At 40.2% G+C, this 239,907-nt stretch overlaps 1 protein-coding gene and 1 non-coding gene across 2 annotated transcripts; both read left to right on the top strand.

Moving 5' to 3' along the window:
* The first annotated feature begins 11,257 nt into the window (after positions 1-11,257).
* Positions 11,258-217,130, top strand: LOC134220171 (neuropeptide CCHamide-1 receptor-like). Its single transcript, XM_062699158.1, has 9 exons — positions 11,258-12,395; positions 137,026-137,521; positions 150,924-151,150; positions 151,215-151,318; positions 167,421-167,636; positions 182,570-182,673; positions 214,577-214,714; positions 214,944-215,078; positions 216,396-217,130. The coding sequence occupies exons 2-9, from the start codon at positions 137,154-137,156 to the stop codon at positions 216,499-216,501; spliced, it is 1,398 nt and encodes a 465-aa protein (XP_062555142.1). The 5' UTR covers positions 11,258-12,395; positions 137,026-137,153; the 3' UTR covers positions 216,502-217,130.
* LOC134228188 (5S ribosomal RNA) lies at positions 180,309-180,427 on the top strand. The gene has a single exon (XR_009983858.1). It is a non-coding gene; the product is annotated as a 5S ribosomal RNA (ribosomal RNA).
* Positions 217,131-239,907: the final 22,777 nt, after the last annotated feature.

Raw genomic sequence — 239,907 nt, 5'->3', positions numbered from 1 at the left:
GTATTACCAAAACGAAGCTCAGCGCATCGAAGCTATCCAGAGAAAATTCGTGCGCTTCGCTCTGCGACATCTAAGGTGGAGAGATCCGCTCAACCTACCAAGCTACAGTAGTCGTTGTCAGCTTATTAACCTCGACTCTCTTGATGCAAGGCGTAACGTGGCTAAGGCCTGCTTCATCGGTGATCTTCTACAAGGAAACATTGACTGCCCTACGTTGCTCAGCTTGCTGGACATCAACACTCGCCGCCGTAATCTCCGATCGCACTCGTTCATCAATCTCCCTGCAGCCAGAACTAACTATGGACTACATGAGCCGGTCCGAAGCATGTCCCGCTTATTCAATACGTGTTATTCTGTGTTTGATTTTAATGTGTCGCGAGAAACAAATAAGTGTAATTTTCAGTATATTTTTCGCTCTTGACTATAAGCTAACGTATGTACGTAGTTAATGTATTTATTTTAAGATAGCGGTCATTGGGGTGTCTATTTCACCTGTTGACAATAAATAAATAATAATAATAATAATAGTAAGGGCCACGTGCCACAGCCCGATATGTGTAAGGACATAAACGGGAACCTTCTTACGAACGAGCGTGAGGTGATCCAAAGGTGGCGGCAGCACTACGAAGAGCACCTGAATGGCGATATGGCAGACAACGGTGGCGGTATGGTAATGAACCTAGGAGCACGCGCGCAGGACATGCGACTTCCGGCTCCGAATCTCCAGGAAGTTCAGGAGGAGATCGGCCGGCTGAAAACAATAAAGCCCCTGGAGTTGACCAACTATCAGGAGAGCTGTTTAAACACGGTGGTGAAGCACTGGCTAGAGCGCTGCACTGGGTGATCACCAAGGTTCGGGAGGATGAGGTTCTGCCGCAGGAGTGGATGGAAGGTGTCGTGTGTCCCATCTAAAAAAAGGGCGATAAGCTGGATTGTAGCAACTACCGCGCAATCACATTGCTGAACGCCGCCTACAAGGTACTCTCCCAAATTTTATGCCGTCGACTAACACCAATTGCAAGAGAGTTCGTGGGGCAGTACCAGGCGGGTTTTATGGGTGAACGCTCTACCACAGACCAGGTGTTCGCCATACGTCAAGTATTGCAGAAATGCCGCGAATACAACGTGCCCACACATCATCTATTTATCGACTTCAAAGCCGCATATGATACAATCGATCGGGACCAGCTATGGCAGCTAATGCACGAAAACGGTTTTCCGGATAAACTGACACGGTTGATCAAGGCGACGATGGATCGGGTGATGTGCGTAGTTCGAGTTTCAGGGGCATTCTCGAGTCCCTTCGAAACGCGCAGAGGGTTACGGCAAGGTGATGGTCTTTCGTGTCTGCTATTCAAAATCGCTCTGGAAGGACTAGTACGAAGGGCAGGGATTGACACGAGTGGTACGATTTTCACGAAGTCCGTCCAGTTATTTGGTTTCGCTGACGACATTGATATTATGACACGTAACTTTGAGAGGATGGAGGAAGCCTACATCAGACTGAAAAGCGAAGCTAAACGGATTGGACTAGTCATCAACACGTCAAAGACGAAGCACATGATAGGAAGAGGCTCAAGAGATGTCACTGTGAGCCACCCACCACGAGTTTCTATCGGTGGTGACGAAATCGAGGTGGTTGAAGAATTCGTGTACTTGGGCTCACTGGTGACCGCCGATAACGATACCAGCAGAGAAATTCGGAGACGCATAGTGGCTGGAAATCGTACGTACTTTGGACTCCGCAAGACGCTTCTATCGAATAGAGTTCGCCGCCGTACCAAACTGACTATCTACAAAACGCTTATAAGACCGGTAGTTCTCTACGGACACGAGACCTGGATGCTCGTGGAGGACCAACGCGCACTGGGAGTTTTCGAAAGGAAAGTGTTGCGTACCATCTATGGTGGGTTGCAGATGGCGGACGGTACGTGGAGGAGGCGAATGAACCACGAGTTGCATCAGCTGTTGGGAGAACCATCCATCGTTCACACCGCAAAAATCGGAAGACTGCGGTGGGCCGGGCACGTAGCCAGAATGTCGGACAGTAATCCGGTGAAAATGGTTCTCGACAACGATCCGACGGGAACAAGAAGGCGAGGTGCACAGCGGGCAAGGTGGATCGATCAGGTGGAGGACGACTTGCGGACCCTCCGCAGACTGCGTGGTTGGCGAAGTGCAGCCATGAACCGAGCTGAATGGAGAAGTCTTTTATGTGCAGCACAGGCCACTCCGGCCTTAGTCTGATGATAAATAAATAAATGACCAATATTAGAAAATTTAGCTAATTTTGCTAATTTCGGATAGGATTACCAAAATAAGTAGACAGGAAAATACTTCGAAATATTCGCAAAAAAATATAAGTCCCATCCTGCTACTTGATAGGAGAAGCTCCCGTACAAGATTTTGCACTCATTTCCGGTTTATTTGATGACTAAAAAATAAAAGGTGATATTTTTACCAAAAAAAAGCTTTGAGTTTATATTTAACACAAATTTATTTTCAGGTCTTCCTCAGGTGATATTACGGCGACATTACGCATGGCGTGTGTAGCATGATTAACATCAGAAGAAGATTTTCTATGACCGAGTATAATATTATGACGTATTGAACATATTAAAAAATATTTCTTTATTATTTTTTCATTTTGAAAAAAAAAGAAAATCATAGGCTTGTCCAGAATACAAATATATACATGGGACAGTAATGCGTATAGCGGCAGTATATGTATTAACTTAAATTGTCTTAAATATCTAAAAAAAAAAACTAGGAATGCTTTCGAGGAACATATTATTTAATACAACCAAACGACGAGCTGCGTATAAGATGGAGCGTTGATAGATTGATGTTTCATAGCTGACCCCAGCTTTCCACGCAACCTAATGGCTGCCATGGTAGGTAATACCCATTACGTACTGATTTGAATGTGTGGAAATTTGCGATAAACAGAAATCAGCAAAACTCAGACATTATGTGGAAGATAATGATTTGAAAAATGTATTGGAGGTAACTACTTTCCTTCGATGGGAGTCGAACCCACGACCCTCAGTAGCTAGACTGGTGCTTAAACGCTTAAACCAACTAAGCTACGAAAAACCTCCGTCGGCCTTCGTAACTTAGCGGCTACTGAATGAGCCCAAGATTCCCAAATTTCACGCATGGTTGAATCACTCGCAATCCATTTGTCATTCTAAATACTCACGCTCCTCCAATGTGAACGTGTGCTATACACATGAGGAAGTGTTATTAAAATTATTGTACGATTTTGTAGAGAATCGCGTACTAGTTTTCTCTTCATTTCTTACTAAAGACCAAATAAAAATAAAACTTTGCGTAGTATAATCCGATTCTGATTAAACCGTGACCATCGGATGCAGACACTTTTCTAGCCAAAACCTGATATCGGTCCTTCGCCATCGGAGATGCTCCGGGTTTTCCGAGGGTATGTTTAAATTGCAATTTTTCTTCTACTTGTCATTTTATGTGATGTTTACTTTCATCATGCTTTATGCTTTCTCCAGAAACTGGAACTAATATGCCGACGATTGCTGGCTCGATAATCCATTTAAAAATACGCAGAGATATGGCCATTTCCGTAAAAACGGTTCCGGGAACATGAGGACATTTCCAGAATTAAAGTGTCCATTGCTACCCTTAAAGCAGGTTTCCGGGGTCTTCGAGGAGAGGCCGGTTTTGGAACAATCTGGAACCATGTATATATGAGTGCCAAATTTCATGTTTTTCAAAAAAAAACTTTTAATGGTGGAACGTCTATAATAGACTGTTTTGAAATACTCACTGAAAAACCAGGTTGCAAAGATGCAGTTGTGAAGATGTTTTCGAACTATAAACACCATTACACAAAATTACTTAACTATGCTATTCCATTTGGTTCAGTTTCTTTCATTTCAAAATCTTCTTCTGGTCGGACATCGGATAAGCAAATTACTGAGGCTTGTGGATATACCAGATATACCATGCGAACAAGGCAACTAGACAAACAGGAACACCCAGACATAATTATCAACGAATCAGCTAAGGGCAAAAAAACTGTGGTAATGTATGAAGCTGACTACAATAACAAAATCTTTGAATAACTGTCGGACACCACCACGTATAAGATGAACAAACGGGATCCCAACTGACGGTTTTCAGAAGAAAAACAACACCATTGTGGATAGATTGTTATCATTGGGTCTTATAGACATTGCAACTTCCTATCGCTTGAGAGCACACTCTTCACAATGTCCCAGAATATACGGTCTACCTAAAGCACACAAACCAAATCTTCCTCTCCGTCCAGTTGTACCAAATATCAACGCACCATCATATATGCTATCGAAATACGTTGGTCGCATTCTACAGGCGTCGATAAACAGTAGATACAAAATCACAGATCAAATCACTTTCTTTGATTTCAATAACAATTGGATCATTTAGAAGGAAATACGAAATCTTGAATGGACATATTCCGATCATTATACTTAATCATGAATATAACAACATTAATGTGGTAGAATGGTAGTCACTGTTTGTTGTGCTGTTTGACGAGGTTTTCTCTGAGATGTTGGTCCATCAGCCAAATCTCGTAAATACATTTAGCTCTTTGTCTACAGCAGTTGAATAGCCAGATTTGTATAGGAACTATTTTCAATTGACTTGTGCCATGTAGCACCAGCAATATAGAGTCTGTGTCTGGGCGTCTCTCTATTTACTGTTTAATTGCCTATCTTCAGGCACAAACACAAAACATTCAATAATGGAACATACACAAATCCACTTAAACATTTGTCACTTACAAGTAAGATAAAATGAACCGTAACTTGATGGCTTGATGGCCTCGTATGCCCTATCTAGATTGTAGATTTCAAGGCAGCGTACGACTCAGGCCGATGACATAGTCACGCGGCGCGTAATGCAATGCGGAATGCGACGCGTTAGCGTTCAAACTGTTTGCTCAAGCGCTAATGCAAAACGCATGATGACACGCGTGTACCTGCCAGAGTGAACGCGATGCGTGACGCCGACAGCAGCGTCAAACCATTCCGTCAAGTGCTTTCACGCGCGTGCATGCAGGCAAGAGTTTCTGGTGTGTGTTTTGATAAAATGGCGATTGACGCGGAAACATTGATTTCGCTGGTTTTTGCGAAAAAGCCGCTGTGGGACCAAACAATAATGAAGCTGTACCGGAACAGAACCATCGTGGACGAGCTCTGGAGACAGGTTTCGACGGATTTAGGAAACGCTACAAGTTCAATTCAAAATGAAAACTTTCCATTCGACTTTTTTTTTTCTAGCGGAAGAAACAAAAAAAAGTGGAAATCGCTGCGGGATGCATTTGGCAAGGAGCTAAAAAAGTTCCTGAAAAGCGATCTGGAGATGAAGCACCATTAAAATACGAAACTTACACCACCTGGCCGTATTTCGATTGGATGCTTTTTCTGAAAGATCAAATGAGACCCCGAAAATCCGGAGGAAACTTGCGAGTGGGAGACGCTGAAACGGTCGAGAACGAGGATCTGCACGAAGGCGAGCCGAGAGGAATGGGAGTTTTCAGAATGACGTGATCGATACTCCTGAAACACACGACATCGAAGGCACCGACGAGACTCTCCCGCCGCCCCCCACATAAATATGGAAAGAGAGGAAGAGCACAACAGCAACTACAGTACTGACCCGATTTTGTCACTCCCCGATTTTGTCTACCCCCGATTTTGTCACGTTTTCGACCCGATTTTGTCACCCCAAAAAAAATTGTCATTCTTTTTATTTTCGTAAATAATACCAAAAACAACATTGATTTTCATGAAATAACTTTCGCCGCCTGTAGTTTATTACGAACGACTTCTGAGTACCTGGGAAATATTCTGTAAGCAATTTCGACAAGAAATAACGGGTACCGTTCACGCATTTTACCTTTCCAAGGCATAAAATGATTCATATTTGTGGAATGAATTAAAAAAAATGAAAATATTTTTTTTACAATTTTGTCACATACCCTGTTTTATCACCTCAAAATTCACCAGGGGGGTGACAAAATCGGAATATTACTGTACTGGCTATCGAAGCAAAAAAGCTGAAATTATTGGAGTAAAAGGCCCAGAAGGCAGTCGGTGGTGATGACGAAGATGAAGCGTTCTTCAAGAGCCTTCTGCCGCATGTGCGAAAGCTGCCACCTGAGCAAAAGTTGCTATTTCGCATGGACGTTTAGAAAGCGGTGCACAAATATGTGTATTCAAAAAACGAATTGCTCAATAACCCGAACCGGACGGTAGATTTGTTTATAGCTTCAAATTCAGCTGATGCGGTTGCGTACCAGCATTCTACGCCGGTGCGAAATACAACTGCATTCTTTGACACAGAGTTGCCGCCTGAACATAGTCAAGCTGAAGTGGTGGCCATTCAATTGGAAGGGCAACCACTGCAACGCTCTACAATTATTTCGTCCGCAAGAAAATACTATACGGTGATTACTTCACCAATTTCCAGCGCTGGAACTCAAAATTTAATTGAACGTCAAACGTGTTGTTTTGTTTTTGAAAAATTTATTTGCTTGAACTTACGACATTAGTTTTAAGTTGAATTTCAATAAAATGGATTAGCATATAAACCAGCTTACAGCTTATTTGCGTTGAAAAAATTCATGTAATGATTTCTCACAAAGGTTCCAGTTTTCGTTGAAATTCTATTGATTTGTAGTTCTCAGATTGACCTGGTTTAGCTCAGCAGCTTCCTCTACTTGTAGACCCAATCCTTCATGGTCAATAATAACATTCTGTAGGATACAAACTGCTTTCACTATTTCATCGGCAAATTCCGGCGTTGTTTCAATGGATTTCATCAAGAGTCTCCATTTGGTGGTCATAATACCGAAAGCGCATGCAACACAGTTCCTTGCTCTGGAGAACCGAAAATTGAAATATTCGCTCTCAGGAGACAGGTTCGATCTAGGGAAGGGCCGCAGCAGGTTTCTTAGTAAAGGATACGATTTATCTCCGATAAACACGTGAGGCATAGGTGTAGAACGTTCGGGGTCCGGTAAACAGGTATCTGGAGGAACATTTAGTTTCCCTTCGTTCATCAATTTGAGCATGTCGGAGCCGTTGAATGTTCCTCCGTCACACTGCTTACCGTATCCTCCAGTTTCTATCATAAGAAACCTACTATTTACGTCAGCAACGGCTTGTAGCATAACGGAATGAAATCCTTTGAAATTATAAAACATCGATCCAGATGCTGCCGGGCACATGATCCGAACATGTTTGCCATCTATTGCCCCAACGCAATTCGGAAAATTGAATTTTGTCCAGAACTCCTCACTCCTCAGCCACCGTCCGAAACATTTGTTCGGTGGGTTGTGGCATATAGATTGGTTGCAGAACTTCCCAATGCACTTGGCATGTTTCACGCACGATGGCAGAAACTGTAGACCGACCCATTCGGAATGAAAGTCCAAGCGTCGTAAACGAAGACCCGGTAGCCAGATGTCTGTATAAAAGGTATTAAATAATTAGAAATCATTGCTCATAAATTGGTTCACGTATGGGTTACCTCAAGGTTACAATTAATCGTTCGCATGGTAAAATTGGCTCCTTGTTAAAATTTGTCCAGTCCTTCATCAGCTTAGTTCTGATCATATCCAGTATGTAGTCAAAAGCAGTAATATTCATTCGTGTGTATGAACGAAACTTGTCCGGATATTCACGATGGCCTTGATAGAGTCTGTAAAACTCACCATAACTCCGTCTATTGGTGTTTAGTGGATGAACCGAAAAATCTCTTGGGGGATTCATGATGAAATCAACTGTACTGGGAGAAGCTAGAAATTCCTCATCGGAAGAATCCATGTTTGATAATGGCCCGTAAATTGTAGACACAACCTTCGACACAACACTAGAGTTTGATTATTTTGACAGTTACATTGCATGAATTGTTGTACTGAACTATGGGTGACTTCGTACCAGTTTACGGCCATAAAAATCAGTACCAATTCCGTACATGAACAAACTCCGTTTATGCGCCATGTTCAATAATATCAAACATGGCAAGAAAATTTTAGCTACAGATTCCATACTTATAATCTAAAAGTAATAATTCACGAACAAGGTATTTTCATCCCGATTTATAATAAATAATTTATATTAATCATTTATCCGGAAATCCGTGTTCGTGCATTATCTGCCACAGCTGGTCCCGATCGATTGTATCATATGCGGCTTTAAAGTCGATGAATAGATGATGTGTGGGCACATTGTATTCGGGACATTTCTGCAATACCTGACGTACGGCGAACACCTGGTCCGTGGTGGATCGTTCGCCCATAAAACCCGCCTGGTACTGCCCCACGAACTCACTTGCAATTGATGTTAGTCGACGGCATAAAATTTGGGAGAGTACCTTGTAGGCGGCGTTCAGCAATGTGATTGCGCGGTAGTTGCTACAATCCAGCTTATCGCCCTTTTTATAGACGACACTTTACATCCACTCCTGCGGCAAAACCTCCTCCTCCCAAATCTTGGTAATGACCCAGTGCAGCGCTCTAGCCAGTGCCTCACCACCGTGTTTTAATAACTCTCCTGGTAGTTGGTCAACCCCAGGGGCTTTGTTGTTCTTTAGCCGGCCAATTTCCTCCTGGATTTCCTGGAGATCCGGAGCCGGTAAAATTATGTCCTGCGCGCGTTCTCCCAGGTCCATCACCATACCGCCATCTTCGTCTGCCACATCGCCATCCAGGTGCTCTTCGTAGTGCTGCCGCCACCTTTGGATCACCTCACGCTCGTTCGTAAGAAGGTTCCCGTTTATGTCCTTACACATATCAGGCTGTGGCACGTGGCCCTTACGTGAACGGTTCAACTTCTCATAGAACTTTCGTGTGTTATTAGCGCTGTACAGTTGCTCCGTCTCTTCACGCTCTCGATCTTCCTGCTGGCGCTTTTTCCTCCGAAAAATTTGCCTCATGCCTCCGTGCCTCATTCGCCCTCGTGCGGTGTTGCAGCAATCTCGCCCATGCTGCATTCTTCTCTTCTACTAACTGCTCACATTCGCCATCATACCAGTCGTTTTTCTTATCCGTGGGCACCATGCCAAGTGCAGCGGTAGCGGTGCTACCAATGGCGGGTCGAATATCTCTCCAGCCATCTTCAAGAGATGCTGCGCCTAGCTGCTCTTTCGTTGGGAGTGCCACTTCCAGCTGCTGCGCGTAGTCTTGGGCTAGTCTACCGTCTTGTGGTCGCCCAATGTTTAGCCGCGTCGAACGATTTCGACGCGTGTTGTACACCGTCGAGAGTTTTGAGCGCAGGCATACTGCAACGAGGTAGTGGTCGAATTCAATATTCGCACTGCGGTAAGTGCGGACGTTCGTGATGTCGGATAAGAATTTATCGTCGATTAGAACGTGGTCGATTTGGTTTTCCGTTTCTTGGTTAGGTGATCTCCATGTGGCCTTGTGGATATTTTTGCGGGGAAAGAAGGTGCTTCGGACTACCATTCCACGGGAGGCTGCGAAGTTTATGCATCGTTGGCCGTTATCATTCGATACGGTGTGCAGACTATCCGGTCTATACATTTCCTCCCTTCCTACCTGTGCGTTCATGTCACCGATGACGATTTTGACGTCCCGCAGTGGGCATCCATCGTATGTCTGCTCCAGCTGTGCGTAGAACGCTTCTTTCTCGTCGTCGGGTCTCCCTTCATGTGGGCAGTGCACGTTGATGATGCTATAGTTGAAGAAACGGCCTTTAATCCTCAGCTTGCACATCCTTGCGTTGATTGGCTGCCACCCAATCACGCGTTGGCGCATCTTACCCAGCACTATGAAGCCGGTTCCCAGCTTGTTGGTGGTGCCACAGCTTGGGCTTGGGCTTGTACGCTTTGAGCGGCACACGGTCGCTTTGGTGGGGCCTACTTGCGGATACATGCAGCTTTTATAGGAATTTAACAGGGCCCACTGTCAAACCCCACCACATCCTAGGCAAGCCCCACAACTCGCAGATGGCCTGGGGAGAGATCGTCAAGCCCTTGGACATAGTCCCTGCTGCCCTCAACCAACATACGCGTTGCGCATCGCATCACGCGTCACGTTACTATGTCATCAGCCTCAGTGATGAAAAACGAAACAAGCTGTGGAATATGATGCTAGAACATGGCTTTCCGGTAAAGCTTATTAGGCTGATTCGTGCGACGCTGGATGGATCCAAATCAAGCGTCAGAACATCTGGTGAGACATCCGATTCGTTCGTGACGTTAGATGGATTGAAGCTGGGCGATGCGCTCTCTATTCTGCTATTCAACATAGCTCTGTACATTGCAATTCGAATATCTGGTGTGTTAAGAGACGGAACCATCATCTAAGTCTTACATGCTCCTTAGTTTTGCGGACGACATCGACATCACACCAATAATGATCGTAGATCGCAGTGCAGTGGAAGAGGCTTGCATTTGCTCGAGACCTATGACGGTTTAAATAAGAGATTATCGTTTTTTCGCGAAATTAGTATGTTGAAAATGTCTACTCTTTATAGCAGGAAGCAGGAAAAATCCGCTAGTATTGGGCATTTTACCTAAGATTTTTAACGATAATATGCTCAACAGCAGCATATTAGGCCAGGGTTTGAGTCATATATATCCTATTCAGGATCAGTTAAAATTTTCTATTCAAATTCAAAATTAAATGCGTAATTTATGCAACAACCGTTTGAGATGTGAAGAACTAATTCAAATATCGAAATCCACATTTAATAAAGAAAAAAAAGCCATTTCAGATGAAATTTTTAGAGAATGCCAAGGAGAATGTATTTCTCGCCAACATGCAAAATCTTGGGAAGTGCGCCATAAAATGCAATACCTTTCGTAAATTCCTAATCGAAATTTCTAATTTCGTAAGGTGAGACTGTAGGCGAATTTCCCATTCCCTGCCCACGTGCTCGCTCGGATTCGTTCGTTCTGTTTACAAACAGGGCCTCCCCTCAAAGGTAAACGTTCATTTTCATTGATGATTGATCTTGATCATGCGCACAATTTTCCCGCCAATTTTCATACCGAATGCTGAGGGCACTTATTCATTCATGACGTCAGGTGGCAGTTGGGCTGTGGAAGGGCAGCATGGGGTGGCCTTGGCAATCGGCGAAAGATAATTTAAAGCAGAAGCGCAGCATTCAAATGGCCTGGCCACAGTCGGTATTCGGTAGCGGTGGCTGTTCGACGGTGTTACCGGCACGGATGTGGGATCGCTCCAGAGTTGGAAGTGCTTTGTAAAATAATTCTGCACAAGCAGCGGACCCGGCAGCGATGCCTTTGCGCTTTGTTCAGTAGCGTTTTCGATTTCATCCAAGACGAACGTACTCCTGGCGTGCTCCTCCGGATTTACAGGCACTTCTATAGGGATATTGACTATGAAGTTAGAAAGCTACAGATGATAACCTGCTGCTGTGTTTGGATTTAAATCACTCCACAGTTAGTAAACGTGGATACTTGAATGAGCCATTCCATCAACGTTAGATCTTCCAAGTGAGTTAAGTGATTTCATGAAAAGTGTAATCAGCGAATATGCATATAAAGGGGTACCAATTGAAAGAATCAACAAATTGAATCGGCCACACGTCTGATGAGTGGTTGAGTGATGAATGACGATTGCTGTCAGAAGGCGAGAAAAGTGGAACCGTACGTTAAACACGTCGATACCGAATTTCAATCGGTACGAGATTCTCTTCAGATCTTTTCTATCGGTTATTTACCCAATGAAATGAAATAAGTTTTTGCCGGCGAGTGTTTATCCAAAGATTCCAATATCAATTAGTGCAGAAGAAGCGGTTAATTTCGTGGGAATCACCGCTAAATCAGATTTAATCCATTACCGACGTAGTTTTTGATACGAGTGTTTACAATTATGGTTTTGTGATCTCCAGCATCGCGGGGCGAACTAGTGATAGAAAAAAAGAGTAACAGAAAACGTGCCAAGCAATCTGTTTCCGCAGTGGGCAGTCCGTTTAGTATTTCCGTTAAGGTCAACAATTAAGGTAATAAAATTGGTGCGGCCGGGCAAACAAATCGGTGCGATAAACACTGTGATTGAAATAAAAAATATTACACGTTGGTAAATTTGTTTGGAACTACGTGTGCGGTGAATCCGTATGTAAATGCGGATCTCACTCTCAAGGGAGGGAAAAAAATATACGATGTGCGATAAATCAAATCAAAATAGCCAACCTTTTTCGCGATGAGGAGTGAAAAACAAATTTGCTGGAATAAAACAAAAGCCCGGGAAAGTGAATCATTGCAGAGGGCTTTCACAGACCAAGCTGCTGTATTTAGCCGATGAGAGAATTATTGACACGAGATCTGCGTTGTGTTGCGGCTTCGAAATAAACTCCGGTAGCTTCATGAACAACTGCACTGAGGTAAGTTTCGATTTATTTGATGAAAAAAATACACAATGAGATATATGAGTTGTGCGATTGAACACTAAAATGTCTGTAGCAGGAAGTTTGTGACTATTTTATTCGGTGCTAGTGGAAATACATCAATGGAGAAAATATTCTTAGCCCATAAGGCACGAAAAAAAAATAATACAATATTTTTTAACTATGAATTGGCAATCACGTTGAAGCTTATCTAATATCGTGCAATGAATATTATTATTTCCCTAAACTTGCTTAGGTTGAGATGCAATGTATTTTTCTTTATTTGATTGTTGATTTTGAATGCAAAAAATCTTCGATTTTATTGACTTAAAATATGGTTCTTTTATTGCAGCATTTCTCCAGTTTTGTATCTGTTAAATGATTTGATATTTGAGTTTATATTCAACAAAGCAGTAAAAAAAACTCAAGAAGTCAATTTGCTCATTCTTCCACCACTTGATGGATGTTTACCATAATAAATGAATATCAAATTTGCTCTGGGATCATGATTAAAGCTTAACGGCGGTAGCACAACTCGGAGATTCTTTTCGAGGGATTTATATTTTAAAAAAGTTTTTAGATTAGCGTGATTTCAATACATGAAAAGATCCGTCTCATTTAAATTAGATGGAAATTAAAATCCCGAAGCAATCATCTTAAAGTTTGAGACTGCTTTAGGTTATTGTAATCAAATTCATTCACTTTTGTCTTTCACGGACTTTTAGTTAACTTGTTCCGGAAACATTATTTTTGCTGCTTTTCAGGGTTGTTGCGAATGGATTGGATTTCGCGAAAATAGCTAGCTGCTGTGTTCATCATTTCGGATTTCGCGGAACCATTATTTGCAGTTGTAATTATCGCGCGCCGTTTGCGAATTCCAAACATGCTAAACTTTCTCAATAAATATAGAACATCCACAATTATAAAACACTTTTGGCGAAACGCTTTAGATTCAATTTTTGAATTTATTTTAAAATAACAAACTAATTACTATCGCGATACACAATGGTGTATCTACCTAAGAAGCCCCATACACGTTCCGGCATGTTGTACAACTTTGACTCCGCCCCAGGAAATTTGGTAGGGTCGGAGTAAAGTCGGACCGTCCCTGGGTAAGTTGTAAGATTGTTGACAAAATGAAGAAAGTTAAAAAAATAGGAAAGTTAAAAAAACATGAAAATATATAAAATTGGAAAAATGAAAATATGAAAGTATTAAAGTATGAGGATATGACAAAATGGATATATGAAAATATAAATCATAAACATATGGAAATATGAAATATAATTGATACGAAAAAGTAAACATAAGTTACAATAACGAATGAAAATTTGTATGAAAATATAAAACATGAAAGCATGGGAATATGAAAATAGAAAATATAAAAATTAAAAAATTACTTTCAAAATTTCACACTTTTATATTTGAATTATATAAAAATAAAAATATGAAAATACGAAAGTATGAAACATGAAATAGAAATATAAATATATGAAAAATACTCAAAATAAACACAAAATGATTTCAAAAATCATTTTTTGTTTGTGTTAACCTGATTTGATTACTGTTTCAGAATTATGACCAACGCAATATTTTTCCACAATGTTGGGCAGCTTATCTTCCAACATTTGAAAAGAAAACACAAAAAAAGTTTTCCCTTAAGGCAATGCGAACTGTACGCTTTTATTACTGTGTTGACCCGGTTTTGTCACTCCCCGATTTTGTCTACCCCCGATTTTATCACGTCCCGATTTTGTCACCCTAAACAAATTTGAAAATTTTAATCATGCTTTTTATTTTCGTAAATCATACCGCAAACAACAGTGATTTTCATAAAATTACTTTCACCGCCTGAACCACATTATGAATCACTTCTGTAGACCTGTCTGTGGCCCGAAGTATTTGCGATCGGGGCCGTGGCGTTAGCAGCGTCACACCGTAAGCAGCATTCGGCGGGGGTGGCATGTATCTGCGTGAAGAATTTTGAGCTGAAAAAAATTCTCCACGCTACAATGAACATCATGCTTTTTATGGACTTTATTTTTACGAATAAAAATTAGAGCGTGGCGCAATTTTTGGACCAACATGATTAAACACAGGCGAAATTGTTATTTTTTTGTAGATGGGATGTCTATGTTGTTGTTATCTGAAAAAGCGCCGTATTTGCCTAATTAAATTTACAAATTACAATTTTCATTTTTCTGTTCAAAAGCTCGATGAGTACTGCTCGTTAATATAACAGTATGCAACTGTTTTAAGCTTATCCTACAATTGGATTTTCGCCTTTTCTATGATTTGAATAGTAATATTTTACTGAAGTAGGACATATTACACCTAGTTTTTTTTTTACACGGTTTGGATTTAGTCGTTTAAGACCTTCAGCGTCAATTGTTTCATTGAGTTAACCCCACGAAAAAATTCACAAAAATCAATGAAAATTCAGGGGGTATTTAAAAAGCTGTGAGAGTTTAGGTTAACTGAGAAATTAATGAATTCCAACCGCGTAAAAAAAACCTGGGTGTATATCTAAAAATTGAGATTTTATGGCGCCTTGTTCGGTTTTTTTTTCGTCTACGTGCTGTGGAGTGTGGGTTCGATTCCCGCCCAGTAAGGAGAAAACTTTTCGTAAAGCGGAATTTTTTTTAACTAATTTACTTACTTATGGATCCTGTACACCTCCGGTGGTTTGAAAGATCTCCATCCTGAGCGTTGCCCAGCTATCGCTTTAACCTGTTGCCAGGTTAGATTTCGGTCGACTTCTTTTATTTCTTTATTGAGGCTTCGCCGCCATGAGCCTCTGGGTCTGCCTCTGCTGCGATGTCCCGCTGGGTTCCAGTCTAATGCTTGTTTACAGATTTCGTTTCCGCCCCCACGTAGAGTGTGGCCGACCCGGCCCCTTTTCCGATCCCGAATTTCTGTTGCTATCGGCCTCTGGTGACAACGATTATGGAGCTCGTTGTTTGAGATCCAGTTGTGAGGCCACCATGCCCAATTTATATACCGCAGGCATCTGAACACCTGCAGCCGTTGAGTGTTCTCCACTGATACACACCATGTTTCGCTAGCGTATAACAGCACCGATTTCACGTTAGAGTTGAAAATTCATATTTTGGTGCGTTCACTTATCTGCCTGTTTTTACAGATATTTCTTAAACTCGCAAAGGCAGCCCTTGCTTTCTTGATCCGTGTGCCTATGTCGATCTTGGTACCGCCGCCTGACACCATTTGGCTACCAAGATACCACTGGTTGCCCAGCTACTGTGAAACTGGATGAGGATGATTAGGATGAGGAACAGTAACGGTGATATAATACATCCTCACCTCACACCAGCTACGACCTGGATAGGGTCGGACAAGACCACATTGTGCAGCACTCTACATGAGAAGGCCTCGTACTGTGCCTCGATGAGGCCGATGATTTTCTCAGAAGCCACCTTGCGTCTCAAGGCGCCCAACATATTCTCGTGATTGAGACGGTCGAAAGCTTTTTCGTAGAATGAATACCGTAGAAATTTTCGTAGAAATGAATACCAAGTAAAAGGGACTCTTGGAATTCGTTGACCTGCTCCAGAATAACACGGAGCGTGTCAATATGGTCCACACAGGATCTTCCGACACGGAATCCGGCCTGCTGCCACCGGCGAGTCACATCGATCTTCTCCTGAATCCGGGCTAGGATAACTTTGCATAGAACTTTCGGAACGGTACACAGCAACATAATGCCTCGCCAGTTATCGCATACAGTCAGGTCACCCATTTTTGGGCACCTTCGCTAAGATACCTTGCATCCAGTCGACCGGGTTCTTGGATGACCTACAAACCTTTAACAAAATAATCAATCACCCAGCAGAATGTTGTAATTCTGCTTGAAGTTACACTTGAGAAGTTCATCGTTACGTTGGCTGATCTGTAAATCTATATTTTAAAGAGTTGCGTTCAAACCAGTGAAACGATGACCACTTAAAGCGTTACTTTAGACGTGACCAGACGTCCCGTCCCTACTTGTCCCGTATAACCAGGCGTCCCGGAAAACGTTCCGCATTCTGTGATGAATTTGTAAATCGTTAAAAAAAATTAGAATCTATAGGGGAAGGTTGCCGGAACTGGTCGGATGGCGGCACCCCGTCGTAACTTTTGACAGAAAACATATGTGGTCATTCTGACATTTTCCATACGTTTGCTATGTTCGCACGATCTTGTTGTGTCCATTTCCAAAGCACATAGGGGAACGGTTCGCCACTTCATCCCATAGCTCCTATTTCCATCCCATCAAAAACAAAGCAATAAAAAGAAATTTGGTTTGTTACTTATTTTAGTGATTTTTTTCACCAGTGAGCACGCGTGTCAACAAAAAGAAGCGACTTGATTGGTGCTGTATTTATTTGTTTTGCGATGAGATGAATATATGTGCAATGAGATGGAAAACGGAACAGTTCCTCTAGTTTCGTTTTACAGAGAAAACACTTTTTTGTCAAGTGAAAACCCACTCCAAAGTTTTTTGTGGTAATTTGCTTAGTGTTATAAACCAAATTAAAACGATCAAAATGGTGAGCGCATTACGTATTTACAAAGCAAATTTACTCTATTTTGATATTCATAATTGAATGCCACCGTATCTGTCGCAGTACTACATATTATTTTCACTTTTCAAAAGGGTTACTTATTTCGCTTGTTTTCATCAGTTTATTGCCTAATTTCAGGCTATAAGCCAAGTTAACAAAACTAACAATTTTTAAAATCTTGATGAAATGTGTATAATGTACTTAAATATAATAAATTTCATTGCTATTGATACAATGAATCTTGATCTTTCCAGCCATAACGCTCCCACTTCATAGTTTTTCATTTCGAGTGTTTTGCCTTTCTCGTACACTAAGTGTACCGAAAGGCCATATTTCTTTATTATTTCTTCATTTTTGTTTCTTTTTTAGGAGCAGGAAAAGCCCGGTTGAGTGGAACGTACTGCTCTTCCTCAAACGGGCGTAAAAACCTCCTCTTCTTTTGCATCAACAGATTAACAATTCATCCTAATGATACATTCAATATTTGCTTAAATTTACTTAACTAACCCTAACAAATTAACTGACTTCTTATGCCGAAAGGATAATAGAGAATCTCTTGCGAAGAGTAGATCGTATATGTTCGCTCCAAAAACAAACTTTTTATAGGAGGCCCGTAGACCCATAGTGTTGTATACCAATCGACTCAGCTCGACGAACCGAGGTGATGTCTGTCTGTGTGTGTACGTTTGTATGTATGTTAGGGTGGTTCAAAAAATCGATTTTGCTTCACAGTGCTCATCTGATTCTTTATCATGTTCTGAGTGTCCTCTGAAAAATTGAGCTCATTTGGATTAAAACTGATTTAGCACAAACCGTTTCAAGTTTGCATGCAAATAAGTATGGGGAAATTTATGTTTCCATTATACTGTTAACCCTCTAAGACCCGGGACGAACGGATTTTTTTTCAAATGGCTCGCATTCAGCACCTGATCGTCAGAATTCCTCGCGGTTTCGTTTGTGCTCAAGAGGAATAGCTATATTTTTGCTCTGATACATTTTTAAATAGAAATTTTTGTTCAGGTCCGATTTATTGCTAAAAATAAGTGTGCGCGGGGGTGTTTTTCCTACAATTCAAACATCTCTTCAATATTCTGGACGTGTTCATGCCCAAAATTTATCAAATCACCCATCAAACCAACCCAAAAAGATATTTGTAAAGATTTTTAGTCGATTCCGATGTTTTCACCATTTGAGTAGGGCAGGATTGACTGAATTCAGGGCCGCATTCAGGGGATACAATGGTAGAGTATGGGCTAAAAATTCAATTACAATGAAATTTGCATGAGGTAATAAGCATGCGGCTGCACAAATTTTACAAATCAGGAGTTTTAAATATTTAATTTTCAATTGAAATTGACCTTCTGAAATTCTTATCAGGGCCGCATTTAAGGGTCAAAATGGGGGTGACCAGGGGCCATATCACCAATTGCAATGAAACTGGGCATGCGACTGCTCAAAATTCATGACATCAGGAGCTCAAAGAACTCTGTTTGAATTTGAAATTGACCTTCTGAAATTTTGACCAGGGCCGGATTCAGGGGTCCAAATGGGGAGAGCAAGGGCCATATCACCAATAGCAATGAAACTGGGCAGTGGGCATGCGACTGCTCAAACTTCATGAAAACACATCAGGATCTCAAAGAACTCTGTTTGAATTTGAAATTGACCTTCTGAAATTTCAACCAGGGCTGGATTCAGGGGTGAAAATTTGGAGAGCGGGCAATATCACCAATAGCAATGAAACTGGACATGCGATTGCTCAAACATCATGAGAACACATCAGGAGTTCGAAGTATTCTGCTTGAACTTGAAACTGCTCTTATACAAATTTCAGGAATTTCTCTGGAAAATCCTCCAGAAGTTCCTCCGGAAATTCCTTCAAAAGCTCCTCCAGGAATTTCTCCGGAAGTTCCTCCAGTAATTCATCCGGAAGTTCCTCCAGTAATTCCTCCGGAAGTTCCTCCAGTAATTCCTCCGGAAGTTCCTCAAGTAATTCCTCCGGAAGATCCTCCAGGAATTCCTCCGGAAGTTCCTCCAGGAATTCCTCCGGAAGTTCCTCCAGGAATTCCTCCGGAAGTTTTTTCAGGTAATCTTCCGGAAAATCCTCAAAGAATTTCTGCCGAAGTTCCTTCAGGAATTCCTTCGGAAATTCCTCAAGGAATTCATTCGGAAATTCCTTCAGGAATACATTCGGAAGTTCCTCCAGGAAATCCTATAGAAGTTCCTCCAGGAATTCCTACGGAAGTTATTTCAGAAAGTCCTCCGGAAAATCTTCCAAGAATTTCTGCCGAAGTTGCTCCGGGAATTCCTCCAGGAATTCATTCGGAAGTTCCTCCAGGAATTCATTCGGAAATTACTCCAGGAATTCATTCGGAAGTTCCTCCAGGAATTCATCCGGAAGTTCCTCCAGGAAATCCTACGGAAGTTCCTCCAGGAAATCCTACGGAAGTTCCTTCATGAATTCCTCGGGAAGTTCCTCCAGGAATTCATCCGGATGTTCCTGCAAGAATTTCTCTCGAAGTTCCTCCAGGAATTTCTCCGGAAGTTCCTCCAGGAATTTCTCCGGAAGTTCCATCAGGAATTTCTCCGGAAGTTCCTTCAGGAATTCCTCCGGAAGTTCCTCCAGGAATTCCTCCGGAAGTTCCTCCAGGAATTCCTCCGGAAGTTCCTCCAGGAATTCCTCCGGAAGTTCCTCCAGGAATTCCTCCGGAAGTTCCTCCAGGAATTCCTCCGGAAGTTCCTCCAGGAATTCCTCCGAAGTTCCTCCAGGAATTCCTCCGAAGTTCCTCCAGGAATTCCTCCGGAAGTTCCTCCAGGAATTCCTCCGGAAGTTCCTCCAGGAATTCTTCCGAAGTTCCTCCAGGAATTCCTCCGAAGTTCCTCCAGGAATTCCTCCGGAAGTTCCTCCAGGAATTCCTCCGGAAGTTCCTCCAGGAATTCCTCCGGAAGTTCCTCCAGGAATTCCTCCGGAAGTTCCTCCAGGAATTCCTCCGGAAGTTCCTCCAGGAATTCCTCCGGAAGTTCCTCCAGGAATTCCTCCGGAAGTTCCTCCAGGAATTCCTCCGGAAGTTCCTCCAGGAATTCCTCCGGAAGTTCCTCCAGGAATTCCTCCGAAGTTCCTCCAGGAATTCCTCCGGAAGTTCCTCCAGGAATTCCTCCGGAAGTTCCTCCAGGAATTCCTCCGGAAGTTTTTTCAGGTAATCTTCCGGAAAATCCTCCAAGAATTTCTGTCGAAGTTCCTTCAGGAATTCCTCCGGAAATTCCTCAAGGAATTCATTCGGAAATTCCTTCAGGAATTCATTCGGAAGTTCCTCCAGGAAATCCTATAGAAGTTCCTCCAGGAATTCATCCGGCAGTTCCGCCAGGAATTCCTCCGGAAGTTATTTCAGAAAGTCCTCCGGGAAATCTTCCAAGAATTTCTGCCGAAGTTGCTCCGGGAATTCCTCCAGGAATTCATTCGGAAATTCCTCCAGGAATTCCTCCGGAAGTTCCTCCAGGAATTCCTCCGGAAGTTCCTCCTGGAATTCCTCCGGAAGTTCCTTCTGGAATTCCTCCGGAAGTTCCTTCTGGAATTCCTCCGGAAGTTCCTCCAGGAATTCCTCCGGAAGTTCCTCCAGGAATTCCTCCAAAAGTTCCTCCAGGAATTCCTCCGGAAGTTCCTCCAGGAATTCCTCCGGAAGTTCCTCCAGGAATTCCTCCGGAAGGAATTCCTCCGTTCCTCCAGGAATTCCCCCGGAAGTTCCTCCAGGAATTCCTCCGGAAGTTCCTCCAGGAATTCCTCCGGAAGTTCCTCCAGGAATTCCTCCGGAAGTTCCTCCAGGAATTCCTCCGGAAGTTCCTCCAGGAATTCCTCCGGAAGTTCCTCCAGGAATTCCTCCGGAAGTTCCTCCAGGAATTCCTCCGGAAGTTCCTCCAGGAATTCCTCCGGAAGTTTTTTCAGGTAATCTTCCGGAAAATCCTCCAAGAATTTCTGTCGAAGTTCCTTCAGGAATTCCTCCGGAAATTCCTCAAGGAATTCATTCGGAAATTCCTTCAGGAATTCATTCGGAAGTTCCTCCAGGAAATCCTATAGAAGTTCCTCCAGGAATTCATCCGGCAGTTCCGCCAGGAATTCATCCGGAAGTTCCTCCAGGAATTCCTCCGGAAGTTCCTCCAGGAATTCCTCAGGAGTTCCTCCAGGAATTCCTCCGGAAGTTCCTCCAGGAATTCCTCCGGAAGTTCCTCCAGGAATTCCTCCGGAAGTTCCTCCAGTAATTCCTCCGGAAGTTCCTCCAGGAATTCCTCCGGAAGTTCCTCCAGGAATTCCTCCGGAAGTTCCTCCAGGAATTCCTCCGGAAGTTCCTCCAGGAATTCCTCCGGAAGTTCCTCCAGGAATTCCTCCGGAAGTTCCTCCAGGAATTCCTCCGGAAGTTCCTCCAGGAATTCCTCCGGAAGTTCCTCCAGGAATTCCTCCGGAAGTTCCTCCAGGAATTCCTCCGGAAGTTCCTCCAGGAATTCCTCCGGAAGTTCCTCCAGGAATTCCTCCGGAAGTTCCTCCAGGAATTCCTCCGGAAGTTCCTCCAGGAATTCCTCCGGAAGTTCCTCCAGGAATTCCTCCGGAAGTTCCTCCAGGAATTCCTCCGGAAGTTCCTCCAGGAATTCCTCCGGAAGTTCCTCCAGGAATTCCTCCGGAAGTTCCTCCAGGAATTCCTCCGGAAGTTCCTCCAGGAATTCCTCCGGAAGTTCCTCCAGGAATTCCTCCGGAAGTTCCTCCAGGAATTCCTCCGGAAGTTCCTCCAGGAATTCTTCCGGAAGTTCCTCCAGGAATTCCTCCGGAAGTTCCTCCAGGAATTCCTCCGAAAGTTCCTCCAGGAATTCCTCCGGAAGTTCCTCCAGGAATTCCTCCGGAAGTTCCTCCAGGAATTCCTCCGGAAGTTCCTCCAGGAATTCCTCCGGAAGTTCCTCCAGGAATTCCTCCGGAAGTTCCTCCAGGAATTCCTCCGGAAGTTCCTCCAGGAATTCCTCCGGAAGTTCCTCCAGGAATTCCTCCGGAAGTTCCTCCAGGAATTCCTCCGGAAGTTCCTCCAGGAATTCCTCCGGAAGTTCCTCCAGGAATTCCTCCGAAGTTCCTCCAGGAATTCCTCCGAAGTTCCTCCAGGAATTCCTCCGGAAGTTCCTCCAGGAATTCCTCCGGAAGTTCCTCCAGGAATTCCTCCGGAAGTTCCTCCAGGAATTCCTCCGAAGTTCCTCCAGGAATTCCTCCGGAAGTTCCTCCAGGAATTCCTCCGGAAGTTCCTCCAGGAATTCCTCCGGAAGTTCCTCCAGGAATTCCTCCGGAAGTTCCTCCAGGAATTCCTCCGAAGTTCCTCCAGGAATTCCTCCGGAAGTTCCTCCAGGAATTCCTCCGGAAGTTCCTCCAGGAATTCCTCCGGAAGTTCCTCCAGGAATTCCTCCGGAAGTTCCTCCAGGAATTCCTCCGAAGTTCCTCCAGGAATTCCTCCGGAAGTTCCTCCAGGAATTCCTCCGAAGTTCCTCCAGGAATTCCTCCGGAAGTTCCTCCAGGAATTCCTCCGGAAGTTCCTCCAGGAATTCCTCCGGAAGTTCCTCCAGGAATTCCTCCGGAAGTTCCTCCAGGAATTCCTCCGGAAGTTCCTCCAGGAATTCCTCCGGAAGTTCCTCCAGGAATTCCTCCGGAAGTTCCTCCAGGAATTCCTCCGGAAGTTCCTCCAGGAATTCCTCCGGAAGTTCCTCCAGGAATTCCTCCGGAAGTTCCTCCAGGAATTCCTCCGGAAGTTCCTCCAGGAATTCCTCCGGAAGTTCCTCCAGGAATTCCTCCGGAAGTTCCTCCAGGAATTCCTCCGGAAGTTCCTCCAGGAATTCCTCCGGAAGTTCCTCCAGGAATTCCTCCGGAAGTTCCTCCAGGAATTCCTCCGGAAGTTCCTCCAGGAATTCCTCCGGAAGTTCCTCCAGGAATTCCTCCGGAAGTTCCTCCAGGAATTCCTCCGGAAGTTCCTCCAGGAATTCCTCCGGAAGTTCCTCCAGGAATTCCTCCGGAAGTTCCTCCAGGAATTCCTCCGGAAGTTCCTCCAGGAATTCCTCCGAAGTTCCTCCAGGAATTCCTCCGGAAGTTCCTCCAAGAATTCCTCCCATAGTTCCTCCAAGAATTCCTCCAGGAATTCCTCCGGAAGTTCCTCCAGGAATTCCTCCGAAAGTCTCTCCAGGGATTCCACTGGAAGTCCATTCAGGAATTCATCCAGAAGTCCCTCCGGGAATTCCTCCTGAAGTCCTTTCAGGAATTCCTCCAGAAGTCCCTCCAGGAATTCCTCCGGAAGTCCCTCCAGGAATTCCCTCTGGAAGTTCCTCCAGGAATCTCTCCGGAAGTCTCTCCAGGAATTCCTAAGGAAGTTCCTCCAAAAATTCCTCCGGAAGTTCCTCTAGGAATTCCTCCGAAGTTCCTCCAGGAATTCCTCCGGAAGTTCCTCCAGGAATTCCTCCGGAAGTTCCTCCAGGAATTCCTCCGGAAGTTCCTCCAGGAATTCCTCCGAAGTTCCTCCAGGAATTCCTCCGAAGTTCCTCCAGGAATTCCTCCGGAAGTTCCTCCAGGAATTCCTCCGGAAGTTCCTCCAGGAATTCCTCCGGAAGTTCCTCCAGGAATTCCTCCGGAAGTTCCTCCAGGAATTCCTCCGGAAGTTCTTCCAGGAATTCCTCCGGAAGTTCCTCCAGGAATTCCTCCGGAAGTTCCTCCAGGAATTCCTCCGGAAGTTCCTCCAGGAATTCCTCCGGAAGTTCCTCCAGGAATTCCTCCGGAAGTTCTTCCAGGAATTCCTCCGGAAGTTTTTTCAGGTAATCTTCCGGAAAATCCTCCAAGAATTTCTGCCGAAGTTCCTCCAGGAATTCCTTCGGAAGTTCCACCAGGAATTCCTTCGGAAGTTCCACCAGGAATTCCTTCGGAAGTTCCATCAGGAATTCCTTCGGAAGTTCCACCAGGAATTCCTTCGGAAGTTCCATCAGGAATTCCTTCGGAAGTTCCATCAGGAATTCCTTCGGAAGTTCCACCAGGAATTCCTTCGGAAGTTCCTCCAGGAATTCCTTCGGAAGTTCCACCAGGAATTCCTTCGGAAGTTCCACCGGAATTCCTGGAGGAACTTCCGGAGGAATTCCTGGAGGAACTTCCGGAGGAATTCCTGGAGGAACTTCCGGAGGAATTCCTGGAGAAACTTCTGGAGGAATTCCTGGAGGAACTTCCGGAGGAATTCCTGGAGGAACTTCCGGAGGAATTCCTGGAGGAACTTCCTGAGGAATTCCTGGAGGAACTTCCTGAGGAATTCCTGGAGGAACTTCCTGAGGAATTCCTGGAGGAACTTCCGGAACTTTCGGAGGAATTCCTGGAGGAACTTCCGGAGGAATTCCTGGAGGAACTTCTGGAGGAATTCCTGGAGGAACTTCCGGAGGAATTCCTGAGGAACTCCGGAGGAATTCCTGAGGAACTTCCGGAGGAATTCCTGGAGGAACTTCCGGAGGAATTCCTGGAGGAACTTCCGGAGGAATTCCTGGAGGAACTTCCGGAGGAATTCCTGGAGGAACTTCCGGAGGAATTCCTGAGGAACTTCCGAGGAATTCCTGGAGGAACTTCCGGAGGAATTCCTGGAGGAACTTCCGGAGGAATTCCTGGAGGAACTTCCGGAGGAATTCTGGAGGAACTTCCGGAGGAATTCCTGGAGGAACTTCCGGAGGAATTCCTGGAGGAACTTCCGGAGGAATTCCTGGAGGAACTTCCGGAGGAATTCCTGGAGGAACTTCCGAGGAATTCCTGAGGAACTTCCGGAGGAATTCCTGGAGGAACTTCCGAGGAATTCCTGGAGGAACTTCCGGAGGAATTCCTGGAGGAACTTCCGGAGGAATTCCTGGAGGAACTTCCGAGGAATTCCTGAGGAACTTCCGGAGGAATTCCTGGAGGAACTTCCGGAGGAATTCCTGGAGGAACTTCCGGAGGAATTCCTGGAGGAACTTCCGGAGGAATTCCTGGAGGAACTTCCGGAGGAATTCCTGAGGAACTTCCGGAGGAATTCCTGGAGGAACTTCCGGAGGAATTCCTGGAGGAACTTCCGAGGAATTCCTGGAGGAACTTCCGGAGGAATTCCTGAGGAACTTCCGGAGGAATTCCTGGAGGAACTTCCGGAGGAATTCCTGAGGAACTTCCGAGGAATTCCTGGAGGAACTTCCGGAGGAATTCCTGGAGGAACTTCCGGAGGAATTCCTGAGGAACTTCCGAGGAATTCCTGGAGGAACTTCCGGAGGAATTCCTGGAGGAACTTCCGGAGGAATTCCTGGAGGAACTTCCGGAGGAATTCCTGGAGGAACTTCCGGAGGAATTCCTGGAGGAACTTCCGGAGGAATTCCTGGAGGAACTTCCGGAGGAATTCCTGGAGGAACTTCCGGAGGAATTCCTGGAGGAACTTCCGGAGGAATTCCTGGAGGAACTTCCGGAGGAATTCCTGGAGGAACTTCCGGAGGAATTCCTGGAGGAACTTCCGGGGGAATTCCTGGAGGATATTCCGGAGGAATCCCTGGAGGAACTTCCGGAGGAATTCCTGGAGGAACTTCCGGAGGAATTCCTGGAGGAACTTCCGGAGGAATTCCTGGAGGAACTTCCGGAGGAATTCCTGGAGGAACTTCCGGAGGAATTCCTGGAGGAACTTCTGGAGGAATTCCTGGAGGAACTTCTGGAGGAATTCCTGGAGGAACTTCCGGAGGAATTCCTGGAGGAACTTCCGGAGGAATTCCTGGAGGAACTTCCGGAGGAATTCCTGAGGAAACTTCCGGAGGAATTCCTGAGGAACTTCCGGAGGAATTCCTGGAGGAACTTCCGGAGGAATTCCTGGAGGAACTTCCGGAGGAATTCCTGGAGGAACTTCCGGAGGAATTCCTGGAGGAACTTCCGGAGGAATTCCTGGAGGAACTTCCGGAGGAATTCCTGGAGGAACTTCCGGAGGAATTCCTGGAGGAACTTCCGGAGGAATTCCTGGAGGAACTTCCGGAGGAATTCCTGGAGGAACATCCGGAGGAATTCCTGGAGGAACTTCCGAAGGAATTCCTGGAGGAACTTCCGGAGTAATGCCTGGAGGAACCTCGCGAGGAATTCCTGGAGGAACTTCCGGAGGAATTCCTGGAGGAACTTCCGGAGGAATTCCTGGAGGAACTTCCGGAGGAATTCCTGGAGGAACTTCCGGAGGAATTCCTGGAGGAACTTCCGGAGGAATTCCTGGAGGAACTTCCTGAGGAATTCCTGGAGGAACTTCCGGAGGAATTCCTGGAGGAACTTCCGGAGGAATTCCTGGAGGAACTTCCGAAGAATTCCTGGATTAACTTCGCGAGGAATTCCTGGAGGAACTTCCGGAGGAATTCCTGGAGGAACTTCCGGAGGAATTCCTGGAGGAACTTCCGGAGGAATTCCAGGAGGAACTTCCGGAGGAATTCCTGGAGGAACTTCCGGAGGAATTCCTGGAGGTACTTCCGGAAGAATTTCTGGAGGAATTTCGCCAGGAATTCCAGGAGGAACTTCCGGAGGAACTACTGGAGGAACTTCGCGAGAAATTCCTTGATTAACTTCGCGAGGAATTCCTGGAGGAACTTTCGGAGGAATTCCTGAAGGAATTTCAGGAGGAATTCCTGGAGAAACTTCTAGAGGAATTCCCGGTGGAACTGCCGGAGGAATTCCTGAAGGAATTGAAGAAGGAACTTCCGGAGGAATTTCTGGAGGAACTTCCGGAGGAATTTCTGGAGGAACTTCCGGAGGAATTCCTGGAGGAACTTCCGGAGGAATTCCTGCAGGAACTTCCGGAGGAATTCCTGGAGGAATTTAAGGAGGAACTTCCGGAAGAATTCCTGGAGGAATTTCGAGAGAAACTCTTGCAGGAACATCCGGAGGAATTCCTGGAGGAACTTCCGGAAGAATTCATGGCGGAACTTCCCGAGGAATTCATGAAGGAAATTCCAGAGGAATTCATGGAGGAACTTCCGGAGGAATTTATGAAGGAATTCCTGAAGGAACTTCCGTAGGATTTCCTGGAGGAACTTCTATAGGATTTCCTGGAGGAGCTTCCCGAGGAATTCATGAAGGGACTTCCGTAGGATTTCCTGGAGGAACTTCCGAATGAATTCCTGGAGGAATTTCCGAATGAATTCCTGGACGAATTTTCGAAGGAATTCCTGAAGAAACTTTCGGAGGAATTCCCGGAGCAACTTCGGCAGAAATTCTTGGAGAATTTTCCGGAGGACTTTCTGAAATAACTTCCGGAGGAATTCCTGGAGGAACTTCCGGATGAATTCCTGGAGGAACTTCTATAGGATTTCCTGGAGGAACTTCAGAATGAATTCCTGGAGGAATTTCCGAATGAATTCCTGGAGGAATTTCCGAAGGAATTCCCGGAGGAACTTTGGCAGAAATTCTTGGAGGATTTTCCGGAGGATTTTCTGAAAGAACTTCCGTAGGAATTCCTGGAGGAACTTCCGGAGGAATTCCTGGAGGAACTCCCGGAGGAATTCCTGGAGGAACTTCCGGAGGAATTCCTGGAGGAACTTTTGAAGGAATTTCCGGAGGAACTTCTGGAGGATTTTCCAGAGAAATTCCTGAAATTTGTATAAGAGCAGTTTCAAGTTCAAACAGAATAATTTGAGCTCCTGATGTGTTTTCATGATGTTTGAACAGTCGCATGTCCAGTTTCATTGCTATTGGTGATATGGCCCGCTCTCCATATTTTCACCCCTGAATCCGGCCCTGGTTGAAATTTCAGAAGGTCAATTTCAAATTCAAACGGAGTTCTTTGAGATCCTGATGTGTTTTCATGAAGTTTGAGCAGTCGCATGCCCACTGCCCAGTTTTATTGCTATTGGTGATATGGCCCTTGCTCTCCCCATTTGGACCCCTGAATCTGGCCCTGGTCAAAATTTCGGAAAGACAATTTGAAGTTCGAGCAGAATTCTTTGAGCTCCTGATGTGTTTTCATGAAGTTTGAGCAGTCGCATGCCCTGTTTCATTGCAATTCTTGATATGGCCACTGCATTCCCCATTTTCACTGCTAAATCCGGCCCTGGTTGAAATTTCAGAAGATCAATTTCCATTTGTAACAGATTTCTTTGAGCTCCTGATGTGTTTCCATGATGTTTGAGCAGTCGCATGCCCAGTTTCATTGCTTTTGGTGATATGGCCCTTGCTCTCCCCATTTGGACCCCTGAATCCGGCCCTGGTCAAAATTTCAGAAGGTCAATTTCAAATTCAAACAGAGTTCTTTGAGCTCCTGATGTCATGAAGTTTGAGCAGTCGCATGCCCAGTTTCATTGCAATTGGTAATATGGCCCCTGGTCACCCCCATTTTGACCCTTAAATCCGGCCCTGATAAGAATTTCAGAAGGTCAATTTCAATTGTAAATTAAATATTTAAAACTCCTCATTTGTAAAATTTGTGCAGCCGCATGCTTATTACCTCATGTAAATTTCATTGTAATTGAATTTTAGCCCATACTCTACCATTGTAACCCCTGAATGCGGCCCTGAACTCAGTCAATCCTACTCAAATGGTGAAAACATCGGAATCGACTAAAAATCTTTACAAATATCTTTTTGGGTTGGTTTGATGGGTGATTTGATAAATTTTGGGCATGAACACGTCCAGAATATTGAAGAGATGTTTGAATTGTAGGAAAAACACCCCCGCGCACACTTATTTTTAGCAATAACTCGGACCTGAACAAAAATTTCTATTTAAAAATATATCAGGGCAAAAATATAGCTGTTTCCATTCAGCACAAACAAAGCCCAAAGAACTCCGATGATCAGATGCTGAATGCGTGCCATTTGAGAAAAAGTCCGTTAGTCCTGGGTCCTTGAGGGTTAATAACGCTTCCCCATTAAGCACAGGTTGAAAGAAAACCTACATAGCTAAAAGGAATACTTAAAAGCTTTCACTCAGTGAAAACTCAAACTCAAACCAATGGCTCATTGGTCGATTTCAACTAAATTCAAACTACTTCTTCTTCTTCTTATTGGCATTACATCTCCACACTGGGACAGAGCCGCCTGGCAACTTAGTGTTAATTAAGCACTTCCACAGTTATTAACTGCGAGGTTTCTAAGCCAGAAATTCAAACTACACATTCTCTATATCACGAAGCTAATCATTTCTGTTTTAGAAAATAGATAGGATATATGGGTAGTGGTTTTTTTTAGAAAACCAATGATTCAGTATTGCTTTTAAAAGCATTTGTAGATTTCAATCAAATTTGGAATACATCATCAATATCAAGCGGTCGATTATTCAGGGGTTGAGTGGGTTTTTTTAGTAGATGGAGTGGGTAAGAATGAGGAGTTCATTTGGTGGAGTAGGAGCGGTTTTTCGAAAATGAATATGTTATTCGGTATAAATTCTAAGCACATGAATCGATTTCAACTAGCTAGATTTGTATTACATTCAGGAATTGGAATAGACATTTATAGAAAAAGGCGAAGATGAATAAGATATTTCAATTTCTGCATTCATAATATCCCGATCAATAATGCATAACAAAATTATAACAAGGTAAGTTATTTATTTCAGAAAAATATTGTAACAAAATGTGTTATAAATTTTGCTGGTAGTTGTTAAAATACCAAAAAATATATCAAAAATACCTCTAGTCATAACACAATTAAAACAGAAGTTGATACCTCCATATCAACATTATAACAAACGTTGATATAATTTTTCTGTACAAAAATCTACTTTCAAGGTAATTGCCTATACACGGATAGAAATCTGGTACGCTGCTACCACGACGGATTTCCATCCATAATGTAGGCAATTAACTGAAAATATTCATAACTAATTTTTTTTTTTTTTTTTATTCGTATATTTATTTGGTAGGCACTCTGTGTTCTTAACCGCTACTGTGCCGTGATCTACTGTGGTACTCTGCTGTACAGAGTCCACACAGAATCTATTTTTAGATATCCATAATTCGTTATTGTTGTCGTTGCCAGTCCATATCATCGTGAGTCCATTGTGTTCATTTGTCCATGTGGTGAATCCAGTGATCGTTGCTTTGTTCGGTTGCCATTAATCGAAGCACGTTGGAGGAATGCCTCCGAGAAGAACAGGTTTGTCAGTCGTCATCAGGCAGCCGTGTCGGTGAGGCGCGTTCCCCAAAACGCCACCGTACGGACTGCGCTTCTGGCGACTGACAAGGTTTGGTGGAGGGCTGGGAATCGAACCCATGACCATTCGCTTATGAGGCGAACGTGTAGCCAACTACGCTACGGGTCCCCTTTTCATAACTAATGTTGTTATAATTTTGATATGAAATAAAACTGGTCGAAAACACATTTTTATCGAATTATCTAATTATAACACACGATGTTTTAAATAACAACCATTGATAGAATTGAGATATAATTTTGTTATGCATTCCTGATAGGGATTGCAGCCTACCTGTGTTTTTACTGGAACGTCTTCATTTGTCATGAGACGAGTTAAGTACGAGACACTGAAGACGGCCTTGCTGTTCAGGTCGAAATACGTATCTGTAATGTTACAATCAAGTGGTGGAAGAATTAAATGGGATAGTACTAACTCATCTTATAACAAATGGGGAAAAACTTTTCATTTTAGGAAAACGGTTCAGAAGGTTGTGGAATTTCATTGGGAAAAGAGGTGGGTATGGGAGGTTATTTTTTTAGATTCGGAACATAACAGGAGGAGAAGAGAGAAATTTTCGTGGTTTTGTTTAGAAAACTTCTGAACACAACGGTCGATTCCAACGAAATTTAGAACACATTTTCAATCTATCTATCGATTGATCTATTTCGGAAAGAAACAGTGATTTCAAGCTATCTAAATAAAACACATTTCTTGAAGTTTGTAGTTTTGAACAATTTATTCCATATTGTTTAAATGTTGTTTGAGAATTCAAAAAAAGTGTTATTTTTCATTCCATTTTCAGATCCTTAAAACTATAGGTCCAAATTAGAAATCGTAAAAAAACGCTTGATCACAGCTCATGTTTTCCAGAGCCACTGGAATTGCAAACGGAAGTAAATCTTTGTTCAATTTAACCTGAAGTATGTTGTTCGTGTTCTGTCCACTCAACCTGTTTCGTAGTGCCGTATAAACGTTATTGAATTAAGACAAATCTCGGTCGACATCGGCCTGCGATGCAGCGGCCGCTAAAACGACCCTAGCAATTTTCCACAGTCGATTGTCTTCCGTCCTTTTCGTGAAATAGTAATGCACAATGTTAAAGGCTGTGTCACTGGCCGGAACTCTTGCTTGATACTGAATATTAGTAAGAATGTGTTCTAGGGAGTTGTGACTTGAACCTTTTTGAGTGTCCAGACCTGATCCTTCTCCAAACATCTCGGTGATAAACTCGTCGACGTTGAATAATTCGTTTTCATTTAAACTTGTTGATTTCTGTGGCATTCTCGATGTGCTTGGGCCTTCGTCTGCGTCATAATCGGCCTGTATTCGGCGCCACAGCTTCAGAAGAAACTCCTGGAAATATTGAAAATTTATTTATAGTAGTCTGAAATTGTCTGTGCTATCTTTCACGCCAGGAGCAGCATTGTTACCTGATGAGTAGTTACGCAATTAGTTCCAAAAATACCATTAAATTAAATTCGATTACCGTTTTGACTCATATTCAGAACACTTTCAATTAAAATATTTTTATTGACAAATTGTTTCTCTCGGGTGGCGCAAGAATAGAGAATATACGCGCTTGATAATTATATTTTATTGATTGTAACTATCAATGCTGAATAATTTTATTCCGTCAAAAACTGTCTCAAATGCCGAACACTTTGATTCGAATTCCAAACATCACCATCACCAATGCAAAATTTCATTGTTATCACATTATATGACGATTCTAAAGTCCCTAAGCCCTCTGTACACCTCCCGTGAACATGAACATGAACAAGAGGTGAGAAAGAGCGATAATTTCACAGTGAACATCGTCGTGGACAATCGAGTCTAGTTGGAAGTGTTGAATTATTGCCCACGAATGCAGGCAGCAAGTAAGTGTGCAGTAGTAAACGAAGAAAATAAAAATGAAACATATTGTCGCATATATGCATATGAATTATTTGAGTGGGTAATCTAAGGAACGATGTTGATCAAGTTATTTAATTTTAATCGTAATTTTCGTTTTAATATTCGGGAATTTTGTTATAAACAGTCAATAGTTACATATACTTAATGATTTCTGAATGGCAAATTTTCAACTGTGCTACCAAATGTATACATTTTGCACCGTTCAAAGTTGAATTAACAAGTTCCGGTGGTCAATTGACCTGAATCCAAATATTATCTTTCGACTGGTATGCATCAAAGGAGAGAACAACACATTTTGTTAAATTATCTATATAATTCTGTACAGGATCATTACATACACAAATTGGGCCATACAGAATTGCTAGATTTTTCTATGTACAAGAATGTTGGTCTACATTTTTAATGATTTTCTTCGAAATGTATAAACATTAATTTATCAAATATTCGTTGAATGAAATAATATTAGTTAAATAAATTGATAATGCAATTGAAATATGAAGCAATTTGTAATGTTGCAAGAAGCAAATCTACTGAACAGAGAGATACGAAAATAAAAATAAATGAGATGGAAAGTAATCACTCACGAACTCGTGAGGATGCGAATGCGTTTTGTCGATGATGGTTTTATTTAACTCTAGCGAGTTTGAGTAGTTCTGGCAAACCTACCCACGAAGCATGTAATTCACATGATTCATTCTGCTTCATACATTAATACAATGATGTTCAATTATGCAATTATAGTTGAGAAAATACGAATGTACAAAAAGAGAAGTAATTTCTTCAAATTTTATATCTAGTGACTTCGATCCCATTTGAACGATTGATTTTGACATGTAGTAACAAAGTTTAATTTGATGAGGAATTTTTTTTTTTTACTTTTGCTAGATATAATTTTTGGCTTTCTCTTTTGGCTTACATTTGTTTAATACTCTTCTTTATCCTTTTTTTTAATTTACACAGCATTTTGTTTTTACACGATTTTTTTTCGCTCTTTTTTTTTTATCGTTTGACTTCAATTTACCACCAAACTCTTCGAAACATAATTCAAAAATCCAGAATAAATCAAAGAAAAATCACATGATAATTAATGTGCGTTAAACATTTAGAATGAGTGGAAAATTGAGAAAATGTAAATCGTGTAAAAACAGAATCCAGTGTATTATTCATTTGTTCGAATAGTTTTAATTAATGTTTGAATATTTGACCAGAGTTCGCCAATAAAAAATCCCAATTTTTGCTCAAGTTTCGTTGTATAAAATTCAATTGATCACATATCGTATCGTATATAATTGTTGTGCTTACTATTGAAGTCTTAATATGCATTTAATAATTTTTGCTGTGCTGAGATTTTGTTAATAGTCATTATCCAAATTATGTAAATAAGTCACATAGACTGTTTGACAAAACTTTCTTGGGTTTTCATGGAATTTTTTTCAGCAGCAGGATTACAACAAAACACGACACAAATTGAGCCTAAATTGCCTGTTTCACGAATGTTATTGATATAAGAGCATGTTATTATTAATGGAACAGATACCCTATACCTAATCACAAACATTCTGAATAATTATTATTATTAATATTTGTACCTTGTGGACGGTCATAACGCAAGGAGCATACGAACATGTGCATACCAAAAAACAAGGGCGGACAGGCAGGTAGGATGAAAACGTCAGAGCGGCAATCTACACATCTTGTTAGATTCTTTATTCTCCCTGTATCGCTGTGGTGTATATGGCGTATATGGTGTAAATATCAGAGAGGAGAGAAGCTTTCTATGGTGAATACAGGTAAAAAAAATTCCACGGAGCTCGTTCACGTTCGAATGCCAAAAGCATTCTGAAAATCTGTTCACCGTGAACGACATAGACGATGCGCAAGCATTTTAGAAGCATATCAAACGATTCAGCAGTAGCCTAATAGGCAAAGCAGAAAAAGTATTCCCAAGCATTTATAACTAATATAGCTAAGACTTTGAATAAACAAATGAATCAATAAATAAATAAATAACTTGAAATTAATGGGTTGATAAATTAAAAAATGAACAATCGATTAAATTACAAAATTATTGATTTGAAAAACTAATAAATGGATAAATTTTTAGATTAATAAATTCAGAAATGAATAAATTAATAATAAATAATAAATATAATAGAATAATAAAAAATTAAATAGTAAAATTATAAATAAATATTTCATAATAAATAAGTTTATAAACTTATATTAATAAATTATTAAATTAGCAAATTGATAAACAAACAAATTAATAAATTCATAAATCAATGAAATAATAAATTAATAAATTGATGAATAAAAAAATGATGAATTAATCAATTAATAATTAATAAATTACTAAACTGCCGCTGCAAGCATAACTGTTCAATTTTTACAAGATTTGCTATCTATATGGGAAAGTTATGCTTTTATGGGCAGTAAATTAATAAATTAAAAAAAAATAAACTAATAAATCAAAAATCTAATAGGAGGAAAGACGGCTTTGGCAGGTTTTGATCTATTATTGGCAGGGGGGTTTTTGTCGACCAAATTTTATGAAATTTGACCACAATGTTCTTTGATATGCAAAGAATGTTTGGGCCAAATTTGAGCATAGTCAGACATAATAAACCCCCTGTCAATAATAGAACAAAACCCGCCAAAGCCGTCATTTCCCCCATATCATCAACAAAAACTAATAAATCAATAAATTAATTTTGAAACCTAGTAAATCAGCGACTCAATAAATAAGCAAATGTACAAATTATAATTAATGAACAATAATGATGTAAAAAATACACGAAAAAAAATAAAATGATATTTTTCCTTTATTGCACACAAGGTTTCAAAAGAGGAAAAAATTATTATAAATTATTCAAAAGGGAATTTTCCAATAAATTTAAGAATCAAGGACGTGGAATACTTCTGTATGTAGTTATGAGGCTCGTTTTGCCCCAATGTCCCATACATCACGAGTTTACATATTTTTGTCATTTTGTCTTTAGGACATTGCTCTTAATTGTGTTTATCTCTTCACTGTGGATCGACAGAAGGCCACTACATATATTTTGCTGGTAAAAGTTGAAAATTTAAGGGATTTTGTTGTTTAATAAACGTCAATATGCATTTTATTTGAATTTTTCGGCCGCGTCGATTTAAAATCGTCGCAAAGCAAATTGTCGCCGAAATCGTCGCCAGCAAACATGTCCATAAGATCTGTTAGATCAACTGTGAACAAAATTGTTTGATTTCAATAATCAGATTATTTCCAGTAATTGAGGACTTTTCTTGCATGTCTTAATGATTTGGCTTTGCATTAACACAGATTTAAATTAAAGATATTGGCGACGATTTTAAAGGTGCAAAAAAGTGATCGATGCGTTTTGTTACCAGCGAAACTGACAATACTGTTAATTCAAATGATATTTGCCAATGATATAATAAAAATAACGAATAATCATATATTTCATTGAATGTATTGAATTATAGGAGACTTCGGGGTCATCCAATTCTAAAAGATCATTAAATATATGTTTTACAAAATAGAATAACTTTTTTCACGGACGACTCACAGAGGAGAATGAGGGCTTATTCAAAAGGAAATTTTCAAAGAAATTCGGTGAGTGATTTTTTATAGACGCGGGATACTACTGTATGTAGTTATTGAGCAAGTTTTACTTCAATGTCCCATAAATCCAAATTTTTCATTTTTTCGTCCTTTTATCTGTAAAATATTGTACTAAAATTGTATTTTCCTCTTCATCGTGGATTATCAAAAAGTATTAAGCATATTTTATTGGCAAAAGTTGGAAATTAAAGTGCTTTTGGGGTAAAATAATCATCAAAGCGCATTTTTGAGAATGTATTTTTAATATAAAATAAGCTTCTGAGCTTGTTTGACCTCAAAAACCCCCTGGAATCAATTTCAATGCAATATATGAACATTTGTTATTTCCATAGTATAATTGACAAATTATCATTGATTTATTATTACTCCATCATTTTTTAACTCTTAATTACTGAGCTATATAATTTCATAGAGGAATTTGGGCGTAAAGGCATAAGAAAAGAATATTTCCGATCTCATCCTATCTATTGTCACATCGACTCTCAAATAATATGATAACTCTTGTCTAGTTGTGCAATCGGGTATGGTTTGGAAATGTTCGGCATCGGCTCTATTCAAAAGTATTTAAAAATCGTGTTTTATCCAATAAATCTCAAAACAAAACATTTGCGAAATGATTTACTTCATTAGTTATTGTTTCACAAACATTTATCAATATCTGTATAACATTTTTGGACTATTATATTAACAATTATTTGTAAATATTATTCATTTTTACAGAATACATGAAAGTTTGCATAAAATGCACTTTGATGCTTATTTGACCCCTAAATCCCTTAAATTTCTAACTTTTACCATATTTAGTGCCCCTCTATGGATCCACAGTGAAGAGATGAACACAATTTTTGAGCAATTTCCTAAAGATAAATGAAAAAAAAAATGAAAATTCGTGATATATGGAACATTGGGGCAAAACATGCTCAATATCTACATACAGTAGTGTTCCACATCCAATGAAACAGCACTCACTGAATTTTCTTGGAAAATTCCCTTTCGAATAAGCCCTTGATTTCTTCCGTAAATTGCTCGTAAAAAAAATTAAAAAAATATTCCTCCTTCGAAATCGGGTTTTACCAGTGTGCATTGGCTCTACATTTCACTGAAACTTGGCTTACCTTTAACTTAGTGTTCTATTGGCATTTCTGTCAATTGCATAAGTATGTGTGGCAAGTAAAATGGATACACTATACACTGGAAGGGAGCCTATAATGTTTCCAACCCGCTAACATTCTAGGTCGGACCGAGAATCGAACTCGCCATTTGGGTTGGGAATCCTACGCCTTTGCTCGCAAGGCTAACTGGAGACCCGTATAAATTAATATAATTTAATGAAATATAAATTAACTATTACATTTAATATAAATCATGAAATAAAAAAATAATAAATAAAATAATAAATACAATGGTTTCTAGTTAGCCTTGTCAGCAAAGGCGGAGTATTCTCGATTTTCGTTGCGGCCTTAAAGTTTTTTTTTGAATTTTCGGGAATTCTCAACTCACTGGGCATAGCGTATCTTTGTACTTGCCACATGAGACACATATCCATGCAATAGACGGGCACAGAAATAGAAACATCAAATAATAACTGTGGAAATGTTTCTGGAACATTGAGTAAAGAAGCAGGCCAAGATTCAGTGGTAATATAGAGCCATTGAAGAGGAACTATTATATTTTTTATATTTTTTATGAATGAAGTAATCTGTCTATGAAAATATACATTTTTTGTTTGAATATACGAATGATTGAAGTATTAAAATAACAAATATTTAAAAAGAAAAAAATAATATTACCAAATAATAAAAAAGAAACACAATTAATTTATGAGAAACTACTGAGTTGGTTTCCTTCCGACCAAACCGATACGAGTATTAAAATGGGCGACAGCGACACACAAAGCAGGAACCCACCCGAAACCGATTCAACGAGAACAGTAAACACTATCGGTCGATGTGAACTCCCAATCCAAATCAATCTCTTCTCCTTGTATTTTTGAATTCACCACAGCTCCACGTCCATGTTCACTGTCGCGTTTACATTTGCGGTGAGTTCACCGCAGATACGATTTCACGATGATTTCACAGGCATGACCGTGGAATGCTCATAAATCTGATATTATTCATGTTTTTCATGTTTTTATGCATCTCACTACTAAATGCAGCATCTGTCTTTCATTTGAACATGGTTCCCTCACGATTTGAGTGTGTATAAAGAAGTTATTATCGAAAAACAGTTTGTTCACGTTCACGTTCACGGGAGGTGTAAAATGCGCTTTAGTCTGATGATAAATAAATAAATTGCAAACATTCATGCCCTGTCACGGAACAAATATTTTTTGAGATTTTTGTAGCATGCCATTCGTCCTTCGCGTATCAATAGATATTGAAAGAGGCAGATATGTAAACATCGTATGACATCTCTCATTGAAAATGAGAAATTCCAGTACTGCTCCTGATAATAAGGTTCCCAAACAATAGATCCATATTCCAATATCGACCTAACCAACGAGCAGTAAAGGGCCTTAAGACATTGAATGTTTTTAAAGTTTTTAGCAATGCGGAATATAAACCCGAGTGTTTTCGAGGCTTTGGAACATGTGTAAGATACGGATTAAAGAGATTGGGCTGTGTGATGTTGACCGATAAAAAAAGAAGAAGTAATATTGTTGTAAAAGTATAGTCGAAAACGTTCAAAATAAAAACACGCTGTTAATCGTTCGTAAGCGAGTCGAGTTTATTTTATCGTGCGAATTCCTTGTATATCCGGTGATATTGCCGCCTACAGGTTATGGGCCCCAATAATGTTCGTCGCGGAAAGTAAAATCAGGTCGGAATATCGAAAGTTTGTCGGGTTGCGTAGTGGTTTCCGCGAGTGGAAGAAAGGTGAGGTTATAATGGCAGATCCGCCACGGTTCCCACTCACGAAGTTGAACAACCACAACTATCAGTCGTGGAAGTTCAAAATGGAAATGCTGCTCATACGTGAAGAGCTTCGGCATGTCATTTCTGATGCGACACCAAACCCTGTAACAGCCGCCTGGACGAAAGCGGACACGAAGGCTGTTACATGCCTTTTATGACATTTCCGGGAATAAGGAAGAGAAGGTGGAGAGAAGAGAAGGAGGAGAGAGTGAAGAAGAAAGAAAAGGAATGTGTCTGATCCTCGACGGGTACGTTGTCCGATACTCGATTCGGACGGAAAAAAGGAAGCAACCGGAGTTTGAAGCCGTCAAGTAAATCGTTATCTACAAAAATCTATAAGTGAAGAAATTTCGTTGCTATAATTCCCGGAAACTGCGTGGAAGTGCTCCAGTGGTGAAAACCCGGGTGGTTGCAGCTAGCGGTACTCGAGAAAGCAGGAAAAAACGCATGTCCGTATCCCTTTGATGAAAATTGCCGGTTGGCGATGATTTTGACGGAATTTGACATCGCAGGAAAGATTGCTGCTGGAGCGGATATCATCCGGAACGTTTCTCGAAGGACCGACACCAGGGAGATCGGCGAGGTTAGCATCGGTAACGCCATCCCTGGATCACGATCACACGCCACAATGGGGTCGGTGACGTACGTTTTGGCGGTGAGGTCCGAGGACATGCCCCGCTTGCCGCCGCTCAACATCCAATGGGTCACCACCCCGTCTGCGGGTGCTAAGACGTCGACGAATGTTTTACAACCACTCCGAAAGACAATATCCATCCCCGAGCGAAGACCCTGTGGGCGAACTGCCATTGTACCCGGAAGAGCTGATTGTCGAAATACGTATCTGTCAAGGTGCAATCAAGTGGTGGAATTAAATGGGATGGTACAAATTCGTCTAATGATAAGTGAAGACATTCCTCTAAAAAGCTCAAAATAGTTTTCTTAACTGAATTTCTCGTTTTCGGGAAGTTCAGTATACATAACGCGCAAATGCTTGTTAACTGGATTGGGTAGAAACCGACGATAAGTGCATTGCATAAGCCTTGGTTAATCTGATAGATACCATGGCTCAACCCTTATACGTATAGGTATAGGTAAGTAGGTTACGGAGTAAGATTTATTATGGTCATCATATTAGTTCTGTTGACAAGAAGGTTTGGACAACCTGCTCATTAAACAGCACTATTGTTTCATTTGGATAAAGACATTGAAACAGAAGTACAAAACAATATTTCAAATTTAAGAAAAAAAATTATTACAAGGCGCGTTTGACTCTTCTGTGAAAAAAATCCGCTGCCAATTTAAAACTAGTTGAAAATCAAATTGAACCGACGCGTAGGCTCATGATAACAGTTGTGTCGCGTAAAATCTTGTTTGGTTCTTTCGAAGCTCACCCACATGCAATTTTTGCAATCCCTATCGGCATACATATGCAACCGATTCGTCGAATTCAGTAAATTTTGGTTTTCCATTCCACCCAAATTCAATATTATTACGAAGCCCTTGTTCTTGCCGGAGAGCCTGTTGCTGTTACACAAACCACATCACAAGCCGAAAATTGCATCGTTTGTATCCATCGATGGAGTGTGCAACATTAGGGCCATGTGAGATCAATATTACCCGCATGAAGAGAATGTTGATACGCATAGGATGTTTGTTCGTGCAGTACTAAGAAGACGCTCAATTAGGCTCATTCGTTGCAGCCTGTGGATAAACATGTTTATCCGGCATTGAACTTGAGAATATTTGTTCACAAGAATTTTGGGGGATGGTTGTCATGCAACGAGCTGATGTAGGAAAACAGCAAGATTGATGGCTTACTAGAAGTTAAACTAAAAACAAATAGACTAATCCATATGCCAAATAATGTAATAAAAGTCTTCGTATGTGCGACCACCTGGATGCTCATTCTAGCGATAAACCTACATTGTTGCAATCGGTATACTATTTTCTTTACATTCTTATGTTTTTTCGTAACGTTTTATCGATTTAAAATAAATATTTTTGAATAGTTGTCCGGAAAGCCAATTAATCATATATAACATAACAAATATATTCAATATTTCGTTGGCTATTTTCCCTACATTTATTAGCCCTTTGTTACGCACGTTTGAATTTTTTTCGCAACTGATGGAGTTTGACGGAGTTTTCTGAACAGCATGCTTTAAATTTATCTATTTTTTCTACGACAACTTGGATCAGTTTCGGAATCATTTATGCATGCCAGATCTAAACAAAAGAAAAAGATGAAAAGCAGAATATTAATTTCCACAATCATTGTCACGTATTCGAAACACTCATGCAAACGCTATTCATTAATAAATCAAACACATTTTCCATCAAGCATATGATCCAATATCAATAATATTCCCTAATTATCATTTCCAATCAATGAGAAAGGTTGATATCGTCTTTCGTGAGATTAAACTTGATCCACCTAACATGAACTTCACACAAGTTTCGGATGTCATAACTCATAACTTCACCACGCGCAGACGATATCAACGTAATCAAACGTAACGATACGAATGGTATTGCCCTTGCTCATTACTAATCCAAACATGCCAATCGTTCGCGGTTTTCGTCTACGGGGCCATAAATTAACATTAATAGCGCCTTGGTGTTACCGACAATTCGGCGTGCTTAGATATGAGTATGTGCCTCGTGAGTACTTTAATAGCCCCATAAACAAATTCCCAACCATGCCAGCGAGCGATTTCGGAACGAGAGGAGATATTTTTGTTATTTATTGCCCATTTATTTATCTTGGCCCGATACAGTAGTGGCAAGGTAGAGCATGTATTGTTTCGAACCCTTTCGTAGTACGAACAACACCATGTGGCCGATGGTCTGTGGTGGGATTACGCTACAATGGATACGTTGCTGCAAGTGCAACATCCCAAAGGCCAGTGCCACCGAGAAAAGCAACAGTTGCGGATAAATGAGTTGCACCTTGCATGTGCGAGCAGAAGCAACTTAATCGAGTTTGCAAATATTAGCAAAGTTGTTTCCAACACAATCCCAGGTTCTAATGCTTCTGTTCATCGCCAGGCAACATGTGATCCAGAGTACCACGAGACTGGTCCTTCTGGAGAACAAATGAGAAAATATCTGCACCCGCCCACAATGTTAACGACAATTGGCCACCTTGCGGACCCAGTTGTTGGTCAAGTGTTGAGCTACTGACTGGAAGTTACCGGCCAGCTTGAAAGTAAACAATGTTTTGTAGCGGGAACTGAAGAATTCTGAAATTCGACTTTTCCGTACACTTTCTACTGAGGCAGTATAACCATTATTCATAATTATTTTTATTGCGATTTTCTTGTGACTTGTAACAATATGAGATCTATTTGTGCTACCAAACCATTGAAGCTTTCCGATACGCCATCTAAGCGATCATAGACCATATACGAAGAAGTGTTATGTTTAACTTTTGATTCATTGCATTGTCTTAAATTAGTTTAGATTAGCGATACGTATCTTTTTCACCCAACCAGAAGTTGCGCGATAAATACATACTGTTAAGTAACAGAAACTTCAACGTACTGTTAAGCTGTTACAGAGTCGCATTCATCTTTGTCAGCGTCAGGGTCGTGCAGCGTCTGTCACTCATTAGTCCGCCAAGGAATATTTTCTTGTTCCGTTTACATGAGCTCTTAACGTTTTTAATTGATCTTTGCGGCTTTAACTTATTTTCAGTTCTCTATTCTCTTCCATTGTCCATTGTTTTCGATAGATCCTAAGCTACCATGTTGTTCGAACTGGTGGTGATGAAAGCGTTCTTGGTGGTAGTTCATTGGTCAACTAATCGAGTTATTTAAACTCATGGCTGCATGCGTACCTTTTTATCAAAATTCATTTTATTTGCCATTGAAGTTATAAATGTGTAACAAAATCGACCATCACAATGAATAATTTTTATCGACTTATTATTGGCGTTTATTTCAGTTCATTTAGCTTGCTTCCATCCATTCCAACGAATAGCTCTTCAAATATCAATCATATAATCAAATACTAGCCAATCACATTAGTCTGCTCGAATAAATTAAAATTGTCCAAGATCAACAAGCGTGGCATCGCATCGTGACCCGCACACCAACCATGTAATGAATTCCCGATAATGACGAACTTCGTCTATATCTAAATGTCAACCAACTGATTACGGCTTAACAATCAATAGGAACTGGATAATCAATCATTTGCATTATGTACGCATTCGACGAGATAACAAACCATCAACTTCTGTCGGGTGGAAAATTATATCCGCACAGCGGAACCAACAAGAGTTTCCTGATTATGAATTTTCTGTTTTGTATGTGGAACACATTACGGATCAAACATTACAACTCTTCTATTGCTATCCTATTAGTTTGCTGGAAAAAGGAAACCAATATTGTACGGTTTGATGACAGAGGCACAAGTGAACGAAGGCGGCATCGCCGTTAGGAAGAACAGCACAGTGCACAGCGCATTTGACACGTGATTAATAGCCGGAGCAAACTCGTTAGACCATAGTTGGGTAGTTTACGTTTCACAGCCTCTTGGTTGTGAGCGCAGTGTGTCGTGAACACATAAGCTTTTAGAACGTTGGTGTTATGGCGTACTTTTCCTGTAATCGCTTGAAGTTCACAGTAACAAATATTTTCTTATTTCAAGTTCATATTCTTTCTACCTTTTTTTTTTTTTTTTAATCTTTATTAAAGTGATTTTTAAGATGGTACAAAGTTCATCACTTATTCTTTCTATCGAATTTGAAGCAGATGGACAAACACAATAATTCAATCAAACTTACAATGACTTGAATTTGAATCAACTAAAACGACACTGTACGGCAAAACTGAATCTTATTGTGTTCTTTATCTTATATTTGTTCATCAGTTATTCCGTCACTTTTTGCTGTGCTGCTGGCCTCTGAGAATTTGATCTTTTATGCACCAATGCAAATGCAACATAAGAGTCGTTCCATTGAATTTCCGATTCCCAATCGCATCGCTGTTACATAAATAATTTATAATCGAAACTGAATTTTCCGCCAACTTACTTATGGTAAACTGTGTGGGTGCGAGGCAAATTTACAAACTTGGGATTGTTAATTATAAAGTATGCTTTCCTTAAGGTCACTCCTGACGGAATCCAGATTTAAAAGTGCTCGCGTTTTCGGGGGCACACCACTGGATACGGAAGCAACGCACAACTGTCATTTTTATTATTTCACGCATGCTGCGACGCAGCAAAGCTAAATCAACAAAAATGACAGTTGTGCGCCGCCTCTGAATCGAGTGGTGTGCCCCCGAAAACGCGAGCACTTTGGAACTTGGATTCCGTCAGGAGTGACCTTAAAGCACTTTTCCATTGATGTAATTGTCTCGTTTGTATACCAAGATGTTCAGAAAAACTAAAAGTTCATTAAGTGACTCTGCACAGCGAATAAAATGATATCTTTTTATTTTATTCTCAGTCTATGGCCTGAGTGGCCTTTGTAGTACATAAAAGTCGTCTCCACTCAGCTCGGTTTATGGCTATATGTCGCCAACCATGCAGTCTGCGGACGGTCCGCAAAGCGTCTTCCCCCTGATTTTTTAACTTATTTTATTTGCTAATTATGTAATACATGCATTCATCATTATACTATGTGTTCCGTGTTTTCTTAAAACTATCATCCTTATTTGCTGTGATACATTTTTAATTTTTTTTATACATTTCAATTGCCTCTGGTTAATTTTTCCTCTGGTTAAATGAACCTTGTAGGAATTACAATGTTTTGAACATAAACTAAACTTAACCTAATTTATACTAAAACGTCTAAAATTGGAATTTTTTTTGGACATTGGTAGCAATGTCTCAATATCAGAAATTCTATGAAGCTCATTGGTACTATACCACGGAGGCAATTTTGGAATCATTTTCAAAATTTTATTTTGAATCCTCTGAAGTGCCGTTTTTCTGGTATTGCAGCAACTAACTAATTCATATTGGTACAGGTCGGACTCGATTATCCGGAATTTTAGACTCGATTATTCGGAGTATTTTTTTCCTTCTAATTTTTTGTTATCTTAATTTTTAAATTTCAATAGAGTGTGTGTTAATTGTCGCCATACCTAAGAACAACTATTTTTTTAAAAAATAAGTAAAAGGCATGTGAGTGGACTTTATATATCAAGCGAAAGGTTTTACTTCCTGCTCCTTGGAACAACTGTGAAAACCACAATAAAATTTGTTATAATCATTAATCCATAATAGGAACGCATGCACCAGTTGTGGCACTATTCTTAATTTTGGTTCCTTATTTAGCAAATCCCATTGTTTTCTTATGGGATTGGCCAAATAGGGACCGACAACTCCTTAGCCGTGCGGTAAGACGCGCAGCTACAAAGCAAGACCATGCTGAGGGAGGCTGGGTTCGATTCCCGGTGTCGGTCTAGGCAATTTTCGAATTGGAAATTGTCTCGACTTCCCTGGGGGCCATCCAGAAACCACGTGGTCATATATTTGAAGATTTTCAACCCCCCCTCCCGCCATGTGGCTTATCGTGGTCATTTGGCAGACCCCCCCCCTCCCCCTATGACCACGTTATAAATTTTCATGAATTCGAAAATTTGGATGTATCCGTGTATTGCTAAGCATCCAAGCAGGTCCATTGAGCCGATGCGATTTCATTTATTACTTTCACAAGCTACAACAGACCTTCCATGAGTCGATATTCTAAGATACGATAAATTCGACTGAAATAAAAACTCAGCCTATAAATTTTAAAAAAAAATTCCATAACAATTAGGTAATTTCCAATAAAGAAATTATGGTATGAGCAATAAAAAAATATTAAATTTTCTACAAATAATGCAAAATTTCCGTAAACAATTAAGAATTTTCCACAAAACAAAAATAAATTAGCATTTTCAAAAGCAAAAATTACAATTATAAAATAAGAACATTTCCAAGAAATTAAAATGTTCCACGGAAAAAATACAAAGTTTTCATAAATAAATCAATATTAGAAATAAATAATTATTGCTAATATTGATTTATTCATGAAAATTTTGTTTTTTTTCTTGGAACATTTTGATTTCTTTATGGAAAAAATTGCAATTTTTGTTTTTACAAGTGCTAATTTATTATTGTTTTGTGGAAAATTTTCAACTTCTTATGGAAATTTGCATTATTTGTAGTAATTCTATATTTATTTAATACTCATACCCTGATTTCTTTATTGGCAATTTCCTATTTCATTCTGGAAAATTTCTATTTCTTTCTCTATTAAAAAGATTTTCAATCCAGAGCTGGTTCATCTCTCAAAATTTTTAATTCTTTATTGAAATTTTATTTTGATATCGACTCGTGGAAGCCAATGATGCCATACTAAAATATTTTTTCGGTCCCTCAGATGGTTCTTTCGAATAATTTTCCAAGGAACTTCTATTTCACATCTCGAATATGCTTCAGTCAATGGTCTTTTAATAAGCGACTCATAGAGGAATGAATGTATTATAGACCAATTATTATTTTGGAGTTTGGATCATTTGATTTTCCAATTAACCAACTTATGAATAATGTATGATATAATATCCCAGTAGGTCCATTGGGTTGATATGACTTCAATTATTATTTAAACAAGCTACTTGCTTGAGCTTGAGCTTGATTGACTGCTCGTAGTTGCTACTCCATTATGACCAGATCAGCTGTTTTTGCACAGGGAACCAACAGATGTTTGCTTGGGACTAGCACACATCTTCAATGTACAAGTACTGGTGATCTTATTTGTTAGGTCATACTGGCGACTGCCACGTCAGAATGCAAGTCAATGTAGGGAAGGGGGTGGAAATGATGATGCAATCACTCGCCCACTGCAAGCCGAATATACCTCTGCACTTGCCACGAATTCATGCGGAATTTGTTGGAATTTTTGGATTACGTTCGAGAGGCAGAGGTCCGTCTTGGTTAACGAGCTGCCAATGTGATAGATAGGAGAAAACGACTGATGGAATTTCTAATTGGATGTAGGAAACGAGCTCTGTAGTTCATTTCCAATTCTAGCAGATTACTGTTAGAATACTCAAGTTGAAGGTATAGGAATAGTAATGGAAACGGTATGGAAGTCCATTTCCAGTTCTAGCGATTGCTAGAACATGAGAAATATAGAGAAAGAGATACAAAGTAGGAGAATGGAACGGACCTGGGATTGAACCCACGACCTCCTGCGTATGAGGCAGAAGCAGTAGCCATATGACTACCAAGCCCGGTCACAATTATTGTTTATACAAGCTACTACAGACTTTTTAGGTTATACAAAACGTCCTGGAAGTTGTAATGTTTGCAACTTGATGTTGACTCAAGATAATGTTGGGCACCTTGTCTCTTGGATCTCATGTTAATGGAAATTAGGATCATATGATTATTTCATCGGATTGGGTATATACCGACGATGAGAACATTGCAAAATATCTACCAGTATCGTGGGCTGAACTTGAGAGCATTTTGGAGTACCTTGAGCATCTCGTATTCCTGAATATTAATCACTGGCTTAACGTTCAGGATGACCCATCTTATCTGAGTGTTCAGAATGATTCAAACATTTCAACTTCATTTGTATGCTCTTAGAATCGAAATCTTCCCAAGGTTTCGGATATCTGAGTTTTCAGGGTCAGTCAAATTTTAGCTCCCATATTTTTTCTGTGAAGCCAATATCTAGATGAACAATTTTACTTAAGAAAATGGTGGCCTAGCTCTCTTTTGTGATTTTATAAACAATCTAAAACGCTGGGCATATATGACCCATCCGTCCTGAAAGGGTTGAGATTTGTTTTGGAATTCAATTTCAATCGTTATTATAACACAATTTTTTAACCTAGATTGTTTTAGGAATTGGAGTGTTTTTTTCTGGAACACTGCCACTTTTTTCATATCGCAGGAATCTCCTTAATTAAAAGACCCTTTTATGAATTTAAAAAGCATTTTATATAGAATTTCATGTTGATTTTTTAAATGCAAGCTTCTCTATGTCATAACCTTTTTCATACGCACTACTAGAATTTTGTGCATTTAGAACATTTAGGTGCATTATTAAAATTTTCGATCAATTATCCTAATTATTCAATATCATAAAAACTAGGCTTCTTAAGCCTAAATCATTGCCTATATTTATTGCTTAGATTAATTTTAAATTCCAAGGTCTTCTTAATTTTCAAGAATAATTATTATGGAGTTATTCTGGATTCACGGAGTCTCCACGGAAAAATCTTTAGAATTTCAACGACATTCTTTTCCGAAATTCTGTGGAAGAGTTCCGAAAACGTTCGGTAGAAATTTTGAAGAACTTTAAGAATCCGTAGAAGGATCTGAAATGCATATTCACGATGAAAATTCCAATAAACATCAAATTCCGAAGAATTTCCAATATAAATTAGAAAAAAATCCAGCTTACTTTTTTACAAAATCGCTAACGATTTTTTTTTCAAAATCCTGGGCAACTTTAATGAATCTTCAAAGGAAATTCTTCAAAATTTCCAATGGAAGTTTTTCCGTTTTCCAAAAGAAATTCTTAGACATTTACAGCAGTTTTTTTTTAATTTCCAATAGAAATTATTCGGAATATGCCAAAATATTTCCGATGGAAATTCCTAAGATTTTCCAGTAGAAAATCGAAAAAAGTTCATCTGAAACACCAATAATGAATTTCCCGAGGAAATTCCGATGTTTTAACAAGTGGATATAACGAAAAAAAATGTACTTTTGTAGTACTTGTAAAGGTTGTACTTTTGAAGCATTTCCAGTAGGAATTCCTTAAAAAATTAAATCAAAATTTGAAAGATTTTCTGATGTGAAAATTCCTTAAAATTGTTAAACCATTTCCTGTGCATCTTTGCATGGTAAAGATTTAAAGCAATGTGTAGCTGAACCAACCTATTAAGAAATCAAAATGGCTTCCCGAAGAAGAATGAATTCCCGATAAAATTTTGAAATGATTTCTGGTTCAAATTAAAAATAACATGAACCTTGAGAATTCTAAAGATTTATTCTTTGAAAATCCAAAGATTGTTTTGAAGATAATCCATAGACTCTTCCGTGGAAATTCTAAATAATGCCTCGAATAAAAAAATACCAGGAAAATTAAAAAAAAATGTGATAGAATTCACAAAGAGCGTAAAAAAGTATTCCGAAAAATTTTCATTTCAAAATTCCAAATCTGAAAAAAATCCAAAAACCAAAAAATCAACGAAAATATCAAAGTGTTTCATGTGGCATTGGCTGTTTAATATCTTTCGGAAATTCAGAAGATTTTTTCTTGAAAAATTTAGAAGTCTTCTTCTTCTTCTTCTATGGCTCCATGTTCCAACTGGAAGTTGGTCTGCTTTTCAACTTAGTATATTCTATTAGCATTTCCTCAGTTATAAATTGAAAGCTTTTATATGCCAGCCATAGCACGATTATACATCTTGTGTAGCAAGTACGATGGATACACTGTCGAGAATGTTTCCCACCCGAAAACATCCTAGACAGGAACGAGAATCGAACTCGCCATCTCCAGATGGGTAATCCTACGCCTTTGCTCGCAAGGCTAACTTGAGACTGAACATGTCGAAGTGTACTCCTTAAAATGTTCGAAAAACTTCTTTTGGAAATGAAGAAGAATTTCTGGTGAAGATTCGGAAGAACTTGTCGAAGAAATTCATTAGAATGTAAAAAAAATGAAAATATGAACATTTTTTCCACCGAAAATTATATGTATTTCTCACGGGACTGTTTTGAATTTTCAGACAGAATTCACATGGAATTTTTTTCGGAGTTTTAGGGAAAATTTTTCGAAATTTACACTGGAGATGTTTTGTTTTTTTTTTCATTAACAATTTGTAGCAAAATTTTCAAGCAAAATTTTTCAGAGAGAATTGTTCAAAAATCATTCTGAATGCCAGCACTTTATCAGGATTGTATAAAGTAATGTCAAAGTTTTTACATGAAATTTCTTTACTAGATTTTTCCTGAATATCCACAAGAAATTCTTTTGAAGCTTTTTCTTGAATTATTGTAAAAACATAAACGTGATGCCAAAAACCATCTGCGGAGGAATTTTTTTTTAAACATTTTTTCCATTTTTCCTTTCCAATTTTTTTGTGGGAATTGAGACTGAATCGCAACATGTTTTTTCGTTTATTTTTTTATGGAAAAAGGATCTAAGGCTAAGATGGTAAAATAACGCAGATATGCATCGGCGCTACGACTGACGCTGCGTTACCGGTTTTTCTCGATGCACACCTACGCCTTTTCAACGCTGAGTTGAAAAGACGCTACGTGGGCATCGGCCCAAAGATGCGCTTTGCGTTTATTGATTAAATCATTAATTTTTAATGATTTGTATCTTTTACACCGCTATTGTTATTTACCAAAAAAAAATCGTGTAAAAAAACCACGTGGTTCGAGAGCAACACCCCCCCTCCCCCGTGTGGCTTATCGTGGTCATTTTGCAAACCCCCCCCCTCCCCCCATATATGACCACGTGGTTTCTGGACGGCCCCCTGGGCATAAAAGTATCATCGTGCTTGCCTCATGATATACGAATGCAAAAATGGTAACCTGGCTTAGAAACTATGGAGTTCATCCTGAGTTTTGGCAAGCGGGAGCCACTTGGAACGTCTTATCGCACTGTTTGTTCGCTGAATATGATGGACGACACATTCCCCGATTGCTGTGATTGCTGATGATGTGACTCTCAGTTGTGGTTCACATAAGGCCTACTCGATGGTTTCAAGGCAATTGAATATATGATTTATGTAGTAAACGGCAAATACTGTTTCACTGCCACACAGAAACCTCGCAATTAATAACTGTGGAAGTGCTTAATGAATACTAAGCTGCGAGGCGGCTCTGTCCCAGTGTGGGGATGTAATGCCAATAAGAAGAAGAAGAAGTGCGACAACTGTTGCAAAGGACGTCAAAAATTAAGTAAAATCAATTTTTACAATTATGCTTTGCTTGTTTCGGAGGAAATCAAAGGTGTTATCGTATCATATGAATATGCTTTATCGATATGAAGTTGGTTTGCAGGGATTTGATTGGCCATTTGGCATATAAAGCACTATTGCTCGAAGGGGTTAAAAGGGGCTGTTTTGTATATTGAAATTTGACTATACCCAGGTAACCTGGCTGTTCTAAAAAAGCATTCTCAAAGAAATCATTAGTCTTATAATAGAATTTTGAATGCTCAATGTTGTTTTTCGTGAAGTGCAATGTAACTGCTTTATTTAATGCTTACTGGTTACCTGGGTAGGATTGTATGTCAAATCCATGAATTCAAATGAATATATTACTGTAAAATTCATACAAAATATGATAATATGAAGAAACATGAACGTAGCTGGAATGGTAGGGACTGAAGTAGGGATGTTTTATATACTTATTCTTAATTCCATGAAGAAACTATTTTCTCTAGATCGTCCACAAACTTTTCGCTTCAAGTACTTTCCCATGGAAGTCTGTTTCCACTTTTTTCTTCCATGCAATTTCTTGATTGATTGTCAATTAAGTTGTTGCATTTGAGACAACATCTTCAGATTTGCTATTTATTGGATTGATACAATAATGTGGTTCCAAATTAGGATCGCTCATTCAGTAGCCACTTTTTTTGCTAGTTTTATTTGCTAATTATCTAATACATGCATTCATCTCTTAGACTAGGTGTTCCGTGTTTTCTTAACACTATCATCCTTATTTGCTATGTTACAGTTTTAGTTATTATTAATACATTTCAATTGCCTCTGGCAGTTAGAATTTTTCCTCTGGTTGAATTGAACCATGTAGGAATTTCAATGTTTTAACTTAAAATAAACTTAACCTATTTTATACTAAGGGTTCAAGGAGTTGATCGTTGCAACGTAGAAGATTGCAACGATTTTTGTCTAAAATTGGAAATTATTTTGTTGGACATTTGTTACAATGTCTCAATATTAAAAATTCTATGAAGTTCATTGGTACTATACCACGGAGGCAACTTCAGAATCATTTTCAAAATTTTATGAAGTGCCTTCTTTCTGGTATTGCAGCAACTAGTCCATATTGGCACAGCATACAACATTGGCGGCTGGTCTAAAAATTTGTTTGTAAATCAAAAGTTTGTTCATAAGACAAAGTTTTGATTTTCTGTTTATAAGTGTCCACACTTAATATATTTGTTACATTTGGCTTGAAGGCCTTCAATGTAATTTTTAAAAGTTAATTTTTGGTCTAGCAGAAGTTAAATATTTAGCTTCGATAGACCAATTGATTGGAACCCCAATCATAGTGACAATATGTCTGCTAGAAGGTTTCAAATAAGAAGCTCTCGGCTTATGTGGAAAAATTATTAGCTGAGTTTTGGAAGCATTCGGGGAAATTTTCCATGTTTGCAAGTAAGTGGAGGAAATATCCAAACTTTTTTGCAATCTACTACAAATGACATTAAGGCTTCGCTCTTTGACTGAAAGGCCCGTGTCATCTGCAAACAAAGATTTTTGACACCCTGGTGGTAAATCAGGTAAGTCAGAAGTAAAAATGTTATACAATATGGGCCCCAGTATGCTGCCTTGGGGAACACCAGCCCTTACAGGTAATCTATCAGATTTAGAATTCTGATAGTTCATGTAGTGAGCGATCTGATAAATAATTTTGGATCAGTTTAATGATGTACAGAGGAAAATTAAAATTCATCAATTTTAAACCTTCATGCCAAACACTGTCAAATGCTTTCTCTATATCAAGAAGAGCAACTCCAGTCGGATATCCTTCAGATTTGTCGAGCCGAATTAAATTCGTTACTCTTAATAACTGATGGGTGGTTGAATGCCCATGGCGAAAACCAAATTGCTCATCAGCAAAAATAGAATTGTTATTAATATGAACCATCATTCTATTTAAAATAATCTTTTCAAACAGTTTGCTTATTGAAGAAAGCAAACTGATTAAGGATAACTAGAAGCCTCAGTTGGATTTTTGTCCGGCTTCAAAATAGGAACAACTTTGGCGTTTTCCATTTATCTGGGAAGTATGCCAATTGAAAACATTTGTTAAATAAATTAACCAAAAGGATAAAGAGCTCTCAGGAAGTTTTTGATAAGTATGTAGAAAATACCATCATCACCCAGGGCTTTCATATTTTTATTTTTCTAGTAATAGATCTCACTTCATCCAAATTAGTTCCCAACGAAGGGTAAAAAATACTCTTGATTGAGAATGTCTTCGATGTTCGAAGCTCCGTGTAATCTGATCCTCAATTGGATTAGTGAGACCCAGCACTCTAAAACTGCTGAGTTTTGAGCCTATTCGTCATTTGTTTAAAATTTTATTTCCCTCTTGAAGCGCTGGAATTAGCTTTTGAGATTTTTAAAGAATTTTCGTTAATTTCTAAAAGGGTTTCGAACTGGGATCCAACTTCGTGGCATTATTCTCAAAGTTGGCAATTCTCAGAATAGCGAAACGTTTTTTAATTTTATTTTGCAAATCTCGCCAAATAACTTTCAACGCGAGATCGCGAGTTCTTTGGTATTGCCTTCGCCTCACATTTTTAGGACGGATCAGAGGCTGAAGATCGTCGTCAATAATAATGGAGTTGAATTTAATTTCACATTTAGGAAATGCAATGCCTCTGGCTTCGACAGTTAAATTTGTCGAAGATACGAGAGCATTATCAATATCAATTTTGGTATCGAGAGGAATATCAACATTAAAATTCCTATCGATATACGTTCTATATAAATCCCAATCAGCTCTATGATAATTAAAAGTAGAGCTGATTGGATTATAAATGGCTTCTGGTGAGATTTCAAATGTCACAGGAAGGTGATTAGAGTCGAAGTCAGCATGAGTTACCAATTGGCCACACAGCTGACTTGAATCCGTTAAACTAAATCAATTGTAGAAGGATTTCGACTGAAAAAAAAAAAATTGCTCCATTGGGATATTGAATTAGAGTTTCCATTTCCCGGCCATTTTGGTTGTCCCGGGATTCGGGATGAACTTTTTCGTATATCCCGGGAAATCCCGGGATCCCGGGATTTTTTGATGTTTCCTTGGAAAACTTTTTTTTTTATTTAAAAACGATTTTATTCAATGTTCAGGGGTGAAGTTCATGTTTTAGAAAGCTCTAAAACAATATTTGATGCAGCGACCTGCAATAATGCATTCGAGCACCGAGAAAAAATACTCTCAATGAATTGGTGAACTAACCTCGTCCCCTATTCAGTATGATTTGGTTAGGCTGATGAATATTGTCCTCACTGTTGGTCATAAAATACTCGTTTAACTGGGTGCTTTGCATCTTCAAAATAGAAGTTTTGTTAATCATACTAAATTAAACAGTTAGGACATTAAAAATATTCTCAAATTATTTACTATGTAAAACTAAGGCTATGTAAGAAATTTAATGATTGGTGGTGATTTAATAATTCGGTGACCTTCTCGAATTCCAATTAAATCCACGATTTAAACGCGATTCTGAATATTTGAAGGTGATGCAATACTTGAATTAGGTCAGGAGCTGGTCAGCAGCAAAAAAAAATAGGCATAGCATCGGGGTCGGACCACTTATACTTGCGCATGTGCTGGAAAGTTTGTTGTACGAACGTCGATTGGAAGGACATGAATTGGATCAAGAATTGTTTTGGAGGCAGAAGCCGACTCAATGTTGGGCGGCGCGAGGAGATTAGCAAGGCGAATATCAGCTAGTGTACACAACTTCGCTGTAGACGGGAGATGGGTAGGAAGCAGGCGTCAAAAATATGTAGCTGATCTTGTACTGTAGTTACTTGTCGTTTAATTAATAGAGAGCTGTAGCTGCTGGCAAAAGTATCAGTCAGCAGCCCTCCATTGAGTGGTATAGGGGAATCTAATATTTTTTGTGAAGGTGTTCCGATATTTTCATGTTTGTTCCTCTCTTACTAATTTAATAATAAGATGATATCGATTGTGCATCACAAATAACCTTAATTTCATAATAAGATGATATCGATTGTGCATTGCATATACTTATTCTTAATTCCATGAAGAAACTATTTTCTCTAGATCGTCCACAAACTTTTCGCTTCAAGTACTTTCCCATGGAAGTCTGTTTCCACTTTTTTCTTCCATGCAATTTCTTGATTGATTGTCAATTAAGTTGTTGCATTCGAGACAACATCTTCAGATTTGCTATTTATTGGATTGATACAATAATGTGGTTCCAAATTAGGATCGCTCATTCAGTAGCCACTTTTTTTGCTAGTTTTATTTGCTAATTATCTAATACATGCATTCATCTCTTAGACTAGGTGTTCCGTGTTTTCTTAACACTATCATCCTTATTTGCTATGTTACAGTTTTAGTTATTATTAATACATTTCAATTGCCTCTGGCAGTTAGAATTTTTCCTCTGGTTGAATTGAACCATGTAGGAATTTCAATGTTTTTAACTTAAAATAAACTTAACCTATTTTATACTAAGGGTTCAAGGAGTTGATCGTTGCAACGTAGAAGATTGCAACGATTTTTGTCTAAAATTGGAAATTATTTTGTTGGACATTTGTTACAATGTCTCAATATTAGAAATTCTATGAAGTTCATTGGTACTATACCACGGAGGCAACTTCAGAATCATTTTCAAAATTTTATTTTGAATACTTTGAAGTGCCTTCTTTCTGGTATTGCAGCAACTAGTCCATATTGGCACAGCATACAACATTGCTGGTCTAAAAATTTGTTTGTAAATCAAAAGTTTGTTCTTAAGACAAAGTTTTGATTTTCTGTTTATAAGTGTCCACACTTAATATATTTGTTACATTTGGCTTGAAGGCCTTCAATGTAATTTTTAAAAGTTAATTTTTGGTCTAGCAGAAGTTAAATATTTAGCTTCGATAGACCAATTGATTGGAACCCCAATCATAGTGACAATATGTCTGCTAGAAGGTTTCAAATAAGAAGCTCTCGGCTTATGTGGAAAAATTATTAGCTGAGTTTTGGAAGCATTCGAAATTTTCCATGTTTGCAAGTAAGTGGAGGAAATATCCAAACTTTTTTGCAATCTACTACAAATGACATTAAGGCTTCGCTCTTTGACTGAAAGGCCCGTGTCATCTGCAAACAAAGATTTTTGACACCCTGGTGGTAAATCAGGTAAGTCAGAAGTAAAAATGTTATACAATATGGGCCCCAGTATGCTGCCTTGGGGAACACCAGCCCTTACAGGTAATCTATCAGATTTAGAATTCTGATAGTTCATGTAGTGAGCGATCTGATAAATAATTTTGGATCAGTTTAATGATGTACAGAGGAAAATTAAAATTCATCAATTTTAAACCTTCATGCCAAACACTGTCAAATGCTTTCTCTATATCAAGAAGAGCAACTCCAGTCGGATATCCTTCAGATTTGTCGAGCCGAATTAAATTCGTTACTCTTAATAACTGATGGGTGGTTGAATGCCCATGGCGAAAACCAAATTGCTCATCAGCAAAAATAGAATTGTTATTAATATGAACCATCATTCTATTTAAAATAATCTTTTCAAACAGTTTGCTTATTGAAGAAAGCAAACTGATTGGGCGATAACTAGAAGCCTCAGTTGGATTTTTGTCCGGCTTCAAAATAGGAACAACTTTGGCGTTTTTCCATTTATCTGGGAAGTATGCCAATTGAAAACATTTGTTAAATAAATTAACCAAAAAGGATAAAGAGCTCTCAGGAAGTTTTTTGATAAGTATGTAGAAAATACCATCATCACCCGGGGCTTTCATATTTTTATTTTTTTTAGTGATAGATCTCACTTCATCCAAATTAGTTCCCAACGAAGGGTCGAAAACATTATCTTGGTTGAGAATGTCTTCGAAGCTCCGTGTAACCTGATCCTCAATTGGACTAGTGAAACCTAGACTAAAAATATGGGCACTCTCGAACTGCTTAGCAAGTTTTTGAGCCTTTTCGCCATTTGTTAATAAAATTTTATTTCCCTCTTTAAGCGCTGGAATTGGCTTTTGAGATTTTTTAAAGAATTTTCGTTAATTCCCAAAAGGGTTTCGAACTGGGATCCAACTTCGTGACATTATTCTCAAAGTTGGTAATTCTCAGAATAGCGAAACGTTTTTTAATTTTATTTTGCAAATCTCGCCAAATAACTTTCAACGCGAGATCGCGAGTTCTTTGGTATTGCCTTCGCCTCACATTTTTAGGACGGATCAGAGGCTGAAGATCGTCGTCAATAATAATGGAGTTGAATTTAATTTCACATTTAGGAAATGCAATGCCTCTGGCATCGACAGTTAAATTTGCCAAAGATACGAGAGCATTGTCAATATCAATTTTGGTATCGAGAGGAATATCAACATTAAAATTCCTATCGATATACGTTTTATATAAATCCCAATCAGCTCTATGATAATTAAAAGTAGAGCTGATTGGATTATAAATAACTTCTGGTGAGATTTAAAATGTCACAGGAAGGTGATTGGAGTCGAAGTCAGCATGAGTTACCAATTGGCCACACAGCTGACTTGAATCCGTTAAACTAAATCAATTGTAGAAGGATTTCGACTGAAAAAAAAACAAATTGCTCTTATTGGGATATTGAATTAGAGTTTCCGTTTCCCGGCCATTTTCGTTGTCCAGGGATTCGGGATGAACTTTTTCGTATATCCTGGAAATCCAGGATCCAGGATTTTTGATGTTGCCTTGGAAAACTTTTTTTTTTATTTAAAAACGATTTTATTCAATGTTCAGGGGTGAAGTTCATGTTTTAGAAAGCTCTAAAACAATATTTGATGCAGCGACCTGCAATAATGCATTCGAGCACCGAGAAAAAATACTCTCAATGAATTGGTGAACTAACCTCGTCCCCTATTCAGTATGATTTGGTTAGGCTGATGAATATTGTCCTCACTGTTGGTCATAAAATACTCGTTTAACTGGGTGCTTTGCATCTTCAAAATAGAAGTTTTGTTAATCATACTAAATTAAACAGTTAGGACATTAAAAATATTCTCAAATTATTTACTATGTAAAACTAAGGCTATGTAAGAAATTTAATGATTGGTGGTGATTTAATAATTCGGTGACCTTCTCGAATTCTAATTAAATCCACGATTTAAACGCGATTCTGAATATTTGAAGGTGATGCAATACTTGAATTAGGTCAGGAGCTGGTCAGCAGCAAAAAAAAAATAGGCATAGCATCGGGGTCGGACCACTTATACTTGCGCATGTGCTGGAAAGTTTGTTGTACGAACGTCGATTGGAAGGACATGAATTGGATCAAGAATTGTTTTGGAGGCAGAAGCTGACTCAATGTTGGGCGGCGCGAGGAGATTAGCAAGGCGAATATCAGCTAGTGTACACAACTTCGCTGTAGACGGGAGATGGGTAGGAAGCAGGCGTCAAAAATATGTTGCTGATCTTGTACTGTAGTTACTTGTCGTTTAATTAATAGAGAGCTGTAGCTGCTGGCAAAAGTATCAGTCAGCAGCCCTCCGTTGAGTGGTATAGGAGAATCTAATATTTTTGGGAAGGTGTTCCGATATTTTCATGTCTGTTCCTCTCTTACTAATTTAATAATAAGATGATATCGATTGTGCATCACAAATAACCTTAATTTCATAATAAGATGATATCGATTGTGCATTGGCTCCGTATACATGCCTGAGCCTACCAAATAAACGAACTTGGAATAAAAATCATGTCTGATGGGAGGTATAAAAATATGATATGAGTTTATCACCTAAGTTGGGTTTCGCGTTCAAAACAAATAACTGTTGTAAGAAGAAAAATTTACACTTTTCGCGAACCGGGAATGAAATAGTTTTTTATGTCCTGGGTATCCCGGGATTTTCGGGATTTCAAAAATAATATCCCGGGAATCGGGAAATCCCGAATTTTCCTAAATCCCGGGATTTTTTGTCCCGGGATGTCCCGGAATGGAAACTCTATTGAATAGTATAATATCCCGCAGAACAATCTTCAAATAAAAGTTTACCATTGGATTTGCTTTCAGCATTATTCCATGAAAAATTTGGATTTGTTGCTAGTTAGAATTTGAAGATCAGCTCTCAACAAATTCCTTTGCTACCCATTGCACTGGAAAGGCAAGTAGGCAGCAGTAAAAGAGAATTGTCCAAAATATGTTTCAACAAAAACTTGTGAATTTTAAAAACTTTGGTTTCAAATGAAGAATATAATTTATGTTTGATATGTCTATTAATGACAATGGTGACCCCACCACAGGCGCTGTCAAGACGATCATTTCGGTACCAATAAATTAATTTGGATCTCTTTGGATGAGAGGACCTGGTTTTAAATAGGTTTCAGTTATAATGGCAATGTGCACATTATTAACTGTTAGGAAGTTGAATAATTCATCTTCCTTCCTCTCTAAAAAGCAAGCATCCCAATTTAAAATTTTCAAAAACATTTTTGGATCCATTAAAACGAAGTCCAATATCGATTTTTTGAGTAAATTTGGTAACCTGAACAGCTTCAGTTTTTGGTATTTGCTTTGAACATTGCATCAATCATGTGATACAATTATTCAGTTACAAAATCAAAATCGGAAGCAGACATGCAACCTGAATCGGCAGCACGGTCGTTATTTTCCGTTGAAGAATGGGTATGAAAATCATCCATCGTCGATCGATTTTCAGAAACGAAATTTTGCCTGCCTGCACCGATGCTTTCATTTGAATTCGACGAACTGTTCGCTACCCGGTTAGAGCAAAATTTGTTTGTTGATTTTGGTGAGTATGAATTGTTCGACCGGCTAATGATTGCGGATTTTGAGCGTTTGTAATATGTTTACCTGGTGAATCTGAAATTCTATTAGAATTTTGCACGGGAATTCAAAACATTTTTACGTGAAGGGCATTCTCAGAAATTGGATTTGTGATTGCCCCCACAATTGGCACATTTAAATTTATTGGAATCTTCTCCCACAGTACAGGCGTCCTTTGCGTGAGAGGTTCCACCACAAATCATGCATTTAGCATCCACGTGTCAATGTTTGGTTCCGTGACCCCACTTTTGGCACTTACGTCACTGAGTGGGGTTTTGGAAAATTCCCCCAGGCCTGCGGAAATGTTCCCATGTAACACGGGCATGGGACATAATGCAGGCCTTTTCCAAACTTTTCATATTATTTAGTTTACTTTGTTGAATTTGTGAAATACCCTCTGGGAAGTACCAGAGTGAGATTTCTTTTTCATCTTATTTACTTGGACTGGTGCAAATCAAAGTAATTGAGAAATTTCAGACGACTTTGAACAATCGCTCTGTTTTGTCATCTTACGTGAAAAATTTATGCCGTTTCTCAGTTATATACTGAACAAGACGTTTGCGATCGTCATAGGATACCGGCAGTCACCCTTCCTGACAATCTGAAGTGAAACCTTGATCCCCTGAAGGTTACTTGAAGTCCCATTCTGAAAGTCAGAAACTCGGTAGCAGATACCACAATCGGCGGAATCCTTTGCTTTTTCGCATGAATTGAATCACCAGGGCTAGAGGTAGATTCGATTTGCTCAATTTCGTCATGATTCAATTCGAACTGATTGCTCAGTTCGATGGGAGAAGAATTGAGGGGGTTAGAAGCAAACTAAGTAAGTGACATTTTGGTCAAAATTAAGTTAGCTACACCAAAAATACTTATTGATATAGTTTGTACAGTAAAATGTGAAAATTGACAGAAAATTAATAATTTGTTAAACTTCCATACAATTTGTATGAAGCGAAAAAATATTGAAAAACTTTGCACCCATAAACTTTTTGTCACTTACACCCCTTTGCGTTTGATACCCTCAATTATTTCCAGGTATAAGGAATAGTGTTCGGCTTCCTTCTATTTTTCCGCGCTTTGGTGGGGCGGTCTTGAAACCTTGTTTCTCAGAAAGAAAAGGAGAATTCAGAGACTCCCCCTTCCTCTTGTTTTTGTTATTACCCATTGCTGGGGATGGAGACTTTGCCTCCTAAGAGTTTTTTCCCCAGAACGGTGTCCTTGCAGGATTACCACCGCTTGTCGAATTTATACTTCCGCAAACGGGTTCAGCGTAAAACAAAGGCCCGAGTCCAATCAAAGATCGTAACGGGAAAGAAGCAGAGTTGAAATTAAAATAGCTTCGAGTAGTATTTAAAACTTCCTTCAGCTAAGAGAAAATCCCACTCAGAGTTATATTTTTCGTAGGTGCAAAATCATGTCAAAAACACTTAATCTATTTGAAGAAGACCCAACTTTCAATCAGATGAGCTGATATTCATAAATACAAAAATTGTGAATACCAGTTGACCACTGTTTGAAATTAGAACAGATGTAGGGTCATGTTCTAACAATAGTTTGTATATGAAGTAATCCTAAGTGAACGAGAAAAGCAAAAAGCCTTTGCTCTTTACAACACAATGGAAATTAGTCGGATAGTGTTGGACAGCTTTTTCAAGCCTAGTTTTGTTCAACTTTGTTTCTACGTAAATGCCTTGTGTTGTTACTTGTCCTGCTAATGAACAAAAACAAGGACATAGGGAAAACCAATTAATTATGTTACCGGCTGTTCTGTTTACTTACACCCCCAAGTGCTCGGAAATAAATGGGGGAATTTCGCTGCAAATGGCTCTATAGGATGCGAAAAGACAATTTATTGTGCAAACTAACTGGCCACATCCTTGAAACATTAACATTCTCATTTGCAAATATCGGATACATCAGCGCAATTCTTGAAGATGGCAGAGTCTGTAGAACTGCCTACAACATAAAAAGTGCTGATAAAGTTGCTTTCGGCTATCTGTGCCACAATTTATACTTATGTATACCTAACGTAATCACACTATCATAAATCACAGCATGGGCAAACTTGAGCAAACTAATAACAGTAATTTAGTCGGATGCCATACGATTTTTTCACATTTCGCAAGCATCTTATTTTGTTCAGATCGGCATGGTCCATCGAAATCAAATCAAACCAACCAACAAACCAAATAGATTCACATGCTCTCACTTGTGATGAAGTGACAGGCAATGCGTCACCAATCCACGGACAGATCCATAAACGGCGAATGACATTGAAGTCGAATCGAATATCCTCATTTCATAGGTCAAATTGTAGGCTTTGAATTACATTGTGACAGTACACAAGTGCTCATCTCGTTGGGGAAATTTCGTTGAAGTGCTGTTGACATCCAACGTGCATAGAGCATCTCCATATAATAGAATTCATACATACTGTGACGACATTGATGACTACAGATTATAAATGAATCTTCAATTGGGTGGCCTTGAAAGACTTGTAGCTTCGTATGACCCTCGCCAGTTCGACATCCGTTGGTAAAACTTTTTAAATGGAATATCACGAGTACACAAACTCAATGACCATTTAATTCGACAAAAGTCAAAAAAGCAATCAATAATGATTTGTGCGAGTGGCGTTTATTGGAAGTGACAGCATGGGCTATTTTCGGTGAAGCCATTATTTGCGAATGCCAGCTCAGACGTATTTCGTCGGCGTCTTAATTATGCTGATGCTGGGAAAGTGCGCCAGATTATACTCTTGAGTTATATAATTTGTGCAACGATTGTGTGGAGTGTTGCATGTTACTTTAACGGATAATGGTTCTGAGATTTTCCTTAGTTCGTGCTTGGAGGAAACTCGAACGGTTTCAGATGAAATAGGGCTTCTCTTGTTGGTAGGATGCTACGCTATAACACGAGACGCGTCGAAAAGTGTTATGTTGGAAACAGAATTTCATTAGCTGCATTTTAGCTTGCGTTGATTTCCAATTGGTTTTCTCATTGTTTGAAATTTTATGAAAAATTATCTAGAAAACCAAGTCCGATTTGTATAGGTACGTATACTGTAAACTTTTCTCGGAGAGTTAATCACACAAACAATCGCCACGAGATTATCCAGCTTTGGGAAGATAATAATAATAAATGGTCGAATCACAGACATAATTCTTTGAACATTTCGCGAATAAAACCACTAATGCTATCAGTCGTTTACATTATGTTTAGCCGCAATCAAACCAACCGGCGATAGTGATCAAACATCAAACGTGAACAAAAACTATTGAAGCGCCGCCGGAAGTCTTTTGGATACCCGAAGAATATGCGAATGTACCGTTGAACAAGCAAACGATGAACAATCTCAGATTTTTATCTGTTTGTCTGTGACTGTATGCTGGAATTCTTAAAAAAATCCAACATCTTTTGTCACCGGTTGAGGAGGAACCGGTATTTATGATGGAGAAATTTAAAATGAATCTGACACTCATGGCACTAACATGGGGTTGGTAGTTGGACTTGCGAGCAAAGGTGTAGTATTGTTAATCCGGAGATAACGAATTAGATTCTCGGTCCGACCTAGGATGAGAAGGTGAGAACCTTTCTTGACACCCTGGACATAGTGTATCCATTGAACTTGCCACACAAGATAAATACTCATGCATTGGCGGGCATTGAATTGGAAGCTTAAGCAGGTCAAGTTTCAGTTGAAATGTATAGCGATTGAAGAAATATAAGATGACACTAAAATACCAGATTTAGCAGTTACAATTAATTGCTGCGAATTAACTCCGAAGTGCGTGTTTTATAGAATAATTTGTTAACGGTAAAATGGAAGGAAAAAATCTCACTTAAGTTCAGCGTGAGTTTGTGAATGGGCTGGGCACACGCGTCCAGTCCAATAAAGTGTAAATTATCAACAACACCACTTCAGATACCACCATATCTACTAGCTTCCCTGGAACTTTTTTCTGTCAGCATTCTATCCACAGAACGTCTAAATTTTTATCCAGTGATGGACACAGCTGGGGCGTGGGCTCGTCCCAATGAAGCAGGTGCGAAATTTCTCAAATTTCATTTACGAAAATAGCAGTTCGTAAATGAATAGCCATCAGAATCCAATTAGTAGCATCGCCAGTAGAAACTGTTAGATAAGTGCTCCCCAATTTGAAACAACTAGCCGACAAACTGGAACGCTGATCGCATCGTCACCGGGGAAATTCATTTTCGGCGCCTTTAAACTTCGAGAAAATGAGTCTCGTCTCGCCGGCTGCCAGCCTCGATGATGGATGTCCGTTGAAATTGGAACAATTTCCACTTTGATGCGAGGTTTGAGGATAAACCGAAAGTATTTCCTTCCACGATCCCGAGCACGAACAGGAATGCTTTTGTGCCCAACACATTTTTAAAGCAGCATTTACGTGGGAATGAGTCAGGTGAATGAGGGTTATCGACATCGAAAAACCCAGCATGATAAGCGCAAGCTGAGAATGACAGAGGCAAATTTTATTTTCTCAATAAATGAAGTATCCGGCACAGTAGGTGCATTTCCAATTAGTTTGTCCTATAAAACAAAGATATAGACAATCTGGTATCAGGTATTTCACATGAAACGTTGTGTGGATATGTTGAATTAGATTTCAATAAAATTCGCTTTAATTACTTTCGGCAAATTCAATCGTAATTACATTTGGAAACTAGTTATGTTATTGTAACCATCGATCAAACCATGTTGAAACACCAGCTCTCGTCCAATCACTTAAGTTAAGAAACATATGACACAATTAGTAGGGGTATATCTCCGGCTGTGGGCCACCCTGATTATTTTTTGACACTTGATACATAGATACGATAAATCTGATCAATTTAGTCTGATAGCATACATTCATTCATTTATTTAGTCTACATCATAACAGATAACACTGAATCTACAATTTGACGCCACAATACACGGTTTGAGACCGCATCTCTCCATCCTCGAATACGCCCCACGCTCACCAAGTCGTTTTGCACCTGGTCTGCCCATCTCGCTCACGTGCTCCACGCCGTCTCGTACCTGCCGGATAGAAGGCGAACACCATCTTTGCAGGGTTGCTGTCCGGCATTATTGCAACATGTCCTGCTCATCTTACTCTTCCGGCTTTAGCTACCTTCTGAATACTGGGTTCGCCGTAGAGCTTGGCGAGCTCGTGGTTCATTCTTCGCCGCCACACACCGTCTTCTTGCACGCCACCAAAGATGGTCCTAAGCACCCGTCTCTCGAATACTCCGAGTCCTGCAAGTCCTCCTCGAGCATTGTCCATGTTTCATGTCCGTAGAGGTCAACCGGTCTTATTAGCGTATTGTAGATGACACATTTGGTGCGGTGGCGAATCTTTTTTGACCGCAGTTTCTTCTGGAGCCCGTAGTGAACCCGACTTCCACAGATGATGCGCCTTCGTATTTCACGACTAACATTGTTATCAGCCGTTAGCAAGGATCCGAGGTAGACGAATTCCTCGACCACCTCGAAGGTATCCCCGTCTATGTAACACTGCTTCCCAGGCGGGCCCTGTCACGCTCGGTTCCGCCCACAAGCATGTACTTAGTCTTTGACGCATTCACCACCAGTCCAACTTTTGTTGCTTCGCGTTTCAGGCGGGTGTACAGTTCTGCCACCTTTGCACAATGTCCCAATGTCCACAATGTCCATGTCATCCGCGAAACAAATAAATTGACTGGATCTGTTGAAAATCGTACCCCGGCTGTTACACCCGGCTCTCCGCATAACACTATCTAGCGCAATGCTAAACAACAGGCACGAAAGTCCATCACCTTGTCTTAGTTCCCGGCGCGATTCAATCGAACTGGAGTATTCGCCCGAAATCTTCACACAGTTTTGCACACCATCCACCGTTGCTTTGATCAGTCTGGTAAGCTTCCCAGGGAAGCTATTCTCGTCCATAATTTTCCATAGCTCTACGCGGTCTAAACTGTCGTATGCCGCCTTAAAATCAACGAACAGATGGTGAGTTGGGACTAGAGATGGGCAAACGCTCACGAGCCGTTCATTTGAGCCAGTTCGTGAGAAAGAACGAATGAACCACGACTCTATAATTTTGAGCCGCGGCTCTCAAATGAACGGTCGCTGTTAAAATAAATCCATGGCTCAAAATAACGATAGATGGTTCCCATTCAGTCGTTTAATTTTGATGATCAGGGAAGCCTCACACCTTGAGAATCTTGTTTATGGATGTTTTGTGTAATCGTAAATTCTGCCCATTTTGAATACGTGGGTGGCCAACCTAACTGTCCGTCGCATTTAGGATCCATGATCTGAATAGCTAGTGAATATTAACGTACAAGTAAGATTGGTAATTCTTGCATGCGCTAAAGTAAAGGCAATGCTTAAATGCTTTTTTGTACGTTAAGGAAGCATTACACCTCGGGAAAATTTTCCGGAACAGTTTTGGCTCCCATGTTAAAATACTGGCCGAAATTTCGATTTTATGTGTCGGAAATCCCCAAACAAAACCCTTCATTCTGCCGTTTTGAAAATATGGGAAAAAATCCTAGGACAGGATTCCCGTGGTGCAATGCCACATTTACGCCGGAAATCTTCTAGAAACTTGCAGGCTAGATTAAGCAATATGGAGATTTGTAAATAATTCAAAAATAAAAAGAGTGGCAGTCATAGAATTGACGTGCGTTGATCACAGTTGTCTGATTCTAAATACACAAGGATTTAGACGAACTTTTGACTGAACGAATTTGAATTTTTAAACAAGCACTTGAACATCAATAAAAAAACACAGTTAAATATTCAAAATGTCATAAAGCAGCTTACTTTTATGCTTTATTCGCAAAAAAAAAACTTAGTAGTGAGCAGGGTTTGCAGAAATCGCTCTCAATAGATAACGAACAACGATATAAGAGAGGCAAAAACTGTTCCGAATCATAACAAGCCATGATAACAAATTTATCAAACTTGTATACAAGTGCGAAAAAACAGAATCCGATAGGCAGCCCTCACAGAAAAATTTTGATTCTTGCTTTGTTTTTGCTACTTTCGTGTTGGTTACTAGTAGAAATTCATCATGGGGTATAACATCCCGAATCAGTTCTCTATCACGACAGCTTGCGAAAAAAGTTTCTCGCGGTATGCTACATATCGTATATGTATACAGAGATGATAAGTGAGAGACTTGCTCTTTCTCTTTAGGATTCAATCCCTGGTAGTGAGTCAACGATCCGCTCAAATAAGTCGACTCATTCAAGTGAACGCTTGGATCAGAGCCGCTCACTTGATTGAACCATTATGCCCATCACTAGTTGGGACTTGGTATTCACGGCATTTTTTAAGGACTTGCCGTACAGTAAAGATCTGGTCCGTTGTTGAGCGGCCGTCAACGAAGCCGGCTTGATAACTTCCCACGAACTCATTCACTAATGGTGACAGACGACGGAAGATGATCTGGGATATCACTTTGTAGGCGGCATTAAGGATGGTGATCGCTCGAAAGTTCTCACACTCCAGCTTGTCGCCCTTCTTGTAGATGGGGCATAAAACCCCTTCATTCCAATTCTCCGGTAGCTGTTCAGTTTCCCAGATTCTGACTATAAATTTGTGCAGGCAAGTGGCTAGCTTTTCCGGGCCCATCTTGATGAGCTCAGCTCCGATACCATCCTTACCAGCTGCTTTATTGGTCTTTAGCTGTTGGATGGCATCCTTAACTTCCCTCAAGGTGGGGGCTGGTTGGCTTCCATCGTCCGCTGAACTGACGTAGTAATCTCCTCCGCTGCCTTGACTTTCACTTCCTGTACTTTCAGCGCCATTCAAATGTTCCTCGTAGTGCTGTTTCGCGGCACGAAGCCTTTGCGGGATGCGTTGAGCTTCTGATAGAACTTGCGTGTTTCTTGAGAACAGCACAGCTGTTCTATATCCTTGCACTCCGCTTCTTCCAGGCGGCGTTTCTTCTCCAGAAAACGGGTCTGCTGTCTCCGCTTCCGTCTATAAAGTTCCACGCTCTGCCGGGTACCTTGCTGCAGCGCGACCGCCCGCGCTGCGTCCTTCTCCTCCAGAATCTGTCTGCACTCTTCGTCGAATCAATCGTTCCGTCGGCTTCGTCCCATATACCCGACGTTGTTCTCCACTGCGTCGTTAATGGCTGCTTTGACTGTATTCCAGCAGTCTTCAAGAGGGGTCCCATCGAGCTCACCCTCGTCCGGCAACGCTGCCTCGAGCCCGTCCTTTTCGGTTATTTTGGCAACTGAAACCAGCTGGGATGAAAGCGTGAGGAAAGAAGAACTTTTTGGAAGTAGCTTTAATGTATTCAGGGATGACCGCGATTTCTCAGAATCTAACAACAAGTCTGGCGGTAGAGTTCTAATTGCAATCTCCACAAATTTTGATTCAAAAATAATAACTACCAAAAGGGGCCCTCCTTAGCCGTGTGGTAAGACGCGCGGCTACAATGCAAGACCATGCTGAGGGTGGCTGGGTTCGATGCCCGGTGCCGGTCTAGGCAATTTTCGGATTGGAAATTGTCTCGACTTCTCTGGGCATAAAAGTATCATCGTGTTAGCCTCATGATATACGAATGCAAAAATGGTAACCTGGCTTAGAAACCTCGCAGTTAATAACTGTGGAAGTGCTTAATGAACACTAAGCTGCGAGGCGGCTCTGTCCCAGTGTGGGGATGTAATGCCAATAAGAAGAAGAAGAAGAAGAAGAAGAACTACCAAAAATACAAGAACTTTGAACACGTCTGGGTGAAATCTTATATTGCAGGAGAAACCCATGTTTTCTCTTCTGTGTATTTTCCACCGGACCATGCGCAAACAATTTCTTATGAAAGCTTTTTAAAAACTGCGGAAGAAATTTTATCGCAACTTCCACCTGAAGTCAAAGTACATATTTATGGAGACTTTAATCAATAGAATTTAATGATAGAATTCTCAGCTTAGGACTTAACCAAATCAATTATATTAAGAATCAACAGAACTGCTACCTAGACCTTCTATTAACGAACATACAGGAAGATTTTTGTGTGTCAGAATCATTGAATCCCTTATGGAAAAACGAAACATTCCACACGGCTATTGAATACTCTCTGTTTGTTCATGATTATCAAAAACCCAGCGACTGTGACTTCGAAGAAGTCCTTGATTACCATAAAGCAAACTATGACAACATTGTAGTGATCAAGAATAAATTTACATCGAATTATTGGTAATACCGATCAAGAATATTTACAAAACCAATAAAAGAATAATTTAGACATTTGGTTAATAATTCACAATTAAAAAAAGAAAAAATTGAAGTATGACCACTGTGTAAACGGCAACTGCGATGTTATTCATGCAGTTTGAAATATGATATCGTCCCATCATATTCAGCCAGTACATGAATCAGTATAATAAATTATAGCTATTATAGCGCATTTGAATCTTTTGAATATATGAATTTAAAAAAAATGAAATTCGATCGAAGTAGGCACGTGACATGACAAAAAAAGACTAGTGAAGTAATAGGATTTCATTCAGTATTCTAATCTTGAAACGGAAGCACGTTTTAATCAGATTTGCAAATTTCGACAAATTGAAAAAAAAAGGGAACTTATTTAGCCGAAAATGGATGGACGAAAACACCACATTGGCGCAGCAGAATGGTGAGTATTGCTGACTATTAAAAAAAATTGGATTAGGCAAATATGTTTTAAGCCAAAGAAGTGCAAATGGTTTCTTATAGTAGCCATTGAGTGCAAAAGGCAAAAAAAAAAAAAAAAAATCTCGCTTGCGATAAGGCCAAGTCTGAGACACCTAATAAGCCTGAGATCAAGTTTGACAAAATTAATCGCTTGCGCTAAGGACAAGTTTGAAAATTTCAACCGATGAATGTTGAATGTAAACTTGCGAATCGGACAAGTCAAAAATGGCGGTCCATCCGACTTGCGAAAGGTCAAGCGGAAGAAATAGTAGCTTGCGGTAAGGTCAAGCACGTAGGACCAATAAAAAAAAAAAAAATGGACGCTTAAGCGGGTCGCAGAGCACAGATTGACAAAAATATAAGAAAACTTTAAACGTGACAGGTTTGTGCATATTATATTATCCACATTAGGTGAGGCGTTTCGAATGAAGAGAGAATTGTCGATTCTTCCCATTTGAGTTACACGGTCACGAGAATAGTGGAAATCAACAATTTTCGAGTCATAGAAGAAGCACATGAGAATACCTGATAGACAAGAGTATAAGATTGAGTTGTATAAAGATAGTTTTAGTGAATAAAGATACTATATACAATCTATATAAGAGAAAATATATAGTTATGTACTTTACCTCGATTTACAGCAAAAAATCGTCCAAAAAATTGAAAGCCAAGTACGCTCAAAGTACTCCGTTAAAACGAACGTCGTGTGATGGCGTACAAGAAAGTGCGCTACCGGAGCAGAGTGAACAAATCAAGGCTCTTTCCGAGGAGTTGAAAGCTGGAAAAGCGCTGATCGAACAGCTTCAATTACAACTGAAAGCGCACGAAGATAGAGAAGCTCTCCGGATGTCTTCAAATGGTCAACAGTCTACGTCTGAACCGGCAAGCGAAGATGGCAGCATGGCATTCATTCCTGCATTGGGCCCTTCAAGCACCAAACGATCGGCACCAACATTTTTCGGCAACCTGGAAGAGTCAAGATTTATGTCATCAGTAAATCAGTTATCAGTGTCATCAATTAATGTCCCCGAATGCAAGCCTGGAGACGGAGATGAAGAAATCTATAGGCATTCGTATGAGACATGGAAAGAACTATTGGAGGATACGTTGCGACTTGCCGGCGTGGAAGATGAGAGCACGAAATTTACGATTTTCAAGATTAAGGCCGGACCCCGACTGCTGAGAATTTTTCGGAATACCAAGGCACAACATGATGCACCAGATGCAGCTATCGAACCGTTCGCGAATGCAATGCACCGTCTCAAGTCGTATTTCGGATCAGGATCCGATGTGATGTTGCAGAGGCGTAAACTGGCAATGATGAAGCAGAAGCCAGGCGAATCTAGTCTTACGTTTATTACTCGAGTTGGTGATACGGCGCGTTTGTGCGAGTTTGGAGAAGACAAAGAGTTTGAAGAAATAGTGGGCGCCATAGCCGAACATGCGATGCATAGAGAAGTTCGTATCGCCGCTTTAAAAATGCTCAGTCGGAAGGGTACATTCGCAAACCTAGTCGATAAAGTACGGGAACTCGAAGCGATAAGAATCAACGAGGAGTTCTTCAAGCAGAGCAACAATAAACCGGACTCGGCTTTCATTGCTCAAGTGAACGCCGGATATGTTACCAATAACCGAAATTCGAATTCACGTTACAACAAACGAGGAAGATTCCAGCATATTAGCTCGCGTAGAAGAGATGACCGATACAATCCGGTCCGAGGATTCAGATCCACAGGAGACAATGGAAGAAATCGAAGAACTACTTTCGATGGTTCAGGAAATGGTCCTGATAGATGCTGGAGGTGCAGCAGCGTTTTTCATCAACCATCAGAATGTAACGCAGTGGATAAAACGTGTTTACAGTGTGGTCGTAGAGGCCATATTCGAAGAGCATGCCGTAACGCCACGTATAGCTCTCGTGAGCTCAAGAATTCAACCGACGACGAAATGAGAGTACCAGAGACGAAAATCGAAAGAATCGCAGCAGTAGAGAAAGCGGATTCTGAAGCAGATCCTTCGGAAGTGAGTGAAACCTCAGATAAATAGTTTATTAATCTAATATTGCTCGCAATGGCACGTTGAAAATTAGTTGAATTTTGACTATATAAGATGTACTTGAATTGAATCCTTGAATTTTAAATAAAATTTTAAAAATACAAATTACGACTATTTATTAGTATATCGCGTAAGAAAAATGATAGGAAATACTTCTTACGTGCTGTTTCTAGAAAAATAATGAATAACTATGTTTTAGTCAACGTGGCATTGTTTCTTAAGAGCATTCTATTATTACCTTAAGAGCATTCTATTATTACCTAACTGATATCAAATTTTATTAACAGAAGGCTTCACGAACGCCAGATTGTACTGACATGATGATAGTATACCAAATAAGCGCGGCCAGAGATGACAGCATTGTGTCTGCAAAGGTGGCTGGGATGCCATGTGAGTTCTTAATCGACTCTGGAGCTCAAGTGAATACGTTTACGGAGAAGTCTTTTAAGTTGATACTGAGCGATGAGCGATACAAAGCGAAATTTTCAACCTACATAGTGGATCAGACCGGCCACTAAAGGCATACGCAACGTCGGATGGTATAAGCGTGGTTGCAACATTCGAAGCCTATTTGTATTTGTCAGATGATCGACCGACTCTAATAGAAAAATTCTATGTCGTCAAAGAGACCAGAGCGCTGCTTGGAAGAGCTACAGCAACTCGGTATAGCGTTCTGCTGCTTGGATTGAAAGTACCAGTGGCAAAAAAAACTCTTCACGAGCAAAAAAGTGCAAACGTCGACGTGATGTCAATAATATCGAACAAGCCTTTTCCGAAATTTAACGTTTCACCAGTGAAGATTCATTACAACACGTCAGAGCCACCTTGTAGGAACGTTTTCATGAATATTCCGCAAGCAGTGAAGCCTCGGGTTGAAGAGCGTCTCCAACATCTTGTGTCAGCTGATATAATTGAACGGGTCACCGACGATATGGATACTTCATTCTGTTCATCGCTAGTGGTAGTCCCGAATAGTAAGGACGATATTAGACTAGTAATCGACCTGAGGGGACCAAACCGCTATATCAAAAGAACTCCATTTGCGATGCCAACGCTCGAATCAATTCTAGCTGATTTGGATGGAGCTAAATGGTTTTCCACCATAGACTTGACAAATGCATTTTTTCACGTCGTGCTTGACAAAGAATCTAGGCATTTAACAATTTTTTTCACGGAATATGGCATGTTCCGATGTATTCGTTTGCCCTTTGGGCTATGCAATGCGCCTGACCTGTTCCAGGAAATTCTACAAAGGAAAGTACTTGGTGGCTGCAAGGGGGTTAAAAACTACCTCGATGATGTCCTGGTTCACGGTCGCACAAAAGAAGAACATGACGAAAACCTAGCAGAGGTTTTAGCTCGCCTTGAAAATCATAACGTGGAACTCAACAAATCAAAGTGTGTTTTTGGAAGTCAAGCGGTAAATTTCATTGGCTTTGTTCTAACAGCGGATGGTTGGGAAGTCCAGGATGAAAAGGTCAGTGCCTTGAAAAAATTCAGAAGGCCGACTAACTGCGCCGAAGTAAAAAGTTTTCTCGGCCTGGTTACATATATTGATAGATTCATCTTGAATAGAGCCAACAAAACATATCATCTTCGCGCGGTAGCCAACGCTGACAAGTTTGTCTGGACTGAGGACCACGAAAAAGAGTTCAGATTCCTGACTAATGAGGCTTTGAAGATGATCAAGCGACTTGGTTATTATAATTCAACAGATAAGATCGAACTATTTGTTGACGCTTCGCCAATCGGATTAGGTGCCGTGCTGGTACAATTTAATTCAGAGGGAACTCCTAGGATTATCGCATGTGCGTCCAAAGCTCTTACAAATACGGAACAGCGTTATCCTCACACTCAGAAAGAAGCTCTAGCTGTAGTGTGGGGTGTGGAACGGTTCTCTCCATATCTGCTAAGTAAATCGTTCGTTATTCGTACTGATGCAGAAGCAAATGAGTATATTTTCAAAAGTACTCACCGACTCGGAAAAAGAGCAACGACTCGTGCGGAGTCATGGGCATTGCGGCTACAACAATATGAGTACACAATTGAAAGAGTACCAGGGAATCAGAACGTAGCGGACGCCTTATCTAGATTAATCCGAAAAACACACGATGTAGCACCATTCGATGAGGAAAACGAAAGCCATTTCTTGTACGCTCTGGATATAGGTGGAACAGAAATTTCCTGGACGGAAATAGAAAAATGTTCGGAAAACGATGAAGAACTTCAACTATTATGCAAAGCAATTCAATATGACAAATGGCCCTATCACCTACGTAAGTACGAAGCACAGAAGAGAAGTTTACACAAATTGGGGAGCATCGTTTTTAAAGATGATAGGACCGTTCTACCATTTTCGCTACGATTGAAGGTTATGGAGGCAGCTCATGGTGGTCACTCTGGAATAGTGGCCATGAAGCGAACTATGCGGGATTTTTTTTGGTGGCCAGGCATGTCGAAAGAAGTTGAAAAGTTCGTGAAGAATTGTGAAACATGCTTCGTGTTGTCGAAGAAAATCCTCCAGTTCCATTGTGCAGCAGAATATTACCTGAAGGTCCCTGGGAAGTGTTACAAATTGACTTCCTGACGATGCCAGGCTACGGAACTGGGGAATTCCTAATAGTCGTCGATACATATTCACGCCATCTTGCGGTAATGGAAATGAGATCTATTAATGCAGAGTGTACAAATGCTGCACTTTGCGAAATCTTCCAGATCTGGGGTTGCCCGCTTGTTATACAGAGCGATAATGGGCCACCATTTCAAAGCACGAACTTCATCTCTTTTGGGAAGATAAAGGAGTGAAAGTTAGGAAATCCATTCCGCTATGCCCGCAAACAAATGGTATAGTTGAACGTCAAAACCAGGGCGTTATAAAAGCTTTGGCAGCGTCCAGATTAGACGGCAAGAATTGGCGAGAGGCCCTGCGGAAATATGTCCATAATCATAATAATCTCACACCGCACAGCAGACTAGGAGTCACGCCTTTCGAGCTTCTAGTAGGCTGGAGATATCGTGGGACTTTCCCAAGCTTGTGGGGCCCATCAGAACAAAAGGCGCTTGATCGAGAAGACGTACGTGAGCGAGACGCAGAGGCAAAGTTAGTGAGCAAGAAGTACGCGGATAAGGTTCATCATGCTAAGGATTCCGACATCAAAGTGGGCGACATCGTAGTCCTGGCTCAACACAAAAAAGGAAAAACAGATGCCACTTTCGGATCAGAAAGGTTCAGAGTACTAACTAGAAGCGGTGCAAAGGTGGTCATAGTCAGCAAGAACGGAGTACAGTATGCCCGGAACATTAATGACGTAAAAATAGCGCCAACACCAGAGGCATTAGATGACAGCGAAAGAGTTGGAAACGATGATCACGATTTTGCTCCTGATGGTGACGAAGACTTGGGCCTACTAAACCATGACTTCGTTCAATCCAAACCAGAACAGGAAAAGGAAGCTACGTCTTCGTTAAGAGAGAAACGCATTATCAGAAAGCCGGCGCGGTTTGATAACAAATACGTTTATACAGTTTTCTTTTAAAATCAATATAATACAGATCGACTAGAGTTAGACACAAAAACCATGGATTAGAATAAATATGAAATACAACTTACTAACTGGTTCGTTGATTCTACTAAACGACTTCACATTATCTTTCCAATGCTGAGTTTTCCTTTTAAATTTTGTTTCATCTCTCAGTATAAACATTTGTAGACAAGTCAGTCAGACAAAGTCAGTAAGACGCGCGGCTACAAAGCAAGACCATGCTGAGGGTGGCTGGGTTCGATTCCCGGTGCCGGTCTAGGCAATTTTCGGATTGGAAATTGGCTCGACTTCCCTGGGCATAAAAGTATCATCGTGTTAGCCTCATGATATACAAATGCAAAAATGGTAACCTGGCTTAGAAACCTCGCGGTTAATAACTGTGGAAGTGCTTAATGAACACTAAGCTGCGAGGCGGCTCTGTCCCAGTGTGGGGATGTAATGCCAATAAGAAGAAGAAGAAGAAGAAGACAAGTCATCGGAACGGCTGCCTTTGAAGTGTTTCCTCAGTGAACGTTGGTAGCTCTAATATTGATGCACAATATGTGACTGTCCAGACCGTCCAGGCCTCCAGACCATCGAAGGGACTAGGTGCCACATCGGCAAGACTCAGCAACGATTTAGATCACTCCAAGTTATAGCACAAACATTAGACCTTTTGAATTGACAACTTCGATTTGAATCAGTTGCAATAAACCAAAAAAAAAACAAATATTTTCACAAACATGAACTTACAGTGACGGGTGACAGATGCTCGTGGTAATTGTGAAACAAATTTATATTTGTATTTATTTAGAATAGGCTGACACCGCTGACATTGAACTGACAGGTTCAATGATGAATCCAATGATGATGATGATGATTTGCACTGAACACACGGAAAAATAGTAATAATGGGTGAATAAATGTGTGTTGAAACAAAACAAAACAAAACATAAGAGCAACACTGAGGAAAATGGACGTATGATTTTCAATCAAATGCCTTATGAAAATTTGCCTCAAGGAATCGGTATGAATTTCAGTATGTTGCCTTATGAATGATGATTTTCATTTGAAAAAAAGTGCGGCAGACTGGGTTCGAACCATGAACGTCGGGGTTGGGAGGCCGGTATGTAGACCACACGTCCATCGACGCTTGAATACTCGGGAAGGTAACTGCGTATAAGAAGCATTGTTGGTGGAATAATCAATCGAAGATTCATAAGGCGCCAGTTATGAATTTCGATAGTCCAGTTCGCTGAGTGAAGATAAACGGGCGCGAGTCGTTTGGTAGTGCAGTATCATCACTTGACACTTTACCGGTCGCTACTAAACATGCTACGATAACAGTTACTGACAGGTGACCAAATTTAGTGCGGTGATAGTGCAGCTATTTTTTTTAATTGTCATACGTCAAACCGAAATACAGCAACCAAATTGACAGCAAAAAAAAAAAGAGGACCGATACGAAAAAGAGTGACTAACTAAAATGACAGCGCTTCGAAGGTGCGCCCAATAAAGAGTACAGGAGAAGGGAGATGTAGTGATCGGGAATGAATTTATATCGAATTATTGGTAATACCGATCAAGAATATTTACAAAACCAATAAAAGAATAATTTAGACATTTGGTTAATAATTCACAATTAAAAAAAGAAAAAATTGAAGTATGACCACTGTGTAAACGGCAACTGCGATGTTATTCATGCAGTTTGAAATATGATATCATCCCATAATACTCAGCCAGTACTCGAACCACTATAATAAATTATAGCTATTATAGCGCATTTGAATCTTTCGAATATATAAATTTAAAATTCGATCGAAGTAGGCACGTGACATGACAAAAAAGACTAGTGAAGTAATAGGATTTCATTCAGTATTCTAATCTTGAAACGGAAGCACGTTTTAATCAGATTTGCAAATTTCGACAAATTGAAAAAAAAGGGAACTTATTTAGCCGAAAATGGATGGACGAAAACACCACAAACATAAGCTAATTAGATTAAACTGGAAGCAAATTTTAGAGAATGAAGGGAATATTGAATTATCCGTTGATGTATTTTATAACATCATTTTTAATATTATTACCGAAGAGGTTCCAATAAGGAAAAAAGGCGGAACGGAAATTCGAAATATCCAATTTGGTATAATAGACAGATAAAAAATTTAAGGAATCGCAAACAAAAATTACATAAAAATTACAAACTAGACCATTCGAATGAAAATTTAGAAAAATATTTAGACATCTGCGATCAATTAAAACTAGCAATTGATGTAGCATTTGAAGAGTTTAATACGAAAACAGAAAACGAAATAAAGTCATGCCCAAAGAACTTCTTCAATTACGTAAAATCAAATTTAAAATCAGACAATTTTCCGTCATCCATGTATCTAGATGAACGCGTCGGTAATAACTCGGAAGACATCTGCAATCTTTTTGGAGATTTCTTCCAAGAAATATACACCACCTTTTCGGAACAAGACCGCGACCTTGATTTTTTTGCGCCTGTCCCAGAATTTGCTAGGGATAGTGGTGTTAATCAGATCATGGTAAACGATATTCTAAACGCTTTAAAAAACATAGATGCATCTAAAGGCTCTGGCCCTGACGGTATTCCACCGGTATTTTTGAAGAGTCTGGCTAAAGAGCTAACGGCACCTTTATTTTGGCTCTTCAGATTGTCACTGGAATCCGGAAGTTTTCCCAGGGTATGGAAAAGCTCTTAGCTTGTGCCCATCTTCAAATCGGACATTCGTAATTATCGTGGAATAGCCATTATCTCTTACACTCCAAAACTTTTTGAATCTATTATAATTGAAAAATTATTTTCACAACTTAAGAACAGAATTACAAATAAACAGCACTGATTTTTTAAAGGTCGCTCAACCGCCACAAATTTAATAGAATTCATTGATTATACTCTTCATGCGATGGATAATGGTAACTACGTGGAAGCTCTGTTCACTGACTTTAGCAAGGCGTTTGATCGCATTGACATTCCATTGTTACTCTTCAAATTGCAAAAAAATGGAATTGAGCCAGGACTCCTTAGATGGCTTGAATTTTACCTCACAGATCGGCAACAAATAATTAAATTTAATAGAAAGAAATCCAATCCCATTCAAGTCACTTTAGGAGTTCCACAAGGCTCCCATCTTGGCCCTCTTTTATTTATATTGTATGTAAATTACATTTCCTTCATTCTCAAAAATATAAAGCTTTTAATTTATGCCGATGACATAAAGATATTTATGGAAATAAAAAATGAAGGCGACATTATCGTATTCCAGAATGAAATACAGATGTTTTATACATGGTGCAGAAAAAGCCTATTGCAACTAAATGTAAAGAACAACATAATATCATTCAGCAGAACCAAGAACAACACCAAATACACAAATTGTACTAGGAAACAAAACTGTAGAAAGAAGTGAAGTTAGGGATTTAGGAGTGATTTTAGATTCAAAACTAACTCTTGTTGATCACTATAACACAATCATTCACAAAGCTAATAATATGCTAGGCTTTATCAAGCGCTTTTGTTTCAACTTTCAGGATCCCTACACAATCAAAACACTATATATTTTATATGTACGATCCATACTGGAATATTGTAGCATTGTATGGTCGCCTTACTTAATCACACATGAAGAAAGAATAGAATCAGCACAAAAACAATTTCTACTATATGCTCTTCGTAAATTAGGTTGGACGTAATTTCATCTTCCATCATATGAATCACGTTGCATGCTTATAAACATACAAACATTGAAACAGCGTCGAGAGTTTGCAACGGTTTCATTTGTTAACGACATAGTATCTCAACGTGTTGACTCAACTGAAATTTCGTCGAAATTAAATTTTTACATACCTTCTCGGCTACTTCGACATAGGACATTACTTTTCACTAACCACCGCCGAACAAATTATGCCAAATTTGGACTTCTTAAGGTCACTCCTGACGGAATCCAAGTTTAAAAGTGCTCGCGTTTTCGGGGGCACAACACTCGATACGGAAGCAATGCACAACTGTCATTTTTATTATTTCGCGCATGCTGCGACGCAGCAAAGCTAAATCAACAAAAATGACAGTTGTGCGCCGCCTCTGAATCGAGTGGTGTGCACCCGAAAACGCGAGCACTTTGGAACTTGGATTCCGTCAGGAGTGACCTTAACCGAATGATAGCTCCAGCTCCACGAACCGAGTTTCCAATCGCTAGTCCCTTTTCGTCCCCAGTGGTCTTCGCCGATGGTTCCGGTCCGTACTCTCTTGTTGATTGTTCGTTGCTTTTTTTTGGCTGGCTTGCAGGGCCTGACACCAAACCCTCTAAATTTCCGGAGGACCATTCCTCCTTATTCCCGGTGGACCATGGTGCACAATTTCACTTAGAGTCCCTCGCTGGCACTCAGACGATGATCAGCCGCCCCTAACATGGCGAACAGACGCTGTTGTGAGCCGATCTTGACATGGAGACAGACGCTCAGTAAGATTTGCACCTCCGGAGAGGATCAAACCCACCCCCCTTCCGTGTCAACATACGACCATAGTTCCCACCGGGGTTGATTACCCGATCTTCCCTAAGGTTGCTCGTATCCCGGTTAGCACCACAGGGAAGTAGGGATAGGAGTTGCTGGGTAAGAGGCTAAGGACCGCGAGATGGGGTATATTTTATTCCTTCAGGTACGCGAAGTACCAATGGTACGCTTTACCCAGCATTTGCCGTGCCAAGTAGGGTAGAAGTACTATATTTCGCCACCCCAAACGAATGTTTGCCGATATTGGATTATAACCTAAAGAATTTTGTGAAAACTTCGAAAAAAAAACAATGCATTATACAAAGCAAACCTTTTTTATGCGTATTTCTTTGAGTTTCAATATTAAATTGTAACTATTCGATAAAAATCATGTTTATTCTAAAGTGCGTATTTGTTTTAATTATCGCCACCTGTTTTTAATTTCCGCCACTTCTGGGAGTCAATTTTCGCCACCCCAAATCAATATATTTAAAGAATAACAAACAAGCATTTAACTTGTACAAAAAAGAGAATTAATAATAAAATAATAGTCCAGAATCTATTTCAACGTTTATTTATAACTCAGTTATAACAATTTATGATAACATATGAATGAAAATATATAAAATGCGGGATAATAAACATGAGCTCAATTCGATGCTATCTAAGCCTTCTTCTTGCGAGCTTTATCCTTCATATCTTGCTTCAACTTCTTCTCTTCTTGTTTCTTGTTCTTTTTCGCTTCTGCTTCTACCTTCCGTTGCATTCGGATAACCTTACGATTCTCTTTTTATTCCTCGGCGCACCTTTTGTCTTCTTCCTTCTGCTCAAATTTCTGTATGAATTCATCCGAAGTCACGTGGTAGCGCTTGGATTTGTATTCTCGTTTAGCTGTCCGTTTTGGCGTTGGTGATGTATTCAGGAAATCCTTCAATGGGGTTCTGGAAGGGCTAGGTTTCGCAGTTTCAGGAACCATCTTCGACGGTTCTTCCGGGGTGGATTCGAACCCATCAGCCACTCTATTCCCATCTGGCGTTCCATTGTTAATATCAGCATAAACAAAATCACACACTGGATCATTTTCGGGTACGTTATCCTCCATGATTTTGAATACATCTGGGTAGTTTTGTTCCAACGTTGAAAATATTTTGAACAATGCTGCATCTTCCTCATTATCCAAACAAACGAACTGCGACTTGTACTTTTTCACTCTTGTCTCACCAATAGCTGCCGCGCATTCTTTGAGTGTCCTCTTCGCATTTATGAGTTGCGCAGAGGTTTCGGTGGATTCTCGAGTCGGTTCAACATCACCAGGCTCAAATAACGGTTCTTCAGGATCCTCGCGAACGGTAGACTTTTCCAAGCACTTAGATGGTTCAATGGCATTCCGATCCCATGGGTTAAGTCCAGATGCTTTGAAGCCGCTTTTGATGGTTTTTACGGTTACCGAATTACGTAGGTAATATTGCAATACTGTTGCAAAATTGTGCGCGTTCACGCAGCCTCCAGGGTTCTTTTCGCGAAATCTCTGCACAGCTTTTGGCCATGCGTTTTTCATTGGTTTGAAGACATAAACATCTACCGGTTGCATTATCCTTGTAACGTTAGGGTACAATGCGAATCCCAAGTTGTCGGCATAACTTTGATGTTTCAACGTTGATATGGCTACTGTGGCCGTCAATAATAAAAATGACAGGCTTTTTCACTTTCTTGGCCACTAGATAGGGATCCAGGACGTTTCTGATATAATCACGGAAGACAGGGGTGGTCATCCATCCGGTATCAGATTTAGCCACTCCCCACATTGAAGGAACTGAATCAGCCACAGCTTTTGGGATTGTTTTATACGGGTAGATGATGGGTGGAGGGATGGCTTCTCCGGAAGCGAAAAACGAAAACATGGTTGTTATGTTTAGCTTACTAGAAGTTCTCTCGACGTCGTAGACGATGCGGCTTCCACGCAAAGCGAAGACGGTTTTGTTTCTTGGGTTCAATTGAAACGAAGTCTCATCTCCATTTATTATGCGTCGCGGATCTTGAAGAATTTCCATGAACCCTTTCTTGGTCAGGAATAGTTCTATTCTATCGTACCAGGAGTGTATATCCGAAAGAGAGTCAGTCGCCCTGGCCTTCGTAACGAATTCCGGGGTCCGCAACGACATCTTCGGATGTCGTTTTAAGCACAGTTTCACCCATGTTCGACCTTGATGAAAATCGAAAGATCTTAAAATACTAACAGCACTTAAAAGACAAAAATTGAACGTTTTACCTGGCATATTTTGAGGAAATTTGTGTTCTCTGGGGTTCGCATCCAAAAAAAATTTCACATTATTCAGCAGCATCTCCTTGGTAACGGGAAACCCTCGGCTCTGCATATCCTACACCCATTCTTCCAATTCTGTCTCTTCGTCCTGCGTCAAAACCGTATCGGGCCCTACACGGAATACGGTTTGGGGCTTCTTCGGAAGTACAAGTCTGGATCGGATTGTTGATCGAGGAATTCTATAGTGGTTGGCAGCTTTTTTGGCACTCATCTCCTTGTGCTGTATTTTATCACATGCAGCAGCTAGTTCGGCCTCGGAATATGTACTTCGGTATTCCTTTGGTCTCTATGCATGTTGGGTATAAAATAAACGTTAAATTAACGAGTTTTTTATAATAATTACCATTTATTACCATCTATTACCATTTTCTCCAGCGGTATGGTGCAACACAAAACGCAACTCTAGTAGTTTTTGTTTACAAAATTTGATAGCTTGGTTAGGGGTGGCGAAAATTAACACCATTTGGGATTTGAAAACGCACAAAGGGATTTCGCCACTGGCGATAATTGAATTCGTTGTATTTAGTGTGTTATGTATCACCACCTTTAAATTAGTCAAAAATCATACAAAAGTAGTCATTTATCCATACATAATTGCTGGAATCATCAGGAGTTGACTACTTTAGAGATGCGGTGAATGATCTGAATATGCAAATCGTTGGATTTAGTGATTTTCCGACAATATCCATATGTGCTTGTTTTTCAATGAGATGAAAAATTAGGTGGTAGATACAGGCTCGGTTTGAGGATACATAATTTATCAATTAAAGCAACGAATTTTATTCAAAACCGGTGCAAACAAGAGATGACCGTTCAGATCCGGAACCGTTGAAATGATCCGGATCTCTGAAGTGAGTGAATGATTCGTGGATCACTTTTTAAAAGATCCGGTTCACCAGATCAGCAAATTATTTGACCATTTGTGAGGAAATCATCAAGTGAAAAGTTCATTGTTTGTACCCAACACGCTTGTGAACATGAAAAAGTGAAATAATTGTCAATACGGTTCAAAAGTGTGAGCCTGTATGACTAACGTTTCACTATTTTGCATTCTTCTTGCGTTTTGTTCTAAGGATCCGATCCGATTGAAAGATCCGGATCATTAGAATGAATGACCCAGATCTGATCTAATCATCAAAGTGATCCGTTTTGCCCATCTCTAGTGAAAACACGACTGCCGGGTACTAATATGTGTCGAATTATTCAATAGTTTGATACACAAACCAATTTATATGCTCAGAAATGCTGAATGATTCACTAGGGTGGCGAAATATAACACGGTGGCGATTTATGATACATCTACCCTATACATAATCAGAGCCAGTCTCGAAGCGTACACAAGTATATGGTTACTTACCGCGAGCAAACAAACAAAAATCGTGAAAATTTGTTTGTGTTTCAAAATTTAGCCACTTTTGCAATAAATCTAAGCAAAACATTACTATTATTATACTTATTATTTATTATTATTATTATACTTTATCATTTAGTACATTAAGTGTACTTTGTAATGTGATTAACATTGGGCTTAACATTGGGCGGCTACAAGACGGTAGACTAGCCCAAGAATACGCGCAGCAGCTGGAAGTGGCACTTCCAACGGAAGAGCAGCTAGGCGCAGCATCTCTTGAAGATGGCTGGAGAGATATTCGATCCGCCATTGGTAGCACCGCAACCGCTGCACTTGGCACGGTGCCCCCGGATCAGAGAAACGACTGGTATGACGGCGAATGTGAGCAGTTAGTGGAAGAGAAGAATGCAGCATGGGCGAGATTGCTGCAACACCGCACGAGGGCGAACGAGGCACGATATAAACAGGCGCGGAACAGACAAAACTCGATTTTCCGGAGGAAAAAGCGCCAGCAGGAAGATCGAGACCGTGAAGAAACGGAGCAACTGTACCGCGCTAATAACACACGAAAGTTCTATGAGAAGTTAAACCGTTCACGTAAGGGCCACGTGCCACAGTCCGATATGTGTAAGGACATAAACGGGAACCTTCTTACGAACGAGCGTGAGGTGACCCAAAGGTGGCGGCAGCACTACGAAGAACACCTGAATGGCGATGTGGCAGACGAAGATGGCGGTATGGTGATGGACCTGGGAGAACGCGCGCAGGACATAATTCTACCGGCTCCGGATCTCCAGGAAATCCAGGAGGAGATTGGCCGGCTGAAGAACAACAAAGCCCCTGGGGTTGACCAACTACCAGGAGAGCTATTTAAACACGGTGGTGAGGCACTGGCTAGAGCGCTGCACTGGGTCATTACCAAGATTTGGGAGGAGGAAGTTTTGCCGCAGGAGTGGATGGAAGGTGTCGTGTGTCCCATCTACAAAAGGGCGATAAGCTGGATTGTAGCAACTACCGCGCAATCACATTGCTGAACGCCGCCTACAAGGTACTCTCCCAAATTTTATGCCGTCGACTAGCACCAACTGCAAGGGAGTTCGTGGGGCAGTACCAGGCGGGTTTTATGGGCGAACGCTCCACCACGGACCAGGTGTTTGCCATTCGCCAAGTACTGCAGAAATGCCGCGAATACAACGTGCCCACACATCATTTATTCATCGACTTGAAAGCCGCATATGATACAATCGATCGGGACCAGCTATGGCAGCTAATGCACGAACACGGTTTTCAGGATAAACTGACACGATTGATCAAAGCGACGATGGATCGGGTGATGTGCGTAGTTCGAGTTTCAGGGGCATTCTCGAGTCCCTTCGAAACCCGCAGAGGGTTACGGCAAGGTGATGATCTTTCGTGTTTGCTATTCAACATCGCTTTGGAAGGGGTAATACGAAGAGCAGGGATTAACACGAGTGGTACAATTTTCAATAAGTCCGTCCAGCTATTTGGTTTCGCCGACGACATAGATATTATGGCACGTAACTTTGAGAAGATGGAGGAAGCCTACATCAGACTGAAGAGGGAAGCTAAGCGGATCGGACTAGTCATCAACACGTCGAAGACGAAGTACATGATAGGAAGAGGTTCAAGAGAAGACAATGTGAGCCACCCACCGCGAGTTTGCATCGGTGGTGACGAAATCGAGGTGGTAGAAGAATTTGTGTACTTGGGCTCACTGGTGACAGCCGAAAATGACACCAGCAGAGAAATTCGGAGACGCATAGTGGCTGGAAATCGTACATACTTTGAACTCCGCAAGACGCTCCGATCGAATAGAGTTCGCCGCCGTACCAAACTGACAATCTACAAAACGCTAATTAGACCGGTAGTCCTCTACGGACACGAGACCTGGACGATGCTCGTGGAGGACCAACGTGCACTTGGAGTTTTCGAAAGGAAAGTGCTGCGTACCATCTATGGTGGGGTGCAGATGGCGGACGGTACGTGGAGGAGGCGAATGAACCACGAATTGCATCAGCTGTTGGGAGAACCATCCATCGTTCACATCGCGAAAATCGGACGACTGCGATGGGCCGGGCACGTAGCCAGAATGTCGGACAGTAATCCGGTGAAAATGGTTCTCGACAACGATCCGACGGGCACAAGAAGGCGAGGTGTGCAGCGTGCAAGGTGGATCGATCAGGTGGAAGATGACTTGCGGACCCTCCGTAGACTGCGTGGTTGGCGACGTGTAGCCATGGACCGAGCCGAATGGAGAAGACTCTTATATACCGCACAGGCCACTTCGGCCTTAGTCTGAATAAATAATAATAATAATTGTAATGTGATATTAAAATCCAGTGAAATGTGACATTGAGTTGAAGGCATGGCAACCGGCTACATATCTCACATGCAAGAATGATTTTTTTATGTTGCCATTGAAAGCCACTAAGGGCTTCGAAAATAAATAAACGTTCTTTTTTCACCAGTGTTTTTGTTATTTTCAATTTTTGCATCAGATTATCAGAAAAATAAAGTGCTTAACTCATAAATTGGCTAATTATGTGATAATTTGTGTTCTAAAAAGAGAAATATCTATTCATAAGAAAAGTGAATAAAGATTTGCTTATCCTTGCCACCTAAAACATTTATTACAAAAGTATGCTACATGAAAACAAGACAACATCCAAATAAACAGTAAATTGGCTGTTGTATTGTTTTCATATCTGCTAACATTATAATACCTTTCTTGTAGCAAAAATAAAGTCCGACATTCAACCAATCTCCATTCACGATATAAATATACTTAATACACAGAAATAATATGAACAGTACATCTACATTCCTCAAATTAGTTTTGTTCGACAGTAGAAAACAGAATAGGTCCCACTTGCCCCGGGGTATTTTATCTTATAATATTCATACATAATGGCACTACATTCCTCAGTGCACTAAACTAGTTTACGTCGGGCGGTCGTATCTTGTACACAATCCTTCTGAAGTTTCGTTTGTTTGAGAAACTACATATGTACTGTACACGCACTTTGAAGAGCAATGATGGAGCAATGCTTGCCATTTCCAAACTGTTTAGTTTTGCCTACAAGTATTGATCTGTATCCAAGAAATCGAGAGATTCTGTGCCAATTTGTTCTTAAACAGTGTTTGGTTCAACCGTCTAAGACGAATTAAGTACTCTCCATTTAATTCCACTAGTTAATTTTCGTTATCTTTGCAGATACGTATTTCGACCACACAGTTGTGGTCGAAATACGTATCTGCAAAGATAACGAAAATTAACTAGTGGAATTAAATGGAGAGTACTTAATTCGTCTTAGACGGTTGAATACATTCCACTAAAAGAGCTTTATATATTTTTCTGAGTGTTTGGTTGTTTTCTCGGATACAACGGATACAATATATAATATATATTATGCAGTTTCTCAAACAAATGATTCATATATTCCCTGGAAATATTTTAGTGGCAGCTGCAGTAATTGAATTTCGAGCCTTTTACATCAGAAAATCCCCAGAGTGCAGCGCTTTTATCGCTGCTTTACAACTGTTTAGTCATCCGACGAGGATTTGTGTCAGAAATGCGATAATGTTTCAAACTTTCGCGGGACTCAGCATGAGCTTCACCAACTTTATGAGTTTTATTTTTCAGAGGGAGCATGAAGTAGATTGCCAGATACATCTGAGTTCGGTGGCTTATGGGGAGCCGCCGTCAAAAGCACGAAGTATTAGTTACGGTGCTGTGTGAGATTGAAGCTATACTCAATTCTCGAGCATCCCAAAGCTGCAAAGATACAGCACTTAGTTTCCCACCAACAACGATCTCTCAAATTTGAATTCGATCCCCGAGCAATAACTGTTTGGATCATGTAATTTTATCCCAAGTGCGTATTTCAGTCCTTACTCCCTTATAGAAGATTACTGACCGTGATTGGGATAAACTGTACCACATTGGACTTTCCCGAATCGCTGTAAACTTTGGGTAGCATGTGCAATAAAAAGCCTTATGCCCTTACTCTGGAGAGTACTCGAAATAAAGATGAGTTTAATACAGCTTAGACTGAGCTTAGATAGAACTTGGCACAAGTGGGTAATGACGTCAATTTTTATTGAACGAAGCATACGCTCACATTGCTACTGCTCACCGCCTATAAGCAAAACAACATACTTCACTTTACTCAACTGGTCTGAACAATAATTTTTTCACATACATACTCCAATGATTTGATGAAAAGCAATAATTGTTCTCACCCATTGTATGCACTATTGCTTTCTTCATCAAGCAGCATGTAATTAAATGTAAACAGTATCATATTGAACGCAAAGTGTATGTTGGTATTTCCTAAAGTTGGGGATTTCCTAATCAGCACTCAGCCCCTGTGATGCCTCAGCATAGTTACAATACCCTTGGGGCAGAGCGTCATTAATTACGTGATGTGAAATTATTCATTTTCGCTCTTCAAAATTACCCTATCCCTGTGACGATATGTTACCCATCATCAACCATGAAGATTTTTTTTGATAAACAATGAAATGTTACACGCACTGACTAAATTTGAATTTTTAACTAGCATGACGGTCACAGAGTAAACGTTTCCAACTTGAAAATGTCATCGATTCAAAAATAAATATCTCCTTCAGATTTTCCTTCTTCGATACTTTTGATGATTGAGCTCTCGTCCTACAACAGGAAATGGATACAGCCCACGATCTCGTTTCATCTTATTTTGGATCATTTGCATTTCAAATTATCTGCGCTATTGTGCACAGGTGACGCCGTTGCTCTGCGTTACCAGCCGGGCCGTCGCCACCGTCATCGTCGTCGTCATCTTCGTCAGCAGTATCGCATATTACCGAGCGATATGAAAAACAAAACCAGATCTCCTTCCACCACAAGAAGAAGCTAGCTTCTTGGAAGTGTTTTCGTTATGCCAAGCGTGAGCACATTGTGCACTTTTGTTACAGTGTGAAGGAAGCTCTTGTGTGGGAAGCCGAAAACATAAAGTGGAGCAATTCCCCGATCATGGTTTGGAAGTTTGGGTCATATTTCACCACGTGGGGGAGCAAGGGTAGAGCACGAATAGTGTGGGTAGGGTCAGAGGGCACATTGACTCGCAACCAGATGCAAGACTCCAATATGTTTTGACATCAGGAATAATAATTAGCACCCGAGCAGCACAACTTGTGGCAGTTTGGAAAATTTCACTCTGTTGCCACTCCCCAGAAATAATACTCGTTGCTAATGACGCATAAAGTATAACTTTCTTGCATTGTGAAACGCGCAAGGGATGGGACCTTAGAAAGTATATTTGAAGGGGTTAGAAGCAGAGGGCTGTAAGTGACATTTTGGTCAAATTAGAGTTGACTGCAGCATAAAAATGCTTTGGATTTAGAGCTATGCGGCAACATGTTGATATAGTTGGTATTATGTTGTTTTTAATAAATGTGAAAATTCACGAAAAATTGGTATTGTTTTGTACTTCCATACAAATTGTTTGAAACGAAAAAATATAGAAAAACATTGTACCCATTTTTCTCGAAACTAAGTTTTTGATAACATTGATAAAACTTAGAACTAACACTTTAAAATTCAAATGGCGCAGCAAATGCTGGGTAAGGCATACGGCATACTTCGCGTACATAAAGGAATAAAATAGACCCCATCTCGCGGTCCTTGCCCAGCAACTCCTATCCCTTCATCCACGAAACTGTCCACCATGGTCCACCAAAAATAAGGAGGAATGGTCCTTCTGGAACTTAGGGGGTTTGGATTTGGCTTGGGTTTGGATTGGATTTGGATTGGATTTGGATTGGATTTGGATTGGATTTGGATTGGATTTGGATTGGATTTGGATTGGATTTGGATTGGATTTGGATTGGATTTGGATTGGATTTGGATTGGATTGGATTTGTTTGGATTGGTTGGATTGGTTTGGATTGGTTTGGATTGGTTTGGATTGGTTTGGATTGGTTTGGATTGGTTTGGATTGGTTTGGATTGGTTTGGATTGGTTTGGATTGGTTTGGATTGGTTTGGATTGGTTTGGATTGGTTTGGATTGGTTTGGATTGGTTTGGATTGGTTTGGTTGGTTTGGATTGGTTTGGTTGGTTTGGATTGGTTTGGATTGGTTTGGATTGGTTTGGATTGGGTTTGGATTGGTTTGGATTGGTTTGGATTGGTTTGGATTGGTTTGGATTGGTTTGGTTGGTTTGGATTGGTTTGGATTGGTTTGGATTGGTTTGGATTGGTTTGGATTGGTTTGGATTGGTTTGGATTGGTTTGGATTGGTTGGATTGGTTTGGATTGGTTTGGATTGGTTTGGATTGGTTTGGATTGGTTTGGATTGGTTTGGATTGGTTTGGATTGGTTTGGATTGGTTTGGATTGGTTTGGATTGGTTTGGATTGGTTTGGATTGGTTTGGTTGGTTTGGATTGGTTTGGATTGGTTTGGATTGGTTTGGATTGGTTTGGATTGGTTTGGTTTGGATTGGTTTGGATTGGTTTGGATTGGTTTGGATTGGTTTGGATTGGTTTGGATTGGTTTGGATTGGTTTGGATTGGTTTGGATTGGTTTGGATTGGTTTGGATTGGTTTGGTTGGTTTGGATTGGTTTGGATTGGTTTGGTTGGTTTGGATTGGTTTGGTTGGTTTGGATTGGTTTGGATTGGTTTGGATTGGTTTGGATTGGTTTGGATTGGTTTGGATTGGTTTGGATTGGTTTGGATTGGTTTGGATTGGTTTGGATTGGTTTGGATTGGTTTGGATTGGTTTGGATTGGTTTGGATTGGTTTGGATTGGTTTGGATTGGTTTGGATTGGTTTGGATTGGTTTGGTTGGTTTGGATTGGTTTGGATTGGTTTGGATTGGTTTGGATTGGTTTGGATTGGTTTGGATTGGTTTGGATTGGTTTGGATTGGTTTGGATTGGTTTGGATTGGTTTGGATTGGTTTGGATTGGTTTGGATTGGTTTGGATTGGTTTGGATTGGTTTGGATTGGTTTGGATTGGTTTGGATTGGTTTGGATTGGTTTGGTTGGTTTGGATTGGTTTGGATTGGTTTGGTTGGTTTGGATTGGTTTGGATTGGTTTGGTTGGTTTGGATTGGTTTGGATTGGTTTGGATTGGTTTGGATTGGTTTGGTTGGTTTGGTTGGTTTGGATTGGTTTGGATTGGTTTGGATTGGTTTGGATTGGTTTGGATTGGTTTGGATTGGTTTGGATTGGTTTGGATTGGTTTGGATTGGTTTGGATTGGTTTGGTTGGTTTGGATTGGTTTGGATTGGTTTGGATTGGTTTGGATTGGTTTGGTTGGTTGGATTGGTTTGGATTGGTTTGGATTGGTTTGGATTGGTTTGGATTGGTTTGGATTGGTTTGGATTGGTTTGGATTGGTTGGATTGGTTTGGATTGGTTTGGATTGGTTTGGATTGGTTTGGATTGGTTTGGATTGGTTTGGATTGGTTTGGATTGGTTTGGATTGGTTTGGATTGGTTTGGATTGGTTTGGATTGGTTTGGTTGGTTTGGATTGGTTTGGATTGGTTTGGATTGGTTTGGATTGGTTTGGATTGGTTTGGATTGGTTTGGATTGGTTTGGATTGGTTTGGTTGGTTTGGATTGGTTTGGTTGGTTTGGATTGGTTTGGATTGGTTTGGATTGGTTTGGATTGGTTGGTTTGGATTGGTTTGGTTGGTTTGGATTGGTTTGGATTGGTTTGGATTGGTTTGGATTGGTTTGGATTGGTTTGGATTGGTTTGGATTGGTTTGGATTGGTTTGGATTGGTTTGGATTGGTTTGGATTGGTTTGGATTGGTTTGGATTGGTTTGGATTGGTTGGATTGGTTTGGATTGGTTTGGATTGGTTTGGATTGGTTTGGATTGGTTTGGTTGGTTTGGATTGGTTTGGATTGGTTTGGATTGGTTTGGATTGGTTTGGATTGGTTTGGATTGGTTTGGATTGGTTTGGATTGGTTTGGATTGGTTTGGATTGGTTTGGATTGGTTTGGATTGGTTTGATTGGTTTGGATTGGTTTGGATTGGTTTGGATTGGTTTGGTTGGTTTGGATTGGTTTGGATTGGTTTGGATTGGATTGGATTGGTTTGGATTGGGTTGGATTGGATTGGATTGGATTGGATTGGATTGGATTGGATTGGATTTGGATTGGATTTGGATTGGATTTGGATTGGATTTGGATTGGATTTGGATTGGATTTGGATTGGATTTGGATTGGATTTGGATTGGAATTGGAGTTTATTTGGAAGTCGAAGACCACTGCGACGAAAAAGGACGAGCGATTGGAAACTCGGTTCGTGGAACGATTACGTACGATTTTCAACAGATCCAGCCAATTTATTTGTTTCGCGGATGACATGGACATTGTCGGCCGAATATTTGCAAAGGTGGCAGAACTGTACTGCCGTTATCTGAAAAAGTGACGTATGCGCCATTTTACAACATACATGATTTCCATTTTTCTGTTAAAGAGTAAGATGGATACTACTCGTTAACACCAATTTTGAAAAATGGCGTATACGTCACTTTGCCAGATAAAGGCAGAGTACACCTGCCTGAAACACGAAGCAAAAAAAGGTTGGACGGGTGGTGAATGCATCGAAGACAAAGTTCATGCTTGTGGGTGTAACCGAGCGCGTCAGGGCCTGCCTGGGAAGCAGTTTTACGATAGACGACGATTCCTTCGAGGTGGTCGATAAATTCGTCTACATTGGATCCTTGCTAACGGTTGATAACAATGGTAGTCATGAAATACGGAGGAGCATCATCTGTGGAAGTCGCGCCTACTACGGGCTCCAGAAGAAACTACGGTCAAAAAGATTCGCCACCGCACCAAATGTGACAACGCTCGAGGAGGACTTGCAAGCACTCGGAGTATTCGAGAAACGGGTGCTTAGGACCATCTTTGGCAATGTGCAAGAAGACGGTGTGTGGCGGCGAAGAATGAACAATGAACAATGAACATCTAATTCAGATATTTACGTGGGGGACATCCCCCTTGATATTTGACTTCGTCAAGGTCATCGGCCGTGGTGTTGCTGGGCACTCTGCAGTGCCCTAGATTCCAGGAATAGTTCCTATTCGGTAGAATGGGCTTCCAGGGCGGGTAGGTGGTGACGATGCGATGAAAGCCACAGCTACTTCGGCCGAGAAAATGGTACAGCTGTGCCGGAGACTATAGTGGTAGTTGAGTGGTTCACAGATTCGAACAATTCAAGTAGGGCGCCACATCGGGTAGCTGGAGGGCTGCTATGACCGACAGGAGATTCTTGTGCGATCCAACGTGGTCCTGGATCTGGAGACAGGCCGAAAGAAGGAGCTGAATGAAGATGCTGGAAGATGTTGGACTTACAATACAGGTTGGAGTGCCTGGAAGCGTAGGACGCTGCGTCTGTTGGGACTTACTGCCAGGGTTGGTGCTCCCGTACTTACCTCCCGGAAAGAAGCTTTCGGGGTGCCCAGGAAGGCTAGCAGTACTCACAGTGTCAGACGTTCTTACGGACGGTTGAACTGTATGGTTGACACGTTGCTTCTCGAAGTGTGGACTTCCACTTCGTCCATAATTCACATGCTTTAAAGCTATGGACAAGTAAACTTACAGCTTTTGAAAGTTGACTTCAATTTTACAACGTTGTCATGGTTTTGGTCTAATCCAGCCGGAAAGGGTAAATGTGTGAAAATATTCTTAATAATTGCTATGTTTTATGAGAAACAAATGTAGGAGATACCTTATGGATAGTTTCTTTTAGCAATAAAACTTAAATGTTGCATGTTTTATTTAGTTTTGTGTGATATAAATGCAAAATTCTAGGTAGTGGTCCAAAATATGAGCTCGGTCCAAAACACAGCCGTTACCCTACAATAGCTCCGATTTGAAGATTTACCGAAAAAAATATCTTATTTTTGCAAACTAAACGTCTAAAATTGTACTGCCGCTAACCGCAAGTCGAGCACATCTGTACAGATGTACCCGACTTGCGGTTAGCGGCAGTGTATGTTTCACACAAATCTCCAACTCCATATATGAACGAAAACTTGAAATTTAAATCAAAAACGATCCTACATGAGCGCGTGCGAACAGCCGAATTAAACAAAAAGTTTATTACCTTCAAGAAAAGAAATAGGGTAAAAGACCCAATAGTGGAGGAACTAAGCACGTTCCACCACTATTTGTTGGTTCACACCAAGCCTATACTTCATTTCACTTACCTCAAGGGTGCACATGGAATATTATTAATTATATTTGATCCGAAAGGGGTCCTGATTGCAGCAGCATCCATCATTGTTACCTAAAATGGTACCTCCAATTATTGGTGCAGTGTTCCAATAGTTGCGGTATTTTTTAATTCATGTTCCTATAGTTGCGAATCCCATTGTTTACATATGGGACTCGCAACTATAAGAACACTACCGCAACTATTAGTGCAAAGATCCTAGGTGCAAAGCAAAGAAAAGGAAAAGGTATTTTAGTGATACTTTACCAATTTTGATGCAATTCTCAACCTGTTTTCCTGTATTTCGTGTAATGACAGGTCAACAAATTGATACACTATATGGGTTGCTGCGTTAAATACGTAGATTGTGCAAAAACAACACTACCGCAACTATAGGTACACCCACGACTATCGGAACTTTTACCCTATAACTGAATTGTCAAATTATTTGCATCCCTTGACTGGCACACTTGGCTCGAGCAACATTGGCATCAAAGTTCACTTTTCACGATGATTGTTTCCATTTAACCGTTTGCGTCATAATCATCCAGCTAACCGAGTAACCGTCATCATATTTATTGTGCTTTGTGATCCCTCGTCTAGGATGAAAGTGTGAAATATATTTCCGTTTATAGTCCTACTCGATTATTCCCAACACTGCCGTACGATACGCGATGAAGTTAAATGAGGAATCGGGTCAAGCAGTGTAGTCAAAGCTATGAGGATGGACCAGCAACATAAATCCTGTCAGCTGGCAGCGACGTGGAACGATTGCTTTTTATGCTTTGTTTATGTCTAATAATGTGGCCCTTTTTTATACGCCAGTCAGTAGCAGTGTCTGAGTAAGGCACAATGCACCGAAGTCCGAGTATGCACGATATCTACGGTCATGTTCTCCTTCGGTGGTATAAACCGACATAATATAGTTTCGCGACGGCGAGCGTGTGGAAAGAATGGTTGAGTCTGGTTACATAAAGATTGTAGAATAATTTAGTGGGAGGAACGCAAACATATTTTCTATTGATCAACCATGCCAACGCGTCAAAATGATCAAGTCAAGAGGTAACTACCATCACTTGATAAACGAAATCGTGACTATACAAACTTTAGCTCCAAGCAAAACGATGATACTGAAAATAATGGTGGAGAAATAGATTCGTTTGAAGAATGATTGATATTCTTCGTTTGTTTAATAAAAATTTACACTCTGTTGAATAAAAAGGCACACAATGTGTTTCCCCGAAAACTGTGTCGCTTGATGCAGGAAGGCTGCAGTAAAATGTTTATTAGGATCGGGAAGGTCGCCTTAAATAAGTAAATGGCTACGAGAATAAAAATATGGACTTCAAAAAATTAATCTAAACGTGGAAACAATTTATTATATTACTTTGATATGTCAAATTTTAAGAAAGGAGGAGAGAGATAGACTAATCCCACCTTTGTAGTGCTCATTGCTTTAGATCAGCTTTTTGTTTGAATTCCTTACTTTGCTTCTCATACAATAAGAATGAGCTTTAACGATACGAGTTAGTACTTGGACGAAAGCTTTTAAATATATTTTTAAGCTGAGGATACTAAAACGGATATTGGTGTTGAAATCACTCCGTACGAAATGATCACAGCAAAAAAAGTGCGGTCCGCTAAATTAAGAAAGAAAATGTTCTAAGAAAATATGCACGAAAACGGATTTCCGGATAAACTGATACGATTGGTCTAGATAAACAGACGCCATGCCCCCTATAACGTGTGTAGTTTAAGTCCAGTTGATGGTGTTAGTTCTTCGTTCAATACAACTCCATTTGCTTCCACAATGTCATTATCTCTACCCAAGTACCTACCAATAGAGCCAATATACGACTATTTAAAAACTTATAAGCATTAAAGTAGCACTATATGGTCGATTTGGCGTAATATAGTGCTTATTGGTTACTTGGGTAGTTTTGAAGCCGCAGTGATCAGGTTCACACATAATACGATATATTTCTTGAAGGTTCTAGCTCTCTACGAAGCATCTTTGCAACTTCTGGAGTTAAAATTTTCAAACTGGTGGTAGTGTTACGCTGGGTTGTAAAAAAATTGCATTCTTTTCACTAATTGATCACCGAATAACCAAGTCTACCATATTTTCGAGACGCTATTCGGTTTTTCCAGTTGCAAAATGTCCTCCGGTATAGAAAACACAGACATTGTCCTACGTCAAAATCTGAACGTCGAACGCTTCAAGGGGAACTATCCAGCGGCCGTCGAAGTGATCCATCAGGAACGCCGTAGTGACGACTTGATGGTAAGTGTAACAACAGAAGAGAAGCAACTAGTTTCGCGTAATAAGTGAAGAAAGTGAACGCTCCAAAATCCGTTATTGGAGATTATAAAAACAGAGGTTTGGGTTAGGCATTTGAAATCATGACTATTTGACATTTGTTAGAGAACTTGAATAAATTTTATTTTTCTTTCATGTAAGTCCCAAATAAACATAAATTACCTTTTCGCCCTTCTAGGCCATTGCTTCAAATTTTGCTAAATTTCTTCAAATTTTGCCAGGACTCCTAAAGCAAAAAGAAGCTGATAGACATATGGGAGCTGGAATTTCCGAACATTTTTGAAATTTGGCTACCCTAGTGTTGAGCCATCACATGCCGAGTACCTTCTCCGTGGCTCGTTGCAGTGAAAGATCAAGGTTCTTTTCTTATGTGTGAAACTTATCTCAGGCATCAGTGACGCAAATAGAGACGAAACCTGCGAAAAACTCGTTCATACGAGCAGCACATTGTAACGGTAGTCAATATTTGTTTTTGAATTAAGTTTCTAAATTTGTAAATAATAAATTTTCTTAAACTGTAAATATATATCTCTTTGTTAAATGTTAATAACACAGGGGAACAAAATTTAACCTTTTGCGGGTCCTCAGAACCAATTGATGTGTCTTCAGTAGATTTTGGCTCGCTGAATCCGAATCTGTCCTCAGATATGCTCTAACACGTCCAAATTTTGAGATATAGCTAGATTAATATCGCTAAATTGAAGAAATTGGCATTTTTCGAAGGACTTTCATGAAGTATATAAACATAATTTTAGGTCAATCAATACCCGAAACGGTATAAGCACATCTGATCCAATGAATTTCCATCGGATTTGCACGTTACAATTGTTTTCTATTCGGTTTTCCTTGAATTTAAGTTCAGTGAATTTAATTTAAAATCATTCCATGCAAGTCCGTTTCAAAAACTTGCATGCAAACGCCATCATCACCAGTTCGAAGCCACCAAAAATTCAACAACATGCAGTCTTCCCACGAACATGTGTGATGTTCAACACAAGTACATTTTCATCAACTCGTGTTGAACACTGAACATGGATTATTGACGTGCTCGAGTACAAAGGGATACCCAGTACCTACCTAAACGAACTTGTACTTAAGTACAAAACACATGTACAAACTTGCTTTCAGGTCCGAGAGTCGACCGGCAAGAGACAAAGAGAATGCACAAAATGGAATTCGAAAACTGTACACGCTAAAATGAAGATGCACAGTGGTGGGTGGATCTGGAAGACTTTTTTTTTCGAATAATTTTCTAATGTTGCAAAACTTTTTCACGACGTTGGTAACCAACTGACATGGGCTTCCAACATCACGTAAACGTAATTAAGATTACAGAAGATGTTGATAAATTTGACTTCAATTCACATACCGCTATATAACTTTTGTTGAGCGTGTACATTCAACAGGGAAGGAATAGAAAGCGCATAATTATAAATACTATGTATACTCGTAGATCAGTGGAACAATTTCTCGACTTTCTGTTAATGTATTCCTATATTATAATAATACTAAATTGTGTATTGTCACGCTTTTAGAAATGCTCCATCGGGAGAGACCATTTCGTGTTGCACTATGGGACCGCTCACAAATTACGTAACATAAAATTGGGCGAATCCAGTCCTCTTCTTTGGAGCACATTATGTATTGACAATTTAATTCTTTTGTCTGAATCGTAGCCCTTGAGGCTATCCCCTTCCTCCCTATGTAGCGTCACGTAATTCATCCACAGCCCCCATGGATGCACAGCATTTTTTTTGTCAAAAACCGGTTTCGTGTTGGAAAATACCATACATAACATATTACGCAATAGCCTCCACAGACTACCAGCTCTTTGACTTAATGATATCAAAGATCACACACCTCATTTTATTTTAGAATGATATCAAATGACTATCTGTACTATCTGTACCTAGGAATGTAGAACTGAACCATTCCGAATGACAACGACATTGACCTCTCAGAATTGTCCTCAGAATTAACTAAACACGCAACAAGCGATTGACTTTGACTGTGCAACAAAAAAGGGGCATAACACTTGAAAGATATAAACTTAATTTTTGCGTGAACATTTTTGGTGTCCATTTTACTGCGCCTTCTAAGGTACAAAACCTCATGAAAATGTTGATGTATAATAAATTTTCTTATATCCGCACATCTATGAATTTGTTCACTGTCTACATTTCCTTTGTTTGAGAAGCTTCTGGAACGCTATTCAACAGCAAATTTTACAGCCAGAGTGTACATGTGTACTGTACAGATGTAGGGGAGAATGGTCCAAAATGCACCCCTGGGGCAAAATGGCCTCACTCATAAAATCACTCTTATAATCTGTTGTAGTGCATTTATGAACGAATATTACCATTACAATTCATAATTAGTTATCCATCATTGAGCTCCATTGGAAAAGTTCAGCAAAATCCTTTCATATTCACTTAAATTTAACGATTTGCTATTTTTCCACCACATCCGTAAGATTGTAGTTCAATCCATTAAGAAAAAACAAACAACCATGCGTTCACCATCATTTTACATGCAATTGAGTCATTTTAGACCACCATTCGGGCGTTTTGCCCCAGGCCTATTTTTAAAACATTTTTTAAATGCGTTATAAAGTCAAGAAAACTTCATTGTTTTGAATAGGAGATCATTGTGAAATGTAGCTGGGTTTGTAAATTTTGCACCTATACGTTGAAATGGTTGGGTATTTTTGTTTATATGAGCGAAAACATCGAAAAAGCTTAAGGGGTGCATTTTAGACCGTTCTCCCCTACAGTACATCGGTACAAAATGAAACTCGAACGCAAGTTCGGGTACAAGTATACATTTCGTGCGTATACGTATAAACACGAAGCAAGGGTACAGATGGAGTATACGGACAGCTGTACTCAGCGTGTTTGATGTTCGTTTGGGAAGACTGTTCAACATTTTCATATCCCAGTTCCTCTGGCCGCATGTCGACAACATGCGGCCAGAGGAACTGGGATATGAAAATGTTGAATGAAGTAAAGAGATACTAGTCAGTTTGTAAATATATGTTTCATTAGACTTTTCATTTTATGCTCTACATTTCTCCTCGTCCTAAAATGTTATTCTGCTCGATTTCTGGTTGTTTTTTTTTTTCGATCGATCAACTTCCAATAACCACACGTAATCTGTTATCATGTTGCAATTGTGTTGTGCTAGAATATAGTGCGAACATGATGATCCAGAAAGTCCCTTTCTTTCAATCAACAAGGAAACAGATCGGATTGCAATTTGAACAAATTCACAACCACAACACCACAACATTCAAGCCACATTGACTAATAAAATACATTCCAGCACTCGGAAAATAAGTTGAAACTTAAACATTTTGTAACTTCATCGTAAATTTTCTCATTCATGCCGTTGTTTTGTTAAATTAGAGAAATATCAGAGTGCAGAATTGACGGATCATCCAACCATATGCTCGGGTAACTGTAACATGTTGAACAGCACACGAGTGGAGCGGAGCCCAAGTTTTTTTTCTGGCGCATTACTTTGCGTCTTAGCACACAATAAAGCTTTATACAACTAGTGAACTTTTTCCCGTTTCACTGTTATAAACTGACCATAGTTAAAAGAAATTGCATTGGGATTATTGCAACATCCACGCAGCATTTTCAACGCGAATCAAATAAAAAGTCCCCCACGCACGAGTAGGTTGTTGACGTTTCCGGTTTCTGCTGCATAGCCGTCAACGCCGCTTCAGCTTGTATGCAATCGTACACAAGAACGATCGAATACAACCTATCGATTCGTTGATTGATTTTTCTAATTGATAGTTTTCCGCCCAAATTTCTATCACTGGAATATAGGAATGATCAGAAATAGCAGGAATAATCAAAATATATAGAACTACGTACAGTTCTCGTACTTGCTTTATTCGAATGATCATAATAAAGGAGCTTCCATTGACAGTAAATACATCATATCACTTGAGCAATTATTGAAAATTTATTGCGCCAGAGGAAATACAATATCATATTTACATTCAATAGAACTTACTTCAATGAAAACCTATTATTTTTTTTTTTGCTTGGACAAAATATTATATTATTAATATTATTAATAAATATTATATGAATTCTTGTTACTCTCCTCTCAAAACCGTTTACAGAAAATAACCAGGCTTGTATACAATCCTTCGAAGGTGGCTTGCATAAAACATATTTTTAAATTACTTTCACTTAATAAAATTATAGATAAATCACACTTATTATGTTTAACTTGTTCAAAATGCACCACATTTCGAAAGATTATATGTTTGTGATCCATTTTGGACCTTGATTGACTAGTAATTCTTTTTATAGGGTTGACGATGGCTGTTCCAAAATGCTCAAAATCATTGATTTTACGACATTTATTGAGGTATATCTCAAAATCTCGACTTGTCAGAGCAAATCTGAAATCAAATTCGGATTCAGCGAGCAAAAATCTATTAGGGACACATTATTTGGTGTTAGGGACAAAATTTTGTTGAGCTGTGTAATTATTGGATGCACGACATGGACAAACGGACACAATGGACTCACGATGAGATGGACTGGCAACGACAACAATAATGGTAATGGACATCTAAAAATAGATTCTGTGTGGATTCTGTACAGCAGAATACCACAGTAGATCTAAACAAAAAAAAGGAATAAAAAAAATAAGATCCGAGATTCAAATTTAAATTTGATTAAATACCCGAAACTGAAAAACTTTGTATAATGTATTACAACCCCCCGGTTCACTATTACAAATTATCCCTTATTCCAATATCTCACAATCCTAATCCTTGGTATCCAAAGAATCTCTAAACGCTTGAGAGAGAAGAAAAATAAGAATGGGAAACCAGACCGCATCGTGCTTTCGTGCTGTGCGGTTCTTTCTCTCTTTGCGGAAGGAAGTTTTTAATACTACCCGAAGCTATTTTAACCCACTATCCCGTTACGATCTTTGCAAGGACCCGTGCCTTCGTTTTACGTTGGACCCGTTTGCAGAAGTAAAATTCCGACAAGCGGTGGTAATCCTGCAGGGACACCGTTCTGGGAAAAAAACCTCTTAGAAGGTCACGTCTCCACGCTCAGCAATGAGTATTAACAAAAACAAGAGGAAGGGAGAGTCTCTGAATTCTCCACTTCCTTCAAAGAAACAAGGTTTCAAGACCGTCCTGCCTAAGCGCGGAAAAAAATAGAAGGAAGCTGAACTAAATAATATGAAAAGTTTGGAAAAGGCCTGTATTATGTCCCATGTCCGTGTTACATGGGAACATTACCGCAGGCCTGGGGGAAATTTCCAAAACCCCACCCAGTGCCGTAAGTGCCAAAAGTGGGGTCATGGAACCAAATATTGTCACATGGATGCTAAATGCATGATTTGTGGTGGAACCTCTCACGCCAAGAACGCATGTCCTGTGAGAGAAGATTCCAATAAATTTAAGTGCGCAAATTGTGGGGGCAATCATAAATCCAATTTCTGGGAAAGCCCTTCACGCAAAAAAGTTTTGAATTCCAGTGCAAAATTGATGACGGGAAATTCCAATCGGATCCCAAATTCGACGGGTAGAAATTTTTCAAACGCTCAAATTTCGAAACCGGTTACCGGTCGAGCAATTCATACCCACCACAATTCACAAACAAATTTTGCCGCTCGTCAACGGGTAGCAAGCACTTCAGTAAATTCAAATTTTTCCAATGTACCTACGTATGCAAACATCGCTGCTGGTAGACAAAATTTCTTTTCTCAAAATGAGGTTTATACCCATGTCCCAACGGAAAATAATGGTCATGTTGCCGATTCAGGTAGGCCGATTTTGATTTTTTAACTGAACAATTGCATCACATGATTGATGCAATGTTCAAAGCAAATACCATTCCTGAAGCTGTTCAGGTTGGTATAAAGTACACACAAAAATTGTTATCGGACTCCGTTTCAATGGATCAAAATAATTGTGTGAAAATTCTAAATTGGAATGCCCGCTCTCTAAAGGGTAAGGAAGATGAATTATTCAACTTCCTTACAGTTCATAATGTGCATATTGCCATTATAACAGAAACTTATTTAAAACCAGGACTCTCCATTAAAAGAGATCCAAATTATTTTATCTACCGAAATGATCGTCTTGACAGCGCCTGTGGTGGGGTCGCCATTGTCATCAATATACGTATCAAACATAAATTATTTTCTTCGTTCGAAACCAAAGTTTTTGAAACCTTGGGAGCTTCTGTTGAAACAAATTTTGGACAATTTTCCTTCATTGCAGCCTACTTGCCTTTTCAATGCAATGGGCAGCAAAAGAATTTGTTTCCTTCATTGCAGCCTACTTGCCTTTTCAATGCAATGGGCAGCAAAAGAATTTGTTGAAAGCTGATCTTCAAATTCTGACTCGCAACAAATCAAAATTATTCGTAATTGGTGACTTCAATGCCAAACACCGTTCATGAAATAATGCTCAAAGCAATTCCAATAGTAAAATTTTATTTGAAGATTGTTCTGCGGGATATTATACTATTCAATATCCCAATGGACCAACTTGTTTTTCTTCCAGTCGAAATCCTTCTACAATTGATACAAGTGTGGCCAATTGGTAACTCATGCTGACTTTGACTCTGATCACCTTCCTGTGACGTTTGAAATCTCACAGGAAGCCATTTATAATCCAATCAGCTCTACTTTTAATTATCATAGAGCTGATTGAGATTTATATAAAACGTATATCGATAGGAATTTTGATGTTGATATTCCTCTCGATACCAAAAGTGATATTGATAATGCTCTCGTATCTTTGACAAATTTAATTGTCGAAGCCAGAGGCATTGCAATTCCGAAATGTGAAGTTAAATTTAACTCCATTATTATTGACGACGATCTTCAGCTACTAATCCGTCTTAAAAATGTGAGAAGAAGGCAATACCAAAGAACTTGCGATCCCGCGTTGAAAGTTAATTGGCGAGATTTGCAAAATGAAATTAAAAAACGTTTCGCTATTCTGAGAAATACCAACTTTGAGAATAATGTCTCGAAGTTGGATCCCAGTTCGAAATCCTTTTGGAAATTAACGAAAATTCTTAAAAAACCTCAAAAGCCAATTCCAGCGCTTAACGAGGAAAATAAAATTTTATTAACAAATGGCGAAAAGGCTCAAAAACTTGCTCAGCAGTTCGAGAGTGTCCATAATTTTAGTCTAGGTCTCACTAGTCTAATTGAGGATCAGGTTACACGGAGCTTCGAAGACATTCTCAATCAAGAGAATGTTTTTGACCCTTCGTTGGGAACTAATTTGAATGAAGTGAGATCTATTACTAGAAAATTTAAAAATATGAAAGCCCCGGGTGATGATGGTATTTTCTACATTACTATGTCTGAAATTTGATTACGCATAAGTACAACATGTGATAGATTTAGTTCGGAAAAGGTATTGGAGGGTAACCGCCCCTTCGGTGGGGTTTGATCCCACGACCCCAGTTCGCATGACAGGTGTCGTGGGATCAAACATGAACTGGGGTCGTGGGATCAAACCCCACCGAAGGGGCGGTTACCCTCCAATACCTTTTCCGAACTAAATCTATCACATGTTGTACATATGCATAGGGTAAATGATATATTTTGGACATGTACATATTTTGGACAAGCCTGAGCTTCTTCGATCAATTTTAGATAATGTGTAGGAAATTTTTTTTTCGAAAGTATGATCATTCCATAGTTTTACCTCAACGCTAGCGGCTCCTGATGAGAATTCACAAATCAACTATTATTTATCTTTAGAATTATTTTAAATGTAAAGCTATCTACCAAAGTGCCTGCTGGACGCCAGTATGCAGGAGAACATGCATTATAGGACTCTTCGTAACATGCACCTGAAACACGTTTAAATGTATCGACTACTTTGAGCGTGCTTACAGCGGCACACTAGGAGTTAACTTTCTGAAATCAGTATGGCGAAAGGCATCTAAGGTTCGATTTCTCAAAATTAAGCATTTTAATCGAAAAAATATTTGGTAGGCGTAGTAGCAGACACCATCCCTCATAACCGGTACCAAATAGTTTTTCATACAAAGTTCCTAATTTTGAGAAAACCAGCGTTAGATGTCTTTCGCCATACAAATTTCTGGCGGTTAACTCTTGCTGGCTATTTTGTGCATATACTATAGCGCCTGGATGTGGCTGCGGCGAGTAGAAAATCAGCCACTGCCAATAATTCATTGGTTCAAACGGCAAACTTGAGGTCCTGCGGCCAAAGATTGATTGTAGTTGAGATACTAACATATTCCAATCGCTTAACATGAACTTGAGACGGATGAAAAAGGAGTGACCAAAATGAAGTTATGTTTTTATTCATCAGACATTTATTGGTCACCCCATGTACAGTACATGGATGAACCATTAATTGCCAACTTTCAGGCTGTTTTCAATGATATCGATAAGATTGCGAAACAATGTTGATTTCTGGCTTAATCTATGTCAGTTAAGCAAATAAATGCATTTAGAATGTGGATACGTGTATGTAAGTCATACCATTGAGATCTGTAGGTGGCCATTTTCAAATTAGGAGAAAATGACTCTGTCCAAAATATATGCATTTTCCATGTCGAAATTATATATTTGATGTCCAAAAAGAAAATATTTCAGTTCGCAGTATATCACAGTTTACACCTAGTAAACGTAATTTACTCAAAAATTGGGCAATGGAGATACAAGACTAATCATAGGTTATGTATATGGATGAACCCAGTGGTTTTCAATTGTTTAATACTATTCAATCTCGATATATTTTCTAATGAATGTCCTGCGCTTGTCCAAGATACCGTGTAAACTCAAACTTCGGACGCTTAAGCACTTTCTGATATATAATCATCCTGCTCACGCACATTTTAAATCACACCGCTTAAATCAACATTGCAATCACTAAGTATAGTATTCACCTTTGAAGTACGTATTTAATATGTGCAAGATATTGCGAAGAATGTTTGCAATTTATTAAAATGCCCGGCTTCTGTTTGATTCAAACCTCGGACACCGGCGGGGTTGGATTCATATTTCGGACACAAAGATTCAAACTTCGGACACCTGATTACACGGTACCGGGAAGAATAATTGAAAACAATTCTCACTGCACAGCTCAGACTGTCTTTTAATCATTTCGACGCATTGTTTTAACATGTCTTATTAGAATGTAACTATACTAAAACAAGCTAAAACTATTAGTCCTTCCGATCCAGCTTGATGAAACATTTCGATGAAATATTTCAGAAAATTTCCCATACGAATTGAAGCGTCCGAAGTTTGAGTGTGTCCGAATTTTGATTATCCACGGTACATCATTTACCCTAATCAAGTTTCAGACATAGTAATTAATTTCCACTCCGGGTGGCTTAATACCCGGCATATAGGCAATTAACTTTGAATGTACTGATTTTCTACATACTTATCAAAAAACTTCCTGAGAGCTCTTTATCCTTTTTGGTTAATTTATTTAACAAATGTTTTCAATTGGCATACTTTCCAGAAAAACGGAAAAGTTGTTCCTATTTTGAAGCCGGACAAACATCCAGCTGAGGCTTCTAGTTATCGCCCAATCAGTTTGCTTTCTTCAATAAGCAAACTGTTTGAAAAGATTATTTTAAATAGAATGATGGTTCATATTAATGACAATTCTATTTTTGCTGATGAGCAATTTGGTTTTCGCCATGAACAGTAACTGACGCGTTCAGGATGGGATCGCAGTGTGCTGAGCTAAAAATTGGACGTGTAAATTTTGCCTTGTCAATTTTTCTCGCTCTCAATCATTATTAAGTGAAAAAATAGTTAAATTTTAAGAAGCTTCAATAAAGAAGATTAGGATTAAAATTCACGGAATAGCACTCGTCTGCCCAGAATAAAACTTGGAATTTCCATTTCGGTTGGTGTGTTCAAGATTTCAATGTGCTCCTGATCCTGCCCGCTTTACCAACAAAATTTTCCCATGTCTATAATGGTCGAAAATGGACGTACGCAAATTTCCATTCTTCATCAGTTTCGGACTGGAGCCATGGCTACTTAAAGGATGCATGAATTCAACGAGTGTCACCACATGACGGTCTTAATTCGGTGAGATCTAATCAGTTATTCTACATTCTACATTGCTCAACTTTTCTACTCCATCTGAAACTTTATCTATTTGTTTTTTTTTATTACGAGGTATAATAAGTGATATCTTACAAAAGTATATTGCTATTGGTTCTCATTCTTTAAAGAAAGGCTGGGTTCAATCTTTGCATAGCCTTTTCGTAATGGATATGTTTATAAAGTACGTTTATAAAGTGTATGTTACCAAAGACTAATTATGTTAACATTCTTGCTCAAGATGAGTAACTGATTATCCTCATGTTAAGTAAAAAGTTTCGCGGGCGCTTTTATTAAAATTTTTACCTTTAGCGTTGATTATTGGATTTTTCTTGCGAAAGATGTACAGCCGTGTTAATTAGCGCTGCATTGTTGGTTATTATTTAGACATGTTCCAATATTGTGATATCACTTGTTGGTTTTATGTTTTAAACTATTGACGTTCGAGCGATCTTTCTAACAAAAGTTAATGTGCATTCTCGTTTATGCCATCAAAATGAGATAAGACAATGATTTGAGCACAAACGCTGTTTATCTTTTGTTCTGACTGACCTAACCAAAAACTTATTCGAACGGTGTATCACGGAATTATGAAAACTTACATGACATCGACTTTTTGAAATTATGGTGTGGGTCAGCACTATATCAATTTTGTAATTTTTATAAATCGCTTTCCAAGAAGAATATGTAATGTGATTGCTACCTACACTTTATTTCATTTTATGAATGTTTTTTAGATGACTTATTTAACTTATTTAACTTACGTGCAAAATTGAAAAAATTAAAAAACTCCTCGGATTTGTTAAAAAATGTTTTGAAAATCCTCAAAATTGTCCGAATTTTATTTTGTTGCCCCCTCAAAATATTTGTATCGGCCTAAATAAGCAATGATTTGTAGCAAATTCAAGAATTTTGTAGAACAACGACTTTTAGGGGAAACAGTGTTTTTATGCACTAAAAAGCTCGAAAATCACAATAACATGGTCAAAACGTGAACGGAACGAATCGCATTGTTCCCAAGACATGTAGAGCACACCAAAAGCTTCCGCTTAGAGGTTGTTGGGATGATTTTTAGCGTTTATAGCTCTTGTTAGATTTTTTTTCAAAATTGAAAATAGCCCAAAATCTCTAAATCGCTTGAGCCACCTCTAAATTTTATCCGAATCAGCTGAATATTTGGCAGGAGGCTTATTTTAGCATACGAATTGTGATTCTGGGCTGACCGGTTTAATTTTCGATACTTTTTGAATATATGAATAGGTCTAATGTAGATGGGTACACATTCCCACAGTTGTAATGGATTTGACGCGCCCTTCTTCACAGAAGCCATCCCTCGGAAAGGGGCCCTCCTTAGTCGTGCGGTAAGACGCGTGGCTACAAAGCAAGACCATGCTGAGGGTGGCAGGGTTCGATTCCCGGTGCCGGTCTAGGCAATTTTCGGATTGGAAATTGTCTCGACTTCCCTGGGCATAAAAGTATCATCGTGTTAGCCTCATGATATACGAATGCAAAAATGGCAACCTGGCTTAGAAACCTCGCAGTTAATAACTGTGGAAGTGAATTATTGAATAGTAGATAAACGAGTGCACATCCGATCGTTTCCTCTACCACGCGGAACTGCAGTTGAATAACCCAAATTTAGATTCCACGGAAAAAACACATTGGATAAATCCAACTCTTGTTTTTTTTAAATTTATTCATTGAAGAGAAAGAGAGAGTGAAAGAACTAGTGAATTTAAAAATCAAACTTTGTATTCAGTTTGGAGTAGTTTAAACTATTTTTAGGTATTTTATTTTTTCTGCGTAGTGCCCGTGTGATCGTGTTTTCTATTGTATGCAGAACAATCGCGCGATCGTCGTAATTATTTGTTCTGCGTTGTGCGGACGAGTAAATCAATTAGCAAGTAAAAATTAAATGCGCGTCCGATCATCTTTCCTTTAGCACGCAGAACGATCGCGCGATCATCGAAATATTTTGTTTTTCGTTGCGGGTGAATAAATCAGTTTCAAGTAGAAATTTAGTGCGCGTACGATCGTATTTCCTTTAGTACATATCATATCAGGGGGGGGAGGGGGATTTAATTTCTTTTTGCTCTTTTTTCGTTTCAGAGAGCGAGCAAAGGCGCTTAAACCTAGGCTATTAGCCAGGGCAAGGCTAATACCTTCGCCCCATCCGAGGAAAATCATCGGCAAGTATAATGGAGTGACATAAATTTCTTAGCAAAGTCACTCCCAACGTATTTCCACAAATTTTCTATCATTTGCTTATAATGATACTCCTAAACCACATACCCTACCCACCATCCAATTCCTTGACATCTATGAGGGCGTCGGTGAGTCGCTGGCCTCTCGTTAAGTAGATGTCATATCATCATTTCCTTCCCTTTCCTAGTAACGGAGAAGATAGGCGTGGCCGGCAATGATAGCTTTCATGTTTTATCATTTTGGACCCCCAATTGGATTTCCATTGAATCCCAAATGGAAATCCATAAGCAATTGGGGTAAGAAAGGTAAAGAATACACATGACAACTATTAGTATGCAATCTACGAAATACTCCGTTACAACGCAACGCAACGCAACGCAATTTGGTTTTCGCCATGGGCATTCAACCACCCATCAGTTATTAAGAGTAACGAATTTAATTCGGCTCAACAAATCTGAAGGATATTCGACTGGAGTTGCTCTTCTTGATATAGAGAAAGCATTTGACAGTGTTTGGCATGAAGGTTTGACTGTAAAATTGATGAATTTTAATTTTCCTCTGTACATCATTAAACTGTTGCAAAATTATTTATCAGATCGCTCACTGCAGGTAAACTATCAGAATTCTAAATCTGATAGATTACCTGTAAGGGCTGGTGTCCCCCAAGGCAGCATACTGGGGCCCATATTGTATAACATTTTTACTTCTGACATACCTGATTAACTACCAGTGTGTCAAAAATCTTTGTTTGCAGATGACACAGGTCTCTCAGCCAAAGGGCGAAGCCTTCGTGTCATTTGTAGTAGATTGCAAAAAAGTTTGGATATTTTCTCCATTTACTTGCAAAAATGGAAAATTTCCCCGAATGCTTCCAAAACTCAGCTTATAATTTTCCCACATAAGCCGAGAGCTTCTTATTTGAAACCTTCTAGCAGACATATTGTCACTATGAATGGGGTTCCAATTAATTGGTCGAGCGAAGCTAAATATTTAGGACTTCTGCTAGATCAAAAATTAACTTTTAAAAATCACATTGAAGGCCTTCAAGCCAAATGTAACAAATATATTAAGTGTCTATATCCACTTATAAACAAAAAATCAAAACTTTGTCTTAAGAACAAACTTTTGATTTACAAACAAATTTTTAGACCTGCTATGTTGTATGCTGTGCCAATATGGACTAGTTGCTGCAATACCAGAAAGAAGCACATAGCACATAAGGATGATAGTGTTAAGAAAACACGGAACACCTAGTCTAAGAGATGAATGCATGTATTAGATAATTAGCAAATAAAATTAAAAAAAAAAGATTGGGAAACCGACAGAGAGAAAGCGGGAACAAGAGGAGTCTTTGGTGAAGAACGAAAGTGATCGGACGGATAGACGCGGTGTGGCGAAAAGCCAGGAATCACACGGGAAAAGTTTTAGTTTCGCGGGGTGAAGCTGAAACACGCCTTAAAACCGTCGACGTGAGCTTAGAAAGCCGAAAGTGAAGTTCCCGAGTGGCGAGTCCACTGCTGGTGGTCAGCGAGCCCCTGATCGTTATCGCCGCTCCACACGTCACAGGTGAGGGATAGCCAATGCTATGGAGGTGCGGAACTAGTGAGGACTGTGGGTTGGTCCCCGCTCATTATATTCCAATATCCGATGCGCTATTCCCCTTAGTTCCCCGGATGGGATGACAAGCCTGGCAGTATCCTCGACGGAAATAACGTCCTTATGAAGTACCTCCAAAGCGTATCCCCCATGGATGCCTATCGAGCCAATATCACGTCCCGCTCTGGCCTCGGTGCTGCGATGTTTGACGATCACCGATAATGACAATAGCATGGCAAGTAGAACCCGACCTGTATCCTTCCCTTCCTTAGTAATGCATAATGCGATTAGTTAAATACATAAGCAGTAAAATTAGTTTAAAAATTTTTGTTCTAATCGTTTTATTACTTGTAAAGTTGAGTAAAGTTGAGCAAGACCCTGAGAGAACGGCCCTGAGCAAGCCGTTCGTAACAATCTACACGGCTATGATTTGGTGAACACGAAACGCTATATTAGTACTGCGATGGTCTTTTGTGTGTGCTTAATTATGCTGACCGTATGCTTCTTCGCGGCGGGACCACCTTCAACGCCCGCAGGACCAGGTGGTTGAGTGTCAACGGGACAAGCTCCTCAAAGTTTGCAGTAGCCGAACGATCGGAGGGCTTCAATATCGTGACAGTCTGATATCATCAGATGGCGAAATTGGGATTGACATGGAACCATCAGTCAGGAAGGCTGGGGCTACCTTCGCTAGTTTTCAAAATATTTGGAGACCCAACCGGATTGATCCACGCACCAACATTCGAATATATCACTCTATCGTGAATCGTGATATCGTGTGCCAAGCAGCATAAAAGCCGTCAAATACCGATAACAATAGATGTTCGAAAACGTGGATGGAAATGGATCGGCCATATATTGCAAGGGAGCTTAGACGAAATCTGTAAGGATAGGATATAGAATATTTATGTCGATAGAGATATATGCTCATATTTTTATTTAAAATACTATTGGGGACACATTTATGGTCTATAAATGATATATTTCGTATCAAGATAAAAACAGTGATGCATAAAGTTCAAAATATAAAAAAATTAAAAAAAAACAAAAAATATTTTTTTTTTTCGCTCCCTCAATATTTTTAGAAATTTGAAGGGGGGGGGGGAGGTGACAAATAAATTTAATATTTGTATCGGCCTAAGTACAAATTTAAAAAAATGAGCCCTGTTAATATGAATGAGGTACCGTTCAAATGATCGGGCTTTTACACAGTATAGATATAAGTAGCTAGTTTTGTAAATTTTGCATCTGTCCGTTTAAATGAATCTGTATTCTTGTTTATATTGATGAAAACGTCGAAAAAGCTTAAGGAGTGAATGTCGGACTGCTCTTCCTTAATTTCTTATACTGTCGTTGCTGTTTTACCTTGGTGGTACGGGGTGAGCCCAATGACTAGAGGTTCGCTGCCGTTGCTCTGTTCCCCGTCCCAGGGTCAAATGATCCATCCTCGGGTGTTCACACGGGTGAATTCTTCCTGGGTATGCTTTTGTTTCCGGTTTGAGGGTTCTGTGAAGTTTGTTAATACTTTACAATGCTAAATAGCTAGACACAAGTAGCAGTGCTCCCCTAAGGATGGATGTTCATGGGCGCTTAAGGATTGGACCTTCAGCTCGAAATAGTGGACGCTCCGGATGTTTTGCTTGTGCTTCAACCTACTTATTTCTATTATTATTATGTCTTAATTATCTTGCAATAATAGAGATTTGCCACTCATTTGGGTTTAGTCCAAGCTAATGGTTGCTATCCGGCTGTCTGTCGTGACATTTTTTAAAACTAGAAAAATAAAGTTTGCAGTTCCCAAAAAAGTTTGTACATTCAAAATTGACTAATATTTGTGATGTACTCATGTTCCTAAAGAACAGTTAACGTGGAATCCATCAATAACACCACCTGACTGTCTAATGAGATAAAATATGTCAGTCATAAATGTGGTGGAATATCGTGTCAATAATACGATTAATTTGTACCTCAACATGAATGGATTGAGTGCTAATGAAATGCCTCGAATCGAGCCCCTCCGTTGTGGGTTTCCCAAGACAAAGCAACCACGGCATATTACCCAGGATAAGGCAATAAACCGATGATGGCGGCAGTCGGGCATGGTGGGGTTCATTTTATTTGTCTCTTCACTCAATGTCAGTGACACACATCCGTTATGATGTGCGGTTCTTTTTTTATATGGCGGGATGATGTAAGTAGAGTTGAATGTGCATCCGCAATTACGGCGGTCTATAGCCCGTGGATTAATGGACCGCACGCAGACAATAATTATTCACAAGTTGAAGCCACCCATGATCGTATATCAAATTGGGGCTCAACCAACAATGGCCTTGTCATGGTATATTGGATTTAGCGAACGTAATGTGACGAGCTGGCATGGCAATGAGAAAAATCTTTGCATTAACTGGTAGGTGAAAGCGGGGAAACTTGTATGAATTTATGATTATATTAAAGTTGATATTACTAATTACTAACAATGATAAAATTACATTACATTACTAATCAACAACAAGCAGGAATTGAACTTATCATTCAGTATTCACCCAATAACTCATTCCAGAAGCGAAATTCTGAAAAGTGTTGTATGGTGGACTTCTAACGCTTTTTCCCCTCTACAACTTTGTGTAAGGGTACATTGCTCTATGTCCAATATTTACAGCGTGAAACGTTAGTATCACTTAATATACTAAATGATAATAAGTGTTATTATCATTTAGTACATTAAATGATTTTAGCGTTTCACGCTGTAAATATCAAATATAGAGCCAAGCTGCAGAGGGGAAATAGCGCTAGAAGTCCACCATACAACACTTTTTAGAATTCCGCTTCTGGAATGAGTTATTGGCTAAATACTAAATGATAATGAAATGATAAGTTCAATCCCTGTCAACAAGTGCATCTAATATTAAAATTGCGATGTTCAGGGAAACAAAGCAAAACAAATAAGTTAACGATATACATTGTGCCAGATTCAATTCCTCAGGAACTCACCCAGAATCGCACAAAACTCCTCGGAGAATTTCTTCTGAATTCACTTTGGAAAAGTTTTCCCAAACGAACAACCAACGTGCTTTCTTCCGGCTAATTTCTTTGGAAGACGGTGCCTTTGTTAAGCGAAAAATATCTGATCACGCTTTCCTTCGGATAGGGAGTAAAACCGTAAGTCTAGGTCCATGTTTTGATGGGTACGATATGTAGGGTCTAGGTGTTGAAATCGGCTTCCTAGCGTCGGTGGTTGTTACTAGTAAGAAAGCCAACCGACCGAAAATTAATGCAATTGAAAACCAATCTTCTAAAAGTTCTTCAAGGGACTCCCACCGCAATTCTTCTGAAAATGCCACCGAACATTCGTCCAGAAGTTTCCCAAAAACAATCCTTCAAAAATTCTCTCGAAAATGTCTCGAAAAAACAAAATTTCCCTTGGGGTCTGTCTCAGTCTGTGGCAGTTTGAAAATCAAAAAATCACTCGACAGTGAGAATGGCTGGTGCTACCCAGCAACACCAATAAGACCAATATAATTGTTAATTACACCATATCGCAATAAGACATCCATCAAGAATGATTCAATACCGGTCAAAAGTAAACCTGCTCTGCTAGCAGGGTTATTTGAGAATTATTAAACTGTCACTTTTGAGTTTAATTTGCGTTTAATCCGGGAAATGAGACAGACCCTAAGAGTGATACTTTCAGAAGCTCTCGAACAGTGTTTGTAGTGTAGTCCATAAATTCCGTAACTAACGGACGCAACGTTTCTCATATTCTCACCCTACCTATATTGAGGCACACAGAGCCAACCTCCAAAAGCTACCCATAGACCAAATTTCACTTTGCGGTCTTCAAAACGAAATCAATCACTACCGAGGCACTCAGATGCGAACAAATAGTTGACCCTGAAAACTTTTGCAATCAATACGAATCATAAGCTCGAAGCTCCATGAGTATTCTAATTACAAGCCAAATCAATTTATCATGGTCAATTTGTGGAAGCCAACATGGATTTCACTTCAAATCCACAGATCTGTGCACTATGGATGGTGTCGGTCTCTTCGAGGAGGAACATCACAAATTTTTGCAGCTTGTCGTTGTCTGGTTGTATGGCAGTTCTCAGTTTTCTATCATTCCAACGTGCAACGGGTGTCCGTCCGCAAGAAAACAAGCATCCAACGCAAGTCAAAACAGTTCGCTGCTAATGAATAGCGTCCCCTTGTCGCCTTAATTACTCTATCCGACGACGGCGATGGTGTGAGAGCGCTGTTTTATTAGCTTTCCTCTAGGGGCACGTTTGCTTCCGCCGCTTGTTTCTGGTAGCGTGAAGCGAGAAAAACTCCGTCAAAAGTTTAACATTACGAGCGGAATACTGCCAACAGCTATCAACACTTTTTCCTGGCAGTCAAGTGGCGCAATGGCTGTGATGACTGCGGAGGTGGATGTTGTATTTACTTCGGAATAAAATTGAAGCAAACAATCGTATAACGCCATTTGTACTCTGTTATTTCTTCCAGGGCGAAGAAAAAGCATTCTACCTAATGCTTATTTTATTATTTTGAAGCCAACTGCAGGAGATTTACTTTCCTTTGGATGTCGAGCTGACGAACATTTCACAATTTGCCAAATGCCGAAATTCGTTTTCCCAGCAGAAACATTTTGAGATTAAAATGATCTGGGCAACGTCTGCGACTTTTGTGTGTCGATCCCAACAGGTTTCATTTAACGAGAAATTTCGTCCCATTTCATTAAAATTGTAAAATTACAAAAACATACCCAAGCAACACAGTTTTGTCCGATTTGTCAGGAATATCCAAAAACAACTTGATGTTATTGTTCTCAAGTCACAGAAACTAAATAAAGATAATTATGTGTTTCTTGGGTATTTCATACTGATATACTTTTAATAATTAAATTATCTGTGTTCTTGTGTGATCTAAAGTTTTATAACTGACATACTACCGTTGATCAATAAAATAACAACTACAATTACAATTACTTAACAATAAACATAAAAAGCACTAGATCTGATACTCAAATGTCATTTTAAAAGTTAGCTTAACGCATACAACTCTTTGTAGTACGGAAAAAAGAAAATAGGTGAAACTGCTCCAATATCCATCTCACTGAACATATATTTATCTCATCGCGAAATAAGGAGAAACATGAGCTATGCTTAGTATACATACCCTACTTAGTAGGTATAAGAAAAATCATGTCGAAAGAGGCGCACATCATTTTATTGGATCATTTAGATAAGTTTTGGTGTCCCAAATGCATGGACATCATCTTAATTTGTTGATCTGTGGAATACTAGGTACTTACCTTCGTTTATGTAGCAAAATGAAACCTTTTTTCGACAGCGTTGCGGATGTATTGCTGTTTAATCTAAAATTAATAATTAAGGCGAAACTCGTAGTTAACAGTGGCACCATAATCCTAATTATCGACCAAACATCGCCTGACCAGTGGTCGTTGAACAGCAGGCAATTTCCACATTTACTACCAATTATGGTTTCCCGTCGCCATAGTACCGTGAATGCATCGTTTTCCACCCACCAACCGACATTCCAATGCCTTCTGAAAATTTAGAAGTAGTATTCATCAATTTTAAACCATCCAGCAATTATTCGTCAAATTCGGCGGAAAAAATCGCACACAATTAGGAGAGGTGACAAATTGATGTTGATCACGTTTGTTTCAAGCGCATTGCCTGTCGGGCGGACAATTAAAATCAATTTCCTATTCCTCTCCCCATCCCAGCTCTTTCATGACAGCAAACAATTTCAACAGTTTTCATTGTTCTTCGACCGTGATAAGCGCCATTCAAAACTCGATGGACGAAGAAGTGTAAAATTAGCGGGATTCCATCATATTGACTCAATGTAGCTGGCGTTCCCATTCAGAATGGCAATTATGATGAATAATCATAAGTTACACACAATAGAGTTCGTGGAAAGTGACAGTGATTTGCTATCAGAGTGGAATACATCAACACAGGGAAGGACAACCGTATAGAATTGAAGTCATATTTTAGTTCTACATAAATCAGTTTGGATATTCAACGATTAAAAAAAAAAAGTGTAAACAACAAATTAAAAATCCTTATCATTTCATAGTGGTCACGGTGTCTCTATGGGGAGATATCATTTTTCAAAAATCAGTATCTCTGAAACACCCACCACGCGAAAGAATATGCTCTCCTTTTTCATATAGCGGGTAAACTAAAATGTTCTATCGGGGGATCTAGAACAATTTTGATTTCTTTCACTATTTTTGGTGGAAATTCCATAGAAATCTCAAAGATAGCCGAATCAATCCCCCCAAAAATGTATGAAAAAATGACCCCCATAGAACATTTTAAAAATGCACCTACGTGAAAGAGGAGAACCTATACTTTCGTGTAGTATGTATTTTAGAGATACTGATTTTTTGAAAATAAGCCTCTTCGGACAAAGACACCGTGCGGTAATAGTGCCTTTCTCATTTATTATGAAACATTTTGTAAAAGAGAATAAAAAACCCTGATTAATCCACCTAGCAGTAATAGTGCCTTTCTCGTGCATTATAAAAAAATGGCTTTGGCCATAACTTTTGAGCCCATGTGTAGTCGGCGCTGGCCGATGCTCTTGAAATCGCGCGGCTTAAGCGCCACTCCATTCATAGACCGCACGACGCGTCTAAATTTGCCCGGTTGCGACTGCCTCAGAGTGAGACCATTTAAAATACTCCGAAGAGGATATCGATAAAGGCCGCCTACTGACTACGCCAAAACTCGGGAAACTACAACACTTCAGCATAAACCTCAAAACTTCCGCTTTATTTTTCCAAAGTGCGGTATGAGATCACGCATACCGTCCAACGTTGCAACCAGCACTGCTATGTTGCACGTTATTTTCTCATCACTGACAACTTCAACTAAAGCCCACCAGAGGCGCAATTCACCAATCCGCCCACGTGGAGGTTTTCGGAGGCTCAGCCATCGCTGACTCCTCTTAGCGACGGTATGTGGCAATTGGCGACCACGGTTAGAATTGCTGACGGGTAGACCGAATGGCCTCCTCCGGCGAAGGATGCCGGGGATCTTTCGTCCCAATAATGGCGGTGTGGCGCGGTTGCCTAGGTTAAACGTAGCGATCGGCTGGACAATTTCTTCGCGAAACGCACAAAACTGACAATAACGCACACACCACGTTTGTTCAGCAAACTTGGCAACTTTAAGGACATAGTTGGAAGAGTACCACGATGGCAGCCAATATGGCACCGGACCTTCCACGGGCCAACTCCACACCTCCCGCACTCCTCTCCCACCAACATTCGAATGCATTGAACAGCATCGAACAAAAGTTAATTATTCAAATTACTAACCTGTTCACAGCATATTTCCTTACTTCCCGTGATAATGAACATGTTTCTTCAATGAATCCTATGTATTCTGGCTCGAATTGTAGTATAAATTAGCAGTTTCGTGCCAATTTAATAGCCGTCCGCGATTTGTTGGGTTCATCACTGCACTTCACTTCTTCTCAAAGGGCATTGGAAAAATCAAGTTTTTACTCACTTCTCCGCACATGAGCAGCCCGAAATGTTGATAGAATGCAAATTAAACACCACTTTTTGAAATCAGTCACTTATTTGAACCGAAAACTTAGTATAAACTATGATATGGAAATGCTAATATCATCTTCCAAACTTGGACGTACATGTTCATGATAGCATTAGAGGCGAAAGTATAGAATTGATAGTTCCGTTAGGATACGGTAGGCATGAAGAATGTTTTTATAGAAGTCGATTTGAAAGCGAGCGGAGGGCAATATTTGTGATGGCACATATCGCACGACCTTCCTTCTGCCAAGCTCCCGTATGAAGGGGGAGGGAAGAATATCAGTGTGGAAGCTGATATATCTCCACTGGCAAAAGGAAGGTGGTTTGACTTGCTCATATGCCATCGCGTGCGGAAGGATTTGCTATCGACGAGTACTGTCCCCAAATTACTAATATGACATCAGCATTTAGTCGAATAGGATTTTATATAATTTTATATTTTATATTTTATATAAACTGCTAGATTTGCCCGAAAAAAACGATTAAAAACTGATCGCGGAGCGAATGTAAACACCGCGGTGCACCGGCACCGGCAGCAGCAAACTAATAAGTAGGGTGGCTCAAAAAATAATTTTGCTTCGCCACGCTCAGTTGATTATGATTTATAATTTGGGTGTCATCCAATGGTTTGGGCTGGTTTGAATAGGCTTACCGTGCGCAAGTCGTTTCAGGTTTGTATGACAGTTGATATGGCGAGGTTGAATTTAACATTATTCTGATTCTGGCACTCCGTCATTGGGCGATGGCGAGGGGGGAGACCATATGACGGGATGAAATATTTAAGAGCTTCAACTCCATAGACAATCCATATTGAATGGTCGTTCCAATAGTTGGGAGTCGATTTTAATCGAGGTTGCGATTCTTTCGCATGATAATTAGGCTTCTCAGGAGGCATCAGTGAAACGTGAAATTCAACAAAATACCCAGAATTTGTCTGTGATATCTATCGTACCAGGGGCAGATGCTTCATACAAAAAGTGTGACATAAGGGTGAGTATAAAATGCTATATTTGCGTTACGTAATCAATGGATCTTTCCTGCGGTGCGGTTTTCGTTCACTGAAGTCTCTGGAATGTTGCTTTCAGCAATGTGGGTTCTCTTTTCGCCAGCGTTTGGAGGTAAAGCGCCGTAATCAGTGTAATAAAAGGTTTAGTTTCCCATTCTAGTTTTCATACAAACCTGAACCGGCTTGCGCTCAACCAGTTTTTGTTCAAATCGGTTTTTTTAGGACACTCGGAGCATGGGACGGAATCGAGTGAGCGTGATGATGCTGGGTCGTTTTTTGAATCACCCTACTAATATTCTTTGTTTTTTATAAATACGACACCAATACTACTACAGTATATGAAAATTTTTACTGTACCAATACTATCAAAGCTTTGTTTTGGTACTCAACCCACCTTCACCTTAACACAAAGCAAACCACGGACAAAAAGGTGCGACACTTCTGCTTCAGCTGGTTTGGGAGAAAACAAAAATTTGAAGCCGTTACCCTCAGATTAAAGACGGTTCGGTATTTCCCGCGAACTTCATTGAAATAGTTCGGAAGTCTGGAAGCTTACACCGAGGCGTTCGGATTCAGCCGCGGCCTTTTCTCTCAAACATCTTCGGTGGATTTCAACTAAACTTGACCTTCGGAGATGTTGGCTGAGTACTTTGTGAAGCAAACGCGTATTCATGCTGTATTTTGTTTGTATCGTGCTAGGCTAGATTTCGGCGCGATTGATTATAACAGTCTTAGATCATTCACGATTAGCTTCATATCAATGATTTATGATCTCAGCCATGGAGCGAAGGCTACACATGGTCTGATCTGGCGACAATGCAATGGGACAGGAACCCCCGCTGAATGCAGTTTGTTGCGAGTAAATCGGTTAAGGATACGTGTTTAAAAAGCGAGTAAGTTTTTTTACACATGCATACACAGAGCAGAGTTTTTTACACATGCATACACAGAGATACACAGAGCAGAGTATTTTTTCATTCACCATGTACATTTAACATAAAACCGTGAAAGCTGGAAATCTGGAATCCTGGAAATTTAACGAAACCCCTAAAAAAACCTGGAAAAATCAGGGAATTTTGATTTTGAAAATAAGTCGACACCTTGTAATTGCCGCAGGGATTTTAGATAGAATTTGTTTTACTAAAGGAGTTGTGGGGTTTGAGTAAAATGCCTTCAGCGTGTGTTAATAGATTCACACATTAGCGTGTCAATCGGCGAGCAGCAAGCCACGGCTTTTTCTCTTCTAGTCAGACCTCCACAGCATGCACACGCATCCACGGAGAGTCGCTGTCAAAACGGTCATAACTTCGTTCCGGCCATTTAGGGCCACACATTTTGGCGATCCTACCAGTCTATTTTTTGGATCCTATCGCTGATTTTATGAGGTGAGTTGAATTCAAGTGGTTAAATTGTGACGAGCGATATATTTCAGTTTGCAAAATTGGAAGGCGCGTCTCGTAGACCGTCGGAAAAAGGTTTGTGGTTTGCTAAATCACAAGACGCGTCTCGAAGACCGTCGGAAAACGGTTTGTGGTTTGCAAAATCACAAGACGCGTCTCGAAGACCGTCGAAAAATGGTTTGCGGTGGCGCGTCTGAAAAACCACTGGAAAAATGGTTTGTGGTTTGAAGAATATCCTGGAAGACCGTAAGAAATTGGTTTGTAGTTTGCAAAATTACGATGCGCGTCTGGAAGATCGGTGGAAATGATTTGTGGTTTAGAAAACTATAAGGCGTGACTGAAAGGTAGCCGAAAAAATGTATTGTATTTTGTTAAACTACAAGGTGCGTATGGAAAACCAACGGAAAATGGTTTACGATCTAGAAAATTTCAAAGTCCTGCGAGCATTGATTTTGATTAAAACAATTTTAGATTTCATGAAGCCTCTTGGCGACGTACATGAGACTACACAGATAAAAAATATGTTGTGATTTTAAATGTATTTTCATGCACATATTTGGAGCATGCAAATAAACGTAACATTCAATCGATCTCACTGTTGTTTTAAATTGAAATAAATTTAAACTGTGCTTGCTTGTAAAAGTCAATCAAATTTAATTGAATATCGAATGTTAATTCGTTTGATAGAATTGGCTGCAATTTTACACGTCGTTGAATTTTCAAAATTATTTGCTGTGTACCAGTTGAGCTATGATATAACGAAATCTGAGAGAAATGGAGAAATATTCACTACTGTACTGTTCGAAACTGTTCGGAAAGCCAAATATATTATCTAGAAATTTATCTTGGAATGTACTGACTTAGTAGCCATAGCGGGATTACGTGTAGAAGCAGATATCTTGGAATTTGAAAAATTAATAAGGTTGCCGGATTTTACAAAGCTATTTGGATTGGATTTAGATTGGGATTGGACTTTTATTGGATTTGGATTGGATTTGATTTGGATTTAGTTTGGATTGGATTTGGATTTGGATTAGATTGGATTTAGATTGGATTTGAATTAGATTTGGATTGAATTTGCATTGGATTTCATTTGGATTGATTTTCTTATCTTTATCAGGTTGTTCTTAAAATTAGTAATGAAGTTCAACACCGCTTAGTTTTGGATTACATTTGGGTATGATTTGGAATGTTTTTTGTAAAAAATTGTCATTGTATTTGTTGTTTTCTAATCATCCAACGAAAGTATGAATCTTTCGCGACCCACAGTTTGGGAACCCACACTCTGAATAATTGTTCTGGTATTAAAACCATGATGTTGAGTCAAGTTTATTTTGGTGTGCAGTTTTCAATTAAGTTAACTGGTTGCTCAATTGCAACCGATGTTCACCTTCTTTTCATTTAAAACAAGCATTGCATCCTATGCGAGAAGATTTCTTTGCGTTTTTAATGACAGAAGAAGGGATATGTGGGGTTTGAGTAAAATGCCTTCAGCGTGTTTTAATAGATTCACACATTAGCGTGTCAATCGGCGAGCAGCAAGCCATGACTTTTCCTTTCTAGTGCATCCACGGCTAGTCGCTGTCATAACTTCGTTCCGGTCATTTAGGGCCACATAGGAGTTTCTGAAAAAAAATTACAAAGGCCTTTTCGGAAGATTCTTCAAAACGAATCCCTGGAGGAATGTTCAAAGGAACTGGGGAATTATATCAAATATTGCTGGAGAAGTTTCCGAAACAATTTCTGGAAGAATTACTAAAATAATTTCAGGAGGAATTTTCGAATGAATTCCGGAAGTTCCAAAGAGCAACCTAAATAGATAATCGAAACAAAAAATAAATAATTTCTGAAGGAATTGTTGACGATCCCGAATTTCTGTTGCTATCGGCCTCTGATGATATCATCGATGGAGCTCGTTGTTTGAGATCCAGTTGTGAGACCTTAAGGCCCGAATTATATACCGCAGGCATCTATTGAAGAACACCTGCAGCCGTTGAGTGTTCTCCGCTGATACACACCATGTTTCGCTAGCATATAACAGCACAGATTTCACGTTAGAGTTGAAAATTCGTATTTTAATGCGTCGTTCGCTTATCTGTCTGTGTTTCGTCCAGGGTGGACCGACCCTACGTTGTGTTTCACTTTCCAGGATCCAGACGAATAAAGTACAACTGCTTACTGTCTTTTACTATTGATTTATTACCTCCGAGAGGCAGCGTGCCAGCTCGGAGGCTATACGATAACGATACTGTACAAAACATTGATAATGGAGTTGCATTTTATAGGCGACTATTAGTACGGCAAAGGCAATTACATAATATTATAACTATTGGGGACGTGAGCACAAACATTCAAATTTAAATTCTAATTGGACTTATAGAGCGCGCAAACTGCTATGCACATAAAGCAAGCAGTTGGCGCGAGAATAGTTAATAACAAAAGTGACACAAAATTAAAGGCACACACACGCTGCACTGTTAAGCTTCAACAGCAGCTACGATGATAAGCACAGTCCGTGATCGAACAGTCTGTTTTTCCAGATATTTCTTAAACTCGCTAAGGCAGCCCTTGCTCTCTTAATCCGTACGCCTATGCCGATCTTGGTACCGCCGTCTGACGCCATCTGGCTACCAAGATATTGGAAGCTTTCAACATTCTCCACTGATTGCCCGGCTACTGTTAAACTGGAAGGGGTCACCGTGTTTACACCCAACGATTTGGTTTTGTTGACGTTGATGACGTTAAACCTGCCGAAAAGGAGCGCTCGGCAAGATTGTTGAGCTTACTTTGCATATCAGACTGCCGTTGAGCGAGGAGTGCAAAGTCATCAGCCAATTCGAAGTCGTTTATGTGCTCCATGGAATAGGCTGTCATAGCAGTCCGCGGTTTCGTTCACGGTCAATCGCACCTACCAGAATCTCATCGATTACGATGAGGAACAGTAATGGTGATAGAATACAACCCTGCCTCACACCAGCTACGACACGGATAGGGTCGAACATGACCCCATTGTGGAGCACTCTACACGAGAAGGCCTCGTACTGTGCCTCGATGAGGCTGATGATTTTCTCAGGAATCCCCTTGCGTCTCAGGGTGCCCCACATATTCTCGTGATCGAGACGATCGAAAACTTTTCGTAGTCAATGAATACCAAGTAAAGGGACTCTTGGAATTTGTTGACCTGCTCCAGAATGATACGGAGCATGACATTATGGACACAGGATCTTCCGGCACGGAATCCGGCCTGCTGCCGCTGAAGAGTCGCATCGATCTCTAGGATAACTTTACATAGAACCTTGAGAATGGTACACATCAACATAATGCCTCGCCAGTTATCGCATACAATCAGGTCACCCTTTTCGGGAACCTTTACTAAGAAACCTTGCATCCAGTCGACCGGGAAAGTTGCGGTGTCCCAGATATTACGAAATAAACGATGCAGTAGTTGGCGGATGTCATGGGGTCAGCTTTGAACATCTTGGCTAATATGCGATCGACCCCTGGGGCTTTGTTCGATTTCATGCTTTTTCATGTTATACGTCGGATCCTAGCAGATCATGCCGAGGTGGTGGTAGCCTGGCTGACACTTGAAAAAGTTGTTCGAAGTGCTCGAACCAGCGTTTCAGCTGGTCAGTCGGTCAATAACTAACCATTCGCGTCTTTCACAGACATCGTCGCATTCATTCATCATTCATCATCGACTTAAGCGTCGTGAGATATCGTAGAGGAGGCGAATATCCCCAGTTGCGCGGCTCTCTCTCCTTCGTCGGCCAGAGAGTCGGCCCACGCTCGCTTTTCCCGTCGACATGAGCGTTTTACTTTCTTCTCCAGAGCCGAGTATCGTTCATGGAATAAGACTTTGGCTCCCTTGGTTGTTGATCACTCTATCGTGACTTTGGCTTCTCTTTGCTCCTCTATCTTCCTCCAGGTCTTATCGGTGCGACGACGCAGCGTTATTTGGCGTTGAATCAGACTGTAATTGCACATGACAAGCGGAAATTAATCGCAAAACTTCTACCGTCAAACCTATCTGTCACGCCAAATGTCATCCGCCTGTCAGCTGTTGTCGGTCTGTCATTTTCCATTCTCTTCCAATATGAATCGAGTTCTCGATTCACATAAAGACATCAAAGGTGAATTACTTAAAGTATTACAAATAGGTTCACCGTACCCTTAGTGGAGGTAGTGTGATTTCAATGAGATTTATCATAATTATACACTTTACGATGGTTTTAGTTGACACGTCGTGCTTTAAATATCCTGTTGTTATCCTAAGATTTCGCTTGAAAAAATTCTAAATAAGGTACACCGGGGCAAGTTGAAACGGTTTTTTCAAAGTTGAAATTCAAAGTGCTGTAAAAAATCACCCCTTAATATAATTTGAATCCGTTTGCGGTGTTTGCTAGTTCGGGCCAAGAATTATTCATAAAAAATGGGCAACCTTAACAATCTTTTTTATAAATATGTTGTATTTTGAAATTATTTTTTTATATGCATCGTTTCAACTTGCCCCACGTATCGGGGCAAGTTGAAAAACTGCGTTATTTACAGACATAAGCTAATTTTGCCTTTATAATAACAAAATGTATGTACTTACTGAGACTCAAGAAGCACGAGGATGTTAAGGTGGCTATAATACTGCCAGGATTCACATAAGAGTCCCATGTAAGTTTTTGACGATTTTGATTTTCTTTCAAAAATTAGCTTAAAATTGTCTCCTGTTTAAGAAAAACTGATAGAATAGTGGGCTTTGTTCTAGATATTTGAAAACAAATCCCACTTTTGTTGTCTCATCTTGATATTTACTCGCATAAATAACACATTCCAGATTTTGATACTCTTTTACACAAAAATAAACTTAAGTAGGGTCCATCCAATTGTCATACAGCAATACATACAGACAGATAAAGAATATTATGTCAGATTTTTGGAAAGATAGCATTTTTTTTTTCAATTTATTAGTTTTTCTTGTATTTCTCCATGTAAAACAGATTTGAAAAATTCAACGATAAATTACTCAAGTCGAAGAAAATGACGTGGGACTCTTATGCGAATAAGGGCAGTGTACAACAAAGTCACAAGCGTATTTTCAGAGACCAAATTTTGGAGAACGCATTACGCTGAAAATCTTATCAAATGAGGCATTCCACGGGGGCATGTCAGTCGATCCTGAGCGACCATTTCGAAAATATTTGAAACTCTGCACAGTTTTTCAATTTCATCTAAATCGTCATTTTTCGATATCAAATCTTCATATTGAGTCACGACTAACTTTTCAAAAGGGTGTATGTGAAAATGGTTCAAAAATATTTAAAAAGCTGCACAGCAAAAACGGAATGTTCGATTGTTATGATTTTTTCAGCAAAGTTAGACAACTAAATGGTGATTCTTAAGAAAATGTGCACAGTAAAAAAAAATTTTTTTTGCCTTTAAAAATATCATTTTTGTCACAAAAACTCAAATATCTCAAAACCCTATCTTTTTTCGAACGTAATTTTTTTAGGGAAAACGGAAAACATTATATTAGCTATCTACCATAAAAATTTGGTGATGGTAAACTAATAAACAAAAAAGTTATGACATTTCAAACATTTCACAATTTTCACATTTAGTAAAAAAAAATTTTTTTCTGTGTAAGTTATTTCGAGAATTGCAGTTTGATGCAGATTTTATTGTTAAGGGACGTGATTTAAACAAGTTGTTTTCATGATATTTTGATTTCATTATTCATAGCATCTATAAGAAACTTAGACACGATCCAGTGTTGTGATCAAAAGTATTGATAGTGTCATAATTTTCATTGCACGTGACTGGCGAAAAATTCTTTTAATAGTGTTGAAACCTGTTGATAATAACGTTGATAGAAACATATCAGAAATGTTATTTTTAAGACAAAAGCTGCAAAATCAAAGATTTATATACACGTGTACGTCTATAGTTTACCTGCAAAAAATATACCTCTTAGAGAATAGACTTTATGATCGGGAGGAAACGGGTATCTTCAACAACAACAAATGCATGATAGGTACATACCATGACAATGCTCACGAAAAAGCAAAAAAATTACTACTACTACTACTCCCCTTCATACGGGAGCTTGGCAGAAGGAAGGTCGTGCGATATGTGCCATCACAAATATTGCCCTCCGCTCGCTTTCAAATCGACTTCTATAAAAACATTCTTCATGCCTGCCGTATCCTAACGGAACTATCAATTCTATACTTTCGCCTCTAATGCTATCATGAACATGTACGTCCGAGTTTGGAAGATGATATTAGCATTTCCATATCACTACTAAGGTTGTTAAAGATCTCATAGTAATTTTTTTCTTCAGTCAAGCAAATGACACCAAACTAGTCAGTAAAAACTTAAAAGTGATTTTGTTTATTGAAATATTACGAACAACATGAGTAGCCGCTTTCTCAACTGTTGTAGGCCGTTTGATGGAAAAAGTGTTCAAAAGAGTTACGAAATCTCACCGAAAGCACCATAGATAAACTGAAAGCGACTGGTTATGCTCCAATGTCCACATTGAATACAAATTTACGCATTTGCACGTCCTGCCGTCTAAACGTTGACAAAAGAGCAATCTGTATATCATCGGTTGAACAGAGCGCAGGAAGTTCGAAAACGACAGCAACTGAGGAATTGCCAGATGTATCGACAACAACTGAGGAATTACCAGAAGTATTAAGTGCTGAGAGCCTTGCCACCGTACCATCAGCGAAATCTGTTTCAACAAATCAATCGGAAGATGAGTGTATCCAAAAGGTCAACATCGAACGCTTTAACGAGGGCATAGCTGGGATAAAAGTGACTCCGATTAAATGGAGTAAGATGGACTACGTTTATTACCCGGAGAAAAAATACCGTGAAATAAACGAAGCTGTACGAAGAAACCTCTTCCAATTAGGACCTGATGATGTGGAAAATACAGACTACGATGAGGTAATTATAAATATGAAGGAAAGGTTCTCGAATGCAGCCACGACAAGGAAAAAAAAAATTATTGATTTTGTCGATGCTGCCAAGTTCGTGGTCTATTCAGGATGCCATTGATGAGTTCAAAACCAATAGAAATACAGTAAAAGAGGCAAAACAATTGAAGAATAACTGTCTTTCAACCAAAAATACTAGGTCTAGTACTGCATTAACAGATGAGACAAAAGAAATAGTAGTTCAATATTTTGAAGATGATGAAGTAAGTCGAGCTATGCCTGGTCAAAAAGATTATGTATCAGTAAAAAGATGGAAAGCGTCAAGCAATCCAAAACGATTAATGATGACGACTTTGAAAAAAGCGTACACACGCTTCAAGGAAATTCACGATAATATTAAAATAGGTTTTCCTCATTTGCAAGCCTTCGGCCAAGGCAATGTAAGCTTCTTTCCAATTCAGGAACACATAATGTGTGTGTGTGCACAACCCATGAGAATATTAATCTTATTTTACATAGTTTGAAAAGAATCAATTTAACAAAGGATATTAAAATGTTAACTGGTAGTCTTTTGTGTGAAAATGCAACATCAAATTGCTATCTACGATCTTGTTCGGATTGTCCAGATTCTTCATCATTGGAAAATACTTTATTCGCTGAGTTTGAAGAAAAATATATTGATCAGTTATCATTTGAGCAATGGGTGACCACGGATAGGTGTGACATAGAAACTATTGTAAAACCTGTAGATGAGTTTGTGTCATATTCTTGCTTGAAATTAGAAAGTTTAATCCCTCACGATTTCATTAAAACAGAACAATCCAGCTTTTTAAAAATACGAAAATACATTACAAAATGGTGAATTTTTAGTCATTTGTGATTTTTCTGAAAATTACAGCTTTGTATTGCAAGATGAAGTGCAGTCCCATCACTGGAACGTACAACAAGCTACAATTCATCCATTCGTTATTTATTTTAATGGAAGTACGCAAATTGAACACTTAAGTTTTATTATAATTTCCGAAGATTTAAGACACGATTCAGTATCCGTAAACTTGTTCATTGAAAAATGATTAACTTTTTACGCGTTGATAAGCATAAAGAAGTCAAAAGATATATTTCATGTCTGATGGAGCAGCGTCGCAGTACAAAAATCGTAAGAATTTTTCGAGCCTATGTCAATTTAAATCAATGTACGGAATTGATGCAGAATGGCATTTTTTTGCTACATCACATGGCAAAGGTCCTTGTGATGCTATTGGAGGAACAATAAAGCGCATGGCCACAAGAGCAAGTTTAGCCAAAGAACGTAAGCATCCAATTAAAACTGCGAAAGAACTTTTTGATTGGGCAAATCGTAGAAAAGAAAAAGATTTAACCAAATTATCATTTTGTTTTACTACTACTGAAGAGTACGAAATAAAGGCTTCAGAGCTCAGCGAGCAATTTAATAACGCGAAAACGATCCAAGGAACCCAAAATTTCACTGTTTCATTCCATTGTCGGAAAATAAAATTAAAGCAAAACTATACTCAAACTGTGCTGATAATAATTCAAAAGTGTTCGATATTTTAAAAATTTGAATAAAAATAAATAAAAATAAGTATTAATAAACTGTTTTCATGATATCATAACCCATACCAAAATTCAAACCCAAAACTCTTAGAGTTTCTATAACAACATTGTGTAACTGCCACATTTAATTTAATACTTAGGATAATATTAATTCATTTTTATTTATTTATACATATAATATTTATACATATAATATACATAATATCGATGAATACATAAATATGGAATATCATACAAACAACTTGTTTAACTCACGCAAGGCCCTTAACAATAAAATCAGCATCAAACTGCGATTCTTGAAAAAAAAAATACACGGAAATTTTTTTTGTTTACTATATGTGAAAATTGTGAAATGTTTGAAATGTCATAACTTTTTGTTTATTAGTTTACCATCACCAAATTTTTATGGTAGATAGCTAATATAATGGACCGTTTTCCCTAAAAAATTACGTTCGAAAAAAGATAGGGTTTTGAGATATTTGAGTTTTTGTGACAAAAATGATATTTTTAAAGGCAAAAACAATTTTTTTTTACTGTGCACATTTTCTTAAGAATCACCATTTAGTTGTCTAACTTTGCTGAAAAAATCATAACAATCGAACATTCCGTTTTTGCTGTGCAGCTTTTTAAATATTTTTGAACCATTTTCACATACACCCTTTTGAAAAGTTAGTCGTGACTCAATATGAAGATTTGATATCGAAAAATGACGATTTAGATGAAATTGAAAAACTGTGCAAAGTTTCAACTCAATAGAAAATCATGAATTAAAAATTTTCTTAAATTTTGATGCTGTTGCTTGGAATCGCTCTTGATTTCCTCCTGCTGGTGACTACTAGGATTACTACTCAGGATGGTTCATTATAAGGTTGACATGTATATTGTGCACTTAATTAATTCGGTTGTGACTTCTTCATAAATGAACATTTCTTAACCAGCCAGCATATCTCTCATAAAGTCTCCGATTGGAGAAATAGGCAGCTGGGGAAGTGAAAGATGAAGTTCACGAAACTTTATGTTACATATTTTATTTTTCTGAGAGTCAGTGCTCAGTAGGTAAAGAATCTCAAAACTGCAGTTTAAACAAGACTCCTTTTCATTCTAGTGAAGATTGTAGGAGGGTTGCATTCATGTCGGAATGGGTGGTAATTTATTTAATTTATTTTCAAAAGTTTGCGTGTTTTTATAAATTTATCTTTTCCGAATGTATGTATTTACAGACCATGTTGAATTCTGAAAAAAAAATTTACTTTTAATTGCGAGGGTGACGTTTTGAATCGTTGTTTTAACTTGCCCCGCACCACGCATTTCTATTTGCCCCGATGAGTTGAACATGCGAAGCAATATCAAACAACCAAAATACTAAAATTAAAACGGGTCTTTCATCGATTTTTCATAATCATTATGCTTATTCAACATTGAATGATTATCTACCGTAAAAATTTGATGAAAAAACTCTTCCAAACATCGTTTTGAGACCTGTTTCATTGGCACGTCAAATAGTTGGTTTTGTTTTTGCAAAGGGCGAAAAATAAACAATGGCAGGGATTGGTTTTGAAGGCTGCAATTTTTCCGGGAATGGCAGTCAAAAGGTACGTTTAGGGGAGTAGTTTGATGAAAAAAATAATCAGAGCATTCGGTAATTTCCTATCTAAATTACAGCTTCCGTTTCAACTTACCCCGCATTTCAACTTGCCCCGGTGTACCTTACAATGTTTTGCCTTTCTCGTATACTAAGTATACGGTAAAGGCTATATGATCGCTCCAAAAACAAACTTTTTATAGAAGGCCCGGAGACCCATAGTGTTATATACCAATCGACTCAGTTCGACGAATTGAGGTGATGTCTCTGTGTGTGTGTGTGTGTGTGTGTGTATGTGTGTGTATGTGTGTGTGTGTGTGCGCAAAACTACTCAAAAAATGTCACTCATTTTTCGGGCACTTACCCTCAACCGATTTGCTCGCAAGTTGCATTCGACGCAGAATCCTGTCCCATTGTTTCCTATTTGAAATTGGCCAGATCGGACTATGGGATCGAAAGTTATGGCCAAAATACAAATTCATACGAAAAAATCGCGTAAAAAATGTCACTCATTTTTCGGGCACTTACCCTCAACCGATTTGCTTGCAACAAGTTGCATTCGACGCAGAATCCTATCCTATTGTTTCCTATTTGAAATTGGCCAGATCGGACTATGGGATCAGAAGTTATGGCCAAAATACAAATTCATACGAAAAAATCGCGTAAAAAATGTCACTCATTTTTCGGGCACTTACCCTCAACCGATTTGCTCGCAACAAGTTGCATTCGACGCAGAATCCTGTCCCATTGTTTCCTATTTGAAATTGGCCAGATCGGACTATGGGATCAGAAGTTATGGCCAAAATACAAATTCATACGAAAAAATCGCGTAAAAAATGTCACTCATTTTTCGGGCACTTACCCTCAACCGATTTGCACGCAACAAGTTGCATTCGACGCAGAATGTCTCATATTTTCTTATTGAAAATTGGCCAGATCGGACTATGGGCTTAGATGTTATGGTCAAATTACTATTTATTGCGAAAAAGAGTTCGAAAAAGTCTAGCTCACTTTTTTAGCACTTAGACTTCATCTATTGACGCTCGCAACAGATTGCATTCGACGCAGAATCTTGTCCCATTGTTTTCTATTGAAAATTGGCTAGATCGGACTATGGGATCGGAAATTATGGCTGAAACACCATTTTTGCCTTTTTCTACGAAAAGGCTGTATGTTCGCTCAAAACCAAACTTTTACAGAAGGCCTGGAGACTCATAGTGTTATATACGTATAAGCTCGATGAACTGCGATGATGTCTCTGTGTGTGTGTGTGCGCGCACCAAAAGTGCGAAAAGTTTAGCTCACTTTTTTGGAACTTATACTCAACCGATTTAATTCCAACTATAGATAGTAGAATAGATAGATGAGCGAAAGCATGGCTGAGTCGATTTTTCTGCCCGTGCACACGCACATATGACGTCACAGCCCTTAACGTTTCCATTGAAATCGCGACGTCATGCTCGTTTGGAGACACGTTTGACAGTTCGTTTGGAGACAGAGGATTTATCTTCACTCATCTATATATTCCACTATCTATAATTCCAACAAGTTTCATTCGACGCGGAATCCTGTCGTATTGTTTTCTATTGAAAATTTGGACCATGGGCACAGAAATTATGGCCAAAATATACTATGTGTTATAAAAAAGCGAGTAAAAAAGTCTAGCTGACTTTTAATGGACTTACCCTCAACCGATTTACTCACAACAAATTGCATCCTGTTCTATTTAGAAAGTTGGCCAGATTGGACTATTACCTTTGAAATTATGGCCAAAATACTTTTTGCCTTTCTTGTGCAACAAAGTTGTACCGAAAGGCTATAATTTCTTTCCGAAAACGAACTATCGGATGCTTCCACACTGATACACTTCCCTTCCTCTTCATACGGGAGTTTGGTAGAAAGACGGTCATGAGATTTATATCATAACAAATATTGCCCTCCGCTCGCTTGATGGGAATGACATTTTCGTTTTCTTTTTGTGTAGTCGGAGCTTCAGTTCAATTTACATCCAAAAGTGATATCCTTAAAATATATGACTGGGTAAAATAAAACAGGATATGTACGTCAAAAAGATTGGAAAAGGAAACAAAAATGTCAAAATTCTTATTAGCATATTGTAGATCAAGCTGAAAACCGAACCGAGGTTTCGCGACAATCGCATTTTCTCGCATTTCCGGATGTTGCAACTGCATCGCGAGTAGTGCGCAACTGTGCCATAGTCGGGCACCACTCGCGATGCAGTCGCGACATCCGGGAATGGGACAAAATATTATTTTCGGTTTTCAACTGGATCTACAATATTTTTGCCATAAATAATCTGATTTTCATAGAACGGACAAAGAAATTTGTCTTTTTTACTCCTAGCTACTAGCTCATCTATTTTCAAGCACACACATTTTACGAAGGTCGAGAAAGGCACCATCACCGCTAGGTGGATTAATCTGGGTTTTTCAATAATAAAATTGACTTCCTTGCACCTATAGTGGTGCAACTGTACTAATAGTGACGATTCTCATAAGAAATCAATGGATAGCACCGCTATGGGAATCAAACTTAATTTTTACCGCCACTAAAGGAACAGTTTAGTTATTAATTCTTCTTCTTATTGGCATTACATCCCCACACTAGGACAGAGCCGCCTCGCAGCCTAGTGTTCGTTAAGCTCTTCCACAGTTATTAACAGCGAGGTTTCTAAGCCAGGTTACCATTTTTGCATTCGTATATCATGAGGCTATCACGATGATACTTTTATGCCCAGGGAAGTCGAGACAATTTCCAATCCGAAAATTGCCTAGACCGGCACCGGGAATCGAACCCAGCCACCCTCAGCATGGTCTTGCTTTGTAGCCGCGCGTCTTACCGCACGGCTAAGGAGGGCCCCAGTTATTAATAATGCAACTCATATTTGGTAATTGTTGATGTTAGATGACATCGATCTCATTTTTTAACAAATTTATTAGTTCATCTATTGGCTGGGATATAAAAGCTGTAAATTTCCCATAATTATCAATTTCAATATCAAATATTGTCTTTAGTAGGTATACTAATACCATAGATATAATTGCTAATACCTCCACTATTGGTACCGTTACCTTATACAAATTTGGTTCTGATTTGTTTGAAGCTCCTCGCCGCCGAACAAGATTCAATGGGTAATGCTATTTAAAATATTTCATGATCTTTTGCATACCTATATATATATATATATATATATATATATATATATATATATATATATATATATATATATATATATATATATATATATATATATATATATATATATTAGGGTGGTTCAAAAAATCGATTTTGCTCCACAGTGCTCATCTGATTCTTTACCATGTTCTGAGTATCCTCTGAAAATTTGAGCTCATTTGGATTAAAACTGATTTAGCACAAGCCGTTTCAAGTTTGCATGCAAATTAGTATGGGGAAATTTATTTTTGCCTTTTTCGTACAACAAAGTTGTACCGAAAGGCTATCATTTCACTCCGAATTCGAACTTTTTATATATGTCTCGGAGACCCATAGTCTTATATACCAATCGACTCAGCTCGACGAACTGAGCACATGTCTGTCTGTCCGTGTGTATGTGTGTGTGTGTGTGTGCACAAAAGCTAAGAAAAACATTAGACAACTTTTCATATAGTAATCTTTAACCGATTTTCTCACAACAAGTTGCATTCGACAGAGGGTTGAGGGAGAGGGTTCTAGTTGATCACTATTGAATTTGATACGAATCGACCTTTGCGTTTAGAAGTTATTAAGAAAATGGTACATCGAACAATATTAGCTCCATATAAGGTTGGTGTCTTGGCTAAATGCGAGAAAGGCAGTATCACTAATCGGTGAATTAAGTTGGTTTTTCATTATACTGTTAATGACGCTTCCCCATCAAGCGCATGTTAAAAAATAAACCTACATAGCTAAAAGGAATACTCAACAGTTTTCACTCAGTGCAAACCGCATCTCAATTAATCGTTCCAATAATTAGTAATCGAAATTAATCTATACCGTGGTTTTCTGGAGCTAATTGCATAACTCATCAACAGGCAACATTGCTGCTCGTGGTGCGAAAGATAGCACATACAAATTCAGGCTACTATGTTGCACTGCACATTTCAGTGATGCCCTCAAAGAAGTTTAACGATCATGACTAAAGATTCGCAACCTGTCTTAAAATCGATTACTAATTATTGGGGCGACTAATAAACATGCGGTTTTCGTTGGGTGAAAGCTGTTGAGTATTCCTTTTAGCTATGTAGGTTTTCTTTTAACCTGCGCATAATAGGGAAGCGTCATTAACAGTAAAATGAAAAAAATACATTTCCCCATACTAATTTGCATGCAAACTTGAAACGGCTTGTGCTAAATCAGTTTTAATCCAAATGAGCTCAAATTTTCAGAGGACACTCAGAACATGGTAAAGAATCAGATGAGCACTGTGAAGCAAAATCAATTTTTTGAACCACCCTAATATATATATATGATGACAGACTAGAGATAATAACTCAGTATTCCAATATAAAAAGTCCCATTGATGCTATTTAGTAGAGTAGAAAAATAAACTCACTGAAGATTTAAAAGTCTCCCATTACTTCTAAAACAAAAGGTTTGAAAATTTCGAAATTAATTGTAGTGCAGTGTAATCGAAATCGTGTCCCTGTAAAATGTCCTTGTAGAATGGCGCAGGAACGGTCGCTTTGTTAAATTCACGACGCTAGAGGCAATGAAGGAAGCATTGAGAATCAAAACCAGATTCACGTAATTTTTTGTTTGCAAACGGAAAGTAGAAGTGCGTATATCCATATCAGGAACCAATGTATGCTACGTCCGAGTATTCGATCTGCCACCGGGACTTGGGGATGATGATCTTTCATCAGCACTTGGAGCGTTTAGAGAAGTGCAGCGTGTAATTCGGGAAAAAAAATCACAGGAAAGATTCTTGCCCTCAACGTCGGAATCAGGGCAGCCGAGGAAAAAAGCATCCCCTGTTGCCTGCATGTGATACATATGCTGGTGTCGTAGCAGGAACAGATGTAGTATCAGAAAACAACGGACCACTGGATGCAACCGGAGATGAAGTAGTTGAAGTTTTGGAAGAAGAAATCTTGGAAACATCTTGATAGTCGTAATATGACCACCGTATTTTAATAGAGTGAAACGAAAAGTGGGGATCATGTGTGTTCAGTTTCCCCTACTAATAAGGAAAAAACCCAGATTAATCCACCTAGCGGTGATGATGCCTTTCTCGTGCGGTAAAAAAATAGTATTTTGGGCATTACTTCTAAGCCCATCGTCCGATTGGGCCAATTTTCAATAGGAAATAATGAGACAAGATTCTGCGTCTAATGCAACCTGTTGCGAGGAAATCGGTTCAGGGTAAGTGCCTTAAAAGTGAGCTAGATTTTTTTACGCGCTTTTTTCTGAGAAAAAGTATTTTGGCCATAACTACCAAGCCCATTGTCCGCTCCGTCCAATTTTCAATAGGAAACAATGGGGCAGTATACTGCGTCGAATGCATCCTGTTGTGAGGGAATCCGTTTAGGGTAAGTGCATTAAAAATGAGCTAGACTTTTTTACGCGCTTTTTTATGGGAAAAACTATTTTGGCCATAACTACCAAGCCCATTGTCCGATCCGTCCAATTTTCAATAGGAAACAATGGAGCAAGATACTGCGTCGAATGCAGCCTGCTGTGAGGGAATCCGTTTAGGGTAAGTGCATTAAAAGTGAGCTAGACTTTTTTACGCGTTTTTTTATGAGGAAAAGTATTTTGGCCATAACTTCTAAGCCCATAGTCCGAATCGGCCAATTTTCAATAGGAAACAATGGGGCAGTATACTGCGTCGATTGCAACCTGTTGCGAGTAAATTGGTTGAGGGTAAGTGCAAAAAAATGAGCTAAACTTTTTGCTCTTTTGGTGCGCACATACACACACACATACACACACACACACAGACATCACCTCAATTCGTCGAGCTGAGTCGATTGGTATATAACACTATGGGTCTCCGAGCCTTCTATAAAAAGTTTGTTTTTGGAGTGAACATATAGCCTTTACGTATACTTAGTATACGAGAAAGGCAAAAAGCAGAAAGAAAAATAAAGAATAAAACAGAAGGTAGAAAAGAAAGGAACACAAATGAAACTGACGCAAACTGAAATGGGTCTGGGGGTGACAATGTTTCATCGCTCTCACCGGCAGTCTGGAGGTCGTAGAGCAAAATCGTTCAAAATGGTATCTTATATTTTGGTCTTCTTGCCCTCAGATGTATCCAATCTATTCTTCAAGCACTCTAAGTAGTTGAAACAGTGACCCATTTAGAGTGATTCAATTTTTGACTTTTTTGCTCCCCGATCCTTAAACGATTGCATTTGCCATTTTAATAATCATCCTAAATTTTTAGCTAATTTGGATGTAATTTGAGTGAGCACGAGCAGTTTGAAGTTTGTGTGGACACTACTGTGAAAATCGACCGTTATGTGAGAGATCGTTCCGTGAGATGCCCCATAAACTATTTTAATGTAATCAACACGGCGACTGCATAGAATATTTCCTATGCTGAAAGCCAGTTGTTGAAGCGATTTTTCGTTTGGAAGCAAAGTTATGATGAAAACTAAAATGCTCATTATTGATATTGATGTTATTCTTTTACGTGTTAAATTGAATTTCCCACGATTTAGTATTTCCTTAATAACTTTTCTTGCAAGCAACAAATCGTTTCGCAACAAAGACGATCTGTTTCTTTGTTAAATTTTCTATGTTGCCAATGTACTCATATATTATTAGAGCTTAATGGGAAGCGTTGAGGAACGGTTTTCCACAAAAGTTACTGTTTTCATAGTAATTTTTATACAAACTTCAAACTGCGCGTGCTCACTCAAATAACATCCAAATTAGCTAAAAATTCAGGAGGATTATTAAGGAGGAGATTATTATTATTAAAATGGCAAAAACAATCGATTAAGCATCGGGGAGCAAAAAAGTCAAAATTTGAATCACTCTAGTGACCCATTCTCACACCCATTTGACCCATTGTCACCCCCGACGACGGAAGTCTAATGTTAAGCCAAACGTTATTTGGTCAAAGGACATAACGCCAAGTAGGACACAAGGCCAAAACCGATACAGTTGCTCTTATGAAAATCAATCACAGTGGTCACATCAAGTTGAATATATGTATCGGTCGAACTTTCTGTCAATCTATCTGAGAGGGCGTTTTGAACTGCAATAAGCTTCTGCTTCTGGCATTTTCATTGCACAATTAATTTTTCAATCACGATGATGTTTTGTGGAATTTCCTCCATTTGGTTGAGCTCTTTCGCCACTTTGACATCACTTAATTTTTTACTTATCAGTTTTAATAATAATAATACTTTGTAACTACTGAACGGAAGTCCCAATTTAAAGTAGCTATTATCGATTTCTGGTGCGGTATAGGTTTTTTCCCGGCTTTTCTTTGCGTATAACAGAATGCGCTCAGCACACTTCATACTAATGGAAAAACTGAAGCTCTGGTTCATTATCCTGCAAGATTAGTGCTTCCTGAACAACAACATTAGAAAGCAGCTATGCAACATAACAGATTAGTAAATGTATGCGAAGAGAAAGGAAAATATGTAAACGATGTGAAAATTGCTCTATTTTATGTTCAAATACCTATACCGACAAAACATCAATGCGTTTTTATTTTTATCTTTTGTCATTTTCAGATGGAAATAAAATTTACAGATTGACACCAGTATCAACTATTATGGACTCAGTTAATCTGCAGATCTGGGAGGAGATTTTCCAGATACTCTTCGTTTAGCTTCCGAACAGTTCATCCGCACGACACACCATGCTCGACCCAGGCGGTAAAAGAGAGTCAATGTATGACTCGTACTATTTGGCATCGGATGGTGCCGCCAACGAAACCATTTCCAACCGCGTTTATGGCAGTGTCATCTTCCAGGAAGGTTCTGGCAGTGCGCGAGACTACACTGGCACCGACGAGTTTGCCCTGCTGGAGACCCTGTTGGACAACTGCACCAGCGGGCTAGGCAATGTATCAACCACGGAAGTTCCCTACATACCGTACGTGCGGAGGCCGGAAACCTACATCGTGCCAATACTGTTCGTTGCTATATTTATCGTTGGCGTGCTGGGAAATGGAACGCTTATTATCGTGTTTCTGCGACACCGAGCCATGCGGAATGTGCCGAACACGTAAGTATGAATTTAATTTTATTAACCGTAACTAAATTTCTGTAAACTAAAGTTTAATTACTGTGCACGTTTGAAATTCATGTATTTTTTATAATTATATAACAAATTCAGTTTGAGCGTTTAGTGGAATGTCTTTAATTGTCAAAAGAGGAGTTCGTACAATTTCATTTAACTCCACCACTTGATTGTACCTTTGACAGATACGCATTTCGACCTCAACAGTAAAGCTTCAGTGTCTCGTACTTGACTTGACTTGAAGAAAATGATCGCTGCTTACACTATACTAGGCGCAGGTACTGTCTAGGTCTAACTTATTCAAGTGCAGTGCGTATTTCCACTCGCTTGTTACATTTAATGCTAAAGTACATGAAGAGCCAGGAGCTACCATGTCCTTGATCTTTATTCAACAAGCCAGTTTGTACCTGTCGGTAGATTTCCAAGCTTTCGGCAACATCAAGTTTTCACGGGGAAAAAACATTTCTTAAAAATTTAATGTTCGATGTCGTAATTGAATGATTTTCCTAATGTACAGGAGGTACAGACCACACTATAAAAGGTTAGATGTTGATGCAAATTCTTAGAGTCAGTACTCATGACGGCTTGTCATCAGCGATGCACATGCAAATCAACAAAGCTTTGTTTTTGTCAAGGAAAATAATGACAAAGATCCGAAAAATTTCATCAGCAACAAACTCTACATCCCATTATTTTGAATTATTTTCCATTACAAAAATAGCATCGTATTCCCGAAGCATGTAAGGCAAATAATTCTTGTCATATGGTGTTTGTGTCCTCATACAAGCTAGTAGCGAAATGCGTTTGTTAGAAACAAGCTCAGTTGATGACAACCCTAGTAACATTTTGGATTTATGCTGATTTTAAAACGTTCTTGTAGAGTAGATCTTCAAGAGCGTTGTAAAACTTAAAATGTTACTTGGGAAAGGATATAAAGAGCTCGATTATTCCTTCCGTGGTGGCCATGCAAAAAATCACAATAGTGACTAATACGGTACAATTGCAAAACGATAAGTTGCGTTCACTTAGCTTTATGTACTATTTCTGCAAGCTCTAATCAATCATGAAGTAGCAACTACGGATTAGACGGTCACAATGCTCGTGCTCAGTGGATGATTAAAAGATTATGTGATCGGTAATCAGTTGGAGGGAAAAGCCAGCTGTCACTTCCATTAGGCACGAGTGGATAAACTCCATTTGCATTTTAAAAGGTTAAACGCGACGACACGAAGTTTCTTTAAAAGTTTTCGTTGGCAAAGTCACGTAAGCAAAATCCACTTGATCCAGCCAACACAGATGCGATAATTTGTTTGTTATTTGCATCAAGTTTTCTTCACAGATTTCTGCCGATGGTTTATTGCTCATGAAAATTTCACTTTATACTCTCTCTGGGAAAGGATAAAATAGAGCACGTGTTGATCTCCGTCAAAATGTGTACAATGCATTATGTATAATTCTTTCACTGAAACAATAACGTCAGACTTTGCCATAGCTCAATTTTCGTAAAAGCAACTCAAGGATGACATAAATCCACTCCTCTTAATATAGCCGAGCACCGATTACCGTATCTGCTAGGTGTTATTCATCGCATCAAGCATCGCCGGATATGAAAGCATTTTTCCTCGTTTGATTTATGACTCTGTTTCCCGATGAATTTCGATCTTCTGGATAGTTCCACAGATGTTGGTTTAGCGATATGAAAAAAAAACGCGCTATGTTTCAGAAGTACAGCGAAATCCTACTATAATTGATTTTTGATTTCTGATTTTCCCTGTATCGAGCTCTTTTTTCTTTGCATCATATTTCAATGACTTTTCTGACTAGATTGACGAGAAAACCTTGGATGAAAGCATTATGTTGATGTATTGGGGGGTGTGGCTTTTCAACAAAGACTTGTTTATATTCTGAACTCAAAGGAGCAAGCTGTTGTTGATTGGATGAATGAATTACAGATTGTTGTGATCATTGGTACAACAGTATTGTGGTTTCAATTATGTAAAAAGCATCCAAAGTCAGGTGGTTTAATCCCCGGAAATAGGCAATTAACTTTGATTGAACTGATCCAAATGTTGGTGGATCACTACAGTAAGAAAAAATAGGTCAGTGATAAATACTTAATTGTTTCAGCCCCATAAGAAAAAGGAAATAAAAGTGTATGGTAATAAACAAAGACGAAGGTCCCACCCTTGGGATATGCGATTTTGTTGCGATAGGTGGGCTTAGGCTACTAGCACTGAAATGGCAACCAAAGACATATCCTGTAGTGGTGGTTTCACTCGTTAATTATTTTTGTGTAAACCACGTCACATATAATCTGGCATCGTTGCACTGATTTTACGGATGTGATCCAACGGATGTCCTTTCGTGGAGGCATGAATGGTAGTGCCGTCTGGTAGGACTCTTTTCCCAGGGATAATGATGTGGGAACTCTGCTTGACTGCAAAAGCTTTCTTCCACATTCCATGAGATGATGGGCCATAGTCACGTTTACATTTAGCTAGATATATCGGGGGGTCCGTAGCGTAGTTAGCTACACGTTCGCCTTATAAGCGGATGGTCATGGGTTCGATTCCCAGCCCCTCCACCAAAACCCTCGTCAGTCGCCGGATCCGCAGCTCATACGGAGGCGTTTGGGGTACGCGCCTTACCGTCATGGCTGCCTGATGACGACTGACAACTTGTTCTTCTCGGAGGCATTCCTCCAACGTTACCCGGATAAAAGGCAACCGAACAATGCAACGATCATTGGATACACGACATGGACGAATGGACACAATGGACTCACGATGAGATGGATTGGCAAGGCGACAATAATGAATTGGAAAATCTAAACATAGATTCTGTGTGGATTCTGTACAGCAGAATATCATAGTAAATCTTGGCACAGTAGCGGTTAAGTAACACAGAGTGCCTAACAAATAAAGAAAGGAATAAAAAAAAAGCCAGATAGGTATTTATTGATTAACATGGTGCTCAAGACAATCGTGGACTGCTGGGAATTTACTAAGTAGCAGTTTTATCAAAACTACGAACGGGCGCTTTTTTATTTTTTATTTTTTTCATGTCTAACTTAATCCTATAGCTGCATAATACCTCATTAGAACTTCATAGATAATCGATAATTTATTTATTTATGGCACGATCGGTGATGAACGAACACTAATGTAAGATAGAAAGAGAAAAGTACACAAGGGAGCACGAGACTGAAACTCCTTTTGAAAATTCAGCTAGGGTACTATGATCAACAGTTAGTTGATAAGTCCGCTTTCTTTTTCAAACGTCCTGGAGTAAAATCTTTTGAGCAGCTCGGATAATATTATGATGACATTATTACCTAGACTGACCAGACGAGCCAGTTCAGACGAGCTCTGGAATGAGTTATTGCCAAACTACTAAATGATCGGAAACAATCATGCTCCGAGGAATTGGATATTACAAGTAATATAATGTCGACCTATGTCAAAACTTCAAATAATATGAAGGCCACAGGTTCCGACAACATCTTCAACTTAGAACTCAACTTGCCATGAATTTCAAACGGGCAACACCAGAGAATAGCAATAAGTCTTTGTTGTCAAACTCATCAAATGCTTTAGCCAAGCAAGCCTATGGCACAGCAGAGTGCGATTGATTCGCATTCTATAACAGCCCGCCCAGCCCGTTGCTGGGCGGCATGGAGTGCGATCCTCTCGTTTAATAAACAATGTGCATTCGCTTGACTGTGGATATACAACAGTAAAGCACATGTGGAGATTGGACAAATAAAGCATCCGAAAGATATTCAATTTGCAAAAAAGAGAGCTAACCGCGGTGGAGGTTGGTACTCGGATTCTGATGGCTTTTCCGCAAACGTGACCTTTAAGTGGTCTTGTTGTGTAGGGGTTATCACGCCTATCTAGAGAGTAGGAGGTTGAGGGTTCAAGTCCCTCCAAGACACGAGGATTCTTTTTCGCAAATTTCATATCAATTTGTCCATTTCGAAACATATGCTGTGCATATGCACAGCCAAGATATTTAACAAAAAAAATTGATAACTAATACTATTTTAACCAAAAACATCATCGAAATCCGACTACTATTCTAAATGCGCGGCAGGCGATCATTGTCTTATTCTGTTGAATTTTGGGACAAACGCTTGTTCCTAGTTGAATTGGTTTATTACAAACACACGGAGTAAAACACGCTTGGTCACAGTTAAGGGAATCTAAGGGTCGTTGATGGACATTCCTTTCACTCAAACCAATATAAACTACCTCGAGCAGGAGTAGATTTGGATAGAGGTTTTCCGTACATAGGGAAGACAAACAGAGCGTAAAGCCATAGAATCAGTTTAAAACAAGGATCCCTGAAGGAGGAGCCTTGACGGTTCCGTTATGAACCCGGTTTGAACAAAAAAAGCCCTTTGTTCGGGCCTGAACACCACAAAAAAATGGCCTGCGACGCCACTGTAGCTAACATGTCACCTTTACCTTTTTCTTTAGATCTTTTGGGTAATTAGATGTTTTCGTTTTTTGTTGGTGTAGTGATTATTTTAGCATAGGATACTATAATTTGAGTTCACATTAGTTTTAGGTTATCAGTTTAAAGGCTAACAATACTAATCACATTAACACTTCTATCTAACAAATATTGCTTACCAATGCTACTAACGTTTCTAATGACACATTAAACATAGTTCCTAGAAGTTTGGAACAGAAACAACACTTGGAAATAAAGAAATTTGCCATGAGGTTTCAAAACACATGTCTAACCTCTAATCCTAATGAATGAACCCTACACACGCGCGCACTACAAACACAAAAAAAGAGCACGATTCTTTTATATGGAAAACACTTAATCATAATTTTTATAATACATAGTTTATAATCATAATTTATATAATACACAATACTTTTAAATTTATGCTTTGCATGCCCACCCTGTTGTATCGTCGCACCTAGATATCCTACATTCAGAGATATGCGAAAGCTGCCATCTTAAGTACATCGAGCTTTGAGAACTATCAAAATAAGCCAAATGAATATCGTTATTGTTGCAAAGTGAATTGTATTGCGATTGTAATGGAAAGGATTCTTCAAAAAGTTTTATCGAATGAACAATTTGTTTTTATTTCGCAAGTAGAAGTAGTTTTGTTTATGCATTAAATTATTTGTACTGTACCTCTATTTAAGCGTGTCAGGCCATTTGGCCAAAGATCATTAGGCCGAACGGTATTAGGCTGAATTGCCATTAGGCCGAATTAGCAAAAAACAGGCAAAAAGTGAAAAATGAGAAGTTCATTCTTAACCTTACCCCTTCTCCCTTCTTCTTTCTTGCATCTTCCTTCTTATATCTGTCTTCTTTTTCCTTCTTCTTCCTTTTTTTTCTTTTTCGCTTTTCCTTCTTTCTTCTTTCTTGTTTCTTTGTAATTCTTTCTTGTTTATTTCTTTATAGTTGTTCTTTCTTTCTTTTTGTTTCTTCCTTTTTTCTTTTTCCTTCTTAATTAGTCTATCTTCCTTCTTCATTTTTCCTTCTTCGCTTTTTTCTCCCTTCTACCTTCTTCTTTATTCTTAATTCCTTCTTTCTCCTTCCTTCTTCTTTCTTTTTCTTCTTTCTTCCTTCTTCTTTCTTCCTTTTTCCCTTTTCTTTCTTCCTCCTTCCCTTAGCCTTCTTTCTTCCACCTTCTTCTTTAATCCTTTTGCCTTCTTCCTTCTTCTCTATTCTTTCCTCCTTCGTTTTCCGTCTTCTTTCTTCCTACTTCCCTCAGCCTCCTTCCTTATTTTTTCTTCCTTCTTCCTTCTTCCTTCTTCCTTCTTCCTTCTTCCTTCTTCCTTCTTCCTTCTTCCTTCTTCCTTCTTCCTTCTTCCTTCTTCCTTCTTCCTTCTTCCTTCTTCCTTCTTCCTTCTTCCTTCTTCCTTCTTCCTTCTTCTTTCTTCCTTCTTCTTTTTTCCTTCTTCCTTCTACTTTATCCCTTTTTATTTTCACTTCCTTCTTCCTTCTTCTTTCTGCCTTCTTCCTTATCCCTTCTTCTTCTTCATGCTTCCTTCTTCTTTCTTCCTTCTTCCGTCTCCCTTCTTCTTTACTTCTTTTTTTCTTTTTTCTTTCTTCCTTCTTTTTTTCTTTCTTCCTTCTTTTTTCTTATTCCTTCTTTCTTCTTCCTTCTTCCTTCTTCCTTCTTCCTTCTTCCTTCTTCCTTCTTCCTTCTTCCTTCTTCCTTCTTCCTTCTTCCTTCTTCCTTCTTCCTTCTTCCTTCTTCCTTCTTCCTTCTTCCTTCTTCCTTCTTCCTTCTTCCTTCTTCCTTCTTCCTTCTTCCTTCTTCCTTCTTCCTTCTTCCTTCTTCCTTCTTCCTTCTTCCTTCTTCCTTCTTCCTTCTTCCTTCTTCCTTATTCCTTCTTCCTTCTTCCTTCTTCTTTATTCTTAATTCCTTTTTTGTCCTTCCTTCTTCTTTCTTTTTCTTCTCTCTTCCTTCTTCTTTTTTCTTTCTTCCTTTTTCCCTCTTCTTTCTTCCTCCTTCCCTTAGCCTTCTTTCTTCCACCTTCTTCTTTAATCCTTTTGCCTTCTTCCTTCTTCTTTATTCTTTCCTCCTTCGTTTTCCGTCTTCTTTCTTCCTACTTCCCTCAGCCTCCTTCCTTATTTTTTCTTCCTTCTTCCTCCAACTTTCCTCCTTCTTCCTTCTTCCTTCTTCCTTCTTCCTTCTTCCTTCTTCCTTCTTCCTTCTTCCTTCTTCCTTCTTCCTTCTTCCTTCTTCCTTCTTCCTTCTTCTTTCTGCCTTCTTCCTTCTTCCTTCTTCTTTCTGCCTTCTTCCTTCTTCATTCTTCCTTCTTCCTTCTTCCTTCTTCCTTCTTCCTTCTTCCTTCTTCCTTCTTCCTTCTTCCTTCTTCCTTCTTCCTTCTTCCTTCTTCCTTCTTCCTTCTTCCTTCTCCCTTCTTCCTCCTTTCTTCTTCCTTCTTCCTTCTTCCTTCATCCTTCTTACTTCTTCCATCTTCCTTCTATCTTTCTTCTTCCTTCTTCCTTCTTCCTCTTTCCTTCTTCCTCTTTCCTTCTTCCTTTTTCCTTTTTTTATTCTTTCTTTCTTATTCCCTCTCCCATCGATCTTCTTTCTTTTTCCTTCCGTTTTCTTCCTTCTTTATCCCGCCTTCCTTCTTTTTTCTTGAATGAGAGAACAACATAATCGAAAATTGTCATCAATTGCAAAGTCAAGTCATGTACAAGCTACAACATTTACGCTGTAGGAAGTGCTGGCAGCGTTTGTTCGCCCATCTCTGAATATAGGACCCCTAGTCACACCCTCTTTAGGGCATTGCACGGATTTTTTCTAGCTCCTATTCACCTGAAGGAAATTAGAAAACAACAGGACCACTACCTGTCAAATTTGACAGTCGCTGGTCCTGTTGTTTTCAAATTTCCTTCAGGTGGGAAAGAGATAGGAGAGATGATGACGTCACCGTGCAATGGAGTATGAGTGAGTTTGACAGCAACAGGGCTGAGTTTTCTTTTTCCCGAGCTCAAACTACTCGATTTTCGTTATCTGTCAATTTGGTGTGACGTGGAAATGTAATTCCTAAAGACACTATAAACAATGACGGGAAATGTTCCAATTGGAATTCCAAATTTACTGTCAGTGTCATTCCAATCGAGCAAGAGACCTGTCATTCCAAAATATCACGCGCAACATTTGGCAAGGGTTCATTTGAACCAGCACGAATAAATATGTTTATATTATTATTTGAATATTTTTTGATTGATTTAGGTAAAAAAGTGTTCGTATGTGGTTGAAAATCAATTAAGCATGTTTATAATGAATTGTGGATTTTTATTGGGTGGTTGAACACGATACAAATCAAATATTTTTGAATTATGAAATTCGTATAGACCAATGTGGAAAGTATATCCAGCATCAGCAGTGTTGCGTACGCAGAGTTGCCTGGTGATTTATTTGTTCAGGGATCAGACTTCCCGTCTTTGTATATAGTGTCTTTAGTAATTCCCACTCTTTGTCATTTCCATGCACAATGAGTGAGAAATGTCTTATTGTTTTTGTAATGGTTTTCAGGGTCGTAATCAGGGAGGGGAATTGGAAGAAGGCTTGGGGTGGAGTCAACAAGCAGTCCATTGGAACATAACGGTTACACAAGAGGACAATGTAGTTGTCATTGGCAATGTTGTAGTTTTACATTAACTGCTTGCGACTCTATGACACTACCCACTACCTCAAGTCGAGTAATCTACACAATTTTTACGAGAATGTTGATCGCAGAATCGAACTAATTTATCGAGCTGATTGTCCTTCATAACCTCCTTATTGTGTATTTTTTGAAAAGGTTCACCGTGTAGGACTAACAAGTACTCAACGAAACGTTTCGTTCTTCACACTGAAACTGTTTCAATACAATATAGAACGAAAAATTCTCGTTCCGTAAAATCCCGTTTTATCTCGTGTGCCAGCCTTCTCAAGGATATTAAAGGTGGGGCCGTGGAGGTAATACAGATAGTTGAAGGAAACTGCAGTCTATGTCGACTAGGCTTTAGACGGCCCGTATGTAATTCAACAGAATAAATGATCCTTTAACTCGTGTAGTATGTGCAAAACCGTCAATAAGTGCAGCGCCTTACTCTTACTCTTACTCTTACTCTTACTCTTACTCTTACTCTTACTCTTACTCTTACTCTTACTCTTACTCTTGCTCTTGCTCTTACTCTTACTCTTACTCTTACTCTTACTCTTGCCACCTTTACATGAGTATGTATTTTGTGTGGCAAGTACAATGGTGTCAAGCGAAAACATCCTAGTCCGTAATGAGAATCAAACTCACCATCTTCGGATCCAACGCCTTTGCTCACAAGGCTAAGACCCCGCATTTCGTAGAATAGCACTTTCCCAGATAATAATGGCGTAGAATGTCAGTTTAAGTTAATTAGGCGAAAAAAATGGTGAAACAGAATCTTTATTGCGTTTCTCTAAGTAACTCTAAGTAGTTTATCGAAATTTCCATCTTCATTGATCGTTCCAATCACTAGTTATGGGCTCGTCAATCTCGTCGCCCTAAAATGCATGACAAAAGCAGGTACATTGCCGCCTCGCCAATTTCCTGCGCCTAAGCCAAGTTCCCTTTTTTGCATTTGTTTATCATGAGGCTAGCACGATGATACTTTTATGCCAGGGAAGTCAAGAAAATTTCCAACCCAAAAGTTGCTTAGATCGCACCGGGAATTGAATCCAGTCTTGCTTTGTAGCCGCGCATCTTACCGCACGACTAAGGAAGGCCCCTTAGCCTCATGTTACACGTATTAAAAAATGTTAACTTGACTTAGACACCTTGCAGTTAGAAGCTGTGGAAATGTTTATAAATACTAAGCTGTGAGGCGGCTAATGTCCCCTTGAGGAATGTAATGGCAATAGGATGAATATGTCTGTTTATACCAAACATATCCGATTCATTCAAAATCAAAAGAAAAGAAGTTTATTCAAACCAATTAACAACAACTAAATCCTAAATAAATGTACTTCGCCGCGTTGAAATCTTTACAGATACGTATATTGACCTCAACTGTAAGGCGACGATCACGGTGACCAACGCAGTAACACTGCATCATCACCATCGTGGTCGGAGTTGTTTTTTTCTCGATTTTTCTGCTCCGCAACACGACTTGCAAAAGAATTGCAAGGAAAAAATACCCTTGTCTTATGAAAGGTGATGACAATCATTCGAATGTGCGACCTTGCTGGATGGCCTCATATTTCCTTAAATCTTAAAGTGGATTCGTATTCTACGTTCACATTTCGTATAGCCTGTCATACGTAGGACTGTCCGTTGTAGTTTTCATAATGCACGAGAAAGGTATCATTACTGCAAGGTAAATTAATCAGGTTTTATTCATAGATTGACAATTTTCAAATTGAGTTCGACCCTAATTCGAGAACCTGTTAAGCCGTTTATGGAAAGAATGTTCAAGCAATGTATTTTCCTCTTGGCAACTGAATCTGATTCTACTGGGCGCAAATATAGGGGAAAATGGTCGCTGGTCGGCACTCTCTTTTTCTTTTACTCCTAACTTTAGTTAGTACAAAATGGGAATGTGCTCGCAAAAAAAAGCGTTTATGAATTCGTGAACTATCAGTTCACGGTGTATTTTGCGTTATGGATTCGGGAACACCAGTCACGTTTTCCAGATGGTTCTAGAAAATGTGACTTGCTCCCGAAACTGTGACGCAGAATACACCATAAACTGAAAAGTTCACTAATCCATGAACGTTTTTTTAGTGTTGAACAAAACTATAAGACCAAAGGCCGTTTTTTATACAAAATTACCAACTTTTGAGGGCTGTTTCTCGGCTTGTAGTAGGCCGGGGCCCTCCTTAGCCGTGCGGTAAGACGCGCGGCTACAAAGCAAGACCATGCTGAGGGTGGCTGGGTTCGATTCCCGGTGCCGGTCTACGCAATTTTAGGATTGGAAATTGTCTCGACTTCCCTGGGCATAAAAGTATCATCGTGCTAGCCTCAGGATAATACGAATGCAAAAATGGTAACCTGGCTTAGAAACCTCGCAGTTAATATCTGTGGAAGTGCTTAATGAACACTAAGCTGCGAGGCGGCTCTGTCCCAGTGTGGGGATGTAATGCAAATAAGAAGAAGAAGTAGGCCAATCGAGCTAAAATTTTGGCTGCCCGGGGGAATTCCCCTGAATTTGCCTCAGCCGACGATACACATATTTCGGACCACTGACTTCGAACTTACAGACTTCTGAAAGGACAAAAAATAGAACCACCTCCAGAATCTCTAAAACTAAGAAACAAGACAATAAACATATTCACTGGGCCACTGGGAATTCGTGGCTCAATTCCTACGTTATGATCCTGAAAAATTAACCCAAAGTTGTTCGAAGTCCGTGGTCCGAAAAATATGAACCCTGGGTTGTGGTAAATTCGGGTAGATTCCTCCTGGGCAGCCAAAATTTCAGCTCTTTTGCCCAACTACAAGCCGAGATACAGCCTTCCAATGTTGGTAATTTTGAATAAAAAACGGCCTCTGGTCTTATAGTTTTGTCCGACGCTACTATAAATGCACAAAAAGGACATATTAATGCAGCACATTACAGTTATCAAAGAAGAACCAGCCAAGGGCTGAATCCTCTCTAATAAAGCAATATATATATATACAGTTATTAAAATTACAGTAAAATTATGTCTGAGTGCCGACAACAGATCAGTGCCCGCAACTGATCGCTTTTCCCTACACTGTAAAACATGAAAACCACAAACGTATGATGGCATTGAAACCGTGCCAGCCATTACTTTTGTTCAAATAAATATTCCCCGAACAGGGCAAATATTGAGCTCCAGTGCAGCTGCATTATCTGTTCTATAGATTATATGCCGGCGCTAAGCGGTGAATAGAAGTCGAATTCAATACATGCATCGTCAAGTAGTTCAGCGATATGGGTTAGCGCCATTCAGTCTCTGGGGTTGGCGAATAGTTGCATTCTGGAATGAATTCAACAATATATAGATTACAGTTGCTTGGTAACCAGGCTATGCAATTTTAGGTTTTCAGTGCAACAATTAATGAGGAATAATTAATTCCAGCAGTTTCGGATTACAAGCGAACAACGGTTCGATTTTAATGGTGATTAATGTCTCTGGCATAATTGTTTTGTAACCAATGATGAATCAATTTCAAACAACTTTAGCTAAGTTTTGACCGTTTTAACCAGGTATCAAGCCTCTGCGTATCAATGCTAAACATTATAACTTGGGCTGAAAGTCTTAATAATAAAGATTTGGGTTCCTTTCTCGTGTATTACAGAATGTAGGTCAAAATAACCATTATTTCCATCAATTCCTATTAAATTGTATTCATTGCTATACATTTCCGATCCGAAAGCAAAAAAAATCTTGGGGAAAAACAGTGATTTGGCAATTACTCCGGAGCGCAATTACCGATCTGGTCGATTTTCAAAAGGAAACAATGGGACCAGATTTCACGTCAAATGCAACTTGTTGCGAGTAAATCGGTCAAGGATAAGTGGTTAACCTTCAACTTTCAGGATCTATACACATTCAAAGCACTATATTTTTCATATATACGATCTATACTGGAACTAGTCGACCCGGCAGACGTTGTCCTGCGTAGTAGGCGAAAATGCCCATGTGAAATTTCCATACGAATCCTAATTTTAGATTTTTACAATTTGCACAACCTTTCGCGTAATTTTTGCATGAGGAAATATCATATAAACCCGTCGGAAACGGAAACGAACATATCTGCTGAAGGAATGAAGAAAATCCATCCAGCCGTTTTCGAGTTATGCGGATACGAACACAGACCATTTCATTATACATATATATATAGATATGGATCATATGATAACACATATGATACGAAAAATGGCCATTTTCAACCCTTCGTCATACTTTTTGTAGGAACGTTCTAAAAGTTGTGTATACTTCATCACACTTCAAACAACATCTTCCTCTCTTAAGCGTTCCATAATTGATGGATGTTCCCTAATAGCTGGATGGAATTCCTTCGAATAAGGAATCTTCAGGAACTATGTTCGTTATTATCTTCGACGGATTTATGGAACATTTTTCCATATGAAAATTACGTGTAAATTGAGAGAATCGTGAAAAAATAGAAGTAATATTTTATGGGTATTTCGCATAATAGCAGTTCACAACGTGCATTCTCGTCTACTGACAACGTCTGCCGCGTCAACTATTTGTTAATCATTTCTATTATTGGCAAATTAGGTCCATGATAGAAAACATTTTTCAACACTGATTGTCAGTTCCCCACAATACAAGAATTTTCACTGAACTAAACTATTCGATAAATTATCTCAGTCATGGTGATATACAATATTGTTCGGCAATACGCCTTCATCGGAATAACAACATATTGCCAATTTGCGTCACAGCAAATTTCCACATCATTATTAGCGTTAATTTCATATGCAACAATGATTGTCAATACGAGCCAACTGATTTATGCTACGAGGCAATAAATTGCACTATATGCGAACTGAACCCACAAGAAAATTCCAAGATTCGCCCACCACAGTGAAGGCAATGCGACAGCACATTTATCCTGGTTATGTCCACCCATGCTTGCCAGGGAAAATTGCATTACACGCTCCGTTGTGCCAACTTTACCATGATAATAGGGGCAATTATCAGATAAACAAGTTATCGCCTTCGTTGCGGCGTAGCAATGTCGTGGACGTGATTGCGGTGAAACCCTGGCGCCAGATGTCTTGCCCTCGTTTCTTTGGCTCACTTTCATTCACTTGCTAAGGAACTTCTCCTTCTCCTATGCAATGGATGCAACACAAATGAAATCTAACTACTCTCAATAATATATTAATTTAACTGGTTTTATAACAGGGCATTTTTCTCCTCTCTTTGCAGATATATACTATCATTAGCGCTGGCGGACCTGTTACTCATAGTGACAACCGTTCCGTTTACGTCAATTCTGTACACGGTGGACTCCTGGCCCTGGGGCAGCCTGCTCTGCACATCGTCCGAGTTCATCAAGGACGTCTCAATCGGGGTGTCGGTCTTCACGCTGACAGCCCTTTCCGGCGATCGGTTCTTCGCCATCGTGGATCCACTGCGGAAGTTCCACGCTCATGGTACGTCATCGGCTTGTCGGTGTGCCTGTTGCATAACAAACTCCCATAACAGATCCCTTTCTAGGCGGCGGACGGAAAGCAACGCGGATGACCATCACGATTGCCGTCCTGATATGGATACTGGCAATTATATTCGCCATTCCCGCCATCGTGGGGTCACATATCAGGGTAAGACAGACAGCACCACGTGCATCGAACAGCAGGGGAACGGTTGAAAGTCAAAGTGGAATATGAGCCGTTTCATACTGTTTCATACATAATGCGGATCTAACTGAATTTTGTCGAAATATTCCAAAGATTTTGTTTACTTTTGAAGAATATTTGACCCAAATGCTTTGGTGACCAATTTTAAAACAGAGAGTAACCAGAAAAAAAAATCTTTTTATTTTAAGAAAACATGTCCCTACGTATTTCATTCGATTTTTAATTTTGCGCCCATGTTGGGAACGAGAGCCCTGCCGAGCATAAGAATATATATTGTTCAATTTAGAAAGTTTACAGATTATATTGATAGAAAGACCACATAAAATTCTGCGTTTTGTATTGCCCGTCATACAGAATTAAAATCACTGAATCGTCGTTCGCATGCGGGAGTAGAATACAAATAAGTAGCTTCTCAAGCTCAAGTTGCTCATAGGTCGGTAAATGCTGATCCACCAAACTGGATTGTAGCAACAACCGTGCAATCACATTGCTGAACGCCGCCTGGGAGGTACCCTCGCAAAATTTTATGCCGTCGACTAACAACAATTGCAAGAGAGTTCGTGGGGCAGTACCAGGCGGGATTCATGGTCGAACCGCCTACCATAGACTGGGTGTTTGCCGTACGCCAGACATTACAGAAATACCGCGAATACATCGTGCCCACATCATCTAGTCATCAACATCAAAGCCGCATATGATTCAGATCAGCAATGGTAGCCATTGCACCAACATGGATTTCCGGATAAACTGATACGGTTGGTAAAGTCGACGATGGACCGAGTGATGTACGTAGTTTGAGATTCAGGGTTATTCTTGAATTTCTTTGAAACGCGCAGAGGGTTATGGGTTACAATTAGGGTGGTCTAACCGGTAGTACCGAAACCGGTAATACCGGTATTACCGGCCAATTTTGGGTACCGAAAATACCGGTATTAGAAACGGAAAATACCGGTATTTTCGGTATTTCAAATTTTGCTGTCAGTATATAAAATCTCGAATAATTTTCACCTACTTTTATCAACTCAACTGCCTGTAAGGGCTCGTGGAACAAATATTCGGTAACAAGCAGTAAAGACTCATCGAGCATAAAATACATCAATTAAATGCGCGCATGAGTAACTTTGCCCAAGTAAGCATCATTGACGAAGTTTACGCTACAACAAAAATTGATCAGCATCGTCATTTATCATACCTGTTGCTTTATTATCTTAGCCATCTGTCAACCTCACGTGACCAGACGTTCCGCGTTTCGCAAGACGCTGCATTTTTCAACCTAGTTTTACAAATTTATTACAATTCATACAATTTGTTAATGTTTTTCCATTTTTTTGATGCATCTCATGAATCCATGAATGGTATTGATCTGCAGACGCATTTGAATATAGAAATTGACGATGCACTATGATTCAATTGTTATTGAATCTTCTGTACTATTCCATTTTAATCCACTACTTTGAAGTAGTGGAATTAAATGGAATAGTACAGAGAAGTTCAATAATAATTTTGAATCCCAGGGTGATATATTTGCATATGTTCCTGACTTGAACGCAATGGTTTTTAAAGGGTGACACATCAGGCGAAAATGGAACTATAGACTGTGCTTTCGGTATTTTCTGTTGTGATTCAAACGGCGACCTTAGTTTTGAGTATTGCAACTAACTCAGATATTGTTGAGAAATGCGCTAAAGTTACGTCATTTATTGAAATAGTTTTTGGCTCAAATTTGAACTGCAGAACGCAACACGGATGAGGTACGTTCCGGACTTAGATTCTGACATCGATCGGCTGCCTCAAGTCTTCCTTGTTATTACTCTATTTTTTTTTCAGGCTTAGACCAGAGTGGCGTTTGCAGTACACTGGAGGCGTCTTCGTTCAGCTCAGTGCATGAGTGCATGACGTTAAGCACGCAGTCTCCGCAGGGTCTACAAATCGTCTTCCACCTGATTGATCTACAGCATGGTTTCCCAAACTGTGGGTCCCGACCCCAAGGGGGGTCGTGAGCGGATTGTTGGTGGGCCGCGCAGAACAAATATTAATTGCAGCTCGAATGCCGAACCTTTTGATATTTTTTTTTTCAGGAACATTATTTCAAGTTCAAACCGCATTTTATTTTAAATATCCATCACCACGCTATTTTATTTAAACATTTATGCCTATAAGCTGTCCCCTTAATGAAGTAAAATAAAAACGCTAACATTTTGACAAACAATACCATGTTCGTCTTTGCATTTGTACATGTAAGGTAACGTGAATATTTTTTATGTGTAAGAAGCCGAAACAGATGACATTGATTCAATTAATACTTAATACTACTTGGTAAATTCATTTTTTCATAGGTGGGTCGCGAGACATATAGAATTTTGCTAGGTGGGTCGCATACCCAAAGGTTTGGGAAGCTCTGATCTACAGGATCGTTGTCGACAACCATTTTCACCGGGTTACTGTCTGACATTATGGCTATGTTCCCAGCCCATCGCAGTCGTCCATTTTTCGCGGTGTAAATGGTTCTCCCAACAACTGATGCAACTCTGGTTCATTCACCTCCTCCACGTATCGTCCGCTATCTGCATCCCAAATAGATGGTGTACAGCACTTCTTTCGAAAACTGCAAGTGCGCGGGCATTGTTCACGTCTTGTTTCTATAGAGCTCTACTGGTCTGATGGGCGCTTTGTAGTTAGTTAGTTTGGCACAGCGATGAAATCTGTTCGATTTTCTGCTGGTATCGTTTTTGACGGTCACCAGTGAGCCCAAGTACACGAATTCATCAACCAAATCTATTTATTCCCCGCCGAAAAAAACTCGTGGTGGGTGGCTAACGTTGTCTTCTCTTGAGCTTCTTCATATTATGTACTTCGTCTTCGACGAGATGATAACTATACCGATCCGCATTGCTGCCCTCTGCTGTAGATTCCCTCCCTCGTTTTAAAGTTATGTGCCATAAATATCAGTATCGTCGGTGAGGCCAAATAACTGAAGGGACTTCGGGAAAATTGTAACTAGGGTGGTCGGTATTGGCCATTTTTGTCAAATACCGGTATTCGGTATTTGATGGAGTCAATACCGGTAATACCGGTAGAATACCGGTTTTTGTGAAAATTTCAGGAAAAACTTTCGATTTGGACTTTTGGATGACAAACAATATATATTGACAAATTTCAAATGTTAAAATCATTGCTTGTTGAGCTGGACAAAGCGAAACTTAAATAAACATTACATACTGAGCGACTCATCTCCCAATCCGCATTGAATTTTGTTAGCAATGTTTGCAACTACTGAGAATGCCCTCTCTGGTTCAACCGAACTAGGACGAATGGTTCCAAGACTATCGAAAATCGGTGTCAAATACTTGCCCTTAATCCCTTCCGATTCATAATAGGAGAATTCCTTACGGGATGTATGCAAGGATCCTGGCGTCAACGTATTTGCCACCAGCAACGTAAGTCCCAACAAACAATTTAAGCTGAACAAGCTAGTTTTTTAGCTGAAGAAGACTATTTTTGGGCGAATAAGCGCTCAATCAGCTTCCAATGTTTGTTGGGGTGTTTTGCTCTGCTACAGTCTCTTCACTACTTGTTCTTTAACCGATAAACCAAAAAAAAATCCATAGAGGCATCTTCTTCGTACCGATCGTCAGGTATGATCGTTGTCTCTGTTTCAACGATCGCTTCAAGAATCATAAGACGCTTCAAGATCCCATACGCTTGCTTAATCAAAGTAGCTTTGGATGCCTTGAAGAAAATGCCAAAATCGTTTCTGATTAATTGCTTCACGGTATAATTATTCAAAAAGAAAAAGATCGGCATATTTGAACCGTCTCTCTTGGATTTATTCATTAAAAGTTAAAAGCATCGAAATAGTGGCTTGATTTGATAATTGTTCCTACGTAAATTGGAACGCCACGTCCGAATTCAGAACGGACATATTTTTGCAGAAAATCGTTTTTCACAGGTGGTCTCCGGAAAAGAGCTTCTATGGCTCATACTTTTTCACAATTTCATATATTGCGGGAAAATTCTCGACGATATCAACAATGTTCATTGAAGTAAAAGTCATTCGCAGTTTGACTAATGTGACCAGCAAGCGTCCTGCGAAACGCGGGACGCCTATCTGGATTACGTCACTGGCTTGAAAATGGATCCTCCAAAAGTGCATTTCGCATAGATTTTGGCACAAAAAAATGGAAAAACATTACCATTATTGGAAAATACCGAAAGCACAGCCTATTATAGTTCCATTTTCGCCTGGTGTGTCACCCTTTAAAAACCATTGCGTTCAAGTCAGGAACATATGCAAATATATCACCTTGGGATTCAAAATTATTATTGAACTTCTCTGTACTATTCCATTTTAATCCACTACTTTGAAGTAGTGGAATTAAATGGAATAGTACAAACTCGTCTTATGACAAGTAACTATATTCCACTAAGAGCTTAAAATAATTTTCGTATCAGAACTTCTCTTGATATGTGGTCCCTCCATTATATGACACCACCAGGACAGTAGCTTGAAGTGATTTGAATAGAATTATTATTATTTATTCAGACTAAGGCCGAAGTGGCCTGTGCGGTATTTAAGAGTCTCCTCCATTCGGCTCGGTCCATGGCTAAACGTAGCCAACCACGCAGTCTACGGAGGGTCCGCAAGTCATCTTCCACCTGATCGATCCACCTTGCCCGCTGCGCACCTCGCCTTCTTGTGCCCGTCGGATCGTTGTCGAGAACCATTTTCACCGGATTACTGTCCGACATTCTGGCTACGTGCCCGGCCCATCGCAGTCGTCCGATTTTCGCGGTGTGAACGATGGATGGTTCTCCCAACAGCTGATGCAATTCGTGGTTCATTCGCCTCCTCCACGTACCGTCCGCCATCTGCACCCCACCATAGATGGTACGCAGCACTTTCCTTTCGAAAACTCCAAGTGCGCGTTGGTCCTCCACGAGCATCGTCCAGGTCTCGTGTCCGTAGAGGACTACCGGTCTAATGAGCGTTTTGTAGATTGTCAGTTTGGTACGGCGGCGAACTCTATTCGATCGGAGCGTCTTGCGGAGTCCAAAGTACGTACGATTTCCAGCCACTATGCGTCTCCGAATTTCTCTGCTGGTGTCATTTTCGGCAGTCACCAGTGAGCCCAAGTACACAAATTCTTGTACCACCTCGATTTCGTCACCACCGATGCAAACTCGCGGTGGGTGGCTCACATTGTCTTCTCTTGAACCTCTTCCTATCATGTACTTCGTCTTCGACGTGTTGATGACTAGTCCGATCCGCTTAGCTTCCCTCTTCAGTCTGATGTAGGCTTCCTTCATCTTCTCAAAGTTACGTGCCATAATATCTATGTCGTCGGCGAAACCAAATAGCTGGACGGACTTATTGAAAATTGTACCACTCGTGTTAATCCCTGCTCTTCGTATTACCCCTTCCAAAGCGATGTTGAATAGCAAACACGAAAGACCATCACCTTGCCGTAACCCTCTGCGGGTTTCGAAGGGACTTGAGAATGCCCCTGAAACTCGAACTACGCACATCACCCGATCCATCGTCGCCTTGATCAACCGTATCAGTTTATCCGGAAAACCGTGTTCGTGCATTAGCTGCCATAGCTGGTCCCGATCGATTGTATCATATGCGGCTTTGAAGTCGATGAATAGATGATGTGTGGGCACGTTGTATTCGCGGCATTTCTGCAGTACTTGGCGAATGGCGAACACCTGGTCCGTGGTGGAGCGTTCGCCCATAAAACCCGCCTGGTACTGCCCCACGAACTCCCTTGCAGTTGGTGCTAGTCAACGGCATAAAATTTGGGAGAGTACCTTGTAGGCGGCGTTCAGCAATGTGATTGCGCGATAGTTGCTACAATCCAGCTTATCGCCCTTTTTGTAGATGGGACACACGACACCTTCCATCCACTCCTGCGGCAAAACTTCCTTCTCCCAAATCTTGGTAATGACCCAGTGCAGCGCTCTAGCCAGTGCCTCACCACCGTGTTTAAATAGCTCTCCTGGTAGTTGGTCAACCCCAGGGGCTTTGTTGTTCTTCAGCCGGCCAATCTCCTGCTGGATTTCCTGGAGATCCGGAGCCGGGAAAATTATGTCCTGCGCGCGTTCTCCCAGGTCCATCACCATACCGCCATCTTCGTCTGCCACATCGCCATTCAGGTGTTCTTCGTAGTGCTGCCGCCACCTTTGGATCACCTCACGCTCGTTCGTAAGAAGGTTCCCGTTTATGTCCTTACACATATCAGGCTGTGGCACGTGACCCTTACGTGAACGGTTTAACTTCTCATAGAACTTTCGTGTGTTATTAGCGCGGTACAGTTGCTCCGTTTCTTCACGGTCTCGATCTTCCTGCTGGCGCTTTTTCCTCCGGAAAATCGAGTTTTGTCTGTTCCGCGCCTGTTTATATCGTGCCTCGTTCGCCCTCGTGCGGTGTTGCAGCAATCTCGCCCATGCTGCATTCTTCTCTTCCACTAACTGCTCACATTCGCCGTCATACCAGTCGTTTCTCTGATCCGGTGCCAAGTGCAGCGGTTGCGGTGCTACCAATGGCGGATTGAATATCTCTCCAGCCATCTTCAAGAGACGCTGCGCCTAGCTGCTCTTCCGTTGGTAGTGCCACTTCCAGCTGCTGCGCGTATTCTTGGGCCAGTCTACCGTCTCGTAGCCGCCCGATATTAAGCCGCGGCGTCCGACTTCGACGCGTGTTGTACACCGTCGAGAGTTTTGAGCGCAGGCATACTGCAACGAGGTAGTGGTCGGATTCAATATTCGCACTGCGGTAAGTGCGGACGTTCGTGATGTCGAAGAAGAATTTACCGTCGATTAGAACGTGGTCCATTTGGTTTTCCGTTTCTTGGTTAGGTGATTTCCATGTGGCCTTGTGGATATTTTTGCGGGGAAAGAAGGTGCTTCGGACTACCATTCCGCGGGAGGCTGCGAAGTTTATGCATCGTTGGCCGTTGTCATTCGATACGGTGTGTAGACTATCCGGTCCGATGACCGGTCTATACACTTCCTCCCTTCCTACCTGTGCGTTCATGTCACCGATGACGATTTTAACGTCCCGCAGTGGGCATCCATCGTATGTCTGCTCCAGCTGTGCGTAGAACGCTTCTTTCTCGTCGTCGGGTCTCCCTTCGTGTGGGCAGTGCACGTTGATGATGCTATAGTTGAAGAAACGGCCTTTAATCCTCAGCTTGCACATCCTTGCGTTGATTGGCTGCCACCCAATCACGCGTTGGCGCATCTTACCCAGCACAATGAAGCCCGTTCCCAGCTCGTTGGTGGTGCCACAGCTTTGGTAGAAGGTAGCCGCTCGATGCCCGCTTTTCCACACTTTCTGTCCTGTCCAGCAAATCTCCTGCAGCGCCACGACGTCGAAGTTGCGGGGATGTAATTCATCGTAGATCATCCTGTCGCAACCTGCGAAACCTAGCGACAGTTCCATGTTCCAAGCTTCCAATCGTGATCCTTTATTCGTCGCCTAGGTCTTTGCCGATTATATCGAGTCGCATTATCTCCTATATTGTTCGTAATTTTTGGTTTTACAGGCGGCTCATTGGGCCTGCGCAAACCTCCTGTCTCGTCGGAGGGCCGTCGTGTCAGGGCTGTTTAGCATCCCACCTAACACCAGGACTTGGGCTTGTGCGCTTTGAGCGGCACACGGTCGCTTTGGTGGGGCCTACTTGCGGATACATGCAGCTTTTTATAGAGGTTTAACAGGGCCCACTGTCAAACCCCACCACATCCTAGGCAAGCCCCACAACTCGCAGATGGCCTGGGGAGGGATCGTCAAGCCCTTGGACATAGTCCCTGCTGCCCTGATTTGAATAGAAACTTTTTTTTATTCTTTCGTTCATTTGAAAGGCTCATTTATCGTGAAGCGTTACGGAGCCGAAATCAAGTTTAATAATACATTTCTTGATTCTTATACAGAGTGTTAGTTTTGGGGTACCGAAAGACTCGTGGTTTGGTCGAGGTTAGGGAAAACAATAATGTGATGCTGATGTTCAAAAGTTGACATTCTTCGTAATGGTCACATCTGTAACGGGACAAACAAACTTTTTCTTGGGAGACGGCAACGAGAGGAAGACACACGGAAGGGATTAACGACAGACATTGAAATGCACAACAAGAGGAAGGCATTCATAATGGGGTACAAAATACAAGGGGATGGGCAGACTATTGTTACAGTCTTACATTCGCAACTTTAAAAATTGATGGACGAGAGACATGTACTTGAGATCAAGACCCGACAACGCTTCCCTAACAGGCATTTTTTGTTTTCCTCGGACCCGGAGATGTTCAGTTCAGTTAGCGCAGATCTGGGGCCACGATGCTCCTCGCACGCCCATACGACATGATCAATGTCCTGATAATCCTCGCCGCTAACACAGACATTCCCTTCCGAGAACCCTACTCTGAAAAGATGTGCATTTAAAGTGTAGTGATTGGACATTGGGGGCCCTCCTTAGCCGTGCGGTAAGACGCGCGGCTACAAAGCAAGACCATGCTGAGGGTGGCTGGGTTCGATTCTCGCTGCCGGTCTAGCCAATTTTGGATTGGAAATTGTCTCGACTTCCCTGGACATAAAAGTATCATCGTGTTAGCCTCATGATAAACGAATGCGAAAACGGTAACTTGGCTTAGAAACCTCGCTGTTAATAACTGTGGAAGTGCTTGATGAACACTATCTGCGAGGCGACTCTGTCCCAGTGTGGGGATGTAATGCCAATAAGAAGAAGATTGGGCATTAGACGACACATAGTTCAAATGAAGTCTCGTCCCATATTCATTTTTTTAACCATGGACGCTTCGATACCGCTTCGGGTGAATTGAATACAGCCATCTACCCAACTCCCCATTTGTCCATTTCTGTTGCCAGCTGTTCAAGGTTTCCTGGCGAACTAATGTGAAAAAATCATCGAAGGTGATTTTCCTGTCGCAAATATCACTTTCCCTTACCCAAAGAGTCCGAGTTCTCATTTCCCAGGATCGAGCAATGAGAAGGGATCCAAGCCATGGTGATTATGTAAGACCGTTATGATAAGGCACTCAAAGCTTTCCGTATCCCATTCAGAGGATACGCTGAGTGCTTAACCGGATTCATTAACTGAACAGCCTCCAAGGAACTTAGACTGTCGGTGTAGATGAATGCGATTTGGTTTGCATACAAGCCCAAGTCCTGGTGTTAGGTGGGACGCTAAACAGCCCTGACACGACGGCCCTCCGACGAGACAGGAGGTTTGCGCAGGCCCAATAAGCCGCCTGGAAAACCAATAATTACGAACAATATAAGAGATAATGCGACTCGATATAATCGGCAAAGACCTAGGCGACGAATAAAGGATCACGATTGGAAGCTTGGAACATGGAACTGCATGTCGTTAGGTTTCGCAGGTTGCGACAGGATGATCTACGATGAATTACATCCCCGCAACTTCGACGTCATGGCGCTACAGGAGATTTGCTGGACAGGACAGAAAGTGTGGACAAGCGGGCATCGAGCGGCTACCTTCTACCAAAGCTGTGGCACCACCAACGAGCTGGGAACGGGCTTCATAGTGCTGGGTAAGATGCGCCATCGTGTGATTGGGTGGCTGCCAATCAACGCAAGGATGTGCAAGCTGAGGATTAAAGGCCGTTTCTTCAACTATAGCATCATCAACGTGCACTGCCCACACGAAGGGAGATCCGACGACGAGAAAGAAGCGTTCTACGCACAGCTGGAGCAGACATACGATGGATGCCCACTGCGAGACGTCAAAATCGTTATCGGTGACATGAACGCAATTGTAGGAAGGGAGGAAATTTATAGACCGGTCCTCGGACCGGATAGTCTGCACACCATATCGAATGACAACGGCCAACGATGCATAAACTTCGCAGCCTCCCACGGAATGGTAGTCCGAAGCACCTTCTTTCCCCGCAAAAATATCCACAAGACCACATGGAGATCACCTAACCAAGACACGGAAAACCAAATCGATCACGTTCTAATCGATGGTAAATTTTTCTCCGACATCACGAACGTCCGCACTTACCGCAGTGCGAATATTGAATCCGACCACTACCTCGTTGCAGTATGTCTGCGCTCAAAACTCTCGACGGTGTACAACACGCGTCAAACTCGGACGTCGCGGCTTAATATTGGGCGGCTACAAGACGGTAGACTATCCCAAGAATACGCGCAGCAGCTGGAAGTGGCACTCCCAACGGAAGCGCAGCTAGGCGCAGCGTCTCTTGAAGATGGCTGGAGAGATATTCGATCCGCCATTGGTAGCACCGCAACCGCTGCACTTGGCACGGTGCCCCCGGATCAGAGAAACGACTGGTATAACGGCGAATGTGAGCAGTTAGTAGAAGAGAAGAATGCAGCATGGGCGAGATTGCTGCAACACCGCACGAGGGCGAACGAGGCACGATATAAACAGGCGCGAGTTTTGTCTGATTTTCCGGAGGAAAAAGCGTCAGCGGGAAGATCGAGACCGTGAAGATCGAGACCGTGAAGAGACGGACCAACTATACCGCGCTAATAACACACGGGAGTTCTATGAGAAGTAAAACCGTTCACGTAAGGGCCACGTGCCACAGCCTAATATGTGTAAGGACTGTTACCGTATAAGGTAACAATGAGGCAACGAGCTGATACGGGTTTCAGTACCATAAAGAATTAACTAAGAATTGTAAGACTTCGCACGTAGTATTTCTTGAGACCATGAATACTCACATACATCTTCAATTTATTTGGGTATTCTGGTTTAATAGTGTATGTACAACTAACGCCTCTCACACCCCTGACTGACGGACCAAATTAATCGAGGCGAATTCCTCGCGACAACACGAACTCCGGGGCGAATTGGAAAGGGCGAAAAAAAACGACAAGGAACGAGGAGGAAGGAGGGTTCGGGGAGTAGAACGGAGACTGACCTCGAAGCGAGTCGAAAAAAAAGGATCGCTCTTGAAGAAAAGGAAAAAACCCGCGTGTTCAGTGAAGTGTCCGGGAAACCCGGCCGCGCTAAGCATCGGACCTTTTGGAGTCAAGGAGATCTCGGAATCACGGTGGACATCGAGAACCACGGCCTTCCACCGACGATCCCGTACCGCTCGTAGTTGCCTTTCCCATCCAACCAGCCGGCCACGTGGTACCCTCGTTCCGTCCTAGTAATTGGCGACACATCTGCCGTACTTGGCCTGCGCTGTACTGAATTGTCACCGTCCACTGGGATTTCACCGGCCCTATCCTGACCAGGGCACGATCTGACCGTAATAAGTGCCGCATCAAGTTACCAGGCCACCTGGGATACCTTAAGGGTCGTCTACAAATCACGCCTTGTATTGTCGTCATCCGGCCGGAACCTCGTTACGCTGTTTTCCGTGTCACATTGTGGTGATAGACCGGCATCCACGACTCACCTAGGCCTAGAGAAGCCTCAGTGCAGCACCATTATCAGCGGTGACCTCTAGTCCTATTCGGTCGCAGATCCTATTCACCTTCCGGCCGAGGATACACGGTTCAAAAATTATCAGTTTCCCGACATTGGCAGTTGTCTAGCTGAGTATCCCGCGACTACGGGACCACGAGAAATTATAATCCCACCTGACCGTGTGGAACCGGCATCCGATCAACTGAAGACTCCAAGCAAGTTCTACGTGTCCAACCTATAACCCGGCTGGAAAGCGAACCCACTCTGGTTTTTGGAGCTGAGCCCTGTATTACTGTAGCGGTAAAGGTAGAAGCAGGTAGCATGCAGACAAGGTACGTCCAAATAAGCCGCATGCCAACAATGGGCCCCAACGTGTCCGATCGGCCAAACCAGAACTAACCCCTTAAAGACTAACCCTAAATCGAAACCTCAAAATTTAATAAAAACATGTTATAAAATGTACTCTACATTTTCATTTTACTCGATTTCCCGCATGCTTGTTGTCTCGTCTTGATTACGTCCGCTTCCGTGTAGATAAGTTCCGTGTGTTCCCTCAAGCAGGTGTTGCGTGCCGACCCTGAGATAAAACCCTAGTGAGCTAGTAAGGAGGACGTTGAGACGTCCCCTCCTCAGGCGTACGGACGTCATAGGAGGTAGTTACAGGATAGTGTTGAACTTAATTTTAAAATTAAAAAAACACTTTAATAAAGAATTAAAAAAAAAAAAAAAGTAGTTACAGGACATAAACGGGAACCTTCTTACCAACGAGCGTGAGGTGATCCAAAGGTGGCGACAATCGATCGAGACCAGCTATGGCAGCTAATGCACGAACACGGATTTCCGGATAAACTGATACAGTTGATCAAAGCGACGATGGATCAGGTGATGTGCGTAGTTCGAGTTTCAGGGGCATTCTCGAGTCCCTTCGAAACGCGCAGAGGGTTACGGCAAGGTGATGGTCTTTCGTGTCTGCTATTCAACATCGCTTTGGAAGGGGTAATACGAAGAGCAGGGATTAACACGAGTGGTACAATTTTCTATAAGTCCGTCCAGCTATTTGGCTTCGCCGACGACATAAATATAATGGCACGTAACTTTGAGAAGATGGAGGAAGCCTGCACCAAACTGAAGAGAGAAACCAAGCAGATCGGACAAGTCATCAACACGTCGAAGACGAAGTACATGATAGGAAGAGGTTCAAGAGAAGATATTGTGAGCCACCCACCGCGAGTTTGCATAGGTGGTGACGAAATCGAGGTGGTAGAAGAATTTGTGTACTTGGGCTCACTGGTGACTGCCGAAAATGATACCAGTAGAGAAATCCGGAGACGCATAGTGGCTGGAAATCGTACGTACTTTGGACTCCGCAAGACGCTCCGATCGAATAGAGTTCGCCGCCGTACCAAACTGACAATCTACAAAACGCTCATTAGACCGGTAGTCCTTTACGGACACGAGCCCTGGACGATGCTCGTGGAGGACCAACGCCGACCAACCACGAGTTGCATCAGCTGCTGGGAGAACCATCCGTCGTTCACACCGCGAAAATCGGACGACTGTGGTGGGCCGGGCACGTAGCCAGAATGTCAGACAGTAACCCGGTGAAAATGGTTCTCGACAACGATCCGACGGGCACAAGAAGACGAGGTGCGCAGCGGGCAAGGTGGATCGATCAGGTGGAAGATGACTTGCGGACCCTCCGTAGACTGCGTGGTTGGCGACGTGTAGCCATGGACCGAGCCGAATGGAGAAGACTCTTATATACCGCACAGGCCACTTCGGCCTTAGTCTGAATAAATAAATAAACATGTACCTTGGATGATCAAGTAGTTCAATCGTTACAGTTTCCAGGGCGCACAGTGCTTCGAACGTATAGAGCTACGGGACAAAAATCATAACTTACATTCTACAGGTTCTAACTCAATGGTGTCTTTGGGAAAATGGTTGTAAACTAGTTTTTCTAGGTCAGTAACTATGTGAAATTGATAATTGCTTAAATGACGTAAACGCCAAATTTCATAACATATAGACTGCCGTTCTACGCATGCTTGTACCAAATTCAAAAAACGACAAATGAGAAAATGGCATTTGAAATTGAATCCTAATTTTCATTGCTGACGTATAACCTGAATGAAGTATGAGATTATTACATCACAGAACCATTCAGAAGACTTAATTTCATTGAAATCATTCTTATTTTCCACCCACAAATAGAATTTGCGGCAACGATCATGAAAATAATTTAGCGGGACAGTTATGCCCAGAAATAGAGCACTTGTTTTGTGGTTTCTACGCATATCAGCCCCGTTCAGTGCATGATTTCGTGAATGACTACTGCGATTGACATATGTCTCCACATGCTTTATCTATGGAAGTAAACCACCCACGTGGTTGAAGTCGCTTAGAATGAGTATTGTACAAATTTCCCTCTATTAACCAGTGGAACAGGCTAAGATTGGAAGATCTAAACAGAAAATGCTATTTCAATGATTGTTGCTCCATAAAATAACAGAATCCGCCATAATGATGAATTTAATCACCGCGAGACAATCATGCGTAGAAATTAAGCAATGGGACAAATAGACTTGACGTTGTTTTCAATGATTTTCCGAACAAAGTTAGAAATCTGTTAGAGTTTTCTAAAAGTATACATCAAAATAGACTGATCTGTAGTGAAAAGTCAAAATCCACCAAAACTAACATGGGACAATTATGCTTAGAAGGGCAGTAGAATGCTTCGTATAATCGGGATACATTTGGGAAAATTGCCACTTATAATAAAATCTAATATTTGCGTAACTGACATATGTTGAATAGATATAATTGCATAAATGCCGTAAACGCCAGATTTTACGATATGCCTCAAAGAATCAGGATCTTTTTACGAAAAATATGAGGTATGATAAAAGTTTCTATTACAATAATTGACCAATTTACAATCTCATAAGTGACGTAAACGCCAGCTCTAATGTTTTATAATATAGAATCAGGATATCCTTAGAAATGATCTGAGGAATTGTTTTTTTAACGACGGTATCAGAATTCATTGGAATTTGTTAATTATTTTTTCCGTTTCGTTTATTTTGTAGGCTCAGGCGTGTATAACACTTTACGAAGCCATGGTTATTGATACGTACAATCAATATCATCTTATAAAGTTAGTAACAGAGGGGTAGAAGCCAGCGTATTCGTGGTGACTCGAGATTAAGTTTAATATGTTTAAGGATGGGTAGGGATTAGGATCCGTGAATCATGGAATCATCATAATCAAGGAATTTCAGCTACTCATCCGGTCATTTTGCATCAGCGACGATGTGGCGTGTCGTCATGCTCTAGGAATGGTTCGACTGGTAGCATCTTCTAGATGGCCAGAAAATGAAGAATAGTGTTGTTTTTAATGTCGATAATTTTTAATGGAACTAGAGCCACGACAAGCAGGCTCTCATCTGAGTTCTCAGCCTTCGACAATTTTTGTGTGTAGGTGCTATGTCCTGAGCTTCCATCAAAAGCCCATTTGCATACAAGTTTTACCGTCCTTGAGCTCTCTACCGAAAGTTGCTGCATAATGCTTAGAGAGGTACAATTCATTAAAAAAAGACAGGGACACCGTCTTCGACCAGAGGTCGTACAGACTGAACACTTAACATCTAGCATGAGACAACGGACATGACACATAACACCCAGTGGACCAGTGGAGGATTTTTCGATCATGAAAAGTTTCCTCCTTACCGAGGCGGGAATCGAACCCACACTCCATAACACATGCGTCTAGACGATTGACGTCGCTATCCGCACGGCCACGGCTAGAATAAACAAGAAGAAAACACGTTCAGATTCCTCTTTGCTCGCTAGATGATGTTGTTATCACCGGCAAATGGTTCGCCATTTCGTTGTATGGAAAAGCTCGAAGTGAACCATATTGTTAATATAATATATTTGGTTTTATGCTTATCTTAAAGCACGGCTGTAGAATATTTGGATATATATGTAGTTCCACAAATCGTCAATTGCACCATGAAATTATTTTGTTACTTGAGCTCTCCTATCTCGTCCATTCCCAAGTAACATGTTAAGTTTTATAACACTCTTGAAGATCATAATTTACACTTCAAGAGTGTTATAAACCCAGTATAAAACCAAAATGTTACTAGGGTTGTTTTGTTTGAATTGACGGTTCATTTTTATATGATACCTTTGTCATTAATTTCACTTCAAGCTATGCATTCCTACGGCATGGAGTCTACAATCCTCTTCCTAATAAATTGTAAAAAATGATTTTGTATAAGAGGCAGCGATAAACTACAAATGATTTTCTGTGGCGCATGGAACATCATATAAGCCTAGAGAAGAAAATGAACATCGATTTAGCTATACAAAAAATTTAATATTCATGTTCAACTTTGGCTTTCAATCGGTTACATCCTGCATATAGCGTTCCTGCACATTGATCGAACTAGCATCGCATTGTCGTTATTGTCGTAACGAAACGGCTATAGGGACGAAATAAATTTTGTCCGATAGCAAATCCGTCACTTCAGTTTCTTATCACTTGTTTCCATATTCTTGTTTCCATTTACCGATGCTCGCTTCATTGGATCGAAACCACCACCTCCATCGATGGCTGCACCAACGCCGAACGCTAGACGGAAAAAGTGAACAAGGACGTCACGATTGACTTTTGCTACCCATTTCCGGGCAAGTGGGGCACGGAATATGCACGCGGGATTGTGCTCGGCAAGTTCCTGGCCTATTACGCAGTGCCACTGTGTATAATAGCAATCTTCTACGCGCTGATAGCGCGCCATCTCATACACAGTGCCAAACATGTGCCTGGCGAAACGCAGGGAACAGTGAGACAGGTAGGTGGACGAAGGTATGACTCCTCTGTACGCGCATATTTCTAGCAATTTAGCTCGCGCAATGTGTGACAATTCGCAATAGGGTAAATTTTGCAATAGCGCAGATTGATTTATTTTCTAAATTCAAATTGTATTTTATTCTTGTATGTTCAATAAATATAACGTTATGCTATTTTGGTCTTTTCACAAATACAATAAAGGAACATTTACCCTAGCAGAGAATTTTTTTTCGAAAACATGCAATGAAATCAATGTCATCTGGCTCGGTGAAATTGGATTCGGGACACATGCTCTACACGATGTTTGTTGACTCGATAATGAAAGCGGGTGCTTTTTTTTCTTATGTCAGTGATACGGCAATAAAACTATCAACGAGTGCGTAAGGGCGTCACTCATATTGATTGCTATTTATTTTTTGATGATTTTAGCTTCCACATGTGAGTCAATATTTATTAAAATAGAATTTGAAAATATTGAACTGCTGGTTGCAAATTTTGATTTATTATAAACTTGGATTCTGTTGAATGGCAATACAGTCGCTTAAAAAGTACACACGAGCATATTCTCTACATTGTAATATACATTAGACTAGTAAAAAAAACCTCTAATATTGATTAAATTTTATTTAAATATTGAGGCGGTGTGTATTTGTGTATCAAAACGATTCTCATAGGTACGTGAATAATCCACAACAGCAACCCACATCATGTGTGATAGGTTCTCACTAACTAACAGGTGATTCATGAGTAGGTACTCAACCTTAATCTGGCGGTAGATGACTGTAACTTTTCCGGCAACTAGTGTTTTATTGTTCAATCGAAGGGTCGAAGGAAAATCTTTTTTCTTTTTGTATTTTTTGGTGAAAACCGGCAGCTATATAAAATTTCCATGAGGAATTAGAAATTTTCCAAAAACTAAGGAAATTGACAATAAAGAAATCTGGGTAAAAAAATTATTATATTTAAAATTTCCTTAAATAATGTAAAATTGCCATGAACAATTTAAAACTTTTCAAAAAGTAAAATAAAAAGGCATTTTTCAAAATAATTTCAATTGTAAAAGAAGAGTTTTCACAAAGAATCGAATATTGATGTATTTATGGAAATTTTGTATTTTTTATATGAAAATTTTTGATTTCTTTATGGAAAAATCTTCTTTTATGATTGCAATTTTTACTTTTGCTATATTTTTGTTTCTTGGTTTTTTATATTGCTTATGGGAATTTTGTATTATTTTGGGGTGGTATTTTAGTCGGTGAAAAACAGATTACACTCACCACTCCTTTCTCTAGAACTAAGATAAACGAAAATCGTGCCAACTTGATGAAGCTGTTATTTTGTTTCATCATTTTTACGCCTCACTTACTTTTGCGAAAATTTCCGTTGAGCAATTATAAAAAAGCGATATTGCAACGGTATTCGTTTGAGCGAGCTACAGGCCTCTAGCGCTCATTCAATCCTCAACCGTGCTGATCGCGTGTGCTGCGGTCAGTTCTACCTCGGGAATTGACCGGGTAGACCTCCAAGGTTACGTCATCGGCGAAGCCGACGATCTTAACACCAGGAGGGAACTTTAGCTTCAGAGCCCCGTCATACATAAGGTTCCATAATACCGGGCCCAGTATTGAACCTTGCGGAACTCCTGCGGTAACAGGAACGCTTCTCTGACCGGCATCGGTCTCGTAAAGTAGCTCACGGTTCTGGAAATAGCTTTCCAAAATCCGCTACAGGCCCACCGGCAGGCTAAGTCGGTGTAACGAGAGCGCGATGGCATCCCAGCTTGCGCTGTTGAATGCGTTCTTAACATCAAGTGTCACTAACGCACAGTATCGAATACCTCGCTTTTTCTGTTGGATCGCTATCTCGGCGGTCTTTACCACCGAGCGTCCAACGTGGATTCACCCTTGCGGTAACCGAACTGATTGCTTGACATGCCGTTTGTACCCTTTGAGTACGGGGTCAGCCTGTTGAGGATGATCCTCTCTAGCAACTTGCCTGTCGTGTCTATAAGACAGATTGGTCTTTGCGCCGATGGGTCGCCCGGCGGCTTCCCGGCCTTCGGCAACAACACCAATTTCTGCCTTTTCCATCTTTCGGGGAATCTACACTCATCAAGGCATTTCTGCATAGCTAGCCTGAACATGTTCGGGTTCGCTATGATTACTGCTTTGAGAGCACTGTTCGGAACTCCATCAGGCCCTGGAGCTTTGTTCGTTGCCAGAGATTTGGCCACCGCGAGTAACTCTTCGTTCGTCACCGGAGCCACCATTTCGGCTCGCCAACTTATCTGGGGATCGTTTGGGGGGTGAAGAGCTCCCTCTGGTCTTGGCCATCACTATCCTATAGGTGCACCCCAAGGATTTGCGTTGGCTCCTTCGCATAGGTTGTCGAAACACGCTCTCTTACTGCTCTTGATGGCCTTGTTAAAGGCCAGTTTCGCAGCTCAAAACACTTCACGGCGGTCCGCTCTTTCATCCTCGGTCCGGACACGTTGCATCCTTCGTCTAGCCTTGAGGCAGGGTAATCGAGGTGATCCCGCATTCTCGGGACTCCACCAGTATACCGGGCGTCTGCCATTTCTCGGCAGGGCTTTCCTCGGCATGGTGGCGTCGCTTAGACCTTCAGTGTTGGCTTCCAGTCCCAGGGCCGCGGTAAAAACTTCACCGTCGAAGTGATTGGTGGTATAACAGGGATGCCCGGTCCTCGGATGTTGCACGCCATAGTTGATCTTAAAGCGAATTGCTAGATGATCACTATGGGTGAACCCTCGTCCACCCTCCAGTCCAAGTCTGGTGCCAAACCAGGACTGACAAACGTTACATCAATCCATGACTCGACCCCGTTCCTTTTGAACGTGCTAGCGGAACCATCATTAACTAGCACTGCGTCGAGCTTTTCTAGAGCCTTTAGTAACGCTTTACCCCTTCGATTGGTGCAGTGGCTGCCCCACTCCACTACCCAAGCGTTAAAATCTCCTGCTATGACGACCGGCTTACGACCCACTAGGTCAGACGATAAGCTATCGATCATCTGGTTGAACTGTTCTAATGGGCACCATGGTGGGGCATGGTAGCTACAATAGAACACACCATTGATCTTGGCTATCGCAACACCCTCAGCAGAGTCGACTCCGAGACCGATTGCCACAGCAGCTGCTGGGCAGTTGCACAGTGGTTAAGATTCAGCTGCATTACTTGCACGGCTTCTTCTTATTTGTCTCTCCGATGGGACACGAAGATCCACCCATAACGTGGTTACAGGTTTACTTTTGCTGGCGCAGATGAGGCACTTTGGAGCCTTATCGCATTCCTGCACCTTGTGCCCTTCCTCACCACAACGACGACACAGCAGAGACGACGTCGTCCGCGTCCGTGACCTCATCCAGTTGCTTGCACTGGAGGGTTACTTCCGCCCCCAACGGAGCCATTCAGCTCTCGACGTGCTAGCAACTTATACTCAGATAGTTCCCGGCGGCGATTCTATCGTACTCCCCCGGTGACGAGAGCTTCCCCGAAAACCGACGATCCGTGGAAGTTTATTGCGTGTCCAATACTGATATCTCACCTGGATAGTCCTAGGCACTTTCTCATTTCAACGGGAATCCTGTTGGAGGCCAATTCCAGAGATTTCAGGTTTAGCATAGCGTCCGGTTCAATAGCGCTTCAACTACCCAAAACCGATTATTTAACGCGTCACGAACTACTCGACATAATCCCCGGCGGTGGATCTAGCCTACTACGATTGGAAGCTTCCCGGTGGCGGAAACTCTCCCGAACTGAACTTTTCTAAACATTGCGCCATTCAGCTCCAAGAATAATTTTCTTGACATTCTCAAACACTAGTTCGTTGAGCCATTTAGCTCCTAGCTAAATCGTGGACTACTCAGACGATCCCCGACGGCAGATCTATCCTACTCAGACAGAGAGTTCCCCGGCTTTGGAATATCCCTCGTAACCGACGGCTCGCTTACATGTAAGGCTTGTTGAATATCCTCTACCACTTTTAACATTTCTTTGGTGTTTTCAAGATCGGCGCAGGTCTGGATCCCTTTCTTACTTCAGTGAGTGACCGATCCAGAGATTTCGAGAGAAGCATAGCGTCCGGTTCAATAGTGCTCCGACGACCCGAATCTAGTACTATAACGCGTCACGATCTACTCGGCCTAGTCCCCGACGATGGATTTAGCCTACTCTAGGAAACTCTTTGAAACTAATCTTCTATAATCTTGAGCCATTCAGCTCCCGGCTTGATCGCAGTTTACTCAGATAGTCCCCGGCGGCGGATCTATTCTACCATGACAGGAAGTTCCCCGGTGGCGGAAGCTTTCCCGTAACCGACCGTGTAACTGTGACCGCTTCCAGATGCTCTCTAGTCTTCACGCCATCTTCGCTGCAGCGACCACATGATCTGTGTTACCGCTCTGCCTGCTTCTTTCCACGTATTCGCTGAGATCACACTTCGTTCTGTACTGATTCGAGGACAATCGGAAAATACGTGTACCGGTTCGGACCAGTTCGGACAGGTCGGGCAGAGGGGGACTCTGCAGATACTTCCTGAAACATCTATAGCCTGGCAGGAATTGTGACAGGAAGAAGTTGACTTCCCCGTGTTTTCTGTCCACCCATAACGACAGGCTTGGAATGAGCCGATATGTCCACCTTTCCGGGGCCATTCCGGACACAAACCGCATACATCGATATGGTACGATACGCGCTTGCTACTCTCATGGCCATCAGCTTATAAGTGCTATTGAACCGAGTCAGATTTCTCCTCGTGATTACACCAGCCGTCCAGACGGGTGCTCGGTATCTGAGTATTGACGAGTTTCCTCTTACTGCTACTAATCGCAAAACTGTTTGACATGGTTCTGGTCAACGCTGTAATCGCTTTATTTGCCTTCTCGCAAGCATAATCGGCGTGGATATTGAAATTAAACCAGTCGTCGATCATTACCCCAAGATGCTTTACCTCTCGCTTCGAGCCGATGATGACTTCTCCAACCATAATTGTGCTATGCTGTATCGGTATCGGTTGCTGATCATCATCACTTCAGTTTTGTGGTGGGCCAATGCCAGCTTTTTTCCGCACATCCAGTTTTCGATTATTTCTATCGCCAGCGTTGCTCGTACTTCCACCTCTTCTACTGTTTCTCCGATTACCATGAGAACCACGTCGTCCACAAACCCAACGATCTTCACACCTCTTGGTAGTGTTAGCTGCAATAACTCATCGTACATCGCGTTCCATAACGTTGGTCCCAGGATAGAGCCTTGTGGAACACCCGCTGTTATGCCTATTATCTTTAGCCCTTCATGTGTTTCGTAAACAATCGTGTTATTCTCAAAATAACTATTCAGGATTCTGCACAGGTACCCTGGAACCCTCATCATGTGCAGGGAGCTGGCTATTCCTTCCCAGCTGGCACTAAAGAAGACATTTTTCACGTCTAAGGTTACTACATCTGACCACAACGGTGTAGATGTTGGCGAAAACAACCGTGTCCGTACAGCACTTGTCTGAAGTAAAAGTTCACCTCTCCATGCTTCCTGTTCACTTACGTCGATACATTGAGGATGAGCCGGTGAGTCTACCTTCCATTCTCCGCATTGTCCCGCTCGTGCTGCCACTTGACCATAAAGTCCAATCTCACCATCGTCCTTACATTACTGGTTCCTCTTCGTTGGTAGCACTCGATACTCTGCTAGGTTTATACAGATTGAGATCATCTCGGCGATAACGAAGTCTTCCTCCTTACTAGCACACTGATCATTTTAGCCACCTTTCGCAGGAACACTCGACATGGGTATTGAAATTCAACCGGTCATGCATCACCACTCCTGGATTCCTCGAAGTCCGCACAAACGGTACTTCGTGCCCTCCGATGGCAATCTGCATCCGCTGAATCACTTTGCAGTTGCAGACCAACATCACCAGTGCCACCAGCGGTGTCTACTTCTTCCAGAGACTTTTCGGTTATCGTAAGGACATCGTCCGCGAATCCGAAGATCTTGACTCCTTTGGGCTACTTCAGTTCTAGAACTCCATTGTACATAACGTTCCACGGCATTGTGCCTAGTATGGAGCCTTGCGGAACACCCGCCGTGCCGTAACCCTTATCGATCCTGCCCCGGAATTAGTTTAGTAAACCAGAATCCAGTCTCCAGTCTTAAGGATCCCACACAAGTAGTCGGGGAATCGCATTCTGTGCAGCGCTGTGGTGATAGCCTCCGAGCTAGCACTGTTAATGCGTTTTTGACGTCATACTACCGCGCAGAATCGTCTTCCTGGACGCCCTATCTGCACCTTCAATGACTGTCCTGTTTGCATCCACCGTCGATTTGCCTTTTCGGAATCCGAACTACTTTTCCGATATGCGGATCTCGCCGACCGTGAACTGCGTCAGCCTACTAAGGATAATTCCTTCCAGAAGCTTCCCCAGTGAATCCAGCAGGCTTATGGGCCTATATGATGTTGGATTCCCTGGCGGTTTCCCTGGTTTCGGCAACATTCCATACATGTTGATATTTTGTTCCGCTACTGAAATAAGAAAAATTCAAAGCGCCTCCAATTAATATTTTCCGGGTTTTTTATTTATTTAATTTCAATTTATTCAATTAATATTTTCCGGGTTTTTGATCAAAGGCGGCTAATATTAATTTGTGATGTTTTGTTTATATTTATATTTATGACATTGGCATGTAAGTATAATCTGAAGAAAAACAAGGACGAAAGATTATGCCCTAGATGCTCAATAACCCTTTTTTCAGTCAATGGGAGTTGTGGAACTTGCTTAGAATGTGGTGGGGTTTTAACAGCGAGCTCTGGTGAACTTCGCTGAAAAGCTGCTTCATCAGCCTACCAGAACGATTATTCGCCGCTCGAAGCGCACTAGCCTCATGGAGTTTGGGTCGTGGAACTTCTTATAGGCCCGACACAGACTCCCGGTGATAAAGAAAGTCTGTCCAGATTCAGTTAGCCGCCGATAAAACCAATCATTACGAACAAAATGTTCTAGGACATGAAACCTCGCATGAAACTGCATGACATTCTTCTAAATTTTATGAATATTTCTCAATGGCTTGAGCACTGAGCCACTACATAAATATTATGGAGCAATCCTATACATTTCCAGTGAGTTTACACCAACAGGGTGCTGATGTTTAAATCTTACGTGTCTTGTACTCGTAACGGCACGGCATACCGTGGTACTCGTGTAAGCACGCTATTCAACTTTTTGGGCTGCATGACAGTTGTTTTGTTATCATGTTCAATCCAACGCACACTATGCATGAATTGTTCTATGCGGGGATTGCCCTCTGCGCGTTATTTCCGCGTAGCTATCCAAATTTTTCTTTTTCCCCGAAATAATCTAAATGGAGCTGTCACTTTTTCTTGCGGAAAAATATTCCTTCTCATTATTCCGCAAGGAAAACGGACAGACTTGAGCCCCGGCCAAATTTACTTCAGTAATGAAGAAAATTTTCTTTGACCGCTCTCCGTAATGACCAGCGTACTATGCTTTAGGTAAAAAGGATTTTTGCCTGCACATCTTTGTATGAACAAGATTTCACGAAACCCTTATTTATTTAGCAAAATATTTCCGGAAAAAGTGAAAAACTCCAAATGTGCGAGATTCAAAAAGGTTGAAGAGCTTATTTGGACAATAAATAAGTTATCAACGCAGTTCCTCAATCCTCGACAGCTTTCATATGGCCTGCCGCTGACATAATGGAATCGTTATTTACGATTTTTCCGTGCACCGCTCAGCCTGTCATCCAGTATGAAGCTGCTGATGGAAGAGGGTTAATGCCAGTAGACTTCTCGTTAAAATATCGCATATGGCGTGTGGTTTGGTGGTTATTGTGGCGTTTTACTCAATTTGACCTTTCCAACATGCACCAGACGGGATTTTGCTAAAGAATTGAGTCGTCGTTGATTACCAATCTGTCACTGAGGAAGAAATCTTTGTTAATTTTTATTGATATTTTTTACCATCGAGTAATAGCTCTTCCTATCCTTATCATAAACTTTTGTTTCCAACATCATGTAATTAGCAGCTTGAAGACTTCTAAGCTTACCATGTTCGTTGCAGTTTTCTTGGAAAGAGTTGGTTCATAGTATACGAGATGACTTTCTATGATGAAAACTCTCATTGTTCTTCTCTTCGGTTAAGATATTGTAATTAAACATACTAAGCAACGAGAAAGAGCTTGATTTCTTTGCTGATTCGAATTTGAAATACTTAAAGATGATTTGATATAAATCATTAGGCAAAACCCAGTAACAAAAGACCTCCATTGCACTGATGATTAAAAGCGAGAAAATGTCCCCCGGAGGTGTATTGTGACAATGTCAGCTCGCATGACAGGTACTGAAAGCTTTTAATTAACTGTGAAAAGCTTGAAGAATACTCAGTCGAATGAAGGTGAAACGCCAATAAGAGCAAAACATCGTACGAGAACCAACTCAACATGAATAGTAATCCTCTCTGGATTGGACATAACCGAGGGAATGACATGGTTAAATCGTTTTCTCTTTATCTTCTTGTGTGGAAAGGAGGACTAATTGATGTCATTGTGCAGATTTTACCTTCTTCAGGCCCTTGCATGTACCACAATGATGAAGCATTTCCAACCATTAACTGGCTGATATTCCTACATATATTGTGCTCTACGTTTTAATTTCTGTTGAATAGCGTGTGGAGGCGAATGGTACTTCATACATTAGCAAAGCGAGGTTGATTTGTCTTGTAAAGTTGTTCGACGATTTATTCAAATTTGGAATATTTTAGTTCGCAAAACGAAACATTCGGCGGTCAAATTATTACAACCACAATACGTTGATTAACCTGGAGTTATGTTTTACACATTGGAGATTATCCAATTTTGGACTAAAGATTCCCTGAGTAACAAAAAAATCTGCAGGTAAGAGATTGTTGAAATGAAACTGTTTGAAAATGAAACTGAAGTCTACTCTGTACTGGGGAAATGTAAACTGAAACAGTAAATTTCCCACAGCGCAAAAAAAAACATTTGACTCCCATTTGTAAATTTAGGCTAGGCTAGGGGGGGGGGGGCTTTGGCCCCTCCTAGAACCGAACTATCCCTCCTAGAACTCGCTATTTTGCTAAGGTTTGCACATATCTAACTGTTTGACCATACATGGACGTAACTACAGAGAATGAATTTTCTTCACCATCTCTCTCTTCGAAACATTACAGCAAGTTGAATTTATTTTAGATAGTTGTAGTTAACGTTTTAGATTTAGGGTAAAAGCGAAGTGAAGCTACGCTTCCTCAATTCTCAGCTCCAGATAATATTTTTTAAACTTTGGAACTTGGGGTCAATTCGCCAAGATCTGTCCCCTAGGTGAAATTCGCTTGAAAAATTTCAAAAATAAGCGCTTTTATCAAAAAACTCACGTTGTCTGTGCTTTGGGGTCATATTGACCGGAAATTGAAATTTTTATAACTTTTGAATTGTTTGGCCAATTTAGGATTTTTGGGCAGTTTCGAAAGATAATTTCGAAAGATATTCTTTTCAGGAAATTACATAAAATTGAACATAGATGGGCGGGTACCTCGCGGAGAGAGTAAATAGGGTACAAAAATAGTAGCATTTTGAAATTCTCCGTCAGAAAAACAGCTTGAACAATGAACATTTATCTGAAAAATCTATCGCCCAACTCATCTACCACCATCTTGCGAGCATTTTAAACCAGGAATTTTTTAGCGCATTTCTCCAGGAGTTTCTTCCACAACTCCGAGAATTCCTTCAGGAAGTCCATTGGGAAATCCTCCAAAAATTGCTTTAGGAATTCCTTTTAAAATTTATCCATAAATTCCTCGTTGGATTCAGCCTTCGCAAATAAACTCTGGAATTTCTCCAAAAAAATCTTGTAGGAATTGCTTCATCTCTCCAAAAGTCCTTTGGATATTCCCAAGAAAGCTCCTTCGGGAATTTTTCCTGAAAGATAAAATTCATTGATTTGTTCCGGAAGGAACTTCTGTGGGGAATACCATGACCAATTTAAAAAAACGAATTTACAGAGGAATACTTGAATAAATTTGAGGGGAAGTTTTCAAGAATTGGAAGTAATATCCAGTGAAATTCCTGAAGGATTTGCTTAGAGAACTCCTGTACGAATTTCGTCGAAAAAAGCACAAGAAAAAGAATGGTAATACCTTAAAGATATTCAAAGGAATTGCTGAAGGAATTCCCAGAAAAAAAGCTGCAGCGTTTTCTAAGTAAATTCATTGAGCATTTACAGGGGAATTCCGGCAGGAATTTATGAAAAAAAAAACTTTTCCAATCACAACATTTTATTCGCTCAATCAATTCTCCAATTCAAGGTCAACTTTTCCACACAACCCAAGTATTTATTACTTCCAAAGGAACTACCCGAGGAATTCCAGGAGATACTTCCGGAGGGATTCCCGAAGGAACTTCGGAGGTATTTCCGTTGGAATCACCGAAAGAATTCCCCCAGAGCTTCCGAAGGAATTCCCGGACGAACTTCCGGAAGGATTCCTCGAGGAACTTCTGGAGGAACTTCAGGAGGGTTCTCGAATGATCTTCCGGAGAAATTCCCGGTGGAAATCATCATTATCATCTAATGAGTACTCCCAAACCATGAACATTCGTCAAGCAAATGTGTTCTATTTAGAGTAACAAAGTCTGTCGACCTGTTTCAAATGTAGTGCATGCTCCTTGTAGTACATAGAATAGAATATGTACGAAGAATAACTTCTTGGTCATCCAGGAAATTCCTTGAGTAAGGCCTTTTGATCTACATGCGCAACCAAAGGTCTGTCGATCTGTTTCAAATATGGTGCATGCAAACACTTGGGTCTCTTCCGTCCCCAACGTCCTCACCTCGGCGCCGTCACCCAAGATCTCTTGGGCCAGAAGTCCCGCTAGCTTGCGCTCCACGTTTCAGCACCAAGATCATTTCACCGGTCTTGGTACGTCTGACGCTTCGCGCGTCCTGTCCGCGTCCTGGCCTAAATCTTTTCGGTTGCCCTCATCGACGTCGGCCTACTTATCCTTATCAGTTTTCATGGCCTCTACTTTGTCCCTAACTTTCTTTACGGGTCGAGATGCGCTCAACTTCCGCTTTGAGCTACTGACCAGCTGCCAGGGATTTTCGGTCCCTTGTGCCGATGGCACCGGACGACTGGTACCCTTTTGCGGCCCGGCGACTTGGTCTGGTTGGTGCCTTTCGCTTTTCAAGCCGAGAAGTCGCCTTCTCGGGTCAACGCCCTTCGGGTTCCACTACACCCTGATCTGCTCCGTCAAAACGACGTTTGGCCTTTATGGTCGCCTACAGTTTGGTTTTGCTCTGAGCACCTTCGCCGGTTTGCTGCCTGACCCGTTTTTGGTTATGCGCAGTCTTTTCCTCGTTGGCCGTCAGGGCAAAATCAATCGCCTCTTGGGCCAAAGTCGCTCTTCCAAAGAAGGAGAAGGCCTTGGTTGTGGCACTTTTGTTGGCCTTCTCGCTTCCACGGATGGCTGATAAAAGCTTTCTGTTCTTGTCTTTAAACTCGAACAACATGGCGGCGCACCAGCAGGTTGTGTTTCAGTTCCTTATGGATGTTCTGCCTTCCACTTGCGAACTCGACCACCCATATCCCGGGTTGTGGCTTAAATATTGTACCCGAATCACAAAGTCTAGATTATAGACACTACAGGTTCCAACCCTAGTAACATTTTGGTTTCATGATGGTTTTAAAACACTCTTGAAGAGTAAATTATGGTCTTCAAGAGTTATGGTCTCACTCATCACTTCTCGTTTCTCACTTCTCGCTTCTCACATCTTACATCTCCCTTCTCGTATCGAACTTCTAAATCTCACTTACCACTCATTTCTCAGCTCTCACTTATCACTTCTCATTTCTCACTTCTCACTTTTCACATCTCACAACTTTATCTCATTTCTAACTTCTCATTATTCACTTCTCGCCTCTCACTTCTTACTTCTCGCTTCTCACTTCTCTCTTCTTAATTCTCACTTCTCACTTCACACTCCCCACTGCTCCGTTCTAACTTCACCCTTCTTTCCTTCACTTCTAACATCTTACTGCTTTTCGTTTCTCGCTTCTCACTTCTCACAGCTTATTTCTCTCCATTCATTCCTTGCTTCTTACTTCTCACTTCTCGCTTCTTACTTCTCACATCTCGTATTGAATTTCTCACTTCTCAATATCACTTCTCATATGGTGCTTCCCTTTTCTCGGCTCTCACTTATCACTTCCCATTTCTCAATTCTTACATCTTACATCTGACTTTTCAAATCGAATTTCTCACTTCTAACTTACCTTACCTCCTCTCACCTAGCTTCTCACTTGTAGCTTCTCATTTTTTGGCTTATCACTTCTCGTTTCTTGTCAACAATCATTTTTTTTTTCTTATTGGCATTACATCCCCACAGTGGGACAGAGCCACCTCGCAGCTTAGTGTTCATTCAGAACTTCCACAGTTATTAACTGCGAGGTTTCTAAGCCAGGATACCATTTTTGCATTCTCGCATATCATGAGGCTAGCACGATGATAGTTTTATGCCCAGGGAAGTCGAGACAATTTCCAATCCGAAAATTGCTTAGACCGGCACCGGGAATCGAACCCAGCCACCCTCAGCATAGTCTTGCTTTGTAGCCGCACGTCTTACCGCACGTGTCAACAATCATACCATGTTGAAAACACCAGTTCTCGTCCGATCACTGAAGTTAAGCAACATCGGGCGCGATTAGTACTTAGATGAGTGACCGCTTGGGAACGTCGCGTGTCGTTGGCCTTCAGTCCCAAACATCATCTGTTGATTCCCTGTGTAATTACAGCTGACCTGGCAATAACGGAGTAGCAACCGTGGGCGGTCAATCATGCTCATGCTTATTTATCACTTCTCGTTTTTCATTTCTAACTTTTCACATCTCACATCTTTATCTTATTTCTCACTTCTCACTATTCACTTCTCATCTCTCACTTCTTATTTCTTATTTGTAGGGGTATGTGGCGGGACCATCATCATCATAATCATCATCATCACTTCTCACTTCTCTCTTCTTACTTCTCACTTCTTATTTCTCATTTCTACTTTCTCACTTCCCCCTCCTTATTTCTCACCTATTACATCTCACATCTCACATATTACTTCTCAATTCTCATTTCTCCTCAAATCTCACTTATCGTGTCTAATTTCTCATTTGTTACTTCTCACTTCTCAATCTCATTTCTCACTTATCGCTTCTCAGTTTTCGCTTCTCACTTATCACTTATCGCTTCTCACTTCTCGCTTCTCACTTATGACTTTTCGCTTCGCACTTCTCCCTTCTCACATCTCACATCTCTATTTCATTACTCACTTCTCACTATTCACTTCTCGCCTCTTACTTGTCACTTCTCATTTCTCCCTTCTTACTTCTCACTTTCAGTTTCTCACTTCACACTCCTCACTTCTCCCTTCTTACTTCTCACATCTCACATATTACTTCTTATTACTCACTTATCAATTCTCACATCTCACATATTATTTCTCACTTCTCACTTCTCACAGATCACTTGCTACCTCTCACATCTCACTTCTCACTACTCATTTCTCGCTTCTCACTTCCTGACTTCTCGCTTCTCACTTATCACTACTTACTTCTCTACTTTCTACTCTAAAGGCTGTGGCCAAATGACCTTCGGGACTGACGGCCTTGGCTCTAATAACCTAGCATCGTACCTCTATTATTTACTTTTTCCTTACAAAAGACTTAAAATATTCTTTCGAAAACCGTGTAAAATCCGAAATCCGCGTAAAAAACGCAAACGACTTTTGCATAAATTAATCAAAAATCAACTGTTTACGATTTTAACTACGCGGATCCAGTAAATCCAGTACACAGGATTTTGTTTTTACACGATTTTTTTCGCATGTATTTTTGATCGTGTGACTTCAATTTGCCACCAATCTCTTCGCAACATGTTTCAAAAAATCCAGAATAAATCAAAGAAAAATCACATGACAATTAATATACGTTAAACATTTAGGATGAGTGGAAAATTGAGAAAATGTAAATCGTGTAAAAACAAAATCCAGTGTATTAATATACCGGCCAAATAAAGCAGAACAAATTATTTTGATCGTTCTGTGAACTTCCCGAAATATAAGCATAGCAAAGTTACGTTGTTTTTCTTTTGAAATCCCTATCCAGATTGCTATCAGAAATCAAAATATTGGTCCTTGATTTCAATCTAGAACACAGATCACAAAAGCACGAGGATTACTACTCCTGGGAGGGGAAGGAGGTGTTGATGTAGTGCTTACTTTATAAGAAGATCCCGACTCAGTGACACCCTCATAAGTACCACGGAGTTGGATATTGAGGAAGGTATTAGTTAGTTAGTGCCTGTAGGTGACAATGTTACCGTGGTAGATCTTACACCGTAACACACAATGCAAAGGTGTCTATACCCAGCATTACGGAGGTTCTGCACACTTTCCGAAATATAAACATTCATTTATTTATTTACTCACCGACCGTACAAAGCACAAACTCTGACCTCGCGGCTATCCTGCGTCCCAATACAAACGCGCCCAATTTTGCATTCATAATGTTCATATAATAAATCTACCGATGGTCGACAATCAATTATACTGGCCCACCCTAAAATGTACGTCAAGTTGTTCTTTACATGATTGACAAACATTTCATATTCATAGCATAATATATAGGTACACAAGCTTCACGATTCATAGCAATAATAGAAATATCATAAAATTGGCAACGTTTAAGCATCATCAGCATTGCTAAAATGCATTTTTATCCATAATAAAAACTTTTGAACCAACTACCAAAACCAACGTTACAACAAAATTCCTCCCACGTGGCATTTTCCCCATGCTAACATAGTTGCTTTGTCTATTTTTCTTTTTCACCACTTTTCTTTCCAGGTCAAAGCGAGGCGAAAAGTTGCTGTCACCGTGCTGGCGTTTGTCGTTATATTTGGGATCTGCTTCCTGCCGTCGCATCTCTTCATGCTGTGGTTTTACTACAAGTAAGCTTTTAGTTTGTATCCCAGTGGCGTTTGGCTTACCGCCGCCCCCACCGAGTTGCATTTTTCATGCCCGGTGGTAGCCGTGTTGCTGTTTGCTTATCTCCCATAGCTCCCGGGGTTTTTCCCGTCGGTTTCCTCGAGTGACGAAATGCATTTTATTGCTCTTCTCTCGACAAGTTGAATAATGGCAGTTGAAGTCGTACACGTCGACCCCAGATTGACGATTCTTATAGCTGCCGGCGGGCACATGTATGTGCGGAAGTTTCATTTCTCCGGAGAGTGCGATGTGCATGTTCTTCAATTAATGAATTTAGCAAACAAAAGTGACAGTAAAATGCATTTTCTTGGATGGTGGTTCAAAGCTGTTCAAAGATGCACTCGACTTACGATGAGAAAAAATGTCTCATTATATATTAACTGATAGGTATCTGGAGTACTTTGTGTGAATAAGTGCACCGTAAAATAAGTTGAAACACTGCGCTATATACATGTATTTAGCTTATATTGCCGTTTTAAAAACCAATTAAAAACAAAATATATGTACTTAGTGAGACTCATGATACACGAGATTACTTTTCAGGATGGTTCTTTATTTTGTTCGTTTGAATTGTGCGCTTATTAACTCGTTTATGGCTTCTTTATAAATTCACTTTGATTACCCAGCGTATTACTCATAAACTCCTTGATGGTAGGAAGGGGGTGCTGGGGAAATAAAAGGGAGAGTTTGCGAAATTTTTAAATGCTTCATGTTTTACTTTTTTTCAACAGCAATTGCACACTATGAGAAAAAGTAGACAAAAAATCTCATAAGAGGACCACGCAATTTAAACATGATCCATTCTCATTCTTTTCTTTAGTGGAGATTGTAGTAGGTATTCTAGAATAAAGAAGGGAGGGACAGAAATTTATTGATTTTTTTTTCAAACGCTCAAAATCCGCAATCATATACCGGTCCAGCAATTCATACCCACCACAATCAACGAAAAAAAATTGCTCCTACCTCTCAACGAGTAACGAGCAGCTCGTCGAATTCTAATTTTTCAAACACGGCCACCTATGCAAGCATCGCTGCAGGCAGGCAAAACGTCATTTCTGAAAATTTACCAACGATGAATGATTTTCATACGATGAATGATTTTCTTCAACGGAAAATAACGTTCGTTTTGACGACTCATGTAGCATTGTCCACTCCCACGCAAACCATCACCACAGACAGGTTGGGTAAGCCTTCGGTTACCGGTTGGTGGTGTTGGTTTGCGTGGGAGTGCCATCAGTTTGGACAAATCGACGTTTGAATCTTTGTTTACAAAATCACATACGTCCTTTTGAATAAGTACCCGAGAATTATATTCTTCGTTTGAAACCAAAGTTTTCTATACCTTGGGAGTTTCTGTTGAAACAAATTTTGGACAATTCTCTTTTATTGCTGCCTACTTGCCTCTCTAGTGCAATGGGCAGCAAAGGAATTTATTGAGGGCTGATCTTCAAATTCTTCAAAATTTCATAATGCCAAACACCGTTCATGGAATAACGCTCAAAGCAATTCTAATGGTTAAATTTTATTTGAAGATTGTTCTGCGGGATATTCTACTATCCCTATTAAATATCCCAATGGACCAACTTGTTTTTCTTCCAGTCGAAATCCTTCTACAATTGATTTAGTTTTAACGGATTCAAGTCAGCTGTGTGGCCAATTGGTAACTCATGCTGACTTTGACTCTAATCACCTTCCTGTCACGTTTGAAATCTCACAAGAAGCCATAAACAATCCAATCAGCTCTACTTTCAATTATCATAGAGCTGATTGGGATTTATATAAAACGTATATCGATAAGAATTTTGATGTTGATATTCCTCTCGATACCAAAAGTGATATTGATAATGCTCTCGTATCTTTGACAAATTTAATTGTCGTAGCCAGAGGCATTGCAATTCCTAAATGTGAAATTAAATTCAACTCCATTATTAATGACGACGATCTTCAGCTACTGATCCGTCTTAAAAATGTGAGGCGAAGGCAATACCAAAGAACTCGCGATCCCGCGTTGAAAGTGATTTGCAAAATGAAATTAAAAAACGTTTCGCTATTCTGAGAAATACCAACTTTGAGAATAATGTCTCGAATTTGGATCCCAGTTCGAAACCCTTTTGGAAATTAACAAAAATTCTTAAAAAACCTCAAAAGCCGATTCCAGCGCTTAACGAGGGAAATAAAATTTTATTAACAAATGGTGAAAAGGCTCAAAAACTTGCTCAGCAGTTCGAGAGTGCCCATAATTTTAGTCTAGGTCTCACTAGTCCAATTGAGGATCAGGTTACACGGAGCTTCGAAGACATTCTCAATCAAGAGAATGTTTTTGACCCTTCGTTGGGAGCTATTTTGGATGATGTGAGATCTGTTACTAGAAAATTTAAAAATATGAAAGCCCCGGATGATGATGGTATTTTCTACATACTTATCAAAAAACTTCCCGAGGGCTCTTTATCCTTTTTGGTTAATTTATTAAACAAATGTTTTCAATTGGCATACTTTCCTGATAAATGGAAAAACGTTAAAGTTGTTCCAATTTTGAAGCCGAAATCCAGCTGAGGCTTCTAGTTATCGCCCAATCAGTTTGCTTTCTTCAATAAGCAAACTGTTTGAAAAAATATTTTAAATAGAATGATGGTTCATATTAATGACAATTCTATTTTTGCTGATGAGCAATTTGGTTTTCGCCATGGGCATTCAACCACCCATCAGTTATTAAGAGTTACGAATTTAATTCGGCTCAACAAATCTGAAGGATATTCGACTGGAGTTGCTCTTCTTGATATAGAGAAAGCATTTGACAGTGTTTGGCATGAAGGTTTGATTGTAAAATTGATGAATTTTAATTTTCCTCTGTACATCATTAAACTGATCCAAAATTATTTATCAGATCGCTCACTGCAGGTAAACTATCAGAATTATAAATCTGATAGATTACCTGTAAGGGCTGGTGTCCCCCAAGGCAGCATACTGGGGCCCATATTGTATAACATTTTTACTTCTGACTTACCTGATTTACCACCAGGGTGTCAAAAATCTTTGTTCGCAGATGACACAGGTCTCTCAGCCAAAGGGCGAAGCCTTCGTGTCATTTGAAGTAGATTGCAAAAAAGTTTGGATATTTTCTCCACTTACTTGCGAAAATGGAAAATTTCTCCGAATGCTTCTTAAACTCAGCTTATAATTTTCCCACATAAGCCGAAAGCTTCTTATTTGAAACCTTCTAGCAGACATATTGTCACTATGAATGGGGTTCCAATTAATTGGTCTAGCGAAGCTAAATATTTAGGACTTCTGCTAGATCAAAAATTAACTTTTAAAAGTCACATTGAAGGCATTCAAACCAAATGAAACAAATATATTAAGTGTCTATAGACACTTAATAAACAGAAAATCGGAAGGCACTTCAGGGGATTCAAAATGAAATTTTGAAAATGATTCTGAAGTTGCCTCCGTTTAATAGTACCAATGAACTTCATAGAAGTTCTTATATTAAGACATTGCAACAAATGTCCAACAAAATAATTTCCAATTTTAGACAAAAATTGTTGCAATCTTCTATTGCCACAATTAGCTCCTTGTACCCTTAGTATAAATTAGGTTGAGTTTAGTTTAAGTTGAAAACATTGTAATTCCTACATGGTTCAATTCAACCAGAGGAAAAATCTCAACTGATAGAGGCAATTGAAATGTATTAATCTATATATATAAAAATGAAATGGTCTGTGTTCGTATCCGCATAACTCAAAAACGATGGATTTTCATAATGGATAACAGTGTTGGTAAAAACTCAAAATCTCAAAACTTATGGATGATTCAAATCAAGCGTGAGTTGAAACGCACTCAACTCAGCACCTACAAACTCATGGATGAGTTGAATCATCGTAGGTTTTCTTTTGTTCTCCTTCGTTAAAAACAGTGAATTGACGTTTGTCGCATAAAATATCAGACACTCTTTTATGTAAAAGCAATAAATTGCCCCCAAATTGATTTCAAATGCGTTTTTAAACCAAAATGATTTTTTGGCAAATGAGTGAAATGATGCGTTTTAGCATGAAAATTTCAAGCGTGATGCATTCCTTTAAAATCGCAGACGATTTCGTTAGCACGGGAGCGTTCGTAGATTGATATTTATGAGTGATTTTACCAACACTGATGGATAATAATAAAATAATGGATTTTCATCATTCCTTCAGCAGATATGTTCGTTTCCGACGGCTTTATATGATATTTCCTCATGCAAAATCACGAGTATACTAGTATCCGAGTATGCAATCCTATAGGATTGAGTAAATGGTGAAAAACTAGAACAAAGATTCGTATGGGCAGATCACAACGCGCATTTTCGCCTACTAGGTATGCAGAACAACGTCTGCCGGGTCGAATAGTAATAATTAAAAATGTACATAGCAAATAAGGATGATAGTGTTAAGAAAACGCGGAACACCTAGTCTAAGAGATGAATGCATGTATTAAAAAGTTAGCAAAAAAAATCAAACGTCTCACTCATAACAAAATGCTACCAAAAACACCGTAACTGTTACATTATAGCCCAATGCTTAATGCACTGTGTGTGGCCAAGCTGCAATCAGATGATGAATGAATGAATGAAATCAGACTAAGGCCGGAGAGGCCTGTGCAGTGCATAAAAGTCTTCTCCATTCAGCACGGTCCATGGCTGCACGTCGGCAACCACGCAGTCTGAGGAGGGTCCGCAAATCGTCCTCCACCGCAGTCTTCCGATTTTCGCGGTGTGAACGATGGATGCAGTGTGAACGCGGTGTGAACGATAGATTTACGAAATTGAATGCTTTCTACGGATCTACGGATCCGTAGATAAAAACTACGGAAATTTTAAAATTTCTGCGGAAATCTACGGATTTTTTTAAAGCGCATTTTTTTTTTCAAATGGAATATCTGTGACACCAGTGATTAACACTGTACTGGGACACTGTATTGAATTCGAATCTGAAACAAGCATTTGCCCATTTGCGTCTCTATAACAGTTGAAATTCAAAAGCTGTATGCCCGATCTTTAACGATGTGAGATGATTTTTTGTTAGTAAAGCAAATAATTTAGAATTTTCAAATATTCTCACTTCATTTCAAATTAAGTTCATGTTGAGCAAGCAATACGTAAGTTCTTGGTATATGGTCTATTTGGGAGGAAAGGCCGTTACAAATATTTATTAAAAGTCATGTCCTACTGGTCTCCGAAAGGTCAAGAAAGAATAATAAAAATTAATTTTTAAATAAAAAAAATCTAAAACTCCTTGGATTTGTAAAAGAAAATTTTGGAAACCCTCAAAACTTTCTAGAAATTTTATTGTTGCCCCCTCAATTTACTACTTTCAGGCAAAGATAATCCGAGGGGGACAATTTTTTAAATATTTGTATCGGCTTAATTTAATTTTAACTATGAATATAGAACGCACAGATGAAAAAAATGAATTTTTAAAAGAATTCCTGGAGGAAATCCTGACGTAACTCTGAAAGAAATTTCTGGAGAAATCTAGGATTTTTTTAGGAAATTCCATAAGAAATTATATCGTAAATTCTTTCGAAAATCTTTCAGGGATTCATCCGGAAGTTCATTAATGGGTTCTTTTAGAAACTCCATTGGAAATTCATTTAGCAACTTTCTCGAAAATTCTTTTAGGAATACTTTTTGAAAACCCGCTCAGGTTCTTCACCGGAAATTCTTCCAAAAATCATTTCTTAATTCCTCCGGAAATACTTTCGGGATCTCCTCCAGGAGTTCCAAATAATATTTGAAAAAATCCCCCAGTAGTTCCATTGAACATTCTCCCAGGGAAAGTCTTTGTAAATTTCTTCAGAAGTTTCTTCGGGGGTTCCTAAGGGAGGTCCTCGGGGAGGTCCTCTGAAAATTCTATGAAATCCATATCAAATTTTCCTGAAAGTTCTAAGGGAAATTCCGAAGGCATTATTAGAAGTCCTTCTTATAAGCTTGAGCTTGAGCTTGATTGACTGCTCGTAGTTGCAACTCCATTATGACCAGATCAGCTGTTCTTGCACAGGGAACCAACAGATGTTTGCCTGGGACTAGCTCACATCTTCAATGTACAAGTACTGGTGATCTCATTTGTTAGGTCATACTGGCGCCTGCCACGTCAGAATGCAAGTCAATGTAGGGAAGGGGGAGGAAATGATGATGCAATATCACTCGCCCACTGCAAGCCGAATATACCTCTGCACTGGCCACGAGTTTATGCGGAATTTGTTGGAATTTTTGGGTTAGGTTCGAGAGGCAGAGGTCCATCTTGGTTAACGGACCAATGTGCTGCCAATGTGATAGATAGGAGAAAGCGACTGATGGAATTTCTAATTGGATTACTATGTCTGAAACTTGATTATGCATATGTACAACATGTGATAGATTTAGTTCGGAAAAGGTATTGGAGGGTAACCGCCCCTTCGGTGGGGTTTGATCCCACGACCCCAGTTCGCATGACAGGTGCTTTCCCTACTAAGCTACGAAGGACCTCCGTCGTCCACCGCAGCTTAGCGGGTACTGATGAAACCAAATTCCCAGCACCAGGTACCAGCCGATCTCTCGCAATACATTTTCAGAACTAACTCTCACAAATGTATTTTTGTACACAATATCAACCAAGTAGGATGAGTATTTTAGTATTGTCCGGCTCCTACACACTTGCTTCTTCAGCAACGGCGCTCAATGAAGTAGGGTTGTGTGAGGTTGTGCCAGTTTGGTCGTCAGATCCCAACACGACCACACAAGCGAAGAGAGATCGCCACTCGAGATCAGTACATTCAAAGTTAATTGCCTATACCTTTTCCGAACTAAATCTATCACATGTTGTACATATGCATAATCAAGTTTCAGACATAGTAATTAATTTCCACTCCGGGTGGCTTAATACCCGGCATATAGGCATATATATAGAGAAAGATACAAAGTAGGAGAATGGAACGGACCTGGAATTGAACCCACGATCTCCTGCGTATGAGGCAGAAGCAGTAGCCATATGACTACCAAGCCCGCTACAATTATTAGAAGTCCTTCTTTGGACTTTCAAAGGAATATATGGAGGACATTCCTAAGAATTTATTTTTGAATTAATTTCCAGAGGATTTTCCAAAGAAATCTCTGGGGGAAATTCCAAAACAATTTTTGAATAAATGTCCAAAGGAATTCTTGAAGAAATTTGAGAATTTCGAAAATTCTTTAGAAATTCCTTTGAAATTCGTTCGAATATTCCTAGAGTTTCGTCCTAGCATTTCTGGAGGAAGTTCCAGAAAGAAATTGAGAAATTGAGTTTTTACTGTAGCGATTTCTCTGGGAATTGATTAAACTATTTCTGAATGAATTACTGTAGGAATTTCTGAAAATATTACTAAAGGATTTTTTGGAAGATTTCTCTTAAGAATCCTTAGTAGAATTTCTGAACGAATTTCCGGAAGAATTCCTTACTAAGCTTTTCCTATAGAAATTTCCGGAGGAAGTTGTCGGAAGTTAGTTAAATTCGATAGAAACTGATGAACCAACATTAACACAACTCTAGCACCGTCAGTACTAATTAACAAAAGTCAAGATAATCTCGGAAATGATAAAAACTTAATCATATGCCTAAACTTAAGAGAGATCTGCATGAATTTGAGCAAACTAAACTGCCAGTGACATAGCCCAACTGGGTTATCTCCAATAGGTGCAATCAGTAGAAAGGATCCAGATTTTTTTTATCTGTACAGTCTCACTCTTATACCTCCTTGTAAGGCTCATTTCGTAGTGACTGATTGTCATCGGAACATTTCCGTCTTTAAAACTGGAAAACTTTTCTCGGGATTGTTCCCATATAAGGTCATGAGTCAAGAATGTTCGAGTCTATTAGCACTGTTGGCTCACGGGTGAATTTGCGGGTAAAGTTTCGGACATCTATATAGCAAACCCGATTAATTTGATTGGGATTAGCTTTAAGCTGTAAATATTTAATCTTTAGTATTTTGTATAGTTCATTTTTCATCGTACTTACAGATTTTAGTCCACTTTTAGCTTAAGTTCACCTGATTACCGTTATAGATTCTTGTACTTTTTCGTATCTAGATGTTTACAATTCATGTTAGTTATTTTACAATTCATTTGTCAATTTTTACTTACATAGGATAAGATAACTATAGATTTAAGCCCAAACGAATGTAGAAATAGTAAATTTAGGATAAGTTTTATAAACCACGTTTAGATTAAGATTTTACTGTTTTCTGTTTATCTGTTTTGCTATCGTACTTCTAACGAACTCACATTTTGCCAATGGTTTGACCATTCCGTTCTTCGGTATGAGTGCCAGCGCATTGTATACACACGGAAGGTAAGGACTATCGCCAACATTCCCCGACCCGTATTACCGGAGACTTGCTTCGGTTGTACCATTTTCGGCGATATCCAGAAGTGCCAACTTCGATGCCGCTCTTTGCAATACTCCTCCACTTGTTTGCACATCAGCAGCACGAACCCTACCGTCCTTTCCAGCGTACGTTCGGAGTACCTTACCCCGAATCCAGCCATTTCGTATTCCGTTTTCAACGATGATTACAAGATCTCCAGATTGTAGTGGCTTCACATCGTTGAACCACTTTGTACGTCGACAAATAGTCGGCAGATACTCTTGTATCCACCGTGCCCAGAATCTGTCTAAAGTCTGTTGAACATGTCCCCAATTTGTTCGTAGAGCGATTGCTGTACAGGTAGGTGCTTTCGGTGGTTGAACAACTCCGCTTGAACTTAACATCAAGAAGTGATTGGGCGTTAAAGCTTCGTCATTCTCAGCTGCTACAGGCATATAGGTCAGTGGTCTTGAGTTGACCATCGATTCAACCTCGACCAGTATCGTATAAAATGTTTCCTCATTAGGGCTTTTGGAAGTAGACAGTGTATTCAGGCCGATCTTGACGGACCGAATCAAACGTTCCCACGAACCTCCCATATGGGGCGCCGCAGGTGGGTTGAATCGCCACGCAGTTTGTCGGTTAGTGAAGGTACTTGACAGAGTTTTGTTGATTTTTTGTAGCTCTTGCCTCAATTCTTTACTAGCGCCTTGAAAGTTAGTACCTTGATCACTGTAAATCTCCTGCGGAGCACCTCTTCTAGCAATGAATCGTCTCACTGCCAATATGCAAGAGTCGGTTGAGAGAGTACTAGCTACTTCAAGATGTACGGCGCGGATGGTTTGGCATACGAATAAGACTACCCATCTCTTAACATTGCTCCTCCCGATACGAATAAAATATGGGCCACAATAGTCAACTCCAACAAACGTAAATGGTCTAACGTACGCTGCTAGGCGACATTCAGGAAGCGGAGCCATTCTAGGGGCGAAAGCAGAAGATTTGTGCACGGTACACCATATACAGCTCTTTGCAACCACGCGAACAACATGTCTGAGGCTCGAAATGTGATACTTCTGCCTGACCTCATTGACCACAGTCTCATTATTACCGTGCCCGTACCGTCGATGGTACCAGTCGATAATTAGATTGGTAACGTAGTGATTTTTTGGAAGAATCACTGGAAACCGTGTATCAAATGGTACAAAGCGTGCTGCTCCAATACGCCCATCCACTCGTAGTACGCCAGCATCATCCATCTTTGGTGATAATTTGCGAAGAGGGCTAGTGTTGTCAAGTCGCGCTGCTTCATTCGAATTGTGTTGCTTTTGCCTGTGGATTTGAACTACCTCATCCGGGTACGCTTCCGATTGCATCCAACGAAATAGCACGATCTCAGCTTTCTGAAGCTCACTTCGTGTTAAATGTGCACATTCTTTAGTTGACCCAAAGGACGTATTTTTTGCATACTTCGAACAAAACCGGATTACGTATGCCACTGTTCGCTGGAGTCTTTCCCATTTCGAGAAACGCTTGTATTCGATGAACGACTCGGAAGATTTGCGATGATGTGCATTCAATATACAAAGCTCTACGGTAGAATCCGGTTCCGGTAACACATTACAAGGCCACTGTGACTCTTCTTTGTACAGGAATTCTGGACCCACAAACCATCGTGAATCCTGTTTGAAGCATGGACCTGCGTCCCACTTTGTCGCTTCGTCAGCGACGTTAAGCTTACCGGGAACCTTTCGCCATTCTTCAATTTTCGTTTAAATTAGAATTTCACCAACTCTGACCGCTACAAATTGTCGATACTTTCGTTGATCCGACTGAATCCAGGATAGAACTGTGCTCGAATCACTCCAGATTAAACGACGACGAATTGGTAGGGTGTGACTTTCTTGTACAGATTTCACTAGACGGCTTCCTAGCACCGCTGCCTGGAGTTCCAACCTCGGGACTGAAAGTGGCTTCAAAGGGGCTACTTTGGACTTTGCAGATACCAAGGTACAACGAATCACACCTTGATCGATGATCCGGAAGTATGCTACACAGGAAAAGGCCACCAAGCTTGCGTCTACAAACACATGCAACTCTATGTTATCTAGACTGGGTAAATCGTATCCTGGGAAGTAACACCGTGCTATCCTAACTTTTCCCATCTCACGGATTGCCCGGATCCATTGACACCAATTCTTATAGATGTTGTCCGGAATCTCCTGATCCCAATCCACTTTGCTTCGCCAGACATCTTGTATCAAACACTTGCCATGAATTACGTAAGCAGCCATCAGCCCCAAGGGATCAAATATGCTCATGACAACACGGAGAACTTCTCGTTTTGTCGGGATCTTATTTCCGTTGAGTAAGAGTTCAATATCTGCTCTCAAGCATAGCGAGAATATGAATTCATCTGTGTCAGGTTGCCACTGCATCCCGAGGACCCTCTCAAAGCCCGTTGATATATACACGACAAACTTTTGCTTTCGTTCATAGAACTTCCGCCGACTTGTTCTACATCTTTCACAGCATTTGATAGCCAATTTCGAAGTTCGAACCCAGCTCTGGCGTGGACTTCTTTCACTTCTACAGCAATACGTATGGCTTCCTCTTCTGTATCTCTACTATCAAGATAATCGTCAACGTAATGATTGTTTGTTATAGCGTCTACTGCTTCTGGAAAATGGGTTCTCCACTCTTCTGCATTTCGATTGTTGATATACTGCGCCGAACATGGCGAGCATGTTGACCGAAGGTTGCAACATAAATCACGTATACATCAATTGGTTTCACAGGATCGTCGTGCCAGACAAAACATTGAGATTGTTGATCCTCAGGGTTTATGAGGATTTGAAAAAACATTTCCCTGATGTCACCAACCACAGCGACCTGACGTTGGCGGAATCGATATAGAACTGACTGAAGTGATGTAAGGAGGTCCGGACCTGTGAGCAGCATCGAATTGAAAGACACCCCTTCAACCTTCGCTGCTGCATCCCACACCATACGGATTTTCCCCGGTTTATTCGGGTTCAGCACTAATGCAAGAGGAAGAAACCAGGTTCTCCGCGGATCAAAGGTGTCCAGCTCATCCTGCGTAACCTTGCGTATGTAGCCCTTTGCTTCCAAATCGTTGATATGCTTCTTTACCTTGTCGTACAATATTGAGTCCCCTATTAGCTTGCGATCGAGACATTTTAACCGGCGCTCCGCCATCGGACGGCTCACGGGAAACTCGATGTTATCGTACCGCCACAGTAACCCCGTCGAGAATCTTCCAGAAGTCATTCGATGCGTCGTTTTCTCCATTATTTCACGCGCTCGTCGGTCGTCATCAGCCTCGAGCACCGGTGCAAGTTTAACCCCAGTACTTTCAATGGAGAAGAAATTCTCAACCAGAGAGTGTAGGTCAGAATCACTAGGTACAGCACAGACGTGTAAAAGACGATGTTCCGGTGGATTATTCAGGCCTTCTACGTTTCCGTAGATTGTCCACCCTAACTTTGTTTTCGTTGCAACCGGCTCACGGGGTTTACCCATTCGTCTTTTCAAAGTTACCAGCAAGTCAGTGTTATTCAGCCCAATCAAAATACGTGGAACTTTTCCACCATAGCTTTCCACCGGCAATCCTCGAAGATATGGGAATTTCTGCGCTAGATCTTCGTAGCATAACGCTTGTGGTGGTAACCCCAGACTTTCCACCGTTCGTACTTCATCCAACGTATAGCGTTTTTCCCCAGTAGTGCTAGAGATATCCAGCTGTATTATTTTAGAATCATATTCAGTGCGTTTTACGTTATTTGTCCACTGCAAACATAACGATTCTACCTCACCATCGATTCGAAGTTGATCTGCAATAGCTTGCTCCATCAGGGTATATGAAGAACCATCATCTAAGAAAGCAAGCACATCGATCGTTGTGTCTCTGCCGTATAAACGAACCGGAATAATTCTAAACAGCGTTGTCCGTGACCCTTGACGATGTATGTTTATTTTGGCAGTAACTTGCGGCAGGCTGCCGTTGGTCGAAGACAGGTCTGGATTCTCTGAATGCAACAGACTGTGATGCTTCAACTCGCACCCATTCAATCCACAGACTGGTGCCTTGCATGGCCACTTAGCATGTGCTGTCAAACATCGTCTGCATAATTGTAGCTGCTGCACCAACTTCCAACGCTCATCGATGCTACTTCTCTGGAACTTGAAGCACTCCCTGACTTTATGGCCCAGCTTTTCACATACTGGACACGGCTTGGACTGGAGTGTTCCCTTTTCTACGGAGATGCTATCATTCTGCTGTTCGCAATTTGCGTGATGCCCCTTTGCCTTCTCACCATCATCGTGTGCATTCAGAAACCCTTTTTCCTTTAGTTTCGGCTTTTCCAACTTCGATTCATAATCACTATAATATGTAACATTACTTGCAGCGGAGACGATGGAGGACATGAAAGCCCCGAACGTTCGTAGATCCACTTCGGAAGCTTGTTGTTGGTAGAGAGCCCAGCTCAGTTTCACATTTGCTGGAAGCTTGCCCACCATTTCCTGCAGTAGTATTGGGTTTGAAAGGTGGTTGTCCATACCCAAGGACAGTGATGGTCGATTCCCGAGAGAATCGGCAAAAAGCTTTTATTCTCTCACCACTTGACACACACTCGTCTTCTATACTGTCGTATGCGAATCAACACACGCGCTCTCATTTTGATGAATTTGAGAGGACCCGATTTCAAGCATGTTCATTTCTTCCTATACTCGGTTGATAGCGGATTCAGCCCGCTCTCGATTCACTCTCTGCTGATCGAAGCAGCCCAGAAATTTGCCCAAGTTCAATCGCTGCTCGATAATTTTCAGTGAGTGAGTCTGATTTCACTCATTTGATTGCAATCAGACTTGTTATCTCCCCATATGCGTCGCATCGTTTGCAGTACCTACGAGGCGCTATGGATTAGTAGTTCTAAACATCATAGAGCATCACTTGGATTATATTATACAGATATTGGTAACATTTAGTTTGCTTATATACTAAAGTCAGTTGATAGTTACCACCTAAATCAAAGCCTCGTAAAAAACGTGATAAGGTTCCCACAAACACGCTCGACCGGACAGTAGATGCAGCGAGCCAGCGATAGATTCACGGTGACATTGACAGTCGCGTCGCGTGTGTTAGGGGAAATAAAGAGTGTAGCATAGTGGAGTTCCATGCCAACACAAAAACAGTTTTTAGAAACGTGAAAATATCAAATGTGTTGACAAAATCGTTTTTTGTAATAAGTGTTAGATTCTCAAAGGTTCTCATAAAAGCAGAAACTACAATAGCATAAAACCAAAATTTGCTGTAGAGATAACGCAAAATAACGGTATAAAAAGTTAGCAACAAAATTATCTTCTCTTTTATTGCTGACAAAAATGTTCGGATCTTTGTCATTATTATCTCCGACAATAACAAAGCTTTGTCGTTGATTCTCCTTTGTCGTTTGTTTCGCAAGCGCATGCAAGAAAAATTGGTTGCCTGAATTTTGCAAATCGGTCAACCCCTCGCGAGTTAAATCGTCAGGAAGGAAATCTCAACTCATTTTCATTATAAAGAGATCATATTTGAAATTCTAAAATATTGTATTGTAAAGTATCATTTGGTGCATGATGCGCACTTTCTTATATATAACATGATTTGAATTCTTGCTTTACACGATGATCCACAAGCACGATTCGGTTTAGTGGTGGTCCGCCGATTTATCATAGAGAATTCACTAATACGCAACTTGTTCCGCACTTGACATAGAAGTAACACAGAAGGAACTAATTCAAAAAACTTTCAATAAATATTCAATATTATATATGCGATGAAAAACATACGATCTTGAAAAGTATCACGCCGCGTGCTTACTCGCAGGTTTATGCATTTACAGTTTCAAACAACTGAAAACCGAAATTTAAATCCCCCAAGATAGCGAGGCGATAAGTTCAAACTGTGCTTAGCACATACGCTTATGCTTTGATTCGATCAATGTGAAGTCAAATGAATGCTAAATAAGCATCCTTTACACGTCCCCACTTTCATGCATCTCTTTATTTCGCAACCGATTCAAGCAACGTACATTTCATATACATAGTATACTTCCAAGCCGATGGAAGCAACATTCCTGTGCATACCCCTTTTCCTTTGCCGAACAATGGTAGTGAGCGTCGACTCACATTTTCATAACATGATCCAATCGCTCACCCCGAGACTGCACGCTGGATCGAATCTAGAAACGAGAATGAACTGCCGATTTTCCCTTCTGATTCAATCATCATACGATTCACCCGAACAGCAATTACCACACACGCGCGTTTGAAGTATGTTTACTCATAGGCAGGATTCACTCAGAGCGACTGCAGCCACACCTGCTATCAGCAGAGAGAATGAATGAGGGCCACTCATGCTCTGCGCCGATTGAATCGGAAATAATTCCAAAATGAACGTTCATCGAACCGAGTGAAACCATCACTGCCCAAGGATTGGAGATAGCCGCACAAATTTTACACAACAAGTCCAAAGCTGATACATAATACCTTCCAATTGATCGGCCTTTGGTACAGGTACAGACCGCACATTGTTAAGAGGGCTATTCACGACCAGCTCTGGACGACTACATAATGTTTGTAGATTGCTCAGTATTTGAGGGACCGAGGAAGGATGCAAGAGTTGATAACCGACTACGTTGAGAGAATTTCCGTTCAAGCAGCGTTGTAGTCGCATGAGGTTTTCATTCAGTAACCACTAATATGGGTGGAATTCGTGTAGCTTCTAAAGAAGAGTGACCAATCCAACGGATTTCCATCGAAAACGGGAAGGTCTTTCGATACAACATGCCGGGCTGCAAGTTGCTGAGCGCTCGGACCACTCGCAGGAACAATGGAAGGAATACTCTGCGATGCCGACGCACTTGGAATTGGATTAGGATAACTAGGGATACTTGTTATAGGAGCATTAGTCACCGCCAGTGGGTGGTTTAAATTATTGTCTGTACTTGTCTTACAAGGGATAGTTGCGGGAGTCGAGTTCATAAGAGGATTCCCGAAGCGCGGGGGATCTATCGGATTTGACGAAAACGTAACTACAGGCTGTCGTGACCTACCTCCGGATGGCACCCTTTCAAATATCACAGGATCAGAAAGTGATGCAGTTTGGAGATTCCTTAGTGACTGATGTTTGCTCGTTGCTCGGAGGTTGTCCAGCTGACATTGCAGATCCCTTATTTGGTTCTCTAAACTCACTTCACTAGTCTCTACCGCTGACTTTGAAGCATACACGCCTGGTGGACCACCTTGCTTCGTTGCTGGTGGAGAAATTAATTCAGCTTCTGTTAACGTTTGCTCGGGAACAGCAACCGATTGCGAAGCAGCAGCACATTTGGGGCTTGGATGAATTCCTACCGGCGAAGGCATTCCGCCGATGGCAATACTGTACAAAGAGATTTCATCGGAGTTTACATTTGGTGCGCGTTCCTTGATTTTATTAGTTTGAGCTTTCGTGACTGATATGCTACTGGTAACCATACTCTGTGCAGTGGTACATTTCGGGATCGTTCCAGTGCGCGACTTGGCGATCATCGGGACATATGCATTCCCGCTGTCTTCCAACGAGGCTGCTTTCCTCTGGTTTTCCAACCAACGATGCACCGTGCTACTAGTGCTTCGACTACTACGTAGACTTTTCAAACTCATATTATCTCTAATTTCATCCGCAGTCCGCAAAATGTTGTACTTCTCTCTAATGAATTTCCTTTCACGATGTCATTTCTCCTGATTTTCCTTCCGCTTTAGCTCCAATTCCTCATGCATTGCTCGATCACGTACCAACTTCTCGTGTTCTTCGACCTCATGAATCAACTGATCTTGAACTCGTTTTTCTTCCTCTATGCGTTGCAATTCTAACTCGACCATCTCATGAATGCCATCCGTGGTTGATGATTTCCTAGTGCGCGTAGAAGTTCTAGACGTACGTGGTAAGCATCGTACGCATTTGAAACTACGATCCTTCACGGAATCATCCACGCCCACGCAAGTAAAGTGATACCACACATCACATAAATCGCACTGCACCATCATACGATCTGCAACATCAGGCCGATCACAAGCAGGACAGTTGAATTCTTGAGTGGATTCTTCTTCAGTAAGCATTCGCACAGAGCAGCTAGCACGATGACGGACACTCGACATGGTTTATCAATAGGCTCCTCACAGTGATTGTTGCTATGGTAGCTAACAGAAATTGTCCGATAACCTTAAACAGGTTGATAAAATCTCTTATAGCCTATTCAGATTACGCCATTAATGACATAATAATTGGCGTTTCAGGGTAAATACGCTTTATGATGTCATTATTTACGTAATATTCCATACATTTTGCGCTGTCAAAAGATACCCGCTAAAAAGAGTCATGAAGAATTTATTACGAACAATTATTACGAGAGAGCTTTCGTTCTAACTGGAATGCAGCGAGAAATTCGACAAAACAAAACTGACAAGCGTGACGCTCTCTTTGCCAGAGAGAAAATTCTCTCTGTTTTCATTTCGTTTCATAGTTGACAGTCATGCTCTTTCTGTCGCAGCAGGGTCGAATGCATGTTAGATGGAAATCTTCTGAGCGCTGAAAAATAACTCGGATTGTGATGGTTTTGTGGAAAGCATTTTATATGATGAAAAATAATGATGATAATTATTTATTCTTCACTTATTCAACATGAATTGTTTAAAAAACAGATGCTCTCTAGAATTAACATGAAGTATGTATTTAACTTAAACCTAGATTTAATAGAACAAATCGAATAAATTTTCAAAGTTCAAGCGCCAATGCGGAAGACAATTTAAAACGTAGGAATGGTTGTAAAACGAATATATTTGATGAATAAACATGATTTCATAAATTGTTTCAATTCTGCTCCTTGAATGGCTTAATATACTTTGGATTTCAACATTTTTCACGTGGGACAACTGTACGATTTGAATGGGATGTATATATAAAGTAGATTAACCTTAAATAAAACATGGATTGGTAATGCATTAATTCATCCAAAATCCAGTTTAAATTATATCACATTCACACGATTCGATTTTGTTAGAAGCTGTATCATTGATTGTCGAGTAGAACGCAATGGTTCAGTTTCCATTTTTGAAAAAAAATAAATTGCTGAGTTGCCCTTCATACATGGAGATACTGGTGGAAATACATTTTAGTTGGATAATATTTCTTGAAAATTGGTCCAATCGTCCTATTTTTATTTGTTTGTGAGAATTCCCAAAAGTATCTAAATTTTTCTATCAAATCTCCGTTCGATCATAGTACAGAATCAAAATACTTTTTAAACTTAAAAATAAATTGAGGAATAGTCTGATTCCCCGAAGAACGGCGCACGCTTCGCTCATTATCCTTAATGAGAGCTTCAAATATTCTTCAAAAATCCCTTTTCATATTTTTTTTTATATTTTTTTTTCGTAGAAACTTTGTTCAGAAAAAAAATGTTCGATTGTCGCCACACAAATGCTTGATTTCGCAAATTAAATTTTAAAACTCTCCTTGGATTCAACCCTGTATTAGCGTGCAAATGAGGAAACATGGAAACGTCAAGATATATTATCTTGCTGCAGTCTGAACACCTCGTAATAATTGGATACCCTCTCACTTAACAAAGTCATAAATAGCCCAATCTGAATAGGCTATTAAAGATTTGTTGGCTCACGGGTGAATTTGCGGGTAAAGTTTCGGACATCTATATAGCAAACCCGATTAATTTGATTGGGATTAGCTTTAAGCTGTAAATATTTAATCTTTAGTATTTTGTATAGTTCATTTTTCATCGTACTTACAGATTTTAGTCCACTTTTAGCTTAAGTTCACCTGATTACCGTTATAGATTCTTGTACTTTTTCGTATCTAGATGTTTACAATTCATGTTAGTTATTTTACAATTCATTTGTCAATTTTTACTTACATAGGATAAGATAACTATAGATTTAAGCCCAAACGAATGTAGAAATAGTAAATTTAGGATAAGTTTTATAAACCACGTTTAGATTAAGATTTTACTGTTTTCTGTTTATCTGTTTTGCTATCGTACTTCTAACGAACTCACATTTTGCCAATGGTTTGACCATTCCGTTCTTCGGTATGAGTGCCAGCGCATTGTATACACACGGAAGGTAAGGACTATCGCCAACAAGCACTTAACAGCCAAGTAATCAGCTTAATAATTTGAAATGTTCTGAAAAATAAGAAGTCCATAATATTTACTAAACTGATTCTATGTTGAATCAATTAAAGTTCAATAAATAAAATACAAAAACGGTAGTCTCAGCGTTGGAAAAAGTTACTGTCAAAAATATGTATAGCAACTGCCATTATGACGAGTGTAGAAAACTATATAGGGCACTGTGCCTTTGAATCTCATTCTTTTTGGATTTTCATGAAAGGAAATATTAAGACAAGTAACTATAAATTTTGACGATCTTGTTTTTTTTTTATTTCCATGCATTGAGAAAAGTTAGAGATCTGTCGTATAATATCCTGTATGGGAAGATCCATTAATTACGTAACGCAAAAATTTGATTTTTTCAACCCCCCCTCCCCCTATGTCACACTTTTTGTATGAAGCTTCTGAAAATTTTGTATGGATCGTCACACTTCACTCAACCCCCCCTCCCCCCTCTAAGCGTTACGTAATTTGTGGACGTTCCCTATACTAGGAATGTAGATGAGCGCCGAAATAGAACCAGCCAAATTTTTTGAGTGAATCTACGGAATTATTGTTGAAGCAATCTGGCATCGCTGGATGGATGGTCCTGGATGTACAGCTGATGCAGCTCGTGGTTCATTCGCCTCCTCCACGTACCGTCCGCCATCTGCACCCCACCATAGATGGTACACAGCACTTTCCCTTCGAAAACTCCCAGTGCACGTTGGTCCTCCACGAGCATCGTCCAGGTCTCGTGTCCGTAGAGAGCTACCGGTTTAATAAGCATTTTATAGGTAGTCAGTTTGGTACGGCGGCGAACTTTATTCGATCGGTGCGTTTTTCAGAGTCCAAAGTACGTACAATTTCCTGCCATGATGCGTCTCCGAATTTCTCTGCTGGTATCGTTATTGGAGGTCACCAGTGAGCCCAAGTACACGAATTCTTCATCCTCCTCGATTTCGTCCCCACCTATAGAAACTCGCGGTGGATGAGTGGCTTACGTTGTCGTCTCTTGAGCCTATTCCTATCATATACTTCGTCTTCGACGTGTTGATGACTAGTCCAAACCGGTTGATTTCGCTTTTCAGTCGGATGTAGCCTTCCTCCTGGTCTCGCTGGTCTCGGACGATTGTATCATATGCCGCTTTAAAGTCGATAAATAGATGATGTGTGGCCATCGAGCAAGTGAGTACAGTGCGTGTTTTAGTCGTCGCGAAGAAGTTATAATATCTAATCAGTCTTCGGGGAAATACGTTAGACACGCGTTGATTTTCCGTTTCTGTATCATCATGAATATGGCGTAATTCAAAAGATATAATTAGTCGCTAATTAGATGATTTCCAATAGATTTCCTTCCCAATTAAAATACTATTCATTTCCAGTGCGCTCATGGAGATGTAGAGAATTTCTCGGTATCTTGTAGCAATAAGTGTCGAACTAATTTTCCTCCCCTTATCCTAAATGACTGTGAGGACGTGGCCGGCATCGTTATTGGTCTTAAATTAAAGAAACTCCGAAGCATGTACAGTGAGAATAGCTTTCTAGTCCCATGAAAACTATTCAATTGATGAGCTGTGCATTATTTGTTGTTTCTCGGCCAATCACGACTAGCAACTGACGGTAGGAAGTGTACAGTCAATCAAGTTAAGCTAAGCTAAGATAAATAGATGATGTGTGGGCACGTTGTATTCGCGGCATTTCTGCAATACCTGACGTACAACGAACACCTGATCTGTGGTAGAACGTTCACCCAAAAATCCCACCCAGTACTGCCCCACGAACTCTATTGCAATTGGTGTTAGTCGTCGGCATAAAATTTGGGAGAGTACCTTGTAGACGGCGTTTAGCAACGTGATTGCGCGGTAGTAGATGGCCCTTTTTGAAGAAGTGACACACGACCCGGGCAGAAGACATGAACAGAATAACAAAACATGATATGGACTTGATTGATATAAGAGATAAAAGAACAGGCAACAATATCAAAAATTTGCACCGAAATATCATTTAAATATCAAGATATGCTATGGATAAGAACAAACTGATGGCACTTGATATCGATCACTTATTACAAATAACATATCTTGATATCCTTATGATATTTTAGTGCAAAATATTGATATTGTCGTCTGATCTTTTATCTCTTATATCAATCATTTTGCTATCTTATCAAAATTTGATATTATTTAGATATTTTCGTCTACTCGGGGACAACTTGCATCCACTCCTGCGGCAGAACCTCATCCTCCCAAGCCTTGGTAATCACTCAGTGCAGCGCTCTAGCTTGTGCCTCACCACCGTATTTAAACAGCTCTCCTGGTAGTTGGTCAACTCCAGGGTTTTTTTGTTTTGTTTTTCAGCCGGCCGATCTCCTCCTGGATTTCCTGGAGATTCGGAGCCGGAAGTCGTATGTCCTGCGTGCGTGCTCTTAGGTTCATTACCATACCGCCACCGTTATCGGCCACATCGCCATTCAAGTGCTCTTCGTAGTGCTGCCGCCACCTTTGGATCACCTCACGCTTGTTTGTAAGAAGGTTCCCGTTTATGTCCTTACACATATCGGGCTGTGGCACGTGGCCCTTACGTGAACAGTTTAACTTCTTATTCAACTTTCGTGCGTTATCAGCACGGTACAGATGTTCCGTCTCTTCACGGTCTCTATCTCCCTGCTGGCGCTTTTTCTTCCGAAAAATCGAGTTCTGTCTGTTCCGCGCCTGTTTGTATCATGTCTCGTTCACCTTCGTGCGGTTTTGCAGCAATCTCGCCCATGCTGCATTCTTCTCCCCAACTGACCGCTCACATTCGCCGTCATACCAGTCGTTTCTTTGATCCGGGCACCGTGCCTAGTGCAACGGATGCGGTGCTTCCAATGGCGGATCGAATATCTCTCCACCTATCTTCAAGAGATGCTGCGCCTAGCTGTTCTTCCGTTGGAGTACTACTACCAGCCATCCAATGTATAGCCGCGGCGGACGACTCCGACGCGTGGTGTACACCGTAGTGAGTTTTGAGCGCAGGCATACTGCAACGAGGTAGTGGTCGGATTCAATATTCGCACTGCGGTAAGTGCGTACGTTCGTGATGTTGGGGAAGAATTTACCGTCGATTAGAACGTAGTCGATTTGGTTTTCCGTTTCTTGATTATTTGATTTCCATGTGGCCTTGTGGATATTCTTGCAGGGGAAGAAAGTGCTTCAGATTACCATTCCGCGGGAGGCTTACGCATCGTTGGCCGTTGTCGTTCTATACGGTATGTGCAGACTATCCGGTCCGATGACCGGTCTATACATTTCCTCCCTTCCTACCTGATCGTCCATGTCCCGCAATGGACATCCATCGTATGTCTGCTCCAGCTGTGCATAGAACGCTTCTTTCTCGTCATCGGGTCTCCCTTCGTGTGGGCAGTACACGTTGATGATGCTATAGTTGAAGAAACGGCCTTTCATCCTCGGCTGGCACATCCTTGCGTTGATTGGCTGCCACCCAATCACTCGTTGGCGCATCTTGCCCAAAACTATGAAGCCGGTTCCCAGCTCGTTGGTGGTGCCACAGCTTTGGTAGAAGGTAGCCGCTCGATTCCCGCTTTTCCACACTTCCTGTCCTGTCCAGCAGATTTCCTGCAGCGCTACGACATCGACGCTGCGGGGATGTAATTCATCGTAGATAATCCTGTCGCAACCTGTCAAACCTAGCGACTTGCAGTTCCATGTTCCATGTAAGAACAAACCAATGGCACATGATATTGATCACTTCTTACAAATAGCATAACTTGATCTCCTCATGATATTTTAGTGCAAAATTTTGATATTGTCGTCTTATATCACTCAGGTCCATATTTCATTTTGCTATCTAATCAACATTTGATATTATTGAGCTATTTTCATCTTTTCATTGTGGTAAACATACTTTGAGGTATTTCAATTTTCATATTAATTATCTAGGGGAACTGCTCCTGGAATTCATCTCATGGCTCCGATATTCATCCCATCGAAAACAAAGCAATGGAAATCAATTTGATTTGTTTCTTAATTTGATGATTTTTTCAGCAGTGATCGCGCATGTTGACAAAAAGAAGCGAAAAAATTGCTGCTATATTTCTTTGTGGAGATCGGGACAGTTCCCCTATTTTTGCCTTTCTCGTATACAAAGTATACGTACAGGCTATATGTTCGCTCCAAAAACAAACTTTTTATAGGAGGCTCGGAGACCCATAGTGTTATATACCGATCGACTCAGCTCGACGAATCGAGGTGATGTCTGTGTATGTGCGCAAAAAGTCTAGCCCACTTTTCAGGCACCTAGCCCTAACCGATTTGCTCGCAACAAGTTGCATTCAACGCAGAATCCTGTCCCATTGTTTTGCTTCGATGAAATCAACCATGAATTCAAAATGTATAGATATGACATGTATGAAGGCTGGAGTGACTGTTTCAAACGCTGAATGGTCATTTTTCGACATATATAGTGATCATAACTAGAGTGAATTCGACAGTTCAAGTTTACCAAACAAATGAAAAAACAGAAGGCATGGATAGAAGTTACGGGTAAAGAATTCAAATTGATCATTAATGCACGTAAGTAAAACATGAAGTACTCCACTAGTGCTGACGGCGTTTTATCAGTCGGACACATAAATAAATGTTTCCGTGCCACCGTTAATGGAAAAAGTGTATTTTTATAGTGACTGGAGCGGGTCTACGCACCGTGTTTTCCTTCTATCTTTCATTCTTAAAAATTTGTCACCTCGCGATTTTAGGAATGAAAATTTCTATATCAAGGTGATTAATAAAGCTGAAAATTTGTCTGCATGCATATTATGAGTAAGCAAGCAGCGTGGTGATGTTTCAGAGCTATTTCTTTTGAAAAAATGAAAGATTCAGCTCTTACTACTCGTCTTCACTTTCCCACTTTTTTGGTTTTGATTTTTTTTCAGAGCTGCAGAGTTTGGATTTTATAAGACTCTTTATGTAGCAAGCACAAATGCCAATTGATCTGATGTAAAGCTGAAAGTAACTTTTATAGTTACAAAACGAGTTTAAGAAGTATTTCATCATGACAAATAAAACAAACACCAAACAGTTTTAATGATACTTCCCAGACAGGTTTAATCAAGGCAAGGGCTGCTCTAATAAATTCATATTCAAAACTTCATAGTATTCGGAATTTATAACCTGCCACAAAATGTTTTGGCAACAGCTTAAAAATGGATCATAATTCATGCGTGGTAAATGCTTTATCAAAACTGGAGAGCAAGCCAATTGCCATAATAATACCACAATAAATACCATCGAATGCCAAATGTATGAATGTTACTTGGGATTGTTTTGTACAATAAACGGTTTCCGAGTTACATTCTTTTAAATCAAATTGTTAGAAAAGAACTAACGACCTTTTTTTTAAATTTCATTAAATCAGTGAAAAATGGTCTGTCTCCTATTTCTGACAAATTTGAATCGAATCAACGATCATCAAATTTGATCGATGTGTCATTCAGTGTGGAATTCGTCAGGTGTCAAACTAATTCTTAACATTCAAGTAAATTACATATAAACTACAGGGGATGGACAAAATAATTAGGATAGGCAAATTTTGGGTAAAATTAGATGTGTTGTAACTATCTTAGTTATCATCCAATTTTGACAATTCAGGCAGGCCTGAACTAGAAAATTAATGCAGTTTGACGGTATGTCCATGGAACCGACTATGGCCACCAGATTCCGGAGATATTCCGGGTTTTTCGGAGGTAGGTTCAAAACCGTAAATTTGAGGTGGATATTAGGAGAAGTTGTGGTTAAAAATAAAATGATATTAGTATCCACAAATGAAGTAGGGCTCTTGCTGATTGGAACCATATATTGAGATTTTGAATCGGACCAGAATCAAGTGAGATATGGCCATTTCTTTATAATCGGTTCCGATCGATACTTATCAAAGGGGTCAGGCCACAACATCATTTGAATCTCGCTTTTTGATAGATGGTCCACTATGATTTTATTCTAGAAGGCCTCTAATGTGTCAAGAATGAAAAACCAATTGAATAAACGGATCCTGGAGTCGCTGGGATGTCCCCGGGGAACCTGTGAATGGGGACATTTAAATTTTAGCACCAAAATCAGTCATTCGACGACTCTTTTTTCATGGTTTTCGATCAGGAAGCGAAGTATGAATATAAAATGGTCCATTGACGGCTCTGACCGCTTCCAGGATCTACGGACTGGCCCCGGGGAACCTGTGGAAAGGGACATTTTAGTTTTACCACCAAAACCAGTCGTTCGAAGGCTCATTTTTCATAGTTTTCTATCAGGAAGCGAAGTATGAAAATAAAATGGTCCATTGACGGCTCTTACCGCTTCCAGGATCTACGAATTGGCCCCGGGGAACCTGTGGAAAGGGACATTTTAGTTTTACCACCAAAACCAGTCGCTTGACGGATCTTTTTTCATGGTTTTCGATCAGGAAGCGAAGTATGAATATAAAATGGTCAATTGACGGTTCTGACTGCTTCCAGGACCTACGGATTGGCCCGGGAGAACCTGTGGAAGGGGACATTTAAGTTTTAGCACCAAAACCAGTCAATCGAAGGCTCTTTTTTCATGGTTTCCGATCAGGAAGCGAAGTATGAATATAAAATGGTCCATTGACGACTCTGACCGCTTCTAAGACCCACGGATTGCTCCTGGAGAATCTGTGTAAAGGGACATTTTATTTTAAGCATCATAACCAGTCGGAATCGAGAAATGAATATAAAAGGGACCATTGAGGGCTCTGACCGCTTTCTGGACCTACAGATTGGCCCAGGAAACCTGTGGAAGGGGACATTTTAGTTTTAGCACCAAAACTAGTCATACAACGGCTCTTTTTTCATGGCTTTGGATCAGGAAGCGAAGTATGAAGTAGGCAGGTTCCCCGTGAGCTATCCGTAGGTCCAGAAAACGGTCAGAGCCGTCAATGGTTCATTACTTCACATTCTGATTGAAGTCCATGAAAAAAGAGCCGTCCAATGATTGTTTTTTGTGCTAAAACTAAAATGTCCCCTTCCACAGTTCCCCGGGGGCAATCCGTAAGTCCTGGAAGCGGTCAGATCCATAAATGGTCCAATTTATACTCATACTTCGCTTTCTGATCAAAAATCAGGAAAAAAAGCCGTCGAGTTATTGGTTTTGGTGCTGCAACTTAAATGTTCCTGTCCATTGGTTTTTCGGGGTCCTGTAGGTCCTGAGAGCGGTCAGAGTCATCAATGGTCAATTTTATATTCATACTTTGCTTATATTAAAGAAGAGCTGTCGAATGATTGGTTTTGGTGTAAAAACTAAAATGTCCCCTTATACAGGTTCCTCGGAAGCAACCAGTAGGTTCTGGAAGCGGTCAAAGCTGTCAATGGTCCTTTTATATTTATACTATGCTTCCTGATCGAAAACCTATAAAAATAGCCGTCGAATAACTGATTTTAGTGCTAAAACTTATATGTTCCCTTCCACAGGTTCCCCGGAGGCAATCCTTGGGTCCTGGAAGCGATCAGAGCCGTCAATGATCCATTTTATTTTCGTCCTTCGCTTCCTGATCGATAACCATGAATGAACCGTCAATTGACCATATTATATTCGTGTTTCGCTTCCTGATCGAAAACCATGAAAAACGAGCCGTCAAACGACTGGTTTTGGTGGTAAAACTAAAATGTCCTTTTCCACAGGTTCCCCGGAGCCAATCCGTAGATCCTGGAAGCGGTCAGAGCCGACAATGGACCATTTTATATTCATACTTAGCTTCCTGATCGAAAACCATGAAAAAAGAGCCGTCGAACGACTGATTTTGGTGGTAAAACTAAAGTGTCCCCTTCACCCTTCAACAGGTTCCCCGGGGCCAATCCGTAGATCCTGGAAGCGGTCAGAGCCGTCAATTGACCATTTTATTTTCATACTTCGCTTTCTGATCGAAAACCATGAAAAAAGAGCCGTCGAATGACTGATTTTGGTGGTAAAACTAAAGTGCCCCCTTCAACAGGTTCCCCGGGGCCAATCCGTAGATCATGGAAGCGGTCAGAGCCGACAATGGACCATTTTATATTCATACTTCGCTTTCTGAAAGAAAACCATGAAAAAAGAGCCGTCGAATGACTGATTTTGGTGGTAAAACCAAAGTGTCCCCTTCAACAGGTTCCCCGGGGCCAATCCGTAGATCCTGGAAGCGGTCAGAGCCGTCAATTGACCATTTTATATTCATACTTCGCTTTCTGATCGAAAACCATGGAAAAAGAGCCGTCGAATGACTGATTTTGGTGGTAAAACTAAAGTGTCCCTGTGTTGAACTTAATTAATAATTAAAAAAACACATTAATAAAGTTAAAAAAAAAACTAAAGTGTCCCCTTCAACAGGTTCCCCGAGGCCAGTCCGTAGATCCTGGAAGCGGTCAGAGCCGTCAATGGACCATTTTATATTCATACTTCGCTTCCTGATCGAAAACCATGAAAAAAGAGTCGTCGAATGACTGATTTCGGTGCTAAAATTTAAATGTCCCCATTCACAGGTTCCCCGGGGACATCCCAGCGATTCCAGGATCCGTTTATTCAATTGGTTTTTCATTCTTGACACATTAGAGGCCTTCTAGAATAAAATCATTGTGGACCATCTATCAAAAAGCGAGATTCAAATGATGTTGTGGCCTGACCCCTTTGATAAGTATCGATCGGAACCGATTATAAAGAAATGGCCATATCTCACTTGATTCTGGTCCGATTCAAAATCTCAATATATGGTTCCAATCAGCAAGAGCCCTACTTCATTTGTGGTAACTAATATCATTTTATTTTTAACCACAACTTCTCCTAATATCCACCTCAAATTTACGGTTTTGAACCTACCTCCGAAAAACCCGGAACATCTCCGGAATCCGGTGGCCATAGTCGGTTCCATGGACATACCGTCAAACTGCATTCATTTTCTAGTTCAGGCCTGCCTGAATTGTCAAAATCGGATGATAACTAAGATAGTTACAACACATCTAATTTTACCCAAAATTTGCCTATCCTAATTATTTTGTCCATCCCCTGTACCTATATGCTTAGAAAAACGATGGAAAAAGAGTTTCAATGGTTTAATAGCTCTATCTCGCATGAACATGTTTGCTAACAAAAAACGCATTTTTTGTTATGTGTAATAATGTAAGACACATTAATTTCACACATTAATTTCAAATATTAATTTTGATATAAATAAACAAATGAAGTAGGCTAGCCAATTTTTGCCGTACATTGTTATTTTAACTCCTGAATCCACATAAAAAATGGTAAAGATCGGTGCAAAAGAGTAAAAGTTATCCTAAAGATTGGTAGGGGAAGAGGCCCCAAAACGCCCCTCCGAGGCAAAACGCCTTTTGTGGTTACCCTAATATTTACTGTCATTAAGATGGCCGTGAAATGGTGGGTTGACATCAAGGAAGGAGCGCCCAACAGAGCTCTGGTCCCCACAAGTCCCTACCTCACGCTTCCACGGGTCGTCCGATGACAAAAGACCGCCAGCTGCGGGTTGTGTACTTAGCTGGTAGTGGCCCCTGGGCACTGTTGTCCTTCTGACATCAGCTAGAGTGAGAAGGTACGCCTCGAGCGTCTGTTCACCAGGAGGTGCGGCTCAAACAGCGTCTGGCTGGTACCCAGCGGCTGATTAACGAAATGCTGTATCGCGTCAGCTATACCTAAGGTGGCAGTTCCATCATCGCGATGTAGGTAACGCGACCCCGGTAAGGTAGCTTACTGAAGCCTCTCAAATACATACCACGAAAAATGGAGATAGAAGAAAAAGAGAACGTTATTTTTGGCAACCGACCCGGCAACGAAATAAGGACTATGATTGGAAACCCGGTACCTGGAATGTCAGGACCCTAAATAAACCTGGACGAGTGAGCCTTCTGGCTCGTGAACTGCAGAAGGTTGGAGTGAACGTGGCTGCTATTCAAGAAGTCCGATGGCCTAGATCCGGAGAACGTGAATTCCGAGCCGTGGACCCCACGACCAATACTGCATTCAAGTATAACATCTATCACAGCGGCGGTGAAAAAGCAGAGCATGGGGTTGGTTTCGTAGTGATGGGCAAGCAGATGAAGCGAGTGATGCGGTGGAAACCCATTAGCGAACGAATCTGTGTATTGAGGATACGGGGCAAATTCTTCAATTACAGCCTAATCAACGTTTACGCACCGACGAACGATAAATCCGACGACGTGAAGGACACGTTTTATGAATGTCTTGATAAAGCCTATGGAGAGTGCCCAAAGCATGACGTGAAAATTGTTATCGGAGACGCCAACGCTCAGGTCGGAAGAGAGGACTTTTTCCGTCCCATAATCGGTAGGGAGAGCCTTCACTCCGCTACCAATGACAACGGTCTACGGCTAGTAAATTTTGCTGCTGCCAGAGGGATGGCCATCAGTAGCACCTACTTTGCACGAAAGAACATCCGAAAACACACCTGGAGACACCCAAATGGCGAAACTTGCAACCAGATAGACCATGTTCTGGTGGATGGGCGCCATTTCTCGGATGTTATCGATGTGCGGACATTCAGAGGTCCGAACATTGACTCTGATCACTACCTCGTTGTCAGTAAAATTCGATCACGGTTGTCAACTGTATCGAACGAAAGATCACAGCGAACGATGCGTTACAATACCCAGCGTTTGTCGGCGGAAGGAGTATCGGCTGAGTACCGCCAGAAGCTCGACGAACGGATAAGTGCAATCAACGTTAGCGACAACATCAACGATCTATGGGAGTCGATCCATGGAGCGGTGAGCACAACAGCACGAGAAGTGGTAGGCACTGCACAGAGGCGACCCAGGACGGGTTGGTTCGATGTGGAGTGTCAGAGAGTGACAGACGAGAAGAACGTTGCCAGAAGCCGGATGTTGGTGTCAGGTACCCGATCGAATAGAGATCGGTACAAGGAAGCAAGAACAGCCGAAAAACGAACCCACCGCAGGAAGAAAAAAGAGTACGAAGAACAAGTTATTAGTGAGGCGCAGGAAAAAATGGAGCAGAACGATATGCGGAGGTTTTATGAGTCTGTCAATGGCGTGCGGAGAAAGACAGCGCCATCCCCGTCATGTGCAACGACCAACAAGGGAATTTGCTGACAGATAAAACTGAAGTGGCTGCCAGGTGGAAGCAACACTTCGAGACTTTGTTGAATGGAGGAAGTGACGGTGCATCGGTGAACAGAATAAATATTAGCGACGATGGACAAGCTGTGGAGTCACCTACACTAGATGAGGTTGAAAAGCTGTCAAAGAGCTGAAAAACAATAAGGCTGCGGGAAGGACCAGCTCCGGCTGAACTTCTCAAACATGGCAGTGAGCAGCTTTATGAAGTTCTGCACCATATTATGTCGAAAATATGGGAAGACGAGGAAATGCCTGCTAGCTGGTTGGACGGCCTCATTTGCCCTCTCTATAAGAAAGGGCACAGACTGGAGTGCGCCAATTACCGAGGAATAACCCTCCTTAATTCGGCGTACAAAATTATGTCCCGTATTTTGTTCAACAGATTGAGACCGCTTGAAGAGTCCTTCGTCGGCGAATACCCATCGGGTTTTCGTGGGGGCCGATCAACGACGGATCAAATGTTTACCCTGAGACAAATCCTTGATAAATTCCGGATGAAATATCGACGTCATTTGTTACCTTAGATGGATTGAAGCAGGGTGATGCACTATCGAACCTACTGTTCAATATAGCGCTCGAGGGAGCGATTAGGAGAGCTGGTGTGCAAAGAAGCGGTACCATTATCACAAAATCGCATATGCTCCTGGGATTTGCGGACGATATCGATATTATCGGAATTGATCGCCGTGCCGTGGAAGAGGCTTTTGCGCCTTTTAAGAGGGAGACAGCGAGGATTGGACTCACGATCAATACCAGCAAAACGAAGTACATGGTCGCTGGCAATCAACGTGGGTTCATTAGTGGTGGTGGTAGCGAAATAGTGCTGGATGGTGAAAAATTTGAAGTGGTAGAAGAATTTGTGTATCTTGGAACATTAGTGACGTGCGATAATGATGTTACCCGCGAGGTGAACAGGCGTATTGCAGCTGCAAATAGAGCTTATTACGGACTTCGTAACCAGCTTAAGTCCCGTAGTCTGCAAACGAAAACAAAACTCGCCCTGTATACTACTCTGATTCTTCCGGTGGCTTTATACGGCCATGAGACATGGACGTTAAAGGAGGCTGATCGGAGAGCTCTCGGAGTGTTTGAGCGTAAGGTGCTGCGGACAATACTCGGCGGTAAACAGGAGAACGGTATCTGGCGGCGACGCATGAATCACGAATTGTACCAGGTGTATAAAGGGCTGGATATTATTAAGCTTATACAACACGGCAGACTACGATGGGCTGGTCACGTTGTTCGTATGCCGGAAGAACGTCAAGCGAAGATAATATTTAGTAGAGAACCCGGAAGAGGCCGCAGGCTTCGTGGAAGGCCGCGTACACGATGGCTTTTTGCAGTTGAAGAGGACCTGAGGGCGCTCAATGTTCAGGGCGACTGGAAGCGATTGGCCCAGGATCGAGTCCTGTGGAGAAGGATACTCCATTCGGCGTAGGTTCATCGAAGAGCTGTAGCCCATCAAGTATCAAGTAAGTAAGATGGCCGTAACTAAACTAGATCTAAAATTATGTAGGTTAGGTGAAAAAAGTTTCATAATAGTGTATGGGAAGGTCGAAAAAACCGAACATTTCCACATCTTGAAGAAACATCTAACATTTTGGCGAGGCAAAACGCCCTAGTGGCACTAACCTACAATATACTTGCGTCTCCACGCACTATCCATACCAGAATGCTGATTAGCAGACGCGTGGTGCTTTGTTCCCTATGAGCTGCCAGCTAAAAGGCGTTTTGCCTCATGAGTTTTCCTGCAACAGAATATCACCACTTTTTTGAAATGTGAATATTATCAATATGATTGAGATTTTTGACAATTTTTGAATGGCATCAACTAGCTATCTTGTTTAACTGTTGCATAATGTAAAAATACCCATGAATAGCGTTACAAATAAGACAATAAAGCAGTGTTTGCTTAGCTAGGGCATATTGTCCCCCCTTCCCCTATTTGATATACCTATTAATGTGGAACAGACCGTAATCAGTTCGCATAAATAGATAAATTAAATTTCACGTGCATCTAAACCGCGTAAATTTTACCAATAAAGAAGAAATCATTAGCAAATTTAGAGTTCACATAAAAACCCTACGTTCTTCCTATTTACGAAGCTTTTAAATTTCAATAATAATTGGATTATTATTCCATTCCAGCCCAAACTCCCAGGAAGACTACAATCATTTCTGGCACGTATTGCGGATAGTGGGCTTTTGTTTATCATTTGCCAATAGCTGTGCTAATCCTGTAGCGCTGTATTGCGTAAGCGGAGCTTTCCGCAAACATTTTAATAGGTGAGTTTTATAATGATTTTTAATTTCCTGTCTGCATCCCAGTGTTTGCTCAATACCAATAGCAATTAGTATTCTTCCTCGGCCGACCTTTATCAATTAATATTCGTTGTAATGCCTGGGCCCATATATTTTATTTCATCGGTGTACAAAACTCCATCAATTAATTCAACTTCGACTAATTGAAATACAATACATTCTACTTCCCTTCTCTACCCCCAATTAAACCAAGATACTTGCTGTGTGAAGGAACGTCCAGCGCCCGCCGGCGCCGGGGAGATAACTTGGGCCATCGGGACACGTCACTGACGAGCACCATGTCCAGGCGGTACCCCAGCAAAAGGATAGGAACCCACTCAGTGCGATTGTAAGTACCAACCGGGAATCGAATGTACTACCACGTTTAACTTGTGCGAAAAGGTAGGGACGAAGCGATACCACCTCGCAATCGATACTTTTTATCAAAAGAAAGTATCGGTGTCCATTGAATGTTGCGATGTATCGCTTGTCGACCCAATTTTTATGCCGAACGAAGGATAATATGATAAAACAAGAAGCGCGAAACCACAAATTGCTTTTTTTGGGGTTAGAAAAGCTTTGTGAGAATTTAACTTAACAATTTGTAAGATTCGATTAATTTGTATAGAATAGTTGTCCCAAGGCGAGAAAAATTGGAACACATGCAATAAAACACCCTTTCTATAGTTCAATCAGTTTTCTACTGATATCCAAGCTGATTTTTTATCCTTTCTATGACTAAAGATATTTTTTTAGATGAGAAATGTTTGTCTGCATCCAACTCTGAAACTGAAAGATTAACTTTAAAGAAACCATGAAAAATATCGCTTAAAACCTTCTTGAATTCTGAAAGCAGAAATCTTTCTTAACGAATTTTGGATAAAAAAGTATGGAAATAAATTTGATTTGCGATATTAGTTTGAATCGTCCCAATAATCAAAATTTGCTTTTATGGACGGAGTCCTATATAAGCATATTTAAACTTCAAATGTTTCTTGGGTTTAATGTGAAGAATTCATAAACATTCCCATACAAAAAATCGGCATCTTAACCGTTAAGCTTCAACCAACCTATTAAACTGTTGTATATTCTCGAGTAAATAATTTGCAGTTTTCGCACAGTAAAAAAGCCTTGAATAAAGCTGTTCTTGAGTTTTGTGTTGGCATATTTGTACAAATTTGATAAATGCATTCATACAATGAATTCTGATGAGATGATTTTTGTTTGGCCAAATAGTATGAGAGCTAAGACAAATTCGGAATTTGTGTTTACAATCTGTACTTTCTGTACTTGAAGGGCACTACAAGCAAGCATCTTTAACAAATACACTGAGATTGTCGATTTTTCTAGGCCGAGAACGATGCTCAGACGCGCTTTTTCAATATAGTATAACACAATGTATTTAAAAAAAATGTACGATGCAGTTTTTGCCTTAAGTGAAGAAAATCGTTCACCCATCACACAAGCACAAACTGTAAAACTGGTATTATCATCCGGAATTGCAAAGAGTCATATTTCCTACACCATTCCGAGACATTTTGCCTTTTTCCTTTTTTCATGAGACACAATGCAAGTAAATCGTCTGCAGCCTCTGTAATCTGACAAGCTTAGCAATTGTATTCAAAGTATTTCATATTCTATCACTTTCATTTCGTTTCTCCTTCAGAAACATCCAGGAGACTACCATCATCATGCTTCCGAATGGAACGAGCACAAACGGAAACCATCAGAGCACCAATCAACCCGACAGAGATGGAATCTGCCTCTCCTAATAGAACTATTTCCTCGTATGAAACGCCAACAGAATAAATTCACCCCTGAAAATCCTGTATTCAATGGCACGTTCAAGTGCTGTGACCAAAGCTTACAGCTGTTAAGACCGGATGACTTCGCGCGCTAAACATAGATAGGATGTAGGAAAAATCATTTTTGTGCACAACCCAATTGGCGGTATCCATCACGAAAGCTGTCAACCGCATATCGTATTTAGTCGTTTTCCACCACCCACGCCTTCGCTGAAAGGAGCAAAAGGGTGATGGCGTTTCACTTAGCTAGAATTAAATGCGAAACCCGGGCAAGGATAGTCTTATCTAAATTGGGAAGAACCTGGCTGGCTCCCGGAATCTGCTCCGGCAATCTGACCGAACACGGAAAGGTTGAGTTCGCTCTGATGACCGCTTAGAGACAAGCTGGGCGAAACCATTGTTGGGAAACAATGCGGTAAGTTGCCCGTAAAGATGCTATGAAAAACGATGAGTCCTTTCGCCGGAGGGCGGTCTTAGTACATACGTAAACCTACGTACAGTCATATATTAGATTTTTGTTTTTGTGGAAGGGGAATGAGCGCCTGCAACCGTTTTGATTCATATTCCGTACTCATATTTCGAAGAAATGGCATAAACTTGGCACAGCCTATGAGTTATCATTTTATTACGTAATGTCATAATCTCAAATCCCTCCATTTTCTAATGACGGCTTAGAGACAATCTGTCTTTGTAAAACTGTTTGAAATATTGTTGTGGTGAATCTGAACGATGCTCGAATAATGATTTATTTCCTGCTGCCTATACTAACATGTTTGATCCAACCAAATCCAAATAGGAAACAGAAGAAAACTTTTTTTAATCTGTCTCCCAGAAATGTCCAAAAGCACAGTGACCAATTAATTTTAACCCACACACACAGCAAGCTACCATTATCAAAACCAAAACGATACCAACATTGGCCTTGGTTCAATCAAATTAAACTAGATATGATAGCGCGTCATCGATACAATTTATCGAAGTGAATGTCCACGAAGTAGGGGAAATATGTATAAAATGCGCCGGATGGGTAAAATGCGCCACCAAGTTTTCTTGGTTATCAACACAATTTTTTTCTCAGAATCATAAACGGCTTAAGCCAATAACATTGCCGTTAAACAAAAATCTGTGTCAAAAAATTGTATCTAAATTTTCAAAAATGTTATTTGGCCCTTTACCAGTGCAATTTCGGTGTTTACGTCAACAATGCTTTTTGTGTGATTAGGAGAATTCCGAGATTATTTTGTCACAAAGTAGGAAAGGGTTCATCACTTTAATGGCGTTGAAGTCACTTGCATTTTTGCATGATTGCATGTACATATAAGTTAAAATACTAAGTAATTATGGTAGTCTAAGATTATCCTTTCCATCCCTGGTGTTTTGAAAAGGGCTTTGAAAAATTAAATCTGCCGGAAAAACCACATTTCTCAACCAATTCCTTCGCAACAAATTGCGGTTGCGCAATCCGCATGGATCTCAATTTTTGATTTATACTGGGTTTCAGTCAATCCTCAGCACGGTTCTAGAATATGTTGGGGTCAGTTGTCCTCGGATAAAGTGGCCATTTACAAATTTAACTCAAAACAGGTCGTGTGACACCTCCAACTTCATGATTTCACAAAACAATGACGAGAATTATATTTTCAGGGTTGCTGGGCCACTCGGGTTCAACCCGGCCACAATCCGGGGACCTCCGGAATGGTCATTTCCTTAATTTGAAATTTGTGAATGATTTTACCAACACTGGTCGTGCGACATCTTAAACTTCATGACTGCACAAAGCAATAATGGGAATGATATGTTTGGTGTTCCTGGGCTACTCGGGTTCAATCGGCCACATCGGCCATAATCCTGGGGACCTACGAAATTGCCATTTCATGAATTGAGTCAAAACAAGTCGTGTGACAGCTCAAATTTCATGATTTCACAAAGCATGACAATTTGGAGAACCTTGAACATCTGTATCAAACTAATTTGAAGTGCATATTACAGACAAGGGCTCAAGGGATTTGTATGTACATGCTGGCTTGATTTTGGTTTGATACCAGGCGGTGTTGACATGGTAGACTAATTGATCTGAACTCCAGAACAATATGGAGAACCTAGAATATCTGCATCAAACCAATATAATACGCATAGGCTTCAGGGGCTTGCATGGACAAACTGGGTTGATTTCCGTTATGAAATTCTTCTGAATCGGTAAATTTTACTCATATTGGATTTGGAACTCCAGATGATCCGATGGATCCGAACTCCAGATGATCTTGCAAAAAAAAGAGAGGATCCCTAGAAACATAACAAACTACCAAACTACAGGAAACTAGATGAGGTGGATAAGACAACCGTAAAAGAATTGTGAAAATCGTTAAGGTGGTTATACAACAAAGCCACAAATCGGCCATCTTGGAAACCACGTGCTTTTTCTAGTGATTTTTCAAGAGCACGAATTGAGAGAACAACAACGCCTATGGGGATGAAACATCCGTAAATCGTTTGATTACTCATGCTAAGCAATCGACTTTAATTTCAGCATTGTGCAAAAATTATTACGCTGGATTTGAACTTTTGATACTAGGAGTAGAAAACCGTGTGGTAAATTTAAAATTCACCACATGACTTGATTGTATAATCACCTTAAGAAGACGCCCGGGAACCTGCTGTTTGAAATCATGATGCTAAAAATTTCTTGATCACAGTATTCGACATGTTAACCAACAACATGTACTTTCCATCATGCAAATAGGTTCTGGTTTCCCTTAAGTTCCATACAAACTGGTTCATTTATTAAAAAAACGGATATGATGAAATTTGTATAAAATTTAATCACAAGATGAATCGTCGTTCAAATGTACCATGCGTCTCCATATGCTTTTATACGCTGCTGAACAGTTTTCAAAATCCCTTCTAAAGGCTGGTTTACAGTTCCGAAGACGTGTCACGAGATATGGTCCCCCATGTAATTTCAAAGGGGGGCAGGCTTTCGTCTTCCGTGCACGAATTCGGTGCCATTGTTGCTGTTGAGTCCTGTATGTTATTTCCTGTCGGAAATACATATTTACAGCAAAATGCATATGGCGGTACTTCCTAGAGAAATTTTCTGCAGAAGAGCTCTGAAAATTTCTTGGGGAATGCCAAACGAAATTAGCACAAATTTCTGGAAACATTTATAGAGCAATTTCTGTAAGAGTTTTTTTATTGCTGATTAATGACTTGTGAGGGAAGTCAGAGTTTAACTTTTTACTTTACCTCAATACGGCAAATAGAAGCACATGTTTGTGATTCAAACGCAAACGACTGTTGTTCAATTCTGATACACATAGTTGGGTAGGGAGAAAAGGTGTGAAATGTTGCCAAAGCAGATTTGATGAATACAGAGAATGGATCGTTATTAGCTGGCTATGGAACATCTTCTCACAAGGGCAGCTGTTGTATAATTGGTGATACGTGTACTTAATGGAATAGTGTGTGTTCAAGTCTCACCGGCAGCCGAATCTTTTTTTCGCAATATCTCATAAAAACACCTTAAAATGGCAAACTTATTATTATCGTATTTATTAAAGAGGTTTTCAGCCCTTGGCTGGCTCACCTCTCGTGGCAAACTTAAATTTGTGAATTTGTGTTCCAAATTAAATATCTTTTTGTGAGAGTTTTTGAAGAAATATCCGGCAAAAATCTTGGAACAATTTTTGGGATGATTCATCAAGGCATTTCTGGAAGAAAAAGCTGGATGAATTCCTGGAGAAACTTCCGAGGGAATTCCTGGAGGAATTCCTGGAGGAATTTCTGGAGGGATTTCTGGAGGAACTACCAAAAGAATTCCTGAAGGAACTTCCGAAAGAATACCTGGAGGAACTTCCGAGGGAATTCCTGGAGGAACTTCCGGAGGAATTCCTGGAGGAACTTCCGGAGGAATTCCTGGAGGAACTTCCGAAGAAATTCAGAGGAATTCCTGGAGGAACTGCCCGAGGAATTCCTGGAGGAACTCCCAAAGGATTTCTTGGAGGAACTTCTGAAGGATTTCCTGGAGAAACTTACCGAGAAATTCCTGGAGGAACTTCCCGAAGAATTCCTTGAGGAATTTCCCGAAAAATTACTGGCACTTCCCAAGGAATTTCTGGTGGAACTTCCGGAGGAATTCCTGGTGTAACTTCCGGAGGAATTCCTGAAGGAACTACCGAAAGAATTCCTGGAGGAACTTCCGGAGGAATTCCTGGAGGAAATTCCGGAGGAATTCATGGAGGAGCTTCCGGAGAAATTCCTGGAGGAACTTCCGGAGAAATTCCTGGAGGAACTTCCGGAGGATTTCCTGGAGGAACTTCCGACGGAATTCCTGGAGGAACTTCCGGAGGAACTTCCGGAGGAATTCCTGGAGGAACTTCCAGAGGAACTTCCGGAGGAATTCCTGGAAGAACTTCCGGAGGAATTCCTGGAAGAACTTCCGGAGGAATTCCTGGAGGAACTTCCTAAGGAATTCCTGGAGGAACTTCCTAAGGAATTCCTGGAGGAAATTTCGTAGGAATTTCTGGAGGAACTTCCGGAGGAATTCCTGGAGGAATTTCCGGCGGAATTCCTGGAGGAACTTCCGGCGGAGTTCCTGGAGGAACTTCCGGCGGAATTCCTGGAGGAACTTCCGGCGGAATTCCTGGAGGAACTTCCGGAGGAATTCCTGGAGGAACTTCCGGAGGAATTCCTGGAGGAACTTCCGGAGGAATTCCTGGAGGAACTTCCGGAGGAATTCCTGGAGGAACTTCCGGAGGAATTCCTGGAGGAACTTCCGGAGGAATTCCTGGAGGAACTTCCGGAGGAATTCCTGGAGGAACTTCCGGAGGAATTCCTGGAGGAATTCCTGGAGGAACTTCCGGAGGAATTCCTGGACGAACTTCCGGAGGAATTCCTGGCGGAACTTCCGGAGGAATTCCTGGAGGAACTTCCGGAGAAATTCCTGGAGGAACTTCCGGAGGAATTCCTGGAGGAACTTCCGGAGAAATTCCTGGAGGAACTTCCGGAGGAATTCCTGGAGGAACTTCCGAAGAATTCCTGGAGGAACTTCCGAAGAATTCCTGGAGGAACTTCCGGAGGAATTCCTGGAGGAACTTCCAGAGGAATTCCTGGAGGAACTTCCAGAGGAATTCCTGGAGGAACTTCCGGAGGAATTCTTGGAGGAACTTCCGGAGGAATTTCCGGAGGAACTTCCGGAGGAACTTCCGGAGGAACTTCCGGAGGAACTTCCGGAGGAACTTCCGGAGGAACTTGCGGAGGAACTTCCGGAGGAACTTCCGGAGGAATTCCGGGAAGAACTTCCGGAGGAATTCCGGGAGGAACTTCCGGAGGAATTCCTGGAGGAACTTCCGGAGGAATTCCGGGAGGAACTTCCGGAGGAATTCCGGTAGGAACTTCCGGAGGAATTCCGGAAGGAACTTCTGGAGGAATTCCGGGAGGAACTTCCGGATGTATTCCTGGAGGAACTTCCGGAGGAATTCCTGGAGGAACTTCCGGAGGAATTCCTGGAGGAACTTCCGGAGGAATTCCTGGAGGAACTTCCGGAGGAATTCCTGGAGGAACTTCCGGAGGAATTCCTGGAGGAACTTCCGGAGGAATTCCTGGAGGAACTTCCGGAGGAATTCCTGGAGGAACTTCCGGAGGAATTCCTGGAGGAACTTCCGGAGGAATTCCTGGAGGAACTTCCGGAGGAATTCCTGGAGGAACTTCCGGAGGAATTCCTGGAGGAACTTCCGGAGGAATTCCTGGAGGAGCTTCCGGAGGAATTCCTGGAGGAACTTCCGGAGGAATTCCTGGAGGAACTTCCGGAGGAATTCCTGGAGGAACTTCCGGAGGAATTCCTGGAGGAACTTCCGGAGGAATTCCTGGAGGAACTTCCGGAGGAATTCCTGGAGGAACTTCCGGAGGAATTCCTGGAGGAACTTCCGGAGGAATTCCTGGAGGAACTTCCGGAGGAATTCCTGGAGGAACTTCCGGAGGAATTCCTGGAGGAACTTCCGGAGGAATTTTTGGAGAAACTTCCGGAGGAACTTCCGCAGGCATTCCTGGAGGAACTTCCGGAGAAATTGCTTGAGGATCTTCCGGAGGAACTTCCGGAGTGTAATGGTCTTGCTGTTCCACTTGTTGGGTTCATCTTCTTGGCACTACCAGGACGAAGGATGGTGTGATAATCACTAGTCACATTTAAAGACCGGGTTAACACTTGGTCCGAAGACCAAAACTGAACTGATTTATTCTGGCTGGACGGACCTTATTTATAGGGCGATCCAGGCCTCAAGAATGCTTAGTTTACAAACTGTTAATATAGAACCTAATGGAAGGTTCCTGGAGTGACTTTTGCTAAGACCAACATATGCTCGTCAGTGGTCCGGAGGAATCGATCGATTCGTAATTCGAGCCGAAAGCTTTACATCGTTGCAATCGATTTGCGAACGTAAGCGATACGATGTAAACGATCGCACGTTTTTCGCGGTTCTAGAATTGGCTCGTCTTTTGCATTACAGGAGGGTCTTCCGGAGGAACTTCCGGAGGAATTCCTGGAGGAACTTCCGGAGGAATTCCTGGAGGAACTTCCGGAGGAATTCCTGGAGGAACTTCCGGAGGAATTCCTGGAGGAACTTCCGGAGGAATTCCTGGAGGAACTTCCGGAGGAATTGTTGGAGGAATTCCTGGAGGAACTTCCGGAGGAATTCCTGGAGGAACTTCCGGAGGAATTCCTGGAGGAACTTCCGGAGGAATTTCTGGAGGAACTTCCGGAGGAACTTCCGGAGGAATTTCTGGAGGAACTTCCGGAGGAATTCCTGGAGGAACTTCCGGAGGAATTTCCGGAGGAATTCCTGGAGGAACTTCCGGAGGAATTCCTGGAGGAACTTCCGGAGAAATTCCTTGAGGATCTTCCGGAGGAACTTCCGGAGTGTAATGGTCCTGCTGTTCCACTTGTTGGGTTGATCTTTTTGGCACCACCAGGACGAAGGATGCTGTGATAATCACTAGTCACATTTAAAGACCGGGTTAACACTTGGTCCGAAGACCAAAACTGAACTGATTTATTCTGGCTGGACGGACCTTATTTATAGGGCGATCCAGGCCTCAAGAATGCGTAGTTTACAAACTGTTAATATAGAACCTAATGGAAGGTTCCTGGAGTGACTTTTGCGAAGACCAACATATGCTCGTCAGTGGTCCGGAGGAATCGATCGATTCGTAATTCGAGCCGAAAGCTTTACATCGTTGCAATCGATTTGCGAACGTAAGCGATACGATGTAAACGATCGCACGTTTTTCGCGGTTCTAGAATTGGCTCGTCTTTTGCATTACAGGAGGATCTTCCGGAGGAACTTCCGGAGGAATTCCTGGAGGAACTTCCGAAGAAACTTTTGGAGGAATTTGTGGAGGAACTTCCGGAGGAATTCCTGGAGGAACTACCAGAGGAATTCCTGGAGGAACTTCCGGAGGAATTCCTGGAGGAACTTCCGGAGAAATTCCTGGAGGAACTTCCGGAGGAATTCCTGGAGGAACTTCCGGAGGAATTCCTGGAGGAACTTCCGGAGGAATTCCTGGAGGATCTTCCGGTGGAACTTCAGGAGGAATTCCGAAGGAATTTCCGGAGGATTCCTGGGGGAGCTTCCGAAAGGATTCACGGAGGAGCTTCCGAAGGAAGTCCTGGAGGAACTTCCGAAGGAATTCCTAGAGGAACTCATAACAACAGAAAATCGAATATTCCCCAACTACAACAGTTGGAAATTTTTGGCCAAATCTCAAACGGAAATTCTACTCCAATAACTTTATGGTCACGGTGAAACATTTTATCAACATCCAGGGCTACCAGGACTACTGAATAAGGTCAAACATCTGTCCCTCTATATGAGAACATAGTTCATGATTTCATGAATCCATTGGGTTTTTACATTTTCATCAGCTATGGCTAAGGTTCTAGGCCAACTGCCGTAATGCCGCCATGTCAGACACCGCATAATAGCCGGGGGCCGGACGAAACCTCAGAAATTCTTATTCTAATTAATGATGCTTGTTATTTTCAATATTTCCCTGATTATATCACATGCATTATTATTGAGATAGAAACTATATTAAATTATTGTCTAGTGCGTATTTCTCAAAACATTTTACAATTTAACACCTTGTAGAATTAAAAAAAAAATCTCGATGCGGTAATTCGCCAAATGTTGAACGGCTAATTTCATCGCCTATTGTTGAACGCACGTGCATTTCTTATGGGAGTTCAACAATTGGCGACAAAATTAGCTGTTCAACATTTGGCGGTTTCCCCTATTTCCCTTCAAAAGAATTCCTGATTAATGATTCCCATTTATATAATTTCGGCGACAATTATTCAGAAGCTCCATAAGCTATTTGTCCTAATTTTCACGAGAAATTCTTTACAAATCCCACGAACTTTCTTTTCAAATTTCAATGGAAAAAAATTTTGATTTCACGGAAAATTCTTTCAAATTTCCACATGAAATTATTTCGAATTTTCAAAGAGAATCCCTTCGAACTTCCTCGGAGAATTCTTTCCAAGTTTCTCTAGAAATACCATCGTAGGTAAATTCTTGCGAATTGTTTTGGAAATTTCTTCCAAATTTCCTCAGCCGAAAATTGTTCCGAAATTCACCGGAAAGTTCTTCAAAATATCCTTGTAATATTAAATTTATTAGAGAAATTCTTCCGTATTTAAAAGGGAACTCATCCGAATTTCCAAAAGGTTTTTTTTTTTTAATTTCCAAACAAAATTCTTCCGATATTCCAAGGAAAATTTTTCCTAATTTCTACGGAATACTCGAAATTTAACTTTTCCACTCTCGAGAAGAGCCAGCCTCGAGCTGAAAGTCTCGATAATAAAGACAAAGAAAAACTTTTCCACGGGAAATTCAACCCAAAATCAAACCAATGAATTCCTTTTTTTATCCATAACAGTGTGCAGAAATTCGGATTCCTATTTCCCAGTTTCACGTGTTATAATGATCGAAAATATGGAAACGACTCAGTAGAAAGATTTCTTTCTTCATGGGAAATATTACTGTTCCAGATGCGGACAACACTTATAGAAACATACGGTGTTGCAAAAAAAACATTTACTCTTGAACCGCAAAAAGAGTCGATTTTTTACATTCCTTTATTGGTTGACGATGCTACTATTCCGCTTTTAAAATAATAGGAAACCAGTGACCAATCTCTACTGGTGTGATATGCTGTAATGAGGTGGAAACCGCAGACGCGGTCAATTAACCGCAGATTATAAGTGAAGAACATATTGATTATTGATTTTTTTGTGTCCGAAATATGAACTAAAACGGTAAACATCTGGGCCGGTAGCTATCAGCCGTCGCCTTTCGGAGGCAAATGTTTTACCGACCGTGCAAACTCAAAAGAAACGTTCTGAAGAACGCAGACAAAAAGCCGGACAGCCGTAACAGTAGGTCCAGATAACAGAAAATAATTGGGTCTAATTACACTTTTTGCCCGTAGTTCCTTCGGAGTATGGCTTTGTTAAATGCAGCTTCCGGTAGTGGTACATATTTGTAGCATTTGTAAGCGATTTGTGCCAGAGAACATATCAAACTCTGTCTACGGAGACTGAAAAGGGGATAGCCATTAAGCTTTTAAATTATCAGTTGAGAACATCCAAAAGAAAGGCGAAAAAGTGAATGTGCTAAATGAAAACGGTGCTTCCCTATTCTTTGCATTTAATTCTAATTAAAAGCTAGATAATTTCCACCTATTTACTGTTAGAAAAAATCATTCGCAAATGTACAGAAAACAATGTATATTTCTGAAATTTTATCACTTGTTTCCCAAAAAAAAAATACTAATTGACCGTCACTTGCATATTTTTGAATGACGTAGAGTGGCATAAGATCCAATGGGTATTTTCTAGCGATACTTATCGGAAGGATTTTTAAGTTAATTGCCTATTTGCCAGGTATTGGATGTAACCACTTGGACATTAATTTACTATGTTCTGAAAACTCATATGTACATTATGTGGAAGATTATGATTTAAATAATGTATTGGAGATAACCACTTTACTTCGATGGGACTCAGGGTCGTGGGTTCGAGTCCCATCGAAGGAAATACATTTTCCAATAAATTCCACATAATGTACATATTCACATCTGAGTCTTCAGGATATTTTTAATTACACTACATACTAAACTTTTTTAAGTTGTTCAAAATTCTATTTCACTCAATTTCGTGTACAGGGTAGGATAGCGATAGCGTCATTGTAAAGTTTTACTATACTTTTTTTCTGATTCTGTACCACAACGAGTACATACGTAGAAAACGCTGTGGAGAAAACCAGAGACGATGATATTATAGAGAACTTGCGGAGAAATAAAAACCGAATCATGCTTCACGGACTTTCAAAATGATAAGATTAATGCCTATTACTGATACACAAACTGTTGTGTTCGGCGTAATTCAAATGATGTAATAATCGGTTTCATCTGTATTCAATTTGTCACTTAGTTTATTTATTATCCAATAAGGCACGTAAGAATTTTCGCAAGACACCATATTAGCCTTCTCGGGTAATATGTCAAACAACAAATATAATTGTAATCCCGAACAAACCCAAAGCAACACTGTCAAATTATAAAAAAAAAACAATGATTATATTATGGTTTCACATAGCAAGCACCACATATATCGATTTTAACCATACAAGTCCCGATACTTTCTATTCCAACTGTCTGGCAATGCACATAACCAAAGGCCAAAGTGAATAGTCTTGTAATCCTGTTGACAAACTAGTATGTCAACAGCATCCGAACTGAGTCAGTAAACATTACATCAACATGATGCTTTCTTGTTGGAATGCAGCAAAAGTGAACAAAAAGGAAAACATGTTTTATTCCTAGAGATTAGTACCTACTACGTACTGCAGCAGATAAAATTGCGGAAAATGAAGCGGGCATTTGACTTGTGATACAGCGTATAATTGTAAGCGGTAAGTTAGCTTGGAGAGCATCATTCATGCATTATTTTTCAAAAACAAACATTGTACGAATTAGCCACCGTTGTTGTAGATGTAGAACGTAATATTTATTTGAGGTTTCACAATGAGGACTTTTTGCTTCACTTCCACTAATGGACTAGTTGTTGAGTTACCATAAATGTAAAAGTTACGAGCCCAGTGATGTAGTTAAAAGATTTTTGTACTAGATATTAAAACGAGCTGTCTCGATCATTAAAACGTTAAGAAATAAAAGGTTTATTGTATTCTATCTACATGGATGAATACTTCTGATGTATTTTTGGTACGTACTACATATCACAGCCCGCATAATTAATCTATTCATGGAAATACATAAAATACATTTTATGGATGTAGACTAGACTAATTTTATTATACAGACCCCATTCGATTTTGGCACCACGCTCGGTACATTTATGTTGCCAAAATTGAATGTTGCCTAAATCAAATGGTTTTGGTTATCCCATGATACTTCACATGTCTCCATTTATTGTGACACTGCACACACTTTGACACTTTTTTTTAAACGGATTTTGAAATCTAAACATTTTTTCTTGGAAAATTCGTTTTTATACGCTGGTTTTGATATTAAGGCAGTTTTTGAATGCGTAAAATGAGTTTGATGCGGTTCATAAACAATTTCAAAAATTAAATTAAATGTTATTGCCGAAGTGTTTTTGTTGCCAAAATCGAATGAGCATGACCATGAGCATTATGACCGCACAATTCGTAGTTGCTACTCCGTAATTGACTGAATTGACTGACGAAACTGTACAGAGAACGCAATGAATGGGGCTTGAGATTAGCTACCCATTCTCAATGTACACGTTTCGGGAGCTCAAATATTTAAAGTCAATAACGGCGCCTGCCACGTCCTTACGGTCATATAGGAATGGAAGAATTGTTAGTCCGACTCTCGTTGCTACTAGAGACCGAGTATACCTCTGCATCTCCACGATTGTCTTGGGATAGGATATCGTTTTAGTTACAAAGGATAATTTATCTGGATTCACCTTGGTAAGCGATGCGATCTATGGGATGGGAAATAACACTAATACGAGTCTAAAGTTAAAACATGCACGCCCGGTGGCATATGAAAACTGAGGAGATTCGCGTTTTGGACGACCGCACGGAAGCGCAGCACTCTGTACTCACTTGCTCGATGACTACAGCAAACTATTGAAGAACGCGCTTTTTTCGACCGCGCACGGAATGCGCATGAGCCACCGAACACAAGATAAATATTTTATTTCTTTCCCGACGACTAAAACACGCACTGCACTTACTTGTTCGATGGCTACTCTTATTACCGGCCGCGCAATGCAGAACACAATATTTCGGCAGATCGCGCGATCGTTCTGCTGTCCGAAACAAGCGAAAACACGCACCGAACTCTGTTTTTGTTGCCAAAATCGAATGCTTCCAAAATCGAATGTAGCTAAAACTGAATGTTGCCAAAATCGAATCGGGTCTGTACCTGTAACATCTACAGTACTTCCGCAATAAGGTACTCGCACAAAATGATTTAATTGAAATTTCATTTAAATATTGTTGTTCTCCCACAGAAAACTAATCCAACAGATACAGAACAATCTTTTTTCCTTCCATGTGTAAACACGAGACACTGAAAACGGCCTAATAATTGAGGTCGAAATACGTATCTGTGAAGAAATACAGCGTGTTGGAGTTAATTAGAATAGTACTAAACTAGTCTCATGACACTTCATAAATGTTGCTAAGATGGCTCTCGTCATAATTCAATGTCAAATATTAAATTAATAGGTTGGTTGATTAGTTTGAGAGTTTGAATGAGGCTTTATCTAATATAGCTAATAAAACATAAATTGTTAAATTGATCTTTGGAATGCGTTAAGCCAAGGCCTCATTCAGTCGGGCACCAAACTTGCAGGTGACTCGCAAAATGGGTTTGTTGTGGTTCATAAGCTTTTGTGGAGCCTGGATACATGCCCAAAGCGTTCCCATTCTTAAAGGATCTGGCATTGGTGCAAGTAAATTATTGCAGTTTAGAAATTTTAAGTTAAGTTGCACATTAGTAATTTTGACAATATTTATTTTTTTATTTATTTAAATCAACTTATTAAATCAGTTTACTTTGTTCTTAGATTTGTGCTATTAGGATAGTTAGCTTATAATGCAAACTGATTTAGTAAAATATTTAAATCCCAACTGTGAATTCTTTACCGATTTTTTGAATATTACAAAACCACTTGCTGAGCATCAGCAAATCAAATATTGCTGTGCAAATATTACGAGCATCACTTAAAAGCGGCTCTTATTTTTTTATTCACAGCTATTGTAACCCAGAACTGGGGCGTTGTCGCCTCGCTGCATAGTATTTAGTCAAATTATTTAGTTAAAACGTCAGGTATTTTCAAACATTACGAAAATTTAATTTTATTTTATTGTCTTGAAATTATTTAATACTGTTTTGTAAAAACCTTATTGTAAAATTCCTGAAATTTCTGAGAATAAACATTCATTTATGAATTCCTTCGAAAAATACTCCAGAAATTAGTTCGGAAATAAATCAAGAAATTTATTTGATAATTCCTCCGAAAAGTTTCTTTTAAAAAACCTTATAAGATTATTTAGAAATTGGGAATTTGGGTATTCCTTTGGAGATTCTTTGGAATTTCTCCGAAAATTCCTAAAGAATTTTCATTGCGGATTTCTTCAGGAAATCCTTTACGCATTTCTTTCGGAGATTGCTTAAGAGCCAGTTCGCGAGAAGCGCGACCCCCTCTTGTATCGATATTCTCCGATTTGGATGAAATTTTCAGGGTTTGTTCATATATGTAAGAGAAGACATTTTGCAAATTTTCAGATTTTTTCATTGAGGGGAAGTGGGGTAAAACGGCCCTTCAAAAAATATTGTTCAAAAATCGCCAAAACCAAAAAAAAGCAATAACTTTGGCAATGAGTGACCGATTTTGTTTAAATTTTGCACGTTTTTTCTACTCAATTAGTACTTTATACCAAGTGGTTAATAGGGTTATAAAGTTGTTTACTTTAGGAGAAAATTGACTTTTTCGATAAAAAATGGTCGTTTTTCCAAAGGGAATATTTTTCACCAACAGATCTAGGATAAAAAACTAAACCCGTAAGGCAATTAAGGAACTAAAGAGCTTTCATCCCATATATAATGTAGAAGCGCCAACTCAAGAATTTCTAAGAAAATCGCAATTTTCTGCAACACTGTTAATTCTTAAGAAAGTTCGCACAAATTTTGACCCTACTTAAGTTGATGTTTTTCGATCTGGGGAAAACTGTCCAAACTTTTTGTATAAGTTGAAATTAAAATCAGAATTTTTCATTAGGGAGTGTAGGGTAAAATAATCCTTTAAAAATAAATGTCTAAAATACATCACTTTTTATGTGAGTTCTAACAGAAAATACATAAGTTTTAAAAACTGTTTCTTCTTCCTTTCAATTCATCAATATTTTCGTCTCAATAGATACGTATATCCTTCGCTGATCTATATTAGATAGCAAACTATTTGCAGAACAATTTTGAACAGAAGTAAAATAGGACCAAAATAAGTGCCTTAAGCATTAGCACGTCTTTCGCAAACTGAAACAAAAATGAACGGATTCGACGAAAGTGCTTGTTGATATTTTCTTTGAATAGGTGGGTACCGGTACTGATGTTGCTTTTACAGCCATGCGAAAAAAAACAATTATTCTTAACGGCAAATGAACAATTTCGTAACGTTTAAACATAGCTTGTTGGTGGAGCTGCTTCTCAGATTATATTTTTCTTTTGTACCTACTTGCATCAGGTTACCATAGGCTTGTTTTTGTAGCTTGTAACGATTGTGTGGTATTCATAACTCTCTTTCATCCTCCATCATTATCAATTTAAACCAAATTCTGCAAGTTTATTGTGCAAAAACGTCAAACCGTGTACCATTAATATATTCTGAATAACTAACTTTCAAACTGCTAGCTAATATTACAGAGATACAATCTAAACAAAATGTTTGACTGAATGGACTATACCAGTTCTAATCGGGTGTATATATTTTCATGAGTTGGACAATTTTATCTCATAGGTAATGGAATACCCTCGATTCTATGTTTACACAACTTTGTAAAAAACACTCCAAAGTTTAACAAAGTTGCATTCATTTTGCACAATACGGGAGAAACCTTTTTTTCTACAACGAGCTGATTTTTTACAAGGAGAGCGAAACAAGGTAATGCGTATACTATTGAATAGGATAGAGTATCAATTGTCTGACGATTTGAAAACACACCCCTCATGAAAATACTTCATATTTTAGGATACACGTTTCTACACTCATAGATAAAGTATGTAAATTGTAGATTGCTTAATCAATTAATTAAAAGATTACCAAGCAAAACTGTTTTATTCTCGGGTTAATTTACACCACCTGAAAGTGCTTGAGTACCTCAACAAAACTGTGTAGTTGATTGTAAAAAGGATGCCTTAAATATCAGCCTTTTTCTCTTGAAATCTTTGGTAACCTTATATGAACATATTTCCAACCAACCATAAGGTGTGGTTTGCTAAGAAGTAGTACTTGGGTAGTAACAGCTTGCAATACTTTTTGAGAAATCTATCTATTGCTTTTTTCACCGAGGAATAGACTACCGTGTTGAAGTACCAATGTAACAAACAAAGTACCAAAACAAATGTTCTTCCGAATGGATGGAAACTAGCTAAAGCATTGGATTTTGCTCTACGTCGTTCTTGAACCATGCATCGTTCTTGCAATTAAGACGTCACCATGGAGGAACTGGTGGGAATATATTTTGGTGGAACAATAATTTTGAACGGGAGTTTAAGACGGCGCAAATTTTACAATACCTCCGCCGGAATATTATAGAAATGACATGACTAGTTGACTAGTTCACGTTATTTTTTGAGATTGAGAAATTGTGAAGGATTTAATTGTTGACAGATAGAAAACCATAAAAACACTAAGCTTGGAAGAATTTCGAAGCTAACTAGCAAAATCACTAGATTAGTTGCCAGTTGGGTCGGAATAATCAAATCTAAGAAGTGTGGTTACGATTATCTTGTTTCGTAACATTATTTATATTTGGAGATCTATTTTACCCCTCTCTCCCCATCCCAATATTTTGCCAAATAGTTTCATCTACATATAGAAATAAACCTTGTGAGTTTCAGCCAGATGCTGAAACATCGATAAACATCGATTCTCACAAACTGGCTTGCAAACAAAAAGTGCAATATGCAGAAGTTCATAATTTGATTGATTATTCTTAAGTCGGCGCACTGAAATAAGTTTCAATAAGTTTGATATATATTCTGCTTGAGCTCACATATAAAAATTTATGAATTTTTGACATTTTATTTTTACAAGGCTATTTTACCCAATTTACCGAAATTGCTCATTTATCGTTAAGAATAATTGTTTTTTGTTCGCATAGATGTAAAAGCAACATCACTACCGGTACCCACATTAATTGTAGCTTATTCAAAAAAAATATCAACAAGCACGTTCGCCGAATTCGTTCATTTTTGTTTCAGTTTGCAAAAGACGTGCTAATGTTTAAGGCACTTATTTTGGTCCTATTTTACTTCTGTTGAAAATTGTTCTGCAAATAGTTTTCTATTTAATATAGATCAGCGAAGGATATACGTATCTATTGAGACGAAAAATATAGATGAATTGAAAGGAAGAAGAAACAGTTTTTTTAAAAACTAATGTATTTTCTGCTAGAACTCACATAAAAAATGATGTATTTTTTGACATTTATTTTTAAAGGACTATTTTACCCTACACTCCCCTAATAGAAAATTTTGATTTTGAATTTCAACTGAGACAAAAAAGCTTGGACAGTTTTCCCCAGATCGGAAAACATCAACTTAAGTAGGGTCAAAATTTGTGCGAACTTTCTTAAGAATTAACAGTGTTGCAGAAAATTGCGATTTTCTTAGAAATTCTTGAGTTGGCGCTTCTACATTATATATGGGATGAAAGCTCTTTAGTTCCTTAATTGTCTTACGGGTTTAGTTTTTTATCCTAGATCTGTTGGTGAAAAATATTCCCTTTGGAAAACGACCATTTTTATCGAAAAGTCAATTTTCTCCTAAAGTAAACAACTTTATAACCCTATTAACCACTTGGTATAAAGTACTAATTGAGTAGAAAACGAGCAAAATTTAAACAAAATCGGTCACTCATTGCCAAAGTTATTTCATTTTTGGTTTTGGCGATTTTTGAACAATAATTTTGAAGGGCCGTTTTACCCCACTTCCCTCAATGAAAAATCTGAAAATTTGCAAAATGCCATCTCTTACATATATGAACTAACTCTGAAAACTTCATCCAAATCGGCGTACATCGTTGCAACCTCCCTTGGAAAGGGGGTCGCGCTTCTCGCGAACTGGCTCTTAAGGAATGCTTTCGGATTTTGTTCCACGAATTCCTACATTCTCCTTCGGAGACTCCTTGAGGAATTCCTTTGGAAGTTTCTTTAGCAATTCCTGCGGAAATTTCTTAAGGAATTCCTTAAAAAATTCCATTCATTTTTTTTGAGAATTTCTTCAGACATTTTTTGAGTACAGAGTATTTTTTTGATTATTTGAGAAATAAAATTCTGACGGAGGAGCTCCCAAATAAATTTTTGGAGGCGTTTTTGAAGAAATTTGTGTTGGGTTTAGTGCAGGAATTTCCAAATAAATTGTTGAAGGCATTCCCAAAAGAAAACCTGAATGGATTTTCAAAAATAAATCCTAAAGGAACTTAAAAAGAGTTTTTGAAGGTAAAATACTTCCCTAAAGAATTCCTAAAGGAATTCCTAAAGGATAAATCCATAAAGGTATTTTTGAAGGAATTCTTAAAAGAAATTACGGAAAAATTCCCAATAGAATTTCAGAGAAAATGCCTACTGGTATTTCTGATGTAATTCCTTGATTTCTTCAAGAATTCCTTAGGAATTTTTCCCAGTAATTTATTCGCAATTTCCTCTAGAGATTCCTTTGAACATTCGTCCAGGAATTCCCTAGGAAATTGCCTCAAAAAGATCTACAAAAACTCCTCCGGAAACGAATTCCATAAAGTTCTTCGGAAATTCTTTCGGATATTCCTTAAAATTTACCTCAGGAATGACGTCAGAATTTCCTACACGTATTCATTTGTTTAAGAAAACCATAGGAAATTTGTTAAGGTTCGTTATTTTGGAAATTCCTTTAAAAATGTCGTAGGAAATTGCTTTAGAAATTTCTTCATAAAATCCTTTAGGAATTCTTTTGTAACTCCATTAGAAATTCTTTCGGATGTACCTTCCGAAAATAATTCGAAAATCGCTTTTGAAATATCGACGGAAAATATTTTAGAATTTCTCTACCAATTCCTTCAGAAATTCATTTACAGATTCCTTCAGAAACATGTTTAGCCTTTGAAAGATTGCTTAGGAATTTCTTCGGAAATTAATATGGAGGATTATTTTAGGAATTGCTCCGGATTTAAAAAAAACGTTGGAAATTTTTTAGGAAATTCCTCTATGGGTTCCTTAGCAACTTCTTTGGCATCTTTTCCTGAAATTCCCATAGGAATTCTTTCAGAACTACCTCAAGTAATTCCTTGGGAATTTCTACGGGTAATCCTTTGAAAATTCTTCGGTAACTTAAACAAGAAGTTCTTGGTCATTTCCCTCAGTAATTCTGTCTCAAACCTAGTAACATTTTGTTTTTATGCAGGTTTTATAACACTCTTGAAGAGTAAATTATGGTCTTCAAGAGCGTTGTAAAACTTAAAATGTTACTTGGGAACATTCTCCATTTCTTTTGATTTTTTCGGGAATCTCTTCAGAAATTCATTCAAAGAAATTTCTTCGGAAATTGCTTTTGGGAACCATTCGGAAATTCTTCTAGGAATTCCCTAGAACATTTTTTCGAAATTTACTGAAAAGATTCTTTATTATTTTTCTGCGGGAATCCCTTCGGTTCCCTAATGTAAACTATTTTTGAAGTCGGTGCTTCCGGGCAAAATTATAAAATACCTATACATATAATAAGCAAGGCCTGCGTGCCCAAACCTTTGTTCCTTATGACGAATAAACGAGTCTACTTTTAGCAAGGAAACAAGCTAGTTCGGTTTTGTATTTCCTTGGTGTGATTTGTGGGAAGTCCGTCGTGGGATCAATAGTGAAGTTGGCCAAGTTCGGGCGAAGTATTTTTACACAGCTATTTTAAAAATTACTTCAAACATTTTGCCAGAAATGCCTTTATAAACTCTTTTCGCTATTCCCTCTATTCTCTCTATTCCTTTTTGAACCCCTTCGAAGATTTTTTCAGCAATTTCTTCGGAAATTGTCTTTTTTTTTCGGAAAAGATTCGGATTTTTTTCGGAAACTATTTCATTCCTTAATAAATTTGCAAATGAAATCCTGAAAGACTATTATATGGAATTTCCCAACGAGAGTCTCAATGTTTTTTGAAAATTTTGTTATTTATATTTTCTTCTTTATTTCATCTCATTCATCACCTGGCAATAACGGAGTAGCAACCGTGGGCGGTCAATCATGCTCATGCTCATGCTCTTCTTTATTTCATCTCATTCATCCTTTTCCCTTTCATTTTTCTTTCTTCTTGCTTCTTAATACTTTCTATTTGCCTAATTCCTTCTTCTTTCTTACCTCTTTCTTCGCCATTCTTGCTTCTTCGTTCTTCCTTTTTTCTTCTTCATTCTTCTTCCCCTTCTTTCTTTCTTCCTACTTATAGTTATACATCGATTTTATGGCCAACGATTATATGGACTTTATACCTCGATTAAATACACATTTTTTGTGTTTTGGGCTATTGGAAGGTTTTTGAAAGAGTATATTCATTCATATATCATGAGGCTAGCATAGCACGATCATACATTTATGCTCAGGGAAATCAAGAAAATTTTCAACCTGATAATTTCCTAGACCGGAACCCAGCCACCTTCAGCAGGGTCTTGCTTTGTAGCCGAGCATCGTACTGCACGGTCAAGGAAGTCCTCTGTGTTAGCCTCATGATACACAAACGCAAAAATGGTAACATGGCTTAGGAACCCCGCAGTTAATAACTGTGGAAGTGCCTAGAAAACACTGCGCTGCTAGGCGGCAATATGGCCCAGTCAATAAGAAGAATAAGAAGAAGAAGAAGCAGTATAAAAGCGTACACTGAATCATATGATCGGCTGACTGGATTGATTTGGTTCAATCAAAGTTAATTGCCTATTTTTCGTTCATTTGGCCACCCGACATGGTCATTAATTTACAATGTTCTGGAAAATTCTGATGTGAATGTGTGCATAATGTTGTAGATTATGATTTGAGAAATGTATTGCAGGAAAGTTGTTACATCAAATACATTTTTGAAATCAAAATTTTCCAAACGATGTAGGGTTTCTTACCCCATTCCCGGCCTAACATGCATACGACTGCATTATTTAATTGATATTTATGACAGGAAGCAACTTTTCATAAATTTCGTGTGCCGTGCAATACTGCAATGGGGTTCACTTCTGCTTAAAAATAGCTTTTCTTGGTAAACATCGTTTGAAAAAGCTTTTATTTGATTTAAATTAACGAGGTCCAGCACTAATTTCAGTCATAGCGATTTCATTTCCGGCCCACTTCCAAACCGGTTCCCGGCCTAAGCAAAATTTCGCTCAATCTCTCAACACCTTACTCTCATTCTCTCTCGGGATGGTAGAAAATGCGACGTAAACAAAAATAAGCACGTTCAACGCCGTCATGATGCCAGATGGTATTATTTATAATAATTTTTATTTGGTTGAAAAGATATATTCACTCATCCAAATTACTTCCAAACGCTTAAAAACTATATTTGTATCACTTTTGGAAATCGAGAGAATTACAAATAACATGATACGGTCTACTAATTAGATAGTTTTCCTATGAACGTTGAAGGATTTTGTTCATACTAAAAAAGACTCCTGGCCTTCTGGCAGCACGGTGCGGCTAGAAGTTCTTAGGCCGAAGTAAATTTTTCTTCGGTTTGAGGATACATTTTTAAATGTATTCTAATATGTTTATATTAGTTCTGCTTAAACAAACAAATAGAAAATATTAAGGTGCGTGAGTTTAGAATCATTGTGTGGTGATGAACAGCTTCCAGCAATGATTGTATCGGGAACTGTGACGATTTTCAGGTAGGTGTTTACATGAAAATACCGTTTTGTAAAAGTGGAAAGATTCACTCCGGCTCAGTGGTGTAGCAACGGAGAGTGATTGTTCGGAATGCACATTTTTATTTTCTATAATTGGACCAATTAGGAGTGAAATAAATGGTTGAAAAATATTGAGTATTGTGCGATATAAATGGGAGACTTTATTGAAATTATCAACCATAAACCTACGGCTTCCAAAAAGTGTAAATCCTTAGTTTTCTGTGCAGTGAGCCGGGAATCGGGTCCATAGGCCCAAGTAGTGATTTACCCTACTTATTCACATCGGAGTTTTTCAGAAGCCTCAGTGTTCGAAGAGGCTTATTTTCAAAAAATATCAGCATCTCTAAAACACCCGCTACAAGAAAATATAGGTTTTCCTCTTTCACGTGAGTGCATTTTTAAAATGTTCTATCGGCGGTTATTTTTCGTTTTCAAGTTTGTTTATTTGGTAGGCTCAGGCGTGTATAACACTTTACGAAGCCATGGTTCTTTGTAATATATACAATCAATATCATTTTATCGCGGTTACTTTTATATACATTTGGGGGAGGGTTAAATCGGCTATTATTTGAGATTCCTATGGAGTTTGCACCAAAAATAGTGAAAAAAAAATCTATCCCCCGATAGAACATTTTAGTTTACCCACAATGTGACAGCGGTGGGCGTTTTGGTGGTGGTTAATCCCTAGAAGTTATGTTCACCTCAGTTTTGCTCATGATCTGTAGTATCTTGAGTTGTTAGCACTCATGATTATACAATGTGGGGGATTGCGTGAAATAGAACTTGAAACAAATGAGTGTTTAGAACAGGTATCCACCGGTTGACACTAAACGGATCAACTTAAAATAAAAACTTTTGCTTATGCAATCTGATAACTTTTATTTATTTTTCACGCATCAATTTCTTAGGAGCTTTGTTTTAGTGGATATTACATAACGCAAGAGAGGGTTTAAACTCTGCGTTATATTGCATGAATTCCCCGATTCGGTGCGTTACTACTACAGTAATAGCTGTTTCGGGGTAGTTGGGTTCGAGTTTGGATAACTAAAGTAAATATGATTTATTAAAGCATGTGCACGTAAATGTTCTGCAGGAGATTTGCTGGACAGGACAGAAAGTGTGGAAAAGCGGGCATCGTGCGGCTACCTTCTACCAAAGCTGTGGCACCACCAACGAGCTGGGAACCGGCTTCATAGTGCTGGGTAAGATGCGCCAACGCGTGATTGGGTGGCAGCCAATCAACGCAAGGATGTGCAAGCTGAGGATTAAAGGCCGTTTCTTCAACTATAGCATCATCAACGTGCACTGCCCACACGAAGGGAGACCCGACGACGAGAAAGAAGCGTTCTACGCACAGCTGGAGCAGACATACGATGGATGCCCACTGCGGGACGTTAAGGTGAAGCGTTGTGACACTCAAATTGCTATGTGTTTGTATCATAAAAATCATCAACCATGGATTTGTAGTGGTGGAAACTTCCAATACCAATTCAGTAAGCATACACGTGGGATTCATTTTTTGTTAACATCCGACAACAGTAAACATTGCACGCATTCGGAAGAATTCAGCCCAATTTAGAAGCAGTATTAATCAATACGGTCTAAGTATGGGATTAACTGATGGAATTTGTCAGAAAAGCATCAGTTTTTCTTTGGTTTAGGTAAAAATTTATGAATTATGTTTTCACGATGCTGGATGTTTATGTTTACAGCCTCAACCGTTGTTGCCAGCTGCTCAAACACACCAATAACAAGATCATTTTTTGCTCCGATTTTTCAATTTTTGAAACGCACCCCAAAACAGAATCAATAAGATATTATTATTGCATCAATACATAATGCGTTAGAAAAAGATTGATTAAATTAATCGATATTTTACATGCTTCCGCTATGATTTCACAATAGTTCATATCGACATCACTGTCTGCTGCTGATCAATGATTGCTTGCATACGACGCTACCGACGGCGTGCAGATTGTTGAAACCGGCGACGTCGTTGGCATAGTGCGTTACTGGGGGGATTTTTTTCACTTTGATCACTTGCTTATATATCTTCCCTAAATTAGCGCTATGTGGTAATATCATCATATCGCCGCATAGTTTGAACTTAGAAGTAAGTCCAGATTTACTTTTTTAGTGAGAAGATGGTCAGGTATGTAGGCAATATATGAATTAAATTTGTCTGTGCATATCGGGGTGGG

Source organism: Armigeres subalbatus, chromosome 3 (assembly GCF_024139115.2).
Source record: "Armigeres subalbatus isolate Guangzhou_Male chromosome 3, GZ_Asu_2, whole genome shotgun sequence".
Taxonomy (NCBI): Eukaryota; Metazoa; Arthropoda; class Insecta; order Diptera; family Culicidae; genus Armigeres; species Armigeres subalbatus.
Note: the sequence above shows the minus strand (reverse complement) of the source record. Positions and strands in the feature narration are given on the sequence as shown.

What these genes read in the sequence shown, in the direction of transcription:
- LOC134220171 (XM_062699158.1), top strand. Translation starts at nt 137,154, where the DNA reads ATGCTCGACCCAGGCGGTAAAAGAGAGTCAATGTATGACTCGTACTAT. An exon ending in ATGCGGAATGTGCCGAACAC is followed by an intron (nt 137,522 to 150,923) that starts GTAAGTATGAAT and finishes CTCTCTTTGCAG; the next exon opens with ATATATACTATCATTAGCGC. An exon ending in TTCCGCAAACATTTTAATAG is followed by an intron (nt 214,715 to 214,943) that starts GTGAGTTTTATA and finishes AATTAAACCAAG; the next exon opens with ATACTTGCTGTGTGAAGGAA.